We start from the raw sequence: 288358 nt of genomic DNA, 5'->3' as shown, positions 1-288358 counted from the left end.
GTAAGCTATAATGCTAGTCTTCTTCCAACCAAAGAAAATAGTAAACAACTCCACAAAAGTAATTGGAGTACCTAAACTAAATTAGTATTGGTACAGTATACAGTCTACAGGGATTAAGATGAACCTTCGCTGCAGTGTACCTACATACCAATCCCAACATCAATTTAGATTAAGTGTCTAGAAACGAGTATACACTTAAAAACCTTCTTTCATTTTACATTTCAACTCAACAGTGATTTCCCCAGAGTAATAGACTGTGCATAGACAAGGCACAATAAAGCAAAGAATATTAATAATCTGTGCATATTACTTTTTTATCCATTGAAAGGCAATCGCAATTTTCTGGAGACAAAGGAGGGAATCTTTGAACTTCTTTGTTTGAAGACAATGTCGTTATTTGAGGCTTTCATTATTGCGCGGTTAAGGACATAAAGGTTATTTTATATGAGGTTATATTATGTCACTTTAATATAAATCCTAAGAAGTTATGTATACAGGAGTTAATATTATGAAATTCTATAAATCCTAAGAAGTTATGTAAAGAAGAGGTTAATATGAAATTCACAAAAACTTTCGTTATGAAAGTATCTACCAAGATATTAAATTGTTTTTCAGTCCATCCATTGTACATAAATTGCGGATCACGGGACCTTGCAAAAATAGGGTACAAGGAAGGAAGGAATGGCCAAATTGATTTTCCTTTCTCCGTCATTATATTTGTAAAAGAATTAGTTAGAGGTTAGTTCAATCAACAAATTGTTCCTGAATTTGTTACTTAATTCATGGTAGTTTATAAATCAACTTTTCAACCTCAACGTCACGCCTTTTATCCCCAAAAGGTTAGGCAGAGGTGCACATTACGGAATCTAATGCCTCTATACAATACATTCACTTTTCATCGCTTGCGTTATAGTTAAGTCCCATGTAATAGGGGGTGAACCTATTCCTATATACCGGGCACAATTCCAGACTCCGTGCTACTACTGAGAAATTTTCGACAAACCGAAAAAGGCCCAGTAATACTTTGCCCGACGCGGGAATCGAACCCGAGACCCCTTGACCGATTGTCGCACTTACGACCCATCCATTCGACCAACGAGGCAGTCAACTTTTCAAGATTGTAACAAAATGCTACTTCCAATAAGAAACTTGTTTATTTAAGACTTATCACGCAAAAATGTCTTCTCACTTCTTAGGGTGACAAAAGCCAGACAAAGATTAAATCTCAGTGCTGACATTAAACAAATTGGGAAAAGACTAGGAACCAGATGGTATAGATTCATAAATCATTTTATAGCGGATTCTATTTAATCCAGCAGTCGACGAATATCTGAAAATCTCTCTATCTATACTGTTACTGGTAGAGGAAAATCTGTTCCAACGTAAAAGCTATTTGCATGTTCGGATTTAGATAATCCAATCTAAAAGGTTTACCTACAGGTGACTGAGTCTCCCCGTTTAGAGTCACTGTACATTGCACAGCCGAAAGTGATTCCAGAGAATCCGATTTCCAGATTAGTCCAGAAGAATATTTGGGTATACGTTGGCAAAACAAAATGAGCAGTACTACGTACTAAAACTGAACTGGGTAGAAAGCTGTTTTGGTATTTCTATTTTAAAAGCTAATTGGGATTATGGACTTTGGAATTGAATTTAAAAAAGATTAAGAATCGCAAGTGAACTTAAAATCACATACCAATCGTGTTTCTGGTCGAATATCATGTTAAGGTTGATAATACCCTTATTTAAAATTGTATTTCAAAATAAAGTCGAAAGTGTATTTTTCTTAAAACTAGGCTTGAAGTAGTCTACAACGTTTTTATACTTACCCCAAAGAATTTCCTGACGTAGATAACTTTAGTAAAAGCGACTTGACCGCCATTGGTAGCCAGACATCTCAACGCTCCTTCATAACCGCTGTAGTTGTCAGGATAGTCGCAAATATCAGGGTGCTCACACATCGCACATAATTGACTGTACTGGCTCTCTAGAAATATACGAAACAATATTATTGTGAGGCCATTCAGGATTAAACAAAAATTGGAGGGTCGGACTCTCAAGGGACGTAGTACCCAATTCTGCCAAGAAACATGCTTAGGTAGTTGGAAACTCACAAAGCTCGTAGGCGTTTTAATCTTGGTTCTCTCCTTGACAATAACGCGAGTAGAGGATTGATTGTTTTACTTATAATCTCAGTGATTTATGCAAAGAAAATACACCAGACTAAGCTCTTGTCATGAAAGCAACGCAAGCACTTGATAAGATTTAGCAAATCCTTTAGTAAGATTAGCGCGAAGCGGCTGTTTTGTTACGTAAGGGAACGTGTTTTATCCCTAAATTCGGCGCTTTTCATTCCTAAGGGTCATGAATAAACCTGCGAAAGTTCAAAGAGAACGATCGGGGTAAAATGCTTTATATTTGCCAAACGTCAACTAAACATTTTTCTGACTGGAAAAGGCCAAGGTCTGACCGATCCCAGTTTCATTTGTAACTATTCGTTTTCCCTAACAATAACTTTGGAAACGTTATTATTTTTCGTTGATTTAGGTTACTTTGTCGTGCGAATATTGTACGGAATTTTAACTTTCTAGAAAGGTTTGCATATCTTACTCCAAGCGGAATTGGTTTTCGGATCCGGGGACCATTTGCCAACGATGCAGCTCTTCGTGAAAAATGTTGAGAGAGCTTTCAGCTCGTTCTCTTTGGGCGATATGGAGTGATCGTTCATCTTGGGGAAAACTGCACGCTTCATCAACATTGTCAGCGGAATCTGAAAGGAAAAAGGAAAATTGTTAAACGAAAACGATTTTTGTGTACAGTTCAGTTACTTTGATTTTGATTAGAGAGCTCTTTTACCCAACTGTTTATAAACATACGATAGTAGAATTTAGAGTATCCACAAGACTGAATATAGCTGTAGGTACTGCACGCTTTGGTAATATTATTACGTCACGTAATATCCTAAACGATAGTAGCCTTTACTCACTTATATCCAAAAGAAAATCGTAATATTGGTATTTTATCGCGAAAGAAAATAATGATAGTAATTTTTCAGTCTAACTACGCATTACCTACACGTTCGTAGTACGGAATTGGGGCTCATTTCCCAAAGGTCAATTTTCTGGAAATTTCTACCTAGGTGAATATTGTGTAGGGTTTTCCTTGGAATTAGTAGAACTGCCACGTATACTAGTGGTGTATAACGCTTAAGGACGGCAATAGCCGGCTCCATAAAGGCATATTTCTCACAGCTGACACTAGCTATACGGCCGGAATTATAAGTAGATGTTTTGGGCGATACAACAGAAATACTTTTGTTTTTTATTTATTCAGCCCTAAGTAACGAGTGTTTTCGACAATATGTCTGTGCTAGGTATGTTTATTTGTTGTTATTTACATGTGTTTGTAGCTCTAGGCGCTTACGAGGTATTTGAAAAATGCCTTGATGTTAATTTCTGACTGAATAATGAAATTCATGAAATATTTATTTTGTCTCATTTATAAACAGCGACCTTGTAGATCGATGTCTAGAATAAAAATTACGCACAATCTATACGTACCTATGTCACTGGCCACTGGTAATATACTTATCTAAATCGAAATCCACGTATGGATGTTTTATGCGAAGTAAAATTCAAGCCAAACCCTTGTTAACTTAGAAAATGTTTCATTACCATCCTTATAAATCGTGTTTCACTTCATATTCTAATTTAAACATAGCCTCGGCTCTTTGTAATACTAATGCGTTCTACCAGACATCCACAGACTCAAAATAATTCATGGAAATTCTCGTCTGAAAAGTACCTACGTATTAGCATACTTTTTCGTTTTTGTGCTAATATTTGACTTGCTATTTGTGAGTCGTGTTCATCAGAAAAACTTTTAATATTTAATTTATTTTGTTTTTACAATAAGTTTGTTTTGTGTGTGATAATATTTGCAGAGTATTTTCGTGTTCAAATGTAAGTTTATTTTTATTAAATTGTCCGTCGTTTCCGCATGTCTGTATCCTTGGCTATTGATAATACTTTATGTATACCTTAGATTCGGGTACATAAAGTATCATAAGATTTATTGTAACACTGTATTTTTTCATAGGGCTTGAGGAAAGTTATGCTTTTCACCGACTTTTTACGCACTCACAACGTCACGCCTTTTTATCCTCGAAGGGGTAGGCAGAGGTGCACGTTACGACTCGTAATTTATGCCTATCCATGGAAAGAAAGCAGCGGTAGGGTGTTACTACACCAATCGATCGATAGTCGATAGATCGACATCGGTCGACGTTAATCGACTCGTGTAGTAGCTTTAATAGGTACCGATCGATTGCCAGTCGACGGCATTGGTCAAGTAGAAACTATCGATCGACCAATCCATTCTACCATAGATCGATAGCATTTGTCGGCTATCAATCGATTGGTGTGGTAGCACCTTTACTCGCACCTATCTACCAATATTGTTTATTTTTATATTCCAATATAGGCACCTACTTTGTAATCTGTGTTCAATTTAGGTGTTCACGTCTCGTTTGAAAGAAGACTCCGATGTATTCCTTTGTTGTCTATTGTTCGACGTATTTTTTTAATATCTCCGGTTGTAAGTCGAGTTGATTTCGCATTGTGTTTGTGTTCTCGATTGAATTTCAAGTAGCTATTGAGAGGCGCAGATAAAAATAGACGACGAAACCATATATTACCTCTACTTGCATATGTGTATACTATATTATATCCCTATATATTGACAGGTACCTACATAAGGTGTTCTAAAATTATCTGCTACGGCTTTAGTGAGAGGTAGTGTTGTGATTGAAGATAACAATAGTGAAGATATTTCGTAGGTACCCCGGGCCAGTTAATGCAATTTGAGAACATTAAGAAGTCTAATATACATTGACTCTACTCTGCATAAAATAGTTCACAAAAATACGCACGATGCGTCGTTTTATTCAAAACAATTGATAGCAATTGTTTTCATTGGCTAAGCGACAGGACAGTGAAAGAGATACCGTAGTTCTTTCACAACAAACACATACGTAGATTATTTTTACATGAAAATAACTTATTGATAATAAATTATTTAGATTTACTATATATTTATACTAATCTTCAAACACAAAACTATCTCCCATTAAAGCCGTGGCAGATAATTTTAGAACACCTTATATTTCAATAAGGTACATAAATTATTACATTACATTAACTAAGTTTTGTTTAATATGTTCAGCTGTTAGATAAATTAACCTTTCACGTAATAAAAGTTTCAGTACTAACTGAAATATAATTACCAACAGCCTGCTACTTCGTTAACGAGCACACCACCTAATTGCGTTTTTGAACAATGTACCTACAAATAAGTAAATTTTCTTTTAAAACGTGTTAAGTTACGTTTTTGTTGTAAGTATTCAAGTAATTACTTATGTTTTGAGTACGTACTTAAGGTGTATTCTTATATTAGGATTTTTTAATGCTATTAGCTGGTTACCGAGCAGACGGATCACCTGATGGTAAGCAATCGCCGCCGCCCATAGACACTCGAAACACCAGTGGCATATTACAAGTGCGTTGCATGAAGGTTAGAATTTTAAGGGTTCTTGGAGAATCGGGGATTGGGGAGGGAAGGTAATTGGGCCTCGCACATTAGGAGTCTTATATATTGTTATAAAACTATATTGTATGTTTTTATTTGTTTCAAGAGTTGGCTGAGACCAAATTCTAAACATGATTTAAAAAAAGCCCTGTATATCTTAAATAGTTTTGACGTAGACATCATTAATCTTTTTTCTTTCATGGCAGGTTACATAATACATATAGAAGAAACCATAATATAGTTAGTATAAGTCATTTACCGAGTCATTTAATGGTAACTTAACCCAGTCCTTAGCCATTGTTTTTGGAACAGAATTATTACTAAAGAATAGTTTAAGCAATTATTAAATGTCTCTAAGTATGGCAGTTAGGTCGTTATACTAAAAGTAAGCAAGTATACTGAAACCATATTTCAAAAGACACGCTATTCATTAGTCCTAATGGATGTCTATAGTACCTAATTCATGTTAGGTTTCCTTCCGTGCCAGAACAAAACCTATTTAGTGCTGTAGGTACAGTAATATAATGGTGGACAAAATTATACTTACAACGAATTTATTACTAAAATGAAACTAGCTGATGCCTGCGGCTTTGTTAGCGAGGATTACGGATTTTGTGACCAATAAATATAGCCTAAGTTAAATCAAATCACTTTAATGCAACGATAATGTCCAGTGGTCCTTACTATAGTTACTCCTTACTACAACAGCTACTTGCCAATTTTATATTTATTTCAGGCATCTATGGCGCATATAAAATACTACAGATACACAAATAAATTAGAAAATACAATATCAATTCCCGTCAAAATCGGTCCAGCCATTTCAGAGATTAGCGAGAACAGACAGACAGATCAAGAAACAGATAGACAAAGATTGTAAAAAATATTATTTTGGTGCATGTATCGCATGCATGTAAGTAGTTTAAAGCGGTTAATTATTTCAATATAACAAACAGACACTCCAATTTTATTTATAAATCTAGACTAGATTAATTTATACCTGTGGTAAAACTACTTACAGTCATAAAACCATTAATGTATTCGCTACATGCCGTGATGCCCTCATTTCAGCTCAGAATGGTAAAAGCTCTACTTGCGATAGGACTTGGCCTAAATTAATTATATTATGCCTAATATTTACTTGGGAACTATCTAGGGAATCTGGGTTTTAGGATCCAGGGTCGTTTTGTTTTAATCTGTTTCTAGATTGAATCGACTTATTGGGTTTCTATTAGACTGGTGTGGATCGTTGATTAAGTTTTAAGGGTAGGTACATATATTATATACACAGTTATTAGTTACAGTATATACATATATAGTTTTAAGGGCATATTACCCGGAGCTGCGGACTACCTAGCGGGTTTACCGGGGCTCCGGCTAGTGTAGGAACAGGGTGGTTTTTAGTCAGTAAGTTTGACACTCCCTCTCGCCTCGCCCAAAGCGGAAGAAGTCATTAGATGATTTTCCCGCCTCAAAAAGCCTGAATATTATGGGGCTTTGGTATTAATTATTGTTTTATTTGTCTAAATATTTTTACTTTTACTGATAATTAGATATGGCAATAAATTCCGGAATAAGCCTGTTTTAATACATCTTACACATTTCCCTTTTCCGAAATAAGACGTGTTTTATTATATTACACTTTCTAAGATATATGCATATTCATATCTGAAATATAAAACCGTATACTTTTATAGCTACTTATCTTTTAATATTCCGCTTCACTACCCCGGTCTTTGTGGAGATTTCCGTCTGTCTGTACGTATTTAATCAAGGGTACCTTCGTTTATGACTGCAATAAAAGGGATCTTCATTATACGAGGCTGAGAAGAAGATCTGTGCTCTCTTTATAATCAGAAATAAGTCTGATTAGTTTTTGTTACTGGACGAAATGATGCCTCATAATATAGGTGCCTTTCTACCTACTTCGTTCATTGGATTTATTCTTGGTACTATGTAGAGTTTGTCTTATATTAAACGGTTTTATTTAGTTTGACCTGCTGCGGACCGCCTAGCGGGGTTACGGCTCGAAAAACAGGAGTAGGAACGGGGTGGTTTTTGGTCAGTAAGAGCCTGACACTCCCTCTCTCCTCGCCCAAGGCGGGAGAAGTCATTGGATGATTATTCCTGCTTAATAAAAACTTAGGTTGACCTGTTTGTTTGTTTGGACCAAATTCAGTAATTGCAATTAAATTTCTCCTCCTTCCTGACGACAGATCAACCCGATTTTTGGTACACACTCTTATTCTTGAAGACCATACACAATAAAATGCAACATAAAACATATTATGTTTTATAGTAATGTCACGTATAGTAAGTTCCCATGGTCTTATAGCTTTTTAAAGATAGGTGTTACGTACTTAGCGTGGCAAATAACTTCTTGTTACTTATCAATTCCTGTCCAGTAACACTTGCTAATGTAGTTTTATAAATAGCATCTTCAATGTTTTTCAATACGTAAACATATAAAATTCTTATACAGTATTCATTTACACATGCGTAGTTTTTTTTACCATGTCCTTGAATTGAACATAATATTAAACGTATTTCCTACGAAAGTAAAACTCAAAAATAAACAAACTTGACCGATATTCTCAACAAGAGTTTCCTCAATGAAAACGAAGACGTTAATAAATATTCCGGTTCATTGTCTCGCCTTCAAAATTGCCTTGTGAATACATTCCCTTCGTTTAAGTAAGTATTTATGAACCTACATAAAAGCTACGCCTTGAATATTTGACGGTGTTAAGCACAAAGGAACTGGTTGAAAACAAGTACTTATTTACTAGTAGGCAATAAAGCAAGGATCGTCTTTGCCTTGAACTCGTGATGGCATTTTCTGCATGCAACACATGGTTGCACTGCACATCGAGCTGAACAACACCAGTTTATCATGAACTCGCTTTGTATAATCTTACTGTACAGTCAACGGTCAACTTATGCTGGTTTTGTATAGATTAATGTGTAACCGTGTCTACGTACCGGTTCTTGTATAAAAAAGTACTACATACAATTGTTATGTACATAATAATTATATGACAGGACGCACAAAGACTTTAACACTATAATAAATCGGTTTATTGTGTTTATTTATTGTTTTTTCCTGATACTTCTCAGGGTTGGAAGGTTTAATCATTCATTGATGTAGGTTATCGTTTATTATTTTATACTTACCGTTTAAAATAAGATTGATTCTATCAGTCATATTTGGAAGGATTTTGCATTGTTATTGATTAGTTTAAGCCGGTAAACCAGCAGAAGGATCACCTGATGGAAAGCACTTGCTGCCGCCTATGGATACCCGAAACACTAGAGTCGTTACAAGTGCGCTGCCTTTTGGGGTTTAGGAATTTAACATTCGTTGGGGAATCGGGGATTGGTAAGATGGGGATGGGGGTAATTGGGCCTCTGGTAACCTCATCAACGTTGTTTCACGTCGGTTTTCTTTGAGGCCGTGGTATAACTTCGGTCGAGCCGGCCCATTCGTGCCGAAACACGGCTCTCCCACATTGACATCTATTTTAAAGATATTCCTTTTTCGATTAGACCTTTCTTAGTATTGTCTGACTGACAATTCAGACTTATTTCTCGTCAATCTAGATTTATAAAAGACATAATAGGGACCCCAGCTGAAGATTGTTAACAGGGATTGGCCCGAGTACCTACTGATAAAATAGGTAGGTACTCTTAGCTCTGAGGGAACCAACATAATGAGACTTGGGGAGGCTCTTAAGCTCAACTTGCACCCGATTCGCACACTAATGGAAACCCTCATTAAAATTTATTACATTCTAAGGCGCTGTCATATTTATTTAGATTCTTTTCGTAGGTATTTGCTTTTTGTCGAATTATTTATTGAGTTATACGATTCGGAAATATGTAGAATTAAATATAGTTGTCTGTGAATTTGGGTTTGCATACCTAGTTGTCTGGCAGCAGACTTGTTGACAGGAGATATTTTTTATGATATAATCCGGTAAACTTGCAGGCAGATCACCTGATGGTAAGCAATCGCCCCCGCTCATGGAGGTTTCAGGGATTGGGAAGGGGGAAATGGGGGCTTCTGGTATCCTTACTTACACAACGAAACACAAAGCAAACGTTTCACGTAGGTTTAGACATATCGAATTAGTACATTCTTCACTAATGTTCCCGAAAGGATAGGTAGAGATACCTAACCACCTCAACGCTAAGGGCGAGTCTATTATCATAACCATGAAACTATAAGGCCTATTGTATCACCAAAAAGCACACTAATAAATACTTTGACTTTGACATAGAATTGTGATAAGTGTAGAAAAGTAATTTAATCGTCTTTCAAAGGTTAAGACCAAAAGTGTTTTTTAGGTTATAAGTTAGTATCGATCTCTTACCTTATATCCCACATTTCTGTTAACTCCAGTGTGGCAGGATTTCAGCCCCTTCAGTTGATCCAGGTTGTTGATCGGCAAATCTTTGTGTACCACTATGACGGCTTCGTATCTGAATGGTGCTAAAAATAAAAACAGGCTTAATATGAGTTTGTTTTACGTTTAACGAGTGCACTTTGATTACTTGGTTCATTGGAGTCGACCAATCAGAGGGCTTAGTATGATTTTGCTTTTCGTTGAACTAAATTGAAACGAGACCGCGTTCGGCGCTCTGATTGGTTAATTCCTTCGTGTCACCCAATCAGAGCGCGTTACGCGCTCGTTTGGTTTACTTTTAGTAGAGGTGTAGGGCCTGTGCCTTAGGGCATGAATTGTATTCAGTATTAAAGTAACAAAATACAATAATGAAGTATAAGATTCATAGATATAAACCTAGGTACATTTTCGTGTAAACTTACAATGTAACGCCTCAAATTATCCACGATACACATAATCGTCATTATACCCACAACCAACTCATTAGGACTATTGTTCTGTCCTATTAATTTACCACAAACGCCAGTAATTATACTTACAACCAGGCGATTCATTGCCACGTTATCATGCTACACCTTCCTACCTATTTCCTTAAAGTTACACAATTTATGAGAAAGGTAGACGTACCATCTCCACGTTTTATCTTTCGCGTTACTCTAAACTTTATTATTTAATGTTTGTTTACCTTTACATTTGTAAGCTTATCTTGTTTTAAGGATTATAATTTACCATTTTCACGTACGTGCTTGTACTACTTATGTGTCTCTTTCTTTGGACAGTTTTTGTGGTAGTTGTTGAATGTTTACTTGAATAGAAAATCATAAAGGTAATTAACAACATTATCATCAATAAAATCGAAACGAGAGCGCGTTCGGTGCTTTGATTGGGCTCGGTTGAACCAACTAATCATTGCGCCGAACGTGCTCTCGTTTCGATCTCGTTAAGCGTAAATTCATACAAAGGGCCCAGGAGCAATTAGTACATCTCTGGCATCTATCTACTGCTGGACTATGAGCTTGCTCTAAATAAGAGAGCGTCTGCCATAACCTTTATGCTTGGAATGGTTGATGGGATTGTACTTTGAAACGGTACGGTTTGTTTATCAGAATCCAACAAAAACACCGATCTATAATAGAACTTTAGTCAAAATGTATCATACTTTGCCAATACCACATGGCTAACTTTTTTTTTTGTTTTACAAGGGATAAAAATCATGATGAACCAATGACTTCTCCCGCCCTGATCAGCCCTACTGGGTTCCATCTGTGGTGGTTTGATGGCTAACTTAACTTAGCTTTTTAAATGATAGTCAGAAAGTACACATAAGTAAGTTAGACACCTGACATAGGTAACCTAATATAATACTGTGTAACCTAGAATTAAGTAAATATTACCAAGGAATGAAGCCACAAACAACTCTAGATAGTTCCAAAACAAATATTTTGGTCACTATCACAACTTGTTTCACAATCTATTCAAATGTCTACTATCGCGTCTGTTGTTATAACAGGTATAGTTTCGATTCGATAGCCTAGGGACATATCATTTGAAACTTTCTCCCGATCACAACTTACGCAACAGTTACATTGTTTGTATAAACACCGTTTAGATTGAAAGCGATTGATAATGCTTTATCTGTTTGAATGATATTTGTTCTTATTGTTGTTATTTTTAAATGTCATTTTTGTATGGCTACTGCTTCGTAATGGATAGCTTTGTGTAAAGAAACGGGTTATTTGAGCACTTCTTTGTATTTTTTATTGTATACAGTTGCTATGCAATGGATGTTATTATTAAAATTTTCCTGCAACTTTTCTATTAGGTAGGTACTAGCAGCTCTACGTTGATTTTTTTAGTTCTATTGCAAACTGCAATCTATTTTTTTCTTGATTTAAGATGTAATGTTGAAAGCGAGTTTATTGTCAGAGAGACTTGACAGACGGACCATTTACAGTAAAATAACTATATAATACCAATATTTAGTGAATAAATAAAATGATAAACATACATAATATGGTGCATTAGGAAAAAAGGAGAAAATCTCGATAACTCCATTAGCAATTTTATTACAAAGTTTCTTTTTATGGAATAGTGGCCAAACGAGCAGACGGATCACCTTATGGTAAGCGATCAACGCCCGCAACACCAGAGGAGTCACAGGTGCGTTACCAGCCTTTTGTAGGTTTAAGTAGCGTCCTATAGATATTGTTTCTGTCTTCCTCCTATATACTTTTTCCTTACACAGTCATAAAGATAATGGGTTATCATGTCTCCGAGTACACACATTTTTTACGATATAAAGGAATATTAATGTAACGGGTGTTCCATAAAATTCACTCAAGAAGTAATTTTGATAGAATACAATAATTAACTTTTTTCTCAGCCTGTATTTGAGGCCATTTACCCGACATGCTATTCTATTTACTGTATATTATATAATAAAAAGAAATAATACAAATTTTAAATCTATCGATATTATTTTTTGCCTGAGTTTTGGGACATCCTTTGTATTCGTCTGTCTGTCTCATAATTCATCTTACTTTACTTCAGTCTTATATTACCTACTTCTATATTTGTTTTGGTAACATATATTTATATTTCACGCTGTTTTTATTTGAAACGTAATAAATTATTCCGTAGAACGAGACAGATGTGGTTATTAAATTATAACATTATTTTTTAGTAAATTTATTTATTGTATATTGTAATACAGGATATCGCCTTTACGACCCGAAGCTACGGACTGATTAGCGGGTTACCGGGCTCCGGCTCGAAAAGAAAGAGTAGGAACGGGGTGGTTTTTAGTCAGTAAGAGTCTGATATTCTCTCTCGCCTCGCCCAAGGTGGGAGAAGTCAATCAAAAAACACATAATTTGTGGAAACATAAAGAAAAATCTACACACGAGTATAATATTTGTTCCAAACAGAACAGAAATACTCGTAGCATTACAATTTTATCTCATATTCTTTACTACATATTTCAACGATATATCACACTGTACTCAACATAAGTGTTTGTACATAGTACATAGGTACGGTAACACAACAAACTATACAAGACCAGTATAAATTGACCGTCGATTGTGGAGAAAGACCATACAAAGCGGGAACATGATAAACTGGTTTTATACATATGTATAGCTTGATGTGGAACTGTGTGTGCTATAAATATATGTTTTAGCCTTTGTCTGGAGCCTACAAAGAGCAGGTGGAAGTTCATACATATTTCATGATAGAGGGTAAGTAAGTGTCCTAACATAGAGATAGGAAAACAATTCTCTATGTATATTTCAGGACTATCTGATGGCATAGGTTCGAGATGAAATTCCAACCTTTCTTTGTGAAGATTTTCTTTATGATTTTTCTATTTTTATTTATAGGAAATTGGGAAGGGAAGTGATAGGTTTTCGGAGCAAAGGTGGGTCCTAGAAGCTAGAAGAATTCGTAAGATTACTCGCTGTTGTGTATTTCTACTATTCGTTCAAGCTCAAGGAGACAACATGAAAGATTTTTTTTTAAAGGAACGTTTAAATAGTTTGAATTTATATTGATATAAGAATTATTATTTGGGTATTCTACCAATACCTACTAATTGCTTAAAGAATCTATACTAATATTATAAATGCGAAAGTTTGTGAGATTGTATGTTTGTTTGTTACTCAATCACGTCAAAACGGCTGAAGGGATCAGGATGAAACTTGGAACAGGAATAGATTATGATTTAGGAAAAAACATAGACTACTTTTTATCCCACGGGAATGAGGCGAAGCCCCTGGTAGAAGCTAGTAACGAATAAACTATCTATTAAGACTATGTAACGTAGTAGAACTACGTAATAAGACGATCCAAGTACCTAGCTGTAAAACGTACTTGCTAAAATAAATCTCTCCTTTAGTAAAATGAATATAAACTACAGACGAGCTGCAACAAGCTAGTACATTCTTTCAAATGTCTTTATTCGATTATCAACTTTGATTCTTAGTTATAAAGTTGCATTTTCATTGCAGTTTCACATTTTAAGGTTAGCTTGATATGCTGTCTGTCTGTACCTACTTAAAAGGTGAGACAGTTTCAACGATTAGTCACGAGCTTCTTATAAAAGTTTGTAGAACGGGTTTAACTTAAAGAAGATGAAACACCTAGCTTAAACTTCTTGCGCTTAAAGGAACTTTATTCAGTTTTGAGTTGCTCCAAAATCTTATGCTGCCGTTGGCTTTAACCCGCCATCGGGAACCTATATGTCTGTGAGACCGGGTAGTTTTAAAAACTAAGAATATTTTTTACTATGTTTATCGAATTACGTTGCGATTTCGAGTAGTTGCCTTAATGCACGCCATCTAGCATTAGTCTACCCCGCAACAGCGATGCGGGATTTTATCTATGTCCTTTCTATGTCAATGACCTAATCAGTATTTATCGGTTATAATTATCAATGGCAGCTTCCAGCTGTAACTGCAAGCCCGCTCCGTGTATGTGAATCACTGGGAATTTGCTCGAGCAGTTCATGTACAGAGGCTCTAGGATGTGTTGTAGTGACGAAACCAGTTGGAAGAACTCTATTTCAGTAGCATTTGCATTCCTTGTAACATTTTCTTTTCTCTAAAAAACATTTTGTAATTTTCCGACTAATGGAACATTGTTAATTTAAAAGACTTAAAAACACGAGTCCCTATGGATTTCTGTAAAAGCCCAGCTAAGCGATTAATTGAAACATCAAAGATTTCGTCTAATTCAGCTTAATTAGGAAATCGATCCTAAGGGAATGTTGCTTAATTAACTTAAACGCGATAACAAGGTCTTACTTATACAATACTGGCTAAATAACTTATTAAGTATCCATTGAGAGACTTCAAAAGCAGTTTAAATGAGATTTAAACTGTATATATCTCTTTTCTCTTCAAAGTTCATAGAAGCTGGGACTCCTTTTGAGCGCTAACATTTCAACAAATAAGTTTGTAGCAAACTCAAACAGTTGGCAGTCGACCGAGCAGAATTTAGTGGTTTTCATTAAAGTTCACTGTAGCGATCTTTTGAAGAGCCATAATGAGGATTTCAAACTTGGAAAGTCGTTTTAAAAGCCAGTATTTTACGAAACAGGTTTTAATTATGAAAAGAGAATACTTTGTTCGTATATGTACTGGCTGAAGAAGACCATTAAACGAGTCGATTGCAAAAAAAGAACTAAAGTCTAATGAGGGGTTTATTTTATTTTGGGTATTGTTAGAGATGAATGGACTACACATTTGACAGAGATGAAACAGCAACACTCTCTGATAAACCCGCCTGTTAAAACCTGAAGATTATGGTCAATCTTCTTACGTGGAGGGGGTTTTAGTCCAGTACTGCTGGAGTTTATATCACAGGCTGTTGATGCTAGTTTTGGCTTACGAATTAGGCGTATATTAAATTACCTACCTTAAATTCCTTTAACGTCCCATTTTAAGTTACACGTCACAGAAGAATTGGCAAATGGTTTTTTTTTGAGATAAGCCGATAAACGAGCAAACGGATCACCTGATGGTAAGCAATCGACGCCGCCTATAGACACCCGAATTACCTGAGTCGTTGCAAGTGCATTGACGGTCTTTTAAGGGCTAGGAATTAGCGATGGAATCAGAATACATATACATTTTTTAAGACTTACCATCAGGTTCTTCAACAGTTCTATACTCCTGTATCACGACAAAGTCCTGGTTTTGTACTTTGGTGGCGCAGTACATGTCTTCAGGGTCGACTGGCACAATGTCAGCTTGCCGCTGCTGCACTAGGTTCAGGCAGTCCACTCTGAAAGTGATAGGTGTGCGATTAGAGAGAGAGAGAGAGTAGTTAGAAGGAGAGTCAAGTATTGTTAACATGTTCTAGAATTGAGACCGCGCCTAGGCAAGTGTGGTGTAGGACGCCCTCCAGTTGCGTGGAGGGACGATATCCGCAAGGTGGCTGGTAGTGGTTGGATGCGTATAGCTGAACATCGAGCTCAGGGCGTGCGATTGGAGAGATTTCTCTCTCTTTCGTTTATTTCTATACAATGTACCTACATCCACTTTTTGCTATTTGTGTTATAAGTCCCATGTAATAGGTGCTGAGTTTATTGCCATTATAGTAGACACAATTCTGTGACTCAACACTGAGAAATTTTTGAAAACCCGAAAATAGTCTAGTAAAACTTTGCCCGACCCGGAAACCGAACCCGAGACCTGTACAGCAGTCAGACAATTTTGCCATAAGCTCCATACCAAGCATCCATGAAATTGATTTCAAAATCACACAATTTGTCAATTAAGGTCAACCCTAAACCACAATAAGTTTAGCAGCTCACAATAAAAGAATGACGTAGAAGACGGTAGTTTTAAAAATGGTTCTAAAAATGGTCCCGTAGTAATTGTCTAAATTGGACAACTTGGCACGTGTGTTGAGACATCTCTAGTGTTTTGAGAGGCAATCTAGAAGTTAGGTCTTGTTGGAATGCTAACTTTATTTTTAGTTAGGTAACTTAAAACCAATTCTTACGGTGATGAATGGTGTAGGCAGAGAATCACAATAGATACAATGTAAAAACTACTAACACATTATTTTAACCAACTATATTAATGGAACCTCCTTGGTAACGCCCTGAATTCAGTATCCGTATTTCATAATGTTAAATAAATTACATAGTAGGTATTGTAATTTTATGACTAACCTGTCTCTCGCTGGTACACATTCAATCTGGGTCTTGGATTTTGTTGGTGCATTCGCCATCTCCTGGCATGATTTTAAGTATTGTGATGGGACGCATATTTTAACTAAAATAATAGAAAAAACACAAATTATATTTTCTTAAGACTTAAATTCAAAATAATTCTTGTGCTCTCTTAAATTTTAAAAATAGAACTACTGTTTTGTTTATGGATTACAAAAATAGTGATGTGAAAGAACAAAATATAAGAAATCAATTAATTATCGAAATTACACTCCGAAAAATGTAATATTATAGGAATACATAAAATAAATAGTTTCAATTGTTTATTTCCTAAAATCAATTTGGTGCTAAATTATTCAATGTCAATGACCTCTGATATTTAATTTTATTTGTTTGTATTACATGATTGCATGACATAATACCTAACACGGTATTCAATCCTAGATTTAGAAGTCTAATCTTTTGAGCACTAAACATAGAATTTGTGAAATTGTAATAAATTCAAGCGGCCAAAGTAATTTGTTCCTTGACACATGTAAGTAATTTTAGTTACACACATAAAGTCGTAGAGAAACATAATATAGGTGTTGTAAGTTACACCGCTGACAAACTATTCGATTCCAGACGATTTATTGAGACAGTTACTCACAGACATAAATCGAATAGTAATCGATTCACGAAATTCGGTATCGAAATGGAATAAACACATCAAACGAATGGTTTCTACCACAATTTATTGGCCATTATGTGTTGGATTCAGAAAGCAAGATAGATTCTGGATGAACGTAAAAATGCAAGTCTTATTTACTTTAATGTAGTACCTAATATAAAAATGTATGTAACTGCAGGTACATTTTGTCTTTTGCGTCTTTACTTTGTGTTAAATAGCTGTTACAAAGTAAATTTTATCATAGTTAAATAATGTAAAACTTTATTGAACATAAAACAGGAAGCTATGTTCCGCAACAAAAATTACGAAACTCGAAAATATTTGCAGATGATATTTGCAATATGAGAGGTCAAATGTCACAGACAACTTGAGGTAGATAGCACATTTACCTACATTGTAAACACTGACATAGTCAGAACATAACTCTTTGTTATCACTTTCGCAGAGAAAAAAAAATCTTAACACTAAATAAATATTATTTTAATACTTAATCGATACAAAAATATCGTTTGCCACAACACTACAAAAACACAAATAAATAAAAAACATTAAAAAAAATTTCAAATTTCGAACACCAATCCGAGCTCCATAAACAAAACACAATACACTAATAAAAAAACACATTTTTAAAAATAAAAAAAAGAGAATAGACTATAAATGACACATACATGACGTTTTGCTATGCACACAGACACATGTTAGGGCAATCAGATAAATTGCTAATATTGTTAGGTACTTTGCCATGGTCAAGGCGAGCGCGCTATCGCCTTACTACCGCGGGCCGTCCAAGAAACTTCTTTTATATTCACACGTTATCTTATTGTGATTGTTCCATCACTTGCGAACACAGAGGTGGATATTGCGGTTGCCGGACAAATGACCTGTGTAGTGAAGTATACATAGATTGTATGGCCCTGTGCAACGGGCGATGCGTATTGGAAAACAACGCGACACAGATTCACTTACTTGGTCGAAGATCTTGTAGATATTATTATGATAGTTTTTATCGAAGTTTTTTTTTTATGAATAAATACTAGATCTAAGATTGACATCTGTATTGTAGGAAGTAAGTTGAGTACGATGCATTTTATACGTGTATCATCAATTCAGAATAAGTTGTTTAATTCATCACTTTGTTGGAGTATTTATTGCTTAATTTAAACTGGTGTCTAAATAACCAGGTACCGTTTGAGCACTAAAATAGTTATTTTTTGGGACTACACTCAAATAACGTAAAATGCCTAAATGTTACAAGTCAGACGCGACCTATTATCTAAAATATAAATACTACTACTTAATAAAAATAAAATACAAATAAATAATTTTATTATGATGTAGTACGTAACTACCTTTTTACTCAATACGCAATTTTTATTTGAATAGGCAGATTGAATCGCGTTCGATATTCAAAAAGTGAAAAAAGAAAAAATAACATTTGTCTGACCTTGTTTGTTTCAAAATTAAAAAGTAATTAAATAAAAACAATAAAATATCGTTAATAATATGGGCGTAAATAATTAAATACATTGTTTACAAGAAAAAATACGTCACGTATGATAACAATGTCTTTTTTTAATTTGGAAGTTAGAATATTTTTTATCAATATAATAATTATGTTTTTTTTTTCTAGTCTTAGGCAGAACAGTGAATTCCACAGTCTATATTATGGTTGAATTAAAAAAATACAAATGTCACTTTTAATTTTATTTTTGTTAAACTGATTGTGATTTTGTCTTTGTGATGTGAGGGTAATTATTATTTAATGATGGATTGGATTCATTGCAATAATTGTTTTGCTCAATTAGAACCTGGAATTACTTTACATTTAACATCATGTGGTCACATGTTTTGTAACTGTTGCTTAGAGAAAGGTAAGTAACACATGATATTATTATTAATAGTCTAAAATATATGCCATAATTAAATGCTCACTGAATGAATTTATTACAGGCGGTAAAGACAGCACATGTTTAATATGCCGAGCGCCGTGTTCCATCATGAAACTCGTTCCGGACGTATGTAATTTCGCAAAATATTGCCTCCGTACCGAATTTACTTGCAAATCCTTGAAACGTAATATTCTCATTAACGATTTAATTTTAAGATGAAACAAGAGGTTCAAGATTACTTTACCGATCCGGAGGAACTAATTAAAAAGTCCTGTGAGGTGTTACAGTTTCAGAGGCAACATAGACGGCGGTTGTTATCATATTTATTACAATCGGTGAGTTGATTAAATTATTTTCTTGATTTGTCAAACGGGATATAAGTTCTAAAGAGATAGGCATTTTACTCGCACTGTTACATAGCTTAGTATCAGTGGAAACGGTCACATAGTTTCACAGCTTAGCTATAACATCTTCGCAGCATAGCTACGTAGCACATCTCTCTCTGGTGGAAAAACGCCCTTACTCGTATTTCGTTAGAAAATTCAAGTAAAAAAAACTGCACCATGAAATTCTGTTTGTGTCAGTTGACAAATTCAGTCTCAAAGAGATTGGCTAATGTTTTCAAACGACACAAACGAGGTTTTATTCAAAATTTTCCTTCTTTTTCCTTTTAAAATACACCATCGTGTTTTGCGTTGCAAAATATACCTAAAGAGAACGTTATTAGGAACTATTTTGTGATGCTGGTGTATACTCAAAGGGCACTTTGAATACGTAATCGTGAATTTAGCTTTAACGAGTCGGGTAGGAAAAGGTAGAGTATTTTTCATTGTGCACCAGTAAAGGAAAACTAAACAAAATAAAACTAAGTTAGGTTGTTAAATGTGAGGTAATACATTAAAGCTCTTATTGCTAAAGGCGATTATTAGTAGGTAATAGGGGTTTAGTCCTAATACTATCTAATATACATTTTGTGTTACTACAGTGAGACATACATAATTATACATTAATTTTATTGTGTGGCTTACGATCACGAATTCATGATTGATTTACTTGAAAATAGTCGAGTGTTCTCGTGTAGGTACCTTTTTTTGATGACTGGGGGAAACCTTCAAAAGGCGCCTAGCTTTTTGGGGATAAAAGACTAGGGAGTATGGGATTTTCACTAAAGACGTCACTGAAACCATTCTGGTGGCCACCTTCTACACCTGTAAGGAGCACCGAAACCTCTTAGTAGACCTGCTCCGGAGCCCCTACGGTGCAATGCCTGTTACGGCACATCCCTAGAGAGAGGTCTCCTCATATCCCTCGTGTACCTAGCGCACGCAGTACAATATATCTAGATACAGGATTATCCTAGTTTGGGGCTACCGATACACTTGATGACAACACCAAAATTAAACAAATTGTGATATAATATAGGACCATGTTTGTGAAGTTCATTAATAAATTTATTGTTATTCTTATTATTATTTTTAATTTATAACTTCTCATTGTTTATTATCTTGTCTTACGTTTATTTCAGACGAAAAAGTTCCACACAGCCCGCACTGAGTTGAAACGTATGACGGAGTTGTGCCAAAAGCAACACAACCAACTCAAGGAGTACCAGAGAACTATAAGGAGTTTGGAAGCTCAACTGGCGAGCCAATCGAGTAACAGATTTTTACTTTTTTATGTCATCGAGTAGTGTTACACTGTGATAATACTTTTTAATGCCACTAAGGCGTGTGATGTGCATATTTTCGGTGGATTTTTCCAAGATTTTCATTGTACAACAAAGTTCATGGTAAAATTTTCAAATAGCTAAATGCCTAACTATGATTTTTTTAACGTCCACACTAAGATTTTCCCCTGCATCGTCAGTGTGTCTGTGTGTGACTTGACACCCAGACCAGACACATGACTCACAGACCCGAGACAATAATTTGTGGATACACGTTGCGCACCAACCACCACGCCAACTGATCTGATAACTGCCCGCCCGACTTAGACATTCTTCCGAATAAAACTACTGTGTATCGAAAAAATTTTGTTGAAGATTCATTTTCTGTTATGAGTGTCATATTGCAATCAATTTACAATTACTTAAGCACTTACTCTTAAGTACTTTAAAATGAACCTTACAATCAATAGCTCAATTATTATTATAACTAAACTATTCTCAATTAAAACAAATTTTCAGAGCAAATATCACCGTTCAACATCCCCATATCGCCCGGGACCAACATATCCCCAAGCTTCGTGCAAACCACGCCGACTTATAAGCGAAACGCGAAGAGTACGCCGTTTTCTGTAAGTGCCATCCATATTAATTTATTTTATGTAAAGTAGAGTGTCTGTGTCTCTCTGGACAGAACTCCACCATAATTTATTAATTAGTTTGTGAATTAGATTCTATATCTATACTAATATGGTATAAAGTTGAAGAGTTTGTTTGTTTAACTAAAAATCACGGTTTACTCAAGTGCATTAATGGAGAAAAGCTCTACAAGTTTGGAGTTACAGAGGGACTCTTCATTATAAGCAGCGTGCAAAGATGCAGCGACGTTGCCGCATCTAACAAACTTGCGTAACTATTTGACGACGAACTCGATCAGTTTCAAGCTATGCTAGAGGCTCATATTCATGAGCAGCATTCCGCGATAATCGCCGCGTCGTGTGTCCTCGTCGAGTTCCTCGTCAAACAGTTACGTGAGTAAGCCGATAACATAATAATTAATTTAGTATGTCTCACGAAAGTTATAATAAATTTAAACTAAATAGCGTAAGAAAATCTTCAACTATATGGGATGACAATAAGTACCTACAGTACCATGTTGTTTTGATCATTTTAACTTTAGACCATAATTGTTTTTGGTACATGTAGGTATTTTCCCGGTCTTATCGCTTAACAAGAATTTAGTTGTGATATCGATACTATGTATCTATTATTAGTGTAAATAAGGAAACTGGATAAAATAAATAAAGAGTTTTTGTCAAGGTTCTCTATTGAAGCTTCAGTCCAGTCTTAGTTTATATTTACAGAATTTTACGAAGTATTGTCATTGTATTTGCATCTATTATTTTTTGCTAATGTCGTGATGGACTGGAGGTTTAAGACGGGTTCGAAACCTACCAACGGCAAGTACCAATGTGACTTTTGCAAGTTGCATATACTTCATAGTGAGGAAACCTGGGCTTATAATTTTTGATGATAAGTTTGAAATCGCCAGCCCGCATTGAGCAAGCGTGGTGATTAATTCTCAAACCTTCTCCATGTGAGAAGAGGCGTTTGGTCAGCAGTGGCCACTTATAGGCTGTTGTGATGTATTTTTTTACTAGCTTTTATCTTATGTAAAAAGAGTTAATACATTCATACATCCGTTTCATATCAGGTACCTATCGCTTCTTTCTTATGTAATGCTTTCTTAATGGTATTGATATGATTTATCTGTACAATATGACTCTAGATAGGTCATGCAATTAGTTTTGTCAAACTCTCTCGGGTTATCATGTAATACTCGTAAAACTAATTTTAACATGTTATTTCTTGTTGCTGTGTAAAAAAGCTGTTAACTCATTATTATACCTGGTTGACAAAATCTTTATTAATTAACTCGATCGAAATCGCAGCTAACAATTAGCTAATACATCTAATATATAAAATTCTCACGGTACAATGTTAGTTACCGTACTCCTCCGAAACGGCTTTACCGATTTTTACCAACTTTTATATGCGTATTCAGTAGGTCTGAGAATTGCCTACTATCTATTTTCCATACTCCTAAGTAATAACGGTTGTTCACACCTCAATTTCTTTTTGACGAAATGATTTATAAGACAAAACAACGTTTGCCGGGTCAGTTAGTAGTAGTACTAGTATGACATGATAGTGCGCAAACAAACAAATACAGTGGGGGTCCCCTGGCCCCAATAAGGGTAATCCCTTAGCCCCATTACGGTAAAAGACAAAAGATAACGATAACATTTTGACCCCAAGGTCCAGTATCAGTCGAACCTGGTCACCCCGACGCGGATAAGCAAGCAGAGGTCGGCCAACATCAGCGCGCATAGTCAGGTATGTTTATGTATATCTTTTATACTTTTACTTATAAGTTTATACAGCGTGTAACAAAATACCCATATACATCAAGAAGCGCTGATGAATACGGGTTGAATAGAATCTCTACACGAAGTTTCAGCTTAAAATACGTTTAAAAAAAATTGTACCAAAATACTTGATATCGCATGGTTCTTGATTTCTATTCATACAAACATGTCACAACACTACAGGGATCACTCGCGAATACTACGGAACATTTCTTCTGTCAATCTGATCGCCTAGTACCTGTCTACCCAATTTTGATTCCCGCGGCGGCGGCGCAATGATTTGAAAAATTAATAACTTAATACCATGAAAACATGCGTTAAAAAACCCTTCCCGTATCGTTTGTTATGTTATCTAGAAACCGTGCAATTGATATGTATTTGTATACCCCCTTTTTGTTACATGTTGTAAATATGCTGATTTTGCTGTGCTAATTCTAACTTCTAATATCTGTTTATAACTCATCTAAAATGGAGAAAATCGTTATGTCTGTTATCACCTTAAAAATATTGCGATCTGCCCTGACTTCACACCGGTGCTATTGTTCAATTTGATACAGTTGTTTAGCTGCATTAAATGCAATGCAATATCTGAATCAAAGTATATTTCTTTAATGAATACTTAGTTAAAGTATTGGAAGTTTTTACTAGACTTACCTACCTATTACGCAACGTCACGCGTTTTATTCTTTCCTTCCTTTTATTCCCGAAGGGTAGGCAAGGGTGCCCGTGCACATTACGGCACTTAATGCCACTGTACAATGTACACCCACATTTAACCATTTGGGTTAATAAGTCCCATGTAATAGAGGGCACACAATTTTAAACTTCGTGCTACTATTGAAACATTTACGAAAAATCGAAAAAGCTCAGTAATACTTTGCCCGACCCGGGAATCGAACCCGAGACCCCTTGTCCGGCAATCGCACTAGCGACCACTTGACTAACGAGGCACTCCTTTTAAAAAGGCTGACAACGCATCTGTGACTCCTCTGGTGTTGCGGGTGTCCATAGGCGGCGCTGTTCGCTTACCATCAAGTGACCAGCCTGCTCGTTTGCCACTTATTCCATAAAAAAGTCGCTATTCTTATAGCGCCTACCTATAACTTTTAATAGTATCGTCTCGTTACTTTTGGATATTTAAGTAACATTTTTGTTCCCCAAATGACATTTAAAATTTTATATTTCACCATTGGGACGTAAAATAAATGTTTGCAACTCTTTAATTCGGAACGTCAGCGCTTTATGTTCATAAATGGACGATGTACACAGAACTACAAAGCGCCTGTTTCATTTCATTGGTGACACAAAAACGGTGCGCTGATGGCAATTCTTGCTATAAGCGGCCATTCTGGAGTTATAAAGTGATAGTTAATGTTAATATTAGGAAGCTATTTAAAATAAGTATTTTAGATAGGTCTTTAGGTTTCCTAATGTACCTAATAAGATCTGTAAATCAGGTCTATTTATCGTCTGGCACAAATCCAAGTTTTGAAATTTCTAAACCCATTGACAAAATGCGAATTAAACGAATGATTTTTGACAATAATTCTGTTAATATTCACGAAATCTATGGTCCGGACGCGTCCGAAAAAATCAAACAACAATCTATTCGGATACCGATATGTATAAAATATTACGCAAAAAATAGCATTTGCGAATTTTATATCAACGAGGCAGTCTAGATACATGCTTAAAATATCCTATAATTTTACTTGCAGCGTTCGAACACTTCAAACAAGATATCTTCAACTGTCTTCACACCACCGACTCCAGAGTCCGCTGGGTACTCCAACTTTTTAAAGAGTCTTTAATGGTATTCCGAACGCATCCAAAAACTCGCTCGCGTATGCCAGTGCGAATTTCCATAAAGAAATATATCTACATTTATTTTTTATTACCGACTGCTGGCATTGGAAAACGAATTATTCAGCCTATTTTCTTTAGGCCTGTGTTACATTATGTGACAGCACGTTGTGTATGACACGAATACTATATTACTTTATGTCAAAACTCGAGATATGGGGATGAAATGGCACGGAACATGACATGCGGTTTATGCTAAATTGCGGTTTTGTGCCAGACGTTACCTACATTATTTTCATGTCTCATTTAGAAGAAAATTTTCGTTAATTCAAAAATGACGATAAAGCTTATTTTATTTTTTTAAGAATAGTAATATACCTATGTTCTTACCTTTTTAAATTTAAATTGATTCCAATCGTGGCACAGCTGATTGAGTAAAATCGTGCGTTCGAAATTTTAAATAGTGCAGAACACAAACTTTATTTTATTTCTTATAGTCATTAAATTTGTTCTATTTTGTTTATTTCTTGCATTGCTTTTTTTTAACAGAAACAGAGTTTTTACTGCGAATGAACGAGCGTTAATTGATATTCGGGCTATGATAAATGTAAAACCTTCACGTTCAATAAATCAAATCAACTTTTTCTAAACAAACCAATGTCTTTGCCAAATGATCATAACAAATCAATCTTGCCGTTTAATTACTATTTCGTAAAAAAACGTTTACCGGATGATTTGCTTTCTAGGTTTTTCAGTAGCAGTAATGAATCAGGCTATATGTCAAATAGTCCGTTACGATCGCCCGGGGTATATTGCAATGGACACGGAAAATGTACATTCAATAAAATGAAGATGATGAGGTTCGATTAGAATTCTTTTTTTAAGTTCAAAGTAATGAGGTGTTATTTATTTTTAACGAATAGTGACTAGTACATGCATGCATAATGTTTACTTTTAATGTCTTTTCTTTTCAATTTAAATGTGGAACGTTTTCTGTTCTTTTGTAATTTAAAATTATTTGTTTATTTTGGTTACGTTTTGAGCTAGGTAAGCGTCCACAGGCCCGCATCGTACGCATTCCGTATGACGTCATCAACACGCATCGCATGTAGGCATTGCTGATGATGCGGATCAGTGGACGCAGTTGTATGAGTTTCTATACAAGACAAACTAAAATCTGTTGCGTGCGATGCGTACGATGCGGGCCTGTGCACATTAATCCTTAAAGAGACAATAATCTATTTTTACCATCTTCTTCGTTTAAAATTAGCAATTTATTGTAAAGTACAAACTATGTAGACAGTTAATGGAGCGAAAGCATTGCTACAAATGGAAATACTTAGCGAAGTAATAACAAAATGGCTTCTGCATTTTCATAATAGGATAGCTTTTAGCACTTTAATCTCGTTTCTTTAGCATAACTATAAGATAGAACAATAATAATAGCGTAATTTGCATGTTAAATGTTTTATGTTTAATAAAAATTGCTTGCTTATTCATCTTTTTATTTTATATAGATAGACAAAGTAGATAAATAAATATGTATTATATTACCAAAATAATCGTCATGAGCGTAAACTTTAAAAGAACATAATGCATATGGGTATCAATAGTACCTACTAGGTCTATTAACTGTGGCTATGTTTATAATCTAACAAGAAAGAGACCATGAAAATCGATACAGCCGTTCTCCAGATACATTTACGTACCGTAAATTGGGTTTGTTTGACCGTACATGGTAATTTTGACTTAAACTTTCAACCAATGAAATACTAATATACGTTTTGTTTTGCGTTATTATTGGATGGAAGGGTTTGGATCCCACAGGGTCAAAATAACATGAACTTATCAGGTAATCATATTAGGATTCATCATATTAGGATCATCATGATAGGGTAGATGACTAACTTTTATTTTAATGTCCATCTTTTAGATCCTTTGAAATATTAGACACGATATTTTTTATTTTCTTACGGAAACAAACACGTTCGAAGATATATTGATACTTTTTATACATAGAAATGACGTATTTGCTCCCAGTCTCCCACTCTTAAATTTTGATTCGTTTTATGGAAGTATTGTCATCTTATATGAACAAAATAAAAAAAAATACGTGTCTAATATTTTCATTATGTAACTGACGGACTAATTAGATTTTCATACCCCGTCATCATCCCTATTATATACTTGGACTGCACGGTTGGTGCGGTGGCTGGGCAACTGGCTGCCGCGCAACGGGTAGCGGGTTCGATTCCCGCACGGAGCAACTCTTTGTGTGATCCACAAATTGTTGTTTCGGGTCTGGGTATCATGTGTATGTGAACTTGTATGTTTGTAAACGCACCCACGACACAGGAGAAAATCCTAATGTGGGGCAACGTTATTTAAAAAAAACAAAAAAAAAAAATTAGCAGATTTGGCATGTGGTTTGATAGCAGCATAGTAAGTGGGTCACAGGCACACAGGTCATTTATTAGTTTGATAATGTTCTCAATTTCCTCATCTGTCGCTTAGCGGATAATAGATTGAGGTTTTAGCAAAATGAGATTTTAATGACGGCTATAGATAACATTTCATTGTATAATTTCTTTTTTGATTCGTTTACATTAGTAACTGTGGCAATCAAAATAAAAATATTACTTCGTATAAAAAAAAATTCCAGATAGTTGGACAGAAAAAATGGAAATGTATGTACTGTAACCAAGTTTACAATAGCAAAGTATCTGCCACACTCAGAGACGTTTAATGATTATTTAGGGAACAGAGAGTAAACTTCCCTAAGAAAAGGAGGATCCTCCGACCAGGCGAGGTGTTCAGCCTGGCGGGCTTTCTGCCCAACATTTGTTCGTTGGGATTTTCTATCCGTGTTAATGCGCATGTAAACTTCGTATGTGCGATGCAGGATATTTATGACGTCATCCGTTTATTTTGCTCGTCGATAATCTATGTGCGACTTCTGTCGTTTGTCACTTGTTACTTGTCAATGTGTCGCCACATCACTCCCCCCCAAGACCGGAGGTCGATCCTGTTGAGACGGCTGTCGATGCTTGAGATGAACGGTGCCAGAGCCAGTGTAGAATGTCCCTAGTTCCAGTGAGTCGGAACTGTGCCGCTGAATGCCCAGTGAGTCGGGTGAGCGGTGCAGGGTGATACTCCAGTGAGTCGGAGTAGTGAAGCTCGCAGTGTCCCACGGTGAGTCGGGGAATTGATGCTGCGAGGGTAGGTGCGTAGGGGCTGGCGTCTGCGTTGACGGGAGGAAGACGTCCTCAGACCGTGTGCAGAGTGCTGTGCCTAGACGCTGATGAGGCCGTAGGGAAGAACCAGGCTGCATATCTTCGATGTAGCGTGTGGTGGTCCCTGATGAGGCCGAGGATGCTGGTTGGCTGCGACTTGATTACCGCTCAGCGGAGAAGTGATGGGTGAGGGAGATGGCGATGAGGATGACGGTGCTGATCTGCTCCGTGAAGGTTGGTTTCAATCACGTCGGGGGTCACCACTTTAGGGAACAGAGAGTAAAGTTCCCTAAGAAAAGGAGGATCCTCCGACCAAGGTGATCAGCCTGGCGGGCTTTCTGCCCTACTGTTGTTCGTTGGGATTTTCTATCCGTGTTAATTCGCATGCAAACTTAATATGTGCGATGCAGGATATTTGTGACGTCACCATTGATTTGCTCGTCGATAGTATGTGCGACTTCTGTCAGGTCACTTGTAGTATACAAACCTAGTATTTAGATACTGCAGATAACCTTGGACAACTAAAGAAACAGTTGATAATAGAGACATTTATAATCACTTAAACTATTCCTTAATAACGATTTTGTTCCAAAAACACTCACTACGGACTGGGTTTAGTAACCATTAAAAGAGTAAGTACGGCGGTAAATCTGTCACTTTAGAGCAGGTATCCGAATTAAACTTACAATTATACTACCTAATTTAAGCAAAAAATAAAGAACCAACCAAAAAAGAACTTTGTCTACATTGAGTTAATTTACACTTTAGATTGTGCACCTTATGCTAATTGCCTTTGAGAGGCTTTTGAGAAAAAAACCAAGAAGGAAGCGCAAAGATAACGCAAAAATACTCTAATTGTCTTTTATCTTGGCTCTGTGTAAGTTACAGCCTTTTAGGAAACTGTTTTATTTTTGTGAAACTAAGAAGTATTTTTTTACATGGGAAAATCATCGAATTACTTCTCCCGTCTTGGGCGAGGCGAGAGAGAGTCAGACTCTTACTGAAGAGCCTATTGATTATAGTATATAGTACTAATACAAAAAGGTAACTTGCTCCAAAAGTACCTATGTATTTCTAACGTACCTATTCAAAAACTTTTTGATTTTAAATCATTTAAATGCTTAAACTTTCCAGACATCTGAATATAATTATCCTTTAGCAATTTAGGCTATAATTCTCATCTCATTTAGACTAATAAATAAAATTGAACTGTCTGTTTGTGACACTGAAATAAGCGCTTTTTATACATATACATACGATTCCTACACCAAAATAATTCTTCGACACGAATGGGCCGGCTCGACCGGAGTGATACAACGGCCTCACTGAAAACCCCCTTCCTAATTCCCGATTTCCCAACAACCCTTAAATTCGCCTCTGGTGTTTTGGATGTCCATGGGCGGATTGCTAACCATTAGGTGATCCATCTGCCCGTTTACCGGCTTTTACCATAAAAATAACAGTAGGATCAATAGGAAAGAATTTACAGTAATTGTTATCTTATAGGCATTGTATAAGGTCTAAAATTAACCTAGTTATGAACAGCCTTTTTCATGGATTTTGGATGGAATTTAATTATTAAAACAATTCTATCTGGTCACGCATAAGTGTGACTTTAGAGTAAGTCAAGTGCAATAGGTTAGAATGACCTCCAAGTGGTGTCACGCAAGTAGTCAATTGTTTTGGTAACACTAATTATTTAGCGCGGTGCAGTGCAACAAATATTGTATTGGTTTTTAATTGTGTAAGGTAAATTAGAGATATTGTAAATCTGGAAGTCATTGGGGGAAGGCTTATGTTTAGATGTGGACGACTTGACGCTGATATGATGAGTCGGAAAATAGATAAAAAAAACCCGCTTTCTCGAGTAATAAAAAGTATTCTATCACTCAAGTCAACTTATACCCTGTCTCTATACCAAATTTATGATCAAAATTTTATGTAATTTCAGCGTGATTGACGGACAAACATCCAAACAAACTTTCACATTTGTAATATTAATGTGATTGATATGATCAGGTAAGTAAAGACAGAAATGCAAAACTAGCATGTCTACTACTTATAACAGCTATCTACTTAATAGGGACCAAATCAAACAATAATTTTTAAAAAGCATCAAAAAAATTTATTAATAGCATCCGTAGATCAAAAGGAACATTGGTTAACGGTGGATAGGCAGGATTCCCTTGTTCTGCTGATAACCGCCGGTAGCCTCTTGATGTCCATGCACTGAGTGAGCTCCGAGGTTGTTGAACTTCTCCAGAACTTCGGCACCACCCTTGTAGCCTTTCTGCAGGTATTCACCCTGGGGAAGAAGAATGAAGGTTAGTTTTTCTGCAGTTTCACCAGTGTGGTGTAAGTTGGTATTGTGTTCATCCATATTATGGTTAGTACTAGCTGCTGCAAGCGGCTTTCCTCTCTTTTCCATGGGGTAAAAGTATCCTATCACCCAAGTCAGCTGATACCCTGTCTGTATGCCAAATTTCATCAAAATCCGTTCAGTAGTTTCAACGTGATTGACGGACAAACATCCAAACAAACAAACTTTCACATTTATAATATTAGTGTGATCTGTAATGGAGTCATTAACAAATCCTCTTTAGCAGTTTGTTTTATAAATTCTATCAAATTTTAAAATGGTTACCCAGCTTGTCCAGTCCTCATTAAACAAAGATTGAATTGCCAAGAATATTATACTATTAACAAGCAGATAAAATAAAGAAGAATGATTATTAAAATCGTTCTGCAACACAGTCTAGGCCACAAACTTTTCAGTCTGCAAACATTTTGTTAAACCGAAGTGAGGTTAGCGAAACAATTTTATTTCCACAAGAGCCCTAAAACGTAGCTCAAACATCTGGTGGCTTTACTCAATGACTTTTATATAGCGGACCTACAGACATTTATTTTTAACGAGCTTACAGCCAACTGTTTTCAATTTAAACAATGTATAAAACTAAAGTAACATTTTATGTGCCCATTAAAGTTGGCATTTGTTTTAAAATAAATACGTTGTATTTAATTTTATACTCTACTTTTATGAACATCGTTTGTTTCGTACTTAAAATCTTTGCGGCTTAGAATTTGTTAAGTAGTTTTGATGATAAACAGATATTGCTTTGTTATTAGATCTCATTGAATGTTTTAAATTGTTCTTATTCTTTTAAACATACTATCTAAATACATTTAGTCCTTAACGTTTACATGCAATGCTTTTTGTTAAGTAAAATAGCAATCATGTTTGTCTACACACTCGCATTGCTGAATTGAGATCATATCTTTGATTCCAAGAATTGGCAATTGATACAGAGTAATATAAACACGGCAAAGAAAAGCGTGGACCATTTTTATCACTCGAATTGTCGGACTGAATCTGGTTGAGTTTAAAAGAGCAGCCTTCCCTGATAAATACTCTATCCAATACAAAAATAATTAGTCAAATCTTACCAGCAGTTCCAGAGATATAACAGAGCGTTTAACAAAAAATATACTCTTCAGAAAAACAAAAACTCTTCATCATTTTATCTTAGAATAGATTAAACGTATTGAATCAGAAGTCGGTAAATTCTTACCTACATTTAATACTACCCTTATTAGAGTAATTATAAACGCGCACGAAATAAACTGTTAAACATTATCTATCATCGTAAAACGATCAGACCATTAAAACAGGTAAAGCTATAGAAATCCTATAAATTCTAGCAGTAAATCTTAATTAAAAGGATGATCCTGTATTTGTAGCTAAAGGTATTGAGATTTAGCTAATTAACGATCTTTGAATAATAATGGTTTGATGTTATGAAGTTTACGAGCTAATGAAACTGCTGTAAAATGGCTGAGAACAATCATAAAAAAGTCTTCCCTTATTATGCCCCTATCCCTATATTTACTAGCTTTTAAATTGAATATAGCGAAAAAGAAGATTTTGTCCAATATTAGCCATAGTATTGTAGAATTCAAAATCTGTTACAATTGTCACTTACCTTATTAGCCTTGGAGTCATCAATCTTCTGTTCGGACACGTGATGACCTTCCTTGCCTTGAGCGTTGGCATCCAAAATCTTCTCTTCATGAGCTCCCTTGAATCCTTGTTGAGCATTCTCACCGAAGGAACCAGCATTGTGACCAGCAAGCTTATGATCAGCTTCATCATGGGCCTCGTCGTAGAAGCTCTCAGTCTTTTCTTCCTCATTCTTGCTGCTTGAACTCTTGAAACCCTTGCTGACATGACCCTTCTTGTGACTCTTAGCCTTTTTCACCTGTTCCTCGTTAGCACCTAAAATATTATTACGAAATGTGAAATACAGTAACAAAAAACTCATCAAAATATTAATCGGTTTCCATTTCATTGTACGTTTACTAAATATTAATTTATTATAACGGTTTTTGCTGTATTTTGCCGAAATTGACGGTAAAAAACTTATTGATTGACAAGTGAGCGTGAAATCGTAACAAAATAATGAGTCGTTTAAAAATGTACTCTACGCGTAAGGCATTGATTTACTTATTTAGAATTTTACATGAACGTACCGTGTTTGTCGAGTTTCGAGTTGCCTTCATAAAATTTCTCGTCACCGGCAGCTTTTTTCTTTGCTTCTTCGTCCTTGTAGAAGCTTGATTCACCCTTAGCGGCTAAAGCGGCGGCAGCACCCTGTTGGTAACCTTCCTGGCCGTGCTTCACTTCCTCTTCGGCTTTCTTTTCTATTTTTTCTAAATTCTCTCCAGCACCCTTTTTCTGCGCGGCATCGTAAGCATTCTTGTCAACGTATCCACCACTTACTTGCTGACCGATCAATGGGTGGTATAGCAAACCGTTTCCTAGGCCGATGCCGCCGACTCCCAATCCACCGATTCCAGGGTGGATAAGGCCGACTCCGTTGCCAAAGCCGACGCCTCCAACGCCTCCGACGCCACCAACACCAACACCGCCAACTCCACCCACACCAGCACCACCGACGCCAACACCGCCGACTCCGAGACCGAGTCCCAATCCTTGGCCAATGCCTCCTAATCCAATGCCTCCGTAGCCGATTCCTTGGCCTAAGCCTATTCCACCAACACCGAGACCACCGACTCCACCAACTCCACCAACACCAGTAACAGTATTCAGAACAGTAGACGCGGCTCCTTCTATTTGCTCAGGATAATCTTCACTTTCTTCCACTTCATAACTATTAGATAAAGGCAATCCAGTTTTCCCGTCAGTGCCGAGAGCGTCCAATCGTTCTTTCACAAAATCGTAGGGAGTCTTCTCATCAGCCAGCTCGACTTTGATAGCTGCTGCCAGCGCAACCAGGGCGAGGGTGAAAACTTGTGTCAACATCATTGTCGATGTGATTGTTACCGACGTTTCGAGACTGATGTCATTTCAGTATTGCACTGTTATTTATACTAAGGTTAAATTCGGTGGAACGGAATAGTTTTTGTATTAGTTGTGTGATAGTTTTCACAGGGCGTCTGGGGGCCCGTATCCGGTCGTTTCCTTCCTGTGGTATTGTTTCGACTACTCCTAATTAGAACGACACTGCTAAAATAAAACAATGCGCTGGTCGAAGACCTTGCTTTCCAGTTCATTGGTGCCGTCAGTGGGGCGTTGGTTTGCGCAACCACCGGACCGCTATGGGTACCGCGTTTTCTAGACAGTTTCTTGTAAAGTCCCCCGTGTTATCTAATGAAGATAACATTTCATGTTAAGTTTGTGACTCTATAATTACAACTTCGTTTTCAGTGTATAATGCGGCGATCATTTTTAATCTGTCAGTTGCAACGATCCGTCGGCTGATTAATCTGTTCCGAAGCATAAAGTGAAAAGGTTAATTAAAAACAAAAAATTGGCAACATTTAATAAACAGGTGATTAATTTCCTCTCTGCATTATTAAGCATTATGGCCTTGGTTCAGATCGGACGATTTCACGTCATTGTTTTCTTATGCTCAAAATATATGTCGAGGGCTCAACCAAAGGTTATCCAAGTATTATATTGGGTGCCGATCGACTTGCCAAAGTTGGCCTAAATATGTCACGGAAAAAGCCGCAAGGTGTTTCAAATAATTCATAAATATACATAGGTATTGTTTGGGTAATTTTTTGTTACTTTATTTTACTGTTCTGTAGTTTAGTCATCGCAAGCGCTACAGTTGGTTACAAGGTTTTGGGTTTGATTCACTATGACTTTGTTATCATTGTTTATATTGACGACTTTATTAATAAACCCCAGCAAAGAAACGAGACATCAAATGGCTTTACACAGACATCTTAACAAATTACAAAATTACGATATTAACTTCAATACATTAGAGAGTCTGGATACACTCCCTGAGCGGTAACCACTCATTCTTGTCATGCCCTATGAATAATATAACACAAACGATATCGTTATGTTATGCCTAACGGAAAATATCAATGGTGAATTTATACCAGGAAAATGTCACCTTCCTAATACCACTTCAAATATTACCATTTTAAATATTCAGCGGTACTGGATTCATGTTTTCATTTGTAAAGGCTGTTTCGTGGTTGTAAATTTTTGATTGTTAAATTATAACAAACAGAATAAGTATTTAGCCTCTTAATTTTGTTCTTGATGTGTAATCTTTCGATCTGTTTAGATAATAATCTTTATTCTTTTGTGTGCATGTTATTAAATTCAACATAAACTGTCCCTGAGGGGAACGGCGCTGTAAGCTGAGATACAGGCTCATGCCTAGTTCAGCTGCAGATGCTACTTTTCTTTATTATAATTAAACTGTCAGCCTAGTTTTTGTAAGAACTGTACTGTACAGGTTTTTTGAAGTAAATAAATAATAATAATAATTTTAGGATGAGATGAGTTCGATCTTATGTTGAGTGAGGATTTTAAGATGGTAACTCGTCATCGAATTGATTGTGATGACAGTTTTGTAATTATGCTTTTAGGTTAGTTCTTGAACAATCTTAAAAACTTACCCGTCTATTGTGTTTAGAATTTAGTCAAAGCGAATTACTGATGTTTTTATTTTTTGGTAATTTATCTAAGCATAAACCTGTGGATATATTTACCTAAAGAGACAAGCCATATTTTATGGCTTACAAGAATAAGAAGATGTCAATGATAACCAAAAATTTTACCTCCTTCTGCGGCCAAATATATGCGTAATGTTTTATTAATAAATATTTCTCGTTAATAAATTACAATAACAACAGCAGACGCCATTTTGTATTCCATTGACAGAACAAGCAGCATTGATGAATATGTAAATGGAAATCAGGAATATAACGCTGAATAATGTAGGAATGGAAGTCGAAAGCTTGATTAATACAAAAATATGGATAATTCCAAGGAATCTATAATAAGTTGGTGAAGATAATTATGTATCTATCTATTTGTCTTAGTCATAATAATATGTACCTAATTGTCCTATAACTAACAACAAGGGTACTTTTCCACCAGAGATGTGCTATGCTACGTTACTGTGGATGCGTTTGGCTTCCACTAATCATATTCATTGGTACACGTACCTTAACACTAGTGGAAATAGACATAAGCAAGCTTTGTTTTTATATGGAAAGTTGCGTGCTATGGATGGCTTCCCTACTATCGATACATCATATACTCGAGCTGTGCATCTTCCTCGTTGCTACTTTGCATCGCCGCATCTTCGTAGGACAACTACATAGCTTAGTATCAGTGGAAACGGTCACATAGTTTCACAGCTTAGCTATTACATCTTCATAGTACCCTATCACAGGTATGTTTATAACAGGACTCAACAAATACTTAGTGGATGACTGATGGCTGTAAATTTTGTATTGATTGGCTGTTGGTTGCCTTAATAATATTCGTTTAGAAACATAAGAGGTGTAGTTAAACCCAAACTAAGTCAAATTCAAAATAATTTTATTTCAAAGTCAGATTCAAAATAGACCGGGAAAGCATTTTTGAACGTCAAAGCAAATATTACAATATAGAAAAAACTAAATGTCTGTCTGTCAGTCAGTGCCGTGGTGAAGTTATTTTCTCGTTCCAAAGTATACATAGAATCCTATGGAGAAGGAAGAGCAAGAAACTCCATAGGTAACTCTTTTTCAATTAGATGGGTACTACATCTATTTTTAGTTTTAGTTTAGGTACTATGTACTACGTAGTTATATAGATGAACCCTTTACACAAGGTTGATATTATAATGCCTAACTCCTAACAAACCCTGCCCATTGCCTACAAAGCTCATTGTTACACATGATATCAATATTCACAGACAAAGAGCTAAGCTTTAAGAAGATTTAGTACCTCATATATTTCAAATTTAGGGTTCATTTCAGTACCTTCCTCACACTCGTACCTAGATAATAGATATTTAAGGGAAAACGAAATGTTTGAATAGTCTATTTTAGAGCAATATATCATCTATTACAATGGCGGTAGAGTAGTTTTTAGTTTGCAGGATAAGTTGGATAAGTTATCAATTGCTCATATGAATTGATATAATATCAATATGTTTTGTTAAGCATAGTGTAAGTACTTTAAGATCTAGAGTTAAAAATCTGAATGCCTCATTGGTTGAGTGCGAGGCCTCCGGGCCTGAAAGGCAAGGGGTTTGATTCCCGGGTCTGGAAAAGCATTGCTTGACTTATTCCGTTTTTCGAAAAATTCTCAGTAGTAGCACTGTTGGCAAATGGTGAAAAGTGTGTATATTGTACTGTGGCATTACACGCCGTAATGTGCACCTCTGCCTGGTCATAAAAGGCATGTGACGATACTAATTAAAAATCATTTACGAATAGACTACTTAATAAAAAATTACTTTACACTACTTCTTTGAATTATCAAACTATGACGAAAATATTTAATAGCCAGAATTTATTAGTTCTACCGATCTGAATATAAGCATATAGGCAACCTTACTGACTTCCATTTCGTCCCAGAATCTAGATGAAAAAATATTATTTTCTTTCTTTTATAACATTCTAAGATGGTTCCAGTATATTACCTACTAGACATATTTTCATCTTGATGGCTTCTGAGAAATATTGCGAGTATAAAAATCTCTATATTTTTCGAGTCCCTGTTCTTCAGCAATGGATTTTATTACATGACAATCGGATTGGTAGAGGAATGTTTGTTTTGAGTCGTAGGACTTGGCTTATTAGTCACATAAATCTGTGTTTTTTTATTAGATGTCGGTGATGATGTTATTGTGAAAAAGGGCGCATTTTTCCACGTACCGGTGTCTGCTTTATCTATATTTTAGTATGAGGTAACCTACATACATAATTATATTAATGACATATAGGGCACCAAGTAATTATGAATATGCATAGAAACACTGCATGGTCGGCGTGGTGGTTGGAGCAACTGTGCAAAGTGTAGCGGGATCGATACCCACACGGAAGAACTTTTTGTTGTGATCCACGAATTGTGGTTTTGGGTCTGGGTGTCATGTACATGTGAACTTGTATGTTTGTAAACGCACTCACGACACAGAAGAAAATCCTAGTGTGAGACAATGATTTTAAAAGAAAGAAAACATATCACTTAAATCTCTTGTTCATATACACGTTTAAAAAAAAAGCTGTTGCAAGTTTTCGTTCCATCGATCACAGTGAGTTTATTGTCTCACAATTCCAGACTTTTTTTACCAAGGTTATCGAACCATTAAGTTCAGTAGTCTCCTTTAGAATCACCAGACCAATAAGTCCGTCAAAATATAATCTATTTACAAGTTCTTTGTTATTAATGCATGACTATGACATTCATGGTTGAGTCTTCTAGCATCTTTTTTTTGTGTAGAATAGGGGTAAACCGAGTAGAAAGATCAGCTGATATTAATCCGTCATAGACTTCCGTAATATTAAAGTTAAGCGTCCATAGGCCCGGATCGTACGTACATAAGTAGCTACGTTCTTTTTTGTAGATTTGCCGTTCTATTGAATCATTAGAGTGACGGAATAGTGCATCTGTGTTTAAGTACTTTTACAATATCTCTTGGTTTTATTGAGGGGGGAAAAGTCATCCAATGACTTCACCCGCCTTGTGCGACTGTGAGTGTCAGACTCTTATTGACTAAATTTCGAGGTTTTCAAGCCGGAGCCCCGGTATCCCGGTAGGCAGGCAGTCTGCAGCATATCTCTCGTCTCATTGACACTAGACGTGGGATAATCTGGTAGACAGACTGGCTACCCAGATCGAAATAGATCAAGTTTTTTTTCAACCATTTAAGTAGACGGGTCAAGAGCACCACTTTGCCGGTAACTTGATACCTTCATCCATATAATGGAGGCGTGTCTAATGCCATTAACGGAGTACAAACATCCTGTGCTATTATCCTCAATCTGTAGTAATAGGGAGGTAGACAGATAGGATGGAAGGGACTGACTATCGCGTTTGTTTTTGTCTTAGTAACGAAGAAGTAGAATGATAGATAATCTTATCTTGGGGTTGACTGTATTTTCTTATGAATCTGTTAGTGCAACGTATTGTTTTTTATTTCTGTCTGTATTATAGAAAAGTAGTTTCTGCCATCGGCTTTACTCGCGGCCCCGTGGGATGAAATGTGTCCTATGTGTAGTTCCAAATTATAATCTACCCCTGTTCCAAATTTCATTTCGAGCCTTACAGATATTTTGATGTGATTGTGTATCAAACATAGACACAAACACACAAATTCACAAACTTTTAGATTTATAATATGTATTAGTAAGATTGGTAAATATTATTAGCTGTTGTAATTCTTAAATTTTTATTTTGACATAGGTTATTAGCTGGCAAAAAATTCGACTGTACAAAGAAACCCAGTGTGTTTAATATCAAAAGTTGCAAATCCTCATCACAACGTACATGCTCAGCAAGCGCCTGTAAGACTTATTATATCAATTCCTTGAATCTACATGATTGCTGCTCACATATGGAAGGAGGTTGGAATGAGCGATGCTTATTGCCCTCCCTAAGAAATTGGACGATTTATTTTTTACTTACCTACGTATGTTGCGTGGCATTCAATGGATACGTGCGTTAATCTGTGTTTGGTTCAGTTTTATATATTACTGTTTTATGTTCACTATATTAAGTATGACGTAATATATAATATTCATGCAAAACTAGTTTAAACTTTGAAATAATGGTATTGCGAGAGTTTTTTTATGGGACAAGCCCGCCACAACCTCCCATACCGCTGCACCTCCTGTAAGCCAGGATCTACAGTAGATACAACCATGAAAACACCGGAACACTGAAGTCCGGCGCGTACCAGGGACATGAATGACTGTCTTGGATCCAGCAACGAAATAAATCAGAAGATGTTATTAGAAGAGAAGAAAAAGAAAATGATAGTTTCCACGTATTGCGAGAGTGTGCACAAATTAAAGGCGTTATTTAGTACATAAAAAGTTAAGTTTAAAACCCTCGCAAGCGCCTTACAAAATTTAAAAGCAAACTCCGTGCATGTAAATTTCGAAAGACTGAACATAATCCCACCTAAAATAACAACTGACTAAGAGGATGTGGTACATTATAAATTAAATTAAAACAAAACAACGAAACTTAATGTAATAATAACAGTGTTTTATATTAATAATGCAACGAAATAACATGTAGTACAAACACGCGTGTTGAGCGCCTGATTAAAGTACGTAAGCAAAAAGTTTTAAATACAGGTACATGCGTCGTATTACGGCAGGCGTTGATCAAGTTTGTTACAACTTGTTACGAACAAATTAGTGAGTTTGGTGAAGGAGTGTAACGATCTCGTATGAGTATATTAGGTAATGGAAATTTCTATGTAATTTTCTTATAACACGCATGTAATTTGGTGCTTTGAGTCTTATTAACAAGGTTCGAGGGTGCTAATAGAGTAGATGACTAATTTTTATTTTAATGTTCGTCTGGTAGATTGTTTTAAAATATTAGACACGTATTTTTTATTTTGTCACGGGAACAAGTAATATCTACTTTCGACGATATATTATTTTTATATATCGTATGACGTCACTTCTAGAAATGTAGAAATACGTAGAAATGACGCATATGTACCCATTCCTAATTTTTTTTTTTTTCAACTTTGCCCCACATTAGGATTTTCTCCTGTGTCGTGGGTGCGTTTACAAACATACAAGTTCACATACACATGACACCCAGACCCGAAACAACATTTTGTGGATCACACAAAGAGTTGCTCCGTGCGGGAATCGAACCCGCTACCCGTTGCGCGGCAGCCAGTTGCCCAGCCACCGCACACCAACCGTGCAGCATTTTGATTCATGTTATCAAAGTATTGTTTTCTTATACAACTAAATAAAAAAATGTGTTTAATAATTTTAATTATCTAACTGACAGAATAAATCGATTATAACTTTTCATACGTCCCGTCATCATCCTTATTAATTTGGTATTTTTCAAGAAAAAGAGTAACATACTTCCTTTAAAATTTTTAAAGTACCTTATTGACTACAAATACATAATTACAAGCTACATAAATGATATTTACTATATTATGCAATATGTAAACCTAACCAGTCGTGTATACGCAAAAAGCAATCTAAAACACATCAGACACTTTCCTTTTTCGAAAAATTTGCATGTGAGACCGTAGACCGCCTCACTTGTTCCAAGAAGAAATATTATCAAAGGCTTTTTTGCTGTAATTATTCATTACGTATGCTCGAAAAAGAAACTATAGAGATAAAATCGTAGCTCAGTTGTGTTCGTACAAAATTCATTTTGGAATATAAAACGGCAGCAAGTTTTGCAACTGTAGAGGAGAATCTAGATGAAATTCACACTGCATTCGTTTTTTTTTTAATGTGCTGCATGTTTGGAGTGTACAACTCTTTTTCGAACAACAATGTTTTAATTCTACTATTGTGGGAAGAATAAAAACATTGTGTAGTTGTCGTTAAAGCCTGATTTACGGATTTTATTTTTGAGGGGAGGATATCATCCAGTGTCTTCTCCCGCTTTAGGCGAGGCGAAAGAGTGTCAGACTCTTACTGACTAAAAACCACCCCGTTCCTACTCCTGCTTTCGAGCTGGAGACCCGGTAATCCGCTATGTAGACCGCGGCTTTGGATTTGATATTTAACTGAAGTAAGTAAGCTACTGATCTGCGTACAACCGATAGACAGAAACGCAAAACTTATAGACAATTCACTGAATTATTTACCCAAAACACACTTGACACAGAATAACAAAAGAAAAACAAACCTTATTTAAGTAAATAGCCAGAAAAGCCAACTCATTAAAACATTTTCGCAGTTTCAACCACGGTTTTAATAGCACCGTATAAATATGCGGTCGACTTTAAAATTTATATCAATTTGGAACAAACAATACGTGTATAAGGCTACCACCAGTATTTAAATTCAGCCAATAATTAAAACCAAGTGACGGTTTTAAAAAATGAACCGCCATTTTTAATTCTCTTGGACTTTTCCCTTTTTGCGCTTGCCATTTGGGTTAATAAAGGATTGGCATTTTTGCCAAACATAAAGCTCAACTTTTTAGGATTCTGTGAATATTGTTTATCGGACTTTTATTATTAGGTGAGGTTCTGTTGTCTATGTATTTAGTAGAATGGGATAACATTGTCTCTCGTGAATTAACTAATTAAGTGGTGCCTTAGGGATGTTTAGGTAATGGACATTATGTTTTCATTACCTAGACTTAAGTAACATGCAACGTCACATGCTTTATATTCCCGAAGGGTTTAGGCAGAGGTGCACGTCAGGGCACGTAATGCCATAGTAAAATGTTTCACCATTTGTGTGATAAGTCTGATGTAATAGGGGGTGAGCCCATTTCCAGACTCCGTGCTATTATTGAGAAATTTTCGGAAAATTAAAGATACAAAAGTAACTGGATTTTTATCCTATTTTCTTCTAACAACTACTTTCCTACCAAAGTGCAAAGATACGCATAAGGGCGTTAAATAATTTATTTTATACCTACATAATCATACTAACGTTCAAGATATAATATTTAGACAGGAAAACAGCGGTCTAAGTTTATAGCTAATTGTTCAGTTTACGTCGCGTCGGCGGCTAAACTTACAGACATAATTGGAAAGGTCAAACTTTCTCACACACGTACTTATATGTAATAATTGATGGACTTTACTTTCTCCTACTTAAATCTAGGTATACTAAACAGGTTGACTTTTGATCCTAGATTGCCGCAGAAGCCATATCTTGTTTTAGTTAAAATATCTATGGGAATTATCTTCAGACGTAATAAATTAACTAAAATGAACGATTTACTCACGTAAATATACTGAGCTAAATGCTCTACTAGTTTCGAGTTACAGAGGGACTCTTACTCATGAGCAGCGTGCGCGAATGACGTCTGATCACCTAATGGTTTGCAATTGGGGCCGTCCATGGACACCCGAAGACCGGAAGCAGTGACCGGCCTTTTGGGGGTTAGAAATTTGAGGATCATTGGTGATTCAGGGTTTAGGGAGATTGGGGAAAGGGTAATTGGGCTTCTGGTAACCTCACTTACACGATGAAACACAACGCTGTGGTTAATTCACATCGTTTTCTGTGAAGCCGTGGTATCGCTCCGGTCGAGCCGACTCATTCATGACGAAGCATGGCTCTCTAACACTTAAACTTAACACAGTTTTCAGTAAAAAACCTCAACATAATTTATCGATAAAATCTGAGATGATATGGACAAAAACTCATCAAAACCATAGGTAAAGGTCAAAAACAAGCTCACAATAATCAAGGGAAAACACACGAAAATTTATCTCTATATTCCAATACTCGTATATAGGTTTCAGTATATTTCCACCCATTTTTTTGGAACATACGTACGTATTTACAGACGAGGCTCATTTCCGATGATCACTGAGTTTCTTATTTAGATTGCCCATTACATCTGACAACCGGTTTGTAACAAGAAAATAAGCTGAATATGCGAAAAGCAATTTCTCACTCAATTAAATGGATATATTGAGTTATTTCTTTCTGCCAAGAGAACTCGAGTAATTTGTACGTAGCTAACAAATATTATGACGATTTGTGATACAGAAACTCGTTCGTTTCATTTGTGTGGTGTTTGATACGAAATTGTGTTTCGTGATTTTTGTTTATGTTTGTTTTTTTCATAATATGTGGGATTTCTAGCTCAGTTTTTTCCCAACATTATTATTTAGACATCTTATCTTTCTTATTTATATATGTTTGTGTGTATGTTTGTTACTCACACCTTTCATCCCCAAACGGTAGGCAGGGTGCACATTATGGCGTATTGCGTATTACAATGTACATCCACATTTCACAATTCATGTTGTAAGTCCAATGTAATATGAGGTGAGCTTATTGCCATGCCAACACATCCAGACTACGTGCTACTACTGAGAAATTTTCAAAAACCCGAAAAAAGCCCAGCCGTACTTTGCCCTACCCGGGATTCGAACCCAAGACCCGTTGCCTGGAAGTCGCACTTGCAACTACTTGGCCAACAAAGCAGTAAATTTTATCCTACGGGAAGGCAGGCGAAGCCGCTGGCAGAAGATAGTTGTCAATAAACTCCTGTAGCACACATTTCATTCTCCATTTCTCAAAACCTCGTACCTAAAATGCTTTCGTAAACACTAAACCACTAGACTAACGACCTCCTCACAAATAAACACTTACGTAAGTACAATCTTACTTTTATTCCACAACAAACATCTTCAGAAATCTACAAAAGAAATGGAAAGTGAAAATTACTTTAAGACCAATTACTTTAAAAGTAAAAATCGTACGACTAGCAACAAAAAGATTCGCTCGCGACATTTTCACATACACACCATTTTATAACGACGACGGCAGACTAAGTGAAAATATTTTATTTTATTATAGTATATTAACTTGTTACGGGGAAAGGTGTGTAGCTAGCAGCTAGGCAGTAAAAATATCTTTGAATTATAACCGTGCAAATTCTCTTAGCGGGAATCCGAATGAGCATCTTACGCCGTATAAAATGTTCGGAAACAATGAAAGTGAGACGGATACATTGAATAATGCATGAGCTGGCCTATCTAGACTTATGGTTAAATACTGACCGTGTTGTGTCACGCTTGAAGTACTAGAAGGTACTTTTAGTGGGATAACCGCATGGAATCACGTCTGTTTTTTGCTCTAAGGGCTGTTGGTGCTTAGCAACTAGCTACGTGTAAGCATAATAATCAGACAAAAATATTATTGATTAGACTCCGGCGTGGTTTCACCCGCTCTGCTCAGCTCCTACTGATTGTAGCGTGATCTTTTATAGCCTGTGATCTACCTCGATAAATTAATTACGAATTCAAAAGAAAAATAATTATTCAATTCGAACCAGTAGCTTCCGATATTAACGCGTTCAAATAAATATACATCAATACATACATACAAACAAACAAACTCTTCAGCTTTATATAATAAGTATATAAGATACTAGCGAATTCAGCGCGGTTTCACTCGCACTGCTCGGTTCCTATTGATTGTAGAGTAATGTTTTATAGCCTGTAATCTATCTCGATAAATGAACTATCCAAAAGAAAATTAATTATTCAATTCGAACCAGTGGCAGTTGAACGATGAACCTCCTCTAAGCAGGGGTGGCATGCTCTGACAAATGTATTTAACTACGTTATGTATAGCCAGCAAAGCTATTTACTATACAGGTAAGAAAATAAAAATCAATTTAGTACATAGACAGTAGCTATTATTACACTAAATTATATGTATAGTTTCTATCCAGCCATATCTTCTGTAACTTTAGTCTGTTCAGAAACTAATCAATCGTTACTATGTTTGTACAGAATCAATCCTTATTTTATCTGGATAGTAAATTACTGTGTTGACTGTACGTAAGTAAGAATTATGTTCTATTCTATACATATACGTCTCCAAATAACCTAGCACTCATTCGTCTAGCTCAGTGGTTTCCAAACATTTGTTGATCAAGGACCATTTCTTAACATTTTTGTTAAGCCAAGGGCCACCGCCTACCAGGGTTCCGGCTCGAAATGCAGGAGTAGGAACGGGGTGGTTTTCTGACACTCCCTTTCGCCTTGCCCAAGGTGGGAGAAGTCATTGGATGATTTTACCACCTCAAAAAGTACCATACAATTACTTTTTTTCATGTATTCACATAAGGTTTTTCTAAACTCGTGAGGTTCGTTCTCATTAAATGATGTTTTTTTTTATTGAAATTATTGATTTCAGTTGTGACATTTTGATTTGAGCTTTATTAACGTTAGCCACGGGTTAAAGGGCTCAAACAGTAGCATTTTTATTCAGTGTTGTCTTGTGTATGTTTCTTATTTCATGGACCATATTTGCTTTCTGCGGATTACTGATGGTCCACAGACCACTAGTTGAGAACCACTGGTCTACCTGAACCTAGTCTAACTTATAGCCAGTCCCTATACCTAAGACTGTAAAAAGGATTCAGGGGAAGTCTAAACCAGAATGAATGTTTTCGGATTACAATAGCTCCACTCCCTTTTCAAAGGAAGGTAAAGGTATAACTATGTTTACTAGGTAGTTATAGGTATTGCTTTTATAGCTAGGGTTGAGCTGAGTGAAAAATTTTGCTTGTCTTTCATTATTTGTCTGGATACTGGTAGCTATTGTAGTTTGTATGTCTTTTAGATTCAGGATTTATCGACCCTGTGGTTGTGTCTAAAAATATATCAACATATAGGGTGTATTGTATAATAAGAAATCTATGCTAAGTAAATCTATACAAATCTATGCTTATTGTTTTCAGGAGTAACAAGTATGGCGTTAGGTATGTTATGTTATAACATATTATTTATTTATTTAATGCACTAACAACTACCATTACAGATGTAATCCAATACGATAGTGTGGCCATCAGTCTTACAACATATTTTAGTATTTACTTATTACCTAATTACATTAAATTTTAACATAAGACTTATTATCTAAATAATAATACAATAACGTTTCACATACAATTATAATTCTTCAAAATTAAAAAAGCAAGTTGGTAATAATAACTTTAAGACATTGTGAGAACCCTACGTTCAAAAATACGTCCACATTTAATTCCACGCGATTCCAAAGTGCTAAAAAGGTTGGCTTTTCTAGAAATTTCTTGGGTTTTATTTGTGTTGACATCAATTTGGACCGAAATAAAGCTTCAAATAAACGGCCAAGGTTACTATTTTCGTTGAGATTGCCTATATTTTTAGACTTGGCAAGGTCGGAAAATTGAAATTCGACGGAATTATTGCCGTGCGCGCGGTTAAGCTATGCTCGCCATAATTGGTTTGTGGATGAGTGAAAATCTCAGCAAATACTCGTACAAACGAGCAGTCGAATTAATACGAAAATGTATGTGTTAATGGGTTTATTTTAGGATTATTTTGATGTAATATCAGAAGGGGTTTGGAAAAATGAATTTATTGCATACATCAAAGAAGAATCTTTGCCCCACAGTAGAATTTTCTCCAGTGTCATGGGTGCGTTTACAAACATACAAGTTCACATGCACATGACACCCAGACCCGAAACAATAATTTATGGATCACACAAAGAGTTGATCCGTGCGGGAATCGAACCCGCTACACGTTGCACGACACCCAGTTGTCCAGGCTCCACGCCAACCGTGCCGTCATTGACTCAGTTATATTATTCATTATACAACTAAATAATGCAACTAAGAATTAACATTTAAGCCAACCCATAAATCCTCAACAACTTAACTGAACCAATAAACCAGCATTTTCAATTTAGATAGCACTTTTCATACCAATTCTGACGACACAAGTTTTTCTACCACAACCAATCTAGGTATAGATTTCCAACGAGTCGCAGTAAATGGATAATAAATTGGTGTCTACATAGCATACTATGTACGGGTGAACACGGGTAACATAGCTTGTTTGAACATCAATCATACATGTCGAGTTATGAGTGACATACTGACACCGCGCTGCATTAAGTGATTACCTCGAAATTGGGTCAATCAGCCTTCTATGTGCGTGTGTACATAGAGAGAATTGTTTATTTCATTAATATGGTATTGTGTTGATAGTGTGTGTGGTTTTATTCTAAGGGGGGGGGTGAATCTTCAAATGGCTTAAAACCACCCTGTTTCTACTCCTGCTTTGAATTCCGGTAACCCATTAGGTTGTCTGTAGTTACAAAATATGAGTGGTGGTGTTTGTATTTTCTTGAGGTGAAATAGTCCAACTAAGGACCGTCAGCGGTTGTTGATGTGATGTGAGCGTCGTGCGTTTCGTGGTAGTCAGCAGTGGCCACTTATATAATAATACCTCATCATCAACAGCAATATTACGCTTAAACATTACATGGTTGTGCGACAGTGGAGTTGCAACACGAGCAGTCTGCCCATCAATGTTCCGGTGTTTTCATGATTGCATCTACTGTAGATCCTGGCTTACAGGAGTTGCAGCGGTATGGATTATTGTGGCGAGCTTGTCCTATAAAAAATACATGGTTGTATACCTCTACTTACTTGTCGAGGATTAAAATATTTCCCAATTTAGCTCAACGTATGTTAGTGAAATAAAATTAAAACAGATATGCTGTCGTGTCACTCTGTCACCCTTTGTTCGACATTTTTTCTGTCGGCCTTTCCACTTAGTTAAGCTTTTGCTGGCTCAACGAACACGACCGTGGGAGGCTAAAATGGTGCGAATGTTCTAGAGACAATAATAGCTGACTGGCTCTAAAAATATTTTGATAAAATTAGTACTGATTTACGAAATTGCCACGTTAAATTGATGGTGAGTGCTCCTGACTTGGCATGATGGCAGAAAAGGATATCATAGTTACTTCTCCTACTTTCTCTTCTTGTAGATCTTGTAAGAGTAGATTCAGACTACTGCACTTGACTGAGACCGAATAATAGAGCTGTTTAAAATGCGATCCCCAACCTAAGAATCTCTCAAGATGTAAGATAGACATCACTTTTAATAACTGTTTCATGCATAGAGTAATAATTTTAGTATTTCAATAGGTAGGCATGGCTCTCCCACACTTTAACCTACCTAGGTTATCCTACCTAAAGTGTGGGAGAGCCATGCCTCGGCACGAATGGGCCGTCTCGACCGGAGTGATACCACGGCCTCACAGAAAACCGACGTTTCGTTGTGTGAATGAGGTTACCGGAGGCCCAATTACCTCCTTCCCACTCTTCCCAATTCTCGATTCCCAACAATCCTTAAATTCTTAACCCCTTGGAAAAGGCCGGCAATGCACTTGTACCGCCACTGGTGTTTCGAGTATCCATGGGCGGCGGCGATTGCTTACCATCAAGTGATCCATCTGCTCGTTTACCAGCTTATACCATAAGAAAGCTACACATATCAAAATGTCCACATATCAACAGCAAAATATTCGCCCATTACAGTCTACTAGCTGAACCTGTTCTCAACTATCCCACGCCTCACATTACCTCAACTAACCACACTTTAATCACGTATTAAACTAAAACTCAGCTACCTAACTACATAGTACTCGCATAACTAGCTTTCAAGCCTCACCGAGATTCCTTTAGAATACCGCATTCCATTATAATATCATCCCTAAGTTATGTACCTATGTACTGTGACAAATGTTTAGGTGAGACGCGCTGTGTAATGTTGGACACAGATGCGGTGTACAATGGAGTGTTATCGATCAGTTTGGAGGACTTGTTGGTTGTACCGTTTTAAAGAGGGTTTAGGCTGTTTACTTTATCTGTGACTGCAAATTAAGAAGACTAACTATTCGCTATCTTTTCTTTCTGCTGTAAAAGCGACAATATTCAGAAAAATTTAGATACTAGTTATTGTTCATTTTGTTTTAAAACTTTTCATTGTTAATTGTTTTAGGAGTTTCGTTACTTAATTGGTTTTTTTTTAAATAGATCGACCCCGTATTTTGCTTACTCATTCATCATCATCAACAGCCATTAAAGTGGCCATAGCTAACTACTGAACATTAATCACCACACTTGCTCAATGCGAGTTAGCAATTTTAAACTTATAAATTAGAATTTATAAGCCCATAATCTTATCTTCGAAAGATGTGAAGAAGTGTCGATGAAAATGTGAACCCTCCATTTACTATGTACCCCTTGCCACTTTAAAATGAGGATAGCATATAACGGCAGCTGTATTAATATCCCGTCCTACGTTTATTATTACATTAAATGCACGTTACATTAGTTAATGTATGTAAGGAGCTTGCTTTCGGCTCTAAACATCATCTTGTTAACTTGCCCCAACGACTGTGTTTACTTGAAACCTTAGACTGCCTCGTTGGCCGAGTGGTTGCAAGAGCGACTGCCGGGCAAGGTGTCTCGGGTTCGATTCCCGGGCGAAGTATTACTTGGCTTTTTTCGGTTTTTAGAAAATTTCTCAGTGGTAGCACGGAGTCTGGAAATGTGCCCGGTATATTACATGGGACTTACAACATAAATTGTGAAATGTGGGTGTACATTGGCATTGTGTGCCATAATGTGCACCTCTGCCTACCCCTTCAGGGATTAAAGGCGTGACGTAATAAAAAAAAAAACAAAAAAATGCACGGTACATTAGTTAATGTATGTAAGGAGCTTGCTTTCGGCTCTAAGCATCATCTTGTTAACTTGCCCCAACGACTGTGTTTACTTGAAACCTTAGATTTGATGTCCTTGTATATGTTTAAGCAACATTATAATTGTGATTGCTATCTGGTTTGTTCAGTTATAAGTGGGTTAGTGTGACTGCGGAAAGGAGTTCTCGGGTCAGATTTATAAATAGGTACATAGATTACGGAGGTTGTTATATTTTTTTAATTATTTGTTACTAGCTTTTGTTCGCGTGCTCGTGGGATAAAAAGTATCCTATCACCCGTGTCAGCTCATACCCAGATCCGGAACAACAATTTGTAGATCACATGAAGGGTTATTCCATGCGGACTTAGGGAACAGAGAGTAAAGGTACCTAAGAAAAGGAGGATCCTCCGACCAGGCGAGGTGATCATGCCTTGGCGGGCTTTCTGCTCGACTGTTGTTTGTTGGGATTTTCTATTTATGTTTATTTGGGTGTAACTTTCATATTTGCGATGTAGGAGTTATGACGTCATTCGTTGATTTGATCGTCAATTGTCTATGTGCGACTTCTGTCATCTGTCACTTGTCACGTGTCGCCACACGGGAATCGAACTCGCGACATGTTTCACCGCAGCCAATTGCCCAGACACCGCGCCAAACGCGAAGCACAAAATATTACTTTTCACTGCCGTACTTCTATAAACCTAATATCAAAACGTAGCCGTACTATTAGGGTGCATCTCCCCACCCCTTCCATTAACAGCAAGTTGGCTGTACAAAATGAGTCGCTTCACAAAGAGCTAGTCGGAGTTCCGGACAGTCGCGTAATTACTGCTCGACTCATCACAGGAATAGACAATGCTTTGAGAAGTCTGTCGTACTATTTATGTATAGCGCTATAGTAGTGTAGGATTCAATAGTAACTACTTACTATGTACAATGAAAATTGACTTTTAATATCAAGTTATAAAACTGTGTTTTCTTTTTGAGGGGGGAAAATCGTTCCAATGACTTCTCCCGCCCTGGGCGAGGCGAGAGGGAGTGTCACTCTTACTGACTAAAAACCACCGTTCCTACTCCTGCTTGTCGAGCATAAAAATGTGTAGGCTGTAAACAATTTGCACTCTAATTGGTACTCGGAAGACCTATCAGTACCCTTATTATGAGTTTGCTTTACGTTTAAAGTAATCGAAACGAGAAGCCGCTCGGCATTCTGATTGGCTGGCTTGAATAAACCAACCAAATAGTTATTAGAGTCAAGATATCAATTTGTATTTAAACAAATAAAGAATCGAGAAAAAACGCGCCACACGTCTTTGATTATATTAAATCATGACTAACCAATTATCAGAATTAAAAAAACTCAATCATGATTACAAACATTTTTAGATACAACAACATAATTACTTCCTTTAAACATAATAATATTTTCGCTACGCAAAAAGCGGTACAGTTCGCTTATTACGCTGGCACTGCCAAAGGACTGACAGCCAGTCAGCTAAAGTCTGCCGATGACATGTGTCAGAATGTCAGTAGGTACACAGACTCGGGTAATATTAACGTTTAGGTACTCGTTGTTACCGAGTATATTTTACTGTAGGTACTTTTAAGGTAAGCGTCCACAGGCCCGCATCGTACGCATCGCACGCAACGGATTTTAGTTTATCTTGTATAGAAACTCATGTCGGACGAAGAGTGGAAGGAAGGTAGGCCTTTGCCCTGATCAGTGGGACGATCATGGCTGAAATCTAAATCTAAATCTGTATAGAAACTCATACAACTGCGTCCACTGATCCGCATCGTACGGACCGCACTATCAGCAATGTCTACATACGATGCGTACTGATGACGTCATACGGAATGCGTGCGATGCGTACGATGCGGGCCTGTGGACGCTTACCTTAAAAGGATAATGAGGCTGACTGAATTTATTTGTTCCGAATGATATACTCTGTTGTGTAGCTGTTTCAGTCATATGACGCCTTTACATGGCCTATGTTTTACATGTGGTACACTCCATTAACCTACACATATCACTGGAAGCTGGGAAAAGAATTGGTGAATCATAAAAAGGACGATGTTTCCTTGTGAAATTAAATGTGAAAGTTTGTTTGGATGTTTGTCCGTCGATCACGCTGAAACTACTGAACGGATTTTGATGAAATTTTGTGTACCAAATTATAAACCTATATTACAGACAGTAACCAATTATGTAACCTATTATGTGCATAGGCACATAATAGGTTACTATAGAGTATTACAGAGTAGTATAGACATGATTGATGTTGGTAAGCACACAAGTGCGACAGTCCTATCCTAGTGCGGGACAAAGATTTTTTTAAACGACTTTTACCACAGATAAATAATCAAAGCAAGGAAGAGGAAAGCTACAGAAAAAAACCTTTTTTTAATTATTATGTTAATATGATGTTTTAAATAAATAACAGACACACATGACATCTCGATTTTCCTTAAAATCTTAATTGAATCTTTACTCTTTCACAATTAAGTTATTTTAAACTTTGTCCTGAAGAACTAAGGTTGAGTTTAGTATAAAAAGTGATCGTCTTAGAGAAAGCATTGCGTTTATGAATAGTGTTGCGGATGCTTTAATTAGTTGATGGAAATGGCGTGCGCATGCGCTCTTGTGTGTAGGGTTGTCACGACATTGAACTTCATAATTAGATTATTGTTATATTTTTTTCATGCACATGTACTTTCGTTTTAAAAATATTAATTTAGATATGTAATTTCTTGTTTAAAGTTATTAGTTTCATATTAGGTTTATCTATTTTTTTTATCAGCAAGAGTCTGACATTCCCTCTCGCCTCGCTCAAAGCGGGAGAAGTAATTGGATGATTTTCCCCCTTAGCAAAATCAAGCATAGTAAAGATAGATTAACGTTGTAATATCCAGATGCCTTTATAATATTGTCAATTACAGTCTAGGAACGCACTTCAATATTCTTAATTTACACGATGAAGCGACTAAAAACAGTCTTCTTTTGAAACATCAAACTAATTACAAATCGAAAAAAATATATCTACACTATATAAAAGGAGGAGCAATCGTGAGAATAGGACCAAAAAATCAAGCATGTTCTCTGTCGTAGCAATACGACACGAGCGGTAGGTACACGGAGATATGTGTCGCATATTTTAATATTTTATTTCACTTCAACTGTAAAATGTATTGGCTTAAGCTGTAAAATTATGCACGATTTTCTAGTAAATAAATAAATAAATATTTGCGACACATGCGGTTAAAGGGCTAAAAGCTATCAGTATTATAAAAAGCAATTAAATTATTTCCATAAAGATACAGTTATTAGTTATTATAAAATGGAATCCACCAATTTATTAACTGTAACCGTAATATTATCGACTGTTATTTCATAGCTCGTTGTTCCACGGGATTATGACGTCATGATCAGCGTTCCATGTTTCAGGCTTAAAGGGATTAACCGTCGCTGAAACAAATAACATAGTGAGCTGTTGTTAACGTGTCTTTAATGAAAAATAAATGGAATGAAATAAATATATGTATGGCTTATTTATAAAACATGGTCACCCATGCTCGACTAGTTTCAAGTTACATCGTGGCTCATAAAGTTTATTTATTTTCACATGAGCATCATTTTTGGTTATACCAAGACTATGTTAATCAGTATAAATAAGTACCTGTTTCACCGATGTACTACATAAGTACATATTGCATTTCCTTTTAAAACGCTTGCTCCACTCTTTATTTTCTCCTGTATCGTGTGGGTGCGTTGACAAACATACAATTTCACACATTAGACACCCAGACTCGAAACAACAATTTTTGAATCACATAACTCTTTGTTCCCTTTTTTTTTTTTTTTTTTTTTTGAGGGGGAAAATCGCCAATGACTTCTCCCCTAAGCCTTGGGCGACGAGAGGGAGTCAGACTCTTACTGACTAAAAACCACCCCGTTCGTTCTGCTTTTCGAGCCGGAGCCCCGGTAAACCCGCTAGGTAGTCCGCAGCTCCGGATCAGGCATCAGCCCTACTGGGCCCCATCTATGGTGGTCTGATGGCTCTTTGAGGCGCGCGCGGAACGCGACGCGCCGCACGCACGGGTCTGGTTCTGTTCGGGCGATGAGCTACCCTTGCTCACCGTCCGCAGACCCGCACTTACGGTGGCCGGAGATCGTCACGCGATCCCCGACGCCCAGAGTGTCTCTCGCGACGGCTGGGGCGTGAGGAGGTTTGTTCCCTCACGCGCCCCGCCTCCTCCTTAGCTAGCATGACTGCTTCGCAAAGGAGGAGACGGCATCCCAAATCTCGCTCCGCACCATGGCTTGAACCAGTGCCGGAGAGGTCGCCGTAAGAAATCCCTGAGGACTTGGCGGTTCAACCCACGCAGGGCACACCGCCACTGTAATCCTACAGTGTCCTCCGGTCCTCGCAGTATGACACGCGGGCGTTTCCTCCCGCCCAATAAGGAACAGGAACCTACCGAAACTAACTCTTTGTTCCCTACGGGAATCGAACCCGCTACATCTTAGTGTCATCCCGCCAATCGTGCAGTTTATGGATTTTTTTCATTAAATAAATGCAATATCAAAAAATGTTTTATAATTCATCACAATACATTATGAGGCAACCCTACAATGCTTCAATGCTCTTGACATTGACTCGATTGCGATTCGATGATGCTAATCGACAGTCAGTGGAACGACTTGCCCCCGATGACGATGACGGTCGAAAGCCATTCAGAATATATTAATCACGTTCTTTTGGGAATAAACTGGAAAGAGGAAAACTAAAACATGGACGTATGTTACGAATATAAGAAATGCAGTGATAATGTTGATAGGAAACTCTATGCAACTTCTACACAAGTTCAAAACTATAAAAACATAAACGCCTATTTAAATGTTTTAAAGATATAATTTAACATGTCAATTTAATGTAAATTGGTCGTAAATTAAAGCCGTTCAATCAAAATCAAGTAATTAAAGATTAAATCAAAGTAATCATTAAATCAAAATCAAATAATTAATGTCATAAATTAAAGTAAATTATGGTAATAATGAAGGTTGGTTGATCCTACAAGCAAGTGGTAGGACCAACAAAAACAAGAACTTTAATTACTTTTTTTATTCTTCTTACAATTTCTATAAATACTTCTTACAACGGTTACTTAGTTGAGATAAATATACATATACATTGTATATATCCTGGTGAACCAATCTCTATATAAATATAAAACAGAATGTTCAAGTTGTAAGTACTCGTAATTATTGCATTTCGAAAAATGATTCCTTATTCTATCTCGAAAATGAAACTCCAATCATTGTATAGTCATCTGTCGAATGTCGGCAACATATGAGTTGCAGTGTATCTTGCGAACGAGCCCCGCTTTCTGCGCCGGCGCCGATGTGCCGATAGCGAGCACGCGCCGCTTACAAGCACACGCTGAACACGATAACTGGAGCACCGATTTATTGTGCACTGGAAGTGGTAAGCAGAATAATAAGCAGGTAAGCATTTAATTAATTTATTAAAAAAATATGTAGACTAGGACTCATATACTTAATTAATGTGTCAGGGAATCTGGAAGTCATTAGGAAGGTTTATATTTACCAGTTGACGTTTTGTGATTGATGTGATGAAATGCCAGGTTTTGTGTCATAAAATGATAAATACAAAACTAAAACACACATTATTACATTTTTGAGATCTCAAAAACATTTTTTTCGGCTGTGTGTTAATGCCTAGAATTAATAAAGTTCTTGGTTTATGTCGCGGATGCATTCGTTTAATTATTACAGCAAGTTCACGTACTTGTTCAAACAAGTAATACATCTGATACTTACTTAACCAACAAAAGAGCTAAACATTTCTCTGCAAAATATTGTAAAAATTTCCTTCTAAAAATAAAACTGTCCGTCAAACTGCTAGCAATTCTTTAAACTTTCAAAGTTTCTACGCTAAATAATAATGGCCACTCGTACAATTGCCAACAAAATATTTTAGAACAAAACTGGTCCGGTTTTTGTTCCTACATTTCAGTCTAGTGGAACATTTTGGCAGCGACACAAGTGTTGATTGCAGCGCTAAGTGATTCTACAACTTTGTACAACTTCCCTTTGTAATAAGGTGCACTTTGCAATACAAACAAACAGCGCATACAGTGAAAATTGGGTAACAAGGGAGTTGTACAGACTCCTCGCGTTTTATGCAACCCTGGTACTTCTGTCTGGTTGTTACGAGCAGATTCCAAGCTTTTATGTAAATGATACAAGCATACAGCAGACGGAGTATGTTCTTTTGAACTTACAAATCGACACCAGCAATTTATACTACGCTAACTCAAAAAAGCGTACTTTACAGTAAGGACGTTTAAAGGGAAAAACGTGATAACTTTTACATTAATTAATATACTTTTTTGAAATTTGGTATGCTTAATATTTAATTTATTCATTGTAATATCTCATATTTATATTTCCTTAATTATTTCTATTTTTTGATTTAGCGCAAGTTAGCCGTATATAAACGTAATTCATCAAAAAATGTTACATCTTATACACGTCTAACTTATGTTAGCGTAGTGTAGTACGGGAGGTCGTAGTGCATGATCAATCATCTGATGCATATTTCAATATTTTTTGAAAGAACATGTACTTATTTACAAAAAGGATAGTCAACGTACCATTAATAAACTAATTAATACGTTAACACATAAGTATTTACTATGTAAAAGTCGCTAAGTAGTTCATTTTACAAACGAACAAGTAAACACACGGACGCACTAAACTACGCTAACTATGAGTTAGTGCAGTGTTGCACGGACTAGGGCCAAAGTGATCCTTGCGCACACTCCGCTAATAATAGTTGGCGTAATATAAATCGAGTGATTTCAAAAAGTACCTTTACTTAGCGTTTTATAAGATTTGTAACTTTCTTGTTTTTGCATATTTCTTCTCAATTTTTTATGACGCATGAAAACACACATTTTAAGCAACTTGGCATAAAAAAAGTTTTTTCCAAATTTCGAGTTAGCGTAGTATAAATTGCTGGTGTCGAAATGGAGGAAAATTCTATTGAGTTCGTTTAAAGTTATGAAAGAAAGATACAGTTGGGTAGTGTTTCTTTTTCTTTAAAGATAAAGTTTTTCTCTTGGACTTGTTCCATTGTTACTAGACTAAAAGTCCACCTTTTAGGGAATAGCATTTTTCTCTTTAGAATATGCGTACACAATTTTATTATAAGTTTCATGAGACTTACTAAATTAATTATTATGTTATCGACTTACTCACGTAACTGTTTGACAATCGCTACAATGGCTGCGTGTTTCTATATCCGCGTATTAATACGAGCCTCTAGCTTGAAACTAGTCGAGTTTAGTCAACTAGTTTCGTAAGTAAGCCGATAACATAATAATTAATGTATGTTGTACGTAAATACTGTTAAATGTTGTTAATAAGCATACAAATCAATATGAGTAAAACATCAGCCCCTTTTAAAAAATACACAGTGAGTTTACTATGTAATATCATTTTCAAAATTAATATCCTGAATAGCCATTCAGCTTGTACTAAGCTCTACCGCTTTTGGTGCTCTGTAACTACAGCCAGGAACAAAGCTAGTTAATTATAATTGGTTTCAAAGGAAACTCTGCACTACGATACTCCAATTATGATTTAAAATGCAATACCTAAACAAATTGGAGTAGATGCAAGCAAAAATAACTTTAATTAAAGTAGTATTTCTTGTCTTTTATTGCTGTCTCCGTTGATTGAGTAGTCGCAAGTGCAACTGCCAGACAAGGGGTCTCATCCGAGACTCCTATTACTGGGCTAAAGTATTATTGGGCCTTTTTTGGTTTTTCGAAAAAAATCTCGATAGTAACGCGGAGTCTACTACCTCAATACTTCCTCAATGACTTCTCCCGGCTTCGACAAGGCGAGAGGGATTATCAGACTCTTACTGACTAAACCCACCGTTTTTACTCCTGTTTTTCGAGCCAGAGCCGCGGTGACGCGCTAGGCAGTCCGCAGCTCCGGGTCGGCATCGGTCCTACTGGCCTTCGTCTGTGGTGGTCTGATGGCTCATTGAGGCGCGCGCGGAACGCATGGTTGTAGCCGGGCGGCGAACTACCCTTGCTTGCCGTCCTAGACCCGTACTTTACTGTCTTAAAAGCCACATCTAGTTTCTCCCTAATTCCTTGTACATAATCACGGCCAATTAGCAATTCTGTTGAACTTTCATTGTTTCGCTAGATGTTAGATTGTAATTAAATATGTAATTTGTACTGTACCTAGGAATAATTGCGCCGGCATTTCTATGGTGTACTAGGTAGTAACTTAATGAAAGTTTAGCCGGTGTGTCGTCTAGCTTTATTTTATTGGCAACTAGTTTGGCTTCGTGGCTTTGTCTGTGTTAAATGTAGTGTGAAATTGTATTACTTTAATTGTCACAATATTGTTGTATAAGTATGTAATTAGCTTGATAGGACTATAGTATATAAACGAATATGGATGGTACATCTGTATTGTGTGTATTTTTTTTACAAAGGACTAGGAACCTCACAAGAGTCTGATTTTTGGAAATCAGGCAGTAAGCATTTTTGTCGGGCTTCTTTTTTCCAGAATATAATAAAGAAACTATCCCACTCCGGAATTCTACCCTTATCCGTTTAGCCATTTTGTCATAATTGACAAACAAACATACACACACAAAACTTTCCAATTTAAAATATTAGTATAGAAGTATAGATTGTAATTTATGATTGCATGTAGTCTAGGGTTTATGTTTAACAAGGTTTCGGTACGGTTTCGCTCGCTTGAACAACATTGTATACAGAAATGAGAAAAGTAGAACTATTATTAATACATATTTGTAGATAAAACTGTAGTTAAGTTTATGATTCATAAATTCGTGTGTTTATGTTACGCTTGAACACCTTTGGCGATTCGTTTTAGTGCTTGTTGCGTTAAATATTAATCGGATATTACACTTAATGCTATTTTTTATATTTAAAAACGTTGCCCCACACTAGGATTTTTTCCTGTGTCGTGGGTGCGTTTACTAAAATACAAATTCACATACACATGACACCCAGACCCGAAACAAACATTTGTGGATCTTACAAAGAGTTTCTCCGTGGGCGAGTCGAATCTGCTACATGTTACACGGCAGCCGGTTGTCTAGCCACTGCACGCATCTACTACCCTGCCCTGCGCCTGCTCTCAAATGATTTTTATCTACATAAATATATTACAATAATGTTACGCCAAAAATTACGCAATGATCATGGCTGAAAAATATCGTATTGCTTTCCCTTTCTCGTTTAATGTTCCATATTTAAAATATCATAAATACAAAGACAATACTTACGCAATTTCTTTACTTAACTTTTTTTACTCTATTGTTTGAACTTAAAGAGGTCATAACCGTTACGTAGCTTAAGATGAATCACATGTGTGCTTGTATACGGTATACTATAATTGTTATTACACTGTATTTGTATTATGTAATATATGTTTATAAAGTTACCGTATTAATAACTTCTTAAAGGAATACAACTGTTTTGGAGTAAAATAGTGACGATGCTATTAGACGAACAGTTGCAATGAGTTGTATATGTAAAACTTCTAAATAGATCGATATATAAGGTGTTCTAATAATAATTAATGGGAGGACTGTTGTGTTTGAAGATGTGATACAATAGTGAACAAATTTCGTACCCCAGACCAATTTTGAGAACAAAAAGAAGTTACATAAATAAACGTTAACTCTACTCTGCATAAAGACGAAGCGATAGAGACAGTGAACGAGATAGATGGTTTGTATGAAAAAAAAACTCATAACCAATAATTTATATTTACTATTCTAATCTTCAAACACAATACTACCTCCCATCAAACCCGTGGCAGATACTTTAAAAGCTCCTTATAGATTATTTAACTAATCAGAATGCCCTCAATTTTATTAAACGATAAAAATTCTTCCTCACGCCAAGCCATCGACGACCTAAATGACATAATTCTAAAATACCTTTTCCCAAATTAATATTAATATTAATGTCGAATAAAATTATAGCCATTTGGAACAAAGAGCTGGGGAGTCAATACCGCGAATTTAGAGCAATAGGTACCAAATGAATTTTGTGTAACAGATATATTTCCCGGTAATGGTATAAGGTCTGGAATTATTGCGGTGCCTGTAAGCTTTTAATGGCGAGTTCTTTAAATATACTGGATTGTAATTCCGTGAAATATTGTTCGTGCATATTGAGTATGTGGGAAAGGAGTTCTAACGTTGGATTTTCGTTAAAGGAAGAATTACTCTTTCTTTCTCTAGACTTATTCTTAAAAAACGTATGAATTATAATGTCCATCGGCGGCACTAATTACTTATCAACATGTGATCCGTCTTTTTTATGGAATAAGCCGGTAAACGAGCACACGGATCACCTGATGGTAAGCAATCGTCGCCGTCCATTGTTATTTGAAACACCAGAGGCGTTACAAGTGTGTTGCCGGCTTTTGAGTGTTAGGAATTTAAGGGTTGTTGGGGAATCGGGGATTGGGAAGATTGGCAAGGGCGGTAATTGGCCTCCGGCAACCTCACTCACAACAACGAAACCGTTGTTTCACGTCGGTTTTCTGTAAGGCCGTAGTATCACTCCTGTCGAACCGGCCCATTTGTGCCGAAGCATGACTCTCCTACACGTACGTCTCGTTCACCTCCTATAGCATAAATAAAATATATATAAAATCAAATAAAAATTAAACGTAAATAATAAACGTTACACCACGTACTCCATATTCATTAATCTATGTCCATGTATATGAAAGAATGCCCCACAATAGCGCGAGCCATGTTAGGATTGTTATCTATATAGTAGGACCCTTTTCCTACAGACAACAATGAAAGGAAATTTATTAACTAGAAATAGTTAACGAGCTGTTTTTGACACTAAAACCTAGTAAAGACTACTCTTTGTTGTTCTTGATTAAGTTATTTATAATATCGTAGGTAGGCATTAAAATGGCTGCCTCGTTGGTCGAGTGGTCGCAAGTGCGACTGCCGGACAAGGGGTTGCGGATTCGATTTCCAAGTCGGGCTAAATATTATTGGACCTTTTTCGGTTTTTCGAAAATTTCAGTAGTAGCACGGTGTCTGGAATTGTGCCCTGTATATATAACACAAATGGTGAAGAGTGGGTGTACATTGGCGGCATTGCCATAATGTACACCTCTGCCTATCCCTTCCGGCTTAAAAAAAATAAATAAAAAAAAGCGTGACGTTACATTAAAATGGTTGACGCTTTAGAAACCTGAGCGTTCCTAGACAAATGGCATAAAAGTCTAGTCTAGTAGAACTCTTTATTCCTCTAAATCTCACTCAAATAACCAAAATCTTTACCTAAACTTAGCAGACCGACTAACAACTTAACAACCACAATCAAAACACAATTTCAATTCAAATTTTCTCAACAATTAGTCCGTCATTAGTCTAACAGCAAAATAATACGCAGAAAAGTAAATAAAATTAAAAAAAAATGGCCGCTAACCGGTCACTTTCACCATAGCCGTGTCCAGAAAGCGTAATCCTAAATTAACTACGTGTAACAAAGATAGTAGCATATAGTGGTATTAGTTTGTCGTTCGAGATAACTGGCTAATTAAAATTGTTACTTAATTAAATTTATATCAACTGAATGCTTTAATCTTGTTAGTTAGGCTTGTTAGAGGCTTTTAGAACGAATTCTCACACGCTATTTCAGTGTTAATGGGTTTTAGGTTTGGTTTAGTTTTTGTGTGGCACTTTGAAGTGCTTTTAAAAAATGATTGGTATTATGTTATGATCAGATTTAGTTAGTTGTATGAAAGCATTTCTGGTTTCTTCTATGCGTTTTTACCAACTAGGTTCTTCTAGAGCTGGCACATTAATGGAAAAAATGTCTACTAGTTTCGAGTCACAGAGGGACTCTTCATCATGAGCAGCGTGAGCAGACGCGGCTACGTCTCGCAGCCTACTTCACGTCTCATGTCTCACGATAGTTATCACAAAAACTATATCTTTGGTCAGACCTGCTTCACCTTAGTTTAATTACACACATAACGTAAATTCATATCCTAGAAAAAATATTACCAAAATTTTGCAAAAAAATCAATCCCACTTTTTATCTAAACGTAACCTACTTCGGATGAAATGTATCGAGTCTAATATATAAATATACCTAGCTTAACTCAATAAATAAATATGGCGTCTACCTGAGTAGCTTTCAAGGGTGTGGGTCAATCGTTTCAAATGGATTCAAGCGGTTCAGTGAGCCCACTTCTCTCAGTTCCTTTGAGTTAAATGGGACTTGTAAATAGTTTGAAGTGCGGCAAGGGAACAAAGGCAAGGGTTCAAAAGCCACCCTAAAAACACTACAACTAACATAGAGCTAGCATACGTGCTTGTACTTAGTAATAGCTGATTAATTTTAGAAGTTAGTATAATGGTTCAATGTCGTAGTGGCCTGGAGGTTTAAGACCGCTTTTCATGCATGAGAGTGCGGGTCCGAAACCTATCAACGGCAAGTACTAATGAGACTTTTTCCGAATTATAATATACCTATACTTTCTAAAGATTATTTAGACACCACTGACAAACGGTGAAGGAAAACATCGTGAGGAAAGCTGAGCTTATAATTTCTAATTATAAGTTTGAATTCGCAAACCCCCATTGAACAAGCGTTGTGATTAATGTTCAAACCTTTTCCATGCGAGAAGAGGTCAGCAGTGGTCACTGTAATTGACATTGCCCGGTTTCGGTTTAATGGTTAACTATTTGGCGATATAAAGTTACTACTTATATACTTTAGACTAGCAAATAGGTTCCATCAATATATCATATCGCTGAAATGAAATATTACATGAAATAATTTGTAAGATATCATACCATCAAATTCTATTTAAGTATTAAAAAATTTAGCCTGTGTCCTTTTTATATACTATCTCTTTATCTCAAAAACTGGTAGAAATTTACCATTTATCATAAAGTCAGACAGTGGACTTTTTCTAAAAAGCAAAACTTGGCTATCATAATATCACAATATAATAATTAAGTTGTCATTTTACTCTGCACATATTTTATACTGCACGGTTGGAGCGGTGGTTGGATGGCTCAACGTGTAGCGGGTTCGATTCTTGCAACGCAACGTTACGCCTTTGGCGAAGGATAGGAAGAGGTGCATTACTTCAAATCGTATTCCCGTAAATGATAAATGATATTTATTTTTGCAAATAGGTTACAATGTAACTCTTTTACACGTCAATCTTTCAAATAACTAGATGAGGCCGGCGCCGTAGGAAGCAAGTCTTTGTGTGATCCAAAAATTGTTGTTTCTGGTCTGGGTATCATGTGTATGTGAACTTGTAAGTTTGTAAACGCACCCACGACACAGGAGAGGCAATATTTAAAAAATACAACTTACCATAACATTAGTAACACATTTTTTTTTTATTTGAAAGTAATACGTATATTAAACAATTGTCTCAGTTGGTTTGTACGCTAAACGTTATGCTCCAAATGAAATGTCGTTCCGGTCAGTAACACAGCGGCCGTATAAGAGTAGCTCCAAATGTTTTGGGAGACGATGACCGTGGGTATATCTCGTGGGCATGAGCTGTTGTGCTTGTTGCCAGAATGTGGTGAAGGTGTTATTAAGGTTTTTCTATGTATCACCTATTTATGAACTGTATCGTGTATACTAAAATTTATAAGTCTTGTTGTGAATGGTGATTCATCTATAAATGAGTCTCATATTTTCACAAAGTAATAAAGCAGTTTTAATAAACTAATTTAATGAATTTTTAAAACAGATTATTCTTATTTGAATAACCATTTGCCGAGTTAAGTCTAAATTATATTAATATTCATCTAACAAACGATATGGCACTATCACAGGTCACCAATTTAATTTTAAAAGAATAAGACAGTCTATTTAATTTTAGCCTCAAAATATTGCTATCAGAGCGTTGATGATAAAATAGAGATAACAAAGTAAAAGCATTAGCAAAAAGTGACTCACTACATAACATACATATAATATGTACGTACATACATTATATAAGAACATTTCTGTTAACCTTTCAAGTCACCATAAAGTTCCGAGCTGATTCAGTTTCCTAGAAGTCGGCATCAATCCTTTGTAAACTCATACAGTTACGTAGTTAAATAAATTTCGATTGTATCTCCTGTTTCTAACACTAACAAGCGAGGAAAGAATCTAGATAATGTTCTAGATTAATGGCAATTAAGACTAAGACTTCGGCTTGCTTTGTGCTCCGTGAACGAGCTTGTAATGTCTTGTCTCCTACTTTTTCATTGTAACTGTTGTTTTTTTAAGGAAACGCTTTAATTCCATTATTTCTGGTAGGTTTTATTTCTTTTTTATTGTATAAGCCGGTAAACGATCTGACGGATCACTTGATGGTAAGCAATCGCCGCCGCCCATGGACACCCGAAACACCAGAGGCGTTACAAGTGCGTTACCTTTTTGGGGGTTAGGGATTTAAGGGTTGTTGGGGAATTAGGGAATGGAAAGATTGGGTAATTGGGGTAATTTAGATGGGCTTGAAAAGCAAGAGTAGGAACGGGGTGGTTTGTAGTCAGTGAGAGTCTGACACTACCTCTCGCCTTGTCCAAGGCGGAAGAAGGCATTGGACAATTTTCCCCCCTCAAAAAAAAGAAAACTTATTGCCATACACGGGAGATCATTTCAGATATCAAGTTCCTAGTTAAAACTCAATAATTCTTTACCCGACTCGATCAACGAAGTAGTTCAGAGATTTCCTAGCAATCTCATTAAGGATAATTAAGATGTTATCTTTACTATGGTACAACTAGTAATCTATTTAGTTGGGTGTGGTTAGTGTAGGGGATTATCGAGTGTTACTCGATTACTATCTATTAATCGCATTGTTCCGATTGTTGTTAGTGTTTAACCAATAATTGCTGGTTTATTGAGCGAGTGGTCTCAAGTTATTGGTTAGTGGAGTATTGAGTTTCATTACGTGGAAAGGGGTACTATACAATTATGTTTGGACTTTCAAAATTATCAGGATCAAAGTCGAACTCAAAGCATTTATTTCAATGAATCCTTAATTAGGCAATTTTGATTTGTTAGTAGGTACACTTTTTATTAAAGGGGATTATCAAGTTTTGTATAATAAAGTTTCGCAAATAATAAATTTCGTATGCATTTCGTGAGACATATTACATTAATTATGTTTTTTGGCTTCACTCCACTAGTTTCAAGCCATTCTGAGACTCATTTTCATGAACAGCATGCTAACACAGATGACGCGATGACAGTCTCAATGCTACTTGGTCTAGGTGAGTTCCTCGTATAATTTGCCATGACGTTAAAAGCGTCTTCTTGTTATCTATTTGAAATTAATAATTATGACTTTGAGTTTGACTTTGAATAACCTACGTAAGTCGAAAGACATAATAATTAATTAAACTCTTTCATAAACAGTTACACCATTCACTAATATCAGTTACATACAACCAAACGTAATCTACTAAATAACTAAAACACTCCTAAGTAAGAGTAACTTACTAATGAATTCATAGCGGTATGAGTTACTTAGTCAAACTAACTTGTCGACAATACGACTCGTAACTATCAAGTTAACATCAAAGTACTGTGTTTAAGTGCTTCGGTTAAAGATCATGTCGGGTTGGTCTGCGGTTCAAATGTTGCTATTGGGTAATTTAGGAAGCTTTTGGAGGGTTGATTTGTTAGTTATAGTACAGGGTGATTTAGTGTAAATGTTGTCATTTGCATATTGTGTGGTTACGATAGAATGGAATACATTTTGTCCCTTGTCTTTCGTCTTTCCGTGGGTGTCATATAAGCCGACTGCTGTACTGCACTTTTAAACAGAGGGTTTTGAAACGAAACCGCGATCGGCGCTTTGGGGCCTAAAGAGGTTACATCGGGTGAAACATTTCTAATATGACATATTTGAAGTTTTGTAGAAGAATCACCTGGTTGGTTGATTTAATGCAGCCAGCCAATTAGAGAGCCGAACGCGGTCTCTTTTCGATCTCATTTTAAACGTAAAGCAAACTCGTACTAATCCCTCAGAAATTAGGTAACAGTAGTTTCTAATTAAGCTGAACATTTTTAACTGTAATCTTCAGCGTTCTTGCCAATCGTGGTGATTATGATATTATTATGGTAAACCCCAATTACCTATATCAATCTCATTGTGAGAAAGATAGTCTAGAGTGAACCGTCATAGGCTTTCAATGTGATGTGAACCTGTAACACCACGCACCTCAACCATTAACTGTACCACCGAACCACACCCTTCATACTTCCATAATCTTCACTTCCATCACAGCACAACGCAGGGTTCGCAATGATTCCTGACTCCATTAATAATTCAGTTGTAATTCCCGCTTTCCAATCCTAAGTCGTATCATGATACTAACGTGTTGAGAGGTATGGTTGTTTTGTAAGCGGGTTTATGAGCGGTAGCGATAGCGGGTTAATGGTTTAGTTGCTTTGATGTTGTTTAGTACTTTCTACGATCTTTTAAAAAACGTTGCTCTATACTAGGATTTCTCCTGTGTCCTCACCCCACGGTGCATTTACAAAGTTCACATACATATGACACCGAGACCCAAAATAACATTTTTTGGATCACATAAAGGGTTGCTCTGAGCTGGAATCGTACTCGTTACACGTTGCATTGGCTGCCAGTTGCCCAGACAACACATCAATCGTGCAGTCAAAAAAATTGTGTGACTTTATAAATTTTATCTACTTGGTCCACGGTTTATATATACATGAATATCGTATACCATCAGGTGACCCGTCTACTCGTTTGCTCCCAATTCTATAAAAATACTGCCTTAGAGAATGAATTTTGAAAAATCCTTTCTTAGTGCTCATCTACGCCATAAATGGAAGCATGGTGCGAAATATTAAAAATAATAGTTATCGGATGTTTTCACTGACAAAAAGTAGTACGATACCACTGTATGAAAAACTACAAATGAAAGAATACAAACATAGTGCATTTTCTGTAATTTCCATAAAAAATAATAAAAAAAATCGCTAGCAGTATGACCAAGGCCACATCTCCTAAAGTATTCAGGGAACGCGCCACATGTAGGTCGGTAATACTTTACCGCTGTCTCCTCAGCACACCACCGTCATACTTCAGTTACTTACCGCTGAAATATCTACCTAACAACCTAATTACATTCATTACATTACAAAAAGCATTTTATTTATCACGTGTACTTACTTTACTCGCTATATGTATATTCAACTATCGACTCCGACGCGGTTTCACCCGCTCTGCACAGCTCCTACTAATCATAGCGTGATGTCTATTTTAGATAGGGCCTTATTCAGATTGGGATTTATTCAGATAGGACCAGTAGTTTCGAAGATTTCGCGTTCAAACAACTAAACAAAATAAGTGTGGGAGAACCATGCTTTGGCACAAATTGGCCAGCTAGGCCGATGTAATACCACGGCCTCACAGAAAATCAGCGTTTAACAACGCTTGCGTTGTGTGTTTTCCCTAATTACCCACCTTTCCAATCTTCCCAATACCCGATTTCCCAACAACCCTTAAATTCCTAACCTTGCTTAATATCAGGTGATTCATCAGCCTCGTTTACCGGCTTATATGATAAAAAAATTCTTCAGCTTTATGTATTAGTATAGATAATAGTTCAAATGAATTCTGATCTGTATAGAATAGGGGTTCCCAACCTTTTTTGGGTCAAGGACTACTTTTATATCACTCCTGTTAGGATAGGGACACACTTTGATTTTCTCATTCACTCATAAAATCTGATTATTGAAATCAGTTGCTCCTTTCAGTTGTCTCCTTTTATATAAGTGTAAATCGAATTTTAACCGTGGTATTTATTGGACAGAGGTATAGTTTTGTGTATTTCTTTTTCATTACGCATACCATTTTTTGTCTTTTGACTCGAGGTATGGCATTTTAGCTGAGCACTAGCGGTTTTCGCTGTGTTCATTAACATTTATTTATTTGTTTAATTATAAGAATATAAGTTTTGCGTTCAACATCTTACAACGATGAAAATAAACTTCTTTTCTTTCTACAAAACATTAATCGTAACCTTGCATCCACTCTCTTGACCATTAATCTATTTTATAGCTAAAAACAAAACATGTACAGCTTTGTGGCCGATACGATAGGAATGCGTCATCTAGCGCAACGGGAAAAGTCAGCGGTTTTGTGGGCAGCGCTAATTAAACCACTGTATAATTAGGTTACGTGCCGAGTCGTGGCGAACCAACGTATGTATGTACGTCTATGTACTGAGATTGCATATGTATATGGGTTGATTTGTCGTGTAATTTGGGCCTAAATTACGTGTAACTATGATTAGAGGGCTTGAATTATATTGCATAGTGATATTTTAGTTGCAAATAGCTAAGTAGCGTTTTTGTTTTTTAGAAAAAGATATTCTACTGTAAAGAGCTCTCTCTCTATGCTGTATATTGAGTAGCAGTGTCATAAAAATCATATAGGATAATACACATGCCCACAAGAGGTACTGATGCCTGATCCGGAGCTGCTGACTACCTAGCGGGTTTACCGTGACTTCGGCTCGAAAAGCAAGAGTAAAGAACGGGGTGGTTTTTAGTCACTTAGTGTCTGAAACTACCTCACGCCTCGCCCAAGGCAGGAGAATTAATGGGATGATTTTACCTCCTCCCCCAAAGGCAGTACACATCAGGGGACTTATAACGTCTCTAGCAAAAACTTAGTGTTACATTTTATTTGTGCTTGTGCTATTAGGGAATAGAAACCGTAATGTCATACGTTTAATGATATTTTAAGACATAAATTCTACTTGTATTTACAGTAAACACTTATAGGTACACACTATCTACAATTTTCGTCGACTAAATTACTATACAACTTGTTATTACAATTTGTTGTAATGAACTAATCAACACATAGTGTAATCAGCGCGCTGTCGCTGTACGTAACACGGAGCGTACCGCGTGTACGCATGTGTCATGTTCGACAGATACAGATACGGACTTAGAAATTAACATAGTACAAATCGCAAGCATTGTGTTGGTCTGTCACTAACAATATAAAATTTGTTTAGTTTTCAATATGTTCATGCTCGTTTATCGTTGATGTATTTTCAGAATGCGGTGTATAGCATTATTAAATTGCTCTTGCAGCACAGGTGCGGCACAAAAATACACACACGACACCCAACAAACCATTCAACATATGTCAACTCCTTTTGAAGATGTTCCGTGGACGAGCGAAACATACACATTATAACTGAGAAATTTTCGAAAAACCAAAGAAAATGTCCTATTCTAATATAAAAGTCACACACGCAAAATAATATTTTGTTTCTTTTCCCAAGTACAGCCCTGGTGCTACTTATGAATAGTTTCATATAGTTAGCGGTTTGTGATTCACAAACAACACAGACTGACAAATTAACAAGGTTTGTTAGTTTTAGATTGATTGGCAACGAGCTAATATTTAGTTCGGAACAATATTTAGTAAGCAAACATCGCTTTGTGGTTTCTAATTAATGTTACACGAGTTAATTAATTAATTTTCTGTTTAATTACGTGTGAAATCAAGTCCTCTGTGTTTATGATTAATAACAATATTATATTGCATTAAACTGATATGTTTTTACGCCCATATAATATATACATACACATACAATACATACATACACGCCTGTCTCCCAGTTTACCAGAGCTCCGGCGGGAAAAGCAGGAGTAGGAACGGGATGGTTTTTATTTAGTGAGAATCTGACGCTCCCTCTCGCCTCGCCAAAGGCGGGAGAAGTCACTGGATAACATTTCTCTCTCAAAAATAAAAAAACAACTCTTCGGTCACATTAATGTTAGTTAAAATTAATAACATTTTAGAAATAAGTAATTGCGAAATAAACCTTTTCCCTTATTCAGAAATCGACCTTAAATCTTCAACCTCATCACTTACACCTCAACAAACGAAAAACACTAACCTACAAACAAAACCTAGTTACAACAAACACATAGGTCTCACAATCTAGGTACACTAAGTTACCTGAGATCTAGGTGGACCTAGACAAAAAAGGTCCCACTTATCCGAGACGTAATTTCACTCAACACTTGTACCAGTCAGCACTTTGTTAACATTAACACACTATAAAGAGTACAGTGAGGTGCACATAAAATGGACGGATTTACGATACGTCGTGTCGCCAATTACCTACCGTTTTTATTGTGTACGGTAAACGGGTGGGTGTTACACCGAAGCGTAATATAGACGTCGGTTTTTGGTATTATATAGGTAGAATCGTTTTTTTAAACGGTGCAAAACTAGGATTTTCTCTAGGATTACTACGAACTAGGACTTTCGCCAAAGGCGAGAGAAGGAATTAGATGATTTTTGCTATTTAAAAAAGTGTACTTATGGGTGTCGTCAGGGTTACCTAAGGGACTAGGCATTTGATTGAGATTGGGTAGCAGCGCTTTATAAAGACCCTGAACTTTAATCTCCTACCTGCTTACCAAGCATTTGTGACTCCTCTGTTATTGCGGGTCAGGACGGCCCGCTCGTTTGCCCACTATTCCATAAAAAAGCATGGATTTGAAGAAACAGACATTTAAATCGATGAATGAAATTACTGCTAAGGTTTATCCACTCGGAAAACTAATTCTATCACTACCTGATTAACATGGGTAGCGCTTGCATCGAATGACACATACATGACATGCACGATCCCACATTAGGATTCACTGTGATGCAATACCTTCAATTCTTTAAATAGACTCGTATAACTTGGTCTGGCTGAAGTGAGCTACGATTGTGGCTGTCTGTGGCTCTTACACACTCTGCTAATAAAGTTATTGCATCTTGCTCTCTCAAAAAAAAAAAAAACTACGTCATAAGAGTCTAGGTATATTGGTTGAAGTTTAAATTACAAAAACTAATTAGAAGTTCTTGATTAGGCATCAAAATACCTATTATAGGTACTAGTGTGATCCTAGACATTATTTGTTCGATACGCAGTAAGCTCAAAAACATATAATTTTAGCTTTTAATTATATATCAAGAAAAGTAAATAAATCATACAGAAATAATAATTATAGATATTTTAGCTTAGATGGTAGCTAGCTTAGATGGTGGTCTTAAACCTGTTCTAACCAATGCTATTATTTCATTTTAATATTTATTGACAACACAAGAAGTAATTTGACTTTTTTTAACATTTTTTACGCGTATGTAGTAGTTGCTCATGATGAAGAGTCCCTCTGTGACTCGAAACTAGTAAAGCTTTTCTTTATTAATTTAAGTGAGTAAACTGTATTTTTTATTTTATTTAGTAGATAATAAGTTTCGCGGTAATTATTATAAAAATATGAATGAGACACACTTACACTTGTCACACACCAACACTCCCCGCTCATACCATACCAAACTATACAAAAGAAAAAAATGTTTTAAATATAGGTATAATATAAAAAAACCTCATTCTCCAAACTGGTGTTACAAGCCACAAACCCGTCCCCAACGTCACCATACGTTACTCTCGCGATATTTGCAACACTCCTGTATAACAAGTCATGACAAGTAAATTTGACAGCCGCCTGCTTTCCCGGAGCGGCGCAGGCGCAAGAGATGCGGCTAATCGTTCTAACGTTGCTATCACTTTCACTCATATCTAGGGTTGCCATGGTAACAGTAGTTTTATTGTTTTAGTATTTTGTTACGCTTAATGTAAATTCGTATTGGTGACCTAATCTCTATCATAATTGAGATATATACCATAATTTATCATCAAGTATTCGTTGCTTAATCTGTTTTTAGTAGCTAAACTATCTAGATTTCCTTTTATCACAAAAAAATGACAATAATCCAATATACTTGATGATTATAGTTTGCAATCAATTTACAATATATTATTCAAATTTGATCAAACGATTAAATACATAATATAGCTTATGATACATTTCTTCTACACGCCTATGCTTGTTCTCAATAATGAACATTAAACGATCATTTAATAATACGTGTGAACCCTGCACATCGGACAGGCAAGTCCTCGTCGCTCTTGATTTGTGACTTACGAGGTAAGAAAGTTACGGGATTGATTTATTGTTTTATAACAACATCACATTCGAAATCTCTAAGTGGTCCACAGTTATTTACTGGCTTTGTCCACTTGTGAATTGTGAGATGGTTTGTAGTGGCTTTCCTATCTTTGTAAGGAGTATCGGAAGTGTTTTAGCTTTTTTCTTAATAAAACGTGTAGATGGTTTTCATGAATGATGAATTTGGGAATTAATTAGTAGTTTCTTACTGCCGTACGCAGTCATGTAATGGTTACTTAACCCAGTCCTTAGCAATTGTTTTCAGAACAAAATCGTTACTAAGTAATCATTAAAAGTAGTAATCATTTTTAAGTGGGAAAGCCAGCCAGTGATTTCTCTCTCTCCTTAGGTGAGGCGAGAGGGAGTGTCAAACTCTTACTGACTAAAAACCACCCTGTTCCTACTCCTGCTTTTCAAGCCGGAGCCGCGAAAACTCGCTAGGTAGTCCGCAGCACTTTTCAGGAGTTGCATTTATGAACACGAGCACCAAGACATGTGAACATACTTTAGAAAATACGAGATCACAGTTATTCGTGTATTTTTTGCACCAAAAGTTTTTGTATAAATAAATCGTTTTACGTAATTCAAAGAAACACAATACTGTCGTTTAATACAAAATATACAACACTATAAGTCCCTCACAATAGTTTGACTGAATTGAACCTAATGCCTTAGTACTAAGCGATGTAAATCCACGACCGAATAATACACGAACAGTTTAGTGGTCTGTAATCCAAAGGAGAGTGCTGAGAATTGTTCCATTGTACTATCTGGGAATAATAGATACTGAAATGAGAAATATAGCGACCAGATTGGTGATATATTAAAGAAGGGCCAAATTAAAAGTACTCTTAACCGACGAGTATTCATGAAAAGACTGATGACTGTTGATGAAGCGAAAGAGGTATGTAAGATTCGTAGCAATTGGCGTTCCATTGTCTCTGCGTACCCCTATGGGAAAAAGGCTTATGTATGTATAAATGAGAAATTATGTAATTCTTGAATTGAGAATAGCTTGAAGAAGCTCATCGTTTTGGGAAATGTTGAGGAAAGAAGGACAAGGAGACGATCCTCAATGAGATGGTCTGAGCCAGTTAGACCATTTGATTAGGGATCATCCTCTCGTCTGCAGACAGGAGCCGATGTTCACAGGAGGACACTCTGATTAGCTGGTTCATTCTAGCCAGCCAATCAGAGTGCCCTACGCGCTCTCGTTTCGTTTTCGTTCAATGTAAAGAAAACTTGTACTAGGGGAAAACTCGTACTCGTTCTAGGGGCGCTGTTGTGTTTTAAAAACTTTCTGAACCGGTTTTTAAATATAACTAAAAACAATTTACAGTATTATAAAAATCGAAATAGCAGTTACAAAACAGTTATTGAATTAAATTTCATTTTGCAGTTAGTAAAAAGGTAAGTCACGATGTGTTCTGAAACTTTCAGCCTTTCTGAATTTTATTATCCTGTAACTGTACTATCCTTTCAACTGTGGACTAGCTGCAAGTAATTTTTTTTAGTTGTGACAAGTTTTCGAACACGATTTCTTTCAAGCTGTATCTGGGATATCGTACTAATATTATAAATGTTAAGGTTTGATTGTTCATTTGTTACTCTTTCACGTCAAAACGATTGAAGGGATTAATATTGATCTGGAATAGGGTTAGATTATGGCCCGTTATAACATATAGGAAGTTTCTACCAGTATAGTAAAAAAAATATCACCAAAAAATTAATTATTGTCACAAAAATACTAACTGAAAGTAGGGTTGGTGTGTAACGTACAGGTAGATAGATAGTCAATTAGGAGTATTGCCTAAGTAAAGTCTTATTACCAAATAATAATATCTACTATATTATTCCAACTTATATTGTTATAAAACATAGTAGAAAAATCAGTTTACCAGTTCCTCAAATCAGTTTCCGAAGATATAGAAACTGAAAAAATGTTGTGTAGTGTATAGATTATACACTGAATGCGAGTGAGATAGAGTAAACTCGTTGTGTGGTCTTTGTTTATGGGTCAGTCGATGTGAAACCTAGCGTGATTGAATTGTTACATATATTTTTACTCATATTGATATTGTTTTTTTGTATCTGGTTAAGTAATAGTAATAGTTTTTGGTAACTTTATCATTAATCCCTACGAAGGATTACTAATAGTAGAGAAGGATTACTCCCCTATGAAAAATTATTAATAGTAGAGAAGGATTACTCACCCTTGTCTACCCTTATTTTGAAAAAATATCGTTTTGTCTAAGTATCAGTACCGTTTATTCAAATTAAAATAATAAAAGTCACACAGACACAGAATGACAGTTAACTACATATTATGCGCACGCGTCGATGCGCGCGTTGATGTCTTTTATACGCGTAACAAAACTGAAAACACAATTATTTTTTAAAAGCTTCATTTTAATGTCTCGGCTCATTTTATGTGTAGTAAATACTTTAGGAAAGGTCATAATCACCACTTATGAAAGTAATAACCATAAAAGGATAACTGTTCCTTCAGATTGAGCGAAAGATATAAACACACTACTTTCAGCATCGTAAAAATGCGTAAATGCTAATTATGAACCATTTCTGTGTAAGCTTTAGCTGTCAATAATGACTCAAACACTCACCGCGAATACTGGCGTAAGTGTATTTTCGCAAAATGTTAATAATAATTTGATTTAATAGAAACATGTGATTAATGGTCAAAGCCATTAAAGCTTCGGTCACTATCTCAACTTCGGTGTTAGCAATTAATTTTATTTATCTTATCTAAGCCCAGATATTTGTAGATTAATATCTATGGTTATTTTTCTTAAATAATTTGCTAGCATTAATAACAGAGGCAATATATTCAGACAACAGCAATGTTTTAAATTTGTATATGTATTAAGGTTAACAGTAACCGATGACGATTACTCTTTGAAAAATCCTTATTTATTACTTAAGCCGTTGACTTAATACAAACTAACTAGTGTACCGTGCGATTTATTACGTCGCTCCGCATAATCCGTGCGGTGTAATTATTTACACAAGATTAGTACCACTTTTACGTTAACAAGTCGTCCCTAATAAAAGTGCAACAATTTTACTTATGCGATTTCGAGTTGCGTTGCGTCTGTTCATTTCTCCGGCAGTGCTCGGTGTCGCACAGCCCTAGTCGCGCAGTCGCTCAGTCGCGCCCGCGCAGCCACATCGCACGCACGCGTCGCCGCACTCCCGCGCAACACATCGCGAACACTCGTCGCGCATCAAGTGCTACCGTAAACTAAATACATCTGTGACAGTGACATGGTTTTGTGCTTTAATTGGATTCTGTGACGGTGATACGGACCGTAAGTATTTCATTCAACTTTTACTCAATATTATAAGATGCTGATTGATTCAGTTCAGATCGTGCGGCTCACGTCATAAATAAAACTAAGCAACGAATTAGCACGCGACTCGGTACACACAAACCCAATTCATTGAATAGCAATTAATACGCGATCTGCGTTAGTGCGCTTCTGACTTCGTGCACGTATTTAAATTATTTAGAAATCCAAGTCGTCACTTGCAAAAAAATGGACGAAATCGTCGGAGCGTCGCGCGGCGCCGGCGACGCACACGATATGTGGCCAGCCACTCATCTGATCCGTATTTTAAGATGCTGCGGATATTTCTCAGTTATTTATTGGATGAAAAGTAAATTCAGTAGAAATTGCTAAGATGTGGACAGTGCAGTTTCCCCGCTATATTTATTGAGTGAAATTTCTATGCGGAAATTTTTGATCAGCTGTTTCATTTTAGTGACACTTAACTTTCAGCAACGTGCAATTCTAAAATGTACATCGAGATCTGCCAGATGTATTTTAACCAAAAATATCTGTTCATTAAAATTAGGCCAATGTCTCTGAAAGATAAAATATAACAAAAGACTTTCTTGTCAGAAAACTTCAAACAAAATTCAGCTCGGCGTAAACGCGTCAATTTCATCTCATCTTATTTGGACCATAATTTCAGTTTCAACTTTAACAATAAAAATCTACTGAAGCTGTCGCCCGACGAAAGTTTTTATAGTTCTACAACAGAGAATGAAATTAAACAGTAACTTTTGAAATTTTACTACTCTTTACAGAACTGTGAAAGCTATGAAAAAGTAGACTGTATCGTGTAGAGGTTATGGTACAATTTTCAATGAAATCTTAAGTCATGCCTTTTATGAACGTCTGTAACTCTCACATATGTTTTTCTTCCAACTGAACTAGATTGTGTTACCAATACCAAGTGTGATTGAAATCGGACTACATTGATCTATATTTTAAAACCACACTTTATTGAAAATGCGACTGTAATAATAAGTGATAGAACTTAAAATTGAAGTTATGAACAATTTATATTTAAGAATTTTTCATTTAATTGTGTGTTTAGAATATTCATTGAGATATCGAATTATGTAGTTTTTGCGACAATTATATGAATTTTTAAAACATGCATTTCATAATTATCATGCATAGGATACTTTTCAAGCATAATTTTATCTTTTCTTATAAATGAAATAAACAAGAACATTAATTTATCAATCCAGAGAAATGTGCATGCATTGTTTTAAGCAGTTAACAGACAACTATGAATAACGCGAAATAGTTCAGTGTATTTGTCATGAAAACATAAAGCTGTAACACCTAATTTTCTTTGCATATAATTTCCAAGAAGGTTTGTTATTTTGTTTGTCTTATTTCATGTCACAACGGAGCGATTTAAGATTAATATTTTTGTTGTTTGAAGATAGTGAATGGAGATCGAGTCATTTAGGCCTCTTTTTTAGATTAACCGTGGCAAAACTGCTTTCCAACAATTATTTTTTTATATTTAGCTTTTCTTATCGTCCGCAATTCACTTTCTTACTTTTTTCTTAACTTGCTAATTTCTATCTAAATTATTATTTGACTACTAGTACAAACATTATATTTTAATTTGTGTCGAAAGTAACGCGTGTTAAAATTAACTTATATTATGTGAAATCGTGTCTAGGCATGTAACTACCTACCACAACAACATAGTCTGTTAACTCAATCGATGAACTTAAACTTAGTTACCGATCAAACCGCCAACGACAAATAAACACATCAAACTTCAATCAAGTGGCGACTTGGGAATTAACTGGTTCAACTAAGTTTGTATTGTTGTTTGAAGATATTGTATAGTATGTATAGTAAGTAATATATAGGTAGTCCTGGAAGTAAAATATTGTTACATAAAATAAACATTTAATTCCTCATTTTTTTTTAAATTATACTCGTTTTTTACCATCACCTAGTTTTCGGCATTTGGGAGTGTTAGGGCTGGTGCCGACCGGGAGCTACGGACTGCAAGCGAGTTACCGGGGTTCCGGCTCGAAAAGCTGGAGTAGGAACGGGGTGCAGTTTAGTCAGTATGAGTCTGACACTCCCTCTCGCCTCGTTTAAGGCAGGAGAAGTCAATGGATGACTTTCCCCTCTCAAAAAAAGTAGTGAAATATTAAAAGCTAATGATGATGATGTTGATAACATATGTAATTCCAGAACGGTCTATGTAATTCAGCGAATAATTTGATGACAATTAATTGCATAGTGCAACAGGCAACCATCTAGCTTTCGCAACTACCGACCAAACTGAAGAATCACTTAAAATAATTACTGAGAAAGTCTTTAAACCGAATTAGCACTAAGTGGTGTCCGAAATTGTATACAAAACGGGGGTCATTAACCTCTGAACCTGTGCCTAGATGTGGTACAAATAGGTTTTCTAAACGATCGCATTATTTCGTCGTGAGAACTGACGGTTACGTTGAACCCGGTACCGGCGAGAATATGTTGGTGATGCACTCAGGTCATTTAGTTAAGAACAGGATACATCCGGAGTCAGTACTTAAGACTGATAGTTTTTTGTATAAGAATGGGTTTGCTATGTAATTCCCATGCTAAGCTGTTTTAGAGAATGCCGCTTGCTCTTTCTGTATGATAAAACTATTAATCTGGAATTGTGCCCAGTATATGGCAATAGGCTCACCCCCTATTACATGGGACCTATAACACAAATGGTGAAAAGTGGGTGTACATTGTTTAGCGGCATCGTGCTGTAATGTGCACCTCTGCCTACCTCTTCGGGGGTAAAAAAGGCGTGATATTGCGTAAAACTATTAAGAGAGATTCGAAAACTAAAAATAGCATTTGAAGACTTCACTGGAAAATAGCTATAATGAATTAGGTATTTACTACGTGGTTTTTCCTGCCATTACGTTCAATATTGCTTGCATGCGTTTACTCATATCGTATTATTACATTATTTTCTCATATCCGGGCGGGTAACAAAATAACGTCGGGTACAGTATAGGAGGATATACATGTATCCGTTTTATCTAATGTATATTTTATAATAACTATCGTGAGACATACTTACTAAATTGAATAAACATTACAGTTTATTCACGTTCATTAATGTAGAAAAGCTCTACTAGTTTCGAGTTGCAGAGAGTTTCTTTAACATGAGCAGCGTCCGCAGACGCGGCGTCCATGAGTAGGCTGCGCGACCTCGTGATGAAGAGTCCCTCTGTGATTTGAAACTAGTAGAGCTTTTGCTTCCATTGATGTATTATACTATTACTGTATTTGTTATAACCTAGAAAGACGTAAAACGGCGGTAACTGTTTTAGGTTAGAGGTCCCTTTAAATTTATGGAGAGGTTGGTGAAAATTGCCTTTAAATATTCAGAAAGATAGATCTCCAAAAATACTGAAACACAAGAGGTTATCAATTTATTCATATTCTTGATTACCGCTTGCATACTCGTACTATCATTTATATGTGAGATAACAGTATTATGATACTGGAAATTGTACACCACAAGAAGTTATTACTTCTAGTCAGGAAATTATAGTGGAGAGTGGAAATACCAGGCCCCAGTACAATGCTTCCTCAATTAAATATTTCTCTCATTAACATGCATAGAAATATGTACTACTACTGAAATTGAATTCTAAGAAGACATAGAGCTATTTACTCGTTGAATACCCAGGACAAGTAAGAAGAGACTTCCCAAACCTCAACTTCCCCTACAACCCTTAAATTCTTTAAAATTACTAACCCCCAAACTGGCAACGCACTTGTAACGCCGTTGGTGTTTCGGATGTCCATGGGTGGCAGCGATTTTTTTTTAATTTTTTTTGCTTCATGCATCAGGTGATCCGTCTGCTTGTTTACCGACTTATACGATAAAAAAAGAAAAAGGTAAAATCATATATGTTAGCTATCTAAATAAAACCCAATCACCTTTTTTTTGAGTGGGGAACATTATCCGATGGCTTTTCCCGCCTTAGGTAAGGCGAAAGGGAATGTCAGACTCTTACTGACTAAAAACCACCCCGTTCCTTCTCCTGCTTTGAGTCGGAGCCCCGGTAACCTTTTACGTTGTCCGCAGCTCCGAAGTCCAATCACCTTGGAATTTATCTATGTAAAGAAAATCTAATATGATTCATTTAGGTATAATAAAATACTTCCTGACCTTTCAACCGCCATCTTAATTTATTCAGTTTTATGTCTAGAACGGTAATGTAACAGTATATTTTACATGTTTACTATAAAAATCGAACTGCGGAACATATTGTTAGTTATTAGTTCCGAAAATGGATGAATCAAAATTGTGTGTGTTTGAATGAAATATTATAGTAATTTGATATTTGGAATGATTGCAGCTTAAGATGAAGTTTGAAGTTCGATTTCTAGTTTGAGTTAGGGAAATTATAATTGAGTACTTTTTAGATTTTTACAATTTCCAGTTACGACATGGAATATTTTACAACAACGACTTTTATAACTATCTTAAAATAAGTTTTCTAATGGAACAAAATTATATAAGAAAATTTTAGTTTAAAGTTCTAATATTACGGCTTATGTACCTACCATGTCCTGTCTCTGTACCATCCTAAGGTAGACCGACACTGACAGAGGAGAGAATGTCCTACGCATCAAGTTCGCCTTGTACTATATTATGTGTAAAAGTGTTAAATAAATAAATATATGTAGTATAGATACACATACATCTTATGTATCATTTTTCATATCGTCATAATAGCAATAAATAATCATAATAACAGGGTCCGTAACATACCACACAAATTCTTAACGCCCACGCAAAATACATACTTGATACAAAAAAAAAATAATACATAGCGAATTTTTTCTTCTAAAATACGGAATCTTTGTAGCCATCAATTTTATCAGTCGATAAATCATATCAAGTGTACAGTTTCTTCGATCTAAGTGAACAGTTATCTTGTTAGTAAATGTACACACATGTATATACATTGTACATACAATATGTATATAAGGTGTTCTAAAATTATCTGCTACGGATTTAATGGGAGGTAGTGTTGTGTTTGAAGATTATAATATTAAATATACATTACTGATTATTATGAGTATTTTGTTTATCATACAAAAAAATCTATGTGTTTGTTATTATATTATAACCTTTCATACTCTTTCAATCAATTGATAACAATTCTTTTCATTGACGAAGCGATACATCGTGCATATTTGTGAATCACGTTATGCAGAGTAGAGTAAATATTTATTTAACTTCTTTATGTTCTCAAATTAAATAAACTAGCCCGGTGTACAAAATTTCTTTACTATTGTAATATTCAAACTCAACACTACCTCCTATTAAAGACGTGGCAGATAATTTTAGAACACCTTATATATGTATGTATTATGTACATACATTGTACATTGACCACAAATATGTGATAATTTCAACACCGTTATAAATTTTACACTTTGTCAATCTATTTTTTGGTGCGAACATAAGGATCTGCTTTTCGTTAAATACGAGTATGTTTGAGTTTGAAGTGTGATTATGCAGTTTTTTTTGTTATTTTACTTCTACATAACAATGACATCACACTTTTTATTCTAATTTGGGTTAAGCAGAAAAGACTTCTTATTATTTAAGTTATAAATCCCATGTAGGTATAATAGGAGATATGCCGCATTGAAAAATAATATTATAGTGCATGCGGAAGTAGTTGGTCGCTCGCGTTAAACTTTAAAACGTTCATTTGTCTTTTATTTATTATTTTCAATAATTTAACAATTATTGTTCACGATATCTCGAAACTGACCATCGTTGTCTTGTCTCAAATGCGTTGCAAGTAGTAGGCAATTCACCCCATCACCCCTGTCGCCACCTAAGGAGCAGCCGATAAGATCTTCTACATCTCTGGTATTTACCCTTTTAAGCAAAGCGTGAAGATTTTTTTCTATTAATAAATAAAAAATAAATAAATAACGTCACCCCTTTAATCCCCGAAGGGTGCACATTATGGCACATAATGCCAATGTACACCCACATTTTACAATTTATGTTGTAAGTCCCATGTAATAGGTGGTGAGCCTATTGCCATATACCGGGCACATTTCCAGACTCCGTGCTACCACTGAGAAATTTTCGAAAAACCGAAAAAAGCCCAGTACTTCGCCCGACCCGGGAATCGAACCCGAGACCTCTTGCCCGGCAGTCGCACTTGCAACCACTCAGCCAACGAGGCAGTCTTCTTTCTTTTTGTATTTTTCTTTCTTCAGTTTTTTCTATTAACTATAATTATAAAGCAGTTTCAATCTTAATGGCCATGTAGTATTTCCCAGACGTAGCGTTTATAATAAGCTAGACAGACAATTACAATGATAATCTCAACTATGATATAATTAATTATTAATTATTATGTTATCGTTATAATAATGTGAAAGTGACTTTTTTTATTCTAATAATAACTCTCTCTGTTGCACTTGTTTCTTAGCTTTTTACCGACTTCAAAAAAGGAGGAGGTGCTATGTTGTGATGTTTGTTTTTTTTTTTAATAGTGTGGTACCAACTTCTAACCTATCAGTGGGTGGATAACCTATCAGTACTAATAATAGTATATTTTTACATTTTATTTGTTTTAAGATTTTTTAAGTCGGCTTTTTAAACGTAGTTTTTTATTTTAATGTGTAATATGGGATTATTAGCATAACTGACAAGAATTATTTACTGGTGTACTAAAAGGTGTACTAAAAGAATAAGCCTGTCAATCTTACTCTACAAAATAAAATAATTATTAATTACTACATAGGTAGAGTGATTCAAGAGGAAGGTTTAGTGTATAATACCTAATATATCGTTACATCTTTTATCCTCAGGCAGGAAGGGTAAGTGCTTATTGCCATATACCGGGCACATTTCCATTTTCGAGAATTTCTCAGTAGTATTATGTAGACTGGAAAAATAATTATTAATTACAATATAAATTAAAAAACAGATATTATACCAACAATATAGATCGTATATCACCAAGAAAGTGTTGCACGTTGGTATTTGTGTTCATACATTAATTACTCGGTTTTCACGCATGCGCTCATGCAAATTCTCTATACAGCGAACTAGTGTGCGTCTATACAGCGGACCTCCACGAGATTTATGATAATATGTTTGCAATAAGAACATAATATTATTTATATTTTGTACCTATAAAATTTTAACAACATAGAAATACTGGAGATCCGCACTCCTTTTTAAAAGGCCGTTAACGCGTGACTCCTCTGGTGTTGCGGGTGCTTACCATCAGATGACCTGTCTGATCGTTTACCCCTTATTTCATAAAAAAATTCCGAAACTAAGATATAATTTGACTATGGGTCTCTTAGTATGAGTATGTTTTATGTTTAATGAGGTCGAAACGAGAACGCGTTCGATGCTCTGATTGGTTGGTTCATTGAAGCTGGCCTATCACGATGCTGAACGCGGTCTCCTTTCTCGGTTCTCGTAGGTGATAGGCGGTTACGCCTCTGAGAATAGTAAAGAATAATAGAAGATAGTATTTCCATTATTTTAAAAGTAACCACGACTACATTTTTTTATGCTTATTATTGATTTCATTTTGTATTTCAAGGTGTAACCTTGATATTGATTAACTTAAGATTTTTTTTACTTTTATTTATTAGCATTAGATATATCAATTAGATTAGTTGACGAGGACATAATGATTAAAAGCATTTTTTCAGTTTTTAAATTATTCATTTATTAAATACTTTTATCATTCAATAGTGTGAGGAGTTCGATATCTCGTTGGGAGTCCGCTATTCTAACGCACACTAACTAGGCGAGCTGCGCATGCGACTGTGTTAGTAGCTCGTGCAGTGAGAGTTAGAATGTACAGTAACCCAGTGTTGTAGGAAATCATTTCTTTTTATTATATTGCTATGTTTTAATCTGGTTCAATGTTGTATTCTTTATTATGTTTCATTGATTGTTTATTTAAAAGTAACTCCGGATGTAATTAATGGCTATTTTTTTAAATGTACTTACATGTTAAGCTATGCTCTCAATTTGTCATTTGTAATTAATTTTCAATCATATTATTTTGCATTATAGTTGAAATTCCAGTGAGGAGAGGTCTAAGTAGCTTGAACTGGTGACGTCTGTACCTAGGACATTAATTTATGCTCAGTATTCACATCATATCAACAGCCTATAAGTGGCCACTGCTGACCAAAGGCCTCATCTCACACAGAGAAGGTTTGAGCATTATCACCATGCCTGCTTAATACAGGCTGGCGATTTCAAACTTTTGATTAGGAACTATAAGCCCAGGTTTCCTCACGATGTTTTCCTTCCCCGTTTGTCAGTGGTGTCTAAATAATATTAGACTTAATTATAACCCGAAAAAAGTCACATTGGTTCTTTCCATTGGTAGATTTCAAACCCACAATCTTATGCGTGAGAAGCGGGAATCTTAAACCTTTGGGCTCACCAAGATATTTACTCAGTATATTATCAGTACCTATCACAAGACCAAAAATTTTAATCAAATAAAGTGTACATAACAGTCACTAACAATCATAGACAGAAAAATAGAAATAACTATTTCTAAAAGCGGAAATCTATTAAGTTAATCGTTATGTAAATATATCTTTATCTTAATATTCGCAAATGATTCCAAATATTGGGACGCTATTAGCTTGTTCGCATCAATTTTATTAATTTGCATCGATTTTATATTATTATGCAAATGTTATAATGTTTGCTGACATGCTTTTATTGAATGGATAAAATAGTAATTCTATTTATTTGGTGATACTTTTGGTTATTTATTGATGTGCTGAGTTTAGTATTGCCTATAATATATTTTTAATATTAATTAATTTAAATTAATAATGGTGAACTATTATTATGGTGTAAGCCGATAAACGAGCAGACGGATCACCTGATGGTAAGCAATCGGCCCCTCCCATGGATACTCAAAACTCCAGAGACATTACAAGTGCGCTGCCAGCCTTTTTGGAGTAAGGAATTTGAGGGGTTCTTGAGGAATCGGGGATTGGAAAGATTGGAAAGGGGGATACTTGAGCCTTTTGCTAACTCACTCAAACAACGCAAGCGTTGTTTCACGTTGGCTTCGTGTGAGGCCGTGGTCACTCCATTCGTGCTGAAGCATGACTCTCCCACACTTAAAAACTCACTCACTGTTAAACTAACTGCTTAACCTAATCGAACAAATTACAAGATTAGAATTTGCTCATGCGATCACACACGATATAGCCTTAGCCATTTAGCAAATGTGAGAAGCGGTCTAAAATGCAAATGAACCAAACGTTTCGATGACTTCTCGCCAAATTACAATATTAAATGTTACAGACAAGTGCTGCAGGAAAGTTCTTATTCTTTTTAAAGTAGAAAGTTATTATGAAAGACTTTCATAATTATTCATTGTTAATTTTATTAGGGTGCTCGGTTAATTTCCATTAAAATTCATTAAGAACATTTTTGCGCAAAAGTAAAAAGTATTTGGTTAAAATATGGGTCAATTAAATTTAGCGACCGGTGCGCTGCTAAATTATGTGGAATTTGTTAAAAATAACTGTTACTGTAGAAGAGTTCTTTTAATATATTTTACAATGTGCCTGCGTCGGGTCATCTTTGCATTTTTTTTAATCGCTGATTCTTTAATTAAGCAAAGTAGGTATAGTTTTTTTTTATTAATTTCTTACGATTATGGATTTTCAAAGAAAACAGTTTTAGTGTAAACCAATTATTACTATCGTTTGTTTGTTTCAACGCGCTAATCTCTGGAACTAGCGGTCAGATAAAAAAATGTGTTCTATAGTCAATTCATCGAGGAAGGTTATATGCTATATAACATCACGCTATGATCAACAGGAGTCGAACAGAGCGGGTGAAACCGTGGGGAAGCTAGTTAGGCATATACTTGGTTTTGAATATTTTTTCCCCAAAAAATCAAAAAAGACAATTTTATAGTGAGTAAAAATAAGTTTATCGTATTCCAAAATTCCGAATACATTTAACCCATCCAATACATTTAAATCCTTAGGCCAAATTTTTTTTTGTACGCTTACGACACTGCTAATTTTGCGCACGCCAATAAATGCCATTGACCGTCACAAGATATCAATTAAAGAAAAAAAACATAAACATTAAAAGTTGATCCGACACACGAAAGTTGAAATACTTTCACTGGACCACCGAGCAAGTTCATTCAGATAACAAACTATATTAATTACCTTCTGATTGCGTAACATCGGCTTTTTACGAGTATATGAGAAAAATTATTGCTTTTTTTAAATGCCTATCTTGGTTAATTTTAATGTGGTATCGTGGTACCGATTGCCCTCGTTTTTTAAAGGTCGACTACTCGTTTTTATCTCTGTACCCTTAGTACGAGTTCGCTTTACGTTTAAAGTAATCGAAACGAGAGCGCGTTCGGTGCGATGATTGGCCGGATCGAATAAATCAACCTACGACAGCACTTCCATCCCCATCATATAGATGGTTAGCAGGCCACAACTGTGCGCTTCTCACGAAAGTTTCTGCCTCGGAGAGTAATAATACTGTGGAATGGGCTGTCCCGAACCGAATGGTTATTTCCGAATCTATATGACCTTCAAACCTTTAAGAGAATAGCGTATTACTTCTTAAAAGGCCGGCAATACACCTGTGACAACTCTGGTGTTACGGTTGTCTATTGTCTATGGGCGGCGCTGATCGCTTACCATCAGGCGTCCAGACTGCTCGTTTGCCCCCTATTCCATTAATAAAAAAAACAGAGCGCCGATTTGCAATTAGCATATTACTCATTCTGCTAGCCAGAAAGACTATATACATTCCCTTTAAATAGAGTAGAAAAGTTAGACACAGTATACTAGAATATTGTGTTCAAAAAGGTAGATGTTTATTTCAATTATTTATAAGTACTTCTCACAAAACAATACAAATTAATATACAAATTAAATTAAACAACAAAAGCAACAGTTATTTATTTACTTTCTAGGCAATTTGTAATTAAAATCAGCACCTACCATGCCCTCGTGCCGACAATTACGTAATAAGTAATCTTTGTATTAAAACATTGAATTAAATACTGGGAAACGTGCCGTTTAAAACAGAAAGGGGCATGTAAAACTCTTTCAAAACATGGAATAATTAGCATAGAATTTTTTGGAGATTTTATCACACGCCTTGTCGGTCGAGTGGTCACAAGTACGACTGCTGGATGAGAGGCTGCGATTACCGGATTGGCTAAAGTACTGCTGGGCTTTTTTCGGTTTTTCGAAAATGACCTAGTAGTAGCATGGAGTATGGAATTGTGCCCAGTATGTGGCAATAGGCTCCCCATTACATGGGAATTATAACAAAAATGGTGAAAAGCGGGTGTACATTTTAAAGTGGCATTACGTGCTGTAAAGTGCACGTTTGCCTACCTCTTCAGGGATAAATGGAGTGACGTTGAATATACATGATTTTGGAGATTTTTTTCAAACAGAATTCTCAACAATCTCAGTCCGATATCTGATTATCTCATGCAATGCATAATGTTTTAATTAACGAGTTCAATGAACTTATTGAATGAAGTTCAAAGATGGTTCTGTTATACGTTTTTGCTACTCTAATGATGGAGTGAAGATATTTCTCTGTATTGTGTAGTTTTTGCCCATATTATTATATTTTGCAATTCATTATTTATTATTATGATTTTGACTTTCGAGTGTTATGTTTCTTTTTGTGGTCGCGATGAAAGTATTTAGTGTGCATTGTATGCTATTGAGAGTTCGTGATTATGAGTTCTTTGAGCTTTGGTAATAAAATTGGTATTTATTTATTTACATTGGTTCTGCGATAGTCTCTGTTTATGACAACAAGATCTTCATTTAGAAGTATCATTAATTATCAACAAGTTTTAAGCCTTTTTTATGATGGATAGAAACTTTTAAAAGGCGCCTAGCTTTCTGGGAATATAAGACTAGGCAGTATGGGATTTATACCTCACCCTCAGCACATGTGTACGGGGAACCGGGTCCTCGAATAGACCTGCCGAAGCCCCCACGGTGCGACGCCTGCTATAGCACATCCTTGGAAGACGTGCATCTCCATTGAGCTTTGCTGTGCAAGCTGCACGGCAGCACATGACCACTGTGCTACCGTCTTCCCTGAAGCCACTGGGTGGGCACCTAGAGTCCCCACTCTTTGCGCCCCTGGCCCCAAAGGTAAAACAAGTTTTAAGCCTAGTTCGTACATACAAATAAATAGTCTAAATTAGTATAAAAAACTGAAACGATGCTTACTCAAAATGAATAACGCCACCAAAATAATTTTGATTTTACCGTCCACTTCTGAAAATAGGCCTCCCTGAAGAAGACCAACCTTCTCAGCGCTTGAAGTAATGAGATCCAATTATTAAATAACCGAAGTACTTAACAAAAATCCTCAAGAATAGCAGACTGAGTGAAGTGGTTTTCAACAGTATATAAGTATTTTATGCAATATTTTGGTTCGAAATTTTCATTCACAATCATATTCAAGTATTCGGTATCGAATTCATATGAATTTTAAATGAAGACATTGTTTATTTATATTGCAATATTGGAATATTGAAGTAAGATAAAAATACAATATCGAGATTTTATACGTAATCGATTCGGTGCATAATTAATTGACTCGTGGTCAATAATGAAGTTCCTTTTGTTTTTATTGTGACATAAGTCTGAATTTATTGTACTAGTGGTCGCCTAGTGGCCGAAATTCGACCATATATGATTTAATTTACAATACCACTTAACGTACGTTGAAGGATAATTTTTATTTAATTCAAACTCTTTTATAAAACTCTTTTGATATGAGACGTGAGAATATCATCGCAATGTCTATCGATTTTGACGTTTTGTCAAATACGATCAGATACTATGCATGTGTGTGTAATGTTTTATTTATTGATTTAATGTACTTTATAAGCATTATTTTTGAAAAATATTAGCGCTATGCACTTCTCCTACACATAAACTATAAGTATACCAAATTTTATGCTCCTACGTCCGCGCAATTTTCGTAAACTGTGGTCCAAAGTTTTTGCATCACGTATTAATATATAGATTCTTTATAAAGAAATTATATCGAACATATTAAAGAAGGGCCAAATGAAAAGTACCCTTAACCGATGAACATGCATGAAAAAACTGATTACTAAATTAATTATTATGTTATCGGTTTACTCACGTATTTGTTTGACGAGGAACTCATGAATATGAGCCTCTAGCATGGCTTGAAACTAGTCGAGTTCCTCGTCAAACAAATACATGAGTAAGCCGATAACATAATAATTAATTTAGTTTGTCTCACGAAAGCTACAATAAGAAGATTCATAGCAATTGGCGTTGCATTGTCTCTGCCTACCATCACGTGAGAAAGGCGTGAGGTTACGTATGAATATATTAAAAAATAAAGCAACTAATATTATTCTATAAAAATATAATCGAGAAATCTATCAGCCAATAAAAATAAAAGAAAAAAATCGCATTAAACTCAGCACCGTATACTTAATAGTGTTGATCCTTTATTCCCACGCCATCAGCATCCGTTAAGAGCTTATTAAGTAGCTTAAAGGCGTATTAAGCTGTTTAGACATTGCGTGTGCGCTTGATTTATATCTTAATGTCATCCTGAGACTATTGGACGCGTATTTGCGTTTTCCGTATCATGTATTTGATTGGCGTTTAAATGTGCATTGCGCTTGTATTGAAAGTATCAAGATTGTTTGATGTTTTGCGTGTGGGATTGAGTTATTATTTTTTTATTTTGTAATTTTTTTCTATGGTAGGGATATGTGTGTTTGAGAGTTTATATTCTGTTTGAAAGGTCTTGGATTGTATAAAATTTAGTTTGTAGAAGGTATTATAACACTTGGTTTTGTGTATTTCAATTTTTTATCATCGAAGGTAGAGGTAGTCGAAGTAGATATGACAACCGGTAACCCGCTAGGCAGTCCGCAGCTTTGGATAGATATGATCTTAAATAACAAATTCGTAGATGTTAGATTAGATAGAAAATCAAATTATGCAATAATTAATTGTAGATAAAATTAAATATATTTTGAAAGTAAAGACTTCAAACAACACTAGTTCTCCTAATAGTGACAAATTCCCTAATTAGCAGAATCACCGTCCAATTACTAAGGAGGTCGTATATAAATCATAAAAACACCTATATCTTTTATGATTGATATATTTTATCACAAGGGAAAGTCTTCATTAGTGGGTCTGATATTTCAGTGTTATATTGCGATTGTTCCCAAATTATTTGTGGTTTTCCATTGTGTCTGTAATAGTCATGAAAGACGTGTGTTGGTTGAGTGGTTGAAAGTGCTGAGTAAGATCGGTTTCACACAAACGTTTGTCTACCGTAGGTGTTCGATTCGGTTTGGTAAACGTATGTACAGCGCAGACGCTGCGACAGCGCGACGCATTTGGCATGCTATGAGGTATCTCATACATGCTTCCTGAGTTGCAAAGAATTGCATAATTGGAGTGCTTTCAGTTTTTTTTAATATTGTCAGTAGTGGTACAGATTACAGAGTCTGCAATTTGCCCTTGTGTGTAACATATGTCGCATAAAAAATGGTAAGAAGTAAGCGAGCCTTTGTATAGTGTCCACGTCTGCCAATTAATTATTAAGGCGTAATTAATAGACATTTGAATTTGTATTAAGTCAAGAAAATAGGCAATAGGTTCACTCTCTATTACATGGGACTTATATCACCAATGGTGAAAAGTGTGTATACATTGTGCAGTGGCATTACGTGCCGTAATGTGCACCTCTACTTACCCCTTCGGGGATAAAAGGCGTGATGATGTTTTTCAAGAAAATCTTTTTATCTCAATATTATTAACCAACAATAATTCTAATCCATATCTATTTTTTCTATCAATTCCGGTATTCGAATGATCAATGGAACCACACCCAAGGTTTATGAGCCACCGTATTGGCTCAACCGACCGTATAGAGCTCCGTTTCCGAGTAACACCACAATAAAGAAAATATTAAAACCGTATAATAGTCTCGCAATAAATATGGCCGGCTATTAATGTCTTATAGCCTTGATTTTGTTGCTTCTTCACGCTATTCTGTTGTGGGGTGGACAGAGATCAGAAAAGAAGAAGAAATTGTGTTTTTTGGCAATCTCGTATGGTGTCGTGCATTAATTGTAAATAGGTATACTTCTGAATAGCTATATATTATTAGTTCTTGCATCATTGGTCTAGTGGTCGCAAGTGCGTATGTTGAGCAAGAGGTTTTGGCTTCAAACAACAACTATTCGTACAAACCCGCCACAACCTCCTAAAACCGCTGTAACTCCTGTAACCCATCTACATTAGATACAACCATAAAAATACCGAAAAACTGAAGTTCGTCGCGTCGCTGGGAAAAGTAATGACTGTCTTGTATACCGCAACTAAATAAATCAGAAGATATGATTAGTGGAGAAGAAAAACCAAACGATAGTTTCTGTTACCTTAAATGCTTTTATGACTTCTTTGGTGTTTCGGGTATCCATGGGCGGCGCTGATCGCTTACCATCAGGTGTCTGCCCCTTTACCTCCTTTACCTCGTAGTTAAAAGACTTCATTGCTGATAAAAGTCTTGAAAAGGGTTATCTAAATTGAAGTTTTAAAGAACTATCATAGTACTTTCTGAATATCTATATTCTCTCCCAACCCTAAAAATATACATAAAATTATTCTACTGAAAAGTTTGAAGATATTCCTATCTACATTTCAATCTGAGATATTTCGGTTGGAGAATCATAATTTAATGCTAGCTACCGTGAGATTGAGGAGCCAAGTCTAGGGATTGACTTGTGACGTCATTTCACAGCAGTCGCTCTTAGCAATTTGTTCGGCGATAGCTTTTACTTGATGTGGTCGTTGAAATTCTGACTTGATTTCATTATTTTTGTGTTTAACGCTTTAAAATTCACTAAGTAAATAGAGGTGCACCTGCTTCAATGTAATATACGATAGCGACAGTCATCTCGTAGTGTGTCGCGGAATGCTGCTCATGAATATGAGCCTCTAGCATGGCTTGATACTAGTCGAGTTCCTCGTCAAACAGTTACGTGAGTAAGCCAATAACATAATAATTCATTTAGTATGTCTCACGAACATTTTAATAAAATAAGAAACCAAATTATACACGTTTCCAATCAGTGCAATCAATTGTTTCAAATTTAAACCTAATTCCAATAAAATCAGGTAGCTTAAACGAAGCATGGTGTTACAAGGTAAAAAAAATAAAAAATAAAATACAATTTCACATAATCATTTAATGTAACGACAGAATTAACATAATATTTGAATTTCAAATTCCGAATCTGGAATCAGCGAAATAACGGTTATATTCGTTTTATTACTCGACAACGACGCGAAATAGGATGGTTATGAGTTTAACGTGTTTGTATGTTTGTATAGACTCTTAAACGTTTATGTTATCTGATTTTCGTTTATATTTATGTTATTTATTTAAGAGTTTTATTGCAATATTTATTTTTTTATTACTTAGCGCTATTAGCGCTTCGCTTCAAGCTTCCTTGTCCAACTCCTTGCCGGAGTCTTTGTTTCCCGATGAGTATAACCTGGTTGTCTTCAAAGCCCGAGTGAATAGATTGTTTATGGGCAGACGTGCTCCATCGTAGGTCGCATCATCACTTAGCATCAGGTGGACCCAATAAATGTAAGAAAAAAAACTTACGAATGGAATGAAAAGTACTGCTTCGTTTTTAGAGTCTTGTGAATCTATTAAGAAGGATTAAGAAAGTGCCTCAGGGAAGACGGTAGCATCATCAGTCATATGCTGCCGCGCAACTTGCACAGCGAGGCTTATGGGAGACACACGTCTCCCTAGGGATGTGCCGTAACAGGCGTTGCACCTACACACATAGGAGCTCCAGATCAGATCTAATTCGAGGACTCGATAGTCCTTATCGATGCTAAGGGTGGCCACCGGTTTGTGAGGTAAAAATCCCACAGTCCCTAGTCTCTTATCCCCAAAAAAGTTAGGCAGCTTTTGTAGGTTTTCCCCGTCATCAAAAAAGGGGGCTAAGAGAGTAATTAACTAGGTAATACTAAAATTGTTTAGAATTTATTGATTATGCAATTCTTTGACTTTACTTTATGTATAGATAGATAGATAGACAATACTTATAACGAAATATTTTGAAATTATTTACATTATTACTGTAAATATACAAGTAAGTTGTATACAAGTATTTAACATATTATAATCAATTTAACGAAGAAACAAAATCTTAGTAGTACTCATATTATAATTCAAGCCAAACCGTTTGCTATGAATCAGAATAGTGTATCTGGCCGAGAGCGGCAGCAAGAATCCAGCTAATGGTTGCAGTGATGTGTTATTGATACACGACGCGACTCGCAACGGTACCGGCAGAGCGCATCACGCCGCGCGCATGCCGTATTCAGGGCTTTCGATCTTATAAAGTTATGTTAGTGTACTTAGTTTTTAACCGACTTCAAAAAAAAGGTGGTTCTCAGTTTGTATGTATGTATGTTTGTGCGCGATTATCTCGCATTTGTAAGTGTTGAAGAGCCATGCTTCGGAATAAATGGGCCGGCTCGGCCGGAGTGATACCACGGCCACAGAAAAGCGACGTGAAACAACGCTTGTGTTGTGTTTCGTTGTGGGAGTGAGGTTTTCGGGGGTCCCATTACCCCTCTCGCCAATCTCCGATTCCCAAACAATTCTTAAATTCCTAACCCCCAAAAGGCTGGCAACGCACTTGTAACGCCTCTGGTGTTTCGGGTGTCTATTGCTTACCATCAGGTAATCCATCTGCTCGTTTAGCGGCTTATTATTTTTTTATTATTTTCATTTTCGATATCGTTGTAGGCAGTTACCTACAACCACTTACACTAGTTAGTATATATTAACTAGTTAACATAATTATATTGACAAAAACTGATTTAAAATTACCATACCCCATGATAATTAGCAGCTGGCAACCCTGTGCGTATCAAAAGCTATTCGTAACCGGCATATTATTTCACTGCACATATTCATCACTACATTTTGCAGATACCACGTTATGATCGATTGTAATGGCGAATTTTTGTTGGTTTTCCTTTTACCGCTATCTCTGTAATTGCTGGCATTATTCCGATATTTTGTAAGTACGGTATATTTAGTGTTTAAATTGTATTGACGAGACGTTCCGTGTTTGCTCTTAATATTGAGGAGTGTTTTGGACTTCACAATTTTTATATTTGCCTTATAATCAGCATCTGGGTACTATAGTCTAGTTATGTCTCTTGTACTATCTGAATTCAAACAATTGTATGCAATTGGCTGACTGCACGGTTGCACAGTGTTTTAGAAACCCTTGGGGGAGGACATTTTTAGCTAATAGCGTATATCGATGTAGTTAGTCCTAATAACACAAATTGCAAAAGAAACCCCATGTCAATTATTTTTAGTTTTCGAGAAAAAAATACTAAAGTTGCTAATTCGGAGTGTGGTTTAAACAGGTTTTTTTAAATTTTTTCTTTTATCTTTAAAATAAAGAGTAAAATTTGATATCCGGATTTTATCACATATATTTATGTGTTATTCAAGCTTTACAACACGAATGAATTGTAACTAGGTACAAAGATATTTGCAAAAAATCCAATTTTAGTTTCTATTTTTTATTTTTTTATTGACATAGTTTCCGCACGAAATCTTCATGGTAAATGATAGTTAGCCTTTTGTACTATGTACTTAAATTAAATCAGCCACATAATCCGTGGTATTACAAAATTATGTACAATTGAAAAAAAATCTAAGCGCCTTTATTATTACAAATAGCAAAGTCAACAATCAGCACTTTGCTTTTTAAATGATACAATAATTTTATCTAGAGAAGTCGACATTTTAGAAGATGATGCTTAAAATAAATTCTTAGTTAATCTACCACATAGCAAAAGTCATGTCATGATAGTTTGCAATTAAAAATCGTGTGGTGACTTTTACTAGGACCTACGTAATTGAAAGAAATACACATTAAAACATGTATATATTAAACATATCTATATGGTAGATTAAATAAGAATTTATTTTAAACATCATCTTCTAAAATGTCGACTTCTCTAGATAAAATTATTGTATCATTTAAAAAGCAAAGTGCTGATTGTTGACATTGCTATTTGTAATAATAAAGGCGCTTAGATTTTTTTTCAATTGTACATAATTTTGTAATACCACGGATTATGTGGCTGATTTAATTTAAGTACATAGTACAAAAGGCTAACAATCATTTACCATGAAGATTTCGTGCGGAAACTATGTCAATAAAAAAATAAAAAATAGAAACTAAAATTGGATTTTTTGCAAATATCTTTGTACCTAGTTACAATTCATTCGTGTTGTAAAGCTTGAATAACACATAAATATATGTGATAAAATCCGGATATCAAATTTTGCTCTTTATTTTAAAGATAAAAGAAAAATTTTAAAAAAACCTATTTAAACCACACTCCGAATTAGCAACTTTAGTATTTTTTTTCTCGAAAACTAAAAATAATTGACATGGGGTTTCTTTTGCAATTTGTGTTATTAGGACTAACTACATCGATATACGCTATTAGCTAAAAATGTCCTCCCCAAGGGTTTCTAAAACACTGTGGGTTGGTGTGATGGCTGGGCATCTGGCTGTCGTGCACTGTGTTGCGGGGTAGATTCCTGCAAGGAGCAACTTTTTGTGTGATCCACAAATTGTTGTTTTGGGTCTGGATGTCACGTATGTGAACTTTTTTGTTTGTAAACGCACCCACGACACAGGAGAAAATACTAATGTGGGGCACGTTTAAAGAGAATAACTGTAAGTAAAAATCTAATACAAATCTTAAACTAGACGTAAAATAAACTAGGTAATTAATTATGAAAAATAAGCCAAATTTTCCATCACCAAACAAACAGTTGCCTTAGAAAGTAAAAGAAAAGAAAAAAAGAAAAGGATAAAAGATCCATAATCAATGACGGTACGGTACGTCAATTTGCGAACGAAACGGTGAAATAATTTGGCGCGAAGAGATATTTCGGCCATGACAGTCAGAGACAATACGTGGAACCACTTAGCAGTAATAAGGTTGCGGTTTGCAAATTATACTCTTTTTTTACTCTATGGTATAGCCAGATGCTGGCTGGAGTTATGAAGATATTAAGTTAATGAGAGCACTGTTTTTATTTATTTCTTGAGGTTGAGTCATTGGTCGTTAATTGGTGTAAGTAATTTTGGAATTTTGTAACTTGAATAAAATAAATTGTTTTTCATTTTGGAAAAGTATGTGTGTGATAGTCAGGCTACAGTTTTACGACCTTCATGTTAATTATAGGAACTTAAACTTAATTTTCCAACAAGACAATGCAATTGGTATGTTTTATTTTTGTGCCTGGACTTACCAATTTTAATGATTTAAAAAATGTCTTAGTTTAAGATTTAAGAAATTGATAAGCATTTAGTACATATATTAAAATTACTCTCGTTTCTCTTACTTTGGTTTATAAATAACCAAAAACATAATACAGTTATCTATCGATCCTTACAAGCATTTTCCACTGAAACATCAAACAGAACATTATACTAAAGAATCGTGAAAGAAATCGCATCATTTCATGTCAAACACATCTTACTGTCACAGAGTCATTCAACAAGCGCAATTTGCAAATGTAGGCTACCGACGATTCTGTCCGGTGCATCACACAACCACACTGACATACAAACATTTTTGTTCTTATTGCACCGATTTTGTATCGAATATTAAAACTGAACTTTCGAAAGTGTCGTTTGTTGTTTAAATTTAAATTTTTATTCGTTTCTGTGGTTAGGTTAAGGCTGAAGGTATGTTTTGTACTTGTAAGTATTATATTTGTATATAGGTATTTAAGTGTGGGAGAGCCATGCTTTGGTAGGAATCGGCCGGCTCGATCCGAGGGATACTACGGCTTCACAGAAAACCAACGTGAAACGCTGGCCTTGTGTGAGTGAGATTCTCGGAGGCCCAATTACCCTCCTTCTCGATTACCCGATTCTCCAACACCCCTTATATTCTAGGCCAAACAAAGGGCCGGCAATGCACTTGTAACCCCTTTGGTGTTTCGGGTGTCCAAGGGCGTTGGCAATTGCTTAATTAACATCAGGTGATTCATAGGCTCATTCACCGGCTTATACCATAAAACAAATGGCGAAAGTGATTTTATTTTCGAAATTCTTTGCAGTACTAGAACAGAGTGTGAACCAATATAAACAGTGAACATTAGTTTTATTCACTGTTATCAGTTAAATAACTCAATGTTTACCCATCACTTTATACCGAAATGAGGCCAGTAATATAGAGAAAAAAGTGCCGCGCGCATAAACATAAAAAGGTACAAATTAAAAAGTAAAATGTCGCCAGTACGCAATACATATATTGTTGAAACAAAACGGTGATGCGTCACATTTGTGAAATTCCACAATAATGTTTCGCGTCGTTTTTAGGTCATTCGCAAACATACCATTGCGCTGTGTATACCTTAAGTCAAGTTTTTCTTGTCTGGTGTGTAGTATTTTCTAAACTGCAATTGCAACCTGTTACATTAATTTAGCTGTGTGGTGACGTCAAAATAGACCATCTTGGTCTTCATAATTTTTAATAAGAGTCGACGACGCGACGTAGGGACTTCATACAATATACTAACAAATCTAGTATAGAGACTGGGTAGCAGCTCTCTTGGATAACCTTGAACTTTTTAAATTCTATTTCTAATCCGTCTGCCTTTTTTGTTTTTTGAGGCGGTTAAATCATCCAATGGTTTCTCCCAACTAGATTAAAGCGAGAGGAAGTGTCAGACTCTTACTGACTAAAAACCACTCCGTTCCTATTCCTGCTCTTCGAGGAGGCCCATATACCAGCAGTGGACGTCGATGGAGTGCGATAAAAGTGATTTTATTTAGAAAACTCTAGATAACAAGGCATTCATAATTGACTTGCAACGTCTGAAATCAGCATAAAATTAAACATTCGATTTATTCTTAGAACAAAATAAAAGCAAATAAGTAAGATAACTTCTGATACTTTCACGCCATTTAATAATTTGATTTGTATCTCGTTTTAAATTGGATCAACCAATTTATCATCATTTTTAAAAAGGAAAAGGTATTGGATTCATTATACATTCCTAAGTTTTCTTTGACCTTACACCAAGAAGTTTCTTCCCGAAGAAGTCGTCGGACGGACCTTTAAAAAGATGAAGTAGCAAGAAAAATATAGTAAACAGTGGTTGTAGTACCCCTAACTAGATTATCATTATCATCTTTAACAGCCTATAAGTGACCACTGCTGACCAAAAGCCTTTTCTCACACGGCGAAGGTTTGAGCATTAATCACCACGCTTGCTCAATGCGGGTTGGTCCCTAACTAGATATAGTCCATTTCTATTTAATGGATAGCAGAATTTAATGCAGATAGACATGTTTTCAAACACCTGATTACAGTTAAGTAGCAAAAGATTCACAGATCAGACCACCAAAGATGGGGTCCAGCAGGACTGATAGTAAAAGTCTGACACTCCCTCTCGCCTCGCCCAAGGTTAAAGAAGCCATTGGACGATTTTCCCCCCTCAAAAAAAAGCACACATACATTTACAAAAACAAAAGTTTCCTTGCCACAATAATTTTAGAACAAAATCAAGCCATGCTCTGTAGTTACACAAACTTTGAACAAACGAGTCAGCTCCAAAGTTTTTATGTCCCATAATAAAGTAGTTTCGCAGAAGTAACGGAATAAAAATGATCGTCATTAAGGTATGATTACTTAATTCACTGTCAGTTAGGAATGTTATGTGGTTTTTTGTTAGTATTTTACATATATGTGTGTATGTACATGCTAACATGCTAACTTATAACGATTGTCAATTCTTGTAGCTTGGTAGACGTTTAATTGTAGACAGTTTTCGACCCCTTGATATATGGGACGCAATAATATCACTGATGAGGGGCATTGAGGGAAACTGATGAAATGGGTGTTACATTGAATATAATCTGCATTTATCATGCAGTTTTCTGCTTATCCTTTAGGAGTTTCTTCTCTTTTTAATCGTTCTCTTCATTACTGAAGGTCTTGTCTAGTCTGGTGCACGTCACACTTGATGTACGACCCTCCTCATCCTCCTTCAAGTGCCCATGTCTTCTGCAGTATTTATAGCTTGTGGAACTATCTGGTCGGTGAGGTTTTTTACAGCATCTAGCCAACGGATTGGAGAATGACTGTCAGGTGTTTTTTTTAACCTGATCAGCGACCACCAGCTTCTCTATATTGTTGGGGTTAAGAGACGTGATGTTTTTTGTATGTAATATCTCTTCCTCATTTACCTGAAATTCATTGCATAACTGGGGGGTATTACATTGTGTTCCTGACCTCTGCCTACTCTTTCGGGGATAAAAGGCATGACGATATACTTACCTAAACACAATTTTACTAATACTACCGTAACGACTAGCCACCAGCCTACAAACAGCTGATTCATTCCGTTTTTTATTCGCAGCTAATATATTCAAATATTTATTTTGAGACTTGTCTCAGCACGCGACTTTGTCTGTGTAGTTTTTCCTGATATCTGCAAAAAAAAACGGCATTTAAGTTTAAAATTAACCGAAGATTGAATCAGAAAGTTAGGTATATAATTATTTTAATTTAGAACTACAAAGATGGCCTCGAATGCGGGTCAAAAAATAATAAAGCTTATGTTTTCGACAGACACTTCGACTTATTATAATGGCATTATATTAAATGACATTATATTCTGACAAAATAAATGATTATCATTATTAGCCCCAAACTCCGAGTAGAGTCTAACCCCCAAAGACCGGCAACGCACTTGTAACTCCTCTGGTATTTCGGGTGTCCATAGGCGGCGGCTATTGTTTACTATCAGGTGATCTGTCTGTTCGTTTACCGGCTTATACCTTAAAACAAGTTATAATTAAGATCCACTGTTTAACATACCTAACACTCCAGTTGGAAAAGATCTGCAATAAATTATAAAAATAACACTTTAAAACAATTCTAAAAGTCAACACCTCCTTACAGATAGACAGACAAACAAACTCATATAATATTAGTACAGATTATTATCACAGTGTAATCGTAGCTTGTGACCGCTAGTCTAATGACTGGCACGTACACACAGTTACAGATCAACCTATACAGAACCAGTGTAAGCTGACCTGTCGAATGTGTGGAAAGATCATACAAAGCGAGACCACAATATACTGGTTTATTATACCTTGATGTGAGCCACACGTACAGTTAGTCGCACGCGCCACTGTTTGACGCGAAAAAAACATTTCGTTATAAACTAGAGACTCGGTTTTGTGGTGTTTGTAGATGAGTGTGTTAGTTGATTTAAAAAATAAAGGTTTATGAAATAGTGGAATATTCTGCAGTCGTGGTGGGTTCGAAACTTACCAACGGCAAGTACCAATGTGACTTTTTCCGAGTTATATGTACTTTCTAAGATTATTTAGACAGTTATAAAGTCACCATCATCATCGAATTTCCCAAAGAACAAGGGAGCTCAGAGGACTTAATACGAGTTTGCTTTACGTTGAACCAAAACGAAACACGAGCGCGTTCGGCACTCTGTACCCTTGCTCTGATTGATCGACTCGAATAAACCAACCAATCAAAGCGCCGAACACGCTCGTTTCGTTTTTTTAAAAAAAGACTTTGCCCCACACTAGGGTTTTCTCCTGTATCGTGGGTGCTTTTACAAACATACAAGTTCACATACACATGACACCCAGCCCCGAAACAACAATTTGTGGATCACACAAAGAGTTGCTCCGTGCGGGAATCGAACCCGCTACACGTTACGCAATAGCCGCGGTAGCCCAGCCACCGCGTCAACCGTGCAGTCGTGGTTACTTTAAACGTAAGGCAAAGTCATATTAAGGGTACTGATTGTTTGGTTCATTCGCGCCAGCTAATCAGAACACCGAATGCGCTCTAGTTTCGGTAACTTTAAAAGTAAAGCAAATTCATGCTAAGGGTACTGGGCTTGCTCTTTAGCTGCCATCAAGAGTATGCAGCGGAAAACATTTCCTACATCTCACGGAGAAAACTGAATGAACCGAGAAAGGCCCCTGCATAATTACGAAACGCTTTCTCGAAATTGTTTGAACCATAAAAGTTCCATTAAAATGGTCTAGTCTAGGCTTCCTAGCAACTTGAACACATAAGAACACTAATTACGAACATTTAGCTTGAAGCTGAATAATAATTAAACCTCATTTTCTTTCTGGCTTTTATAGTCAAAGATTTGGTTCTGGTTTCAGCCATCATCTTTGTGAAAGTTGAAGTTAGATAGTAATAGCATCATGCCTTTTATTTCTAGATTTAAGGCAAGCCATAAACACCCGAAACACTACTGGCGTTACAAGTGCGTTGCCGGCTTTTTGGGGGTTAGGATTTTAAGGGTTGTTGGGAAATTGGGGATTGGGAAGGGGGTAATTGGGCCTCCGGTAACCTCAATCATACAACGAAACACAACGCAAGCGTTGTTTCACGTCGGTTTTCTGTGACACCGTGGTATCACTCCGGTCGAGCCGGCCCATTCATACCGAAGCATGGCTCTACCACACTTAAATTATCTTTGCTTGTTTTTAAAAGAAATTAATTCAGTTTTTATAATTTATGCAGATCGTCACACAAATCAATAATACGACCTTTAAGGTAATCTCGTTTCTAAAAGAAATACTACAAAGTTTCAAATTGCTTGTAGTAATTAAAGACTGGTCTAATTGCCTCCATCCATAGGATCCTTTACTAGAATTTGTGGAACTTCTAATGCGCCTCACCGAAGCTAGGATTAGATTTAATTAAACCTCGTTACTTGAAGCGCTCTGTTCGTATTATTTCTAGTTATAAATGGTTGAAAGCTAACATCCATTGCTTTTGTAGTTACGCTAAAATAATCCTTATTGATTGGTAGATAAAGGTGTTTTGTGATTAATGTAAATGGTGGTGTCCTTGGACAATTAAAAATAGTCTCTGAAGTTATTTGTGGAATGTCGAAATTGCTGTAACACCATTTCAGTTTTCGATGTCTAGAGTAATGACAGTTTTTGTTCTTTCATTCACATTTCCTAATCTTCCTTGTAAGATGTTCGATGAACAGACCAAAATGTATTACAATTACAAAACAAATACTGGTTGCTTCAATAAATTGTATCAACCAAATAAATTTATAATAACTGTCGCAAGACATACTAAATTAACTAAAAATCACGGTTTACTCACGTAGTCAGTGGGCTGCGCGACGTCACCGTGTCTGCGCACGCTGCTCATGATGAAGAGTCCCTCTGTGACTCGAAACTAGTAGAGCTTTTCTCAATTAATTTACGTAAGTAAACCGTGATTTTTAGTTAACCAAATAAATTAGAAGCTCATCGGTATTACTTTAAAATAGCTCACCATCGGATATCGGATATTAAGTATTAAAGACTAAAACAAGTACCTCCAACGTTGAAAACATGATTACTATTGCCTATTATTGCATTATTAATAGTGTTATTATTGTTTCCAGGGTGTGTGTGAGTGCAGCTGCAAGAGCGGTGATGCGCCGCGAGCGCCGGCGATCGACACATGCATGCCGCCCGCGCACCCGGTGAGAATACCAACTTTATATTGTTCACTGTTTATTTATTTATCATTTTCTTAGGTTATTATAGTTTTTAAATATTATTATGTGGGTAGTTTAGCCAACCCGTATTGAGCAAGTGCGACGGTTAATGCTCAAACCTTCTCTATGTGTGAAGAGGCTTTGGTCAGTAGTGGCCAATTATAGGCTGTTGATGTGTAGGTTAGATATTTTACGATGGTCGATTCAAGTATAATGTAAGAATTTAAAAAGAAAATGTGAACTGTCTAAAAAATATTTTAATTGATAATATTAGTTATTTCCTATAGTATACTTTATGTAACCAAGTCGGAGCTGCGGATTAATCCGGAGCTGCGGACAACCTAGCGGGTTTACCGGGACTCCGGCTCGAAAGGCAGGAGAAGGAACGGGGTGGTTTTTAGTCAGTAAGAGTCTGACACTCCCTCTCGCCTCGCCCAAGGCGAGAAAAGTCATTGGATGATTTTCCCCCTCAAAAAAAAAGTCTAACTAAATAGTCCTGTATTTTGACGATAGATTTTAATCGTTGAAATCATTCGACATTAACCTATATACATCTAAATTATAGTTCTAGTTTATTGAAATCTTCTATAAATCCTATTGTAATAGCAACTTCATTTAAAGCTCAAAAGCAACAAACCAAGTAAATAATTTTTAATTTACAATCATCCACTTAAAACAAGATTATAGCAATTACGCTTTCAATTAATTAAAGCGCCAATTACAGAAGCGAAACATAGGAATCTGGTCGCGTTTATATTTCATATAATTTCATATAATTACAATGTGTTGTAATTATTACTGTAGCATTTGTTTGAATTTACTCTCGAGCTCCAATTGGATGGGGTAAACTGGGTTAGATACACATTGGATGGTGACAATGATATTGTTGAATGTGAGGATAAAGTTAACCGACTTTTTTGTTATGTTATATTGTGTATTTTTTACCGTTTTTGTGGTTTACGCTCTATACATAAGTAGGAATAGTGACAAATGCGTCAACTACAGTGTTTTTCTAGTCAGAATATGACCGATGACCGCTAATAGTGTACTGAATGCTTGACTAATATTAATTAGTAAAGCAAAGTAAGAACTATCGTGAGACATACTAAATTAACTAAAAAATCATGGTTCAGACACGTATATTAATGGAGAAAAGCTCTGTTAGTTTCGAGTCGTCGCTTCGCATGCACGACGTCACCACATCTGCAAATACTGCTTATGATGAAGAGTTCTTCTGTGACTCGAAACTAGTAGATCTTTTCTCTATTAATATACGTGATTAAACCGTAATTTTGAGTTAATAAAGTAAATTAAAATGCACGTATAAGCAGCAATAGCTTACAAGTGTGTGGTTTACAACAACTCAGATTATGACACATACCTCGGGTCATTGACCCTAAACAACCTTGTACCAAAAAACTAATAAACATGAAAGTCCTTTACGTAACAAAGAAGGATTTATAAACACAAGCTGACTCACTTCAACCACACGCGTGACTAAAGGATTACATATGTAAACAAATCCGGCATTTTGCAATAACTACCAGTCATACAATGTCTTGTAAAAACAAGTAATAGTTTGACTAATATAGGATGTCCTACTTTCTTTTTGAATCATTATTTTGTTTTTATTCTTTGTAATAGGTTTTTGCGATGATGTATCTTGTGGTGATAGTGATAGAAAGGATTTTAACTAAGCATTCAAATTATCAAATAGCTAATCGTACTGGATGCGTTTTATATGGAAGATGATGAGAGTGTACAACAGGCTTTTTTTAAGGGAGGAAAATCATTCCATTGTTTCTCTCGCCTCGGGCGAGGTGAGAGGGAGTGTTAAACTTTTACTGACTAAAAACCACCCCATTCCTACTCCGATTTTTCGAGCCAGAGCCCCGGTAACCCAGATAGGTAGTCAGTGAATAGGATTCGAAATACCATTCATGGTTGGATATTTGAATCTTCATCTACTTCTGATTCTTTCTGCCCTAATTTTAATTAATTTAATCAGAATATCAGAAGATTTTCTCATCAAAATCCACAAAAACGAAAACGTATGGTAGCACTGCGAATAAATGAATATCTAAAAGAAAACTCTTTACTGCCACGATGTAGGAGTTGGATTGAAATCCAATATCAATACTGAGCAAGCTTCTATCGTTCTACATTTCACATATACCATTTAGTACTTGTAGCCGTTCACATCAAACTTTAAAGAACCAGTATAAACTGACCGTGCTATCTTCAGAAATATCATACTAAGCGAGACCATCATAAACTGGTTTTCATAGCTCGATGTGTGGACTGTATTTAAGCTAAAACCAACCTTGCTGTTTATGAGAAAGAGATCAAATTTAACTGCATATGATTTGTTGAGTATATTAGTTCGTGTAAATTGTATCGCAAGTCAAACTGGCAATGTGTAGTTTCAGTAATATTATGATTTGTTTGAGTTTGGTAGCTTTTGAGTAGGGATATTTGATATTAAGTGGTTGTGGAGAGAACAATGAGCTAGAAATAGATTCCATTCAACATACTCGTATTAATAGACGGTCGACATTTTGGATTAATCTAAAATTAAGTTTCAATATTCTCTAAATGGAACGCCAATTGCTATAAATCTAACATACCTCTTTCGCTTCATCAACAGTCATCAGTCTTTTCATGTATGCAATTATTGGCGTTCCGTTGACTGCCATCCCCCATGGGAGACAGGCGTGAAGTTATATATTCTCTAAATTATGTAAAGTTTCATTATTAACTACCGATTTTATAATTGATCTTAATACAAAATATTTGGATCGATCTTAATTTTTTACAAAAACTCCGTAGAATTGAGATCAATAATCGATCTTAATGCATTGAAATTGGCAATAAATCATCTAATATTTATTAAACTTAGCTTAATCATATTATATTTAAATGTAATTCCAATTAATTCTCAAACCGCTTACGCATTGCAATTTCGTTGAAGCGTATTTCCAAACACACGCCACCGCCGACAAATCACACACAAAAAAAAAAACAAAGACAAATATACACCGCGAAAGTAATTTTAAAAGAAAATATCCGTGGAAAGCGAATAGCATGGACACTGAGCGATGAAATGAATGTAGATACAAAGGAAAAACGAGCCATTGGATGCACACAGCGCTCGATCGGAATCCAATACTACCATTAATTGGCGAGCCGCGTCGGAAAGATATCGTTTTCGGTACACGCAGCACATCAAACTACACGAAACCAGTATAAACTGACCGCTGATTTCAACAAAAGATCTTATAAAGCAAGACCAAGATAAACTGGTTTTATATGGCTTGATTTGTAACCGTGTACAATGCTAACTCTTCCATGAATCGATTCTATTTTCAGGCGTGAAATATTTGGTAAATTTCATTCGCACGTGTGGTTTTGGAAATTGTTGGACAAATGTATGTGATTTGTGCAATCGTTTGAATTGATGACGTCATTTATGTTTTTGTGTTCGCCTTTTGTAGGGTTCGTCATTAGTATTTTATGTTGGAGGTGTGTTTGAAAATGTATCGTTTGTATGATAGGTTAGATGTAACAGAAAATGGATTTTTATTGTTTAAGTATCATGACTATCTGTATAAAAATCAATGGCTGTTCGTTAGTCTCGCTAAAATTCAAGAACCGCTGGACCGATTTGGAAAATTTTGATCTTGAATTAATTGTGGAAGTCCAGAGAAGGTTTAAAAGGTGGGAAAAATTTAATTTGAGACGGTACGCAGTTTGCCTTGTCACGTAGTAGAGAAAATAACGCGGTTGCTTCCCATAATTGATTTAAGCACATGTGTGATATACTTATATTAATTTCTGGAATAGTATGATCAAAATGAATATGATCGAAATGAATGGCTTTTCTTTAGGTAATGACAAACAAATTAAAATATAACTCTTGTTTTTATAATCAAGTTAGTATTTAATACTACTCCGTTTGACAAGTTTCTCTTAGATACATAAAATATATACCTATAACATTGACTCCGAACATTCAGACCAACCTAATTCATGTTCGACCTTCATACGCAGAAATTTCTACAAAAAACGTTTTAATTACAGAAAAAATCTGCACTTTCAATGACATACTCCACTTTCTTTAAAGCCTAATAGCATGGAAACTGAAACATCACAGTGTTTGATAAAACTCAATTATTGCCGACAAAAGCACGATCGCCTGCAAGTCAATGTACCCTCTTCTAACAAATTACATTTTCAACTTTATTGTACTGAGATAAACTCGAAAATCCAATGAATAAAATTGACGGATTGGAGTAGGTTGATCTGCCGCTTACATACATAAATGTTATTCACAAGAATGATGAATTAAATGTACTGGGAACGAAATAATTTTGGGTAATCACTACTCGTGTTCTCATGGAATAATACAGTCATAAAACTTGCAATACAAGGTTACAGTTTAGGGGCCCGCTAGACGTTGCTCTCTTATAAATCCCATAAGAAGAAATTAATGAGAAACAGTTTAACGACAATAAAATGGGTATAGATACTGAATTTTATTCTATTACTGACATTTACAAAAAATATCAGTAATACCCTTACACGATCGGTGCTAGTAGAAAAACAGCTGAACGTTTATTCAATTATAATAAACTAGCTACGCCCGCACGGTTTTACCTGCTCTGCTCTGTTCCTATTAATCGTAGCGTAATGTTTTATAACCCAAAGTCTTCCTCGATAAATGTACTATCCAACACTAAATTATTTTTTTAAATTGAACCAGTATTTTTTAAGATTAGCGGGTTCAAATAAACAAAGAACTTTTTAGCTGTATGTATTAGTGTTTGACATAAGATTTTTCATAATTTTGTCAATGTTGAGCTCTTTAACGGACTATTCTATTTCAATATTTTCTAGACAAAACTTTACCAAATTCTTAATGTGCTTAATAAGCCATTTAAACTTTAAAATACGAAATACAGAACCCCTTTTTTACGACCGAAGCGCAGCCAACAATTTAAAGTTAGATAGCAGTTATTACCCTAATTGTTCGAAAAAACACTTTCTCTATATAAATATTAATGTAGGAGCTATTATACAAATATTTTAATACTTCGCTAGCTTTGTTTTTTAAAATACAAAGTGACGGTTGTGTCCACTTTGATTACATTGTTTTTTTTTTGTTAATTTTAGTCCCGTGTTTTGTAAATGTTTGTATTTGGTCACCCTAGTATGTTTTAGCCTTTTAAAGTTTAATATTGTTTGCGTTTAGTCATAGTTTGTGTTTTAACTACCCTTAGTACGAGTTTGCTTTACGTTGAACGAAAGCGGAAAAGGAGCGCGTTCAGCGCTTTGATTGGTCGGCGCGAATAAACCGACCAATCAGAATTTGGAGAATCTCGTTTCGATCTCGTTAAACGTAAAACAAACTCGTTTTTAGCCCTCTGTTATGTCGATGTCCTAAATGAAAGAGTTTGTGTGGTTATTCTAAAATTATCTATATATAAATCTTCTTTCTACTCGCCTTGTCTGAATTGGTTTTTGGGTAGAGTGCTGAGTGTCTTAACTGGATTTGAGTAAATCTTTATTTTACAAAGCAAGTGCCTTTTTGTCATTCACATATTTTTTAAAAGCTTAAAATAAATGCTTAAATGATGTAAGTTTAGCATCACTTTTAATTTCTACAATATTAATAATTATAATAACCTGCATCTTAGACACACACATTTCTAAAAACCTAATATTACCATCTTACGAAGAACCAAACACACAAAGTCTATACAGCTTCCATCTTCCCACGCCAATATTAGTCACTGGAACAGGTCACTGGGCTAGCTATAAACTATATGGCTACCTGCTAGCCAGTCAGTAATTAATAATTATGCCCAATTGATATTTATGCGATCCCACGGCAGTTAGGCGATGACGTGTTTATGATATGTCACTGTTCGGTGTTTGGTTTGCATGGGAAGGTATGGAGAGCTGAGTTGTAGCTAGATTTAATTGAAATATTACTCACTTGCTCATGTGAATTCACAGAGGTTATATATACATATGTGACAGTGACTCCTCTGGTGTTGCGGGTGTCCATGGTCAGCGCTGATCGCTTACCCATCAGCTCGTTTGCCTCCTATTCCATAAAAAATATATTATATACTTCAATGTTCATGTATCAAGTCACACTTTTTTTTTTTTTTGAGGGCGGAAAATCATCCAATGACTTCTCCCGCCTTGGGCAAGGTGAGAGGGAGTGTCAGACTCTTACTGACTAAAAACCACCCCGTTTCTTCTCCTGCTTTTCGACCTGGAGCCCCGGTAAACCCGCTAGGTAGTCCGCAGCTCCGGATCAGGCATCAGCCCTACTGGGCCCCATCTGTGGTGGTCTGATGGCTCTTTGAGGCGCGCGCGGAACGCGACGTGCGCACTGGGATTTCAATTCTTCATTTCTTTTTAAACGGTTTTATTTTTTACAACATTACAGCCTATCATTATCGCTTCGGCTCCCATGGGGGCAGGGATAATGGAACGCCAATTGCTACGACTCTTACACACCTCTTTCGCTTCAACAGCAGTCATCAGTCTGTTTTGCATGCTCGTCGGTTAAAGGTACTTAATTTGGCCCTTCTGTAATATATCGCCAATCTGGTCTCTATATGTCCGTCTAGGGCGCACTCACCGACAGCCCCATTCATATTCGCCTTGTATATTTATTTCGCTAAATTCTGCAAAACTTTTTTTTTTCACGATCTTCATTTTGAAGTCAATTACCAATTTCACTACATTTCCAATTACTCATCACAAATTAAAAACTACATAATTAAATTGCATTGCAATCGCAACGTTTACCTTGACAACGTACTACAATGTGAAGCGTTGTACAATAATTAATGAATTTTGAAAATGGCAGCCAATAATGAAACTGACCGTTTAATTAGTAGTGATTAATTATTGTATGTCAGCTATAGTTTAAAAGCTTTTACTTAGTAAAGTATTGAAGATAATTTGTTATGAGTGTGTGAGATCATTACTTAGCGATAATGGTTTTATTGACATGTTACTTATAAAGTAGGTAATAAGTTAATTTCTCATTTTAATGGAAAGTGAAATGAAAGTGAAAACATGTTAAATTATGTTTTACGGGTTACGTTCGTCACTTGACTAGTTTCAAGTCGTGTTAGGGATCATAATTATGACTAACATTGCTGATTTGGGAATATCATACTCTGTTCCTTAGCGTGACGCTGCTGATCTACTATTAGTCTTTTCAGGAATTTAACTTCATGGTTGGCAATTGTGCTTGTAAAGTTACAATCAGTAAATTATGAAAAAAAATATACAAATATAGTGCTTGTACGTATTTCATGTACATCATTTCAATGTTACTAAGTGTAAAAAACACAGTTCTTTTTATATTCCTGTGGAATTGTCGACAGAACGTGGGTAAATATTATCTCACACTAAGACTACACCATTTTTGATTTCTCCCGGGATAGTGAATTAGCGAGAAGTCTGTATTTATTTTATGTATTTTTTTAGTAAAATACATATTAACTTACTGGAGTAGTGGACGAATTTAGTGAAGACATTTTCTCGCTGAAATAACATCTTGATTTTTTAGTTCGTAGTTTGAAGTTAATATTTGTTGTTTTGTCAGTCGACTATGTAAATAATGGGCTAAAATTACAAGCTGGAGACCCACTTTCATTGCTTCGTATATTTACAAATTACAATTTTGCCTGTGGACTCACTTCATCGAGACTAATTGGCGAAAATCTAAAAGTGGTTTTATTAAAGTTGATTCTGTGGACATTCCCACTTTTTATACGGTAATCATAATAATGACAAATAATAATAACTACGCTATATAAACTAGTTTGCATGCAATTAGGTTTATAACTTTCATTTTTACGCGCTCATTAGCAAAATATGAAATAATAAGAGAATAAAGGCAAATTTGGGTGACCCTGTTCGTGCTAGCCAATTTTGAATTCTATAATGAAGCTCTTTAAAAGTGATTTAGGTTGAGTCACGATGTTTTTGGCTATTTTTTGATAAATCCGCGAATCGTTTGTAAGAGACAATAGTTTTGTTAGTTGAAAATGAAATACACGTTTTGGAAATACTTTTTTGTTGGTTGTAGGTTTGTGTTGTTGGTATAATATGGTTTGTAAGCGTTAGAGCACAGTAAGAATTGTTAGAATAGTAGCACAAACATGTATAAAAATAAAAACAATTATTCTCAACAATAAATCTAGAATTAATCAAAAGTTCTTGATGTTTGACCATAGACATAGTGTTAGTGAAGTAAATTTTGTTTGTATTCATGAGTACAATCCTGTGTTTAAATATCCTACACTAATTACCAGTCGCCCAATATACAATGCAACTAAGAGTAAATATTCTCTCAATGGCAGGTTTATAACAATACTACATATTCTACAACCCACAATTCTATCACCAACTCAAACCTTTTCCTCGCTCAATTACAGCCAACCAGAATCTTAACCTCCCTCATTTAAGTTTACATTTTCGTCCACAGAAGAAACTGACTGTAACCCAAAAACAACCAATGTTCTTCTGTTTCTAATTAAGATATTTACTAAAGTTTCTAGAGGTTCAAAGGGAACTGAGGATTTGTAATTACTCCCTCTTGTTTGAAGTGGTCCTAAACTTGTTCCACCCCATTATCTGTCATCCGAATCTTCTAATTCAATTGCGAGTCCACAACAATTTTGTATTATTCGGTCATTTTATTTGATTTTGCGTTTGTGAATTAGAAATGTTTTGGTCGCTTCGAGGAATTGTTTTTGTATTAAATTTTGAGACAGTTATTAAGACTGATAGTGATTTGAAAGTGGGAAAGTTGTTTGTGTTTTGGTGGTAATGAAAATTTGGATGTCTTATTTATGGCAGAGATTGAGGAATGTTAAAAATAAGTCATAATTGTAAGCGGTAATTATGGTGTTGTTTCCAACTGGCCAATCTTGGAGTCATTCGAGTGGTTTTGTTTTGTGGCTGAAATAGAGGTGACGATGATGACGTAATTGTCTCTCAACTCTAAACTGGAGGCTCAGATCTACGCGTGACACAATGTGTTTTCTATTGTATCTCGTATACTGGCAAGGCTCGTATACTGGCATACAAGAGGTTAAGAACTAAGAGCATTCTAATAATCTACTACGAAAAAAATCCATTCTGTAGTGAAATCATTTTTACAATCACCATCTTTACTTTGCGTACGTAGGTAAAGGTTACATATTGTCTATAATCCATAACTACACGAACCAAATAAAACCAAACAAACTCAACCATTTAAAGTATTAATAACCATTTAATATAGAATATAACGTGTGCGATAACTACATAATAACACTAGCATCAGATAAAACAATGATAGTAGACTACAAGACCGCTTTCCACGCGCCGGCCGTCCGATGGCGATGAATATTACATGAGAACACTGAGCGCTTGCCACGTGGGAAACTTTAATGTGTTTTATTTAGTACGATACACATATTTTTTTATATACTGTATATGTGTTTAGCTTGTATACTAACACAGGTGTATGACATACATAATTTAGTGTTACAACAGAATTATTAATATCGAAAGAGCTGTAATTTAGAATCATTTATAGCATATACATATTTTTAGTTATGCTGAACTGATTCAACAAGAATCAGATGCTAGGCGTAGGTACCTGATTTTTATTCACAAGGTAAACTTAGAAAATATCGAGATTTATTACTCTACCATAACAATCCTTTATAACTTATAATGTCTATGAATCAAAATCATAATGTATCCATACACGAGTCACATCGAATATATTTTGATAAATTGTATTATTCAAATGAAGTACCACAGAATGCCCACAGGACGGACCTTTGTCAAAAAACTTTCGAAATTTATAAATAAAAGAGACAGACTTTTAATAAAACTTTAAAGGTAAAGAAGAAAAAGACAAAAGATCTCAAGTTTTAAATTAAGTTTCTGACTTAATGACTTAAGTAAGTTTGTAATTTACTTTCAAATTTTAGGGTAAACAGAGTTCTTTATAGGGTTCCGTAAAGGTCCACAGAAATGGCGTCGGAAAGTCTGGCTTTGTGTAATCAACTTAATACTTTATAGTGGGTAGTAGATTTATTTAACTTGTTAGTCTAAGTTGTAGAAGAAATCTAAGAGTAAGAAATAGTGGTTTTACATGAACATAAAAACGTTTAGCAGAGTTGCAAATTACGCTTTAACACACATTTTGGTTACCACATACCTGGTGCAATTCCAGAATTAGTATTTCTATTAGGAAATATGCGAAAATACACAATAAGCTTTTGCTCCAGCCGTACTTGCAGACTATAAAGATACAGTCGCAGTAGCAGGTCGCACCGAATTCGCAAACCGCAAGTATGATAAGGCTCTAAGGAAAATAGGACTTTTAACTTTAGGCTTTGTAGCTATTTTAGTAGCTTTGTACGTAAATAAAGAGTACTATATAATAGTATTAAAATTTTAGCTTCAATCATAACCTATATTATAGCTATATAAAGTCTCACCTAAATCCATCCACAAGTTTTTGCATAATTGAATAACAAACAAACATATTCACGCAATATTTCAAACATGGATACAGCAATAAAATTTAAACTACAGTGCCTTATGAATATTGATGGGGATATTCTATTTCATTACTAATACCAACAGTATTGAGTATTCATAGAAATGCTCGTAGGCTTTAAACCGATACTGAATCTTTCAACGTTCAGTTGGAAGCCATCAGTGATTCATAGTTTCATTTCGTTTTAATAATCGGAAATTGTTAACTGTTTGTGTTTCCTATTACTAGTCACTATAACCAAACTAAGATTTTCTCCTGTGTCATGTGTCCTGTGTGGATTACACAAAGAGTTGCTCCGACTCCTCTGGTGTTGCGTACCATCAGGTGACTCGCCTGCTCGTTTGTCACCTATTCCATAAAAAAAGGAAATGAACCCGCTACACTTTGTACGGCAGCCGGTAGCCCAGCCACCGCACCAACCGTGCAGTCAAATAAGTCAAGTGTAGATAAGTCAATTTGTATAAACTATTTATTTTTATGAAAGCTGTAGAATGGCGATATTATAAATGCGAACGTTTTTATGTTTGTTTGTTACTCATTTAAGTCAGTGTGTGGCAAAATATTTAAAAAAATAACTTGCACAACGAAACAAAACCTATGTTAATATACACAGATAACATTTTTGCACTAACATAACTCATAGTAGGCACTATGTTGTAACGAAATATCAGTCCCGTCACACATTACCCGTCCCGCATACAAAACATAGAATACATTACTACACTTTTTGAACCGCCCATACATTAAGTGAAAGTGATCGCGTTAAGTGGGCTGTAATAAATTTAAATATGACAACTGAGATATTACAATGTAAAGGTTCGTATACATTCGTTACTTGTTTCGGTATTTTATTGTGAGGTTGAAAGTTTTTGTGTGTGGGTGTTGATCTCGGAAAGTGATGTACGGATTTTGATGTGATTTTCGTCTGATGGATAGGGCGTGAATTTGATTGATGATGGTATGGTGCAAATTAATGGTGAATAGGTTAGATATAGTCTAGTTAGTTTTTATTTTGTTAGTCGATATCATGACTAATTTTAAAAGGAATAATTAAAGTCAAAGTCAAAATTATTTCTTTCAAATTGCCCAAGAAGGCTCTTTTGAACGAACGTTAAAAATGTCTGTCTGTTGATCAGTCCTCTAGTGAAGCTATTTGCTCGTTCCAAAGTGTAGATTCCTATGAAGAAGAACGAGCAAGAAACTCCATAGGTTTATCAATCAGATTTACAATAAAATTCTTGGTTCTCTCCTATCAAAACTCTTAATTATTAATCAATTCGAACTATTTTAGCATCTTCTATTCTAGTTATAGCCACTTAAAATGATTTAGTTCCTTCATTTTAATCTATAGAAAGATTAAAATGCTATTAAATTAAACTTGTGATTGGGTTCGCAACTTAACGAAGCGAAATAGGACATTTTCAATTAGCAGTATAACACTGAATTGGATTACTTTTATAATTAGCACGATATTAATGTTCGTTAGTACTTGTTTTCTATGCTTTATTGGTATATAAATTTAGTGTTTATTGATTAGTTCAATAGCTTTGGTCAGAAAACTAAATGAAATAGTATTTTTTTGTGTCTATAAAATTATATTACGAACTGTTTTAGCCTCACAGAAAACCGACGTGAAACAACGCTTGCGTAGTGTTTCGTTATGTGAGTGAGGTTACGGGAGGTCCAATTAACACCTTCCTAATCTCCGCAATCCCTGATTCCCCAACAACCCTTAAACCCTAAAAGGCCAGCCAGTAGCCATGGGGAGCCAGGTCATCCATCTGCCCGATTATCGACTTATACCATAAAAAAATCCTTATAGCCGAACCAAAGACTAGTTGCCTTATTGATAGTGGCAGTCACACTATCAATAAGGCAACTAGCTTTTACGCACTATGCATTAGTCTTAACAATGAGTTGGCGTAGTACTACAAACTTTAGAAATGGAAAGGAAATGTATGAAGATAGCTAAGCACTTAAGAATTACTTGGAGAAATTTTTGCATCTCTACTTGAACCTATCGTCTAGCTTGAAAGTTGTGACACCTGATCAAGATAAGAAATTGACTTAATAATAGTCTTTGATGCTAATGTAATAAAATGGTTGTTTGTTTGTTTTTTTTTTCTGCTTCGTTAGAAGAGTGCCTGCAGGTGTCAGTGACAGTGGCTGCAAAGACTCAAGGGTCTCATTGGCGGATCGGAAAATGAAATGAGTTTATTATTTTTTTAATTACCGGCAGTGTAGTGGAATTATGCACAGTGAAAAGTTTACTTCTATTAACTTTTCGTATAAGACAAGAATAATAAATACATTGTGTATTGCATGGATCTGCATTCCACCGCACGAAATGATTATTCCTTAGCTTCCTACCATTTCCTTAAGTATTTTTGTTGGATAGAAGATATACGCAATGGTAAGCGAACAGAGCCACCTATGATCACCAGTCACACCAAGTCACTAGTGAATTGCCGACTTTTACAAGTTTAGTCCTTTAGTTATACTTATCTTAATAATTTATCTTATCTTTATATTATATATTTTATCTTTTTTTTGGAATGTGTTCTATGTATGATACAACTTGAGGAAGATCTGGTTTCGATGCTATAGAAGAGAGCCTGCGGGTAAAACCACAGGAAAATCTTAGTCGTAACGTATGACGAATGACTGGTTTGAATATTTTTTTATGCTGTCTATAAATAATCTGGTTTTCTGTGCGGTGTGTCTAAGGCTGTTTTCTATATACTTTCTCTTTCAATAAAAATAAAAGTATGAATTAGTAGATATCGAAGTTGTAAGAACTTTTTTTTTAATTTATGATAGTAGTTTTGTTGTGTGTTTTCTTATTATAGTGTAGTTCGTTTCTAATAGTTCTATGCAACTGGTAGTGAATGAAACTGAATTTGTAAGAAAATAATTTCCTTCCCTATCATAAAATTTAAGTGTGGGAAAGCCATGCTTTGATACGAGTAGGCCGGCTCGACCGGAGTGATACCACTTTACAGAAAACTGACGAGAAACAACGCCTGTGTTGTGTTTGTGTTTCGTTGTGTGACTGAGGTTAAAGGAGACCCAATAATAATTACAATTAAATTCTTAACACCGAAAAAGCCGGCAACGCACTTGTAACGCACCTCTAGTGTTTCTGGTGTCCATAGGTGGTGCTTACAATCAGCTGATCCATATGGATTTTGGATGGGATGTTTACAGGTTTATCTCATACAAATAATACGCAGATATTAAGATATAATTCTTGTGCAGGATACCGTATTTATGTAGAATGCGGATAATTCAAAATATTTTCCGTCCATTGTCCCACATAATTTGAATTCTGGAGACCCTATGTTACTGGGTTAGGCAACCAATATATCTTATATCGAATTATCCGCATAACATAATATTATTTAGGTATCCGATTATATAAGATTTCTTTATTTATTACTAGCTGACCCAAAATAAATTTATCTATTTTTCTGGCGTTTTCCGCGGCTCACGACTAGTTCATAAGCCCCAAGTATAGCTCGAAACCAGTCGAGTAACCACAATAGTCAGCTTGGATCTTTACGGTGAAGCAGTTACTTTGATTTCTAACTACAGTTAAATTTAACTTGAAATATAACATTAAAGGTTATTCCATTACTTGTGACGGTTTTCCATGAAACGATGATTACATAATTCCGATCAGAATTTAATTTCAATCAATTTTCAACCTGTTAACAGTGAAAATAGAATTTCTTTTCGCAGAACAATTCCGGCTGTGCCGTAAACTTGAATTTAGTTTTCCGTAAACTGCTATTCAGGGAATTTTCAGTTAATCTTAACAGTTTATGAGTTTTTACGAAGATTAGTTCTCAAGGTTCGTAAAGTGTCGTGGATTCTACGCCTGGTTGGGGTAATGTGACCTTTTTTTAATTATTTCCTGTTTGGTGGTCCACTGGAATAATGGCAAAGGCTTGGGAACAAAATGTTAAGTACGTGTAACTAAATATAAAGTTAAAAGTCTGCCAGAAACTTAGATGAATTTGTACTTTTTCACCGGGAGATGTGCTATGTAGCTATGTTACGAAGACGTAATAGCTAAGCTGTGGAAATATGTGCCCGTTTTCATCGATACTAAGCTATGTAGCTGTGCGAGGAAAATGCATGACACACGAGTAAGATTTGATACGTAAACCGGTATCGTCCAATCAAAAAGTAATGAGTCAGCGAATTATAAAATTTACATAAGATGTCTCTTTGGGTCAAATGCGACCTCTTTTAAATCCGTCAATGGGCAAGAAACCAGATTTAATCTTAGTAAAATGGGGTCAATAAACCTGTTATACGTGTTAACTATGCATAAATGTTTAATAAGCTTATTATAGTTATAAGTTGGTTTTCTTCAAATCTAAATATGGGAAACTCAATGGTGACTGACTGACTGAATGACATAGTCATCTATCAATGCACTGCCCAAATTACTGGACGGAATGGAAAATTGGCATGCAAGTAGATGTTATGACGTAGCCATCCGCTAAGAAAGGATATTAGAGTTTCTTTGAGGTATTTTATGTAAACATAGGTACATAATGTGAGAGAGATAGAAAGAGTAAAACCACGTATCTCCCGTGAGATTTAAGAAAATTTTTGACCAATACCAATGTCACACCATTGTCGGAAAATGTTGAATTTGTTTGGAAATTTTGAACAACGCGAGACGTCCATAAGATGTATTTCCTTATAATCTTTTCTAAAACAAAATGTAAACAAATGCCAGTACTTGTGAAGCCCGTGGGATATGTTTTTCATTATTAAAAATTATTAAGATAATGGATAAGAATATTTTGTAATAACTGACAACATCCGGAAGAAGGCTAATTGAAGATTACTTCATTAAAAATATTGTAAATATTTATTAATGAATTCTAAGAAAAAAAAAATTACAAATAAGCTTGAAGGCATAAATAATAAAAAAAAAGCTTCTATTACAAAATTCATTATATCGAGTTTATTTCCTATAAAATTAAATTTAAATTCTGTTATCAAACCTTCAAGAAAGAGCGTACTCCTTTTTAAAAGGCTGGCAAAGCACCTAGCTGTGATTCCTCTGGTATTGTGGGTGCCCATGGGCGGCGCTAATCGCTTACCGTCAGATGATCCGTCTGCTCGTTTGCCCTATATTCCATAAAAAAATAAATAAAGAAAAATGAATGTAATGTAATCATATTTATATCCTACCACCTATGTATGATGTATATATTGCTTCTAACCTGAAACTAACATAATACAATATTAATAAAACTAGCAATAAATGATTACCTACATTCACACAATATTTCCAACAAATTACATTAACCAAAAGAAAATGTAACGAATAATTGGGTAAATAAAGTACATATTTGTATAACAAAAAGTACTATTACGTGTAACAGTAGTATAGAGACACGCAGCTTCGCGTGCCTTCTTTTACTACCGTTATTGTATCATGAAACTTAAATTATATGTATAATCACAGTTTATTTTCCCTAAAGATGTACATAGTAGAAGTTTGAAAGAACACCTGTTTTCCGATAGGTTATTACCGCCGTACTCATAGCTTTTTTTTTTACGTTTGATGTGTCGACGTTTGGCCGCTATCTCGCCTGATGGTAAGTTTTGATGCGGCCTACGGTGGAGCACGTCTGCCCATAAGCAACCTCATTCACTTGGGGTTTGGAGACACCCAGATTACCCACTTTATCCACCCAGGAAACTAAGACTTCGGCAAAGAATTCCACTTTATCCACGTGATTTAATGGTAACTTAACCCAGTCCTTAGCAATTGTTTTCGATACAAAATCGTTACTAAGGAATAGTTTAAGGAATCATTAAATGTGTCTGAGTGCGGCAGTTAGTGTTATGAAGTGTCAATCTATAATTTATTTGTTAAATTAAAGAAATCTGTTGATGTGTGGAAAGAAAGAAAATACTATGGCAAACTTTAAAAATGTAATTAGAATAGTAGGTACCATTTATTATAAAACAGTAGCCGACCGACATTCACTAAATTTTCGACACAAAACCGCTGTATCGACGCCATCGCCGTCGCTTAATTAACTGGGCACAATACGTTATAGAAATATGCCCCATATAATAATAATGTGCCCAGATGAATAATGTGCCCAATTAATAATATGTATCGTTCATTGTTTATCTTTTGTTCGGTAACTGGTGGACGATGAAGGGTTAGCTTTTGTTTTAGAACAATAGTTTGTTGTTGTTATAGACATATCTTAGAGTGTTTGTGGGTTATATATGTACCCTTAGTACGAGTTTGTAAGTAATCGAAACGAGAGCGCGTTCGGCTCTCTGATAGGCCGGCTCGAATAAACCAACCAATCAGGGCGCCGAACGCGCTCTCGTTTCGTTTTCGTTCAACGTAAACTCGTACTAAGGGTACTATTGTCTCTTCGTATTGAATGTGAGTTAGACTGGTTAGGTGAACTCATGGCTTTATTTTAGTCGCTTGTCTATAATATTTATCTTTAGAATGTTAAGGTATGACTAGATATGGAATGGATTTCTTCTTCATATACAAGTACTTTGAACTTTGGACAATGAGCTTTTTCTTATTTTTAAACATTGCCCTTCACTAGGATTTTCTCCTGTGACGTGGGTGCGTTTACAAACATACAAGTTCACATACACATTACACCCAGACGTTGCGTGCCTGCCTGGTTGCCCTGCCACCGCGCCATGCAGTTAAAATGTTGGACATTAATGGCACTATATTTTTTTTATAATCATTTTAATAAATAATATCTACAAGAAAGTTATGTAGATAATAAAATGTATTATTATGTCAACGGCAACGCGTTCTAAAATTGATTTAAATTAACGGCCAACAGTGTCAAAGGTGAATTATTTGACTTTCCATTATATGCGCTTAACCCATTATTTTAAGGTCGTTTTTTCAATAAATTAACTGTTTTGACATGAGCATTAGATGTAATGTGCTTTTACTTTTAAATGTAAAGCCTATAAATCATGAATTTCGTTTCACTAATGGTATAAATACCATTAATATGTAGCTGATGAAAGGTAGGTAATGAGTTTATGGTATTAGCACTATTTTCTACATATTTTTGAGAAGAATAGGGTATAATGTAAGTAGTAGTAGTTAGATTATTTTAAAATATTAGACACGTATTTTTTATTTTCTTACAGAAACAAAGACTTTCGAAAATACATCGATTTGAAATATATCGTGACATCACTTTTAGGTAAATTTTATAAGTAGAAATGACGTATTTGCCTATCCTAAACTTTGGTAAGATAGATAAATATTGCTTCTTAAATATGTAATGAACCATTAAAAGTGCTCAACACTACATTTATTTGAGTTAATCCTGCATTATTATTCAATCTTCTCATCTTTATGCCCAAGAACATCCATAAAAATATCTTAAGATATAATTTTTTCAAACATCTTATTATAAATCAGCTAACGGTACTTTATCAACACCACATCGAGAAATAATTCTATTAAATAAAAAATCGGCATTCTTTCCCATGATCACAATCGATTCTAAAAACTTCTGCTACAGTCGCCGAGAACCGATGAATCGATAACATTCAGTCAATAATCGGACAAAGCTTGAATCGGTATTGAAATTCTATAGTCACTGCTTACTACCTTGTAATGAGTACGTGAATTTTATATTAATTTGTTATAGATTCTTGGTCTATAAATTTAAAATATTAGTGTGTGAGAGTCATTCTTCGGCATAAATTGGCTGACTCGACCGAGTAATACCATGGCCTCACAGAAAGCCGACGTGAAAAAAGCTTGCGTTGTGTGAGTGAGGTTACCGGAGGGCCAATTATCAAGAACCCTAAAATTCTTAACACCCAAAAGGCCGGCAACGCACTTGTAACGCTTCTGTTGTTTCGGGTGTCCATGGGCGGCGGTGATTGCTTATCATCAGGTGATCCGTCAGCTCGTTTACCGGCTTATAAAAAGCCTGTACTTCAGTTCACTATCAAACATAACTGAAAAAACAACCCAACCTAAGTGTTGTCACGGAAGAGAAAAGTACAACAACACTAATTTGTGTACCTTGACAAACAAAAAGGCCATTATCAACGATGCATTAAGGGCAAATCAAATATTAAAAAAATAATACTCAATTTACTACGGCCCGTTTTTCTGGGACATGGTACAGTCATCTACAGATGGTGTTTGGAAAGTTATAATATAAGTTTGTTATGTTAAAATATACCAGAGAAAATTATGAAAAATTTTAAAAGTATGAAATAAGTAAGTACAGTACAAGTTATTTTGTTATACAAAGTGAGATGGTTTTACACAGGCGATGGTACATAATATAAAAGATTCATTGTCTTTAAATAGAGGAAATATATGAAAATAATCGTTCAGTAGAAACATAGATAATATGTTTATGAATAAGTAAAATTTCAATGTTTACCCCAACTTTTACAACAAAATTATCTTGCATTAAACATATTTGTTTATTTTTATTTAACAGAAAAAAATTTTTAAAACCTCGAGTGCTTTTTCCCACCACAAAAAAAAAAATCCCGTAAAAGTTACAAAATCCGTTCGAACATTCGACATTTCAAATTTAAATTGTAAATGTCTCTGTACGCGACGTTACTCGGCCACAATATAGACGAAAGTGAAAATGGCCTTAAAACGTGTACAAACATACTAAGGTACCGTCTGGTTTGTCGTTGACAAAAAACAAACAACGTCCCGACATAATAAGACTATAGAAAGTGGACTAACAAAGTATTAAATGACTTTTTTTTACTAATTCTTTCATTCTTCATTTTCTTTGAGAAAATTTTTGGTGATTATTTGTGCCAGTGGGTTGCAAATTGAAATGTAGTTATGACGTCACTTTTTGTTCTTTCTGAAGAAAACTGGTGTAAGGTGATGATGATCCATGGGTGATGTACAATTGGGAGCAAAGAAATGAAGCCACCAGTGTTAATATTTTCTGTTGTAAATATTTTATTAATTAGTAACGGATGTCGAATGAAACACAATTTAATTATTTTAAAATTCAGTATTTTTTATAAAATAAATACATTTTATTCTAGAGGTTTTTAAAATTATAAAAACGCTAGTGACTCCGTTTTTTTGTTTTAACTGTATTTTCGGAACATTACAATTATTTATAATTAGAGTAGGCAATAAGATTATGTTGCTAAAATCCATCATTATACCACTCATCGTACAAAGGAATTACAAATGAAACTCAACAAAAACCGAAAACCAGGAACACATCCCCCATCCCAATAATAGACCCCGATACCGAATGAAGTTGCATTTTCAACCTCTCAAACTTAATGAATTTGCCCGTAACGTGCGCGCTTGTTACGACCGAATTCGGTAGCTTTTAAATATTCAGCAGACGTTACGGTATTTTTTGCGTGTAACCCACCTGACTCTGATTGAATTTTCGTGGTATCACGTTTTCTTGGACACAGTTTGTTGAGGTGATTTTTTTTTTATGAAACACGCCGTAATCGAGCAGACGTATTACCTGATGGTAAGCGATCGCCGCCACCCATGGACACTTAAAACACCAGAGGCGTTACAAGTACGTTGCCGGCTTTTTGGGAGTTAGGAATTTAAGGGTTGTTGTTCGGGAATCGGGGATTGGGAAGATTGGGAAGGGGGGAATTGGGCCTCCGGTAACCTCACTCACACAACGCAAGCGTTGTTTCACGTCGGTTTTCTGTGAGGCCGTGGTGTCACTCCGGTCGAGCCGGCCCATTCGTGCCGAAGCATGGCTCTCCCACACTTTTGATACACATTGATTGCCATCACGTTTGCGTACTTAGACCGTCTCTCGTTGTGGCCACAATGTCGTGTTTTCTTGTTTCTTCTTTTTTCTCTCATTTACGACCATTTATGTGGATCGCAGCTAAGTGTTGTAGTGACCGCAGAAGGTTTGCCAGCAACATTTTTTCACGGAGATAATGCTAACGTGATGTTGAAGGTTTATTTTGAAACCAGATTTCTATCACAGGTTTGCACGTGTGGTTTTTCTTGACTTTTTTTTGAGTGTATGACTCATTTTTTAAACTATCTTAGTCTAGAAATGAAGAACACGATAGTAACAAATTAACTAAAACTCACGGTTTACTCACGTAAATTAATGGAGAAAAGCTCTAGTAGTTTCGAGTTACAGAGGGACTCTTCATCATGAGTCGTGGTTGGTTAATTTAGTATGACTCACGATAGTTATAATATTAAGTTGTCAAATTTGGTCCAGTCGTTCTTGAGTTTAGAGCTTAGCAACACATTAATTTACTAATAATTTTCTTTAATACAGATAGATTAGTTCTCAAAACACATAAATCTAAACTCCAAGTAAATAAATTACCTACATTTTGAACTAGAACATTTGTAAATCAAAAGCTAAAACTTGATTTGATTAATTACTTCAACAAAGAACTTAATTTATAGAGAACACTTTCGTGAACTAAAATGTATTCTATGGCTAAAATGTGACATAAATCAGGTATTTTAGTTCCTATACAGACGTTTATCGCAAAAATGTTACATAAAAATTGATGAATGTTGATTAAATGAATTAGTTATTGTATTGAAGTGGATCACGTTTCCCGTTAACGGGATTTTTAGTTCATCATTTTATTATGACAGTGATTGTAATGAACCGTAATTAGCATTATAAATAGTAGCCATTAGCTACATTAAGAATACATCGGATATTTTTGTCAAATTCTATTTTGTGAAATATTCTGAAATGTAAAAATAGCTTAATTGCCTCTTTTTTATTGGGGAAAATTATCCAATGACTTCTCCTGCTTTGGGCGGAGCGAAAAGGGTAAGATTATTGACTGAAAACGAAATAAAAAAAAGCAGGAGTAAAACAAAATTTAAAAAAAACGGGTTACTGTTCCTACTCCTGCTTTTCGAGTCGGAACCCGGTAACCCGCTAGACAGTCCGCAGGTTCGGGCAACTTCATTGACTTTGGAAATAAATTAAATGCTGACGCTCATTTCACATTAAAAAAAGTAATGCTTATATTATTATTTTCCATAAAAACGTAGACATAAGGACCTACGTCAACAAAAATGAATTACCGTAAACATTTATTTTTAGCAACAAAAAGTATTACAATAAACTCATTACAGTAAAAAAGCTGACAGAATCGTTTTGTGAGAAAACAATCGATATGGGGACTTACTTTAACCGATTATAATCGATTCGAATCGATTTTTTATTGCGATCGTCTCCGGTGTAATCGCTCGTAACAATTTGTTACTTGGATGAGGTCCATTCTTGGATTCGGTTCTTTGCAATTTCAAAAAACCAATAAATATTAAATTTCTGTAATGGCAAATTAAATAATAATAATAGACACCAATATAAGCGGTATGATAAGAGATTTTAAAGCATAGTAAATTAAACTGTTAATTTTATCACTTTAAAGACATTCAAACCGTAAAGGCACTTTCCTTTCGAAGAAAGTACAAAAACTAACTTTTCAAATCATTTCCATCAACAAGAACAAGAAAAACTATACTTTTTTTAAGGGGCATAATCATCCAACGACTTTTTTCGCCTTGGGTGAGGCAAGAGAGGTCAGACTCTTAAAAACTAAAAACCATCCCGTTTCTACTCTTGATTTTTCAGCTGGAGCCCCGGTAATCTGCTAAGCAGTCCGCAGCTCCAAAAGAAAAACTATATGTAATTAGCAACACAAAAAGTCCTCAAAAGTCAATTACGTAACCACTCTCTTTCGTCTCACCAATTAGAATACCAAAAAAAAAAACAACTGAACAGTATTAACACTTTTAATTTCACTAAACGACGAGGCACGTAAATTCAAAACTTTAAGTCCATCACCATTTAAGTCACGAACGAAAGACATTAGAAATTCTGCAAGCGACTGTACACGTAATAGGAACCAAAGGACGTGTTTATCTAGCCGTTTTGCATCCATTGCTGTAACTACATAGACGCTTTTTTGTACACCACTAAGTAAGTTGTCAATGTACACAAAAAAAGAAATGTAAGCAAAAACGTCTTTGGCACTTCTTTCCATTACTTCATTAGCGAAAAAGTCTTCATTAAAATTACCTTTTATTCTGTCATCGTTTAAGAAAAAATACGCTGTAGTAAGACGTCCATTAGTTTTCTTTAAGATGCTTTTTCTAAAACCACTCGATGTTCACTTTCACTGGTTTTTAGATAATTGTTCTCTGTAATTATTGTGGGTGGTTCCGCTCTATCGGCGCCGAAGATCGATGCCGTTTGTAAATGTTTTTAGTTTTTTAAGAACACGTTTTACTTTTTCGGAGATAGTTTTGGGTTCATGAAGTTCGTTTTTGTTTCAACGGTAAAAAGGTTAGTGTCAGTGAAATCGAAAGCGAGTTTTCGTTTTCCAATAGTTTTTAGACGAGACTTTAGGTACCTTCCCTTTGGGAGCTTGCGGATTATGAATTGAAGATGATTTCACGTCTAACTATTACTATTACGACTGACTAATACACGCCTTATGTCATGTCTCACCAAGAAGTCTGTATTTGATGTGAGTATTTATAGATATGTGAGGACAAACCTCACGATGTTGGGCTTATTTCTAAATATAAGTTTGAAATTGCCAACCCGCATTGAGTAAGCGTGCTGATTAATGTTCAAACCTTCTTTGTGTGAGAATAGGCCTTTGGTCAGCAGTGGCCACTTATAGATATTTGTAGATATTTGTTACTTATTTGATTTAATTACGCAAAATTGAATGATCGTTTTCATCCCGACATTTAACGATGTAGTAAGTGGTCCACTACTAGTTAATACTGTTTTACTTTAGAGGTGTGTAGAAATGTACTAAAGTGTCAAAGATAAGACCACAATCGCTCCAGAAATAACGGTCTATGTCGAAACAAGATCACTTTATACACCAACACTGTTCTACAAGAAATTAGATAATTAGACATGTAATTAATCAAGTCAATCCACTTCCAGTTGTTAGGCTGGTTGCCGTCCTAATTTACATTTCAAGTGTCTTTATCAAACACACAAACTTGTCGCGCGACACTAGTCTATCGATCTGATAAGACGTTGCATTCCAAAAACGCGTTCGATTCTATAAACAAATCGACGAATCGCCCACGTGTAGACAGCCTAAGACAAATGTACATTAGGACTTACAGATCTTGGAGAAATCAAGGGCAAAATATAGCGTTAAGAAATAAAAATCATTATAATATACAGAGAGACGATGAGCCTCAAATACTACACATAAGAGGTTTTGCGGTAAGTTTAAATTACATCGTTCAGATTTTTTAGTTGATGAAACCATAAGTTTCAAGTTCTGTTATAATAAAATTGTACTAGATTTCTGATTTGTTATATATAACTGTAGCTTTTTTTTTTAGTGGAAAATCATCCAGTAACTTCTCCCGCCTTGGGCGAGGCGAAAGTGACAGACTCTTACTGACTAAAAGTCACCCCGCTTCTACTCCAACTTCTCGAAAAGGAGCCCCGGTAACCCTTTGGCAGTTCGTAGCATATAATTTTAGCTAGAATAACGTAACAGGATCATCTGACATTTTCACGACTGTGTTTTAGAAACAACGAATCCTTCACCCGTTTTCCATAATTTTGTGTGAAAAACTGCGTAGTTCGATATAATATTAGCTGTCAAAATCAACGCATCCATTAATCACGCCAATGTGGAGTGTCTCTAACAACTCAATGCGAGTTATCGATTCGATTTGAGTATTGAATTATCATTGGCTGGACGTTTTAAATTGTCTATGATTACTGTAAGTGCTAACAATGGTATACGATCTGTTCTTGTTACTTTGACTGTTGATAGTTAATCTGTTTGTTTGTTTTATTACTTGATGGTCTTTGATAAATCGATGTTTATTGTTTTGGAATATTTTGTCATGATGGAAAAATGTGATCGACCTTATGGAGGGACAATATGTTCAACTAGTTAGTGGGCTAGTTTCCTACTAGTCAAATTCAATACTTTTTTGAAACGTCAATAACTAGATTTTCTATGAAGCGTGACAGTGCGTTTTGATGTCGTCAGATTTTTACGTCAAATAACAAACATATTTAACTAATTTGCTAGAAAAATTCGAAAATTAAGTAAAAGATCAAATTTACGAATGAAAGTGTGATTATTGTGAAAGTTGAACATTTTATTGTATTGAAAAGTTGAAATAAATTATTTTTCATGGAAGAAAATACTCAATTTTTGACTTTTTCTAGTTACATCATTTTTTAATTTCTGTGGCCCTCTGCACATAAAGGACATTATTTCTGTCTAGTAGGACAAAGGGCGTCCAAATGAGTTTTCCATCACGATCTGTCTCCCAACAAACGCTACGATTTTAAATGAAAACAGTAAACAAACACTTAAACCCTCTATCTCAAACACATCCTCACAAAATCTTTATTTTATTCTCCGTAAAGTCGAAGAGATTGACTGACAATTTATCTTAGGAAATCGTTGTCGATAACATTAAAGTGCAAGGGACCTTAGTATAATGGCTGCTTATCTATCAAGCTCTGGAAGATCGATCGGTGTCCGATAGATAGATGGGGTGTATGGACGCGCTGTCCTGTTACGCTTTTGTTGTTCTTCTGGGGACTAAACGGGAGTAGGTGTGAAGGAGAATAACGAGCGTGTTGTTTTTTTCGTTTTTTATCATCCTTTTTATTTATTTTTATTATTTTCATTATACAATTTTTGTAATTTTAAACAATGGTGGACTTAATGCCAATTTGGCATTCTTTAACAGTTAACCTTAGGATGATGCAGAGAGACAACAGTAGGTGTTAAGTTTGAAATAGTGTTGAAATCTTATAACATAAATTAATTTGTATTTTTAGTTTTTAACGTACAATTACTACGTATTATAGGGTACAACATTAGTAGACGTAATATTACAACGTGTCACGTATGAACAGTACATGTTTTTACATTCAATTATATAATTTCTATAGCTACATTGTCCTACGTGGACATCATTGGCATTTACAAAGTCTAATATAATAATACTTAAGCGTCGACTTGACAACTCCCTCCGTTTGTTTACCATCTCAAAAACTGAAAAAATCATCCTAAAGTTTAACACTATGTAGTTTTACTTAAAACAGCGAACAAAAATTTCGAATTCCATTTATTACCAATTCGCTTTAATAGTTACTAGTATTCCGGACACATTTGTACGGATAGTCGGGTACCGGCTAAGTGCGTACTTACCGCAACTAATGTAATTAAACAGTGTAATATTGGCGCTAGTGTGCTTTAATTTTACTATGTAATAACAAAGTATATTATGTGTATTAATGACCTGTTTATATTTGCATTTAATGTGTTTGTTATTAATTAATGAGATATGTGTAGATAATTTTGTTATTTAACCTTTTGAGCTGTGATTTTAAAACCTGATTTCCAAACATAGAGATTATCGCATAACTTTAACGTAGAGAAATAAGCTCTGAGCAGCAGCAGTGAATTGCCACGGGCTATCTTTGATGATAATATCGTATTTTTAAGGTGGAAAAATCATCCAATGACTTCTGCTGCCTTGGGCAAGGCGAAAGGAAGTATCAGACTCTTACTGACTAAAAACCACCCCGTTTCTACTTTTGTTTTCGAGCCGCAGCCCTGGTATCCCGCTAGGTAGTCCGAAGCTCTCGGATGATGACATATTTATTTATTTAATCTGTAATGTACACAATACAATTAAATAGTGGTACATTAGTTGAATTTAATGCCGCATGGCATTTTTTACCAGTCATCTTCTATATCAGTCAGATATAGTATGGACCTAATTTATAGTTTACGATTTTTGTAAGTGTACAATCACAACCACAAAAATATCAAAAAAAAAAAAAACAAAACTACAATAAATAATAGATAACACAAAACAATTACCGTTTCACCGAAAACACGATTCGACGACGTAACACACAAACCATAACGGTGAGATAAATCGTGCCGTGAATAATCGCGCCGACAAGTCGCCCACGTGTGTCGAGCCTAACTACGGGCACTACGGGGCGTACCGAACACGTGTCGAGACGAGACGCATTTTCACTTTTTATTAAGGCTGTTTTCGTATGAACGATTTTGACGATTAGTCGCTGGTTATAATTGTAGGACTTGTACTTATAGTCGTGCTCTTTCGTCATTATTATTATTGGATGTTTTTGAAATGGAAATCTTGTCTTTGAGTGGCTATTAGAGATTTTTTCGTATAAAAATTTTAATTTTTAACAATTTAATATAATTTGAATTGCATGCAATTTCATTTTGAATTTAAAGTCCTTATTTTTTGAGGGGAGAAAATCAAGGCGGGTTAATTCATTGGGAATTGGGCGAGATAAGAGACAGTGTCAGACTCTTACTGACTAAAAACCACCCCGTTCGTACTCCTGCTTTTCGAGCCGGAGCCCCGGTAAACCCGCTAGGTAGTCCGCAGCTCCAGTAGACGAATCACTTACCATCAAGTAATTCATCCGCTACTTGGTTACTTACCTCATAAAAACTTAGGTTCTTTAAAGTTTGTATACCAAGTTAAAACATTTAAACCACTTATGCAAGAGCTATTGACTTAAAGAAAGATTGTGTATCCAGAAACACATACTACGGATAAATTCCTCAATATTGTGAAACAAACAAATATGTTAATGGTAATACGTTTCCATGTAGTCTGGAAAAGAAAGTAAAATAAATGTGTTACTTTGATAAGGTAATTTAGATTGGGTTGTGTGATGCATTATTTAAATGATTATTGGTATTGAATGCTATGGTGTAAGAATTACGAAAGTGTACTTACAAATTTGTTTTTAGTTTTTAGTAAAGTTTTGGATGTTTCAAAAGTGAATGGTACCAGTAAACTGTCGTGCCCTCAGATTGCCTATATCTCGTTTCGAATTCGTTGTTTGATCTCTGGAGTTTATTTGATAATAATAATTATGTTTTGTACGTATTTTCAGTCTGCGGTGAAATGTGAAATGTGAATGTGAGATATGTTAGAATCCTAATAAGTAAAATAGAGCTCCGACAACGCAGTTGTGATTCCTTTATTTTATTGTGGGTGTCCATAGAGCGGTGGTGATCAAATCACTTACCGTCAGATGTAATACGTCTGCTCCTTTGTCCACTAAGATTCCATAAGATGAACAGATATTAAAAACACCACCCAATATTCACCAACGAAAGTAAAGACACATGCCCCATTTCCCACAAAACCTAAAAGATATTTTAAAACCTTCTACAATACATTAACCAACATACTATAATCCTTGTGAGAGTTTACGATTATATCCATATTACGGCGCTTCCTATAAACCCGGGATAGAACCCTGTACCTTACGCAAGTAACCCTTTATTACGCACTAACATCACGCTTGTAAACCTTTATGGGGTAAACAGTTACTTAGGGGTTCAGTTTATTATGTAGGATAATGAGGTTGCAGGGAGTAGATAGATACTTATGTATGTGTGGGTGTGTGGAGGTATATATAAACTTCTTTTTGGAGTAAAAAGGTTATGAAACAAAGTAATCTTCGTGGAAAGTATGTGAAAATGATGCTTTAGGAAGTTATGAATGTTGTGATATTATAGGCTTGTTTTAATATAGATTTTTTTTTTGATCATCTAATGATTTCCCCGCCTTGGGCGAGGCGAGAGGGAGTGTCATACACTTACTGACTAAAAACTACCCCGTTCCTACTCTTGCTCTTCTTGAGTCGGAGCCTCGGTAAACCCGCTAGGTAGTCTGTAGCTCCGGATGAGGCATCAGCCCTATAGAAAACTGCTAGCTTAATTACTCAGTTATAATTATATTCTTTCATATCTTATTGGTTTCGCTAAAAATAAATATTATGGTCTATATATTCCTTCAGTATCTTGATATTACTTAAAGCTGTTCAATAGTACTTACACACATTTCTAATAAACATACAATAGAAATTGATATACCATATTATAATAATGACATAAGCAATAATTCGACTTTACAATAAACAAATGAATAGTTACATACAAGCGGACATTCAGACATTAAGGTAATTGTTTTGACTAAAGGAATATATTGAATTGTTAACAGCAATAAGTAATAGGTATTGTATTATAAACAGCACTTTCACATCGTTTTATTAATGTGTTCTAAGTCTAGTCTTTACATAGAATGTTTCCCCAGTATTAAATGCTTCGTTGATCTAGTGGTTGCAAGTGTGACTGCTGGGCCAGGGGTCTCGGGTTCGATTCCCCGGGTCGGGTAAAATATTACTGGGCTTTTTTCGGTTTTTGAAATTTCTCAGTGGTAGCATAGAATCTGGATATTAGCTGGATATATGGCAATAGGCTCATCCTCTATTACGTGGGACTTGTACATTGTAAGATGGGGTGTACATTGTACAGTGGCATTACGTGTCCTTATGTGCTCCTCTGCCTACCCCTTCGGGGATAAAAGGCGTGACGATGCAATACAATCATAAATAGCACTTTCACGAGGATTTATTTATGTGTTTTGTCTAGTCTCTACATACAATTTTTCCTCAGCATTAAATACATCATTATTTCTGACAGTATCAATTATTTCAAGACTATCTTTTTTAGAGACTATCTCGTGTCCATTCACACAATAAAAATCATCTTTTTTATAATACCTAATTAGTAACGCGCGCTAAAATCCATGTTATCAATCTATAATGTCATAAATATTTTTCTCACAACCGGCAATTTATAGCCCAATAAATTGGATGCAATTAACGTTGTATGAAAGTGCAAGTTCCATTCAATACATGACACATTTACTACTTAAACAAAAAACAAGACAATGAAAGAAAATAATTTATGAAGTCGTTAAGATGACAGACACTGAACACAATGTAACATTAATGTGACAAAAAACACACAACACACAACGTGTTCGTTCACCCGCTAAGTAATAGCACCTCGCGGCAAAACGGCTGAATAATGAATACACCCATTAAAAACATTTTTCACGAATAAAAATATCTAGACCATGGGCTAGAATTTATTGAAATCTCTCGAAATGCCCTGAATACTAGATGTTATCATGACACGAATGAATGTTACCATCCATTTACTAAGACGCACGACTGACCGCCATGTTTTAGCAATATAGAAACATTTTTTGATTAAAATCGATTCGTGACATACCATTGTAATACTTTCTCTGTATAATTTGAAAGTGTCAAAGTATTGACAATTAAAATAGATGAGAAAACGATCCGTATTGTGGACAATGATGATAATAAGTGGAACCGTGAAACAGCTTTTACTAAACAATAGATAAATAAACAAATAAGATCAGTCAGCCGTCACGGTCGGAAGACAAAGATGGAAGATTTGACTGCGAAGATTAAGAGTGAGATAGAAAAAACGTAAGAGATAGCCATTGGTGGCGGAAAGAATTTTCACTTGATTTCAATAATATTTCTTTGTGTGGCCGTCATATATCGGGAACGCAGTGTCTGATTTCTCTGTTTGCTAGTCACATTTCTAATGCGTGTGATTAAGGTCAATAGATCGCAATGCTGGTATGTTATAAACATTGTAATAGTTTTTATATGTGCGGAGATCAGATAAACGATGTTCGTATGAAGAAGGATTGTCATTGCTATGCAAGCCATTAAATACTTTGTAAGACTTGATGTAAGTAAGATGAGTAAGCTTATAAAGTTGGAGGCGAGACTGTACCAACAAGATGGTAAGTTTACTTAGGAGTTAAAGTGCATTTTGATGTGCCTTTTGCATAGTTTAGCGACCCGTCTTTGCTTTTTAAGCTATGTATTCCAAAATCTGTACTATCATCGTCAACTGCTTGGGTGTGCTCTAAATAAGGGAACTTAATCTCTCAACCAACCTGGTAGAAGATGATAGTTTTAAAGAAGAAGAAAGAGTTCTCCTGTCCAATCTCCATTAAAAGTGTAATTTCTATATGAGATGGGATTGACTGGATATTTCCATTTGAGACGATAAGAGGTGAAATATTACTGTCATAATTCACGACGTAGTTAGCGAACTTCTTCAGAAATTATTTGAAATAATCTTTACCTCTACAAGAAAGCAACAAAAAATACAAACAGCCAAATCGGTCGAGAGACCCTCGACTTAACTCAAATTTATTTATTCACTCAAATGTGTGTACCAACATTGAAAACAAACGAAAGTGAAAACCGATCAGTCATTGTAAACATCAATCAACGGACATAACAGAATGTATTTAAGCCACTTAAAAACAGGAAACATATACAAACAAACTACAATGCACAAATAACATGGCTAGACGACTTTACAACATTTGATCAATCACTTTCTAACATACGAAGAAGTGTAGGAGAGCCATGCTTCAGCACGAATGGGCCGGCTCGACCGGAGTGATACCACGGCCTCACAGAAAACCGACGTGAAACAACGCTTGCGTTGTGTGTTCCCAATTCCCCCATTCCAAATCTTCCCAATTCCGGATTACTGAACAACAACCCATAAATTTCTAACCGCCAAAAAGCACTTGTAACGCCTCTGGTGTTTCAAGTGTCCATGGGCGGCGGCGATTGCTTGCCATCAGGATCACCTGACGTCTGCTGGTTTATTACGTGTTTCATAAAAAAAACATACATACAAAAGAAAAATGGTGCAGAAACAAGTACTGGTAATCCTAAAATTGTAGTGAAAGTAAACGATCCCGTCGAACCTGTTTCATCGCACCCCGAAAACACAATAGTTGTAGAAGAAATCCTATGATCAAACAAACCCATCTACTTTCTAGCCCGAGTAGACGGTTCCGATGAAGATAGCTGCTATTATTCATTTTGCATGTGGATGTCGTGAAGTGTCATGATTGTGATCTATGACGGCTTGTGGTGCTATCTGATTTGCGCTCGTCAGTGTGTGAATATTGATCCAAAGCTTGGCCAATATTGGTCCCAACTTGTTGGTGATGGTGAAATGAGGAAAATTATTATTGTTGACCGAAAGTGCTTTGTGTGCGTTTTTTGTTACTTTGTCTATAATGTTTTGTCTGGTGTAGATAATTTGATTAAGTGTTAGGTTAATCTTATTGTCAGGTTTCGGAAGTGCTTTCTCGTTTTGATCTTTTGATCTTTAGTGATTAAATTTATTCTTCTAAATTTACTTTAAGTAAAAATCTGGACCACGTTCGCTTCGGAAAATAAGTTCCGATCACGATTTATCGTACGTGTTCCAGGACTAGTGTCTATATCTATCTAACTATAATATTAAATCAATATCCATTTAGATAGTTTTAGCGTAGCCACACGTGAAAGGCTGCCCCGCCATCTAGCGAAAAATCCCACGTATACCCATCGTACCGGATGGCGACGGAAGAGAGGGCCCGATGGATTTACGGTATACTCTAAATACGTCCCCGCAGTCTCCAGGCTGGCCTTAATGGTGTAGCTCTGCGGTGCGCGTGGGGGTCGCCTGTGAAACATTTCACACCATTCTCTCAGCAACTATTTACGAATGAAAACGAGAGCTAAGAAAAGGGTTCAACAATGCACTCCGTTAAAAGTGCACCTTTCCAACATGTATTGCACTCAAATCTCAATGCGGTCCATTGATCTGGAGACCGAGAACCCATTTCTTGTTTCTCTCGGAGGCGAGATCAGAGTCCGTCGGACGTATCATAATTACTACCCAGGCTTTTCCCTGGAGCACAATTTCGTTCCCCGTGCAGGCGTATGCCTATACGTCCAAGACGGCGTCTGTCCGGCGTCTCCGAAACTTTGATTTGAACACAGATAGAGAAAATCCTCTATGCCTGTGTCTACCGGTCGCAAGAAATTTGGAGATAAAAAAGCGCAACCTTGTGGAGACGGCAATGCGGCTCGGCAGAGGTACCCTTCGGCCCAGTTAACTGTTACTGGGGGACTTTATTCCCATCAAGGAGTGGCTGTTCCCATACCAGTGCACTGACCAACAGGGAAATGCGTAAGCTTGCGCTAACGCTTGGCCTGACCCAGCTGGTCATTGTAAACGACTCGCACATGCCAACTGCCTAGACCTTCTGCTGACAACTGATCCAATGCTACTCGGTGTCAGTATCTTCACCCTTAGCTCTGACCACTGTCTGGTGAAATCCGTATCCACGTACTCCCCACCGGATCCTTGTCCCAGAGGATCTCGGCGGATGTGGCGGTACAAGTCAGCAGATTGGGATGGGATGCGATCCTTTTTGCATCCTATCCTTGGCGGCCTGTCTGCTCTACTGAAGACCCGTCAGCTTGTGCGGATGCCATAACATTTGCGTCATCAATACTACATTCCATTCTCGGACACATCTTTCGGTGGGACTCGTCCATGGTTCGATGCCGACTGAAGTGCTGAAGCGCGAAAGCAAGCGGCATACTTGGCATGGGCGAATGCCAGGCGTCGTAGGGCTGACGACACTCTTCAGAGGAAGAGAGCCATAACCGGGCTGCCAAGTCATGCAAAAAGGCATTACGGATGGCCCGGTTCAACGCACATTGGCCGAATAGGGAACAAACTGGCTTACCCAGCTGTAAAGCATTCTGGTCCCTGGCCAAGGCGGTTGAATCGAACTTCTGCCGTCCTTCATCCCACCTCTCCTGGGGCCTAACGGGACGCTGGCACACAACGCGGTAGAGAAGGCAAACCTGTTTGCTTCTCTATTTGCGGAATCTTCACGTCTTGATACTGGTGGCGCTATACCTCCTTCAATACATAACGTATGCGAGACAAAATGTCGAAAATTCGCATCCGACAGAAGGAGGTGTATAAGACGTTGCGTTCTCGACGTGAACCCAGTGGCCCCGACGGAATCCCGGCCGTGGTTTTAAAAACCTGTGCGCCTGAGTTACTCCAATCAGGTGATACGCCTGTTTCGCTTTCCTTGGATGGTCAAGTGCCGGTTCATGGAAGCTGGCCAACGTGCATGTGCCCAAAAAATAGTCGTGCCGAAACAATTACCGACCAATCTCAGTCACGTCCATACTCTGTAAAGTATGTAGTGACTTAACAACATCTCCTGGCATACCTTGAAGGTAACGACCTTCAGCGATCAGCAGTATGGGTTTCGCCACAACCGAACTGGGGACCTTCTTGCGTACCACCCACATTTGGAGTTGAGGCCATAGAGAAGCACGGGGAGGCAATAGCGGTCTCAGATCGATATATCAAACCCTTTGACAGGGTACTTTCAGACAGCCGGCAAGCTTCCTGCACGGACTTCCCGCTGATCTGTGCAGATGGATTGCAGACTTCTGATTATCGGTCATTTAGTCATCGATGGCTGTCGTCTGAAGTTTGGTATCATGCCGGATCCCTCAGGGGTCAGTATTTCAGCAACGGCTTTTTGCTGCACATCAACGATTTAAGCCCGGTCTTTGGGTATGCAGATGACAGCACAGTTGTTGAATATGTGTCCGATCGCAACTAGCGGAACACAATCCATCTCTAAGAGAATCCATGGTCGAACGGTTGAACTTCCTTGAAGGCGGTCTCCGATTGGGGTGACGCCAACTTGGTCAGTTCAACGCTACCAAAACCCAGGCGTGTCTATTCTCTGCCAAACGGAGTCAATTTCCGCTGGCTCCTACTTTCCGAAATGTATCCGTTCCAATATCGGATCATCTAGAGCTTCTGGGCGTAACTCTATGCCAACGCTAAACTTCGGCTCTTATATAGAGTCGAAGGCGCATCTGGCTGGTAGGAAGTTGATCCTAAGGTGAGACGGTACTTCACACCGAAACAACTGCTGATTGTACCAAGCGCAGTTCGGTCAGTATGGAGTACTGTTCTCACCTTTGGGACGGCTCGGCTAAATGCCAGCTAGATGCGCTCGAACACATTGAAAGGCGTGCCAAGAAGCTCATCAACGATGATGCGCTTGTGGAGGCCCGGCTTCAAATTGAACTGGCGCAAGGTCGCAAGCCTTTCCGTTTTTTACCGGATACATTTCGGAGAGTGTGCGGGGAATTGCACAACTTGATTCCCCCTAGTTATCATCGTACAAGACAATCGGCGAGGCGTCACCGCTTCATGGTAGATATCCCACCCACTCGCACGAAGGGCTTCGCTTCAAGATTCCTTGTGCGAACTGCTAGGGAGTGGAACTCCTTGCCGGAGTCTGTGTTTCCTGATGGGTATATCCTGGGTTTCTTCAAGGCCCGAGTGAATAGGTTGCTTATGGGCAGACGTGCTCCACCGTAGGCCGCAATCACTTACCATCAGGTGAGATAGCGGTCAAACGTCGACCCATTAAATGTAAAAAAACCCATTCTTACGGTACGTGTGTTAAATCCATGTCGGTAGCAAGGTGCGCCGGCGTCGGCACATTTGCTTACTTATTGCGCATGCGCTATGACAGATAACAACCGCGCGATACAAACAGGCTACTGGAGTTATAACTAAGTTTTGACTCTTATTTTATTCTCTTTTTTAATGTGGTCACACGCATGTGTAATTTGAGGTTATATGTAAAAATAGACATGGGCCAATAAAATAAGTGGCTCACTCAAATAAGTTTGCTTGAGCTGAATTTTTTTATGACTAGGGGAACCCTTCTAAAAGCACATATGTATTTAATGAGAAAGACTAGAGTGTGCGATATCTACTTAATTAACCTGTAGTATACTGGAGTACCGATACTCCTGCTTTTCGAGGCGGAGCCCCGGTAATCCGCTAGGCAGTCCGCAGCTCCAGATCAATACACTAATAACTTAACAAGTAAAAAGTTAATGTTGGTTTTCTATCTTCCAACAAACTCTGGAATAAAAAAGAACAACCAAATTGCTTCGAATCAATTAACCTCATTTCGAAAAAAAGTCTTCAAAAATTATTTGCAGCGTTAATATTTGCTGTTTACATTATCTCCTAAAAGCGACATGGATTCCCTTTTCAGTGTGCAAACAGAAAAACACCATTAATTCTCTGTGGGTATGTATTTTCTTCATAACGAATATAATTTAGTGTCTTTTTCCCGATGGGGTGGGCAGAAGTGTAATTAAAGTATGAAACTAATGTTTTAATAGACAGTCACCTTATTAGATGGTCAATAAAATGACAATACTGGCAATTATTAATGGGGATAATAAAGGGTGCGAAGAAGATTCGCAGCTCGACTATGCGGTGTATCGATAGTAGGGTACCGTAGTATGGTAAGTCATCCATAGCACACATGCATAGCACGCATCTACAGCACGCGTCCATACGCATCTTTCCATATAAAAAAAATACATAATTTAGCTGAGTCCATTTCCACCAATGCTAAGCTATGAGTAGGTACCAGGTATGATTGGTGGAAGTCAAACGCATCTACAATACCGTAACATAGCACATTTCTGATACAAAAGCATCCTTAAAATATGTAGTGACTTTGCAAGTCCACGTCAATTTGTTTATTACATGTAATGCTAATGTTATGACATTTTGTCCACACAGTCACAGTTTCCCACACAAATCCCAAGTGGATTGAAAGTGGGACAACGTTATAAACATAATAATTGGATTAGCCTCATTCAAACTTCATTATAACTGTTCGGATGTCGCCCATTTTAAAATATTAAATGTCAAACGATGAAAACTCTATGGGTTACGACATTTATTTTTAAATATCGTGACGATGCCATCGATTTATGGTGCTGTGATGACATTTAGGTAATAAAGTAGTTTAGAAGTAAAAGTTAAAAGACATGCATATACAAAATTTTAACTTGTTAGTCTCACGAGTGTAAGCTTAAAAATGGCCTATTTTTACCTGACTGCGCCAGAAGGAGGGTTATGTTTTTTTCAGTTAATGATATTAGTCATAATGCCCCTCCTTTTTGGGAAGTCGGTTAATTATAATTACACTTTTCCATTTCATATTGTAAAATTTTGTATGCTTTCCAAAGCAAAAGATCTCTTCATGTATAGCAGCTGCATGCCATACAACCTCTAATGAACCCACACCCAAATGAATACTTTGACTTTGACTGTGACTCCGACTTTGACTTTGACCCAACTTTAGCCGAAAAAATAGTTAGGAAACGGATGATTTTGATACACTATCACAATATTAAATTATATTCATTAGCACTTTTCGAGAAACTCATGAACGAAACCTCTGCAACCAATTCCCTTTTTGAATACCTATGTACATACATATATACGAACCAACAGACATGAAACCCTCCTTTAATCAACCAACAGACAACAAGGTCTACCTTAATTAATTAATTATTTAAAGGAATTACTTTGCCTTCATTAAATTAACTCGATGTTGTGGTCAACGCAAATTGCGGGCTCTAATCAATCTCGTATAATTTGTGTTCAGTTTCTGTTTGTTGATTAACTGTTAATTAGATTATACTGTAAGTATTTGACTGGTGGTTCTGAGTCAAGAGTGATGGAGATTTCTTGGAAATTAATTATGTAAAATGAGACATAATATAACAGTAGACAAATATATTTTTTGAGAGGGACTATCATCCAATCACTTCTCAGTGAGAGTGTCAGATTCTTACTGACTAAAAACCTCCCCTTTCCTATTCCTGCTTTTCAGACCCCATGCTAGTAACTAAACTATTTTAAAATTCAACAAGACTTCAATAACTGTTTTTCAGACCAACAAAGGTACCTCCAGTGACCAGTAAACTGAATAGTAAGTAGATATAGGCAATTACAGGATGCAGATATTAACAAAGACTTGTCATTAAGTCTTTTTTGTAGTGGCAAAAATCGTCCAATGTCTTCTCCCGGAGTGTCAGACTCTTACTGACTAAAAACCACCCCGTTCCTACTCCTGCTTTTCGAGCCGGAGCCTCGGTAGCCCACTAGATGACTAGGCAGTCCGCAGCAATTATGACAAGTCTACCCACCGGTTTGGCAACATCGTTTAGGAAGGAAAAATCCAGTAATGAATCAGGACTTATCTTTAATAGAAAATCATATCAAAAGTTTTAATATGCAGTAAATATTATTAACGGAGGTGCTAGTCCTTTTCATTAGGTATTAATTAACTATAAAACTTGATTGAGTCGTGATATGGGCTTCTATGGTTTCTAACTACTATGTAGTTTAAATGAGTTACTGCGTTAACTAGTTAGTGATTACGTCGATGTGGTTCTGATTCCAATTATTAAAGCTTATTTTATATCGATTAAGTGTATCGTGCGCTGAATAGTTGTTTTTATGGTATAAGCCGGTAAACGAGCAGACGGATCACCTGATGGTAAGCAATTACCACCGCCCATGGACACCCGAAACACCAGAGGTGTTACAAATGCGTTGCCGGTACTTTTGGGGGTTAGGAATTTAAGGGTTGTTGAGGAATCCGGGATACCGGTAACCTCAATCACATAACGAAATACACAACCGGATTTGATATTGCTGGACAAAATGATAAGTCTGAAATGGTGCTAATATGCTTGTTGTGAGGGGTTTTAAAGTAATTGACAAAATAAGGATATTACTATTTACTTTCTCAGTCTTACAGCTTACAATATTTTGTGTTCTAGATCGTTCTGGAAAGAAATCGATGAAATTACACAAGATACCTTAACCATTAATCCTGATCCTGCAAAAATGAGCCCAATAGGGAATCACGCGAACATATCCCAAAGGAAATATCATTGAGTTGGAACAATTTATCTTAATTAAGGAGGATTTCTTTTATCTATACACGTTTTTATTCAGCTTCTATTGCGAAGCCGTAAATTATCGTGATACGGCCGTTGGTAATTTATTAATGTGCTCCTAACTTTATTTATGGTATAGCTTTGATGGTGTACAAGATATATGTATTATCTACTGACTAGATGTGGAGATCCTGGTGATACGAAGGAGAGAACTAAGAGTTAGTGGTCTTTGGTGGTGTGGGAGATGATGGGAGTCTCATAACTGCGCTTCAATAAGCTGTTTTCAGCGTTGAGTTATTTAAAAAAGTCTAAAGCCTATGACAATATACAAGTAATTTTTTTTAAAACGAATGTTCTCTTAAAAATGCCTGATAGCAAACTTTCAAATTCTGTTCATACTTTGCATATTATTTACCTATACATGTAAGTTACAGAAAGTTTGTTTCTTAAATTTAAAAGTAGGTACACTATTTTAGCTTTTCTGCCAAACATTTAAATATAAAATCTGTTGAATACAGGTTAAAACACAAAATCTCTTAAGCCGAACAAATAAAACCGCGACAAATACACTATTGACCTTTCTCAAAATCCACTTCAATGTGAGTGCTCAACAAATTTGTACAAACATCCACATCCATCATCATCCGTATACTAAGTAGAAATACTAGAAAAAATCCATTATATAGAATAGATGACTCATTTTTATTTCAATGTCCGTCTAGCAGATTATTTTAAAACATTAGACACGTATTTTTTATTTTCTTACATAAACAAATACTTTCAAAGATTGATTTGAAATATCGCGTGGCGTCACTTTTAGATACATTTTATACGTAGAAATGACGTAGTTACTCCCACTCCTAAACTGATTCGTTTTATTATCTTTTATGCCAGAATAATAAATTCGTGTCTATTTTTTCATGACACTAAATAGATTTTTAGTTTTTATACCCCGTCATTATCCCTATTATACAAAAGAAACAGTAACTTTAAAGAAAGATTAATTAGGTAGTATCTTGAGAAGTTTATAGACTGTGAGAAGGTAGGACATAAATTTTGCTTACCGGGCAAAACCACTACCATGAAATAAGGCAAAAACTTCATTTCCTCCTAGATATACGGCTATAAACTTCATGGCTATTTCCTTGGGTAGGCAGGAGTGCAGAGTAAGCATTTTATGAGTTGTTTATATACGTTTCATAGATATTTTTTTCTTATACTTATTTTGCCCCATACTAGGATTTCTTTCTGTGACGTGAAACAACAATTTGTGGATCACACTAAAAGTTGCTTCGTGCGAGAATCGAACCCGCTACACCTTGCGTAGCAGCCGCTTGCCCAGCTACCGCACCAATCGTTTTCCATAAGTTTCCGCATAGGTATAGTAACTATGTATTATTAGCAGTCACATGACGGCTTTACACCGACTTAAAGAATACGTTACAAATTATTACAAGATTATTCTGACAGGAGAATTTTCTATTTCTTATTACAAACATAACTTTAAAAATATTTTAATTACATTTGTAATGTGAAAGAAAGATAGACTACTAAAGAAATATTTTCGTAATTAGTAAGAATTATAATTGTTAATTATTATGTTTTTCGGCTTACCCACGTATTTGATGATTTAAAGAAGTCAACTAGTGTCAAGCATACTCAGTACCAGCGCGACAGTTTCCGCGTCGCCTTTAGCATGGTGTGAAACTGGTCAAGTTTCTCGTCAAATAATTACGTGGCTAAGCTGAAAAACATGATAATTAATTTAGTATGTCTCATGATAAAACAAATATAATTGTGTTTGACAATAAAAATCAATGATACTTCCCTGGAACAACAGACGAGATATAATAACTTATGGGTTTATATTGATACGACATAAATATTTTCGCTGACGCAACCGATGTCCTGCCATTCGCGGTAAGGGTTCCGAAGTTGTAAAGATATTTCGATTTACGACGGAAAGTTGTGGTTTTCAGAAATTTGGTAATAAAAGATGGTTTCGTGGAAGCAGTCTCGGTGTTACGATCGAACAATCGGAACATAAAACTTTGGACTTTCATGTCCCGAAAATGGGACGCGAGAGGCCGAAGATTGGATATGACGTTCCCATTAAAGCTACCGGCAGAATGTGCTGGAATTTTGATTAAAACGTGTTTAGACATTTTGTGACTGGTTTTAGGGTTGTTCTTTTGAATTTTTTTACGTGAACAAAATGTAGCTGATACGAGTTTACTGTTGCCATATTTATATGAATTTATTTTGCAATATTTTTCAGTTGTATGTATGTAAAAGCTTTGCGAGTTTTATGAGTGGATTTTAGTTATGGTTGTATGTATTACTTCATACGAAATGAAGTCAATATATTCAATAGATATAAAACTCATCCCTCCTACTCTTTCGTATAATAAAATACTATGAAGATATTTAGTTAATTTGTGTATTAGATAAAAATCACGGTTTACTCATGTAAGATTAATGGAGAAAAGTTCAACTATTTGCAAGTCACAGAACGACTCTTCATCATGAGCAGCTTTTGGGTTTCTCATTTACGTTAGTAAAGCGTGATTTTTAGTTAATTTAATATATCTCACGATAGTTACTACAAAAAATTTGGCTATTACCAAGCCAACTATTCCATGTTTTTTTATTATTTACTAATAATTGTTTTCTCTTTTTTCCAGGTAATGACCACAAAGTTCCCGTTGAGCGTCTGACACGTAATAAAATGCAGTAAAAGCGAATAAGTATAGTCGTTCTTTCCTCAGTGAAATGCAAAACAGTTTTAAGCACTTTCGTATAGGGTTATGGGCCTAATTGTGGCTCTATTTAACTGGATGGGGATTGTAAATCCATTTCCAACGTTTTATGGGTTGATTTTAATGATGTGTTGATAGATAGTCTTCCTAGCTAGACGGATGGAATTTAAACGGTAGTTGAATGTGTGTATAGAATATTTTTTTTTAACCAAATTTATTTCGTCATCGTCATCAACAGCCTATAAGTGGCCACTGCTAACCAGAGGCCTCTTCTCACACGGAGAAGATTTGACCATTATTCACCACGCTTGCTCAATGCGGGTTGGCGATTTCAAACTTATTAATGAGAAATTAGCAGCCCAGATTTCTCCACGATATTTTTCTTCACCGTTTGTCAATGGTGTCTAAATAATCTTACAAAGAAAATAAAATTCGGTAAAAGTAATATTGGTACTTGTCGTTGGTAGGTTTCGAAACCGCATTCTCATGAATGAGAAGCGCGCTTTTAAACACTACAGCGCTACTTACAATAACCTACCAGTAACATAGGATTTGGGAGGTATTCAACAGAAACGCTTCAGTTAAGTAGATAGTAAAATATAAAGAACAATAACAAATGTCATGAAACAATTTTATGTTTCATATAATTTTATTTTTGTTGTTTTATTACACGGCAATAGTGAGTTAAAGGCTTTAAAAATGGTGTAAAACAAGTATTTACATATTTTATTGCACGATTTTATTTAAAACAGTTCAACAATTTTTATACAGCGAATATTAATTAATATATCTTTGTTTAAATAAAAAGAAAGGGAAGCGCCTTTAATATTCTATGCCGCTTTCATTATTAGCCCTTCGTTTGTTTGGAACGTGGATCAAGGCGAGAAACAATGTGTTTTCTATTGTTGTCGTATATACGGCATACGATAGGTTCAGTGAGTTAATATACCTAAAACCTTCTCTAAGTCTGAAAAATTCTACCCAAAAAACCGCATCAAAATCAATTCAACTAAACACGAGATAATCGCGTATAAACATACCTACATACATGCTTACAGGTCAAACTGAAAACCTCCTTCCTTGAATTCGAAAAAAATGCCATTTAAGAGAATTATATTTGTCATGTATTTGCAAAATAACCATATGCAATACAACAGACACACAAATTGTATTATCCATTCCCTTTTTAAACCTCATCACATCGCTCTCGCTTTCCTTAAAACCAAAGCCTCCAATGCTAATACGAGGCACATTTACGAGTCCCATTCCATTTATATGTTAATTTATTTAAAGGTTCCGTGTTACGAATTATATTAGAATCATATAAGTAAGCTTTTTGTATATTTAGATCTGTGTAATGGGTAATCGATTCAAATTGGTATAACGATCGCTCGATGGCGACGTGAATGTTTATTCGATTTTATGTGTATTCGGAAAATCGTTTCGCTTTGCGTGAGGCGCGTGTTACCGTTTTGTTAGGTGGTTGAATTTATTACGTTATGCTTCTGTGTTGGTTTTTGTGGGGAAGGAAATTATGAGTGACTCGTATTTTTAATGCTACATGGTTGAGTTTTTGCATATTTGGAAGTGAATTACGAGATTGTTCAGATTTGGACCAGTTTAGTTATCTTGCAGTTTTAGAATTGGGCAATGATTCTAGAATAATATCTGTACCCTTAGTACGAGTTTTACTTTACGTTGAACGTGATCAAAACGGGAGCGCGTTCAGTGCTCTGATAGTTTTGTTCATTGGACCTAGCCAATCAGAGAGCCGAACGCGCTTTCGTTTCGATCTCGTTAAACGTAAAATAAACTCGTACTAAGCTCTCTAGAGTTTATCAGTTGATAAGTAAATGTGCAGTTTACTACATTAATGATTATATTATTATATTGTTTTGAAAACACTTGCTAAGGACTGGGTTAAGTAACCATTTAATAACTCTGAGAGCGGCGGTAAGACCAATAACAAGTGAAATAGGAATATACGGTACTGTTAGTTCCTATATCACTTTTACTATTTCGGCAATTAATACGAAATATACTTTATTTTGCATTAAATACGGCAGAAAATATCTAAAACAAATATCACACATTCCTCCACATAATTCAAAATGCTCTTCTTAAAATACGTGATTGAAATCGCGAACGCTACCCAAGACGTTTTCGTATCAACATTCAACAAACGGGGTATTATTGGCCAAGTTCGCTCGGAGTGCCCCAGGGTTCAATATTAGGTCCAACATATATTCGATAGTCTAGCTACATTTATTTGTGAGAGTGGAATTTAGGGTTGGGCTGAGAATGTAAAGGTAATTAGGTTCGATATGATTTAAAGTATTTATCTAAATTTTGTAGAGGATTGTAATTGGTTTCATAAGGTTTTGGAAGGTTGGTAATTTTGCTTCGGAAATTAATTTATCGAAATAGTGTTGTGTTATGCTAAAATGGAAGGTAGTTAAAAATTATAGTTAATTTGTATGGGGGTGAAGTCGCGGGTAGAAATCTAGTCACACTAATATTTCAATGTGAAAGTTGACTTGTTTGGATGTTTGTCCGTCAATCACGATGAATCTTCTGAACTTATCCCGCGAGAATGCAAGTGAAACCGCTGCATGAAGCTAGTTAAGAAATTAATACGAAAAATGTCACAGAAAATATAAAAGATACCCTTTAATCCTTTTAACCCAAGCACATTTCATTTCCAACATCGAATGCATTCTAAGAGCTCCCACCCTGCACACCATAAAACCAAAAAGAGCGTAAAGATAAAAGATAAAGTTCATTACTATGGCAACACTGTAACAGTGTAAGTAAGCTTTTATATCAATGTTGCCATAAAATTTCATGAGACCACTAGTCTAGATTAGTTCGTAACATTGTCTTTAGTCTAGTTTTACTATGCTATTTTTACTTCTATGGGTTTGTATGGTAATTGAATGAGGGTAATGATATTTTAAGTTCGTAATTAGCTAAGTTAACTAGAGGTTTAGAGGTTATCTGGTCGTTTAAAAGTATATATTAGAGATACAGTGTTTTCTTATGGTCGACTACCATACAATGTTTAAAGCATTAAATATATTTTGGTTCGTGTTCGATCGAGCCATGAAGTTTCAGATGCTATTCTCATTGGTGTTATTGAAATTTTTATTTTCGGTTTTTTTATTATTATATATAGGATTACGAAAGACGAGTGTAAGATTCGTAGCAATTGGCGTTCCATTGCCTCTGCCTACCCCTATGGCAGGCAGGTGTGAGGTTATGTATGTATAATTACACCAGATTTACTTTTTATCTTCATCTTCCATGATTAAAAGACGTCATGTAAAGTAATTAAAATCATAATACACACATATATTCAGTAAATCTCTAGTAACTTGGAAAATCTTTGAAAAGCCACACTTGTACTTGAACTAACTAAACCAACATACAACTCATTCATAAGTATAGAAGCAGCGTATAACATTATAATTGCATATGAATATCACTTTTACTGTTAAGAAACTCGGCACTTAAACAATATTTACTGGGAGCCACTCAAAACGGTTTGAATGGGAAAGCTAGTGATGGCCACACACTCTCCCGCTGTAATAAGCATGTTGAGGTGTGTTTACATTGGTCGAGTAATATTGCATCTGATTTTTTTTATGGTATAAGCCAGTAAATGAGCTGACGGATCACCTGATGGTAAGCAATCGTCGCCGCCCATGGACACCCGAAACACCAGAGGCGCTACAAGTGCATTGCCGGCCTTTTGGGGGTTAGGAATTTAAGGGTTAAATCGTAGGATTTCTGTAAAGCCTCCTAGGAATCACTCCGGGCGAGCTGACCCATTTGGGCCTCTGCATAACTCTCACTCACACTACGCATAAATGCTGTTTTATTAAGTTTAGAGTAAGGGTTATGTCGCATTTTTCCCTGTGTTAACTATTCGGGTCTATTTAGAGTATTATTCCGGTCGAGCTGCGACACTTATATTTTTTTCTTAAATACGCATTAAAACTATCAACTACTACTACTACATAAACGTAATTCTTGTATGCTGAGATAATATAGAGCAAGTGACATTACATACTTACTAATGTCATGTCGTTGTTCCAAGTCGCAGAAAGTACTCGAGTGCATGTGAACGCGCCTTCAACAAGCCCAGTAGGGCTACCTAACTAGGACACTGGCCGACGAAAGATTTTAATCTAGTCCGCAATCTCGGGCTAAACGCCAATTTATGCGGTTCTGGATAATAAACAAGTTTATGACGATTTTCTGGTCGTTCTAAGGCCTATTAAAAATACCTTTTCACACTATTATAGTTGTCATTGCAAGCGTTTATGAATGCACTTGATCTTTGTATGTATGTTTGACTGGTTTTATGATATTTTTAACACGTAGTAAGAATATGATGTAAGTTTTAATTGGAAATGTTTGTTTGCTTCGTCATGTGTTCTGGTTATCTGGTGTTTTACTTATATTTACACAAAAAAACTGCCTTGTTGGTCGAGTGGTCGCAAGTGCGACTGGACATGAGGTCTCGGGTTCAATTCCCGGATCAGGCAAAGTATTGCAGGGCCTTTCCAAGTTTTTCGCACCTCCGCATACCTTCGGGGATAAAAGGGGTAAAGTTGATTTTACTCAAAAAACTAGAGATTTTGACTAAATCTATACTATCATTAACGAAGTTACAGTTCAATGTCACTGCCGCGTTAAAGTGTAAACACTAGCAACATATCAGTGACGTAGAGGTCGCCACTGCGTTTTATAGTCCACCGCTCTACATGTAAGCCACGAGGGACTCGTTATGTTCCCAATCGTTGTTCCGTGTGACAACACGCTATTCGCATGTTATTTGTTTGTAGGCTGTAGTCTATTTGCTGCAGTGTTTATTTATGTTTTTGTTTATTTGCTCAAGGTCATATGTGGTGTTGCAGTTGTTTTGAAAATAGGTATGGTAGAGTATGTCTTTTATAAGGTCAGCTTATGACTTTTCTTGTCTTGGGCGAGGCGTAAAGGAGTATCAGACTCTTACTGACTAAAATCCACCCCGTTCATACCTTTACTTTTTGAGTTTGACCTACGTGGCTATCGACGTGTTATTCCACGTCTTTGATTGTGGCTTCTTAAATAAAAAATTCTGGTCATTCCTGACCAATTGAAAGACCAATCCCCAATACAAACCATTCTACTAACGACGCACTACAATTATAAATATTAAATTAAATAAAAATTCTGTATAAACAACAAATTTAGTTCTACATACATACATTTTCCTCTCGATTTAGCATCTAGTTTAGTTGAAGATTGGTTGCCAACCGGTCTTATACCAGGGCGTGGTTCGAAATAAACTATCCGAAGAGATACACGATATTTATAAGGATCATAAGTTAAATGAGTGCCGTTTGATTCATTGGTAATGCTACGGAGGAAATGTTGCTTTTATGAGAGCAGTTACCCTTATGTATGTGCTTAGTTGATATTTATATGTCCTTCGGTAAATATGACTTTATAAACCATGTTTATGTTCTATCCTGTACGATAAATTAATCGGGTTCTTGGTTGAAAGTTGTAGAGAGTGATGTTATTTTAATTATTTTTAGTAGTATATCAGTTTATTTTTGTTCCAAAGGTAGAGAAACCTCAGTAGGACTGATACCCGACCCGGAGTTGCGATCTACCTTTTTTTTTTTTGAGGGTGGAAAATCATCCAATTACTTCTCCCGCCTTGGGCGAGGCGAGAGGGAGTGTCAGACTCTTACTGACTAAAAACCACCCCGTTCCTTCTCCTGCTTTTCGAGCCGGAGCTCCGGTAAACCCGCTGGGTAGTCCGCAGCTCCGGATCAGGCATCAGCCCTACTGGGCCCCATCTGTGGTGGTCTGATGGCTCTTTGAGGCGCGCGCAAAACGCGACGCGCCGCACACACGGGTCTGGTTGCGATCTACCTAGCAGGTTTACCGGTTCAAAGAGGAGGAGTAGGAACGGGGTGGTTTTTAGTCAGTAAGCGTCTGAGATTCCCTCTGGCCTCGCCCAAAGCGGGTCAACGCCCCTGAAAAGGAAGGGAAGGGACACACATCTCTTCTCGAACAAGAAAAGAATGAGCAAGAAAATTTCATTTAATAATACTTTTTGACAATTCTTAAATTCACTCTCTTCTGTAGTACTTAGCTCCTTTGCCAACCGTGTAATCTACAATCTGACCTGCTAAAGGGTTAAATTAATATAATTTTGAATTAATCCATTACACAACACATACGTGAATGATATTTTTATCTACCCATATCTCGTTGCTATGTAGGTACGTTTCGAAGGATCAAAAGCATTGTAAATGCTTTGATGTTTAAACCAGGATATTTACTCATAAAAAGTAAAATGGTTATGTTGTAATCATGTTTGATGTTGAAATTTAAAGGATTTTCATATATTAACACACGATTTTTATGCGTAATCATAACTGAATATTCACTCAATTTCTTATAGTGGTTTTTATGTAATAATCGTTTTTGTGGAGAGGGTCGTGCGTGGTCATTCGAAATAAAATCGCAGGCAGGTGACGCGATTGACACTCGCACGCCTGGACGTTTGAGCATTAATCACCACGCTTGCTTAATGCGGGTTAGCAATTTCAAACTTATAAATAGAAATTATAAGCCCAGGTTTCTTCACGATGTTTTCCTTCACCGTTGGTGTATAAATAATCTTGTTTGAGTTTAAGTTGACATTTGAGTGGGTATTGTATATTTCGTAAGTTTTTTTCAAACTGAAAATAATAAATAAGTAACTTCATAACCACTACGATTGAAATAATAATTTATTATTTCAGTTCTGTATCTAACTTCAAACAATTAGTTTGTGGTCTTTATGAATTGATTATAATACCAATTAGAAAATGTTTTTCAAAGTTCGCATTCTCGACAACTCAAAACTAAATTCCTTGAGATTTTACTAAATATGCCAAGTTTCTATAAGATCGAACGGTTCAAACTAACTATGTTTTATTAGGTCAATTTAAACTTAAAGATAAGTTCGAGTTTCGAACTTCAGTTCCCAATAACTGTTACGAACGGCAGAAAGTTTAGCAAGTTGTTAAAAGTTAAACCATACGAACCTTGAAGAAATATTTCATTGAATTTTAGGTTTTGTTGGCTTGTTAAAACATTCTTCGTGATATTTTCTTTTCATCACAATTTATATCATTTTGTTATTTTTGAAAAGAGCACGTAGATTCTGTAAATCTCCAAAATATTGATTGGTGTAAGTAGAGAAATCTGGAGACTGGGATCGCAATTAACTCTGGCGACTGGGACAGTGGTCCCAGTTGTGAAGTTAAATACTAAAGTTGTACATTGAAACCTTAAAAATGTAATGTGCTTGTATGAACAAAATCCAATAGATACATAAAAAATCTCTGAAAAGAAACAAGAATTAGAGACGAACTGAGATTTTCAAGAAATAAGTGGAAAAAGTACATTCGTCCTTGTTTTGTAACTCAATTTCTGTTTTAGCGAAGTTGGATGTTATCAGTGTGCGCCTAGAATTTATTATGTGATTTATTTTTTTCTATATATTTTTTTGCTTCTATCAATTCTATTTAGCTATTGAGAGAGTTTCAAGATTGCTCACGTACAAGATGATCAATGAGACGTAATGGAAGTCACTTTATTGGTTTTCTTCTCATGAAAAGGTAATTTGGAGTAAAAATACTTTTATAGACAGTTTTAGTTTGAGATTTTCAGAAAATTCTGTAGAAATCCACGCTATTTTTCCTCGAATTTTATTAGAAGCACAAATACTAAATTATTTATTATTTTATCGGCTTACTCACGTAACTGTTTGACGAGGAACTCGACTAGTTTCAAGCAAATATGTCAATATTCCTACTCAGTTACAAACTCTCTCTCAATTTTCAACGAAATACCTATCAACCACGAAACAAATGTTGAGAAAACCCGTCTACCATACCCATACCACACATCGAACAATAATTCTTTACGCGATTTCCAATGAGCGCATACTCGCAACGTTTTCACTTAACAAGAGAACCGGACAGTAACTCACATACCCGTATGTTACCACTGCAACTGCAACTAAACATACTGACCCATATTATTATGGTAGAACTAGGAAGCCGAGTGCAAGAATCGATACTGAGCGCATCGATTGTTTTTTTGAGTAATCGATTAGATAATTATAAGGTATAATTATATTTTTATATAATATTTTTTTCTTTCATAAGGCTTATTAACATGTTTTTATGTTACCACTTCAACTGCAACTAAACATTCCTACTCATTTTATGTTAAACTTACGAAACCAAGAAAAATAATCGATACTGAGCGCATCGATAATTTTTTTAGTAATCGATTTGACATTGTGTATAGGTAAATAAAATATTTATTTCATTGCGTAAAGGTATAATTATGTTCTCTTAGTTTTAATATTAACAGGGTGACCCCTGATTTTTCCAACTTTATGTTGACGTACATTTTAAAGCAGTTGCCACAATGGAATCGATTCTAAATCGATACGTTTCATATGACAATAAATCGATTCCACTAACATCGATAAGTATGTTTCGGCACTCCTCTAAGTAAAACTAGTTCATTTCTTCACTGATATGGAACGTATTAAATGGAAATTATGGCATAAGAACATTTCTTCGCAAATTGTTCTACTGCAATGGAATAAGGGTCATTATTCTGCTAAATGTGGTATATGGTAAGACCACTTACTACAGACTAGTACGTACATCGAACTACCCTTAGATATTTAATCAACTTGCAACTTTATAACAGAACTAATAAGGTTAAAATTTGCTTAAAGACTTTGTATAGATTGGTGTATGTTGATGTGCTGTACATATATGGAAGTTGAAAGATATTGGTTGTATTAATGATGTCGTTAAGATGAGTAATTCGATATGGGAATGTAATTATGACCATTTTTGCTTGACACTCGGTTGAAAAAGCAGTTTAATGCATTTTACGCATTGGTGTAAGTATGCTGGAAACTTATATTGAAGAGATCGATCTTACTGTTGATTGGTTACTTTTAAGATTTCTCAATGAGACAGTTTACAGGAGAGCAATGTGTTGTCGGTCGACACGAATAAGCCGGTTTAACCTGAAGGCCTAGTAACAGCTTGTTATACATTTCAAGTGATCGAAATGTAACTGCGATTATCCATCTGATTGGTTGGTTCATTGGGGCAGCGAGGTCAATCAGATCGCCGAACGCGGTAACATTTCAACTTCTGTAAACGTAAAACAATCTCGTATTAAGCATTCTAACTGATGAGGCATCACGAAAAAAAAATCAACCCTTGCGTTAATTTCCTTTTATGAAAGGAAGTTACTAAATATTAGATTTTTTTTTTTTATATCAGAATTCGACTTAATAGCCACTAACCACTAAGTCTTGATTGAAAATCAATCAAGTATGATAACATCCCCATAATAAAACGAGCACACAAGAACACCTATCATTATTCCCATACATAAAGCCACGAGCATATTCCTAAACCTTGGACATAATTCCGTGGGCCAATTAACTACAAAATATACCTTCCTAACTTACGTATTATGTCTAAACTTCAAGTGAATGCGGAGCACCTGTCTCATATCAGTAGGTAACGTGGAACCCACATATTTTCTCCAAAGGTCGACGAGGGCAGACGGACAGTCCTATATCGTGAGCAAAAGTGCTCTACTTATTAAATATTAAATAAAATATATAAGTAAAGTTGTGGGGAAATATTTTTCAGAGGTACTTAAGTAAGTCTTCATCGGCAATGTTATAAGTCAAAACATAATGATTAATGAGCTATACAAGTATTGAAATGGAGTTTACCTGTAATTCATATTCTACAGGAATACTAGAATGTCTAAGGTCTTTTGAAAATAAGTATTGCAAGTAAGTTTATAGGCCACGGTTACTACTTACCATCAAGTGGGCCACGTGGTATAAAAAATATCGAAACATTATTTAAAATGCATGCTAATTCAGAAAAACAAAGAGTGAAAGCTAGCAATATTAATATTATAAGTAGTAGGGGAAAGTGGGGTAAACGCGAACGCGGGGTAAACCCGAACCCAATAGTTTTAATATGTTAGAAAGATATAGCCGTATATCACTCGCCGGTAACTCAAAGATCACGCCACCACCAGCGCCAGTCAACGACACGGGAGACGCGGACGCACGTACTTTTCAAGGTATGTCAATTTTAATATTTTCAATGTTTTCGATGTAATTTTTTGATAAATTGAACTTGGTGTAGCTTTATTTCTATTGAGAATAGTTATTTAACTTTTACATAGTGGGAAACTTACATACTAAACCATTCAAATGACAGTGACGCATTTGGTAAAAGTTTTATAACTTAAAATATTTTTTCCATTTTATTTTTTTCGACCCGGACATGCAGCGTTCGCCTTTACCCCAAAGGCGAACGCTGCATGTCGGGTAATCTCGAACGTTCGGCATTGCTCCTCTCTCCTTTTTTTGTTAGTTCCCTGTTCATATTTTTTTTCCAACTAGCCACTGGCAAATAGGGTATAGTGTTTTCCAGTCTATGTTGATTTCTTTGTGGCACTAAATTATGTTGTTAGGTGATTTTGATAATGCTAAACATCAAATAAATTGTTTCAGATGCCCCGTAATTATAAAAGAAAAACTGAAACTAAATGCAGTTTAGAGGATCTCAAAAAGGCTATAGTCGATGTTCAAACCAAGAAACTCAGCATTGGCAGAGCAGTAAATACTTATGTTCCAAAAACTACAATTTACCTTAGTAATGTTAGTACGTGATTACCCCACTTGGTGTTCGGCTTTACCCGACATCAGTTGGGTAAAGCCGAACACTAAGGGTTTTGTTTTTCGTTCATTTTGTTATATTTTATTAAAAAAAATAATGATGTTGATTAGTAATACGTTAGCTAGATAAGTAAAGTTTATAATTCAATAATTAAAGAAACTCTGTGATTTGATTCCACTGTTTTATTTATATTTTCCCTTAGGTGTTCGTGTTTCCCCCACTTTCCCCTATATAATATATTAACCACTTTAACGTCATAGATTCAAACCTAATTCATAATTATCACAAGTATGTTTGTTACACTTCTTTCGCTTACCTACATATAAACATAACATTCTCTAATACCAAAACAAAATACCCTCAAACAAATCTCGTTCCTACATTTCTTGCATCCAAAAACCCAACTCGATTTAAACTTCAAATGGAAAAGTGCAAATGTTTTACCGTACCGAATGTAGGTCACTTCTATTTGATTCCCAGTTCACACATTCTCGCGACAAGCCAATGTGTTATAGGACAGACAGATATTCGGTTTTTATTTGTTTTATGTGAACGGGGAAAACTATTTTCGGTTCGGTGAAGAAATATTTATTTTGAACGAAGCGACGTTATTGTGTCGATGTTTTTAACATGTTTTTTGTTTAAAGGCTGTGTATTTTTTAAATGTAACAGACTATAATTGTCTCTCTGCTTCACCCTAAGGTTGACTGTTAGAGAATGCCAAATTGGACTTAGAGTCATTAAGTTATTATACAAAGGTGTTGTATAATGTACCCTGTAAAGTAAAAATAATAATTGGACGAAGAAGAGATGGTAAGTGATACAAATACCAATACCAATAGAAGAGTCTGAAGTACATTACTGGCCTTTTAAGAATTCAAATCATAGTTTTTAATACATAGTTATCGTCTTAGTAATGCTTTTTATTTATCTTTTGTAGAGATTGTCAGAGCAAGTGCAAATAATAGTTCCGTTTCTATCTCAGGGTTTAGCAATATATTTGACATTTTCCATTTCCGCATTTTAGCTTACAGTGAGTACGGAGCTCGGAATTTTCTCCGATGTCTGTATCTGTTGTAAAGTTATTTTCAGTCTTGTCGATTTCGGAAATTTCAGTATCTACCGCGGAGTTAATTTTAAGCCTTATTTTTGCTTGGTTTTTTCGGTTTTTCGTAAAATTCTCAGTAGTAGCAAGGAGTCTGAAATTGTGCCCAGTATATGGCAATAGGCTCACCCCCATAACATGGGACTTATAGCACAAATGGTGAAAAGTGGGTGTATATTGTGTAGCGGCATTAAGTATGTGTCGTAATGTGCACCTCTGCATGCACCTTCGGGGATAAAAAGCGTGAAGTTGCCTTATTTTTGCTTTATAGGTGTAATTTTTTAATGAAAATAGATTCATTAATTGTTTTCAAAATTCTAATTTTATGGCAAATGTAAATAAGGAAACCCCATCCCCGATTCCCGAACATAAATTCCTAACTCCCAAAAACCCTTGCCGGCAACGCACTTGTAACTCCTTTGGTGTTTCAAGTGTCCATGGGCGGCGGCGATTGCTTACCATCAGGTAATACGTCTGCTCGCTCTTAAAAAAAAAAAAAAAAAAAAAAAAAAAAAAAAAAAAAAAAAAAAAAATTATACAACAGCACATTATACAGCTTGGAATGAGCACCCAGGGTCCACTAAAGAGGGTTTATGGCCATCAATCTAGTTTTTATTTAATTATTTGTAGAGGTCTTGTTTATATTTGTGTGGGGGAAAACTCCTATTTATTTGCAGGCTTTTGGTATGAAAAAGTAAATTTGCACAATTTTAGGAGTACATACTGATAGGAGAATAATAATATGCAAAATGGCATAAAATAGGGACGACCTTAATTTTTTTTTCAAAGTAAGTTGGAGTATATTTTTAGCATGTATTGTGTAAACTTTGGAAGTTTTTCTAGACCCGCTGATATTTTTCTTAAAGGATCTGAAAAGGGTACAAAAGCTTCATAAGGAGCGAAGGATCAGAAGACGGTCAGATATCTGTACAAAAGCAATATTTGTTGCCATATTTTGTGTATAATGTGACTTTCATCTCCGTTTTTAAGAAAACATATAACATGAGGAGTTTTATTTTGGATGTCTTCCACGATGGCTGAGGCGTGAGGAGGTTCGTTCCCTCATGCGACCGACGTCTTTATTACCTAGCATGACAGCTTGGTAGAAGGAGGAGAATGAGGCATCCCAATGCCCTTGCTTGTGCTGTTTTTTTACATTATGCCTTTTTCTTATGCTTTGTTGCTCTTATGAGCACACATTATAAAAACCAATTTACCAACCTCCACTTTACAACCGCCAGAATTTACCAACATATCTATTTTTATCGAAACACGCTAACCACGTAAATGCTTTCTCAAAACAAAAACATGAGTACCCATTATACCGATAGTTGCTTACAAGTAAAAGGCTCGCCTTTAACTGCCAACACTCAGAGAGTGAATTTCAATGTTACATGCAAATTGTATAATAGTCAGTAATAGTGGGTTAAGCGCCCTATCTCGAAGGCTCATTAAATAATCTTGTTTCTATAGTGTAGTCAGTAGTACAGTAGTACGATATGGTAGTGGGTCAACTAATTATAGTATTAAATGGAATTAAATTGTAATGTAGATGTCTAGTGGATTCTGGAAATGATAAGCTGAGGTACCAGGATGTCAGCCCATTTTTGGACGTGACAAATAAAAGATGATTGCAATGCTTAGTGAATTACTCGTGATTCTGTGATTGTATCCCACCTTATTTTAATTTATTTTAAATGCAATACTTAGGTAGTGCAGGGACCCAATTATCCACATTCGCAGTCTTAATACCCCAATTACCCCCCATCCGAATCGTCCCAATTACTGATTCCCCAACAACCCTTAAACTCTTAACCCCCAAAAGGCCGGCAACGCACTTGTAACGCCTCTGGTGTTTCGGCTGTCCTTCAAGTGATCCGTCTGCTCGTTTACCGGCTTATACCATAAAAAAGATGTACGTCAAGGAGTAAACTTGAAACAATGATAACATGTACATATCAAGTACACTCAACAGGACTTTATTGTCTAGGAATAAAAGGCAGAGGACCCTATTTAATAGTTTCTGTTGCGCTCGTAAAGTTTCTGCCTTTTATTTTTTGTAAATCCTATCTTAGAGCTCTAAGCTTTTCTACATTGCCCAAGAGGTATTCATCATTTCAGCTTTCTACAGCCTGTATTTTTGGCTCTACGTTGTCTTACAATTATTCAATAACGAATGAGTTTCATGTACATTTGATTTTTGATTTAATACAACCCAATAATTGCAGTGGAAGAAAGTATCCCCATTGAACACTTCTTTAAAAACCAATTCCATTAATAAGCTCAGACAGAACTGCAACAAAACGTGTTAGCAATCACAAATCATTTCACTTCCAATAATTCAATTACACTTGAAAGCGCTAACAGCGTCCCAAAACACAACAAAAGAAATCAGTCATCAGCCCATCATCTCCAAATTAATTCTATACTCCTTGTTACTGACGAGATAAGCCGTACGTCAGTCCGTCAGTCCATCACGTCAAGCGAAAGTGACAGTCGTGAGCCATCGATACATTTGCTGTCAATCATACGAGAAAGCTCGGCTAAGTATACTAGTGAACGCTAGCAAATTTACTTGTCAAAACATTATAACGAATTTGAAGAAAGTGCGGTGTTGCGTGCCCTTAGGTCGGTCGTGACTCGGCAATTTTTGTTGTAACATGCTTTGTGTGTAGCGAAAGATAATGTTAACTATTGTTTCGATTGCAGTAGTCTTGTTTAGAGGCTTGACGTTAATGCGCCGCCATTTTTATGGTGATGACTTTTGACGTTAGCTGTCACTGTCAAAGTGACGTGTGAAAAAATGCTTAGCGTGTTACTTTTCATTTTTTATTGGAGACTCGATTGCCATCAAGAAAAAGAAAACCGTTTTATTATTGATTTGTTTCTTTAGTTGTCTTTTTAGCTTTTTATTACTTAAAGTTGCAAGCATTCAAAATAGTGCTTCACTTTTATTTTTGCCTATTTTTAATGTCAAAGTTGTCGTATGCACTCGGTCGTCGGTATCGACATGAATATTTACCGATTCAAATGTTAAATTCGAATTTTAAATTTCGTATCTGCATGGAACGTCTTGCGACGACACTGAATGTATTCGTCTGTGTTGGACTTTCTTTTAAAAGTGTCGATCTGGATATGGTTTAATTCAATGCATTTGTAATACTGTTTTATTTTATTTACGCTATCTTTTCATTTAAATCGATATTTATTATACTGGATTACTATTGGGATTGGCAAAAAAGCTATTTTTATCGCTTTTTATGAACGAAATACACATACGTGACTTTGATTAAAAATTTAAGACTTAAGTGTGATAGTATGGTACGCTGGAACAACTGAGATAACAAGTTACATATTGCTCCACATAAGACTCCAGCTATTACAATTCCAAAATTATCTTTACGACCCTTTAATAAAGTCCATTAAAAACGTTCTCTCAAGCGACGCTGTATAAACTTCAGTAATAAAGTCTTCAAGTAAGACAGGACTAATTCCTTCTAACTTTGTCCCCTCTTGGGGCTTAGAACATAATACTTAAGTACTAATCTGGTGCTTACTACTGTCTCAATTATTGGTACTTTCCCTTAAATTATTGGAACGATTTGTGGGTGGATCTTTGTGATGCACTCCTGTGTTAGCTAAGCGATGCTATGAGTATTTGACTGACTGCGTAGGTCGAATGTGGTCGCAAAAGCGGCTGTAGAACACGAGGTTATTTTTTTATGTGGGGAAAATTATCCAATGACTTCTTCCGCCATGGGCGAGGCGAAAGGGAATGTCAGACTATCATTGACTAAAACCCACCCTGTTCCTACTCCTGCTTTTCGAGCCGAAGCCCCGATAACCCGCTAGGCAGTCCGCAGCTCAGAGTACGAGGTTTGTAGATTGACGAAGATTTGAAACGATTGATAAGTTACGTTCATGTGCAATCAGTTGTTATGTAGATTAATGAAAATTAATACCTAACTAAATCGAATATATCAAACAGTGAAAATAGGAAATAATACTTAATTGGGGATCCATTAATTGTAGTAAATGTAAAACGATGTATTAAACCGTAGAAAGTTCGAAACGAAAGGAAACGAACGAGTAGCCATCATTCAGCTTAATTGAGTTGCAATGTTCATTAGAAATTGCAAATCGTGTCCCTTGAAGTGACTTGATTTCTATCATATAGGGAAATGAAGGAAAATTTATTGCTAATGCCTTCCTATCACTTTGTTGCACTTTGTGGCGCAAGAAAATAGATTGTTTTATACAATGAAACAACAGCAGATAGTTTTTTTAATCTGATTAAGTCTTATTATAAGTTCGGAGGATAATAATAATTACTTAATCAAATAAATTCTTTTGAATATTGATCTGATAACGAGTTCGGAAGCATGTCGATTTTATTATTAATTTGCCATCAGTGTAACCTATTGTTGATTTGATGAGTATTTAGGGATCTGTTCCCTGAAGTAAAATAGAGTAAACTTTTCTAAGATAGGAAATGAAAGATCCTTGAACCAGGCTCCCCAATAGTTGTACGTTGGGATTTTCCATTTAGGATTTGTGACATCATCTACCTCTGTCACTAGTTACTAAAAATAAATGTTAGTCTTTATATTTTCGCCATCGCTCATCGTGTAGTGTACACAATCCGTAATGAGGCTTAAGTATAGATAATTTAACAACGTAACGGTCTATAGATGATACCTAATTGTCGGATACGCTTCCAATTTTCCATTTTGTTTTCCAATGAAAGTATAATTTCACTTGATTAGTGGCCTGTAATTTTATAATAGTATAGTGTTGTCCAGTCTCATGGATCGTAGTTGCTTTTTTTTGTTATTTTGTTGTGGTGTGGGTGATGTTATGTCTGTGTGGCTGTGGTTTATGTAATAAAGAATATTATTAGGAACAAAATGTGTTGGGAATGCTGATTATAATCGTACAATATTTGTGTTTCGAAACTACTACTACTACAGTCACTTTTTTCAAAATATAGAAAAGATTGAAAGTACCCTTAACCGACAAGCATGCATGAAGACTGCTGACTGTTGATGAAGCGAAAGGTGTGAAGTGTGTAATATTCGAGGCAATTGACGATCCATTGTCTCTGCCTACCCCCATAGGAGACAGGCGTGAAGTCATGTATGTAGAAAAGATGTCGAATATAATTTTTTTAGCAGTCATACTATGAACCTGACTTACTTTATTTTACTAAAATTACTAAGAAATCGTGTATTACAATACCCACAGAAACAGTGCCACAAAACAAATTATCCCACTCTAATCAGCTTCACAATAACGTGACAGCAAAACAAAGTAAACAGCTACACAGCTACCTACACTACAGAGAATCTCATAAAAACCGTATCAGTACAACATCAGTACAGTCTCTGTACGAGATCCGTGATTAGTTCGCACGCCTGTCCACACCTGTCTAGTTGATGAAACTGATGAGGATATACATCTACTAGAAGTGGCATTGATTGTGCGATTAGTTTCAAGTGAGAATGGTAGTGTGTGGTGAAATTTAAAAATACTTCATTTAATTCATTTACTAGCGGGTCGCTAGTAAATGAATTAAATAAAAAAGCCCCAGCTTCGCATGGATGCAACGGTGATGCATGTATTATACATATAAAAGGTCCTCTTGAATCACTCTATCTATTAAAAAACCGCATCTAAATCTGTTGCGTAGTTTTAAAGATTTAAGCATACAAAGAGGCATAGGGTTAGAAAAAGTAATTTTGTTTTATACTATGTAGTAACAATAAATTCGATGATGTAGATTTTAATCATGCAGTACATATAAATTGTCATAAAACAAATGTTATTGAAAGACCGTTTCGAATAAACGTCTTATGTTTAAGTAGGAATTGTTTCAATTATGATTATAAATGTCGTTAAATAGTTATTGAAATTAAATATTAAAAAAAATATGCGATCCAAAATTCATCGATGGCATTGTAAACATTTGGTATCAGTCACTACATCTATTACGTATTTTAACACGACATACCTATAACGTGTCAAGTAATTAAAATCTCTTCCAGTCATTAGCCATAGATCTGTAACCAGACTACCAGGTTTTTGCTGAAGCATCTATTTAAGAGCTTCAAGGTGTATTAACTCAGGTGGTCCCCGATAATGACGGTGCTAGACTGGTTGACATAACCCAGTTTTCTCTAAGTGATTTGTTTTAGAAAAACCTCGTGGAAACTGAATCTAATTTTGTACCTAAATTTTTATCATTACACGTAGATTTGTTTTGGAGTTGATACTGTGGCGACATATGAAATAGGCAAAATTCTACATAGACGATCGTCGAACAAATCAACGTATGATGTGATAAAACACCATCATGGATAAAAAATCCCAACAACAGTTGGGCAAAAAGCCCGTCAGGCACTTCATTCTATCCCGTCATCACCTTGTCTAATCAGAGGATCCTCTTTTTCTTTTCATTTTAAATTTCACTCAAGTGCACAATTTTGCTACCCAGGATCATCAGGATGATTTCTTGAACTTGTCTTTCCACAATTTGAAACTAAGAAAGAACAAATTGTCACAAACAGTAAACAAAAAATAAAACCAAAATCACTAATTATTTTTAACAAAAAGTTGTTTTAATGATGATTTTATTACTTCGTTCCAATTCTGGACAAAGGCTGGTAGATGGAAGATTTACATCAGAACTTTTACTTTCAAAATTTTAATGGATCCTCTGTTTTTATGGCTCAAAAACTTAAGTGCTCGACTTGTGTAAGAGGTCAAAGATTTTCTAGAAATATCTTGAAGAACTTAAAATGGGATTCTTGGTACACTTTCACATTTTCTGCTGAAGATTAAAAGCGTTTTATTGACCAGAAGAAGTTTTCTAAGTGTCAACTATCGTTTACTATAATATCAGAATAGGTGTTTTAAAAGGTATTTTTACGTAAAACGTATCTTTTTCTAGGTATTTGTAATGTTTTTGCGTTCGTTAAGTATAAATCTAAAGTGTATCTCCCAAGTGTTAGTTAAAATGAATATGATCAGAACATATTAATTACATGCTGTACAGTAATTGTTTGGTCTTTAAAGCGGTTAAAAGCAAATTTTTGCTGAAATAAAACCAGTAATAAAGGGAAGTAGAGAAGTAGCTAGAATAACCATCTAAAATGTACCTAAAATAACCATCTTTTGATTGAATATTTTACAGTCTACTATAATAGTAAATCAGGTAAATACAACTTATCGAAAATAGAGACTTGGCTCAAATGTGTTCTGGGTAAGACAGTAATTGATATGGCCATAATATACCCGTTAGGTGCAGGGCAGGAAGTCTATGCTTACCTTGCATTGCCCATTAAAACACCGTTGACAAACCAGACGAGTTTATCGCAAATAGTTTTACTACAGACGACGTATGAAGGAGCTCATGTTGATAAGGATATTTAAAATGGTATGTGGCCTGTCGCTAGTTTAAGTAAAGTCGCAATAGATTCCAAGCATGTCAGTTTATTAGGCTGGTTGGTGGAATTTTGAATTACTAAATTAAATAATAATGTCGTGATAGCTCAGGTGGTTTAAGATGTCCGCATCTCATGCTTAACGACGGGTTCGAAACCTACTAACAGCAAGTACCAATGTGACATTTTCCGAGTTATTAGATTATATAGACACCACTGACAAACGGTGAAAGAAAACATCGTAAGGAATGGGCTTATAATTTATAATTATAAGTCTGAAATCATCAATTCGCGTTGAGCAAGCGTGGAGATTAAGCCTTTGATTGTCGACAGAAAACTGTTGAAGGCAAATTCTTCGCTAACTCCGGTCACCGCTCGGTGATTTACGTAGCAGTTATCGTGTTAATGCTCAAACCTTCTCCGTGCGAGAAGAGACCTTTGGTCAACAGTGGCCACTTATAGGTTGTTGATGTGAAATAATTATATAAGAATCACATCTGCGTAAATGTAATTTGTTTATTTTTTTTTTATGATATCATCATAAATCAGTAAGTAAACTTCATTAACAAGCATACTTCTGCCGACCCTTTCAGAGAATGTCATTATCAAAAGGTTCATAAATTATATTTTTTCTGGCTGACGACGGTAACAAAGCGCCCCCTGTATATCCTTCAGTAAAACAATTATACCGTAATATCACAATGACATATTAAAGACCCTTTTCCGACCCACATCAGCTATTACTCATAAAATCAAAGTAAAAACATACAATACAAATTGTTGGCGAAGCAACAAAAAGTTATAATGTAAATTCTGTGGGCCTAGTGGAAAAGGATCTAAATGGAAAAATGCAATATTTACAGGAGACGCAAAAATCAGTCCAATTCGTGTTTGACCATGAAGTCATACATGAGTATTATTTAAACCGCTACTGAATAAAATACATCTGATATTTGTGTATAGGTAAACAAATTGAATGATGAAGCATTTTTTTATAGTATAAGCCGGTAAACGAGCAGACGGTTATCTGATGGTAAGCAATCGCCGTCGTCTATGGACACCCGAAACACCAGAGGCGTTACAAGTGCGTTGCCGGCCTTTTGGGGTTAGAAATTTAAGGGTTGTTGGGGTATAATGGGATCGGGGATTGAAAAGATTGAACCCAAGCGCATTGTTTCACGTCGGTTTACTGTGAGGCCGTGATATCAATCCGAAATCTCCCATACTTAATCATTTTGGCATAGTAATTTTCGACAAAATTGGACTTATACCCCTTTTTCACTAGCACCACAGAATTTTTGACACCCCTACCCGAGTATAGTTTGTGTAACCGAGTTTTTGAAGTTATTCCTTGACGAGGGGCAAAATGGAAGACTGTCATGAGATTTAGGAAGCAATTTTTGAACTTTTTCGCTCCTTCGAAACGATGTATTGTTGAAATTCGTTCCGCTATTTCTCTTGGCTTCCGATAAAGTGAAAGAATTGAGTTTCGTATGTCGTGTTCTTTGCAGATTGGTATATTGTTTCGTCTTTGAAGATCTTTCTTTGAGATTACGAAGTAGGTTCCTTTTTCGTGGCTTGATGAGACGTGAGAAATGTTATGTGTTAGACGACTGTGGATTATGATATCTTTTATTAGGCGCCTATAAAGGCATCCTGGCCCTGACTTAGAACAAGATTCTAGAAAGTGTGCTTTATTTATGGTAGAAGTAAGTTCGAAACTTCAATAAATAACAAATTTTGTCAGCGGATTCGCCCGAATAGGGTAGACGACTAATTTTCATTTTAATTCTGCCCTGTTCGATTATTTTAAAATATTAGGCACATATTATTTACTACCCCATCATCATCTCAATTCCCGTGAAATAAACATAGTATTTGTATTATCCCAGACCATAATTTACCTCTGTTTCAAATTGCATCCCGATTCAGCCGTTTTGACGTGATTGAGTAACAAACATACATATAAAATCATCACTTTCGCATTTATAATAAATAGGTATTAGTAAGATATCGTGACAAGCGACACCAGTAATGTAGGACAAACAAGCACGGTCGATATAAAGGCAGGTGCGGAGTATCCATAACATATATGTTACGTATCTAGATACAGTACTTTATCACGTATACGTGGAATAACCAAACAACTTTGAAGGATGGTACCAGGTGGGCTTCCACAGTTTCTATCAACTCTCAAGGGGTGAAGTTCGGAATTTATGTATGTATGTAATTACGGTCTACCCAAGATCGCCTAATACCCCACTAGGGTTCAATAAAATGGTCCCTAAGGTATTCTAAAAGGAATAGGTCCTTGAGTCCGTATAGAAAGCACGTCTTGCTAACCTAATCCTTGAAATCCCTTTAATGGATTTTCTGCTTTATGACTTTTGAAATAGAATTGAAGATCTGTTAGGAAAAATAGGCAGGACTAGTTTGATATGCGTGGCGTCTGTATTCATTACCCTCCAGACGCACCCCATTTAGCAATTGGTAAATTAATTCCACTCTTTTTTCTCACGAAAATAATTTATAGCAGTTATTTTCATTTAAACCTAAATTGCTGTTAAATAATTCATTTTCAGTTTCTCTTGGTCTGAATAAATGTGTTTCCAATTTATTTCGCTCAGAACAGGTGTTTGAATTGAATTTAATTTTCGTTTCAAAGCTTAGTTAAAATAAATGTATACTATTTTCATTCTGGACCAATTGTGATTTGAATCCGTTTTGTGTAAATAAACAGTAGAATACAATCTAATTACTTTATTTATTTCATAAACAAGGCTAGTCCTTCGGTTTTATTTTTGTATTTTACATACCAAATACATATGTAACCTCACACCGTCTCCCATGGAGGGTAGGCAGAAGTGGAACGTCAATTGCTACGAATTTTACATTCATCTTTCGCTTTTTCTGTTCATGCATGCTCGTCGGTTAAGGGTACTTTTAATTTATTTTGGCCCTTCGGTAATATATCGCCAATCTGGTTTCTATATGTCCGTTTAGGGCGCCCTCTACCGACCGCCCCATTCATATCCTTGTATATTTATTTCGTAAATCTTTTTTCATCCATCCTTTCTACATGTATTTTTGTAACTAAATATCGAGAATCTAGGGACTATAGATTTCGTCTTTAAAGGTATTGAATACTAGTCATCAAAACTGTGTGTCTATAAGGAACGAAAATAATGTATCTTTTTATATTAAGCAAAGTCAGAACTTAAACTGATCTAAATTTGCATTTTAGAAATGCATGACAAAATTCATTATCATTAGCGTTTATTTCTGTCTCCTTACTTCTTTACAGTACCTAAAGCCCGAATACTCAAACGCTACTCCATTTTAAGTTGTACTTATAATATCGTACTATCTCTGTCATTTTATAAAGAATTGATAGTGAAAGAACTACATTTCAGAGCGTCTTAAAATTGAGTATTCGGATATTAGTTCTTTATTGTATTTGATAATCGTATAAATGTCTAATAATGTCTTTCTCATTCTTTCCAGGTGTGGTTGTGATGACATGGTGGTGGGCGCTCGCGCTGCTAGCGCTGTCTGCGCCCGCCCGCCCCGCGCCTCGGGCGGGCAACGGTGAGCAATTTTACAGTAAGCATCACATTGCGCACTATTTCCCGCACGATCGCGCCCTGCCACCGATAGTGTCGCGCTTCACATTGATGTCATCGGCGTGGTGATGGTTATGACAAAAAGAGCCATTCGTTTTCTAAAAGCATGAATCTAATATAATGTCTAGTGATATTCACTTAGTATTCGTGAATAATCTCATGTAGGTTTTAGTTATATTCTCTCGGTAATTAATTTATTTTACAGTCTTACTTTTCAATATTTCGATTTTGTTTTTATTTTACTTACTTAATTAGTCATTGAATAATATTATTGAATTCGATACCTAACTTTACAAAAATGCAATTGCTACTCAGCACATACGACATATTTTTGTCTGTTTTAGATTTTTTTTAAATAAAAACCTCATAACACTTAAAAGTAAAGACATTACATGTAGTTAAAAGTTTTATTACTTCTTTTATTTCGCTCTGGGGGAACTATAAAGATATATGGGCGAGGCTATCGGCTGTTCTAGTTAAGAAGTGGGCTCATAAACGATGACATACTAATAACAGTGTTTTGTTTTGTTGTGTGCGCAATCAGGCGACTTCGCACTTATCAGTAACTTAACTACGCAAGTACTCACTTACTTGCGATCTTCTTAAGCATATTGTACTTTATTTGTTTTATTTTGAGTTGAGATTAACTCTCCTGTTGGTTTTTTTCGTAGCTTGATGTTGTATAGTTTTCTTTTGCACTGCGATGCGGTTGGCTTAAGGTAAGCGTTTATAGGCATCGTACGCATCGCACACAACGGATTTTAGTTTGTCTCGTATAGAAACTAATACAACTGATCCGTCCACGGATCCGCATTATCGGCAATGCCTACATGCGTTGCGTTCCGATGACGTCATACAGAATGCGTGTGATGCGTACGACGCGGGTCTGTGGACGCTTAACTTTAAACTACGCTCAATAATTACGAAACTTGTCAATTATGTAGAATATGATTGGATGAAACCTATTATGGATTTATCGGATTACGTTCTCAACGTCTTTTTTGACAAATACGCGTATGAATAACTCCAATTATTTTACTACCAAAAACCAAAAATACATTGCCTAGTCGTCAATTTTTATTTTAAAAAACTTCTATTATTCTCGTTATGAACGGAATAAAAGAAATGGCAGGAGTTTTAAACTGTTAAGTGAAATTGCCGTGTCGATATTTCAACGCTTTGCAAAAAGATTTTTTCCTTTCTTTTAACAAAAGGGAGTTAGGACACTTTGATTACTTTCAAGGAATAAAACTTTTATCTTTAATTTAGGATTGTCTTCGCTAAGAACTTTTTATTTGTGCTAATGTAAGATACGAATAGTTTGGCCAAGTGGTGACAGATTGGATTAACAGATTTTTTGAGACATTCAAAAAGTTTCTTTGATTCTACTTACATTCGGTTTATTTTGGGAGTGTTTCTAATCTAAATCTATCTTTTTATGGTATAAGTAACCTGATGGTAAGCATTTATCACCGCTCATGAATACCGAAACACCAGAGGCGTTACCAATGCCGGAATTTTGGGGGTTGGGAATTTAAGAGTTGTTGTGGAATCGGGGATTGGGAAGATTGGGAAAGGGGGTAATTGGGCCTCCGGTAACCTCACTCACCCAACGATGTGTCGTTATGAATTAAAGATTTTGAATATTCTCCCACTTACCTACGAGTATCTATCTTTATCCACACCTTCCCTAAAAAAAATAGAACAAAACAAAAAAGCAAAACACATGAACATCATCATCTCATTGGGGCCATAAAGCCAGCAACTTTGTATCTATTTCCATAAGCTTTGGGTCACCAACAAAGAATATCATTTACAAACTTTATTCTTCAAGGCCAAACTCGCATATCAGAGTGTCGTAAACCGCGAATTATCTCCGCTGGTTTTATGGCCCATGTAAATTTACTGTTTCGCTGTACGATGGGATTTTTATCCTTTTGCGTCAGTTTTAAAGGACTTTTATGGGCTTTGGATGTGGGTCGTCATTTATTTAATGGGATTATGAAGGATTGACTTGGTGAAGAAGTGGTTGCTAGTTACTGCTGTGTTGCTTGTATATCGTCTCGCTTCGATCTATAGATCCTGCCTACATATTGGATTTTTTTAATGTTATAAACCGATAAACGGACTCACAGATCCCCTGATTGTAAGCAACAGCCACCGCCCATGAACACCCAAAACACTAGAGGCATTACAAGTGCGTTGCCGGCCTTTTTGGGTTGTTGGGGAATCGGGGATTGGGAAGGGAGGTAATTGGACCTTTGAAATACAACACAAGCGTTGTTTCACTTCGGTTTTCTGTGAAGCCGTGGTATCACTTTGGTCAAGTCGATAAGATCGCCAAACCCGCTCTCATTTCGATCTCATTGAACGTAAAATAAACTCGTAACTCTACTCGTACTAAGCCCTCTGATTATTTGGTTGATTGAAGCTGGCCAATCAGAGCTCCTCTTGTCATAATTGTGATGATATTGATTTATAAATTATTAACATTATTACAATCATATACAACGATTATCTTGTTAAGTGTAATTATACTAATTTCCTTGTTTTCAGTAAGAAAAGTAAAAAACTGAACTGAAAATCATCATAACTCAACACCTTTTGTCTTCGAATGTACCGTAACGTTATCAAAGGCGTTCTTAAGTACCTGTGAAGTGTAAGATCGGTACAGTTGAGTAGTAAAGTGGATGGCAGCGATCGAAAGTGAAGAGTGAACTAAGAAAACAAGTTGAAAGCTCTCTCTATAGCACTGGGGAGACCACTCACTAACAAAATGTGAGACTTTTTACGACTTTTTTGATGTTCCCACTTAGATACCGAAGTTGCTTGATAAGTACTTAGTATTTTATGTAGTTGCAAGTTAGAGATTAAAAGTATTGAAGTGAAAGTGTTAATGCGTATGTAAATTGTTATTCGTTATCTGTTACTTGATTTGATTTGTGTTTTTAGAAATGGTTAATTGATAATTTCTCTTCCATTTGCTCCAATGTATTAATTAATCAAACTGTTTTTAATTGCGTAATTTGTTTAAAGACATCTCTTTTATTACTTTTTTTTGAAGGGGAATATCGTTCAATGTCTTCTCTCGCCTTGGGAGATGACTCTAACTGTTTTAAAACCACCTCGTTCCTACACCTGTTTTTCGAGCTGGAGCCTCGGTAATCCACAGCTCTACATTTATTGCTACTACTCCCATTGAATGTCTGACAAAATAATAAACACTGAACATAAATTCAAAATTATGTAACCTATTTAAAAACAACAAACTCAGTAGCTTTACGCCTAAAGATTACAATCATCATTACTATCTGCAGTCACTCATAAAATGTCCAACATAACCAAAAAAAAAACAATTGACATAACCTCAAAAAAAAAACGTTTTTATCTCAAACCAAGATGGCGACCCCACATAAGGGCCATGTACTTGTCAAATAAAGGCGTGTATGCGATCCCATCGCACCATAATTTGTACGAAAGTGAAACCACTTCGCTTTCTTTCCGTCAGTTAGAGTTTGGGACACGAAAATTACTGAGCAAACGAATCTCGTACGGAAAAACTACGGTATGGTACGTATTTGGGTTGCAAAGTCAATTTGTACTCACGATTTTTAGATAGTGGAAAATAATAGTGTAAATAAAATCAATTTTCCTTTCGTTCAGATTTAAGTAAGTTATCATAAGAGTGTTAAGTTAGTATAAGAGAGTCTATTATCACGTATGAAGTACAAATCTTGATACTGTGTATCAATATCAATTTACTGTGATAATCAATATCTTGTTACTGTGATGATACAGCTACGTGTTACTAAAAAAATGCTCAATCAGTACAATCATAATATGAAACCAACTCTACAGTGTGTGGCACTGTGGGTTGGGTCGCTCCGTTCCCTACAAAATGTTTGATTAAACCGATTGCTGGCCTACAACTAATGTTCGTGTGCTCGCTCATCGTACTGATGGGCTGATCCAGTAGGGCTAATGTAATGTATGTAACGTATTAAGATATTATATATTGTATAAAGGTGGTATCATTAAGTGTTTTGTATAGTAATATTAGTGGTTAGTGTAACATGAAATATCTTTATAATAAGTATTATTGAATATATAACTAATTGTATGACAAGGGAGTCTGTAATAAACAAACTATTTTAATATAAATAAAAATGTAGCCAACATACTTTGTTCTTGACAGTTACAGCGACAAATTAACAAAAAGTCAGACAAAAGAAAAGTTCATTAAAAACGTCCAACGTATACGTATGTTTTGTAAGAACGATAATTTCTCTCCATCATGACCATATTTCGTTATAAATATACGCAAAAACAACAGAACTGTACCACCATTCTTCGTAATTTACAGTTATCGCGCAAAAATAAGAATAATGTTCGCAAAAACACAAATCGTCTCGTTTTTGTGTACAATTTCTTTGTATACAATTGGGTATGTGGTGAATGAGCGGCTGTTAACAAAAAATATGAAAGAAAATAATGCCTCTTTTATTTTGTAGAAGTAATGTTCGACTATTGGGTGTGACGTTTTTCCTAACATACTGGAAATCTCGAAGATATACTAGTGAATAGTATTCTCATCAAACGCTATAAGTCAACAGTCAACATTTTGTGCCACATCAGTAGAAGATTTATGTATACCTTTTATAGCATTTTGATAGTAGTTAAAAGTATTTCCTAATTTTTTGTTCATAATGCGTTTGAAGTAATCGAAACTGATTGGTTAGTTTATTCGAGTTGGCCAATCAGAGCACCAAACGCGCTCTCGTTTTGATTACTTTAAACGTAAAGCGAACTCATACTAAGGGTACTGTATGTTCAGATCTACACATATGCACAATGGATCACACAAGGATTTTTACCTATTTTATCCGTTCTTATCCTATCACAGATCCAACTCAGAACCACAACTGTACATCAAAACTAGTCCTACTTTTCTATGACAACAATATCACACCATTAGGCATAACCTCCATAACAAAATACAAACTAATAACTTTTAAAATAATGACCACTGACTAAGATTTGTGTGAATATCTGAATGGAGTCTTGGAACGTAAATATTGTGTGCAAGGAACTTGGCGTTAATGCCGACGAATAATGTGCCCACAATGTTGTGATAGCATTTACATGGAAATAATAAGGTTGGACTAAGCTATGGTTTATAGGCCAATTGGCATAAATTAATGTTTGGAATGAGAAGCTTGTGTAGCTAAGCGTTTGTGTAGAGATGTGGTGTTGGGTTAGTGGTGTAGAATACTGTGCATTTATTTTTGATGGGCGGAAAATCATCTAATGACTTCTCGGGCTGGGCGAGGCGAGAGGGAGTGTCACTCATACTGACTAAAACCACCCCGTTCTTACTCCTGCTTTTCGTGCTGGAGCCCCAGTAAACCAAAGAGCTACGAGTAATATTTGTGTTTGTTACAATTTCCATTAAAGGTTGCTAATAGCCAGTAAAGTCTGTATCAAACTAATTTTGTCAGACAAAATACCGTATCCAATCTTTTCTATAAAATAAGAAAATGAAAGTATTAATGAATCTACCGTATCAAAAAACATGTTGTAGGTACTGAATGAAAAAGATAACACCAAAACTAAACTACTGCAACTGGAAAAACCAAACTACAAATATCAGTATTACACTCGACTCTCACAATATCAATCCATAGTAAAATTTCTCAACGAAAATACCAAAGCACTACAAAATGGGAGCATTATTGTTTACACAAACGCTTTAGCACAATAAAATAACTATTAAATTTTGATCTAGATAGCTCTAGGTCTCTGTCTCTAATATCTAAGTATTTGCATTGGACAAAATTCCTGTCTCATGAACAATAGTGTGTTTAAGTACTGCGCGAATGCTAAGAACAATATTACAATATTGGCCGCGATGCGATATTGTTTTTGATGGGGAATGCGGTCCTGTTGCTAAATGGGGCTACTGGTATGGTCGTTTGGTGTGTTAATAGTTTATTGTATTGGTTGTTAATTGTTGTTATGTGTTTTTGTCATTCAGTATTGTATTGTACTTTTTGTTCTTTATTGGTACTTTACTGTGAAATTTTGCTGTCGTTGTTTGTAGTATTTATGTTCAAGTGATCATGTTAAAAATGTGTTTATCCCGGCCCAGTTACTCCCTTTCCCAATCCTCGATTCCCCAACAACCCTTTAATTGATAACCTCTAAAAAGGTAGGCAACGCACTTGTAACGGCTCTGATGTTTCGGGTGTCCATGGACGGCGGCGATTGCTTATCATCAGATGACCTGTTTGCTCGGTTACCATATTATAACAGAAAAAAAGAAAATTCTAAACAAAATCAAATCACAAACACTAGACACAGCAAAAACGTATCAACATTATCATTGATCATCACATCTAAAAAGGGCACACGACCGGAATCGAACTAGTTCAACAGTTACTGAACATTTCTCGTATTTCCTGATGAGCTATTACTTCTTACCATTGTAGGGCGTAATTGTAGGATTTCCGTATGAAGTGCAAACAGTTTCACCGACAAGCCGACACGTATGAAAGTCCGCCGTGGTCGAAATGACCGAGTGACACGAACAGCCCTTCTATTTGTTTCCAGTTATGGTAGTGTAGGGTTAAGTTTGTTTGCTTGTTAAGATGGTTTGTTATTGAATTGGTTTTGTGAGTGATAGTTTTTTGGGATGGTGGTATGCAATGCTTTTTTTACTTGAACCTATGCCGAGTAGTAGTTAGTGTCATGGTTGACATCTAGTCTTTGAGATAAATCACATATAGTAACAAAATCTGGACGTGTTTGGTGTTAAACTTAGTAGATAACTACTAGCTTCGTCTGCGCGATTTCACCCGCTCTGCCCAGCTCCTTTTGATCGTAACGTGATGTTTTATAGTCTATAACCTTCCTCGATAAATGGACTATCCAACACAAAAATAATTATTCAAATCAGACCAGTACTTTCGGAGATTAGCGCGTTCAAACAAACAAACTCTTAATATAATAAGTACGGTATATAAGATTCATAAATCTGGCAAAAATATTACACAACAAAAACCGTGTCTAAGCTTTTAGGGAGAATATTTTTCTTCATTTTCTGTATAATATGTGAAAAAAATTACTTCGATTCGAGAACAAAAAGTATTAAGACAACATAAGTAAAAAAAAAGCATTAAAAACATCACATAACACAGCAGAAATAAACGCTTCAAACACTCGTTGCAAACGTTCACAGCAATATCAATAAAACACACACTTTTTCTATTTCTTTCTATATAAAATCGAAATGGCCATAAACTTTCGTTAACGGCTCGGTTTCCACGACTTTCCACGCCCAGGTGAAATGTTTGTGCATCTCACGGAAATCCCACAATTACACCTATCTCGGACTTTATCAAGATGATGAAGATAAGCAACGTTTCACTTTATAATAATAATATAACGTCATGACATAAACTAAGGTGCGGTATGATTATTGTAGACTTTTAGAGAGGATGGGAGTGAATCACCATGAAGCTAATATAAAGAGGACATGTCCTAAATGGATTTCCTTTTAACATAATGCGTGACAATAGGGATGATGATAGGATATGGAAATTAAAAATCTATTTAGTCCGTCAATTACGTAATGAAAAAGTATTAGACACGTATTTATTTGTTATATAAGATAACAATGCTTTGATAAAACGAATTAAAGTTTAGGAGTGGGAGCAAATACGTCATTTCTACGTATAAAATGTACCTAGAAGTGGCGTTACGCGATATTTCATTCGATATATATTATCTTTGAAAGTATTTTTTACCGTAAGAATAAAAAAAATAAGTGTCTAATATTTTAAAATAATCTAGTTACAAGACGGATACGGATCTAGTTACAAATCAGTCGCCTACCCTATTTACGGGGAGTTACAAACTACGTTTATTTTCCAACATGCAGTCCCACGTCCTATGTTCCCAATTGTTCACATTTTTATATGTCACTTTCTGAGCACTTATAACCTATCTACAGCTTTACTTATAATGGGAAAGGTCTAATTGTTTGAAATTGAATGTAAAAAGCATAATACATAAACATTCAATCATGCTTTTATCAACCTCACTAGAAAATGACGAAACCCTACGAAAATTCACGTCTCATTCAATGTAGGTAAAGTTTGTTTGCACAGCGTTTCATTTTTCCCATACAAAGTGTACCTAAGACTAAGTATGCGATATTTCAAAGGTTTTCACTCTTTTGTGGCCATACAAAGTAGTAAGTGCTTGGGACTAAATAATGGAGTTGTCTCGCTACTCTGTATATGTATAAGAGTGTTGGTAACATACCAGTTTCAAAGCGAAGCTGTTGGAAATTTTCTAAAAGTTTTTCCTTTTCAAAGTATATAAGACTTGGGTTTAATATGATGCTTTATGTTGTGTGGGATAGAGCAGGTGTGGTGTTAGAGTTTTGAACGGAGATTTACAAAAGTTTAAAGTTTTGGTATTATCCTGTTTCCTAGCTTATTTGTTGACGAAGTAAGGTTGCACAATTTCGTAGTGGCCCGGCTGGTTTAAGGCTTCTCATGCTTGAGGGTTCTTCGACGGCAAGTGCCAATGTGACTTTATCAGAGTTATTTGTACTTTCTAAAATTATTAAGACACCACTGACAAACGGTGAAAGAAAATATTATGAGGAAACCTGGTCTTATCATTTCTAATTATAAGTTTAAAATCGCCAAACCACATGGAGCAAGTGTGGTGACTAATGCTTCCTTCTCTCTATGCGAACCTTCTCCGTACTAGAAGAGATCTTTGGTCAGCAGTAGCCACTTAATAGGCTGTTGATGTTGTGTGGAGTATATATTGAATTTAAATGGATTAGAACTAGAATATAGTAATGACATAAGCCTATCATAAATTACTTAAAATTAAACTATCGATACCAACCATAATAATCACCCCCTCCTCTATAGCGTCACCTAATAAATATGCCAATCAAACAACGAATCCCTAAAATCCACACAAATTTCAAAACTGTACGTGAAGCCAGAACTAATTCAAACAAATGAGATTTTACAATAAGATTAAGAACTACCATTCGTTAGGTAAAATTTATTCAACGTGGGTGTTAAGCCAATTAATTCAGTGAGATTGATTGGTCCATCGGATTAGTAAGAGTCTGTCCTACTTTCTGTCACAAACCTAGGTCAGATGAAAATGTAGGTAAGGCCTAATTCAATTAGTGTTTGGATTCTGTATAGCCTAGTGAATGTAATGAAAGAGAGAGGGGTTAATTCTTTTTCTTTATATTTTGGAGTTGCTTTCTTTGTGGGCTAAATATCGTGAGGAATATTGAGTTAATAATGTTGTACGGTTTGTATTTAGATAACTGTTTTAGGAGGTAATTTGCACGACTAATTTGACGACTGACGCAGCGAACGCTGCTAATAGATATGGGCCCCCAGGGTGACTTGAAACTTGTCCAGTTACCTCGTGTGTGACGTGTGATTAAGAATCTGTAAAAATTTAGTTTAAATTAATTTCCTGTATCAACAATAAACATTACTTTTTTTTTAAACAAACGAATTTAGATCAAAGCCCACCTTGTTACTTTCGATACCAAAGCAAGTTCAACCGCCAATCAGTTCGTCAAAGTATAGCCAGTTCACTCAGTTCACAATATTAAGTTACCTCATATAACTAACAGTCAGTTGCAGGAACGATCATTAAATTTTTAAAGTGACTTTAAATATTAATGAAGCTTTAAAGTGTTGCATAAAGAAGTATTTCTATCTCATTTTAATGCCGGATTAACATTAATTAAAGAAACGTCAAATCGGGACTTTAGCCTATTTTTTACGTTGCACAAAACGTCATTAGCGCTAAAGGAGCATTAAATTGACAGTTTGGGGCTATAATTTTTAATGCCTAGTCAAACATCCATTAAACTTGTTATTAAACTCTCAATTCTTTTGTAAATAGTGCTAGTAATATTTTTTTACTTTATTACAGTATTGTTTATAATGTCCCTTTCAAGCCTACCATCTTTATTCGCTCCTTCCACGACGACGTCGTGTACCAGATAGGATAAATTTATTTGAAAAACATGACGGAGAAGAGTTTCGTGTGAGATACAGGATTTCTAAAGCTTTACGCATTTGCGAGATACTCAATTTAGAAACTGAAACTCGAAGAAATAAAGCTATTGATGGCCTCACATAGTTATTGACACTAGTGGCCGCCTAGTGGTCGAAATTCGACCATATACGATTTAATTTACAATACCACTTAACATACGTTCAAGGATAATTTTTATTTAACGAATTGCTATTCGTTTAGTAAAATTCAAATTAATATATTCCGGCGCATCATGAATAACCAAACCTCTTCATTATAATAACCTCCTTCAATGAGAAACCTCTTTTCATTTCTTCTTCTTTTAATATCATCGCAATGTCTGTCAATTTGACGTTTTGTCAAATACGATAGGGGAAGGTGGGGGAATTAGGAACACTTAACTTAAAAGGCAAAAAACAGTATTTTCTCTTAAAAAAGGAATCAACTTTTATTACTTAAAAACATTATTTATCTGTCTGCTTATAACGGAAAAAATATTTTTTCATTTCATGACACATAATATCACACACGTAACTTTTGCTGGTCTCTCTGGAAGTGCATTGCACATGTGCCCAAAGCTTTATCGTGGTCATGTGAATCTGATAATTGAACTGGTGGTGTCTGGTTCAGTCTGGCTGCATCAACGTCTCGCCTCATCTAAAAAAAATTGTATTGTAATAAAAATATAAAAACAAATTGTAAATATGAACGTTCCCAATTACCCGCCACCCACCGTTCCTAATTACCGGCAGTCGATAATTTGAATAAAAATGGTCGCGACCTTCGATAGCATTATAAGTGAATCCTATAACACGTAAAATTTTAAAACGGATTATCCATGAAATAAACTTACGAAATATGGTGTCATTGTACTCAAAAATATGACATTTGCATCTAATGTATGAAAACACAAAATTTATAACAAAAATGCAATAAAAACATTTTGACTCACCGTGTCAAGATGCGTGCATCCTCCAGTTCCCACTGTCGCTTGCGCACTTAGGGGCGGGGGAAGCATACCTCGAATAGCCGCGAGACGGGATACGGGGAGGGGAAGTGGGACTTATCAACGTGTTCCCAATTACCCGCCGTTCTCAATTACCCTACCTTCCCCTACTATGCATGGTAGTGTGTGTAATGTTTTATTTATTGATTTATTTATTTATTGATTATGAATGTACTTTATAAGCATTATTTATGAAAAATATTAGCGTTCTGCACTTCTCCTACACATAAACTATAAGTGTACCAAATTTTATGCTCCTACGTCCGCGCAATTTTCGTCATATAGATGTTTGTGATTCTTCGCTACTGGATCTACCGAAGATCAGCTTCCTGCCAAACATTGGCCTTCCTTAGGTATTTCCATATCATGCTCGGGGAATTATTATAGAATCGGTGTATTAATAGATGTATATACCTTGTTCTTTATAGAGACTGGGTAAATGCTAAAGAAGTGTTAACTATTAAGTAGTTATTTTTAAGAATAAATAAAACGATTTATCTTGTTTTAAATTAATTTATTTTATTATATATTTATTTTACTAAAATACCAAGCCACCGTCACATGGGGGTAATTCGTACTTCCTCTGTGGGTGCAATATTATACCATTCTTTGGTTAATTCTTTGCTTAAAAAGTTAGTAAAAGGGCGATGCATACTGCCTGAACCAGCCTGTGTTGCATCAGATACCATGGTTAATGAATAACACTGAAAATTCTTTCTACAAAAGGAAAACTCAAGACGAGTCCAATTCTCAATTAATCACAACAATAACAAACACCTGGAAGCTACATTAAATCTTCTCTCTTACAAAAGGTGTTACGATACCAATGAAAGATAATTCAACACCACATTAAAGCAATTGATAATATTTTTATCGTAAAAAATTAGGATTTTTCCTAAATACAGAGATGACAGAAACGCTCATGATGACAATATTGACAACTAGGGCTGGTCAATGGTCATCTAGAATTTTATTCCCGCGAACCAAAAAGGTTGATACCTATTTTAAATCGGAACACATAATTGAATCGGTTCAGGGAATTAGAAGAAAATTAGATATTTATATGTATTCCACTATTAAGACACTACAAAATACATTTAATAGTAGCTAATTAAAATAACACATATACCTAATCTATTAAATATAGAGATATTTAATCAAATACAAAATATAGATATAGGTATTACGTAAAAAATGTGATTAGCTCTGGAAAAACTCATAACTAAGTCTTAGTTTACAAGTAACTAAGTAGTAACAAATGGTATTGTATTGATTTTTATATTGTCCTTTAACTACATGAAATAAATCGAGTCACGATCGATAAATCGTTATTTTAAAAAATCGGTTTCTTTCGAAGCGGGATTCACATCCTTCCATCCTTAATGACAATTTACATTCAATCAGTTCCACAGAGTATACAAATACTACGTAATCAGTTCATTCAAAATATGTGTTTTAACTTGCAACACTTTTTAATGTCGTCTTTAGTTAAAGTCCCATTAAAGGGACCCGCAACAGTTTTGTGCAACGTCTTTAAATTTAATGGAATATTAGCGATAATGACGGATTAACTAATGTCGATTTTAAAGACAGTTTTCTGCAACTGACTGTAACAGTCAGTTGCAGGAACGATCATTAAATTTTTAAAGTGACTTTAAATATTAATGAAGCTTTAAAGTGTTGCATAAAGAAGTATTTCTATCTCATTTTAATGCCGGATTAACATTAATTAAAGAAACGTCAAATCGGGACTTTAGCCTATTTTTTACGTTGCACAAAACGTCATTAGCGCTAAAGGAGCATTAAATTGACAGTTTGGGGCTATAATTTTTAATGCCTAGTCAAACATCCATTAAACTTGTTATTAAACTCTCAATTCTTTTGTAAATAGTGCTAGTAATATTTTTTTACTTTATTACAGTATTGTTTATAATGTCCCTTTCAAGCCTACCATCTTTATTCGCTCCTTCCACGACGACGTCGTGTACCAGATAGGATAAATTTATTTGAAAAACATGACGGAGAAGAGTTTCGTGTGAGATACAGGATTTCTAAAGCTTTACGCATTTGCGAGATACTCAATTTAGAAACTGAAACTCGAAGAAATAAAGCTATTGATGGCCTCACATAGTTATTGACACTAGTGGCCGCCTAGTGGTCGAAATTCGACCATATACGATTTAATTTACAATACCACTTAACATACGTTCAAGGATAATTTTTATTTAACGAATTGCTATTCGTTTAGTAAAATTCAAATTAATATATTCCGGCGCATCATGAATAACCAAACCTCTTCATTATAATAACCTCCTTCAATGAGAAACCTCTTTTCATTTCTTCTTCTTTTAATATCATCGCAATGTCTGTCAATTTGACGTTTTGTCAAATACGATAGGGGAAGGTGGGGGAATTAGGAACACTTAACTTAAAAGGCAAAAAACAGTATTTTCTCTTAAAAAAGGAATCAACTTTTATTACTTAAAAACATTATTTATCTGTCTGCTTATAACGGAAAAAATATTTTTTCATTTCATGACACATAATATCACACACGTAACTTTTGCTGGTCTCTCTGGAAGTGCATTGCACATGTGCCCAAAGCTTTATCGTGGTCATGTGAATCTGATAATTGAACTGGTGGTGTCTGGTTCAGTCTGGCTGCATCAACGTCTCGCCTCATCTAAAAAAAATTGTATTGTAATAAAAATATAAAAACAAATTGTAAATATGAACGTTCCCAATTACCCGCCACCCACCGTTCCTAATTACCGGCAGTCGATAATTTGAATAAAAATGGTCGCGACCTTCGATAGCATTATAAGTGAATCCTATAACACGTAAAATTTTAAAACGGATTATCCATGAAATAAACTTACGAAATATGGTGTCATTGTACTCAAAAATATGACATTTGCATCTAATGTATGAAAACACAAAATTTATAACAAAAATGCAATAAAAACATTTTGACTCACCGTGTCAAGATGCGTGCATCCTCCAGTTCCCACTGTCGCTTGCGCACTTAGGGGCGGGGGAAGCATACCTCGAATAGCCGCGAGACGGGATACGGGGAGGGGAAGTGGGACTTATCAACGTGTTCCCAATTACCCGCCGTTCTCAATTACCCTACCTTCCCCTACTATGCATGGTAGTGTGTGTAATGTTTTATTTATTGATTTATTTATTTATTGATTATGAATGTACTTTATAAGCATTATTTATGAAAAATATTAGCGTTCTGCACTTCTCCTACACATAAACTATAAGTGTACCAAATTTTATGCTCCTACGTCCGCGCAATTTTCGTCATATAGATGTTTGTGATTCTTCGCTACGGGATCTACCGAAGATCAGCTTCCTGCCAAACATTGGCCTTCCTTAGGTATTTCCATATCATGCTCGGGGAATTATTATAGAATCGGTGTATTAATAGATGTATATACCTTGTTCTTTATAGAGACTGGGTAAATGCTAAAGAAGTGTTAACTATTAAGTAGTTATTTTTAAGAATAAATAAAACGATTTATCTTGTTTTAAATTAATTTATTTTATTATATATTTATTTTACTAAAATACCAAGCCACCGTCACATGGGGGTAATTCGTACTTCCTCTGTGGGTGCAATATTATACCATTCTTTGGTTAATTCTTTGCTTAAAAAGTTAGTAAAAGGGCGATGCATACTGCCTGAACCAGCCTGTGTTGCATCAGATACCATGGTTAATGAATAACACTGAAAATTCTTTCTACAAAAGGAAAACTCAAGACGAGTCCAATTCTCAATTAATCACAACAATAACAAACACCTGGAAGCTACATTAAATCTTCTCTCTTACAAAAGGTGTTACGATACCAATGAAAGATAATTCAACACCACATTAAAGCAATTGATAATATTTTTATCGTAAAAAATTAGGATTTTTCCTAAATACAGAGATGACAGAAACGCTCATGATGACAATATTGACAACTAGGGCTGGTCAATGGTCATCTAGAATTTTATTCCCGCGAACCAAAAAGGTTGATACCTATTTTAAATCGGAACACATAATTGAATCGGTTCAGGGAATTAGAAGAAAATTAGATATTTATATGTATTCCACTATTAAGACACTACAAAATACATTTAATAGTAGCTAATTAAAATAACACATATACCTAATCTATTAAATATAGAGATATTTAATCAAATACAAAATATAGATATAGGTATTACGTAAAAAATGTGATTAGCTCTGGAAAAACTCATAACTAAGTCTTAGTTTACAAGTAACTAAGTAGTAACAAATGGTATTGTATTGATTTTTATATTGTCCTTTAACTACATGAAATAAATCGAGTCACGATCGATAAATCGTTATTTTAAAAAATCGGTTTCTTTCGAAGCGGGATTCACATCCTTCCATCCTTAATGACAATTTACATTCAATCAGTTCCACAGAGTATACAAATACTACGTAATCAGTTCATTCAAAATATGTGTTTTAACTTGCAACACTTTTTAATGTCGTCTTTAGTTAAAGTCCCATTAAAGGGACCCGCAACAGTTTTGTGCAACGTCTTTAAATTTAATGGAATATTAGCGATAATGACGGATTAACTAATGTCGATTTTAAAGACAGTTTTCTGCAACTGACTGTAAGCGTGTTAAATGTCGCTTTCGTTGGCTTAGCACATAAATTCTCGGTACAATCGACGAAATTGGCTTTGGCCTAGCAAATTATATTAGTTTTATGCTAACCTGTACACATAGAATTGTCACATGTAGGATTTTTGGAGAATAAAGGAAAGTACTTGTACATTTTCAAAATTATAGAATTTGAATGGTTTTCCGAGAGTCACGCTGAACTATTTAACGTATTTTGATGAAATTTGTTATGAGTCGACTTGGGTAATACTGATAGGATACATTTTATCATACGGGAACGAAGATGGAGCCGCTTGCAGAGTAATATTTTTTAATTGTGTACATGAGAACACGGTAATTTCACACGGGTACAGAGTTTTGGGCGAACGCATACATACATACACTTTCAGAAAAATCTGTTTGGGACTTGTGAACATTTTCCCAAAAACATTTAACACTGCATACCGTAATAAAGTCAATCATCTTTCAATAATTATTCTCAAAAACAATTGTTCTGCCTATACATGAAACATTTTGTCGATAGTACCTTTTGAACTTGAGGTCAGTCGCGTGCGCAGGTGTTGACACACTTTAGTACTAGGCGTATATTCGTGTCAATATAAAATGTCATGTGATATAAAATCTAAATAATACTATTTAGATTTTACGTGTTTCTGGTGTTAAGTTTTTAATATTATTGTTGTTGTAAGTTTTTAATAAATAGCATTTTTAGTCCATTGTTATTTTTTTTTTTAGCGAAAGAGGTATGTAAGATTCGTAGCAATTGGCGTTCCATTGTCTCTGCCTACCTCCATGGGAGACAGGCGTGAGGTTATGTATGTATGTATGTTATAAAGATTATACACTTATCGTGCCCGGAAACTACTACTAACAAGATTATAAGCAATATTAACAAACGTAACAGTATATATAACATTTTTATTTTTGTGGCTATGTAGCCAGAAAACTAAATATTTCATTCAAGGTTTCCTACGAAAAACATCGTTCAACCCGAAAACCTACGAGTTATTTTCCACGATCTAGCATTTGAGACCTAGACTAATAGCCCATTAAGTCCAAAGCCATTAGTCCAAGTAAAAAGCAACCCTCCAAATGTACTACGTACTTGGAACTTTCGTTTTTGTTATCATCAACTAAGAAAGCCGCCCTAATAGTTGGCAATCAGCTCAATTAATACATTAGTTCCCTCATTCATTAATTTCTTTCCTGCCTAACAGTTCAGTTGATTGGAGAGAAAAGGGAGAAAATAGGTGTGTCGACACACAGACACTTAAACTAAACGATAATAAAATTATGCAAAATATCAATAGACGTGGTAGTTTCGTTGCACGGCTCGGCAAAATCGATTGGTCGACTAGATAAAGTGTAATATCGAGTAAAACATGAGCTTTTATGTAGAGAAATTCGTAGTGTTTATATTAACCAGATTGTTATTCATATTGACTGGTTTATTTACGAATTATGTCGGATTTCTCTCGGCAGTTCGTGAAATTGCGTGAAGAGTTAGGGCCTGTTCACACAAAATTGCTCGGAGAGCATCGGCGCTGTATTTGTCTATTTCACATAAGCATCTTTTCACGACCGGATCGTATACACTTGCAGTCGGTCGCAGCGGAGTTGCTAACCATTTCACATAGACCGACTCGAAGCGTCCAGAAAGCGGATGCGTTCGGAGCCGATCGGCTGCGCGAGCGATAAAAAGCACACAATCGGAGCCGATCGGTTGCGCGAGCTATAAAAAGCACGCAATCGGAGCTGATCGGCTGCACGATCTAGAAGTACACGTTTCAGTCGGTCAGCTCCTGTTATGACTTCACACCAAGCGCCTCCAATCACTTTTTAAACCAAAAGCAGTGCACATGAAAAAACAAACCATAATACCAATACAAAAAACTATGTTTTCAACGTGACAAAAATCTGCTCTTCTCTCTAAGCCTTCTGTGTGAACAGACCTCTAAGAATACTTCGTCAATTTCGTTCAGTGGTACTTGTAATGTTGAGTGTTTGTGTCATCATAGTTATTATGCAAAATACTAACGTTCGTTGTTGACTTTGGCTCAACAATTTGTTTATTCTCTTAATTTAACCAATTAAGTAAAAAGCTATGTAAATTTTTCGAAAGCTGCAGTTTTTGAAGAGCTCTCCAGATAATTTTTGTTGTCCAATTAACACCTCATCATAAATGCTTTATTAGAATAGAAAGTTGTGTTTTGAAAGCAAATCAATATTTGTTTAAAGCGTGATCACTGAATAATGGACAGTCTTCAACAGTTTGCCGATTTTCATAAATGTAAAGTACTTAGGTTCTGCTTTCTCTATTCGTAAAAGCTTTGTAAAAAGTTGTTATAAGTCTTTGGTGTCAGTTATCATATTTTCTTTTTTTCAAACGGTACCCCACACTAGGTTTTTCTCCTATGTCGTCAGTGTGTTTTATAAACATGCAGTTTCACAAACACATTACACCCAGACCCAAAACAACAATTTGTGGATCGCTCAAAGAGTTGCTCCGTTTGGGAACCGAACCAGCACAGGATTAATTGTTATAGAGTCTGAAATTGGGACTATTAAATTTTTAACTCTTCTCCATAAATAGCATACATACTTAAGACCATTCACCTAACCTATATCAATTTGGTATACTTTATATACCTTACTGAAATATCCAATTCTGTTGTTGCTCTTGCTAGCCAACTCTTAAACCAATGTGTCACAAAACAGTAGACCCACAATTGAAATAGTTCCATTGTACGAAACGAGATTAGATAAACTCGGGCTCCAGGCGTTGCCTATCTACCCATTGTGGGCGCTCCATATAATCCACTGTAGTTATTAAACACAATACTTATAGATCTGATAAACACAACAATACAACGCTGATTTGATGTATAAATAAACAAGAGTAAATGATAATATTGAGTGAAAGCTTTTGCCCTTTCTATTGGGATTTTTCCAATTAGGTATAGGATAGAATAATGAATTAAGCTGAATTACATTATGGAAGACTAGCTTCAGCCAGTGGCTTCACACGCGTTCTCTTGGAATAATAAGTATCCTATCACCTAAGTCAGCTCTTATCCTGTCTGTATACCAAATTTCATCAAAATCCGTTCAGTAGTTTCAGCGTGATTGACAGACAAACATCCAAACAAACAAACTTACATTTATAATATTAGTGTGATTGTTTTGTGGGTCAAGCAGTTAAAACTACAACTGCGGAGCAAGGTATCTTGGCTTTGGTTTTTGAGTCGAGCAAAGTATGATTTGGGTTTTTCGGGTTTTAAAGTGTAACAGCACGGGTTTTCAGCGGTCTGGTATTGCACCAGATGATATCGTATATGACCTTAAGCTCACCCTCTATTATTATTTACGAATTTATAACATAAGTGGTAAAACGTGGATTGAACATTGGGTATACATATGCTTTTTACCTTCGATAACTTAAAGGCATGGTGTTACTATGTTATGTTCGTATCGTACTTAATAATATATTAAAGTTGCCATATAATCAAGCCTTTATCACAATATTGATGACAAATAATCGCAGAGTGATTAGAAACGATTAGAAACCTATACTTCTCACATTTTATAGACGGACCGAGTAGATTGCCATAAAGTGTTAACAAGAACCATTTTGTTGCGACCGAGCATCGAACCGAACGCTTTCTACTAATAGCAGACATTTTTATTACGTGAAAACTGGATAGATGAGCGTGTAAATTACTCCATGTCGACATGAGACCTTTTGTGTCAAAGTCAAAAGTCAAAGCATTTACTTATTTCAATTAAACCTTTACTTTTACTTTACTTGTACCTGTACTTTTGAAACGTGAAATATAGGTATGGGTAAGGTAGGATAGTCTGTCTGTCTGTCCATTAGTGAAGCTCTTTCCAAGAGCTATATTAGATGTGTTGAATTTTATTCATATTCTCACCTAAATTTTATTTTCTGTTACCAAATTTTTACGATTTTATAAATTTTCACATCTACAATGTGATAGGGGCGAGACTTCTAACCCGTTAAGGCTGAGTACTACATCTAATTTTATCGACAAAAGTCGGGGGTCGAAGGGGTCGAATCCCCTCCCCCTAAAAGTTATGGCTATTTTAATATTTTTTTTACTTTTTTTGATATCAAAGGTTGTATGCGTCGTAGACACAAAAAAAAACGACAAACGGTAGCTAATAACCTTGGCTAACTAATTCATTACTTTTTCCATATGTTTGATAATGTTTTGGTGAGAAAAAAAATCATTTGTGAATTATTTTTACCGAAAAAATCACTATTTTTCAATATTTTCAATTAGGGGTTCAACACCCCATATTATTTTTTTGTCGATAAAATTAGACGTAGTACTCAGCCTTTACGGGTCAGAAGTCCCACCCCTATCACATTGTATATCTATATACGAGTATAAAGCTAAAGAGTTTGCTTGTTAGTTTTTTCGAACGCGCTAATCTTCGGAATTACTGTTTCGATTTGAATAATTATTTTTGTGTTGTATAGTGCATTTATCGAGGAAGGCTATAGGTTATAAAATATCATATTATGACCAATAGTAGATGAGCAGAGCGGATGAAACCGCACCTGAGTCGCTAGTTTATAATATTAGTTGGATATTTTGACATGCGTAATTTTATTAAATGCCAATAAATTAGCTCGTTTTAGTCTATTTTCGCAGGTCCTCAGAAGCTTTATTATATTATTCAAATCAAATTACTGACTGACAGTTTGGATATCTTCACTCTACTTAGAGCGATATAAAGTATAATTTATATGTAAAATTAATTAATTCTGACTAAAATATCCAATTAACACGTCTACGTTGACAAAATGTAGATTCAATTTTCTCAGCTTTCAATTTAGGTGTGTCTTTAAGATTTTTAGCGAATCCGATTCCCACATTATGCTAATTTTATTAATTAAAATATTTAATTATGTCCATCTTGACAGAAAAATATCCTAATTATGTCTTTTTAAATGGACTAATATCCTTTAATATTTATGTTAAAGTTTTTACCGTTTATAAAACGATGATATTAAGAGTCTATTAGAAATCAATTATGAATAAACATGGCTTGAGGAACGAAAGAAATAAACAAAATAGTAATAATAATTTTATTTGTATTGCTTTGTTAAATTCATTACAATCTGGACTAATTTTGTTAACAAACAGCGGGTGTAAATGTACAGTCAGCACAAGAATTTAGTGTACTTATTAATAACCGAACTGAATGTGCACCTCGGCCTACCCTTTCCGGGTCAAAAAGGCGTAACAATATAATTGCATACAGTAGTAGATTGATCAAGATATTATTTATTCATTAACTTCGGTCGAAAAACGGTGAACTGCTGGTCGGCTACTGAACCTAGACAGCGCCACTGCGAAAGAAATGAAATATTTCTCTTACTCTTAAATACCATATCTATAAATTAGGTATCTACAACTATCTATCTTTCTTTTTCTATATTATATGTGTATGGACGTAGCTACATCAATAATATTTATTTTTGAACTCTGCTTCCACGGACAGCATAAACATAAATAAAAAAGATCTGCGCAAAATAATTTTATAATGATATATGAATGCCAAAGAGAGTTGTTAATTGGGCACGTCAATTAGTAATATACGAGTCAATTAAGCATTCATTAAAGAGATAAGCGTATTCTCGATAAACATCATAATCTAGATATCGATCTGAGAATTCGTCCAATTAATATTTTAGTGTATTTTAATTTTATTTTTGCTAAACAGTCCGCCTAGCGAAAGTATGACGGTTTTCTAGGTTTATATTCGTATCAGAAACTTTAGAATTCTGTTCATAGAAAAAAAAAATATAATGTGAATATAATTTTGTAGGTTAATTATTAAAATTAAATTAGGAATTTTACCTGAGGTTCGTCATTACATTATTACATTACATATATAGGAAAAGATATAAGTTTTTAAACTGATATGGTGACTAATAATAATAATATCATTAGAGCTTGCATCGGGATATTTACCATGTTTATTTAAGCGCCATCATCACGGATGAACAGTTCCTCAAGAGTAGGTACAATATTACTACTTAGATACTTTAGTCTCCTTATAAGAGCTAACCTCAACAAATTTAGCAACTACCTTTAAGCCTAGGATACTCTAAGGGACTAATGTCCCAAGACATGTATCGGCGATATGTCAAGCGAAGTTACATCACCTAACGTCTTTGGCGACACGTGTCACAGGACAATTAATTTTGTCATCTAGTGTATCCTTGGCTACATCGTATAAAATAATGTGGCATCGTATAAAAGAATTTCTCTGTCCCTATGTCCCTTTCTATGCTTAAATCTTTAAAAGCACGCAACGGATTTTGATGCGGTTTTTTTAATAGATAGATTGATTCAAGAATTATCACCATTGCACCCATGCGAAGCTGGGGCGGGTCGCTAGTTACTTAATATTATCTCAAAATAAGTTTTACTGCCACACTCAGAGACATTTAATGATTACTCCAACTATTCCTTAGTGAAGATTTAGTTCCGAAACTAGTAAATGACCATAAGTGCGGCGGTTAATCTTCTTACTATAAAACTAAGTTAAAATATACAAAAATGTCACTTAAATATAATAATGTAAGTGATTGAGAGTGATTTACATAAGTTATCTAATCGGAGGGACAGTCATTCATCACTGTAGGTGGCCCTCCGATCCATCATTGTTTATCAAATGACATCGACTTTGGATTTCTTTGGGACACTTCTGGGTGATATATTTGTTATATTTCTCTATATTAGGAAGGTATTTAGTATTTTCAAAAGGATTTTATGAGTTATTTTATTTTTAGATTTGACTAGCTTCTATCAGCGGTTTTGCCCGCATTGCCATGGGGTAAAAAGTATTATTTTACCCAAATCAGGTCATACCCTGCCTGTATAGTTAGTAACACATGCTTGTCTTCGGTTAATCACGCCGTTTAAATATTACCTAAGTTTATTTTTTTAAATTAGTATATAAAAATTGTAGATTATTCACTATTATTTTATGAAAATTGTTATTAATTTTGACCATTATTTTGCGTTTGAAAAGGTCCCGTAATACACTTTTTGTATTTATTAATTCCAGTGGTTACAAAAACTAGAAAACGCCATCAAGATACATATTTTTTAACACCTAACTTATTTTATTTAAAATTACCAGATCATCAACACAAATTCATAGCCGACTGTACCCACTCAACTTCGTTTCACTCAATTCTTTTTGTCATTCAATAATAACTTCCCTGGGAAGGTTGCGACCTAGTTCGAAGGTCTGAATTCAATTTCCTAATATTCCAACTTCCAAATTGATTTTACTTGTATACAAACTCAATAAAAACTATCTGTCTGAAGGAAGACGGTTAAATACAGCGATAATAATATAATTCAATTGGCTTGTTAACTCGTCGTCTTGAGTACGATTCTCTGGGAAGACTTTTTGCTGGAGTTTATATTATGAATGTTTGTAGGTTTAGTGTCACTTTCTGTACTAATGTTTGATTAATTACTCAGTGATTGTAATTAACTAATGGGTTAAAATACGGTTACTGTACCAAAGAGCCTTATAGTCTGAGAAATAAAAATTAGAATTAAGCATGTGCTAACTCCAAAGTTATAGTTAGGGAATAGTCTAGGACCACGTTGTTTGTCGGAGAACAAATATAACAAAAAAAAAATGAAAAAAAATTCAAAATTTATTTTTTCAGTTTTTTTAATCGTTGCCCCACACCAGGATTTTCTTCAGTGTCGCAGGAGCGTTTACAAACATACAATTTTAGATGCACATTTGTGGATCTCACAAAGAGTTGCTCCGAGCGAGAATCGAACCCGCCACACATCACAAGGCAGCCAGTTGCCCAGCCACCGCGCCAACCATGCAGTCAATTATCAGCCTTTCACAGCAACTCACAAATATCCTCTTTATTAGATAGGTTCGTTAGACTTTGAAGCTATAACTTCACGTTCTTATATGTGGACAAAATAATACTAACCTTAAGGTGCAAATAAAATCACAAGTAAGCGCTAACTTGTACTGAAAACCTATAAAAGCATATCTGCTTTGTCCTAGTTTTTCGCAGTGCAATAATACGAGCGATAACCAATACAGAACTGTTTTATAAGTCCTTTAGTGTACTCTTATGAAAGTAAGGTCATTCACTTGTGTATTAACTAATAGTAAGATCTGTCTATTAAGGTTGTAGTGAGAAGTGAACATTTATGGTGGAAAAAGAATTTGTCTATGTGATTCTAAAGAAGAGCAATATTATACAATTTTGACATTTGAAGAGGGGATAATTATCCAATTACTTCTCCTGCCTTAGGCGAGAGAGAGTAAGTGTCAGGCTTACTGACTAAAAACTACCTCGTTCCTACTGCTGCTTTTGGAGCCGAAGCCCCAGTAACCCGGTAGATAGTCTGCAGCTCCGAGTTTATGTTATTCCCTACGACATCGATCTTATTTGGTGAAAAATGGGTGCACCTAGTATTGTACAGTCAGCACAGGTATTTACTATGAGGGTACGAAAATAAAGAATGATCAGTACAGAAATTGTATTTTACCATTAGTTGGCCACTAACCAACCTATGTTTTCAGAAGATATGGCTAGATTAAAAACTATTATTTAGACTAATAATAGCTACTGTCTCTGTACCTGCATAGTAAGTAATTATGCGACTATACATGGACATCTTTTCATTACGTCCATGGAATTTAGGAAGCGTGACGTCGTGTGATTTTTTTTTCATTTATTATAACTTGCATAAATAAACAAAATCAAGCAAATATCGACCTTGAGACTATTTCATTGATTTTATATTTATTTGCGACTCACAACTGTTTTCTTTTTACGCTAGTGTTCTTTTTCTTATTTCATTAGTACTTGATTACTTACCCCGGAGGCTATGTGCACTAAATCGGGAGATCACCTTGGATGAATGTAAAAGGAGTAAATAGTCTAGATCCCATCAATGCTTTATACCAATTAATTCTATAAATGAAAATATAAGGTTGTATATTTGTTGATAAACCACCTTTTTTAGTCTCACGTAAACTGTTCGACAGAGGCTCTATTAGTTTCATGTCACCCTGGGGCTCATATTCGTGAGTGTCAGTTTGTGTTCGTAATTAAGCCGAATGTTTTAATTTGTACACTTTTCTTATTTTTAAATGATCTTAATTACAATTTCAGGTTGTTTAACACTTTAAAAGCCACGGGGGTCACCGGTGACCGACGTTAGCGGAGGATTTGCCTTCAACAGTTTTCTATTGGCAACCAAATACTTAAATAATAAAAGAAAGTAATAAAACTATAGATACTGACACAAGCAAAACCACGGTCCAAAGCCAGTTAATTATAATTGTATTTCATAAAACAGTGAGGTAATTGAAGAGCTGAATGGAATTTAAGCTTGCGCTAACGAGGTGTTGATATGGCGACATATCGAGCCATACAAAACCAGTTTATCATGGCCTGGCTTTGTACGATCTTTCCGCATATTTGCAGATCAGTTTACACTGGTTTGTATAGCTTGTGTAGCCAGTGTATAGTACACTGAGCTGTAGGCATTGCGTGGAAATAATTCATTTAGATTAAATACTGCAGTAGGTGTAAATGAAGACAGGTTGCTCGACCTGTTTTACTTAGACCTTCTTAGTTTTATTAGGAGTATATTTATTAGTATTAAGATATAATTATATAGTCGTTTTTGAGGTATGCCTGATTTGGAAACATAGAATTTGTTGGGTTTTTTAATAGTATAGGCCGGTAAACGAACAAACGTATTACCTGATGGTAAGCAATCGCCGCCACCCATGGATACCCGAAACACCAGAGACGTGGCGCAAGCATGGTTGTCCCACACTTCCAATAGACTCAAGTCAGATCACTTTTAAAAATTTTGAATAGGTCAATTTTCTTAAATAATCGAAAGGAAAGGATGCCTCAACGCTTGTATATTCTATCTGTGATAGCAAAACGTTGAAAATAGGATTGTATTGGTTTGTATCGAGTAGATAAATATGAAGCGACAGTTCTATCATGATTCAACTCTCTTCGAATAATTTTAAATGAACTTATTAATATTAAAATTTGACGATGATCATTAAGGTAACCTACACTATTCAACTACCAAAAGGCCCTCAGAAGCCCAATTCATTCGAAAAAATTCTCAATTTAAAATTCGAAAATTAGGTCTCCCACCGGACAACACTGAGACCGCTCATTAAAAAAAAAAAACAAAAACAACATGGTTGCCTGACCGCACGCCCGCATGATGGTCATGGTTGCGCTCCCGTTAATGAGAACTAAGCCTTAGATACACTTTTCGCTTATATAAAGCTGAATTTGCATTATGGAATAAATCTTCTGCTTAAGAGATTTGTCCCTTCATTTATTTTAAGGTTAAGTTTTTTTATGGTGGATGTATTTTCTTAAATTGTTTGGTCTTATCTTATGATGAAGGAGATTTGGTGAGATTGTGAACTGTTTTGATTGTGGAGACAATCATATTTTGATTATTTGACTTAACTACTTGATGGTTGTTGTTGCATCTGTTGAACGATTAAGTCACAAAAGCCTAGTAAAAGAATAGGGCTCTCACGATTGAAGGGCTGTCACGATTCCCTTTTCGCAAAATTTTGTGACTATTCAGAATACTGGCAAAGCAAATATTACCTTTGAGTCTTAAACATAAATTTCACCACAGATTACAATGTATTAACCAAATTCTGTTTACATTTTAGTCCTTCAAAGTTGCTACTAGTATCTAGGTGTACCATTTAATACCAGAATATACCTTAATACAAAAGACAGATATTTATCAATGTCTAAACATTCAGCATTGAGTTATATACGGTACCAGACTTAGAACTACCCGTCACCCATCCTAGGAGAGGCCCTATTTCAAAATGATCCCTATTGTCTAACTGTTAAGACTATTTATTTAATAAAGGTTGACAGATAGATGACTAAGTTTACTTTCGTTTTAGGGACAATATTATAAATGAGAAGGCGGATAAATCTTTTTAATACCCGAGCCATAATTGTATTATAACTTTCATGAGACTTAACTAAATTATAATTATAGTTATTGGTTTAGCCACGTCATTTAGTTACAAAGAAAAATAGCAGCGCGACTGTTGTCGCGTCGTGTCTAAAAAAAGCATTAAATTTAAATAGCTCTCAAATAATTAATTTCACTTACAATTATAATACCTCAATCCTTAATGGCCGTCGCGACGAATCGACGACAGATATAATATATACCATTAACAATGCTGATTGACATGTAACAAGCAGCACTGCTTATTAAAATTGTCAGCCATAATACTTCTGTATTTTCTGAGATAGTGTGATAGACGGATCACCTGATGTTAAGCAACGTCCCTGGGATGCGCCGGATTTCAGTGGTCCGACGTTTTTATTGTTGTATTTACTGTAGATCCTAGCTTAAAAGAGTTGCAGCGGTTTTAAGAGGTTGTGACGGGCTTGTTCCATTAAAAAAGATATTACATCGCAAAGTATGTAAAATTGTACTAATGTCTTACAGACCTAAATATTTGATACTCGTCAAGAACTTCCATACCCCAGATTTGATTCACGTAGTCAATGTCTACAAAACGCAAACTGTGACAGTTCATGGATTAATTGCAACCAGAATCAGTGATAGAACCTTAAAAAAATACTACCATGAGTACCTATTAAATGCTTGCGATTCTTATTATTAATTCCTTGTAGCGCAGTGTGCAAGCCGCCTTATATGTCGTTGCCTCGACTCCCAAGTAACTGTATACCTAAACGATAGTGAAAACATGAGCCGTCTGCACGTAAAGTCTGCCTTATTCTGCTACCGAACAAGATAACGAGGAATTTATTTAGTGATACAGTGGCTGGGATTTTTTGTGTTAAAGGAAAATGGGTCTTAGATAACGTGGGTTAAATATTCCCATAAGGGATGGGTGTTTTTGATGCGATATTTGGATATATGGTTATCTTTGTCATGTAAAGAACTTGATAAAAAAAATGAATTTCAAACAAATAACAACCGAATATAAATAAGTTTCGTCTAAGGTTAAGTTTGTTTTAAGGGGAGAAAATTATCCATTGGTTTCTCTCGCCATGGGCGAGGCGAGAGGCGAAAGGGAGTGTCAGACTCTTACTGACTTAAAACCGCCGCGTTTCTACTCTAGCTTTTCTAGCCTTAGCCCTGGTAAACCCGTTAGGTAGTCCGTAGCAAGTTTGGGATATGTTATAGTGTAATGAATAAAAAATGCATAAAAAGTAATATCAACTCTATTTAATGACCATGACAAAGACTAAATTAAAAACTAACCAATTAATAATTTCATCCTTAATAAAAAATCGTCCTTACACATACAGCAGAATTAACAAATACACAATAATATTAAAATAATCTTATCACAATCGTCGTCAAGTCGCATTGTATGCAGCCGTCCTAACTGATGTCGGTCTCTCAGCCGGCACCAATCTAACTGTACTGGCCATCGATAGTGAAACCATCGGTCGTTCGCTTACTCCACTTCGCGGCTCACTCAGATGCGGTATAATTCAACGGGCCCGCTGTGCTCATTGTTGTACGGTACGATTGTGGCTTGCTTTTTTATTAGCAGTCTTTGCTTTTATTTTTCTGGTTATTTATCCAAGTTTTTTCAATGTTTTCCATGTCTTGGCCTAATAACACTTTTTGTGATAAAAAGTATTAATAATTCTATTATATAAAAATAAGTCAGGTTTTCCTTCCTGATACTATAACTCCAAAACGCACGAACCGAAAAGTCTCGGGCTCCGCGAGGTTTATAAGCAAAAAAAAAAATTCAGGATTAATTCTTGAAAAAAAGCAGGAAAGCATAGACATAAGCATTGGTAGCAAAACGGAGTCTGGCGGGTTTGCTAGTTTCTTATATTATTTAAAAAATATGCACAAAGTATTGATTTATTGTACTTCTTATGTTACAATACAACAATGCTTTTAAAACATATAATTTATCATTATCTCTTTTACACTTCTCGCGGGTGTTGTAAAACCGATTAAAAAAATACACACTCTCCGATAAACCTGGGCTCACTTACACAAGAATAGAGATTAGCACAAACTCTTTCTAACTACATAATCCACGTACAACAGTCGATACCAATAACCTTACTACCGAAACAAGCCAAAAAAGCACAACTCCCACAAAAAATCAATCCACCATGAAATTCAACTTAGCAAAGCAAATACCTCAACAATGGGCACGCACGAACCCCTGTAGGTAGCGTAAAATTAAACGATGCTGTTCACTGAGATCTCCACAGATACATAAACTAACTTGACTCTAGTTGCCTGTGTATTTATGTTAGTTAACGCTATAATAGCTGGCTCATTACATCTGCACTTTGTTGATAAGCTAATGGGTAAAGACTTTGAGTAAACTGTTCTCTGATTATCTTCTTTGCAAGCTGTTTCTTGAGACTAATTCTTTGTTTTGCGGTAGATGTATAAGAAAATAGGTTTTCTCTTTAAAGTTAAAAGTGTGCAGATAATTTGAAAATCTCGTAATATTTTGTTTAGAGTTAAAAAGTTGAGAGTCATCATTGTTTACTTGTTCAGTTGTGGACTTTGTCCTATTGATAAGAACGATGGTGATGATGATTATGATGAGAAAAGCGATAAAGCTAAAGCTAGTCATGAACGAAGAAATGCGCAAAAGTATAAAGATTTTTTATGGTATAAGCCGGCAAACAAGCAGATGGATCACCTCATGGTAAGCAATTGGTTCTGCTCATGGAGACAAAAACCCCAGAGGCGTTGTTACAACGGGCGGCGTTGCCGGCCTTTTGAGAGTTGGGAATTTGATCGTCATAATATTATATGTTAATTTCTAGTTACTTAAATTCTTGAGACAAAGGCTAAATAACAGATAATGTATTTGAATTCATAGGAATCTCTTTCAAAGAACTGGTATTTGTAATTAAAAGCATTACACGCCTCGTTTCTACTAATTAAAAATGCCTCTCGCCAAAGAGTAACAAAAGGGCAAATCCTGCTCAAAGGATTTATTGATTTAGAGCTTGAAGTAAACAATTAAAATCGAATAGTTGGCAATCTATTTACATCCCATTTGTACGTCTAACTACTAGACCGTAGATGGGCCAATCAAATACAAAATTAAGTACATCCAATACATCCGTGTCAGAAACTTATACCCGTTTTTACCAACCCTTCCTAAATTTTTTAACCCATTAGCGACACTTAGTATAAGTAAGGGGTAAGTTTAAGTACTATGGTTTAGGGGAGATTGGTGGGAGACACGGTGGATCGTATGATCCACAGTGGCAGTATGCCCTGTATGGGCTGAGATCCAAATCTGATCCGGAGCTGCGGACTATCTAGCGGGTTTACCGCTCGAAAAGCATATTACAAGAATACATTCACCCAGTATATTTCTAATAGACTACTGTCCAATGGAGTTAATAGAAGAATTCGTTGATTGATACAAAACTTTTAATAAAATCGTGTCAAAACTTTTGTATTCCTACACTAACTTTTCTATTCATCCGATTTAACTAGTGTTTATACCATTTGTCTAGTGAGTCTGGATACTGCTCTACTGTTCGTTTCGCATTAAGGCCGTGACGAGCGCCCTGATTCTGTATGAATGATTCTTGGGAACACCAATGGCCAACCAACTCCACTTTTGGTATGACCGCCGGCTACTTCCAATATGGTCAGCTCGCGAAGTATTTTATTACATCTTGTTAAACTGATGAATGTTTGGCTATCAGTGAGTTTCATTTTATTTATGAAGCGGTTACCTTCAGTGAAATTAGCCTCGATATGTAGGGATGTAATTGCATCATTTTCTTTTGATGGTCGGTCTGCGAAATTATTAAGATGTGCAGTTGTATGGTTGTCGTTTTTTGTATGAGTGGCCACTTAGTATAAAATAACCTTTTCATTGAAGAATATTGATTAAGAAGTATTAAATATTTTAAGATTAATCCTTTTTGGAACAATATGTCTATTGTTGTGTACACACAACAATCAAAAATAATTTAAAATCGTAAAATATTCGAAAATGCAAATTAAACACAAAACCTATCCTTTAAACATCACTCCTACATAAAATTCGACACTAAAGCATTTTCCTAAGTGAATTCAGAATCAAATGTCTATTTTAAAGTGCCCTTTCATCTCTAGCCATTAAGCTGTCCCAAGACCAGAGCTCATAATCCCGGTTTCCAAATCAAATGTCTGGGAGAATCGAAGTCTGAATGGATTAATTTAATAGCAGACGAAGTTAAAATGGATGCCGATTGAATTAAATGGACCATGAAAAGATCCCGACTTGAGAACATTGAATGTTGAAAATTGTGAAGATTATTTTTGAATTGGTTTCTTAAATCATCTTTTGTTTTCTTGGGAGATGGTTGCTTTTGATTGTCAGTCACTATTTTCTTGGAAGAGAATACAGAAGTGTATTGTTTGAAATATAGACTTGAGTTTTCGCTAGTTTTAATATCAGTTTTATACATAATAGCGCGCTCAGTCTGCGAATTTAGTATAAAACAACTTAATAGAACATTTGGAGTGGAATCACTAGTGTTTCTGATGACAATATTTATCAAATAATTTGTCGCGGATAACTAAGATAATTTTGTATTAATTTTAATAATGTGTACCTGTACCAGTAGCTTTGCCAGCTTTCCCATGGAAAAAAAGTATTTTATAACACCAAGTCAGGTCATACCCTGTCTGTATACAAAATTTTATCGTCCACGTTTATATTTCTGCAAAAGTTGCAAAACTATGAGTAACACATACCTACATCAGGATCAAAGCAAACCAACTGACAAACAGACTAATCGAAATACTTGAAGACGTAATAAGATATAACAATTTTGTGCCATTACAACAATGGGACTCGGCAGAGGTCACGTACTTGTTCAAGTCAAACTATTTGCTATTAACTTTTGATCCGTCAGTAATGGTTTAAGTCACGTTCAACAATTACGTATTGAGATTAAAGTTCAGTGTACGGTTAAACTGTAATGTAACAAGTAACCACACGCTTGGTTTCTGTACTTAGATAAGATAGTGATAGATATTTAGCTTTATGCTTTAGAAAAGTTGCCATGTTTTACATTAATAGATTTGTGTAATAAAATCACGCATTTTTTTTCAGAAGTCATAGGAAGATTTTTGACTCTACTCCAAAAGGGCCCCGAATAATTCTTTGTGTGATCCACATATTGTTGTTCGCGATTCTGTGTGTCACGTGCAAGAAACTTCTGTACTTGTAAACGCATCTACGATACAGGAGAAAACCCAGGCTGGGGTAACATATAAAAAATGGATTTCGTTTATGATTTGGTGAAGTTAAGAAAACAAGTAAATATACACGTACTTTTCCATACAACAATTACAATAACAATCTTAATGACCACTTTATCATCTTGTAAACAACATGTTTACCATTGAAGGTATACTTTACAGACCACAGTGCATCAACTTACGCTAAACTTTCTCAATACACATTGAACCTTACGATTTTTATAATAAAACCCAAATTCTCCTGTCTCTCTGTACCTGGATGACTGCATAATTATTTGCAAAAAATGGCCGCCTCAACTTTCGACCCTTTTCGAATTAAATTCCGAAACGTGATTCAATGTACCGTTTACGACAACGAATCGTGGAAAGGACATGTACAGTCAGCACATATATTTACTATGCATGTAAGAAAATTAAAATTGATTCAGTACAGAGACAACATTGCTAGGCTTGTTAAAAAACTTTAAAACTGCTACGTTTAAGACCTCTGTTTCTCATGCTTGAGAGCGCAGGTCCGAAACCTACCAAAGGTAAGTACAATGTCATGTCAGTCAAAAAGAGTAATATGTACTTTCTAAGATTATTTAGACACCTAAACTTATCATTTCTAAATATAAGTTTAAAATCATCAACCTGCATGTGATCAATGTTCAAACCTTCTCCATGTGAGAAGAGGCTTTGGCTAGCAGTGGCTACTTTATAGGCTGATGTTGTAATCTGACGTGATGTGTTTCTGTACTGAATCAACTGGTATTTTCTTACCTGCATAGCAAATAGCTGTGCTGACTGTACATTGTGTACATTGGTCAATTGGGTTTGGCTGCCCAATCCGGTGGTTGAATTTATTCTCCTTTGTATTACTTCTAATTTATTTGTAGGATTTACTTTTGGTCGGAATCCTAGGTTTCACTGTTTTATTGGTAGCGTTTTCTTCGAATATAGTGTTATTTACTAGGTACATTATTTTGTGCTGTTTAAGTTTTTTGTTTACTCAGCAAACTAGTCAAATTCTTGTCTATGGAGTTTCTTGCTTGTTCTTCCCCATTTGAAATTACACTTTGGAACGAGCATCTAGTTTCACTAACGGACAGACTGACGGACAACTCAAGTGCTTAATTTAGGATAAATTGAAATAAATGCTTTTGACTTTGAAATAAACTATCAAATTAACACTATTTCAATTATAGTCTACTTTGGATTGATCTGTTTGACTAATATGATTCATCTGTTAATGTATGATTGATGAACAAACAAACATATAAATTCACAAATATTTATATGAGGACGATTTCTGATGAAGGTTAATTTCGATTGGGAGTTTATTAAGCTCTGTCAATGTTTACTTTTTACTTGGATCGGAGCACCGTTTGATTTTATGATTAAAAACAAATATGTAAGTATTGGTTCTCGTTAATAGGGTACCTAGAGCGTTCAATTATTGAAACCTTTGGGAAATTTATTTTGTAATTTTAGAACCTAATTTATTCTGTCTCATCTTTAAAAGGTCTTTCGACCAAATGATTTATTGTTAATATTGGAACAATTTTAATGGCTTGTCTTGAAAAATGTAGTTTGAAATAAATTGAAGATGAATTATAAACCCAGTTCATAGTAGGAATGACTTGCCCAAAGGCGACTCTATATTTTTAAATTTACTGCCAATAAATAACACGAGATAGCGAAAGAAAAAACTCAAAAACCCCATTCACAAAATGCACGCTCAGAAAATTCGCACAGAAAAGATTTTATTTCGCTTTTAAAAAATTGAATTTCGAAACTTGGAATCCGTGAAAATATTGTACTGGAATTTATTCGAATAGAGAATTCAGGTTGGAAAAAATAGTGGCCGTAAACTAGAGAACGAACAAAATAGAGACAAAGCAACTGCCACTGCCACTGGTGTTTCGAAATTTATACTGCACATGAATTTATATCACAATAGGTATTAGTGAATGCTTTGGTAACAACCCCATAAATATTATTGGTTGGATCGTCGATAGTAGAAACATGATGCATTTTGCATAATCCACCCACTCCCTGTCTTTATTACATTTGGTTGGATATTGTCACTTCATACCCATTGTCTCTGTCTTGGAACTTCATAAATATGTTTATCGGCCTCCATTGGTTGATCAACGTCCACAGATATCGCGGCAGGCCCAAAAGGTGATGGCGGGACGAACTCGACATCTATGACAAGGATTGGCTGCAAAAAGCTTTAAACAGAGAGGAGTGGAAGGAAGGTAGGGAGGCATTTGCCCTGCAGCGGGACGATCATGGCTGAAATCTAAATCATAGGTTGATCAATTTCTTTGAAAAAATCAATCCTTTTCTTCTAAAGATTCATTTCTATCTATGACTCGTTTTTCTTCTTTTATGTCAATGTGTATTTATTTAATTTCCCTTACATCGAATGTTTTGCTAGAAAGCATGTTCATGTATTTTAAAACAATTTTAATGCTCCTGTTACCAACAAAACATAAAAAATTAAAACACTTTCTGTACGTGTATCACCTTTACCGCACTATAAATGTCGATAAAGTTTTATTTTATCTTCGCTTTGGTCATATTCCTTGCTTTTTACGGCTTTTAAATGAAAGTTGTTGAAATATGAACCTTATTCGTTTTGAATTGTATGTATATGTAAATGTTTACTAGTTTGCGTGTTTGTGATGATTCATATTATTGGGACATAGTTATTTTTTAATGTTGCTGGTGACATGCGTCATGATATTGGGACACGTTTTTTTTATTATTGGAGACCAAATAAGAAAATTATTTTCTTTCCATCAAATGGAATTTAAAACTGTTTTAACAGGGTTTGATTCTCGCACGGGATATTTGGATTGTTGTTTCGGGTATAGATGACATGTGTATGTAAAATTATTGTAAACGCACCCACGACACAGGAAAAAATTCCAGGGTGAAGCTGTTTTATTTTCAAAAAAAGAAACCCAAAATTTGTTCATTGTGGACCTATTTAGTTTTCAGGCATAGAAAGATCTTGGTTTCTTATTGGCTTACCGAGACTGCTACTGCTTGTACAAGCGCGTTCGGCACTCTGATTGGCCGGATCTAATAAACCAACCAATCAGAGCACCGAACGCGCTCTCGTTTCTATTACTTCAAACATAAAGCAAACTCGTACTAAGGATACAAACGAAAAAATATAACTGTATGATGACATAATCATCTTTTTTACCCGTCATCATATCATGATGTCATCAGCTGCTTCTTTCCTCACAATTTGATAACCGTTACAATGATTTTATACTACAAGTACATTGTACCTTGTTAGCCTATTGTTCAGATTATCCTGTGGAATTAAGATGGACGTGTTTCCTCTCATCACTTTACCTTCATGGAGTATTTTTAAACTTGTCAGTGTTATACTAATATTCTGGACGTTTTTCTCGATCGCAAGTCATCTTAATTAATGTAATTGATATCTTTTGAGTTGCTAATAGGTGTTGGTTACTAGTTAAGTAATTGAAAATGGAAATTAAGAACACATTTTGTCGATGGTACTTAATTGTCGATGAATGTAATTAGGATAAAAGGGACATTTTATAAATGAAGTGGTAGAATATTTTTACCTATATAGTTGGACCTCGTTAATTTGAAAATGGAAGAAAAGAATGATCGAAATATCAAATGGTCCAAACTTTAAATTAGACTCAAAATGTAAATTATCACTCACTATAATTTTAATTTATCTTTGTATATTGATAAAACAAACACCATCGGTTTAGTTTCTAGTAAATTAAAAGATTTCTAAGTATCTATAGGTGTACTATGTAGGTCTAATAAACATTGGATTTTAGTGCATTTTTAAGTGTATATTTTTTAAGAAAAGGATTAATGAGCCATAACGGAGAGCATCGATTAAAGTAAACACAATTTTAAATGAAATGTTTAACCAATTAATTAAAAATCCTAAAAATACATCCTCATTTCCTAATTGACACTAAAAGACAGCGTTTCTCTATAGAAATACATTAATTTAATTACTAATTAAGATAATTTTGACTAAATAGTTGTTGATTATTTAAATTTTATACCAAAACTATAAAGTTTTAAGTGGGACCCATTAGGTGTGCAATATTTCATATTAATTAGAACATTTGCATCGAAAACTTTTAAATTAATCAACTGTTAATTGACTTGTATGAGATATTAGTTGTGATTTTGGGTAACGAGGTTGCATGTGTCTAAATAGATATTTGAATTATTAACAGACTTCGTAGTTTGCGTTTAAGTTATGTGTTTGAAGAATTTTGTACGAGAAATTCTGGTTAACTGCACCCTTACATCTTTCTTCTTCTTCTCCTCTAATAATATCTCCTGATTTATTTGGTTGCGGGATCCAAGACATTAATTCATGTACCTGGGATGTGTGGGACTTCAGTGTTCCGATGTTTTCATAGTTGTATCTACTGTAGATCCTGGCTTACAGGAGTTGCAGCGGTTAAGGGCCGCCCATGGAAACTTGAGGTTGTGGCGGGCTTGTCCCATTAAAAAAAGGTACAAATCTTCGGACACGTATGCCATAGTCTAGGTTGAGTAACAAAACGCAAACGTAACTCTTCACGCTTCCCCGTTAGCACAAAGTTACGAAAGAAAAGACAAAGAAAAGCAAAAAGATGTAACACGCAAAACTCATCATTACTTACAACATCAAAAAAACGGTAACCGTATCGTAACCCATTGTTTGCCAAAACCAACAATAGGAATGAACAGATCATTTATTTCCGACTCCATTCAATACTGTTCTTCACGGTACAACCACCAACTAATGTTAACACGATTACTCACAAAACTTCACAGAAAAATATTCTCTATTCTTTCAACTATACTCATCAAAATCCTATACACTTTTTTGGCTACACTCCGTGTTTTCTAGGGTGTTACATTTAATTGATATGGCGTCTTTTTTGTCGTAAAGTAAATCGTTGTTTTTTTTTCTTTGAAGAAAATTAATCGATGCCCAAATATAACATCAGATGCGTCCCGTTACCCATTATGTTTCGAATTACGGTATCGATAGAATTGTTTCTTTTTTTAATTTGAAAGTGTTTTTTTGCGAACGGGATTCGAAATGTTAATTAAAAGATTAGACTGCAATCATTTATCATTCTAGTGTTCCATCTTCGGTATCTAGCTTAACAGTTATGTAAGACTGTCTCTCAGAATAGACGTCCTAAGCACCGTTGAGCTCAGAGGAGGATTCCTGTGGTAAATTATCGAGTAACTATTCATGTTCTTGCTTCTCAGTAGCCGTTTGGGTTTCTATGCAACGTGCGGCAATAGCCTCGCCTACTCATACAAGTTCCTAATAACATTACTCAAGAAAAGTGGGTGTACTCCCAAGTCTCCTAACATTAGATTCATCAATAATACCTGAGCAACGACATTGCTTATTGAATAGCAGAATTCCCCTCTTGTACCAAACAAACAAACTTCAATAAAACCTTTTGCAATTTTCCTCACACAATACGAAATCTTTTTCGTCGAACGTGTAAATGTGGAATAAATTAAATAAATGTGTAAAAGCCTCAACCGTGGCTTGGAAATTGGATCCTCGAAGGATGAGAACTCCATCTGCAATTACCGTAATCGAACAAAGGGAGAGCTCATTATATCTTAAAAGATTCCTTCTCAAAGTAGGTCTCTCTTTGTAAATTCGTACGTATTTATAAAACTGTTGCTTTGTTGGTCTGTTTGGGACTGCTAAGCAGAAGAATCTGGTTTAATACTTTGGTTATGGAAAAAAATTAAAACTGACATTCATCCTGACTAAAATACATGGTGGAGCATACGGTGGCGGTGTGTTTTGTATGGGCTGAGCACCGCTGTGTCTTCAATGCTGTTGTCGATGAGGAAGACGGTAACCTTTCACATCCGGCACTAGTTCAGGTCATAGTGCGTAACGAAATTAGTTTAAGTTATTTTTTTTACAACATTGATGAACAAAGAATGTCTTGAGTTTATTTGAGAACAGAGTATGAAATCCCAAGACCAGAGTCAGAGTGATAAAATATAGCCTAAGTACTGGAGCTAGTCTGTAAGACACGAAGAGAATAAACAAACGATGCCTTAAAATACAACCTAAAAGGGTGAAATTAAGGATTTATTACGTCTTAACAAGCGAAGAAATATGTATTTAATTTCTGTATTCTTTTGGTACTACTAGTTGTACCAGAAAATTAAGTTTTTTATGGTATAAGTCAGTAAACGAGCAGACGGATCACCTGATGGTAAGCAATCGACGCGTTACAAATGCGTTACGGGCTTTTTGGCGGTTAAGAATTTGATGGTTGTTGGTGAATCGGGGATTGGGAAGTAAGCGTTGTTTCACGTCGGTTATGACTCTCCCACACAGAAAATCATGCTCTTGTGTTGGAATGAATTTTCTGGTGTTGCTTATTTATTTCCTTTCTGGTGATAGGTTTATTCATTTGTTGGCCATATCAGAAAAAAGACAAAGCCACAAGAAACATACTAGTCTCCTAACTTAGTATAAAATGAGTTCTTGATCAAATTCTTGCTTTATTTGCAAATTAGAGTGGGTGGGATGAAAATGCGAATTTTGTCTCTTTGATCCAAATAATCGCGTCAAAAGAAGTAAGGGTCTTATTCCTTGTGGTCTCAAGTAATTTTCTTTGTTCTTACGCTTTCTTGAATCTTTAATGGTGGATGGTTCATCTGCTAGGCTTCCAATATTTTGGAGTGAAAATAGATTTGGGAATCACGTATCTGCAGTTTTATATCCGAAAGAAAGTTAATGATTCGGCATAAAACTTTTATTTAAAAAGGGCCGCCTTCAAAGTAAATTTAAAGTGCGATCTTCAATTTTTTTTTTAATCTAAAAAATATTGCTGATCAAAATTGGTTCAGGCAAACGCGAAATAAATGCACAAACCAACATACATATAGATCAAACTGAGAACCTCCTTTTTTTAAGTCAGCACACGACAGTTAATAAGCACATGACCTTGTATCTTCATCTTGTTTTTTTATTAATGTTGGTGTTTATTCTGTTGACGTGCCTTAATAAAGTAATAAATAAATACAGCAGTGGCCAATTATTTACTCATCTTCTACAGCAAAATAATGTTATCTTAAATCCTTACTAACTAAATTATCTTCATCTCAAGAGCTTCCAAGCTCATTTAATACCAACAAAGCCACATCTAGAAATTAATATCCGCACATTCAAAGAGTAATTAGCATCCTTTCATTTCCCCATCAGCCCACGCAGGCTACTAAATGCAGATACAATCTATTTTTCCTCGATCACCATGGCAACGCAATAAATAAGCTAGCCGCGTAGTCTTTAAAGGTTATTTATGCTGCCTTCCCCACGCCTCCCTTGTACCTGAATAATTGTTACCCCTAGGGCCATTTAATGCCTAGCCCCAGCGAATCACATTGATTAAGAATACAGATCCTGTCCTACAAGCCGTTTATTAAGTTTTAGTTTCCGCAAACTGTTGGCCCTACTAAGGTGTTGAGTTAGTGAGATGATTGCATAATGATAGCCCAATGAGTTATCGTTTTATACAGAAGCTATGCTAATTAATGAAATAAGGCTTGTTTCTAGTTTGCATTATCGATCTGGTGGCTAAAAAAGCGATGTTGATAACCGTTATGATTATAAAGGCACGTTTAGGTTGTGACTTATCATAGGAAAGTTTTAACGTCTCTGTTGGAATGATCTGGTGATTTTTTCGTATAGTTTTTCCTTTTATCAATTTAAAAACTTTTCCATCATCATCATCATCAGCCTGTATTCATCCAATGCTAGACATAGGCCTCTCTAATAGCACGCCACTGAGCTCGATCTACAGCTCAACGCATCCAACCACTACCAGCCACCTTGCGGATATCGTCACTCTACGTAGCTTCACCTCCACAAAAAATTTTTGACTTGACGAAATTATTCTTTGAGTATCTTGTAAAGGGGATATACAAAATCATCCATTTAACTCTTCAATGTCATTATAAACTTTCGAGTTCTGAACCAAAGTTTCATAGTACGGGCTTGTAAGAGTATGCCTCGCGTCCTTGGTATTCAACGGTATCCAGGATCTTAATAGCTACTGGTTTTGACGCATTAAAATTATGAGCACGACCAGGCAGGGAATAGTTGCAGCAGTCCACTAGTCACATTACTAACAGGGCTACTGCATTGCCAGCGAAAATATGCAGGATTAACGGACAACTTCCAATTTTGGAGAATTTACTTTACTATTACAAATTTTCTTGCGGATTTTTGCTTTTATGAACATACTGTTTGTGTTAACAGTTTATTGGTTGTGACTTCTTGTTTGTTTAACATGGAATTTTAGACTTTGTCTTTTGGTTGCTTGATATCATTTTCGTTTGTCTCATCTTTAGAATCTTTCGTCTAAATCTATATGGTGTTTCTTTCTGTTGTCTCCTAAAAATTCCGTATTCTACTTTGATCTTTGTTTTACTTGTTAGTTCATACTTTTCTAGATAAATTGCTTTATGTTAAGAGGATCCGACCTAAGTAGAATTAACTGGCTAATTTCAGTCTTCACATTATCTCTAAGACGAGCTAAATTAGATTTATTAGTGTATGTAGCAATTTACTCGATCCTTAAGTTTAGGAGGTAGACTAACAACTTAATAGATATTTATTAGGATACGTTTAGGCGTAGGTTCAGATATTTTGTCTTGACATTTACCCAATCACTCTGATACATGTGTTTTAGCATTTTTGGACCAAATAGCATCTAAATAAGATTGGTTTTTCCATGTATCTTATGTATGGTGTAGGTATGCATGTACGTGTTTCACTCTCTACCCAGAATTCTAAACTTATCAGTCTATCTATTTTATTCAATGCTCTGTATTCGATAGTTTTTTCTTTTTCTCCGTATCGTTCATCTTAATCATTTGCTTCAGCAACCCTAATGCTATGAGCTTGTAAACAGTTAACAGTTAGTTTTAAAAATAAAATCAACACAACTTTTTTAATCAACGGTAGTGGTATTAGTCTCCATAATTAAAAATGTTAAATCGTACTTTCTCCTAATATGGTATGAGATTGAATAAATTCGGTATAATAATTCTAGGAATTTTGATATATTTAAAATTGGAATACAAAATAACTGCTAGCCTGTCTCGGGAATCAGTAATTGAAGTCGTTTTGTTGAACTGTCGCGCTTGTAACCACATAATTTAAGACTCAATTTTCAGTGGCATAAAATTTTGTGTAACAAAGCCTTTTGTCTTTTCTTTCCTTTACATACGGTTCCTAATTCTTTTCCATTACCTGTACATTGAGCACAAGTTAGCTTTACGTTTAAAATAATCGAAACGAGAGCGCGTTCGGCGCTCTGATTGGCCGGCTCGAATAAACCAACCAATCAGAGCTACTCTCTCTCGTTTCGATTACTTTAAACAAGCAAACTCATACTAAAGGTCCAGTAGTATCATAATCAGCCCTAGTACTGTGCACTTGTAAGGTTACATCATTAACAGTTATTACCACAATTTCCTATTTTATTGACTCTACACGTATTTTGATAATTACCAGGTTTTAGTAACTTTCATAACGTTCCAGGTTTATTTGCAAAGTGGTAGGACCACCTATAATTTTACGGAGGCAAAGGGTTAAGGGTTATAATGGTGTAGCAGATGTTGGGAGATTATAACGGAAGAATTCCTTATGATAAAGTTTAAATAGGTACCGTACGTATTTAATGAGACCGTTACAACTTTTATTGGAAAGGTTGAAAATTGCCGCAGTTATTTTTTTTACTACAAGACTAATTATGCTCTTATTTTATGTCTATTTGTTTAATGTTTATATATTCCAAATAATCTCTTAGAGATTTTGAATAGATATTGCTTAAACCGTAGTAGTATGTAGTTAGTAGCATTTTGTATAGATTTTTTTAGTTGTTTTCCGTCATTCGATTTTCTCCTGTGTATTGGGTGCGTTTAAAAACATACCATTTCACAGAGACAATAAATATAACACCCAAATCGGGAGCAACAATCTGTGAATCACACAAAGAGAAACCGGGACACATTACACAGCAGCCGACTGCCCAGTCACCACGCCAACCGTGCAGACAATTTGTTTAAGTAATAGTTTGGCTATAACAACATGTCCTAAATAGGAAATACCAATCTAAGCACTGTCCTGTATTGTTTTTCACAGTTTTGCTTTTAACATTATTGTTGATTACACATGGCAATATGCCAGTAAAACAATAACACTAAAAGAAGTCATTACTATAAGGGTGTTTTTCCACCAGAAATGGGCTATGCTACGTTGCTGTGGATGCGTTTAGGTTCCACCAATCACTAGCATAGCACTAGTAGAAACGGACTCAGCTAAGCTATGTTTATTTATATGCGATGCGTGCTATATATATGTGCAACGGATGGCTTCATCGGAGGGCCCATCGATACACCGCATATTCAAGCTACGCATCTTCTTCACACAGCTACATAGCTTAGTATCAGTGGAAAACGGTCACGTAGTTTCACAGCTTAGCTATTACATCTTCGTAGCATAGCTACATAGCACATCTCTGGTGGAAAAGCTCCCTAATTGTTTGCTCCAAAAGTTTTGGCTCCAATGTTATGATCTATAACATTCGACCATTTTCTTTGGTTTTATTATCCGCCAGTAATTAATTACTGCTCTTAAAGAAACAGTAAGTCTGCCTCTGATGTATTGGTTGGGTTCGTAATATATTTTTAGTCGTAGTAAACAGCAGTTGGTAGTAATTTTCGAAGCCACATTTTATTGTTAATTTATTGTATGAGCCAAAATACAACGTATGTTGGGTTTTTAGCTTAGGGAAAAAATATAATCTTGAGAGCGGTTTTTGCTAGCCTTTGTGTAATTTGTGTGGGATCTCCCGTTTAGTAGATACCTTCGCCACCGCATACCTTTTTCTGAAACTGGATTAGTAGGTAGGTATACTCATCATCATCACCAGCCTGTTCTCGTCTACTGCTAGACATGGGCGTCTCAAATAGCTTGCCACTGAGCTTCGATCTTCAGCTCTACGCATCCAACCACTACCAGCCACCTTGCAGATACTGTCACTCTATCGTCACTCGTAGATCTACTTTTCCAGTCGATTGCCATTATTGTCAAATGAAAATTTCTACCAAAGAGCACTTAGATTCTAATAACTTTACGCTAGATAATTTAGGTAACCTTTTAGCACTGTCCCCATCTCCTCTTTTTCTTTACATTTTATAATGCTTACCCTTGTCCTATATTATTTTCTTATCACTAAACTTTTTTATTAAATTTTTTGTACCAACATTCACTGAACAACACATAATCCTCTCACAACATACACATACACACACAATCCCAAACCCAACCCTACACATGAAACGAAACTTTCGTAACGAGACCCATTCACTCAAACGTTACATAATTTACAAGAAGTTAACTCATTTGTGCAAAACAATAAGGAGATATCATACAGTTCCTAGTCACGAACAATGTGTGGAAGCCATTCAATGTTCTGATACCGTGTAATGGTGGATGGTCAGTGGTGTTGGTTACGAGTATGCTATTGTCAGGTTTGTTGTGTCATTCTGTTATGGCTTCCTTGTGTGGGTTTCCTTCGATTTTATTTATTTCGGTTTAAAGATTAACAGTCTAGGATTAGGGATCCAAGCAGATTCATTTGAATTTAAATTCTTCGGGTTGTAGGAGCGGGGTGGTTTTTAGTCAATAAGAGTCTGACACTTCTTTTCACCTCGCCTAAGGCGAGAGAAGTCATTGCATGATTTTCCCCCGCTTAAAAAAATGCTAATAAAGTTTCCTCTTGACCATTTTCCAAATGTTTTGAGTTATGTACTAAGTTTTAATAATATAAAATTTATTTGTTGTATAACGCTCAGGCTTTGTAGTTCTGAAAGTCTTAGGGGAAGATCCATGTTCAGCAGTGGACGTCTTGTGGCTGCATTCACCATCATTATGGTGCTGATAATAGTAAAGCGCTTCTCAAAACAGAAATCAAGTTATAGTCCAAAAGAGCTTTAAGGCAATGATTTAACCTAACCCGAGCCTCAAAATCATGTAAACCTTGTAGGTTTTAATCCCGATTTCAGTCCGGTCATGTCAGAATGCCGTCCCAACGGATAATGTAACAGTTTAAAGTAGGTCAACTGTGTCAGTGGGATGGGTTTGGGTAATGAAATTTCGATAACTCTAGTCATTGTATCTATGTATGTACGTACTTAAACTCCTACTTGTCCAGTGTTTATTAGTAGGTACCTACTGGCAGTAGTAGATATTAGCTACTACTTTTCCAAATATTTGGGTGTTTGGAGTATGCACTAACTTTAATCAGAATAAAATCCTTTTATAACAGAGTACAAACATACATTTCGAAACGCGAATTCAGTTAGGATTATGATTTAGAATCAATGCACGATTTTGTCGACCATGTTCATAAAACATCATCTCAGCAACCGTGTTAACACAACGGGCTCAACTATGCCTGCTTCAGCGACCAAACCAAACTATTGACTCAAGGATATTATGACGTTGTCATCATTACTTATGACTACAGCCAATTTAATATATAGTAGTGTATCATACTCAGGAAAAATAGCAATCCTTCACTTTTCTACATACATATGAAAAACAAAGCAAACAAAATGAAAGTTAAAACCCAAATAAAACACTTATCACGGTACCCATTAACAAAATATAGGGCGAACGGATACAGATGAATTTTCCGACGTATTACATGACAAAATACGCGCCCAAGGTAACAAAAGCTTGCTACCATTGTCCCGACATTTTACTTTTATAATGACACGTACATAAACGGACAGACAAGTTTCAAAATGTTTACATCACGCCCTATTGTTGATAAAAACAAAAGAGAACAAGTTATTAAGGTCTCTTTTTGGATCGTTCACGGTCTAGTTTGTAGGTAAACTTGTATGTGTTTTGTAAATAAGTTAGTTACTAATATGTGTGTTACTTCATGTCTTTTATTCTTCTGTGAAATATGTAGAGGTTTACTTAGTAGTATACTCAATTTTCTTATTACTTTAAAACTATTTAATTTTCATCTTTTGTCATTATTCAAGCACAAGTCAGAATCCCGTGCTCTTAAGGGAAGCGTCCACAGGCCCGCATCGTACGCATCGCACGCATCGTACGCATTCCGTATGACGTCATCAGTACGCAGGCATTGATGATGATGCGGTGCGATTCGGCTTCTGTCATCTGTTGTCACAAAGTCATAACTTAAAATGCATATATTTCAAAATGTCCTACTAATGTTAACAAAGGAATGGTAATCCATGTTACATCACATCACATCAACAGTCTATTAGTGGCCACTGCTGACCAAAGCCTCTTCTCGTATGGAGAAGGTTTGAGCATTAATCACCACGCTTGCTCAATGCGGGTTGGTAATCCATGTATGACTTAGGAAATCAGGTTTCTATGAAACAGTTCTCTTATTTTGATGACAGATATTGTTCGTATGATGTAGAAATAAATGGGGAAACACAATAAAACGACAGAATTACTTTAATTTTGCGCGTAATACTAATTTTATTTCTTGCGTCCTTTTGTTATGATAATGAAGCACTTTATTTGGTTTCGTCGTTGTCCTTGGGTGTAGAAATGTCCAATTTATTATTTCAGATGAATGGATTGTCACATCTGTCGGCATTGTTGTTGTTATCAGTCTATTGTTGCTTACGTATTACTTGAACCTCTTTTGCAAATATTGTTACGTTGTCTTTTTGTGGGATTTGAGCTATGAGCAAATATTTTGTTTGATCCATTCTGAGATCAACTTATTCGTTTCGTTTATTTCTAATGGTGTTTGCTGATTATCCTTTTCACAAAGTCATCAGTAGTCTATGTTATTACAGACCATTATCTACCGCTGTTCCAAATTTCATTTCGATCTCTTCAGTCGTTTTGACGTGAAGGAGTAACAAACATACAAACTTTCGCATTTATAATTAGTAGAATAGTAATAGGTTTAAAATATATGAACTTACTACATTAGAACAAAATTGGTAACCTCAGTTTCTAAGCACTATAAGAAAGCTAAAATTTCTATTCAAAGAACAGCTTAACATTAACTCTTATTTAAACCTTCTAAGTACACCAGTTTTCTTCTAATTAAATCTGCAAATAGCGAGCAATTTAACAGAGAGGTCTAATTAAAAACTGGTGTTAATCAGAGTAATTAATGCTCTCCAACGATCATCTAGATTAAGGTATCCTAGGTTTGTGCATGTATTACCTAGTCGGCATTATGTTGAGATAATAAAATGCAAGAAATTTTCTTTATAAGGCGAAAGAAAATAGATAATGTTACGTGTTTAAAGAAACGGATTTTCATCGTCAGATTTCTAAATGATTGAATGGATTCTTCATTGAAAGTATGATTGAATATTATTCTTTAAACATTTTCATTGGAAAAATAAAATATCTCAGATAACCTAAAATTTTCCGACAACCTAGTAAGTATATTGCTTTTTTATTTAATGTAGAATTTTACAATGTTCCCAAATTCTTGATATAAGAAAAACCACGGTAGAAATCTAGTAACATAATAAAAGAGGGACAACAAGTACCTCTTTTACGGCCAAATATATAATTAAAACATTTTCATTTCCACAGAGAGTGTTTTACTTAATAATTCACTAAACAAATTCGGCCTCAACACCTGTAATAAAACCAAACGCCTTTTCCACCAACCTTTTAAGCTTAGTACACAATCGAAACTAATCAGCTGAACCTTTCATTAACCATTTGCTCGTTCAAATTAAAAGGAAAAGTAAATCCCACTTTTCCATATTCACGTTCAACCAAAAAACGTTGTCCTTTGAGACTGCCAACCTTCACCTTACATTATTCAAGCCCCATTCATACAACCTCATGATTATTCAACAACTACCGTCCCAAGACAATCGACTTTTCCGAATCATTCCGTATTCATTGCCGTCAACCTACTATGATGTAACATTGACATTGATTTATTCGCGTCAATGGATGCGCAAGTTCTGGCGATACAAGTCACGTAATCGCTTGAAAGGGAAAGTTCGAGTCCAAAGGGAATCAACGGTTATTCCTTTCGTGTTCATTCATAAATCAAGCGCGACAAGGGACGAGACTTGCCTTAATTGACAGCCTACATTTCGAAGTGATTTCACCCTTTAAATTAGAGCAGTAAAGTCCATTTTTGTAATTGGATTCTGTTAACCGTCTGACGGGTTTGGAAAGGTGGATGCTTATTGAACCTGTCAGTGAGATGAGGTGTTAAATATTTTAAAGTATTTTTGGACGTTACAGAGGTAAAACCAGTAACCTTAATACGAGTTTGCTTCACGTTTAAAGTAATCGTAATGAGTGCGCGTTCGGCGCTCTGATTGGTTGGTTTATTCGTGCCTGCCAATCAGAGCGCCGAACGCGCTCTCGTTTCAATTATTTTAAACGTAAAGTAAACTCATACTAAGGGCACAGATATTTTGTTATTCCCTGTGAAGTTTGTTACGACTTATAATGTACGTGGAGGCCATTTTCCTGGTGTTTTCCTCAAGATGAAGTTTTTGATAAAAGCCTCTGGACCTTTTTCGTGACCTTCCGATTTATCTTTTGTGGGATATTTCAGAGGATTCTTCTGAATAATATTTTCTATTTGAAGGAAAATATTGAAACATTTTTCCAGTCTTTAGTAACGTGTTACTTTCATATTTTTCTTTTCTCGTCCCTTTGTTAATTGATATCACTACTACGGCTGAGCATTTTTATTTACAAGAGTTTTTTTTGTTTTGGAACTACGATTTGGGAAAGTGAAAAGAATTATAATTTACCAAGTGAGGATTATTTCAGCGTGTGTGCAACGTCACGCCTTTTATACCCGAAGGGGTGGGCAGAGGCGCACATTACGGCACAATAATTATTTCAGCGTATTTTAGCCTATATTCACAAATATACGATATACCTACTTGAAGAGTTTTTTTGTATATTTTATGTGCTATACTGAAAGAAGAATTTAATAATTTTTTAATCCATTATTCTATTTGAATAAGAAACAAAGCCTTTGTATTTTCTAGCCTAACTGATGAGAACTATAACTAACTTAGATATATCAGTATCTAATCTTAGATAGGTATATTAATATATATCATCAGTGGTAGACAACTGCAGTAGCTTGTTCTTGATAAAAATAATATAATTTTGTGTGAAACAACAAACAGTTCATTACGGACGGCAGATATGAAAATCAACAGACGGAAGCGAACAAATACAAAGGTTTAGATGACGTTGTAAACAAAATAAACACATCCTTCGCCAGTGATTGTCAAACTTTTATAGAATTCGGTGTATTTTAAGACTAAAAATATAAAAGGAAAATAGGTTAGGTTACATTTCGTGATACAATGAGACTTGTACATATATTATTTTATTGCACAGCAATGCGAATTGAAACCTAAAAACGAAATTACCTATAATAGTTTTTCGAATAATTTTTTGGATCGAAAGAGCTTGGAATTTTGAGATTGGCCGAAACAGACAGACAGACAAAGAATTGTAATGAATAATATAATTTTGGTGTATACATGTATTGTATTCATAATTATTATTATGCATGTAGTAGTAGAAAGGGGTTATTTAAATATTACAAAGAGTTCCACGAATTTTCAAGATTAATTTATATAAGAAAAACTAAAATAAAACCTTTTAAGTATTTTCCAATCTTAAAACAATACTACTACGAACTAACTTTGAGAACCACAGTCCCCGTCGCAATCTCGACAGTGTAGACGTAAAATGAGCTTCCGCGGGGAATACACAGCGCAGGCGGGATGTACCATCTCCCATCACTCAGGGAAAGGATCGTAAGAAACGGAATCGAGGCAATTGTGCAACGGAATTATATGGAAATTGTGACTATTGTGCTTCTAATGGAGAACAGGATTGTTTACTTATAGATTTTATTTTTCAAACGTATAAATAGAGGTGTACGGGTTATAAAGGTACACACTTAACAAGCACGGTTCCGGCTCGGCTCCGGCAATATGTTATTTCCGATTGTGGCTACTGCTAGCTGCAAGCGTGCTTACGGCGTTGTTTCGCTTGCGCCTGGTTCCCTGTCTGCGAGCAGTAAGTTAGCCCTGCGCGCTTCCAACTTGCTGACTGAACGCTTGAAGCGCGGGGCGCCGCAAATACAACTGAAGCGGACCGCGCGCTGGTCACCCGTCGGTTTTTTTATATTGACTTTATTAACTCATACTTATGATTTTTAAAGATCAAATTTATTTAAATGACAAGTTAATTGCTGCGTTGAACGTTTTTATTGTAATTTTCGTTTCATTCATTCAACATCAGCCTTAAGCAGTTGATTACAACTATTATTATAATAAACATTGAATTCCTTAATTTTTTGAAAATTAAATTAGTTTTTGACCATCACCTGTTTGCGACTTTGGAAGCGTTTCGTTTACACCCCGATTCTACTATCAGCTAGCAACAAATCTTAATTCAGATCGGACCTAACTAGATCAGTAGTATAACATAGTATATACTCAACATAAATAAATTGGACTAGGCTGCCGACATAGTTTCCCTTGCCTTAATTAGTGATGAGATAAGCAACACCTGTGTCTCTCGCCGCCATATTTGTTTTGCGGTTTGCTTGTTTGTTTGTCTGTTTGAATGTTTTATTCCGTTTTCTTTGTTTATTGGTAAAAACTAATATTTTGTAAGTGGGGTCATTACGAAAGTGTCCTAGTAATGTTTTGTTAAATGTTATTATATTTTATTTTTATTATAAAGATAAGCTTGTTTATTAGATGTCAAGTTATGTTAAGTTTAAGTTATATTATGTTATTTAGCAGAAAAGGTAGGCTATAACTAGGACTTTACAAAGCAATTGGATCATCAATAAAATGTATTAAAAGGCTATTAAGAAAGAAAAACTCTATAGTGAGCTTTACAGTTTTACACCAAATCTACTTGTTCTTTACAATATTTTAAAAACTGTAAAGCTATCTTAATTAAAACTAAAATTAGTTACAAAATGGAGATCAGACATAATACATTTACACACAAAACTAAACCACTCCGTTCGTCATCACTTAAGTCATCTCATATCTACTACCGTTATCAACTATTGCCATACATATTCAAACCTATCACATAAAATGACGAGTCCTGTCCACTCAGTAAGAGAAAATCATCGTCAGGATAAGTAAATATGATTGTAAGCTGAGCACACACTTTCCCCCGGCGTCGCGTGCGCCGATCGCATCGATGAAGTTCTACAGAACAAGCTGGTTGATACGGTTTAGTTTGTGAACGATAAGCGATTGGTATTTGTTTTTATAAGTATGTTCAGGTAGTGTATTTTCTTCCCTTTCAAAACTACTCTAATATTGATTTTTAGAGACTGTCTTTAAGCAATCTCTTAAGCTGTATATTATTTATATGATGAGGTGACTCGGTGTTTATCTAAAAATGTTCAAACTTTAAGCCCCGACGGAGGACCAATCGATTCCACTTCCACAACGCACTTACAATGCCTCTGGTGTTTTAGGTGATCATAGGTGGCGGCGATTGTTTATACCATCAGGTTATCCGTTTGCTTGTTTGCCAGCTTATACCAATAGAAGAAAAAAATATTTTACCCGACGTAAAAATACGAACTTATTCTCATAAACTGCACTTTCTTCCAACAAGACTCACCCTTACATTTTTATTTCAAGAATAGCATTTTTTAAACTAAAAATATCCTAAGACAACATAAATCATTTCAATTCTCCGATCTCCCACCTCTACCTTAAGCCACACGATCGCGAACCGGTAGCAGAAGTCCGCACTAACTCACAATATATTACTTGCAATTTATCGCCTCTAGAAAATTATTTCTCGATGAAAATCCCAGTTCTAGCAAAATACGACTTGAGCTCTTCGTACTGTGTTCAGTTTGAAGAGGAACGAGTACAGTTGACGACTTAAATCTAAGCCCGGAAATTATGGTGAACCCTCATATATAGAAAAGGCCTATCTAATCCCGCAGTGGGACATAACTGCAGCTATTTATGTTTTTGAAACTCGAAGGCTTCCCCACATGTCACAACGAAGCATTTTAGAGAATAACTTGTGAACAACACAACATTAATTTGACACTTTTTTAAACGTTGCCACACTAGGATTTTCTCCTGTATCGTAGCTGCGTTTACAAACATACAAGTTCACATACACATGATACCTAGACCCGAATTTATGGATCAAGAGTTGCTCCGTGCGGGAATTGGACCAGCCACCACATTAAGCATGCAGTCGATCATTAAAAAATTCGCCAATATAAAGCAAAATTCACCAATTCCTCCCTTCCCAATCTCCGATTTCCCAACAACCCTTAAATTCCCAACCCCAAAAAGCTTGGTGTTTCAAGTGTCCCTGGGCGGCGGCGATTGCTTACCATCAGGTGATACGTATGCTCGTTTACCTGCGTGTTCCAGAAAAAAAAGAAAAAATCCAAAAAAATCCAAATTTTCTCAAAATCTAACAAACATTTAACTCGAACTGTACCACAAGCTACACTGACATATTATTTATTTATCGTTATTGGTACATAATACTGCGGAAAATCTGATACCACAGCCATTGGTGACAGTCATGTTTATTGGTTGATATTTATTGATAACTTTGACTAAATCGCGTACAATTTGAGTTAGTACGTAAAGATCTGTGTAGAACAAGATAAGCTATGTTTATTGTGCAATGTGATTTAAGTTGTTGGGGATTGGTTTCGATCTATCTTACTTGGAGGTAGTTTGAGTAATGTATTGTTGACAGTAAAGTATTTACAAATTAGAAACAAACGTTGATATTAATTTGTTTAAATCCATAATGAGGTGCGCATGTTATAATACGCTTAAATAAGCAAACACTTTTATATTTTAGCTTTTATAGGTATAGATACCTACTTTCAATTATACACAAGACTAAATTAATATCAAAGTAATTTTATTATAACTTTCGTGAAACATGCTAAATTACTAGACTAGTTTCAAGCCATGCTACACGACCGTCGCGCTTCTACTGCACAGCGTGTCTACTCATAGTGCTCATGAATATGAGCCTCAAGCATAGCTTGAAACTAGTCGAGTTCCTCGTCAAGTTACGTGAGTAAGCCCATTTTTCAGTCGAAACTCTCTAATACTACGTCAGTTTCATATATTACATATATAGACATCTATGACTGAATAGCATTCTCTCCGAACTACGTTCATTTCTCAAGAGCACCCATTTTCCTAGAAGCGGCCGGCCTTGCACTTTAAAACATAGCTGCAGCTTACCTTCTTCTGAAATGAGGTATCTAAAAATAGTTTTGTTATTTAGGTCACAAATACTACATACACCTACTAGTTATAGACCTTTTTATAATGTAAGCTTGTAAGTGTGAGAGCGACATGCTTCGGCACTTATGGGCCGGTTCGACCGAAGTGATACCACGGCCTCACAGAAAACCGACGTGAAACAACGCTTGCGTTGTGTGAGTGTGGTTACCGGAGAGCTAAAAACCCCCTTCCCAATCTTCCCATTCCCTGTTCTCCAACAAGCCTTAAATTCAAGCCGGCAATGCACTTATAACGCCTCTGATTTTTAGGGTGTAAATGGGCCGCGGCGATTGCTTATCATCAGGTGATCCGTCTGCTCGTTACCGGTTTATACTGACGGTGGCGTCACTTCTAGGTATGATTATCTAAGTACTGTTACCTTATATGACGACATAAAAAATACATATCCAATATTTTTTCATTATCTAACTGACGGATTAAATAGATTTTTGATGTTCATACCTCGTCATCATCCCTATTTAATGATACGAAATCTCTCTTCACTGTTCTTCATATTTTCTGTAGGTTTCTAAACTATCCCAACCGTTAAGATCTTCAATTTAAGCTTCATCCGTCCTGCAAATTTAAGCTCAGTCGCTATTTATCCCTGCGATAAGACTAAAACAAGTGATGACACCAAATCGCTTGTACAAAAAATTATCTCGCCCGAGCAACTTAAGCTGCATGTACGTGGAATGAAAAAAGTAAGAAATGGCGGTGTTGTCATTAGCACTGAAAGTAAAGGAGATATCGAAAAGCTGAAGAAATCGGAGAAGTTAGTTTCCTCAGGCCTGACGGTAGAAGAACCATCAAAAAGACGCCCGAGGGTCGCAATTATTGGTGTCCCAGTAGCACTAACGGACAAGGAGGTTTTTGACTGCATTTATGAGCAAAACCTTTCTGATAAGGCACTGAACATAACTCGTGAGTCCTTCCATGAGTCCGTTAAATTGAGCCATAAATCGGGGAAAAAAGGCCTCCCTTCCTGTAACTACATCGTGGAACTTCCCGCCAGTATCAGGAAAATTATAATAAGTCAAGGCCGAATTTTTATTAACTGGACATCGTGTCCTGTAAGAGATTTCACTGTCGTGACCAGGTGCTTCAATTGCCAACAGTTTGGACACGCAGCCAAGTTTTGCCGAGAAACTAGCCCAACATGCAACCATTGTGGAGAACCTGGACACTCAGGCAAGGAATGCAACAGCAGCTCTTCCCCTACATGTGCGACGTGCAAACGCTATAAGAGGAAATGTGACCATCCTACTGGGGATGTAACCTGCCCTGCACGTAAATATGCAGAGATGAACTATATTAATTCTATTGACTATGAAGGCGTCTAAGAGCGCCACCTAATACATAGCTAGTAGGCACATAAAAAGGCAGTTTACTTTATATTTATAGTTAAGTCTTAGTTTGCAACTAGTATGAGCAATCAACTAATCTGTGATCTGGATAGTTTCTCTGTGTCTGAATCTAATACTTGCGATGTTGAAGACTGCAAACATCTTCTTCCTTCGAGTAACAAAACGCTCACCCTGCTCACCCAAAATATTCGCAGCATAAACCGTAACATGCATGGCTTTGAGGTACTCTTACAAAGGCTTGACATAAGTAGTGATGTTATTGTTTTAACAGAATGTTGGTTATCCAAACAGAAACTCAACTTACCAACACTGGACGGTTATTACTCATATAAAACTGAGAGAAATATTAACCAAAACGATGGACTTGTAGTTTATATAAAAAATAACTTACAAACAACCAAGGAAGAACCTGTATCCCAGGATAGTAATTGTCTAATAATTAAAATTAACCCTGATACGGTGGTCATGGCTATTTATCGGCCCCCATCCCAAAATCTGGACAGTTTCTTAGGTTCACTAGATACTAACTTAAAATACTTATCATCTTATAAAAACATTATCCTTGTGGGTGATATGAATATAAACATTGCCCCCGGCAAAACCGATGCTCATGCTCATAGTTATCTGAATATTTGTTCATTTCATGGGCTTTTGCCAGCGCACTATCATACCACGCATCAGAGCGGCTCATGCTTAGATCATATCATTCTTAAATCAAAAAATCCATCAAAAACATTTGTTATTAATTCCTCGCTTACAGATCACCAAGCTGTTTTACTAACGTTACATATAAATTCACCTAGATTAAACTGCATGCGTAGCTACACTAAGTTCAATATGACAACACTCGAATCTGACATACGAGGCATTAATTTTGACCCAGTTTTTAATTCAACTGATGTAAATTTTTCTTTAAGTTATTTCATAATTTCGCTACAAAATGTAATTAGACAAAATACGATTACTAAGACGATGCCTAGAAAGTATAGCTGTCTTAAACCATGGGTCACGCCAGGACTAGTTCGTTGTATAAGACACAGAGATAGACTTCACCAAAAATCAAAACATGCACCTGAGAACGAAATACTTTCTATCACTTATAAAAGGTATCGAAATTTCTGTAATAATCTTTTAAAAAGAATAAAAAATCAATATGACAGAAGTGAATTACAGAAGGCTGGAAAAAGCAGTAAACTGGTGTGGAAATTTATTAAAAGAAATACACTTAGATATAAAAATCCGGAACCTCCGCTGGTTTTACTATCTACTGATGTAACGCCGTCCGAAGCAACTAATAAAGTAAACAATTTTTTTGCTAACATAGGCAAAAATCTTGCTGAAAAATCGTTGAAGTATGTTGGACATTCCACAAAAAATCTAATGTCAAAATCTACGTCGAATTCTTTTGTTTTCCTAAATACCGACATCGATGAAGTAATGGGAATAATTAACGGGCTCAAGGATAATTGTGCTACTGGGTGGGATAACATTCCTAATAATATACTAAAAACATATAAATACTTTCTTGCCCCTCCGCTAACCCACATTTTTCAGATCTGTCTGTCTGAAGGAATTTTTCCTAAATTGCTCAAAAAATCAGTGGTAACACCTGTATTTAAGGCTGGAGATAAAAACTGTGTGGATAACTACAGGCCCATCTCAGTACTGTCAGGTCTCTCAAAACTTTTAGAAAAATTAATTAACAATAGGTTAATAAAATATCTGGAAGACAATAAACTTCTTTCAAATAATCAATTTGGCTTTAGACCCAAAAGATCAACTGCACAAGCAGTACACAAACTGACTAATTACATCAGTACCAATCTGGATAATGGTATGCACACAATTGGGATCTTTCTAGACCTCGCGAAAGCCTTCGACACTATTTCTAATTCTTTACTATTGCACAAGCTTGAAACAATTGGGATAAGAGGAACACAACTTCTACTATTCTCAGATTATCTTAGCAATCGACTTCAATGTGTTAAAATTGGCCAACAAACAAGTACTGAACTTGAAAATAGTGGTTTTGGCATTCCTCAAGGCAGTATTTTGGGTCCTACCTTATTCTTAATCTATATAAATGACCTCTGCAGCCAGTCAATCCATAATGGTATCATAATGTCTTATGCGGATGACACGGCAATATTGTTCTCGGCTAAATCAAAAGAAGAGGTTTATGAACATGCTCAGAAGGGCTTTAACATTGTGACTAACTGGCTCCAGAATAATCTACTAACATTAAATCCCGATAAAACAAAATACATTTTATTCTCAATGAGAAATACTGCGCTTAGCAACATAAACATTTACGCGCACAATTGTAGCACAAACGCTGATACTGCATGCTCTTGCCCCACTTTAGCCAAAGCTGACCAAGTAAAATATCTAGGTGTTACGATTGACACAAATCTGAATTTCCGTAAACATATCGAGTTACTGTGTACGAGAGTACGCAAATTAATATATGTTTTTAAAAATTTACGTAATATAGCCGACTACAAATTAATAAAACAGGTCTATTTAGCTTTGTGTCAATCTATTCTTACATACTGCATAACCTCCTGGGGTGGAGCTGCAAAATCAACTCTACTACCTCTCGAGCGTGCTCAAAGAGCAATTTTAAAGGTTGCCACATTTCGCCCCTTTAGATTTCCTACACATGAGCTTTATAAGGTATGTAACGTGCTAACAGTTCGGCAATTATTTATTCTTAATATAATTCTCCACCAACACACTGCACTTCCTTTTGTTCCAGTACCCTCTGACAAGAGAAGGAAGGACTTAGTTTGCACAAAGCCCCAAACTAAACATGCGTTTGCTAGGCGCTTTTATGTTTTTTTAGGTCCTTTCCTATATAATAAACTTAACAAATTGTTAGACTTCTATAGTGTTAGTTGCAAAAAATGTAGTTATTTAATATCAGAATATTTAGCAACACTCAATTACACAGACACAGAGAAACTTCTAGAAATTTTGGATTGATTGCATTATTTAGGTAGTGCAAGTACTTGTAATATTAACATAGGCTCCTCTTACGTATAATTATGCTTATTCTCGTAGTTATTAATATATTACTTTTATATCCGGTTAACATAAACAAATATTGTCCTAGTTAAAAAGCGTCGTAAAGTGATGGTCTGAAACACAGGTTAATATAAACCTAGTTCGGGCAGGTCGCTACTTTACATTCTTATTCCAAATTACCACCATTTGTATTTGTAATTTAATATAAGTGTAGTAATAGATTATCTTAAGGCTATGATTATACTATTATAAGGTAAATGTTACTTGAACGTGAAATGTATGTAACTCTTTTTGTGTACAAATTTTTCGAATAAATTTCAATTTCAATTTCAATTTCAATTTGCCACGCTAGGTCACTAGACCAGTATTTTGAATGAATAGCATTCTATAGTAGGCGTATCTTGTACGCTCTTCTCGCCCGAAGCTCTAAGCCTTATACAGAGGCTGTTTTTAAATGAGAGGGGCTAAGAATAGGTCTATTATTAACGCCCTAACGTAGGCCCGTAGCGTAAGGCAACATCCCATATTAAACTCAAGCTAGAATGGTTGAAGCTGTTTTGGATATTTTTTTGAGAACTATGGCAGCATTTTTTGTTAGTAGATGGCGCTACTAGTATTTTTTGAGCATTAAGCAAGCGCGGTGATTAATGATCAAACCTTCTCCGTGCGAAAAGAGAGAGGCCTTTGGTCACCAGTGGCCACTTATAGGCTGTTACTTTGTTAATGTGCTTCTAGTATTTTAAGGTCTTTTCTAGCCTAGTAAAGCATTGTCTAAATGTTTTTTTAGAAATTTCATATTATTCTCTATAACATATTATATGGATAGGTACTGCGACATGATCGATAAAAAATATCCTTTCTGTGGCTACGTTTTTCGATGTTAATCTTCTTAACTTACTTGCTTGTTCTTCTCCATAGGACGCTACACTTTGGAACGAGCAAATAGCTTTTTTAAAAGACTGACCGACAGACATTTTTAATATCATTATATTTGCTTTGACGTTCAAAAGTACATTCCTGGTTTATTTGAAATAAATATTTTTGACTTTAAATACTAATATAGATAAGCGTATTTATTTATTCTATAAAGCAATATTAATTCAATTCTGAAGACTGTATTACACTTAACAAGAGTCTATTGGAACCTAGGCATAAATTATCGAGTAGTCAAGTAGCGACAGCCTGCTAGCTATAAACAAATGAACATTACAAGACCTATTAGCACTAGAAGGCTAATCTAAGGTCTGAAGTATCTATTAATATATGCTTTGTGTTGATAATGAGAATAGGATTGATTGCCTTTCCAAATTTTAGGTACATGAAGCGTATTTTAGTTCAAAATCAATACAAGAATTAACGGAATGCTTCTCGAGTGATTGCCAGTTGTCTAGTCATTCAATTGATGGATCTGATTGGTTAATTAAATGATTAATATCAAAAGCGATAGTGTCCTTTTTATTTATTGTTTGTTAACTAGCTTATGCCAGAGGCTTCGCCCGCGTTCTTATAGGATAAAAGGTATCCTATCAACCAAGTCAATTCATACCCTGTCTATATACCAAATTTCATCAAAATGTGTTCAGTAGTTTCAATGTGATGGACTGACAAATATCCAAACAAACAAACTTTCACATTTATAATGTTAGTATGATGTGATAGTGTCGTTATTATTAAACGGGACTTTTAAGAGTTTTAGTTCTTAATTTGATCTTAGATATTTTTTTAAGTTTTAGCATAATGTTCAATAATAATTACGGGCTTTAAGTCAATATACTTTCTTTAGGACTTATACCAAACCAAAACGATCACCTATTTAGTTAATGGCTTACCCTATATATACTACGAGCCTCACACCTAAGCATTACAGCATTTAGAAACAGCTTTAGTTTTCAATACTTACGATATTACAATAAAATCACGAATATCACGTACGCCAACCTGTTATTTCTTCTTGAAACTAATTCGCTTTAACGATGTTAACAGAACATCAAGAAGGTAATTCAGAAGTACAACTATTGCCATTATTATTGTCAATCATAAAATTATTTTGTTCACACGTTGATTTTGGTATAGGCATGTAATTAGTGTACGCGTGTGAGACACATCCAGAGGCTTTAAGTCACCCGGAGCTGCGGACTGCCTAGCAGGTTACTGGGGCTCCGGCTCGTAAAGCAGGAGTAGAAACGGGGTGGTTTTCAGTCAGTAAGAGTCTGACACTCCTCTTGCCTCGCCCAAGGTGGGAGAAGCAATAGGATGATTTTTGCCCTTAAAAAAAACTGGCTTAAAGTCAGTAATAGTCGGACAGTTCGTTTCCTCGGACACTTTGTGTATTTCCCAGACAAAGTCCCACGAGAATATTCTAAGATTGGGCCAAAAAAGAAACTACAGTTGTGAAAATAAACATTTATGTACCTACCTAATGGTTTTACGGCTACCAACTTGATATTACGGGACGGCTTATGTTGTAACACGGCTTCCTCTATCATGAAACTAATATAATACGTGTTGGGAATGAACAATTTCATGTTAACATCATCAGTAATTAAATAAATCATACTAGGAAAATATCTAGAATTGTGTGTCAACTGTACTTGACAAAAAAGGAGACCACTCAACAATCCTCGAGAGAAATAAAAGAGAATTATGATAATAAATATTATACGTACGGTAATAACCTTCTTGCTCACATGTTTTTTCCTTTATGACAGGAACAATGAAGGCTGTTGATTTAGGAATGTAAGGAAACAGGGTAATCATCTCCTGTTTGTAATTCCGTCTGAGTTTCACTCGTGACTTGTGACCCATAAGTCAGGAGGGATTATTGCGAGGCGTGGGGGCGACAGCCCTATACGCCGTCATTTCTTATTCCAATTTTGTGCGTTGAAATGTTGGTATTTTTGAAGGTGTGTCGCGTCGTATTGTCCGGGTTTTTAATTTTTGAGTGTGGGGTTTTAGGTTGGATTTCATGTAATCTTTTTGCGGTTTCTCTCTCTCTCTCTCTCTGATCAATCAGTTGGTGTCATCATAATTGTTGTCACTAGAGTTTGTTTAGGCTGCTTTGTTTTGTTTTTACCTTTAGATTTTATTCAGTCTGATAGTTTTTACTTCACAAAATATCGCTTAATATGCACACATCACATTAGCTTTACTACTGTCAATTTTCTCACACTACACTTAACACCAGGAAAATGTGCTAACATCTAGTTACCCCATTCCTGTACCTATTCACCCCTCGATTTCTATTCACCCCGTATAACGATACACAATTCAAGCACAAACCAAACCTAACCTTCTGCACTTCCACCTCCACAACCAAAAGCTACACAGATGGATCAAATACCGCCTTCGGCACACCGTTTGTAGTCCACCACTTGTAAATTTATTGGCACCCCGCTCCTCTTCATAATGATTTACTACAATGGGTGGCAACGAAACGTGCAACCGACTAGCAGATTAGATTGTCCATACTACTGCAAGCCATAAATAGAATCTTTTAGCAAAATAGAATAGAATATAGACAATGCATTTAGTTAGGCTATTTTAACGGTAAGTGTGAGGTGTTCTGCGTGTTTTCTTGCTTCAAAGGCATTGTTGTTTGGTATTTTTAGAAAGGGATTAGTGTCTATACGTTACCCACTGTGTGTAACAATCTAGGTAGATTGTAGTCGGTTCAAAGCTTTGAAATATAGGTTGTAGTACACCCTTTTCATAAATATTTTTGACGGTGAAGGTGAGACGTGATCGTCTTCTTATTTGTTCCTTTGCAGATAAACCAAACTTAAACTGCAATTTTCTTTTCACAAAATTGCACTGGAATACCATTGTACCTATTTGCATTGAGTTAAATCTGAATCACATTTTATTTTTAAAAGTATTACTGATCTTGGATTGTCTTGTTAATTGGGGACCTTTTTCTCTTTCACACGCACACACATGCAGAGACACTCTAATTAATTGTTTGACACCAGTTTTTAATTTTTCTTTAATCCAATAATCACCCTATCAATCACTAATTTCACCATAATTTTCTAATTATCTTCATATTATAATTAACTCTTAATTTCTCTTATTTCCAGGTTACCAAATGTCGCGCAAATCGTGCGTGGCGGGCGGCGCGCGCGGCGCGTGCATGTGGGTGCAGGAGTGCAACAGAGTGGGGGGGACGCATGCAGGAGTCTGCGTCGATGGATTCATGTTCGGCTCCTGCTGTCGGCTGCCAGATAAACCTGTGCATGTGGAAGGTAGGTGGACTTTGATATCCAGGAGTAATCAAAGGAAAAATGACCTATGAAAAAATATACCTACTAAGGAAATCTGATGAGACTAATCGATTTAAATCGAATTACCATGTATAAGGTGATAATAATAAGCCTTGCTGAAAACTATACATTAACTTACATTTATCTAACTTATAAACTAACACATCAGTTAACCTAATTAGTGATCAGGTATAAGGTGATATATAATATTAAAATTATAATGATATTGTAGTGACTTTAATGAACACATTTGTTATTCTTTAATTTAATACAAGTACCGCCATCTTGTTAGCATTATAAGAACTTAAGTAAAATTTTCTTGTTGGCTATTATAATTTATAAAAGGTTAATACGTTAATAAAATAATTACTACAGTGTTTGCACATTATAATATGATTTTCTAATATTTTTCAGAACCTGCACCTCCAGTCACAGTTACTGAAAAGATATACTCAACGCCATCTAGTACGGCACACACTACAACACAACCGCCGGAGACATCAACACAAACTATTTCACGGCCGAACTGGCAAACTCAGCGGCCGTCGTTCATGACCAAACCAATAGATGGCGCCCCCACGTCGTACAGCTACCGGCCGCCAGAAATAAACTTACCTTCATTAGGAAATTTAGATTCAAGTAGCGAACAAAATAGTGATATAGTTAATAAAATACCTTATAACAGTGTAAATAAATACCAAAATGTAAATAGGCCGAACAGTGAAGCGGAAACTAGTCCCCACAATAAGATTTCGTCTAGTCTTAGCATATTATCTGGAGCGCGGCCGATGGCCGTGTCGGAGCAACATGCTGATAACAGCATCAACTCAGGTAATTACTGTTTTCATTGTTTACTTTTTAATTGATAGTCTCAAAAGTCTTTATTCCTATCAAAGCATAGTATACAAAGTTTGAAATAATGTTTTAAATACTTATATTTAAGAACCTTATCTGATAAGAATTACAATATTATTATACTTTGAAGATTAGTTTCTGTATTCAGAATACGTTGGCAAACTTTTTGCAGTGCTGCCATCTATTAGAATTGTGTGAAACGTAGAGGTTGGTTGAAGCCTCCTACTCAAAATCTTACAGCTAAGGAATGAAGCTGAAATAGAAGTTCATTGTAAATAAAACGTCCACTGAAAGATGTCAGTTTACTCAATATAACAAAAGTTTTAATTGTGTACAAAATCTCAACTAAATATTATTTTTAAATTGTACTGTTCTATTAAAATTCACTTTATCAGATTAAATTACAGTAGCATTCTATTACATGTCTTAAAATTTCACACCGGACTCAATATTCTATGTTCTATATTTCAATCCTATATTTTATATTTCAATTCTATATTTTAAATTAATTTTTTACTTAAGTTACTTAAAGGCTTAAAAATAGAAGAAGCATTTATGAATATTATTCTATTCGACAAAACCCAATAATCATTCATTTGAACCAACACCCAAAATCATCACCATCACTAATCAACTACCCTTTAAACCAGGTCAATTCATATCAAGACCAAGCAACCTGAACACCATCCACTGGCAGGCGACCACGGAACCAACCTTCATCACGAAGCCTCGACCGTCCTGGGAGAAGCCAGCAGGCAAGCCGAAGCCCACAAAGAAGTTCACCACCACGACCAGCAAACCACATAAGAACTACATCAAGCCGAAGGATCCTGCGTCCAATATGATTAACAGGACCGAAGAGTCTACGTCACCGCCGATTCAGACAACGTCTGCTACTAATACTGTTGGTAAGTTGACTGTCTGTTTGTTAAGGAATGGTTTGGTTAAGCTGTTATGGAGATGTGTATTAACATTTAAGACGTTGTGGTTTCCAAAGAAGATTTGAATTTTCCTTCGTAATGGTTGATGAAAAATTAAGCCACTACCGACCGGCTACCGAGTAACTTTATAAGGAGAGGAATAACTTTATAAGATGCACAATATTTTTTCTGAGTTTCAACGAAATCGGCTCCAGCTTGCAAAGCAGGAATAGCAACTGGGAGGTTTTAAGTCAGAAAGAGTCTGACCTCCCTCTCGTCTAGTCCAAGGCGTATCAAAATCGGCTATTGCTAGCTAATGTCAAATAGCTGATGATGACCGCGATAGTCCAATGCTGGGTTATGACTAACGGTAACGGGGTGATTTTAAGTCAGAAGGGTCTGAAACTGATTCGTCTCGTCCAAGGCGGAAAAAAATTGGATGATTTTACCCCCTCAAAAAAAAGCTTTGACTAAAACAACTGCTCCTATTAATTAAGCAGAACAAAGAAGTTCACATCTTATTCCGTCCATATTTTAGCACTCAAAAACGAGCCCAACTTCATAATACTCAATTATTTAATCAGTAAAATAATCATGGTAACCTCATTATCACAACTAGACCCTTATTAAAATCCCCTCTAAATCCACACCAACAATGAATTCCTTTCCAGGGTTAAAAGCCATTTAGCCAGCCACAGAATTAAAATGACCAAATGCAAATTACATAGACTCGACCCAAATGTACATTCTGCTCACAAATCTTTGGGGCCGTTAGGAGCCCTTACATTAAATGCATTATATTATAAGAGCCATTAAATAGTACTTGAAACTTTTTATGGTTTCCACAGTTCCAGTGTAATTTACGATTGAGATACCATTTTCGTAATGCATTTAGATAATTCTATCTGCAGTATCTGGAGCTCGCTCGTGCACTCAAATGCAGAGGAAATGTGTGTTACTCCGACGGTTACATTCAAATGGGTATAATAATTTATGTTTATCTCCAAGGTATACTCATGTAGTGAAAGCTGAAAAATGAGAAAATGCTTTTTAGAATTTTCCTATTGAATAGGGTTTTATTCATATCGTCACGCCTTTAATCCATTAAGGGGTGGCAGAGGTGCACATTATGGCACGTAATGCCACTGCGTACACCCACTTTTCACAATTTATGTTGTAAGTCCCATGTAATAGGTGGTGAGCCCATAGGGTTTTAGTAGTATGTTATTTGGTTATTGAAATGGAATCTCTGCAACTATTGATGTATTTTCGAAAATCCTTAATATTTAGCATCTGAGAAACAAAAAATAGTATTGTTTTTATCAGATTGCTAGAGAGATTAGGGTCACTATTTTTTATGACATTTATTTGCAACGTCACGCCTTTTATCCCCGAAAGATTACGGCACGTAGGTAATGCAACGTACACCCACTTTTTACCATTTGTTTTATAAGTCCCATGCATTAGGGGGTGAGCCTATTGCTATATACTGGGTACAATTCCAGACTCCGCGCTACTACTAAGACATTTTCGAAAATCTGAACAAAGCCCCGTAATACTTTGTCCGATCGAATCGAACCCGAGACCTCTTGTCGCACTAGCGACCACTCGACCAACGAGGCAGTCATTAATATGAACACAAAAGTCAAATATTTCTTCTTGTTTTCAGAATGTGGTCTAACAGCCATGTGGCCACGTCCAGAGTCGAGGATCATGGGCGGCAAAGACTCGAGCTTCGGTCGCTGGCCGTGGCAGGTGTCTGTGAGAAGAACCTCCTACTTCGGCTTCTCATCCACGCACCGATGTGGAGGTGCCATCATCAACGAGGGCTGGATTGCCACGGCTGGTCACTGCGTTGATGAGTAAGTAGTATAAAGACCGTTTTGACAGAGACATTTAATGATTACTTAAACTATTCTTTAGTAACAATTGCTAAGGACTGGGTTGAGTAACCATTAAATGACTCTGAGTACGGCGGTATGGATATACATATATAGGTATATGCAGATTCAAGTTTGTGAAGACAAAAGATACTTGGTAGGTACTACCTACAAGGGATGTTGAAATTCGTTTAAATCTGCAAGAATGCATCGTAAGGTTTAAATCGTTACGCCTTTTATACCCGAAGGGGTAGGCAGAGGTGGACAGACACCCACTTTTCACCATTTGTGCTACAAGTCCAATAGGGGTTGAACCTATTTCCATATACTGGACACAAATCTAGACTTCAGTAGTACTTTACCCGACCCAGGAATCGCACCCGAGACCCCTTGTCCAGCAGTCAGCAGAGACTGAATATTGCATTCAGTCTCTGCTGCTGTGTGTTAGTAAATCCATTTCAATTGTATCTTTATGTGTCTTATAGTGAAGCACTTATTTATAAACTGAGGTAAATAATATTTTGTACCACACTCTGCTAACAAATAGTTTCATTATCTTGATAGTGTGCTACGACTCTGTGGTTTGATAAAACAGTCGTTTTTAGTAACCAGATGAAAATTGTACTGGCAATTCTCCAGCTTTCACATTATAACTTGGTAAGAGAAAGAATAAAAGCCTTTTACAAAAAATGTGCATATTTGAAAGATGACTCCAGTTTTCCTTTTCCAATCGAACTATATACACTTCATCTATGTAAACGTCTCTTTAAATTAGGCAATAGGGGAAAAATAGAAATATATTTCTAGCAGAGCATTTAAGATATTAATTCTTTATTGGTGCATCATCAAAATAATCTAACACACTTTGATTAAACCAAAAGCATCCCGAACCTTTACATTAGCTACAAAGTACCTTAGCGTAAATACTTCACAGAACTGCGGTCTTAAAGGATAGACAGCTTTAAATAAACTGGCCACAATTTCGCAATTCGCATTCCTCCCTCCTTTTATCGCGAAAAAAGTCTTAAACATCTTAAGTCTTCCTGAGGAATGTTTTATCAGAATCCATCTAGTAATCCGCAGATTAACGCATTCATACAGACAGACGGACGAGCTGCTTTTCATTTATTTTTTATATTTTCTTCTGTAAGTAGATTACAGTAAAAACAAAGTAAAGGGAACCCTCTAAACATCGTAAAAAGGGGAATTAAAACGAAGTATCTTTAATGGACTCTGTCTTCAACAGGAGCAAGCAGGTTTTGCAAAATTTAAGAACAGTAACTTTACGTTCTGCCGCAAAGATAAATATACTTTTTTTACGATCCACGATAAGTATTTAGTACCTACAAGATTTATGTTAAAGCCGTCAAATGGCTTTCTTTAGTGACTAGACTAGATCAACGAATGGTCTAAACCTAGACTCGGACGAGACCCAGTGGTAGAATTTAACTCAATCCGTGTATTTAATCATGAACTAAATGGCTTTCTCTGTAGATTCATTGGTAAAAGATACCAAGCTAGAAATCCTAAAATAGTTTACTAAATCAGACAAAAATTCTCAGTATTATTAGTGTACTTCCGTGCGATTTATGTAAATAGTCCAATTACAATGAAATCGCTTAACAAGGTAAACAGAGAAGTTAAAAGCTAAAACAGTTTCATACTGAGAACAATTAGTATTTTTGTTGTACCATGGACTTTCTGGAAACTTCAATTAATGCTGTGGTTGAAATACTCCATTTTATAGGAGACAATGCAGGTAAGGCTTTTTGTAACTAGAAGGGTGCCTTTCCACTTCCCCCCTCAAAATGAAATGACGTTCTGCAAACGTGTGTTGGTTTTGTGGGAATTAAGGCGGAACTGTCTGTCGTTCTGAGCGAGTTTTAATGGCTTCTACACACAATGGCTAAATGGAACCATGCAACAGCACATGCAGAAGTTTGGCCTGATGTGTCATTTGTGTTTCTCTTTGCCTTTATGTGTTCTAAATGCAACTGCTGGAGGTCGTTGTAATTAGTGGTAATGACACGTTGAAAAGAATATTGTTGTTGGTAATTGTGTAACAGTTTAATGCAACTTACGGCCACACCCAGAGTCATTTAATGGTTACTTAAGCTAGTCCTTAGCAATAGTTTTCGGAACACAATCGTTAACAAGGAAAAGTTTAAGTAATCATTAAATGTCTCTGAGTACGACAGTTAGACTGTTTATCAAATTGTTGTTCTTCATATGATACTATGGCATAAATTCTAAAGCTCTTGAAATGTTTGTATTAATAGGTCCTTGGTTTTCATTTAATATATGATTAAAATTAATTCCATTACTAAAATAATCTCATTCTCCAATTCCAGTCTCCTGACATCACAAATAAGGATCCGAGTTGGCGAATATGACTTCTCCTCTGTATCAGAAGAATATCCCTTCGTAGAGAGTGGAGTAGCAAGGAAAGCTGTACATCCAAAATACAATTACTATACCTATGAGTACGATTTGGCTCTGGTGAAATTAGAGGCTCCAGTCCAGTTTGCTCCTCATATATCTCCAATATGTCTACCAGCTACAGATGACCTGTTAGTAGGAGAGAATGCTACCGTTACTGGGTGGGGAAGATTGTCTGAAGGTGGCGTGCTACCGTCGGTTCTTCAAGAGGTAATTGAGTTTATAAGTTTATCTAGTAATTATTGTGTTTGTAACCTTCAAAATTAAAGTTAGTGGATTTTTGACGTTTAATAATAAAACTGACGCCAAACATTATCCAGAGTACTTTTTGCAGAAGTAAATCTTAGTTTCTCTAGAGTTTTAGATTTACTGTAGTATTCTTGACATCTTAAAATTATGAAGCAAGCATTTGATTCTATAAAATGCTTAGACTCACCTTCTATTACATATGAGTCATCACATAACTAGTTAAAGATTTTGAGTAATATCGGACACATATCTGTCCTTAAAGGACCCAGAGTCATCACATAACTAGTGAAAATTCATTAAGTTTATTATCGAAAAAATAACAGTAAAATAAATTATTTCCTTTAGGTACAAGTACCCATAGTATCGAACGAGCGATGTAAGTCGATGTTCCTGAGAGCTGGCAGACACGAGTTCATCCCAGACATCTTTCTGTGCGCTGGCCACGAGAGGGGAGGCCATGACTCCTGCCAGGGAGACTCTGGAGGACCCTTGCAGGTAAAAAACTAAATAATCATATAAGCAGCTGCCCGAAGAAGTTATTTGGTCTATAATGCTGAAATAACTCAGTACCCAATTTTCACTTCATCAGATATTCTTTGTAATAAAAAGCCTTGTTGTAAAAAGTGTCATAAAATGAAGAAAATACACTGAAGCAATGATTAATGAATGTGCTGTTAATACTGTGAGGTTCGTTCTATACCATCAAAAGTTTCCTCAAGCACATTATCCCATAGAAACTTCATACTACAACAACCAGAACCACTCCTACCCACAAAATGACTAGTTAAATGTTGATTAACCCTTCCAACTTTTGCAATGACCCTTAATTTCAACTACTCAAGGACACTTCACACTGAAAGATCGTTCTATGAATTTCCAACAATTTCGGTTACAAGTTAAAACTAGGTAAGTACAGCAAATCCCAAGCGCTCAAAACTTCCAGGAATAGCATTACAGGTTCCAAGAAATAGTTCACTTCAAGTTTCGGATCCTCATTAAACAAAATCTTCAGCGAAACTTTACTTCGGTCTTCTGGAATCTTCGCTAAACATGTACAGGCTTAGGAACAAGTAAATAATTAACGCCTTGTACTTGAATAAATTTAAAAAGTTTCGCTTGAAGTGAGCCTTGCTGGCAAAGACTGAAATGTATTTTAAGACCAAAAACTTTTGCTTGCGTTACAAGCTATTAATTTTGTAACTAGAATAGATCTCGTAAACTAAGTTTTGAGTAATGTTTTGTTCTGAGTATTGTCTCTGAACTTTTCACTTTAAGAAAGTGTCTCATACAATTTGTTTCATTTCAGGTAAAAGGAAAAGATCAGAAATATTTCCTAGCTGGAATCATCAGTTGGGGTATCGGATGCGGCGAGGCGAACCTACCCGGAGTTTGCACCAGGATATCGAAGTTCGTTCCATGGATTCTTCAAACGGTCAATTCTTAGACTGAAGCACTTAGTGCTTCATAGTGGAAGGTGATAAAGACAAAGTGATGAACAGTGAAACAAAGACACGAAACGAGTTTGTGACAAGTGCAGAATAAGTTACCTTCAAAAATGTTGATTGGATTCAACGTTTTCTGAGGCGTTTAATTAGGAATATCTCGCCAGGAGCTTGCAGAACTCGTGGTGGCGAGATTCTGCATCAACACCTTCGCCGGAGCTCCAACATGGTGATATTTTTAAGCTTCACAATAAACGCCCTGATGACTGCTTTGAGGTTGTAGAACTCATCATGTATACTAATGACGGTGATCTTGCTGCATATTCAATGATTTCGGAATCAACAGAAGTTTGGAATGTGTTAAGCTCCAATTATGAACGTTCTAAACGGGAATTCACTTAGGTAGCGACCAAACGCAGGTAATTCGACGTTCCGTGATGTGCCTTAGGCAAATTGGAATGGTAAATGTTGCCGTTCTGTGTCGAAGTAGCTATTCCTGCCTTTCCGTCTAAATGCTCATTTGGTTTGTAGGCATTAGGGGGATGAAGATTAGCTTCATGAATTTTTATTAGTACTTTATTGTGTACGATTTATTGAGCTATTGTTTTAATTCTTGTTGCTACATGTTGTTTCTAATAAACAACATATCTTTTTTTCTGAAAATGACATCACCCAGTCCTTTGAAGAAGTAAGATTAATGTGGTAAGATCACCGCCATATATGTAAGACTACTTCGCCTTATGCACTTGAAACAATTCTATGTAAATACAATCAATTTTAAGATCATTTTAATCTTTATTAGTTTAATTTATCCTAAGGCTCTGTATGCTCAAATGTGTAAATATACGTACGTATGTATCTTGCCGTTTAATTAAGGTTATACTAATAATACAGTATTATTTACTTTCCCCAGCATTTGCAATGGAATAACACGTTTTGTAAATATTACCCGTATTTGTTCCAGTTCCTTAGAAACCAGAATGTTTATACAATTAGATGATGGAGTGGTCTGAGTTGGGAATATTATGGTTATGATTTTAAACAATATCAAATGGCTCGTTGTTTTTGCGGTCATACTTAAGGGTACAACCCAAAGGAATACCGACCAAAGTCAAAGTCATAGTATTTATTTCAATTAATCCTTAATTAGGCACTTTTGAAACTTCAAATTGAATTGTCTGCCAGTCTGTCTGTGAAGCTAGGTGCTCGTTCCAAAGTGTAGCGTTGAATGCAGAGAGAGAGAATCGGTTCTCTGTCTCTGTCTATCGAGTCTTGATTCCCTGCCTGATTAAAAATTTCTGATTAAGCTACTGTTTATTTAACTGACAAATATTTTGATGCATTTCAAGTCACAGAAGAATCGTCAAATTATCCGTCAATGAGAGTAAGAGAAACTTAATCAGATGTTGTGAAACAGGTCAGACTTTAGTAGTTTTCTTTTTCTTGTATATGTACATTTCAATTGTAAACTTGTTGATCAAGTTGTAAATCAAATAGTTTTATCTTGACTTAAACATAATATCAGAAGAAAATTAAGGTTTCCATGAGTGCTTATGTGAAACTTCCATTATGGTAAATTGATATTGTAAATACTTGAATAAATATTCTCACTTCTTACTCCATCATCTAATAGTTCAATAACTTCGAATTTGACACTTTTAAGACTATATTTTACCGGGACATCATGGCAGCGCAACCAATCGCCACTACCGACAAAATATATACAGCTCTATACAGATACTTATCTGGTGTCTGTTTGGTTGCATAACCAACATGGCGGCGCGGAAAGTAGCATAGAATGTTACTGGTAGCGCATCCACCCATGGTCGCGCCACCACTAATTACTATAGCACTGTATGGTGACTCACTCACTCAGCCGCCAGTTAAGCCGCTAGTGCTTTCATATTGTGGCGACATTGGTGTCTGTGTGGCGTCTTGTTTGGAAGCTTATGGTCACCACGGATGAGTGGCTGGTTTCGCCGCCATGGTGTCTCAGTAAAATATAGCTCTTATACATATAATAGTTACTTATAATTAATATATTTTTGTAAATTGATATGAATTAACTTGTTATAAACAAAGGGGATGTATGTGAATATTACCAAATCGCGCATTGTTGTACTGCATTTAGTAAATGTCGTCGCTCCAGTGATGTTTGTTTAATTTAGTTTTGACTATTGCGATTTTATTAAATGATAGTTTATGATGCCGTTGATTGTTTTCACAATAATATTATTGTTAATAATTATTAAAATATTGAGATATTTTTTTATTTATTGTTTTATTTCACTTACTTTTATGTAGTCTCAGATATAGCAATTAAACATAATTGTGAATTCTCGCATGTTTTATAAAATTGGTCCCAGGATTTTTTGTGCTATTGGGGTATTAGCTTTCAATGAGAAACTTTAATCTAGAATAAAGACTAACCCTATCTGATACAAACAATATTGAAGAATCTTTGCTATCTGTTCCAAACTGCTAAACTAATTGAATAGCCAGCCAACCAACAACTTAGCAAATCAATTCGAAAAAACGAAATTCCCAAACCCAAAACCAAATCCCCAAAAACCTAGTTGATTACCTCAAAGAATTCACAAACTTAGTCAGTGTCAATAAACAAAGAACGGGCGTGAATTGAATTTCCAAGCGGTGTGCCCACAACTTGCCACGGAGTCATTAGGGATCTTAAATTTGGGTCAGATTTTGATGAGAGAATGCGGTTAGAACATCGTACAATCAACTCTAGAAGGCAGAAGGTAAAATGGGATTGCCCTGGCTTTTAAATTAAAACTCTGTGCCGCGGCATTTTACTGTAATTTTGGAGATTTAGTACTATTACTATGAAGATTGCAGGTTTTTTTTTATTGATGTGTGTTAAAAAATAGATGGATTAAGATAATTTTTAAGTCAAGTTTTATGTGTCAAAGATATCTCAAAGAAACTGTTGAATCTAATCTGGCTTTTTTCAGGTAGCAAAATTATCCAATAACTTTTCCAGCCTTGGTCGAAGCAATAGAAGGAGTGTCAAACTCTTACTGAAAATTAGTGTGATTGTGTAAATTAAATAAAAACGCTTGCAAAATTGAGAATTTATTCAAACAAAAATCATTATAGCTTTAAGGAGATAATTCAAATCTTATTCCCAAAACTTATGTTAATACAAAACATAATATGACAATTAAAGAGGAAGGCTCATATCCAGTAGAAACATAATCTGAGCTAACTGATGATGACGATGACCACGCTGATGATACCAGCAACATGCAGCATGCATTAAGACCAACACATCCCAAGAATCTGCATTGGTAGTAGTAACCAGCTCTGAAAGTTCTCCACTGATCTATCCGAAGTTATCGTCATGTAACCTCTGTACCACGCAGACACCACACAATCATAATAAAATAGTATAACGCTTTTAAAATCTGGATTACAGCTTTCAAAGCCTGGGTGTATAGCATCCGGAGTATTCTTACAGTTAATACTATTTAATTTGACGTTGTAAATAGGTAAAGGACGAGTTACAACAGTTTTTGGTATACCAAATTCCAAATCCAACAACCACGGTGCATGACGCTGCAAATTGGGCATCTTGCAAAATTCATCTATAATTGGATTTGGGTCGAGAGCCAGCATATTTGCACTAGGAAATATCGCCTTCGGTAAACTTAAATACACTTCTAGGGGATCACCTACTTCTTCATTATTACTAGTGTCTATTTCATTACCAAGATTTGATTGATCCAACTCTTCATATAATTTCTCTTGGTTAAATGTTTCGGCATTATAAATATCCTTAGCGTCTACCATTTGCTGTTCAGGGACATAACAATCATTTATGACATCAGGAACATTTGAAAGGTTTTGCTGGATGGACAATTGAGGTACTATTGGCGCAATAACTGGTTGGATCAATGCGCCAGCCATAGGATAGATTTGTTGGCCATATAATGTAACTGGGTTTGGCACAATAGCTGGCAAAGTATTGGCGTATACAGGTATGTTCAAAGAGTTATTGATGTAAGCTTGATTCTCGAGAAATAATTTCAGATCCTCTTTGTGGAAAGCGGGGGCTATTGCCTTTGGTATATTCACTGGTATTGTTAGTATTTCTTTATTGCAGAGCCCTGTACAAGATGTATTATTATTTAGATCGTTCTTATTTACCGTGAGTACTAACTGTGTTTGAGCAAGCTTTTTCATCGCCACATTCTTTATTTTGCTTAAGCAACATTGATTTAATTTCGACATCGTGGTGCTATCCGACATTGTTTCACGATTCATTAGTTTATTTACATCTGTCAGTGTAAGCGCCATTGCACCAAACCTGAAATTGAATTTCGTTAATTAGTTGATAATCCCAAAGGATTTAGATAGCATTAATACCAATATTTATTGTGAACAAATTGAAAATTTCAAAGTGCGAATGCAATAAATTAGGATTTGATTGGATTATGGGACATGGCAATTAATTGACCACGGATTATAATTGTTTTATGAGATGTGCCATTTTACTTTATGTCTGTTGAATACGATTACATAAATTAAGTGTTATCCATTTGTATAATATTATTTTAAAATAAAAACTAAGCCGTATAAAATCAGACAAACCTTTTACCAGTTATTATACTGATATCAATATAATGCACTGTCAAACAAAATAACAACTTTGATAAGTATGCGAGTATAAGCAAGATGTAGCTTAGAGGAAAAAAAAAACTCGGAAACAAACTAATGGGTACGTACACAAACTAACACTTGCACTTGTACAAGGAATAATCATCCTAAACTTGTTTTAGTATTCTATAAAGTTATAAACTTACCTTTTGTGAGGTGTTTTTGTTTTAAAGTATTTGTTACTGTTGCCACTGCAGGTTGAGTTTCAATTAAATAATTTATTTTTTATTGCCATCAAGTGACTTCGACGTTCTTCATGACATTTTTTTTTTAAATATTTTAATGTCTCGTCTAGGGCTGGAGTACAAACGAAGTGAATGTTTTTATTATTGCAACAGTGGGTACTTCTTAAATTATTTTGAAGTTTTACTTTTGTGAAGCCACAGATTATAATTATTATGGTTTGAAATAAATGGGGTGGTAGTGTAACTAATTGTGTTTTTTTTTCTGAATGAATTTCGAATATAAAATAAAATAAAAAAATGGAAAGAATCGCCTTTATTCCCTTGCTATGATAGCTTTGGCTTTTCCTTCTTATTTTATATGGACATTGACATTTCTAATTTGGACCCCACATGAAAAATATCTACAAAATGCTAAAAAATCACTGCAGTACTGAATACTCCACTATATATCTTGTATTATATTACTATCATAAAATCGAATACTAGAATGAACTGCATAGGTACATAGGTATAGATATTGTTATTCCGGAATCGAATTGTGTCCCCGACCAACCTCTAGGGATTTGCTTTGCCATATTTTTCACTGACTGACCCAATTTTCTTTGGAATTATTTACACCATAACTATTTGAGTGGGTCAGATTATATGGAATTTGAGTATTCGCGTGATTTCAATGTTATATTTATTTTTATTTATTTATTTAAACCTTTACAATCAGGCAACTAGGCCCATTTAAGGTATATACCTTAAACTAACATATATACGTCATAGACAATAACTTGTTAGTAAATAATACTTAAAACTAGATAGTTATAGCTATAGGCCCTATGAAATCACGCGTTGTCTAGTGGTTGCAAGTGCGACTGCTGGGTCAGGGGTCTCGGGTTCGATTCCTGGGTCGAGTAAAGTACTGCTGGACTATTTTAAATTTTTCGAAAATTTCTCAGTAGTAGCACGGAGTCTGCATTTGTGCCGGTTTAAGGCAATAGACTCACCCACTATTACATGGGACTTAAAATATAAATAGTGAAAAGTGGGTGTACATTTTACAATGGCATTACGTGCCGTAATGTGCACCTCTGCCTACCCCTTCGGACATAAAACACGTGACGATATGATACGATACATACATATTTAACCACCTTATTTAAGTAGGTACATGAGCACATACAATATTTTTCTATAATGCGACGAAGCTCTTAACACTGCAAGTGATTATCGTAAACAGTCGACACTAATGGTTGCGAAGTAATATGTATCAAGTGTATATGAAGTCATTTGTGAATAATTAATTTTATACTCAGTGCTTACGGATCAAAATCGCTTGGCTTACTTTTGATAATAAGGCTTAGTATTTGTTGTTGGTTGTGTTTGGTTACACGATATGTTGTATATGAGAGTTTTATCATAAGTTTTTGTCACGTTTTGGTGTTAGAACAATATCTTAAATTAATTTGATCTTGAAAACCATAAAGTCTATTATAATATCAATTTCGACATCATATTAACAGTCGATATAAAATAATCATTTCTTAGGAGACGTAACTAGTAAAGAGAAATAGCATTTCTGTAAAATAAAATATTAAAGTCGAATGGAATACGTTAACAAAATTAATAACTTTACTTCAATTTTCTTTTTTTCAAGTCAAGTAAAACTATCCCTAAAACCTTATCCTGAGTCTGAAAAATACTACTCTTAAAGCCACATCAAAATCGGTTCAGCTAAACGCGAGATAATCGTGCACGCACAAACATACATACATACAGGTCAAACTAAGAACCTCCTATTTTTTGAAAGTCGGTTAAAAATAAACAAATGCGCACCTTCATTTCGTTTTCATACAAAAACCTCCTTGGAACTTTCGTAAACAAAATCATAGTCAATAATCCACCATCGTAGTCTATCCAAACAACTTGGAGCAAACTCCTTCAGAATTTAATTTTAAAAATCCTGGCGTATTTCAATGGGCTTCTGTTAAAAGAATCTGTGCCGGTGCAAATTGCTGGCGAACCGGCGACTCCTAACGACCGGCCATTGTGCAAGCCTCGTCACCTGGACCGTGTTGTTACAATATTCTAGAATTCCTTTTTTCAAAATTTAAAATTTAAATTGTTTTTTTTTTATGTGGTTGTAGTGTTGTGTTGAAAGTGAATGGTGGTGATTTGGAATTGAGAATCGATTTTTGTGTTCGATTTTTTGCTAGTAAAGCGTGGTTTGTAAGTTTGATTGTAGTGTTTTGCGTGGTGATCTTTTTCTTTATTAGCGCCAATACCAGACCGAATCGACTTCCTCACTGTTTTACTTCACGGGGCCGTTTGTAATTTTCAATAAATGCATTGGAGAAGCTAGAAATTGAAGACTACACTAAATTGGTTTTTGTAAATTCTTTATAGCCAAATTAAGTATCGTGAGTGACCCGGTTGTGGCCACTTTAAGAATTTTGTCTACTTTGAGGCTTTCTTAACTTATAGTTTTTGTTATCACAAACATATTTCTTGTAATCAAAGTCATTTAACTTGTATTAATCTTGCCTAAGAAAACCCTTTTTTAAAGAACGTCCAGTAAAAAAATAACTGTATAAAAAAGAAAAAAAAAAGGGAGTTTGTGCCATTTTTGGCCAGATTCGTGCCATTTCTGGCCACGGTCGTGTGCCAGTTCTGGCCATCAAAAAATACAATAAAAGTAATCAAAATTTATTAATTAGATTTGACATTTTAGAAACAATGGTTTTCATTTAGTCTAGAAAATATGAAATATTTATTTATTTATTTATTTATTTATTTATTTATTTATTTATTTATTTATTTATTTATTTATTTATTTATTTATTAGGACAACCAGTAGTTGTTACATTAGGACTTATATCTAAACACTTACATAATAATAAATTTAAATGCACAACATTTTAAGGTGTCACAACATGCACTGTAGGACAACATAATGGTGACACTGTTTTCAGTTAATAGGGAAAAAATAATAAAAATAAAATACAATGTGAAAATAAAATAAAATAAAACACATTCAAACAAAACAATATTAACATACCCGCAAAATTATACATGGTTAAGATAACTAAGACTAAATAACACAAATGATATTATATTATTACTTCACTTGAATTTAACTTACAAATAAAGAGATCAACATTTATATGACGTTGGTAAAAGCTGCAAAGTAAACTGACCTCCCTTTGTGTGAAGGCAATTTATTGCATCTCTGAAAATGAAAAATATGTGTTTGTTGATATGTAAAGCCAAGGAAAAATAATAAATAAATTACGATAAATGACTAGAAGTGGGGCGTTTATGTACAAAAGTTTTGGCCAGCCGTGTGGCCAAAGATGGAGAAATTCATAATTTTGTCTCCATTAGTGGCCACCTTCTAATAATCCCACTTCAGAAACATATGGCGACAAAATAACTTTAGTTCCACTTAGACAATATATTCTTCATGTAGTATTAACATAAACATCCAAACAATAAGCAAAGATTAAGAAATAAAAACCAAATCCTCACCCGCTCGCCTTAGCCTTTTTGTTAAGATCTTAACAATTTCACCCTCAACAAAAAAGAATGACTTGTTGCATCGAAGTGAAGTTTGACACATCAAAGCTGCCAACGGTATCAGTGTCTCCAATATTCAATATTTTAAATACTGTACATAACAGAGTAATTTATTTGTCCATGCCTTAGTTATAAATATATGAAGGCCCAAGTGGCCACAAAGGGGTCGATGGCCACAACCGGGTCACTTGCCCTACCATCACGGACCATAAAGTATTTGTATTACGTAAAAGTGTGAATAAAATTGATATTTTATGTTTTTAATTAAAAGTTTTTAATTGTCTGAGAAAACCTACAACTTTATCCCGTACATATAAAAAAATACTCCAACCAATACACGCCATTTACATCTAGAAAGCAACCCCAAAAATGTACCCATCAATCAAAAAGTGTAGTGTACCTAAAATATTTCCCTTCCTAGGTCAATTAGCTAGCAGTCAGGCGCGTGTCAATCTATGACTCGTATAGCCTGTCTATCAACTGCCAGTATTTATGATCGATGGCTTGCATAACAGTTGTGAGAACTCCAATATTCGTACAAATCACTCGTGTCAATTCTTTTTTTTTTATTATTTTTTGTAGAATTTCAAACGTCATTTTTGTTTTGAGTTGAGGGTTATACATAATAATATGTATGTTCTTTGTATAGTTAGTATGGCCTTAAAATAATGAAAACAATAAAAAAATACTCTTCCACAGTCGGATAAACAAATATGTACGTCTAATAAAATAGTGTAGTAAGCTTAGTAGTTTTTTTAGGGGGAAAATTATCTAGTCGCTTTTCCCACTTTGAGGGAATGTCAGACTAAAAACCATCCCCTTATTTCTTCCTGCTTTGAGCCGGAGCCCCGGTAACCCCTTAGTTTATCCACAGCTGTGTCGCTTTTTTGCATGTCTTGGCGATGGCACTGCCGTGCCCCCAGATAAACAATGCCAGGCAAAATATCAAAATCCTCAATTATAATACATTTTGTGACCCGAATAAATAAATTAATTTGAATCCAAACTAGTTAATTAAGAAACAATATTTATTATATAGTACGTGTAGTTACAAGGCAGTTCATTAAATAAATTCATTAAACCAGCTTAAACTTAGTGTTTATTTGTGACCTTTTTTCAGTTAATTCTCTTTAATTAAAACTATTTGACTTTCGAGTGCTTGATGGTCTTAATTAAGTTTGTTGTTAATCATATTCGAAGCTCTTTTGTAAGTAAAAACTAAATATTAGTTTGGTATTTTATAATATTTGTAACTTATTACGTAGGCTGGTACAAGTACCAATTAGATATGCATAATTCTAAAGATTAACATAATAAATTTGTCAAATACAAAACCTAAAATATCTATTATAAGTATTTTAATTTCAAAGGCAAAATTCTGAATAAACTAAACCATATTTTTAATTACGCTTATTGCCATCCTTAGCACGCATCTTTCCATATAAAGAAACATAGCTTAGCTAAGTCTGTTTCCACCAGTGCTATGCTATGTGTAGCAATGAATATGATGACGTATCCACAGCAATATAGCATATTATCTGGTGGAAATGCACCAACATAAGCTGTGTGGCATTTTTTTAAACTTTGCCCCACACTAGAATTTTCTGTCGTGGGTGCGTTCACAAACATATACCCGAAACAACAATTTGTGGATCACACAAAGAGTTGCTCCGTGCGGGAATCGAACCCGCTACCCGTTGCGCGGCAGCCGGTTGCCCAGCCACCGCACCAACCGTGCAGTCAAAAGTCATATAGACAGACACAACACACAACTGCCATAAGATTTAAAACCTCTCATATCAAAATGACCTTTTCAAACAAACGCAAAAACTGAAAAATAGAAGCAACAGAAAAGATATTTAAGAAGACATAATATTTAATATTACATTACGCTAGAGAAATAAGACAGTGGAATAAAAATAAAAATCAAAAGGACAAGGGTCGTCCCTTGGGACTGTCACTGTCCTTCGTGTCATGGACTTGTCCTATCCCTGAACGAAAATGAGGACATAATAAAAATGTAGACAACATCATGTAATGACGAATATCCTCTTTTTTATGATTCTAGGAATAGGTCACCCGTTTTTGACGTGTTTGTATGTTAAAAGACGTGGGTATGTGTGTGTGTGTGACAAGTTGACGACTTCAGTGTTCCGGTGTTTTCATAGTTGTATCTGCTGTAGATCCTGGCTTACACAGTTTGCAGTGGTTTGGGAGGTTGAAGCAAGCTTGTCCTATAAAAAATGTGCGATTGATATGGTGGCTGGGGAACCGACTGCCTCTCCTATTATATACGTGGTTGCAGAGAAGTACAAGCAGAAGAATACATCAAAACAAATTAAAATTCTAGATATTTTTAGTTTAAAATTCAAAGTACCAGTGGACACAATGTTTTTAAATATCTCTCACTCTTCCTTTACAAATTACCTGTAGATTAAAAACACATTATGTGAAACGGAGAATACAAATAACGTTTATTTTCTAAGAAAATATTAAGAAACGTTTCCAGTCTCCTTTGACTGTTGGGGGCGTGGGCTGGATTCACGTACAATTGAATTGTGACTTCAGGTACAAGTTATAGCGGTTTGTAGTACCTACAATATTGTTTTGATTTTTTTTTTTATGAAAAAAGTAATAAGCGTCTCCCATGAACACCTGCAATACAAGAGGAGTTATAGGTGCATTGCCGGCCTTTTGAAAAATAATTCGCTCTTTTCTTGTAGGTTTGAAGGTCGTATCGGTTCGTAAGTACCGCCAACGACAGCTTATTCATCAATTTTGCTGTGCAAGCCAGAAAGTTTCGTGAGAAGCGAAGAGTTGTAGCCTGCCAAACATCTATATGATGGGTGTGGAAGTGCTATTTTTGCTATTTGATTGTTAGAATATTTAAAAAGCGCCCGACTGATTACACGAATACGCCCGTTTTGGAAATTCGAGTACCTATTTACAGTCGCGCGCTTGCGACCACTAAACGTGATCAACGAAACAGTAATAAATAGCATTTCACTCAGAATCTAAGTTAGTTAAAGACCATAATAAATATAATTTAAAATTATTCTAAAATCGTAATTAAAATCGCTTCATCTACTATCTTGCGTCAACCAACACGAATGAGGAGCAATTGCTCGTGGCCCTTTGTCTCCTGTACGGTGCAGTTTATACGCCAAGATCGGGACGTGGTGATCATCAGACCTCATATAGAGAATGGGTAGACGCCAGGTATTAAGTTGTCCTAATACTCGACTTTATTACATAGCTGTAAAGCTGAAATTTTGTTGGAAAATTGACAACCAATTAAGATCGTGATATGAATAGAGCATGTATATACTGAGATCCCAATCTATGTCTTTAATAAAGATGTTTTATTTATGTTGGCTTTAATAATGTTGTTTTTTCTTCTGCTCGGCTCCTATTGGTAGTAGCTTGCGGTTTTATAATATCCTTTCTCGATATTTGGAATAGAATTTCTATCTAACACAAAAATATTTTTTCTAATCGAATCAGTAGTTCTTAGATTAGCGCATTCACCGCCGTACTCCGAGTCATTTAATGGTTGCTTAATCCAGTCCTTAGCAATTACTTTCGGAACAAAAACGTTACTAAGGAATAGTTTAAGTAATCATTAAATGTCTCTGAGTGCGGTAGTCAAACAAATAAACAATACAGGGTGAAGATTTCAAACGTATAATTAGAAATTATAAGCCCATCCTCGCGATGTTTTTCTTAACCGTTTGTAAGTGGTGTCTAAATAACCTTAGAAAGTACGTATTACTCAGAAAAGTCTCATTGGTACTTTCCGTTGGTAGGTTTCGAACGCGCACTCTAGCCTATAGGACAATAATATAATAAGGGGTTCTGTTGAACACTGAAACTTCAACATATAAAGGACCTAGGAAGGGTAAACTTGTATCGTGTGCGATACACGACGTGTACGTCTCAAGGAACATTTAAGATCATATTCAGTACATCTGAATACACGCGATCTTACACTTGCGTCTTGCAGGTTCAACTTATGCCGGGAGAGATAGCAAATACGTCAATAGATGAATTATTATGATTTGTTGATTTTTTTATTTATTTGTTACGTCTACTAATTTTAATTTAGTGAGTTGCCTCATCGGTCATGTAGTTACCAATCAAGAAGTAGCGAGGCCAATTTGCGGATCAAGAACATTTTTGTTATTTATTTATTTTTATTTAATTTAAAAAGCTTTATGCACAAGTACATGGGCGGACATAATACCATTGGCATTTTCTGCCTGTCTGACCCTTGGGTGGTGCAGAGAACATAACAGTGGGTGCATAGAACATGATAGATATATAAAATGGGAAATGATAAGATGTATTTCGGACATATACACAATAATACATACCAGTACAATATACATATATTTGTAATAGTAATATAATATAATACCTTTAATAAGTTTTTTTTTTCTAAAAAACATTGCCCCACACTAGGATTTTCTCTTGTATCGTGGGTGCATAAACAAACACAAGCTCACATGGACATTATTGCATTTTGTGGATCATACAAAGAGTTGTTTCGTGCGGGAATCTTATCGAATCTGCCCAGCCACTGCACCAACCGTCACCAATCAATTATTAACTTTCTTTTCTTTTTGGAAATTTCTCAGAATGCCACTGACTCTGGAATTGTTGCACGGTACCTACATGACAGTAAAGTCTCCGACCACAACTTCGGATATTGGGATAAAACCACGTGAAATGTATTACATTGTATTTGTAAAATAATACCTGCATGGAGGAAAACCGCCCCTAAAAACGGTGGCGAAATAAAAAGTGGTGTCATAAGTCGTCATCGTCATACAAATCTGACTCATCATTACAAGCAGATTGTCAATGTATATAAAAAAGAACATGGTATCTATAAAAATGCAGCACACGGAAATATTTAACTGAAAATGTTTACACAGGATTTTTACGCTAAATAAATGCTTCACGGTACATACGTGAACCGCGACGAAATTCTGAAAAATTACGCCATTTTACTGTTACGTACGTATTTTGGGAATTTTTGCCGTCTCGTTTTTCAGCGTCATCGCCTATTTGATGACGAAAAAAGTTCATTCGATTTTAGCACTGAACAAAATACAGGTCATTCGTTTTTATCGGTCTTTTGATTTTTTGCCACCTAATAGCTATTTACCCGACTTTATGAAAGGTATTGTTTACCTATTTTGTGACAACAATAAATAAAAAGGTCATAGTATTAACAGACATCGTTGTGTATTTATAAATGCGACTATAATGTCGGGTACAGACTAACGTAATTAAGAAGGGGCATGTATTCTATTTACCTAAATAAACGTTTAATTTCTATTTACCTAAAAAAACAAACACTTTTGATTTAGAACAGACACAGAAAATTGTAACATTTCATAATTATTTATTTATTTTATACTTTATTGCACCATTATATTAAACACATTTACATTATGATAGTAATTTGAGCAATTGGCGATCTTATAACACACGGCGAATTCTTTCAGACAACCTTTGGATGGAATTTTTAAAAATGATCTGAAATAGGTAGTGCGTGCACCACAATAATAGGTACAAAAGGGAAAAAATCAATCATCGTCATCATCATCAACCGAGAGACGTCCACTGCTGAAAAAAACAATACAAACTGAAAATTAAATTTACAAACCACACTAAAATGTAATAACGACAACTAGCCATATTAAATACTCTGTAATAAAAATAATATACCTGTTTTCTTTGCTATCCATACTTGAAACAAGAATCAGCATACATTGAGTGAAAAGTTTGGTATCGCGAGGTTACGTCCAACTTCGTCGCCTTGTCGCTTCCAACATTACACGGGCTATTGGCACTCTCCACTAGGAAACTTCCTCGATATTATACTTAGGAAATGGTTTTAATTCATAGATTCATGTAGTTTCAGAAGTAACTAACATTGTGTTTGGAGTTGCAAATGCTACACGTAGTATAAAAGGTAATAAAGTTGCAGAATTTTTGTTTTAAGTGACTGGAAGTAATTACTTTAATAATCTAAAATCAGGGTGCGGCTGCTAGACAAGGGGTTTTGGGTTCGATTCCCGGGTCAGGCAAAGTATTACTGGGCTTAAATTAATTCGGTTTATCGAAAATTTCTCAGTGGTAGCAGGGAGTCTGGAATTGTGCCCATTATATGGCAGTAGGCTCACCCCCTATTATATGGGACTTATGACACACTTGATGAAAAGTGGGTTTATATTGTATAGTGGCATTACATGCCGTAATGTGCACCGCTGCCCTTTGGGGATAAAAGGCGTTACATTGCTGAAATATTCAAATTTAATTTGGTTTATCATATTTTGAAGCAAAGGTCCATCAACTGACTTTTTGTGTTTTATATTCCAAGTGGCTAGGCAGCGGTGGATATTTTGGAGAGGACGTGCTGTCCATTGTATGTTCCGACATTTATACTATTACTACTAAACATTTTCTAAAATTTGTGCTAGTACTCTTGGCTCTTCCCCAGAGCTGAAGCCATGAAACTTGCATGTTCCAAAATTGTAAATTATTTAGCTAGTAGCCAGACTAGGACACGACAACTTACAATTTCGTTGAGCCAGTGTCCATTGCAGAAATTTTTAGACTGGCTACAGTCCATATTGCCTTCTATTTCGTGGTCTTCAATTAATATCATCAACTCATGTTTCTGCAGTGAGCTGTATTCAGTCTTTTATTCGTTTCAATGAAAGATCACCATCATCATCATCATCATCAGCCGAGAGACGTCCACTGCTGAACAAAGGGCTCTCCCTTAGTCCTCCACGTAGAACGACAAGTCGTCACCTGCATCCACTGGCTCCCTGCCACTCGGACGATATAAATAAAGAACATTATACAAATTATTGTCTCGATCTGGTATCAAATCGTCGTTATTGTTTTTCGTCTATACTTCACTAACTAAGAAGACAATATTATTAGTTCTTATAGGAAGTATGAGATCTGGGATCAAACAATTGTCCTTGTTCTGCGTTCATACTTCTCTAACCAACAAAAAAACTTTATTACTCCCTCTAGTATCATACTTCCGCGAACATTTTAGCAGCAAACCATTATGTGCGTAAGTGACATAAAAATACAAAAACTCCTATCATTTACCTTCCTCCCAATAACCATTGAAACGACAAGAAATTCGCAAGAGACGCATTTCTTAAACAAGATATTTGAACGAATAATGTCGTTGGCTTAAGAACACCTAAGGGATGGAAATAAATAAAGTCCTGCTTTAGTACCTTTTTAACTTCGAAGGGAATTACTTGGAATCGTCAAGTGAATCCTGTTTTGCTACAGGATTGTATTTTTTGAGCAAACTTATCTTCTATGTGCTCGTATAAAAACGATTTTGTCAGAATGGATTTAAAGTTTCAAACGAGTTATTACTAATAGGTTTTGTGAAGAATCTTCTAGATTGCGAATAATAAAAGTTTTATTAGGTTATTCATTATCTGTGTATGTATAAGTAACGTAACGTAAAATATTTTTTATATGAAAGTTTTATTTCATATGAGTGACGTTTCACATAGCTTACAAGTTGAGGGAGCTTTTCTACCAGATATATGTGCTATGTAGCTCTGCTACGAAGTATAACATCTTCTAATCGCTAAGCTGTGAAACTATGTGACCGTTTCACTGATACTAAGCTATGTAGTAAGATGTGCTATGGAGAAAATGCATAGCTCGGGTATGCGACGTATCGATAGGAAGAAAGCCATCCATAGCACACATCTTTCTATTTAAAAAATATAGCCTAAATAGCTGAGTCTGTTTCCACCAGTGCTGTGTGTGTACCAATGAATATGACTGGTGGAAGCCAAACGCATCTACAGCAACGTAACATAGCATATCACTGGTGGAAAAGTAACCTTAGGCTGTTAAAAGTCTAATAAAAAACTATCTATAAAAACCTTATAGAAATTATAATACAGTTATTATAAGGCTTAATGTCGACCAAAACATGATCTGTTTTTGTTCATTAATTTTAATAAAAAGTACACTTGAATATAATAGCCTAAGCTTATTGAGTTAAAAGAAACTAATTAGGTTTATTACTTACTATAATATTAAATAAAAAATAAACTAAAGAGCATTCCATTGAAATTTAATTTATCACTATAGTTTGTAGTACAATAAATAAAAAACTAATAAACTTTAAAGCAAAGCGCCTTCAAAATTAACGTTAGCAAATCTTATTTGAGCAACAACACGAAAGATTAAATGTTGCTAACAAAATAGTTGCAGGAGCATAACAGTAGAAGTGTTTACTAACAATTTAACTTCGTCAGTTAAACTTGTTTTACTACAGTAGTCTCATGTTGATTGTTATTGTCCAAGATAACTCAACTGTGTCCAGTCTTCAACTTAATATCCGTTTAAGGAATACTCAAAATACAGTTTAGTTTAACAACGTTCTTAAAATAGTTCTGTCGCATATTTTGCTTAAAGAAAAACAGGGATAGATATATAATTTAAGGGTGAATAAACATTATCTGGAACTAAAATTTTTATAGTGGCCGTTCAGGACTTGAGAATGTTTGAGTGAGTCTGAGAATTATTGTAGGCTGTAGTTTTAGTGCTAGGTTTTAGCTAAATGCCTTTTTATTAGGTTTGTGGTCTTAAATTTGAATTTGAATAAGACTATCTCGGTCTCAAGTTCAGTCATATTAATATTGGTTTTATAATTTTAAATATTCCGAAATTATCTGACTCTGAATTGGTCGAGTGGTCGAAAGTGCCACTTGTGGGCAAGGGGTCTCAGGTTTGATTCCCGCGTCGGGCAAGGGGTCTCGGGTTTAATGCCTGGGTCGGGAAAAGTGTTACAGGTCTTTCATTTTGGTTTTTGACTCAGTAGTAACACGCAGTGTGAAATCGTGCTCAGTATATGGCAATAGGCTCACACTCAATTACATGGGACTTATAACAAAATGGTGGACCGTGTGTGTATACTATACATTAGCATTACGTACCCTGCTTACCTCTTCGGGAATAAAAGGCGTGATGATATATTGTGTCATGTAATATTCTGGAATTGACATTTAGTTTGCGGAACTACGTACAATATTAAGATTTTATTCACTACTGAAAAGAGTGGGTGTAACATGAGTATCCTTTACCAACCCCTTCTTTCAACATCAGTCTTGGCATTATATTTATATAACAACTCTTCTACCTACTCTTTTCACAAATGATACACTTAAGTATCAGATTACCTTAAACATTTTGAGCTTCATCAATTTATTTGACAATCTCCATTAATTTATTCCTTCCTGGTGGCACAGATCTATATTTAGGACACTTGTCAAACTCATCATCATTGCTTCGATAAGTTGAGTTTAAGGTAAGCGTTCACAGACCCGCATCGCACACATCGCACGTAACGGATTTTAGTTTGTCTTGTATAGAAACTCATACAACTGCGTCCACTAATCCGCATCGTACGGACCGCTTCATCGGCAATGCCTACATGCGATGCGTATATATGACGTCATACGGAATGCGTGCGATGCGTACAGTTCGGGCCTGTGGACGCTTGCCTTTATGAGAATTTATTTTCACTAGCGTGGGACGAGTTAATTTTAAATTTAAAACATTCTGACCTTTCCCTATAGATTTATTCAGGGAAACATTTAGTACTCATGCAAAATAGGGCTTTATACAAGTCTTTATTCGCGATCTTTGTTTGTGATTTAACAACGAACTTAAATAAAACCATTAAAAATCATTCAACGATCTACATTTTGTTTTTAAGTTAAAAAAGTGAGTTCTAGGAAAGGGGTAAGTTTAAAGGCTGTTTGATTTTCTAAATTCTCATTGGTAATCTCGAATTTTATATTATGTTTATCGATAAGCTACTCTGCTGCTATGGGAAGATGTTGCCCGAAGTAAGAGTAGGAAAGGGGTGGATTTTAGTCAGTAAGAGTTTCTGTTGCTATGGAGCTAATAACATAATCGATTGAGATCTACTACAAGTAGGATCTTGGAGATAGAGGAAAATTAAACAAAGTAGATAAGTAATTAAAGTATATAAAACAGCTTTTATTAATTTCAAATTGATACATTACAATTGCACATAGAAATAATTTATTTCTTAATCCTAACTTATTCCTAATCTACTATATTCACCTTTACCTGTTCCAGAAGCTTTGATTTACTCCTGTTTATTTTTTTATATTTGGGATTCGCTTTCACTGAGCGCCGTATACTACTTCTAGTCATAACTCTGTCGAAGATTTCTTCACTAGTATCCTCGCTGCCATCATCAGAGAAATGATTATTCATACTATCGTTTGATTTGTTGGCTCGAATCACTAATGGCTCAATACCTCCGTCTGAGAATATGGCTTCATCAGTAATAGGCCTTTCATCATCACTAGGCGACTTATCATTACTAGTTTGCCTTTTAAAAAACCTTTTATCTGCAACTGGTACTTGTAGTTTGTTCTTCTTATCTTCTTTCTTCTTTGAACCTTCTCTGTTTGAAGGTTTATATTTGATTGGAGAGAAGTCAACCCTTCTTAGAAAACTTATAGTATCACCAAATTTTCTACTACACTTCCTCGTAGTTTTAACTTCAGGTTTAATTTCCTCAGTTTTGCAGTCATCGTTTTCTAATGCAACACCAGAATCGGAATTTGAATCGACCATAATATTAATTTCAGGTACACTAATAGAGAAATCGTTTGATTTCAATTGTTTAGTTAGTTCTTCTATTTTCTCAGCTTGCCTCTGTATTATAAGATCCTTTTGTGCGAGTTGTTTTGTAACGGTCTCCGTTCTCAGAGCTAAATTTACTTCGTATTTTTGCAATTCACCCGATAAGAATTCCAATTCCTTTTTCCTATTCGATTCCAATTTCTTTATAACATCAGCTTGTTTCGCATATGCTTCTTTCAGCCTCACGACTTCTTGTTTATGTGTCGTGTTCAGGAATTTAATAATGTTTATTGCCTCTTGAAGTGTCGTTGGCTGCATTATATTTTCTTTTGTAGCTTTCCCCGACATTATTGCTTCCATTCGGATCTGTAACGATAAAATGACACAAATTAATACAATTGTGAACATTTTATATCTAGGATTGCGTAACATTTTTGTCTTTTATTAGGTAATGTGCAATGGGTCATTATTTTTTAATTAAGAACTAATTAGGCACGATATTTTATTAATGTGATATCATGATAAAAATTGTAAATCTGTGAGTAATTAAAGGGAAATATCAATTACGCAATACTATTGCAACATTTTTTTACTACAATAATTATCACGTCGTTAAAAAAAGTCTAAAAAATTTTTGTAATTGCTTTGAAACCAGTCATCATTAAGTTAATATTAGATAAAATGTTTTGCATTTCCTAGAAACGATCTAATCTAAATAAAATTTATATAACTCAAAGGTGATTGACTGACTGACACATCTTGCTGAAATTTGCATGCACGCATGCAAGTAAATATGAGGATGATATATACACTAAGAAATACATTTTGAACAATTTTACCAAAGGGTATAAATTAGGGGATAATAAAGTTTAACAATTTTTAATCAATCGGGCTGCGACTTTGCTTGCATAAAGTCACTATAACGTCTATCTTCTAAGAAAAGATTTTGATACATTCTATTAATAATAATATCTACTTCTTAATGCGAACCAAGCCGCGGTCAAAAGCTAGTACTCGTAATAATATAAGACACACACTAGTTTCTTCTATAAATCCTTGTTATACTTTCAGTACATTTCAAGTTAGGTCAACTATAGAAAAATCAACACGTGTCCCGTGGAAGACAATGATCACATAGCTAACATAGGTAAGTTTACCGTTTCTAGTTATAACATTACAATTGTTGTAATAACAAGATATTGTTCATAGATGTACGCTTTTTGCAACAAAAACATTATAATGTGCAGTTTGATATACTTCGTTGAATGTTTTGTTCCTGCAAGCTGGGATACTGTTATGTATTATTGTACAGTCACATGATGAGTGTTACACCTGTGCAAGGGTTATGTGTATTCCGCTAGTTATGTTATTTATACTATTACTACATAGTATAAAACAAAGTCGCTTTCTCTGTCCCTATGTCCCTTTGAATGCTTAAATCTTTAAAACTATGAAACGGATTTTGATGCGGTTTTTTAAATAGATACAGAGATTCAAGAGGAATGTTTGTATGTATAATGCATGCACAATATTGAAGCTGGGGTGGGTTGCTAGTGTTATATATAATTATCGTGTTATATATAATCTAGTCAGTTATCTGAACCTTATATCCTACTAATATTATAAATGCGAAAGTTTGTATGTTTGTTACTCCTTTACTCCAAGACGGCTGAAGTTATCGAGATGAAAATAATTATGATTTGGAGTAACATATAGGTTGTCGCACGGCGTGTGAAACCACTGGCAGAAAGTCTAGTATATTATTATAAATGGGAATGTGTATTTGTTTATTTTTTTCTTTAATTTCGCAACGAATTAGTTTTATGATGCGATATAGGCTACTTTTTCACTTCAACCACGAGAGTGAGGCCGGATCTGCAAGGCTGTTATACCATATTAGACCAGCTGTTATAAAGACTAGTTAATTATTGTGGGAACCAGGCTCCATTCAGCCTTCGAAAAATCCAGTATTGCATTGTAAGAACCGGAGTTAGCCATCTGAGCCATCAAACTTGTACTTGATGGAGACATGTTTAACAAGTTTAAATGCAACGGGACTTCAACTGACAATTATTTTTATCCCAGAATGCATTATGGAAGTCCATTCAAGGATAATGATAGACCTTTCTATTTTTAATACAAACAAAACGGTTTTAATGTGTATTGTCATTAAATCTTTGACTGCCAATAGAAAACTGTTGAAGGCAAATCCTCCGCTAACATCGGTCACCGGTGACCACCACGGCGTTCAATGTGTTAAGGAATAAGAGTGTGTACAAACAATCTGATTAATCAGGAGAAAATCCAATTACAAAATTTTAACCAAACAAACAGGTCAAGCTAAATAAGGTACATAACTAATTTTTATTTTAATGTCCGTTTTGTAGATTATTATTTTTAAAACATTAGACACGTAAATTTTATTTTTCACGGAAACAAATCGAAGATACAACAAGAACGATTGCAGCTAGGAACTACTTGAGCAACAAAGCAGTCTAAAACAAATTCACATTCGCAATAAGTATAATACGAGTAAGATAAGTAAGTAGTGGATAAGTAAGTAGATGTGAGTGACTATGGACAAATGATTAGGTAAACTATGAAGACCTTATGTTATTACTAATGTCTTTGTTATTGTTTTAAGTTCAGTTATGTGTGTCATAGCAGTTTATGTGACTCAAACACAACTAATATTGCCATAGAAATTTATATAAACACATATAATATAGGTTAATATATAAATATAAACCTACAGGTGGTAAGCTAACATTTTTTATTGTAAACTTAATTAACTGAACTGAACATCAATATCCACAGGTTGTATTGGGTCCCTTTTAGGTACCTGTTAGGCAATCTGATACTAATTAAGCAATCAATTATATTTTGACATAGAATATTAAAGAAGTACTCGTAGCAGCAGTATAGCGGCGCGACAATCGCCGCGTCGTGTGTCGCGGAATGCTGCTCATGAATATGAGCCTCTAGCTTGGCTTGAAACTAGTCGAGTTCCTCGTCAAACAGTTACGTGAGTAAGCCGATAACATAATAATTAATATAAAGAAGGGCAAAATAAAAAGTACCCTTAACCGACGATTATGCATAAAAAGACTGATGACAGTTAATCAAACGAAAGTGGCATGTAAAATTCGTAGCAATTGGCGTTCCATTGGCTCTGCCTACCCCTATATAAGATAGGCCTGATGTTATGTTATATTTTGAATATTTTTACACAAACCTTAGTAGAATTTAACAAAGAAAGAAGCAAATATAGATAATTTGACAGCATTTAGAGTACGATAAGAAACAAAACCCTTTTTAAACAACTAGATATTTCCCATACGAGTTTGCCTTTACTTTTTCCCTTTATCGGTAGCCAATTTGTTATAGAACAGACACACAGACAGGTGAAAGAAATATATGACTGGGTAAAGTCGCTTTTGAATCCTTTCAATTGTCTTTGAGATAAGACAAATACGAAAATTTTTGTTCGAGTTAACGTACTGTTTTGGGTCTGTTACATTTTATTGCTTTTGGTAGATGGCGTGGGTGTTGATTAAAAAAAACATTGCCTCACACTAGGACTTTCTCCTGTGTCGTGGGTGCGTTAACAAACATACAAGTTCACATACACATGACACCTAGATCTTAAACAATAATTAATGGATTACACAAAGAGTTGTTCCGTGCGGGAATCGAATCCGTTACACGTTGCACGGCAGTCGGTTACCCAGCCACCGCGCCAACCATGCAGTCATAATTGATAAGTCTTAAATGACATATTGTGTAATGTACTTAACAGGTTCTCTTCATTTTAATATTATAGTAATTATAAGGTCATTAAGGAAAATAGTGTTAATCGATATTAATTAGGTACGAATTTCGAGGAATGACTTAACGTTGCGTAATAATTATTAGAATTTATTAATATTCATTTCAATCGTCATCCATTTTACACCCATTTGATTTTTTAAGGGGAAAATCGTCCAATGACTTCTGCCGCCTTGGGCGAGGCGAGAGAGAGAGTGTCAGACTCTGACTGACTAAAAACCACCCCGTTCCTACTACTGCTGTTCGCGCCGGAACCCCGGTTAACCCGCTGGGTAGTCCGCAGCTCCGGACACCCATTACATACGCCACTCATAATCACTTTGAAGTAAGTTTAAAATAGTAACTCCATATTACTATCGAATAATATAAAAAAGATATTCTAACCAACATTTGTTATTCTAAATAGCACCATATTACCCCAATATCTAGAACCATAATAGCTTCCCACAAAATAATATGGTCCCTATTATTATTATTACAGGTACTTAGACTAGAGCTGGCACTTTAGTGTCAAACCCTAGATTAAGGTAATCCTGTATGGAGAATACAATATGGGGGGATTGGGGGGATTAGAGTAATCCAATAAAGAGAATTGGGATAGTATGGACAATGTGGATAGGTTGAAAGACGTTGTTAATCTGTTAATTATTGTGACAATGGTAAGGTAACATAACGCTAGGGGTTAGGCAGAGGCCGTAGTGAAATTATTATAGCCTTGCAGTGACGTAAGTCAAAGTCAAATCATTTATTCCAAATAAAACATAAATAGGTACTTTTGAAATGTCAACAAATAAAGAAATAAATAATAGTCCGTAGTAGACGGGGCCCAGTAGGGCTGGTGCCTGAACTGGAGCTGCGGACTACCTAGCCGGAGTAGGAATGCGTTGATTTTTAGTAAGTATGAGTCTAACACTCCCGTGTCTAACAAACATACATACATACCTCTTGCTTCACCCTAAGTGGGAGAAGAAAATGTATGAATTTCCCCCTTAAAAAAAAGCAGTCTCACGATCTCGTAATGTGAAATCAATGAAAGTATTCGAAAAGTTATTACAGTACTTAAACTCGTATTATTACAATTTATATTGAGGTATTTATTACACGTCATAATAAACTCAAGCGTCATATAATTTACGTCAATGTCTCATTGCGCCGGCGCTGCTTTTATCTATCGTGCGTGATTTCTCTCTTTGTTGCGATGAATTATGACTTCAAAAGGAATTTTAAAATTTGTAATAACTTTGTATGATAAACACTTTTATTTTTCTAAACGTGGATGGGTAAAAAAGAGGCCAGCTAAAGAAAAAATGAAATTACTTCAAAAAGAAGGATCAATTTTCTTTACCGCCGCTATATATGGGTATACCCTGGTCAAACTGAGAACACTATTTTTGAAGTCGAGTCGTTTAAAAATTATGTGACCGTATTTAGTTGTAGCTTTGTCCGTTAGATACCTAACTATACCTTGTTATGTACTACATAATTGTAGTATTAAGGAAAAAGTTTGTTTGAAAAGTAAAATTCAGAATAATATAATTATTACGTAAATAAAATTAAACGTAAAATTTGTTGTGGTTTGTGAAGCGCAAAACTCTGGGACATTTTGCTAATAGTTTTCAAATTGTATAACTTGTTAACAGAAGCATAAGGTGCAATTTCGAGTGCAATGTGTATGAGTCAGTTTTACTGAATAATACCACGCACTTTTAATAATAATAATATCTTAAAAGCACGAAGTAAACATTGTTTGTCCACGAAACCCTTAAAAATTTGTAGTACAACTACACAATAAAAAAACAGCTGGTTAAAACAAGACTCGACTTGATATAATTAGCTTCCCCTTTATTAAAATACTATCTTCTACCATCAGCTCCGCCTGCGTTTCCGTGGATTTTATTTTTGAGGGGGAATATCATCAAATGGCTTCTCCCACATTGGGCGAGGCGAGAGGACTGTTACTCTTACTGGCAAAAAATCATCCCATTTTTACTCCTGGTTTTTAAGCCGGAGCCCCAGCAGACCCGCTAAGTAGTCCGCTGCAGATGTTCCCGTGGGATAAAAAATACCCTCTGTGTTATTCCAGACCATAATCTACACTTATTGCAAATTATCCCGATCTCTTTAGCTGTTTTGACGTAATTGAGTAACAAACATACACAGAAACACTTAAACTAAATACTACTAATATGCTTAAGATTATTGTAATTAACTATAAACAATATTGAACAGTTTCTCAAATAATATTTACAAAAGTTACTTCAAATAATTTATTTACAAAGCCAAATGCATTTTTATCCATCCGCCGCCAATTCAAAAAACGTGTGAATATTTCACATTGAATCAATCAAACAATTGATCAGATCGGAAACAAGATTATGTTATAATACTCGCTCGGATTACTCAGATGAAAAGTATATGTTAATTAATACTATAATCTATCTCGTTGACAAATTTTATTAAAATACGTTCAGTGGTTTTTGAGTAAAAGTGTAACAAACATACATACATCCTCACAAACTTTCACGTTCTAGCTTCGCATGGGTGCAACGGTGATATATAATGCATGTATTATACAAATAAACCTTCCTCTTAAATCACTATCTATTACAAAAACCGCATCAAAATCCGTTGCGTAGTTTTAAAGATTTAAGCATACAAAGGGACTTAGGGACAGAGAAAGCGACTTTGTTTTATACTATGTAGTGAAGAACGGTTTTAATATGAATAAAGTAAACACTAACCTGATATAAAAGATCCCAAAGTAATCACAATAGGTGACAATCCAAAGTATTATTGCACTTTTTGAAATGTATTTTTTAATTAGGACACGACCACACCGCCCGGTAATCCACGACTTACTGAGCGCAATACAGCACCAATGCAGAAGACCGGTATTTAAAAATAATAATTAATACGACATTGCTCTTACAAAACTAACCTACACAGCCAAAGGAATTTCAACCTTAACTTCATTACCTAAAGTTCATTTTAAAACAATGGTTGTGAAAACAAAGGACCGGTTTTGATTTATGAATGGGTATTCTAGGAACAAAAATTGTATGGTTTTTAGTATTTTTTTAAATGTTTCTGGTTTCGTTTCATTGTTTTTTTAATTATTGTGTGAAAGTTGTATAGTACTTAACGCAGGTAACTAAGTACAACAGATGTTGTAGAATAATGGCCAGTTTTATTACTAAGAGTTTAACTGTTTTGTGGGAATCATTGGGTGTGAAAAAATTAAGACTATATAGCTGGTGTCTGACTATATTTGGGTGACAGTATGCTTTGCAACATGTGGCAGGTTGGTTGGTTCAAATTTAAATACGAATGATGACGGGGTTGGAAAATTTAAAATATTAGACAAGTATTTTTTTTTTATTTTGTCACATAAGATAACAATACTTAGATCTAAAGAATCAAAGTTGAGGAGTGGGAGCAAATTCGTAATTTCTACGAATAAAACGTAACTAGAAGTGACGTCGTGCGATGTTTCAAATCAATGTATCTTTGAACGTATTTGTTTCTGTAAGAAAATAAAAATAAATGTCTAATGTTATCATCACAACACCCGTATCTTTGAAAGTATTTGTTTCGTAAAATCATGACACATAATTAAAACCAACAGATGCTTTAAATTAATCTACACCCCGGACATTAAAATGGCCGGCAATCATCTACCCTTTTGCTATAGGTATTCCTCTGGACTGTCGAAATCGGGTGTTGCTTACTATTAGGTGATCCGTTTGCTCGTTTACCGGCTTATACACGATAAAAAAAATGTGGTTGTGGAAAAGATGGCAGCCAATCCATATATTATGTCCACTTCTGGACATCTGTTTATTCTTTACTTTATTCCGTTAAACCGACAAGCGTCAAGTCATAACATGTTATTCAAATAGATGAAACTCTAAACCGGATTAAACGTACCTAGCTTGACCACAGGGATTTATGTGCTGACTTCCTGGAAATAGGGTTACCCACTCAAAAAGGGCCACCCCAGGGTTTACCCCGATAATTTCTTAATTGCCACCAATTATTATACCCTTTTAACTTTAAATGTTCCGGTTCGGTCCTGTTATTCAGTGTTAGTAGTGGTCGTGCGATTGATGGGGTTACGTTTGCTATAGACGTTTGGTACTTATCATATTTTGTGTGATTCAGTGCCCAGCTACAGCATATTAGTGCTAATGTTGAGTTTGTATTAGATTCAGTACAGAGTCTTAAGGAATACTTGTGTATCTAGTGACTCGAATACACCCGTGTTCGTCACTACGCATTCTTATTTTATCAGTGCCATTTTGTGAGGTAATACAGCTTTTTTAAGAGGGCGGAAAATCATCCAATGACTTCTCCCACCTTAGGCGAGGCGAGAGGGAGTGTTAGATGGTTACTGATTACAAACCACACCGTTCCTTCTACTGAATTTCGATTCCGCTAGGCAGTCTGCAGCTTTGGGAGGCAAAACCGCTGTGGTGGCTTTTTGAGACACTGTGATTGTCTCTTGCAAGATCTGTAGGAGCTGTAAAGCTTATCTCTTATGACGATAAAAGCACCTACTATATCCGATTATGCCTCTAATTCAAGTCAAACTCTCTTCTATCCATAAAAATGCAATAACAACTGTTTATGTTGAATAATTAAAACTCTTGATTACGATTATCCAAGATGAGTTTAATTACGTATTAGATTACAAGTTAGAATTATAAGAAAACGTTAGCTACAATTAATACAAAATGTTTGGTTTATGACAGCGCGTGTGGTCGCGTGCGCGCTGGATGGTGGAGTGGCGGTTGGCGGGGCCTCAGCGACGCGGCTTGCTCGCGCGCTGTCATGGCCGCCGGCATAGGGACGGGGGATGGTCGATGATAGTGTTGTGTTGTGTTGGCGTTAACAACAACTTCAACGCAACAATTTATTCCCGCAATAAAGTAAGTACTAGCCAAGTTTTCCTGCGGTATGAAATATAATAATCCAAGTTTCCTCCACATTACATTTCTATATAATGAAACTGGCCTTTTATTGTTACTTAATACCTCACCGCACATTCAACTTGTTAAACTTAGCCAATTATAACTTTGCATGACTTTAACCAATGTTACAAATGGAATATTCGAGAATTTATTCGAGTCGACTACGTTTTATACGATCGTCATTTTAATTCGAAAGATGTGTGAGGGATGAGATTTACGTTAAATTGAACGTCTTTTACTTTAATTTGTTGATTAATTTCAAGTTTTTATAATATTTACTGTATTTACTACCTTTAGAAGCACACGTAAATGTATTTCTTGCTCATTCGACTATGTTAATATCTAAGTTTTTTTTTATCGTGTTACCGGGGTCCGGCTCAAAAAGCAGGAGTTGGACCGGTTGGTTTTTAGTCAATAGGAGTCTGACACTCCCTCTCGCCTCGCCCAAGGTGGGAGAAGCCGTTGGATGAAGTTCCCCACAAAAAACATCCAAGGCGAGAGAAGACTTTCCTGCCTCAAAAATAAGTATATAAGTAAATAGTCTTTAGTTAACTATTACCTTCAGGAAAAGTAAGCCAAAATTTATTTTACTCCACCATTTTCAAAACATTTAACGCACATATTCTATGAAAACTACATCGTCACTCTAAGAAACATGTAAGACGTAATTTTATTAGAAAACTTCTGACATCAGACGTTGTTAGTTATGAAAGTCTGACATTCTTTTGCTAGTGTACGAAGTTGTGCAGGAGTGGTAATGAACGCTGCATGACAGGTGAGTGGCGGCACGACGCGCAGCGCTGTAAGGGTTAGGGTGATTTTCCACCAAAGATGTGCTATGTAGCTATGTTACGAAGATGTAATAGCTAAGCTGTGAAACTATGTGGCTGTTTCTACTGATACTAAGCTGTGCAGATGTGTGAGTAAGATGTGCTATGAAGATGTGCCACAGCAAAGTCGAAGATGCGTAGCTTGAGTATTATACGCATCGATAGTAGGAAAGCTATCCATAGTACTCATCCATAGGACGCATTCAAGCATGTACCCATAGTATACATCCATAGCACGCATCCATGGCACACATCATTCAATATAAAAAATATAGCTAAGTTGAACCAGTTTTAGCCAGTGCTAAACTATGTGTATCAATGAATATGATTGGTGGAAGCCAAACGCATCCACAGCAACATAGCATAGCACATCTTTGGTGGAAAAGCATCTTAAGGATTAATAAATTCACCTTGTTTTCAGTCATTTTGAGTTCTGCGCTACAAACGGTATTTAGCTGAGTAACGCATTTAATTGTTTCATAAACCTTAACGTTATAGGTGTCGGGGTATGAGGTGGTTTTGAACGTGTAAGTAGAATTATCAGTTTTTATGTTATAGTGACTTTATATTGAGTAACTTTTATTGACTCATGGTTAACGAGCAGGACAAGGTTCGTGTAGCGAGTTTATATCCCGTCCAGAACATATTTTTTAAGTAATCTACAAATTGGTGATCTGGATCTGGGAACAATAATTCTTTTATTTTATTTTTCATTTATTTAAAGGGCTTTGTCTCTTAGAGTTCACATCGTCCAACAATAATATTCTTAGATATTGTCTAGGGTGGGTCATATAGTTAAGTAAAATACAGTGTGAAGCAAATGAGATACACTACTAAAAACTAGAAAAAAAAAGATCTGTAAATTATGTAGTTTGAATGTATCAAGGCATTATAAATCTTATACATATTTTTTAAAAGTAATAAGCTTATCCTTTTTCAAACGAAGCAATTCGAATTTCAAATTACACTACCAAATCAAATCTATCACATTTCAAACGTATTCTAGAATTCCAAACATATTTTTCTTTTATTTATTTTTTATCTAATTGCCAGATATTAAAATGACATCTATCACTGTCAATGTCACTTTGACAGGTTTAGTTGTCAAACCCCTAGAGTTTGGTAGTTCCATTTTATAATTTACATACCGACGGTTAAAAGGAAATAGGGTATAAGCGACAAAAAATGAAATTTTCAGGAGAGCCGTTTAAACTCGTCGGTCGTCGAAAGAATATACCAAAGCAAAAAGTTTTTTTTTGCTAGGGTATAAACGCCAAAAATGTCATCGTAGAGCCATAAGAGTAAGCGCATTCGAAACGGCGGAAAATTTTACGTAGGATAGCATAATAAACTAAGTTTTGACCAAAATGTCGCTTATACCCTATTTCCTTTTAACCGTCGATACGTTTATGGAAAAATAATTCAATCTAAAATGTAATTAGTTTCAAGTGGTTTCTCTAATTTATGCGTTAGTCGAGTTGATTGGGTTATTTCCTGAGGGACAGAAATTTTGTTTGTCCCAAAAACTAATATGTTAAATTGGTTAGTTAATAGTTACATACATACCGACATATTTAGGGTTATGTAACTAAGTTTGCTTTTAGTATATATTTTACGGTATGGTATAAGCCCGTAAACAAGCAGACTGATCACCTGATGGTATACAATCGCCGTCGCCCATGGACACCAGAGGCTTTACGATTGCGTTGCCGGCCTTTTGGGGATTTGGAATTTAAGGGTTATTGGGAAAGGGAACCCCCTTTCCCGGGCCTTCGGTAACCACACTCACACGACGAAATACAGCGCAAGTGTTGTTTCATGTCGGTTTTCTGTGAAACACTCCTGTGAAACCGGCCTATTGGTTGCGAAACAGCTCTCCCACACTTAAAAATCTAGTTTAAAAGGTTTTAGGTAACAGGTTTCTTTTTTTATATGTATAGTGTATGGATCACGCGAAAGCCAGTTAGATGACTGGTATAACTAAGTACGTTAGTTTTAAGAGTAGTACTTACTCTAATTGCTAGAAGTGCTTCTGGTACCAACAATTATAACAGCTGAGTAATTACTTAGAACAATTTTCTTAGATTATTATCAAGACCAATTAAAACAATTCGTACAAGATAGACAGACACGTAATATTTATTTAGACTAGTCATCATATACGTCTTTTATGATGTATGTTAACAGTACCCTTAGAAAACGAAACGAGAGCGCGTTCGGCATTTTTCGGCCGGCGCAAATGTACAAGTCAATCAGAGCGCCGAATACGCTCTCGTTTCGTTTTCGTTTAACGTAAAGCAAACTTGTACTAACACAAATCTAAATATCTAATCAAAATAAAAATAATAGTCTACATAGCTACTACAAGTCAACACAAAACTTAAACGGGGAAGGAATTCAAGAAAACATTATCTATTCACGTCCTATGTATGCACGTACCGTACATTCGTACATGCTGTTAGGTACTCGTACATCCTCGTAGAAGTGGCTGTGTAAACACTAAATACAATATACATTCGTGAACATTTCGACGTCCAAACGAAACCGTAGTTGCTCCACAATAGATGGAAACATTTCACACGAACGTAGCTTATTTGTAGCAGTCACTATATTGTGTGTTTGGTGTGTGCTTTAAAATAAATAGTCTCCCTGATCGATTTCGATTACAATCGCCTGTGTGTCTAATTAGACTAACCAGTGGACTAGTCTACGTAGTGACGTAGGAGATATTATAGTGCACAGGTGCACTCTCTGTTTCTTCACTCTTAGAACCAGATGGGACGGCAGACCGACCCGAATGGAGAGAGGTCAGGCGCAGGACCAACAGTTTCACGTGCTTTCCGAGACACGGGGGTGAGACACCGCCAAACTTCCCGATTCTGGACAATTTTTTTTTGGAATAGGCGAATGCCGTAAACGTGCATACGGATCACCTGATGGTAAGCCATCGCTGTCGCCCATGGGCACTTGAAACACCAGAGGCGATACAAGTGGGTTACAAGTGGTAGCGTAAGACTTGTTGGGGAATAGAGGATTGGGAAGATAGGAAAGGTGGTAATTGGGTCTCTGGTAACCTCACTCACATAACGAAACACAACGCAAGCGTTGTTTCACGTCGGTTTTCTGTGAGGTTCTGGTATCACTCTGGTCATCATGGCATCATTCATGGTTCTTCCACCATGAAAATGTAATACCATATAATACTGAATGACAATGACGTTGACATACGAAATGCCTTTTGAAAATTGTATGCAAAATATAATAAAGACAGAAGTGCATGTATAAAATTATTCTCTTATTTACTCTGCGGTGAATTTGCGGTTTTATTCAGAGCTGTTGCTTTATAAAATTGCGGTACTTTCAGGTCACCGATGTGTCAATATGATTATCATATTATTGTAAACTGTGTATAATGTGATGACATGGCATTGTATGGCTCGTGGGTCAAGTGGTTGCAAGTGTAACTGCTATACGAAGGATCTTTGGTTCGATTTTTCGAAGTGTGATTAATATTACTTGAATATTAAAGGTATTTTCTAAGTAGATCTTCTAAGTAGGCTTGACTTTTTTGCCTAGATTCTTGATTTGGTAAGTTCTTAATATTATTTTAAATTTTTATTTCAATTGTAAAAATTAAATTAAGCGTAATGTTATCTCGATGTTTATTTGTTTATAGTTTGTTGTTTAGATATTGTTTGTAGTTTATATTTTTGTCAAGTCCTTATATTATGTTTGATATAAAAATAACTCAAAACTGACAAAAAAACATAATCGGTTTTTACATTGTATTCTTTCTATAATAGCCAAAACTAAAAACAAAAAAACAACCTGGCTAAACGTTCCGAATTTCCCCAATTTTATTTACGGTCAACACTCATCCTTAATAGAAAAAGATGAGGCATAAATCCTTAAAATATGCGATACTCCTTTCACAATACCAATATTTTTGTTACATTCAACGATGCCACACATTATAATTACATATTCGTTTTAAGCAGTATGTAACTGCTTCAGGATTAGGCTATTCTTCGTAATTTTTATGGGGGGAAAACATCCAATGTCTTCTCCCGCCCTGGGCAAGGCGAAAGGGAGTGTCAGACTCTTACTACCTAAAAATCACCCCGTTCCTACTCCTGTTAACCTGTAAACTATAACTGAAATTGTACCTGACAACCATCTCGGTTGTGCACCCAGATATGCTACACCGATTTTTCACCAGTTATGTTATTAGTCCCTTATACTAGAGGCCATGTCTTTTGCCACACTATATTAATAATATTTATTTTAATTAATTACTGGTGGTCAGGTTATACTCAGGAATAAACATTATTTGGGCGAGGTGAGAGGGGGTGTCAGATTCTTACTGATTAAAAACCACCCCGTTCCTATTCCTGCTTGTCGAGCCGGAGTTCCGGTAAACCCGCTAGGTAGTCCGCAGCTCCGAATTAGGCATCAGCCCAGGGTAAGTCATAAGTCTGGCGTCACAAATTAGAGTTAAGACGAGAAATATCTTTGCTAAATTTTGATTCTACTTAATAGTGCAATGCATCGCAGTTCACTACAAGAAAAATAGACAGATAAATGGTACAATATATATGTTTGGAGAACATTCTACTCTTTTTAGACACCACACTCTAAGCGTGTAGAATAATAACTATATTAGTGGCCATTATAAAGGGCTATTGTTCCTTCCTTATTGTTCTATATTAAACTTCCTGTCCATTGTAATAGGGGCTATTATGTGGTAGCCTCTTAATTATTAGAACCAATATTGTATTATGGTAATCATTTGATTTGATGTGGATAAACCCGGGTGTTTTTTTTTTATGGAATAGTTCAAGCAGATAGATCATTTGATGATAAACAGTGGACAACCGTGACACTAGAAGAGTTACAAGTGTATTACCGGTCTTTTGGTGGGTTAAAGATTAGAGGGTTGAGTTTATCTTGTATTAATACATATTTAAATTTTAATTCACTGCCGTGTATACAATTTAACGAGTTACTGGAGCAACCTCAAAGCAGGAGTAGGGAAGGGGTAGTTGTTAGTCAGCAAGAGTCTGACATTCCCTCTCGACTCGCCCAAGGCAGAAGACGTAATTGGATGATATTACCCCCTAAAAATGATCTTTTACAATAAACCATACAGAAATATAGTCTTATTTCCGAAAAGAAAAACATATAAAATACGAGTACTAATGTGTATACCGCAAATAAAACTATCAAAACAGCGAACAACTAACAGAAAAGCACGAACAAAAACATTCACATGGACCGTAACACGTCGCGGCCAATGGAGCAACGGATTTACGCAAGAAGGTTTTATTAGGATCCGGATAAACGAACCGGGGGCGAATATTTTTATCGGTTCCCAGCGTAAGTCTGTTGATTTGCGTACTACCCAATATTGGAATTATTTAGTCCTGTTTTTCTATGACAAAGATTTATTAAGATTTAGGGAAGATGGGCTGGTCTTGGGATCAGGGTTTTGGTGCAGATAAATGGATAGACACAGATGGCTACTGCGAATTGATTTACATCGTTATTTGTGAGTTATCGAAGATTTTCTATAATAATAATCTTTCCATCTGACATGCTTCGGCACGAATGGGCTGGCTCGACTGAAGTGTTACCAAAGCCTCACCGAAAATCAACGTGAAGCAACGCGAACAAAAGTAGTGACACATCTACTCTGCTCATCCCAAACGGTAGATCTGACACTATAAGAGTTTCTGCTACTAAATTCCAAAATGAGGATACGTTTTTATCGGAGATATGATATGCTACGTTATTCTAGATGCGTTGGGCATCCACTAATCATATTCATTGGTACACATAGTTTAGCACTGGTGGAAATGGACACAGCGAAGCTATATGGAAAGATGCTTGATATGGATGCGTGCTATGGATGTGTGGTACAGATGACTTAGTACTTATACTCAAGCATCGCTCGCATCTTCCTCGCACAGCTACTTTGCGACAGCGCATCTTCATAGCACATCTTACTTACGCAGCTTAGTATCAGTGTGAAAACTATCACATAGTTTCACAGCTTAGCTATTACATCTTCGTAGCATAGTTACATATCACATCTCTGGTAGAAAAACACCCTAAGCCAGAGCTTATAGGTATGTACGCACACAACATTGTAAGTCAAAAGGCTTGCATACACCCAATAACGAAACTACTTCCAAAAAACTTTTATGACTATCGCAGATATATACAACACTTGGATAGTTAGAAAGTTGACGGCTGTCGGGAACTAGTGAACGGTAAAGTGCTGCCCCCACTCGAGAGAAACTCGTAAAACATGAAATATGACGTCATATTACAACGAAAGGATCAGGATGTACGAAATGAATGTTTTTACGTCACTAAAATGTTACGATGCAATTTTCATAAAGTGATTCAGTGGTTGATAGAATGGCAAGTAAAAGGGTCCTTTAAATTTTTGACCGTAATGATGGTGAAGTGATTTTTATGGCGTCGTTTTATAGTTCTAAAGGTTAAGAGACATGTATAAAATTTTGCGTAGTATTAGATGTCATGTAATGAATTTACGTTTAGATTGATTTAGATTTTTTGTCTTGGTGATACGTTATATACGGGAAGGTTGAAGGCACAAATGCGCGTGGCAGGTCACCGATGTCATGGGCGAATCAAATTAAAACTACACTCAATGATCCAATTTCCAATGCACGTGAAAGCCTGCAGCGCACGAGGTGTGGTGACGAATTGTAAAGCTTACCGCCACACCTTCATGACATGCCGAAGAAGATTTTTTTTTTATAATATGTTACCTTTGACATGTTGTACTACCGTATCATTGTTACGTTTTGCGTCAATTAACTAAGGAGTTGTTTAAATGATAAGCTTTTCTAGATTTGCTTGCCCCGTGTGCCTACCACTGGTTTGTCTCTGCATCACCCAAAGGTTTGGCCTATGTTTGCCTATGTCATAAAGCCCACCTTGTGGAAACATGTACCTATGTGCTTGAAGAGTTAAATAAATAAATAAACAATAATGGTATAAAGATATTTGAGTGAACCTTAATTTGAAAAAAAAAATCGATGTTGCATGAAATATTTAGGTACTTATTTTCAAGTTCTTTATAGAAATAAGTTGAACATACTTTGCGTCTGTATGTGTTCCGTACAAGTTAGGTTATAGAATAGTCTATTTTACGTCCACGAAGAATCTATTTGGAGTGAGGCCAGTCTGGCAACTTGAGATAAGCAATTGGTTAGCCCGAGTGTTCCAAGACAATTGCTTTCTTATATATTTTACAGAAATGAAATGGTTACAGTGAACCAATTTTCTAATATAAAAGACAAAGAGTTTCTGCGATGCGATGCGTGCAATGCGCAATTTTGAAATTTATTTTATTTTATGTTTAAGCTTCAATAAGTTCTTTTTATGGGGTTGTTTAATTTGAAGTATTTTTATTGGTATTTTTTACTTTATATGTAATTATGATTAAAATAAAAGTACCCTTAACCGACGAGCTTGTATGAAAAGACTGATTGATGACTGTTGATGAAGCGAAAGAGGTATGTAAGATTCGTTGCAATTGGCGTTCCATTGTCTGTGCCTATCCCCATGGGCGGTAGGCGTAAGGTTGTGTATGTAATTATGATTGCAAATAATATGCACTCTATTTTATCAATAAATTCAGTGTTATTCTTCACAATAGGAACACCCATTGTGACATTACTTGCACTAACCTAACACCCATGTTTAACCGGTGATTTTATTAAACACTAGCTTCTGTCAGCGCCGTTCCCGTGAGATAAAAAGTATATATTACCACACAGGTCAGTTCATACCCTGTCTGTATACTAAAATCCGGTCAGTAGTTTCTGTGTAATTGACGGACAAACATCCAAGCATAAAAAAACTAACTTTCACATTTATCTATATTACTTAATATTATAAAGCTGAAGAGTTTGTTTGTTAGTTTGATTGAACGCGCTAATATCCAGAATTACCGATCCGATTTCAATCATTCTTTTTGTGTTGTATAGTGCATTTATTGAGGAAGTCTATAGGCTATAACACATTACACTATGACCACTAGGCGCCATGCAGAGCGGATGAAACCGCGCGGAAGTAGCTAGTGTTACATTGTATGTGTAGTGGGCATCTTTGCCTAACCCTTCAGGGCTAACAACTCGTGATGTAATGTTTGTCCGTCTGTGTTATCTCATTAGTTCCATCCGAGTAACTATGTGTGATTTACATTTGATTATTAGGTCACTTTGTTAGTGGGATGCCATAGATTATTATCAATTCCGCAAATCAATTTGCAATTCCATCTGGATTCACTCGAAATGTTTGGTAATTGGGGGATGCCCTAATTGTGTGTATCTGTTGTTTCTGTCAAATGGTGTTGTTCTGTAATTGAGTAGGTTGTTGGCGTGACGTCATTTAATTTTGTGGTGTGCGTTTGTGGTTATTGTAATTAGTTAGCTATCCATCACACTGATATTATAAATTTGAAAGCTTGGATGTTTGGACGTCATGCCTTTTATCCCTGAAGAGGTAGACAGAGGTACACCTTACGGCATTTAATGCCACTGTACAATGTACACCCACTTTTCACCATTTGTGTCAAGGTCCCATGTAATAGGAGCTGAGCCTATTGCCATACACTTGGTACAATTCTAGACTCCGTGCTGCTAATGAGAAATTTTCAGAATGCCGAAAAAAGCCTTAGTACTTTGCCCGACCCGGAAATCGAACCCAAGACCCCTTGTCCGACAGTTACACTTGCGACCACTCGACCAACGAGGCAATCTAAAACAAAATATTAATCAAAAATACCTCTAAAGAACGTATCACTGAAACCAGGCTAAAACTACATTGATTTAACGAGACCTAAACCATTATAGGCTGTGTACACACGACGGTACAAAAAACAAGAATAATATCGCAAACAAACAGAGGGGACAAAGCTGTGTCGCTTTTGGGGGCACCAATAAAGGTTTATCACAATTTTGTTTTAGAATATTCAGGTAGAATAAAAATGGGTGAGGGTCACACCGAAGTGAAATTTTTGAGGCTTTTCTGCTTATGTGAATGGTTTGATATAAAAGTCATTGTTTATTTTCTTGTAGTGTATGTTTTTTTAATTAAACAGGTTATATAGCTAGTGTAATGGAGTGCAAGACTATCACCGATTAAAGTTAACGTATGGGTCATAATTACTTCAGATTATTACAAAATTAGATTAGATTAGAAGTCCAATACTCTGAGCTGTCATACAGGAAGGATTAAAAACCAAAGTTAATTAGCAGTAACTTATGGACATTGGAACTATAAAGCAACGAATATGGCTATATTTATAGTACTTGTTTCACGCAAGGAAAATCATTCAATGACTTCTCACGCCTTGGGTGTAGCAAGAGGGAGTGTCTTACTCTTACTGATAAAAAAACACCCCGATCCTACTTCTGCTTTTCGAACCAGAGTCCCAGCATCCTGTTAGATTTTCCGCAGCTCCGTATTAGGCATCAGCCAACAGGGCCCCATCTGTGGTGGTTGGATGGCTCTTTGACGCGAAAAAGGATATTATAGTAATATTTTTTTTAAGTTTACATTTATATATCTTCTGTTCTTAATTATCATTCGATTATTTTTTATGTTACATTACATTTCTATACAACGGGCAGTTGTCTGGCAAACCCCTATTGTTCTTTGGGTACAATTCACAAACAGGGCCTGACAAAAAGGGCACCGATTTGATGGAAAAACTCTCTGCAATAAGAAGATGAGAGCGGTCTCCTGAGACAGTACCTTCGAGTCGGTTGGCAGTGATAGCGAATGTTCTTTTATTGGTTCTTAAGACTCAAAACTATTGAAGTATTATTACTAGGTTAAATTTTAGGTATATTGATATACTATACTGTTATATAATCAAGTTCAAATAATGATGAAAACAGTTTTAAATGTCCACCTTTTTTAACTAACTTCAAAAACAGAGGTTCTCAGTTTGCCCTGTATGTATGTTTGTACGCGATTATCTCGAGTTTTACTAAACTAATTTCGATGCGGTTTTCAGCATAGTATTTTTCAGACTTAGGAGAAAGTAGGAATATAACCTGACCTAAAAAAATGGAGGCGGTAAAGTAAATAGAAGGCGGATTCTTTTTAAAAACAGTTTTATTGAGAGAGTATTGAGATTATAGTTCACAATTTCTGTTCTCCACAATCACAGAACAAACAACTGACCTTATCGCCAACTTTCATCGCAGCCGCTATAACAGGCGCCACGTCCCAAACCCACCTTGATTCCTGCGGTACCCGGGCGAGCATTCACTGGCCCCTAAATAGGCACAGATACACAGGGAACCCCATTTTTAGGGTTCCTTATTGTCTTTACATTCACCGTATGCTACGAGAATGTTCGAGATTTTACATCTTTTCCGTTTTTATCTGCTGTTTGTGGTGGAACATTTTCCAAGGCATTTTATTAAAATCTCTTATGTTGATATTGCCTTGTTTTTGTAGCATTTGGGAATGTCGTTTGTGTGTACAAAGATTTTTATAATTTTATGAGAATTCATTAATTATTATGTTATCGGCTTACTCACGTTATGTTTCGACGAGGAAGTCGACTAGTTTCAAGCCATGCTAGATGCTCATATTCATGAGCAGCATTCCGCGACACACGACGCGGCGATTGTCGCGCTGCTACTGAGGAGAATTCCCCGAAATTTGTTAGCTGTTTAATGGGTGTCTTAGATGATTGATGCAACGTCACACCTTTTATCCCCGAAGGGGTTACATGAGATGGACATTACGGCCCGCAATGTACATCTACTTTTCCACTCACACTTGTTTTACAACACAAATGGTGGATCTGTCTGATCTGTCTCATCTGTCCCCTTCGGGGATAAAAAGCGTGACGATATATGACGATACATGTAAAAAAAAAACAATGTACGACGTTATGATTTCTTGACTGCTAAATAATAATCTTCGAGTCGACTTCAAATGAAAATGAGACGGAATAAAAAACTAAATTTCATAATCCATAATCCAAAATCCGTTTACAAATTCAAAATTCAATTTTGAAACGATCTCATTGCGTACAGACCGCAAGGGAAACATCATTTAGTTAGAATGGACTAATTACACCGCGTGTATATCATTTTCTGGCTAAAACATAGTGGATTTAGGTTGATTATTATTAATAACTTGCAGATTGGATGTTGGTGGGTCGAGTTGCTGGGAAATGGGGAACGGTGTCCTGTCCGTGTTATAGTATTATGTTACGTGCTTTGATGTGTTAACGGAGTTTGTTAGGGAGTTTTATAACGGGGAGCAAGAGTAGCTCGTCGCCCGACCAGAAGACTACACCCGTACGTGCGTTGCATCGCGTTCCACGGACGTCTCAAAGAGCCATCAGACGACCACAGATAGAGCTGAACAGGACTGATACCCAACACAGAGCTGCGCACTACCTAGCGGGTTCACCGGGGCTTCGACTTGAAGAGAAGGAGTAGGAACGGGTTGGTTTTTAATCAGTAGGTAACAGTCTGATACTCTCTCTGGCCTCGACCAAGGCCAGAGAAGTTATTCGATTATTTTCCCCCGTTTAAACAATCCCATTCGATCACCCAATCCATAGACTAATCCCGATTGAATACTAAAAAGGTTCATTTATATTCCACAAATTAAAAACAATGCGAGATTATGCTAGGACGAATATTCACTAATTAATCCATCACTAGAAATACCAATTTCATTAAGATTTAGCCTCGTAAAATCTGCAAAACACTCGTTTCTTAATTATCATAAAACAGTCCTAAAACTTTAAGTCCTGTGAACATCAGGATAATGAAAAAGCTATACTAAATGAAATCTGTCATCAATTCGTTGATGAATTTAGGAGATTTACTTATTTCCAGCCTACTAAAGAAAAAGGTTTTTTAAATAAAATAAAGGATTCAGCTGAAAACGTTTTGGCAATCATTGGTTCGTTTTCTTTCTAATCTACGTTGATTAAAAATCTATTGATAGCTTTGAAATGATCCATCTACAATTTATTGTATAAATTTGTGTCGCTTTACTTTAACCGAATAATATACCCCAATCACTTTGTTTACACAACATTTAAGAATTAACTTTTTTTCAACTTTACTAAGTGGTAACTGGCTGCCATGGAACGTATAGCGGGGTATCCCAGCAATCCGTTAAATCTTCGCCAACGGTCGGAGTTTCTCTCGCGACGGCTAGAGTCTGATTTTAATAAAATCGGAGAAAACATGACCGATTTTGGCTCTAACGTGAGAACCTTTAGTTTAAGGTTTATTACGTTTAAAGTAATGAAAACGAGAGCGCGTTCGACGCTCTGATTGGCCAGCTCGAATAAATCAACCAATGAGAATTCCTACGCGAATTCTTACTAAGAGTACAGTATGTGCTAGAGACGATTTATGTTACTGTGTTTACTTAACATTCAAAACAAATTATTTAACAATTTCCTCAAATTGCAGATACTTCAGGAAAATCCGTATCTCGTGCCACTTCAGAAAGCAACTCAACACTTTTCTATTGAATGCCAGTTAACAAATTCCTAATTGTTCATTGATAAAGTTTCAACAAGGTGAACAGTGTCTGTTCTGAGAAAAACGTTTAAATATTTTTTCTTCTAATATTTCTTCTGTTTCAAATGTACAATTGAGATATACATTTCAAATATTTAAACAAATAAAATAATTAAAATAATAGAATTTTAGACGGTATAAGCCTTCTTCATCTTTAAAAAAATATGACGAGTTTGAGATAGCAGTTTTAGGGTTCAGATTCACCAGAAAGCGCTGAGTAGTACCATAGTTTACATTTTCTTGGAAATGGTACGGACTGTAAAAAAATTAATAATAAAAATATATGCCAAGCGTGGACGTAAGTTATTTTAACACCCTCTCTTGTAGAAGACGTCCATAGTCCGACAGGGAAGGAATTAACGGCTTTTTATTGTATTTATGCACTTGATATACTATTAAAGAGTTGACACGTCTTATTGGTACCTTCCAAATCACCTTAAAATGATCCTAAGGGTTTTTCTCCCCTCTTTATTTACAAGTTAGACAAAACCTTGCAGTTTGAGTTTCTTGCTAGTAGTACCACAGTCCCATTTGATACCTTCCATTGTTACACTGGAACTTAACAATAGACGTGTAATACGATTTGTGTGGAGTATTTGTCTTTCAGTAGGTGTTCGATTAATTCGGATTGAGTTCGCTATTTGCACTGTGATTGTCATTGAAAAGATAGTTTGACTTCGAAAGTTTTCTTAAATTGTTTTTTGGTGTTAAATTGATTGACTGATATATTTTTTTAATATTAAATACTATCCTTTTCTACTGAACTTTGATTCATTGTATTACAGTATTGTTATCTTATATGACAAAATAAAAAATACGTGCCTAATATTTTTTTTTATTACCTAACTGATGTACTAAATAGATTTTTATATTTGCATACCCCGTCTGTGATATAAAAAATGGATTTGAATTAGCCATCGTCGATGATAAAGGTTTAATTTTCTTTTCTGACTTTCTGATCGATATTAGTAAACAATCCCAAAACATACTAAGCAGTAAAAAATCTATAATTCCTTAATGACACAATTCTAGTAACGTACCAATCCTTAAAAAAACAAATCAAGCCAAAACGCCTCCGCAATTCGTTGAGAGAAAACAAAACAAAACAAAGAAAAGAGAAAGAAATCCTTATCGAATTCAGCAATATTGTGTAATTAAGGCTAAGTGGCTGTTGTAAGTGTTAGTATTAATTAAATACTTGTTAAAGAACTGCCGATTGGCCGACGTTGGGGGTCTCCTAAGCATTATCGTTAGCTGAATGGGTTTTTGCGCTAATTTCGTCTTTTAACACGTAATATTATAATTGTGTTCTTTTGTCTAGTTGTTATGCAATGGGTGTCAAATCGATTAAAGCATTCATTGGTATCGATATCGATGTTTTGTAATGGTAATTAGTTAATTAGAACAACACAAACGTCCTGTTTGTAATACTTTGCCCGAACCGAGAATCGAACTCGTGACCCCTTGCCCAGCAGTCGCACTTGAAATATTGCAAAATTAAAATGAAATGGAGAAACTGGTTTTATACTTGATACGATCGTTTTTGTTAAACTGAATACAAGAAAATGTTATACTAAAAGGTATATTAATATGTAAACGTAGATCTAAAATTAGAAATGAATTTGTTTTTCTTTTAAAAATCTCTTTCTAATTAAAATAGTGAAATATAAAACTATATAATTTAATTAGGTATAGAGAAGCTATAATTAGTGCTGGCAATAAAAATATTTCAATGGCTTCCAGGGTTGAACTGAATTATACTTTACTTAGTATTAAAAACGTTTTCTAGGCGGCTTGGTAGGAGTCTAATTTTCCTAACTAAATTAGGGCTTGCAATGAGTCCTAACTCAACAAAATGGCAGTATTTTTTTCATTAAATCTTTAGAATTATATATTAACTCTTTGTACTCTACTTTCTGATGGCTTAAGGTACACCCTTAAGCCGTTAACTGCCATTCTTGTTCAAGGCAAATCCTCCACTAACGTAGTTCACCTACGTGATAGTTAACGTGTTAATTAGGTAAACAATTTTAGATATAAAATCTCCAGATCGATTTTAATCATGGCGGCCAGTCTGTCTAACTAGACTAGCCCACTACATAGGAGATATTATATTATCTTATTATGTTTGCGTGCGTTTACATGTACACAAGTGTGTACTATTTTTTATTGTACAAAATTTAAAACATGAAATATTGAGGCCTTAGTACGAGTTTGCTTTGCACTCTGATTAGTTGGTTTATTGCAGCCGGTCATTCACTACATCGATTGCGGTCTTATTTCAGTCTTGTTCAACGTAAAAAAAACTCGTACTGAACACTCTGTAGGTTTTACTGCAAAAAGCAATATAACAATATAAAAACGAATATAACGTAGAACAAAAAGAAAAATCTAACAAAATACCAAAAAACATAATATAAAATATTAATTGGTGCAGGTTTAAACAGCAATTACTTTTAAGACAAAGCACCTAACAAGAAGAAAAAGTAGTTTTTTACTTGAAATTTTACGATTTAAAAATAAAAATGAAAAATTTAATTAAATTTTAAGCAAAGTACTAACTTAGCTTCAAAGAATATGCTTTCTTTTTTAATTAAAATATAAAACAACTTCACCGCGTTTTAAAAGTAGCTAGGTTGAGTGACGTTTATTTTTAGTCAGGTTTATAATTTTGGCTAGAAATATTAGAAAATCTGGTATAAGTATAGTAGATTTTAAGAGGACTCATTCGAAATTTTGTGGTATTTTACAATACCTAGTCAATATGAATATTTTTGCCTTTCTTTTTTTTATAGGGGGTAAATCTTCCAAAGGCTTTTCCTGCTTATATCCTGGTGAGGCGAGAAGGATTGTTAGACTCTTACTGAATAAAAACCTTCTTAAAAGTTCTTATTTCTGCTCTTCGGACCGGAGCCTCTGTAACCCGCTAGATAGTACGCAGCTCCAGTACTTACATGTAGTCGTAGCTTTACACCTTGTTATTGAATAAAGGAAAAACAAGTAGACTTATCACTTGATGCTAAGTGATCAGTGGAAGATCAGGGCCGCTCATGGGCACTCGCAACTTTGGAAGATTTACAGGGTGTCTTGCCGTTCTTCTCAAGTGCGTAATCAGCCCTAATACTTACTTTAAAAAATAAGCCTAACTTCAGGTAACATCAGGCATCCCTATTAAGCTAAATAGCTCGTCTCATTCACCAACCATTTAAAATTTCATATTTATACCTTTTTTATTTTCATCACTATTAAAATCCTCTGGGTTTGTTTAGTTTTTCAGATGGTTGAATACGGAAGCGTGTTTACTTCGTCGGTTTATGAGCCCGTTTGAATCACTGGCTTGAATAATACTTGAGGTATTCCGTGCCTCACCTTTGAGTTTTATAGTCGGGTTTTAGTTAATGGAATTTGAATCTCATTTATGTTAACGCACATACTAAAATAAAAATTGTGAAGAAGAATTTAGTAGTGAAAACATCAAAATATATATTTTTTTACTGTATGAATGATTGCTCGGATTCTGATTCTTGTTTTAAATAACGTTAAATTCAATGAATATACTGAAAAATCTTAGAACCTATATAACTAATTTAAAAGTGGATATAATATTATAAGTAGTTAAATAATAAAAATGTTGGAAATTATACACACATCATCTCTGAATATACTTGACAGACTGACGAACTATTTATTAATTTATTTATCGACGTTTCAAAATTACATATTTATGGTTAAAGTGGAAAAAAATACTTTAACTTCGACTTTCTATTTTCACAAACAAAAATCAATCTCGAACAAAATGAAATGTAAAATATTTATCGCGAAAACTTCACGAAACAACGCTCTGTCGAGACATTTTGAAACTTTCCACTGTTTTACTGGAAAAAGCAGAAAATTTATGAAAAAGTCGCGAAAGTCGTAAAAAGCCAAGACGTGTTAGTCCAGCCATAAAGAACGCGTAAATTTTTGCGTCGCTGCGTAATTTCTTTGAACTATGTACACAGTTAGGTATAGGGTCGAGGTTGGGCCAATTTTAAATGTTACACGTTTTTAGGTCAGCGAAGTTTGTAGGTATGTTATCACGGAGCTGCGGACTGCCTAGCGGGTTTACCGGGGCTCCGGCTCGACAAGCAGGAGTAGAAACAGGGTGGATTTTAGTCAGTAAGAGTCTGACACTCCCTCTCGCCTTGCACTGGCGAGAGAAGTCATTGGATGATTTTCTCCCCTCAAAAAAAGGTATGTTGTCAAAGACATGGCCAAATCATTTTATTCCAATTAAACCATAAAAAAGTACTTTTGAAATGTCAACAAATAAATAAATAAATAATAGTCTGTCAGTCTGTCCGTCAGTGAAGCTAGGTGCGAGGTGTTGAGATACGACTTCACCTTAAAGAACTCCGATGACTGCAATTCATATTAAACTGGATATCCTCGCTTGTGATAAATTTGATTACTGCTGCCTAAAGTAACGTTGCCAAAATATATGAATACACTGTCTATTCTGTTTACATTTCTTATTTATTTACTATGACAAAAGTCAATGTCAACTGTCAATGTTCTTAGTTTAGTACCTTTATTAAATAATAGATGACACTGTGCCGTGACGTCATTTTCTACATGGCGATGTTAAGAGTCTCCGTCAATATATGACCTGAGCAGTGTTGTATGCAATAAATTGTCTTACTCTGGACACGATTGTTTTATTTCTCACGAGATATTTTTGGGACGTGAACAAGTGGTCCTTCGGAGCCGGGTGAAGGACTGGTGTGCATCGTCTTTCTGTGGTCGTAGGGTTGCATGGTCAACCTGCCGCGAGTGCCGCGAGTGTAACGTCAGCGCGGGCAGCATCGGCGGATCGTATAAGTTTGGCGCTTACGCGTATATGTACAAGTGGTACACAGCGGTCGGCGGTGGTTCCTGTTGGCGTGCGCGGCAACTGCGGTGCGGGGGAGGAGTACCCCGCATATCATTGCGACGAGCTACGTAAAAGTGAGTGACAGTGAAGTGATGTGATACGAGGACAAACTGTGAGTATGTACTTTATAATATCAAAGTGACTAAATTAATACATTGAAACTTAACCATAACAGGCAAATTTAGACCTTGTTAACTTAGAAAATTTTACTTAACAATTTGGACTTAGAATAATTTCGATAAAAAGTGAACTACGGGGAACCTATGCCCGATTTTGCAGCGAAGTGTAATAAGTTCAAAGACTTGTGATTTTTTACGTGTTGACTACGGACTTAGCATAACTTTCCAGAACAGTTTGTGTAAAGTACTTTAATTATTTATATCAACATGGAATTGAGTAATTTACAATTTAATCTAGAGTCTACTATCAGTAAAGCAAGGTCTAATTTTAAGAAATCACCTAAGGAGCGACTAACCAGTTCTTATATAGAAACTAGACTAGAAAATTTAGAAGCTAACTGGTCAGCCTTTTTTGAAACTCATAGGAAAATTGTGTCATCTGTTAAGTCTATTGATTACGAAAAATCTGAATATAACATAAAAAACACTTATGAGACTACGGAAGAATTATTTACTGAGTATAAAACAGAGTTGAAGGAAGCATTGAAAAAAATTGTTTGTTCGGATAGTTCAGCTAAATTGCTTGAATCTTCTGCGAAAGGTTCTAAAGAGATATCTTCTGTGAAATTGCCTAAGATTGAATTGCCTATGTTTACTGGAAGTTATTCTGAATGGATTAGTTTTAGAGATTTATTTAAATCCTTAATACACGATAATAGTGCACTTGACGACGTTCAAAAATTGCACTATTTGAAATCACATTTGTCTGGAGAGGCTGAAGGTCTTTTACGACACATCCCTATAACTAGTAGTAATTATGCAACCTGTTGGAGTAAATTAGAGAATCGCTATAACAATAAAAAATATTTAGCTAATTGTATAATTAAACGTTTTATGAGTCAAAAAAATATTGTAACAGAATCTTCTAGTGCTATTAAGGAATTATTAGATACTTCTAATGAATGTTTACATGCTTTGGAAAATTTAGGCATAATGGTTGAGCAATGGGATGTTATAGTTATTTACGTATTGAGTTTAAAACTAGATACTGAGTCACGTAAACAATGGGAAATGAAAATTAGTGATTGTTCAGACGAATTGCCTACAATGAATCAGTTCAAATCTTTCCTTGAACAAAGATTTCGGTCTTTGGAATTTTTAGATAACAAAGGTCAAGGTCGTCAGTTCAATCGTAATGTTCCAGTCAAATCACTTCATGTATCGACTATATTGTGTATATTTTGTCAGGATAACCACAAGCTTGCTAATTGTAAAAAGTTCGCCGGTCTCGATATTGATAAGCGTCGTAATTTTGTCCAAACAAACGGTTTATGTTATAATTGTCTAGGGGCAAATCACTCAGTATATGCATGCCGCCAGTCCACTAGATGTCATATATGTAAAAAGAAGCATCATAGTCTTCTTCATCTCAGAAATGTCTCCAAATCAGGTGGTGATAGTAACAAACCTGATCAAGTTGCAGAAAGCAGTGTGTCTGCTGTTGCCACTTCAAACCAGAGTAATTCCACTAATATTGTAAGTTGTTTTGCTAATAGTCATAGCCAAATATTATTGGCTACTGCGCTGATTGCAGCGGAATCAAAGAGCGGTACTGCTATAGTATTAAGATCTCTGTTAGACCAGGGATCTCAGGCTTCCTTTGTGACGGAGTCCACAGTCCAGCTCTTAGGTCTCAAAAGAATACCAACTAAGGGTTCAATTTCAGGTATAGGTTGTGATCAAGACCAATCAACAATTTCATTAAATTCGATGGTTCTCATTAAGGTAAAATCACGCGTTGACCCTAGTTTTATTATTACGGTTAAAGCTTATGTTTTAAAGAAATTGACGACTATTTTACCGGAAAGGAAAGTTATGGCAAACGTTTTGACTACAATCTCGTCTTTGACTTTAGCAGATCCTTCGTTCGATACTCCGAACAAGATTGATTTGCTTTTAGGTGCTGAAGTTTATGGCCAGATTTTGTTAGAAGGTTTAATCAGAGGTTCACCTGGTCAACTCATCGCACAAAATACAAGACTAGGATGGATCTTGTCTGGTCAAGTAGGTGAAATCAATCAAAGCGAGACATGCCACAATACAGTCGTCACATTGCATTCTACTCTCACAGATGAGAATACACTCCTCAAACAATTCTGGGAACTAGAAGCCGAACCCAAAGACGTTAACGACAAGTTCTACTTGACCCCAGAAGAACAAAGGTGTGAAGAGATATTTAAGGGCACGACCAAACGAGATGAATCTGGTCGCTATATTGTGCATATGCCCTTCAGGTCAAGCGATCCTGCTTGTAAATATGGTGGATCAAAAGACATTGCTCTTAAACGCTTTTTAACCTTAGAAAAGCGATTCCTAAGGAATCCAGAGTTCAAGGCTCAGTATTCAGCTGTTATCAATGAATATATAGCTCTTAATCATATGGATATAGTACAAGATAGGGATAAAGAAGGTTGTGTGTACCTACCTCATCATGCCGTCATCCGTAATGAAAGAAGTACAACAAAAGTGCGCATCGTGTTTGATGCATCATGTGTAGGTAGCAACGGGGTATCTCTTAATCACGATTTAATGGTGGGTCCTCCTCTACAACCTGAACTTCGTCATATTATCATGCGGTGGCGTTGTGAACCTATCTGTCTGGTCGCGGACATCGTCAAGATGTATCGACAGATTAGGGTGTGCAATGATCACACAGATTTTCAGCGCATATTGTGGCGTGAGAATCCAGATGACGAAATTCAGGTGTTACGTCATTTGCGAGTAACGTTCGGAACATCATCGGCTCCTTACCTGGCGGTAAGATCATTGCAGCAGTTAGCTCAGGACGAAGGCGCTGAATTTCCTTTAGCAAAGAACCGCGTTCTTTCAGACTTCTACATGGATGACCTTATGACGGGCTGTCAAACCATAGAAGAAGGTGTAGAGATATACAAGCAGATATCGGAGCTACTTAAACGTGGAGGGTTTCCGCTCCAAAAGTGGGCTAGTAATAACAAAGAATTATTGAGATTAATTGAAGACGGTCAACAAATACCACAAACACAAGGGAACATGGAACTAAAAACGGATGCAATTTCAAAAATATTAGGTTTAACTTGGGACAAAGACAATGACGAGTTCGTTTATACTATTCAGCTTAATGAGCTAGATTTGCCAGTTACGAAGCGTAAGGTTATTTCGGACATAGCGCGACTATTCGATCCCCTCGGATGGTTAGCACCGATAATCATCACTGCGAAGGTGTTCATTCAACGAATATGGATGACTGGGATCGAATGGGACGCAGAACTACCTGCACCATTGCTAAAAGAGTGGCTTGACTTTCGGAAGAACCTTTGTAACCTTGTTAAGTTTCGTCTGCCTCGTTGGATCAACTCTAGCAAAGAGAACAGGGTTCTAGAATTGCATGGCTTTTCAGACGCATCCAATGTAGCATACGCCGCGGTGGTATACGTTCGCATCATTGATAGAGAAGGACAAATTCATACAACCTTGGTGACTTCAAAAACCAAGGTTGCTCCTGTTAAGCAGGTATCAATCCCTCGTTTAGAGCTCTGTGGAGCTGTCTTACTAGCAAAACTTCTTCAAGAAGTCGCTTCAACTCTAGAAGTTCCCAAACAGCACTTATATGCGTGGACAGACTCCTCCGTCGTATTGGCGTGGTTAAGCAGCCACCCTAGTCGGTGGAAAACGTTCATCGCGAATCGTGTTTCTGAAATACTTACCATTATGGATAGAAGTCAGTGGTCACATGTGTCGTCGTCGGAAAATCCAGCAGATTGCGCATCTCGGGGAGTTAGCCCTTCTGAATGTAACGACCTGCAACTCTGGAAAAGAGGTCCGGTATGGTTACAGAATGAAAAAATAGACTATAATAGAGGAAATATACAAGAAACTACGTTAGAAGAAAGAAAGATAAAAAGAAAATGTCATGCAACTGCAGTAGAATTTGATGACAGTCTATTAACTAGATTTTCTAAGTTCAGTAGGTTAATAAGAGTAATAGCTTATTGTAGAAGGTTTCTACGAATGAAAGAATCAGAACGTAATAAAATTAAAATAACTACTTGGCTAACTACAAAGGAATTAAATGAAGCTGTACTTACCTGTCCGTCCCGGTCAGTTTTAGGACCCGGGTACGTCCTAAAACTGCGACCAGCCACCGAGGAATGGGCAGCAGCATTCTCAAAATTTATCGGTGACCTAACTGCGATCCCCAAGCCGCCTGCCAAGCGTGGGGATTATGGCAACCCCCCCCCTTTCACTATGAGCGACAACAAAATTACACGGCCCCCAGTCCCCGGCAGCTCCGCTATTCCTGATCTAGGTAGCGGATCAGGTAACGGCGGAGCAGGGGGTGCTAAGAATCCCCGGCAGAGAAAGCGCTACCACCCCCGACGAACTTTGGCCCTGGCAACGCACAACATCCGCACACTGCGGACTGATGAGAAGATTGTCGAGCTGGAGGAAGAATTGAGCAAAATGCGGTGGGACATCTTGGGACTATCTGAAATCCGAAGAGAGGGTCAGGATACGATAATCCTAGATTCCGGCAACTTGCTCTTCTTCCGGGAAGGAGACCGTAAATCCCAGGGTGGTGTCGGATTTCTCGTCCGCAAGTCTCTCGTCAACAACGTGTGTGAGGTCGACAGTGTGTCGAACAGGGTAGCGTACCTTATACTCAGAATATCTAACCGGTATTCGCTGAAGGTCATACAGGTATATGCGCCGACCTCGACACATTGTGACGACGAAGTAGAGGCTCTGTATGAGGAAATTTCAAAAGCCATACACTCCTCCGAAACACACTTCACCGTTGTGATGGGGGATTTCAATGCAAAGGTGGGCACACGGAATAGCGATGAGTTGAGAATAGGGCCATTTGGATATGGGCAGCGAAACCATCGGGGCCAGCGGCTGGTCGACTTTATGGAGAGGGAGAGACTCTATTTGATGAACTCCTTCTTCCAGAAGCGACCGGCCAAGAAGTGGACATGGATAAGCCCTGATGGTTCTACCAAAAATGAGATCGACTTCATCATGGCGACCGAAAGACGTATATTCAGTGATGTCTCTGTGATAGCGAAGGTGAAAACCGGTAGCGATCACCGTATTGTCAGGGGCACACTGAACATCAATGTAAAACTAGAGCGGTCACGCCTGGTGAAGTCCACGCTCCGCCCTGGACGTGCCCAGATCCAAAACCCCGAGCAGTTCCAACTCCAACTGCAAAATCGCTTCCAGTGTCTAGCTGATTGTGGAAACGTGGACGAGATAAATAATGGGTTGGTGGAAACTGTCCGAGCAGTGGGGTCAGACTTCTTCAAGACCCCCGCCGAAACAGGCCCCAAAAGCTCTCCGACGGAACCTTAAAACTTCTTAAGGATCGTAGCGAGATGAGGCTGCAGTCTTCAGACGATATGTCTGAATACGGCAAGCTCAATAGACGAATCTCGAAATACATGCGACGTGACCTGCGGGCCTATAACGCCGCAAGAGTCAGAGACTTAATTGAGCGAAACAAGGGCTCAAAAGTCTTCGCAAAGAATTCGTCTGTTGGGCAAAGCCAAATGACGAGGCTGAAGACCGAGGATGGCAGCGTCATCTCGTCGAAGTCCGAGATCCTCGGAGAGCTCGAGAGGTTTTACGGACAGTTATACACCTCAACACGGCAACCCATCGTCGGTACAGCTCGGGACCCAAGAGCTAAACTGACGCGGCACTACACTGAGGATATCCCAGACATCAGCCTGTACGAGATTAGGATGGCTCTCAAACAGCTTAAAAACAACAAGGCGCCGGGCGATGACGGAATCACGTCGGAACTTCTGCAAGCGGGTGGAAAACCGATACTTTTAGTCCTCCAGAAGCTATTCAATTCCGTCATACTCGAGGGAACCACGCCGGTAGCATGGCAACGGAGTGTGGTGGTTCTGTTCTTTAAAAAAGGCGACAACTGTCTGCTAAAGAACTACAGACCTATCTCACTTCTGAGCCATGTGTATAAGCTGTTTTCGAGGGTCATCACGAACCGTCTCGAACGCAGGCTTGATGACTTCCAGCCTCCCGAACAAGCCGGATTCCGAAAAGGTTTCAGTACCATAGACCACATTCATACGCTGCGGCAGATTATACAGAAGACCGAGGAGTATAACTTGCCACTATGCTTGGCGTTTGTGGACTATGAGAAAGCCTTCGATTCAATCGAAACCTGGGCGGTGCTGCAGTCTCTCCAGCGGTGCCACATCGACTATAGATACATCGAGGTTTTGAAGTGTTTGTATAACAACGCCACCATGCGCATCCGACTCCAGGAAGAGACTACGAGGCCAATCCAGTTGCGGAAGGGCGTGAGACAGGGAGACGTTATATCTCCGAAACTGTTCACGAACGCACTGGAGGACGTTTTTAAGCTCTTGGACTGGAGCGGACGCGGCATCAACATTAATGGCGAATACATCACTCATCTCCGTTTCGCCGATGACATAGTCGTAATGGCAGAGTCGCTGGAAGAGCTGAACACCATGCTCAGCGACCTCAATACCGTTTCCCAACAGGTGGGCCTTAAAATGAACATGGACAAGACGAAAATCATGTCAAATGTCCATGTTGCACCTATACCGGTTGTCGTTGGGAACGATATACTCGAAGTTGTAGACCACTACACATACCTGGGTCAGATCATCCAGCTAGGTAGGTCCAACTTCGAGAAAGAGGTCGCTCGAAGAATCCAACTCGGATGGGCAGCATTTGGGAAGTTGCATGAAGTCTTCTCGTCAAAAATCCCGCAGTGTCTGAAGACCAGGATGTACAACCAGTGTGTGTTGCCAGTGATGACGTACGGTACCGAGACATGGTCCCTAACTGCTGGCCTTTTAGAAAGGCTCAGAGTCGCCCAGCGCGCGATGGAGAGAGCTATGCTCGGAGTATCTTTGCGCGACAAAATCCGAAATATGGAAATTCGCCAAAGAACAAGAG

The 288358-nt window shown here is 35.8% G+C and overlaps 7 protein-coding genes and 2 long non-coding RNA genes across 11 annotated transcripts in view; 4 read left to right on the top strand and 5 right to left on the bottom strand.

The window, feature by feature from the left end:
- Positions 1-18215, bottom strand: part of LOC118276262 (transferrin) — a 33299-nt gene extending 15084 nt beyond the window's left edge. The window contains exons 1-6 of the mRNA XM_035594510.2: positions 18010-18215; positions 16672-16774; positions 15637-15776; positions 9960-10078; positions 2611-2770; positions 1830-1987 (exon numbers count right to left, since the gene is read on the bottom strand). Of these exons, the coding sequence (XP_035450403.2) occupies positions 1830-1987; positions 2611-2770; positions 9960-10078; positions 15637-15776; positions 16672-16774; positions 18010-18085 (756 nt within the window). The 5' untranslated portion in view covers positions 18086-18215. The remainder of the gene's footprint in view (positions 1-1829; positions 1988-2610; positions 2771-9959; positions 10079-15636; positions 15777-16671; positions 16775-18009) is intronic.
- An 808-nt stretch (positions 18216-19023) lies between these two features.
- Positions 19024-26059, top strand: LOC118276271 (probable E3 SUMO-protein ligase RNF212). 2 transcript variants are annotated; one of them, XM_035594524.2, is made up of 8 exons: positions 19024-19212; positions 19292-19356; positions 19446-19565; positions 20756-20885; positions 21416-21525; positions 23213-23290; positions 25041-25135; positions 25872-26059. In XM_035594524.2, exons 1-7 carry the CDS (start codon positions 19104-19106, stop codon positions 25131-25133), a joined length of 705 nt encoding a protein of 234 aa, XP_035450417.2. In that variant the 5' UTR covers positions 19024-19103; the 3' UTR covers positions 25134-25135; positions 25872-26059. The 2 variants fall into 2 exon arrangements, with proteins under 2 accessions (XP_035450417.2, XP_035450416.2); XM_035594523.2 differs by having other exon boundaries at positions 25041-26059.
- A 4414-nt stretch (positions 26060-30473) lies between these two features.
- On the bottom strand, positions 30474-33869 carry LOC118276278 (ATP-dependent RNA helicase glh-1). The gene is made up of 3 exons (XM_035594532.2): positions 32889-33869; positions 32342-32634; positions 30474-30663 (listed from the first exon to the last, which is right to left on the bottom strand). The coding sequence occupies exons 1-3, from the start codon at positions 33682-33684 to the stop codon at positions 30520-30522; spliced, it is 1233 nt and encodes a 410-aa protein (XP_035450425.1). The 5' UTR covers positions 33685-33869; the 3' UTR covers positions 30474-30519.
- Positions 33870-75174: 41305 nt separating this feature from the next.
- Positions 75175-236049, top strand: LOC118282013 (serine proteinase stubble). Of its 2 annotated transcripts, none has more exons than XM_050707356.1 (10): positions 75175-75359; positions 101989-102069; positions 165908-166006; positions 227004-227168; positions 227601-228017; positions 228692-228949; positions 230631-230823; positions 233193-233490; positions 233875-234024; positions 234836-236049. In XM_050707356.1, exons 2-10 carry the CDS (start codon positions 102048-102050, stop codon positions 234971-234973), a joined length of 1740 nt encoding a protein of 579 aa, XP_050563313.1. In that variant the 5' UTR covers positions 75175-75359; positions 101989-102047; the 3' UTR covers positions 234974-236049. The 2 variants fall into 2 exon arrangements, with proteins under 2 accessions (XP_050563313.1, XP_050563314.1); XM_050707357.1 differs by having other exon boundaries at positions 75176-75359; positions 165908-165991.
- On the top strand, positions 153086-154028 carry LOC126912920 (uncharacterized). The gene is made up of 2 exons (XR_007707514.1): positions 153086-153254; positions 153691-154028. It is a non-coding gene; the product is annotated as an uncharacterized LOC126912920 (long non-coding RNA).
- Positions 177621-181777, bottom strand: LOC118273358 (uncharacterized). The gene is made up of 2 exons (XR_007707515.1): positions 180106-181777; positions 177621-179810 (listed from the first exon to the last, which is right to left on the bottom strand). It is a non-coding gene; the product is annotated as an uncharacterized LOC118273358 (long non-coding RNA).
- Positions 236050-238047: 1998 nt separating the features above from the next.
- Positions 238048-239669, bottom strand: LOC118276305 (uncharacterized). Its single transcript, XM_035594566.2, has 2 exons — positions 239583-239669; positions 238048-239298 (listed from the first exon to the last, which is right to left on the bottom strand). Exon 2 carries the CDS (start codon positions 239286-239288, stop codon positions 238248-238250), a length of 1041 nt encoding a protein of 346 aa, XP_035450459.2. The 5' UTR covers positions 239289-239298; positions 239583-239669; the 3' UTR covers positions 238048-238247.
- Positions 239670-253443: 13774 nt separating this feature from the next.
- On the bottom strand, positions 253444-260795 carry LOC118276321 (uncharacterized). The gene is made up of 2 exons (XM_035594583.2): positions 260659-260795; positions 253444-254455 (listed from the first exon to the last, which is right to left on the bottom strand). Exon 2 carries the CDS (start codon positions 254447-254449, stop codon positions 253541-253543), a length of 909 nt encoding a protein of 302 aa, XP_035450476.1. The 5' UTR covers positions 254450-254455; positions 260659-260795; the 3' UTR covers positions 253444-253540.
- Positions 260796-283234: 22439 nt separating this feature from the next.
- LOC126912863 (uncharacterized) lies at positions 283235-285047 on the top strand. The gene is made up of 2 exons (XM_050707174.1): positions 283235-284911; positions 285021-285047. The coding sequence occupies exons 1-2, from the start codon at positions 283235-283237 to the stop codon at positions 285045-285047; spliced, it is 1704 nt and encodes a 567-aa protein (XP_050563131.1).
- The last annotated feature ends 3311 nt before the right edge of the window (positions 285048-288358 follow it).

Source organism: Spodoptera frugiperda, chromosome 31 (genome assembly GCF_023101765.2).
Source record: "Spodoptera frugiperda isolate SF20-4 chromosome 31, AGI-APGP_CSIRO_Sfru_2.0, whole genome shotgun sequence".
Classification (NCBI taxonomy): Eukaryota; Metazoa; Arthropoda; class Insecta; order Lepidoptera; family Noctuidae; genus Spodoptera; species Spodoptera frugiperda.
The sequence above is the reverse complement of the archived record's forward strand: the minus strand, read 5'-3'. Positions and strand labels throughout refer to the sequence as shown.

What these genes read in the sequence shown, in the direction of transcription:
- LOC118276271 (XM_035594524.2), top strand. Translation starts at nt 19,104, where the DNA reads ATGATGGATTGGATTCATTGCAATAATTGTTTTGCTCAATTAGAACCT. An exon ending in TAACTGTTGCTTAGAGAAAG is followed by an intron (nt 19,213 to 19,291) that starts GTAAGTAACACA and finishes AATTTATTACAG; the next exon opens with GCGGTAAAGACAGCACATGT. An exon ending in ACATCAGCGCGCATAGTCAG is followed by an intron (nt 23,291 to 25,040) that starts GTATGTTTATGT and finishes TTTTACTTGCAG; the next exon opens with CGTTCGAACACTTCAAACAA.
- LOC118276278 (XM_035594532.2), bottom strand. Translation starts at nt 33,684, where the DNA reads ATGATGTTGACACAAGTTTTCACCCTCGCCCTGGTTGCGCTGGCAGCA. An exon ending in CTCGAAACTCGACAAACACG is followed by an intron (nt 32,635 to 32,888) that starts GTACGTTCATGT and finishes ATAATATTTTAG; the next exon opens with GTGCTAACGAGGAACAGGTG. An exon ending in ATGACTCCAAGGCTAATAAG is followed by an intron (nt 30,664 to 32,341) that starts GTAAGTGACAAT and finishes CTTCTTCCCCAG; the next exon opens with GGTGAATACCTGCAGAAAGG.
- LOC118282013 (XM_050707356.1), top strand. Translation starts at nt 102,048, where the DNA reads ATGCATGCCGCCCGCGCACCCG. An exon ending in GCATGCCGCCCGCGCACCCG is followed by an intron (nt 102,070 to 165,907) that starts GTGAGAATACCA and finishes CATTCTTTCCAG; the next exon opens with GTGTGGTTGTGATGACATGG. An exon ending in ACTCTGGAGGACCCTTGCAG is followed by an intron (nt 234,025 to 234,835) that starts GTAAAAAACTAA and finishes GTTTCATTTCAG; the next exon opens with GTAAAAGGAAAAGATCAGAA.
- LOC118276305 (XM_035594566.2), bottom strand. Translation starts at nt 239,288, where the DNA reads ATGGCGCTTACACTGACAGATGTAAATAAACTAATGAATCGTGAAACA.
- LOC118276321 (XM_035594583.2), bottom strand. Translation starts at nt 254,449, where the DNA reads ATGGAAGCAATAATGTCGGGGAAAGCTACAAAAGAAAATATAATGCAG.
- LOC126912863 (XM_050707174.1), top strand. Translation starts at nt 283,235, where the DNA reads ATGGCAAACGTTTTGACTACAATCTCGTCTTTGACTTTAGCAGATCCT. An exon ending in AGGTTGCTCCTGTTAAGCAG is followed by an intron (nt 284,912 to 285,020) that starts GTATCAATCCCT and finishes ATGCGTGGACAG; the next exon opens with ACTCCTCCGTCGTATTGGCG.